The sequence below is a fragment of the Pan paniscus genome, chromosome 6 (genome assembly GCF_029289425.2).
Source record: "Pan paniscus chromosome 6, NHGRI_mPanPan1-v2.0_pri, whole genome shotgun sequence".
Lineage (NCBI taxonomy): Eukaryota > Metazoa > Chordata > Mammalia > Primates > Hominidae > Pan > Pan paniscus.
In genome coordinates this window covers 119,350,750-119,637,510 of record NC_073255.2, presented here as the reverse complement: position 1 = coordinate 119,637,510, position 286,761 = coordinate 119,350,750, and the positions used below count along the sequence as shown (strand labels likewise).

Below are 286,761 nucleotides of genomic sequence, written 5' to 3'. Positions count from 1 at the left end.
TTCTGTGGCCTTGACTCTGTGTGTGATTCTGACCTTCACCTCCTGCCTGAATTCACCCTGCCTCTCACTGACCTTCCTGACCTTAATCTGATGTTGTCCCTGGTCTGACCTGCTCTTCCCTCTTGATGCCATGCCTGGACCTGCCCCACTCGGGACTCCTCTCCACATGGGTCCTGATTTGAGCCTCTGCTTTCCTGGACTTTGTGGGGACTGCTGGGGAATGAGGAAGAGGAGGGTGGAGAGAGACGAGGTGGGCAGGGCCTGGGGGCTTCACAGGGGCAGTGGCTCTGAGGGCAGGGGCCCCCTGGGAGGGCCGGGGGTCAGTATTCCGAGCAGCGTGGCACCTCTGGAGCTCCGAGGTCCCCCTGTTCACCTTTGCCTGTGCACCTCATGTGACGCAGGGCTTGCTCTGGGTTCCTGCCCCTGGGGACTCCCTGCGGGGTATCAATCTGGCTGTCCCTCTGTGCCTGTGTCTCACCTGCCTCATTAGTTAGTCCCTCTCGGCACAGAGCTCTGACTTGGCTGTCAGCCTCGGCTTGTCACCTCCCGACTGCCCGAGGGCCTAGGGGCTTCTCTGTCTCGTCTTCTCAGCGCTTGTCCCTCCTCCGAGTCAGCCTCTATGGACTGCCTGTCTCCAGCGGGACTGTGATCTTCTTGGGGACCAAGACGGGGCCTGATTCAGCCCTGGGTCCCCAGGATGGACCTGCCTGGAGGTCCGTAGGTGTCTAATACATGTCCTGATGCTTTGAGGTCGACCTGCTCTAGGTTTTATAAATGGGGAAACAGGCTCAGAGAAGACAAGGAATTTCGTAACATCACAGAGGCTGGAAGCAGCCAAGCCAGGCTTTGAACCCAGATCCGGGTGACCCCCCTTCTTCCCTGAGATGTTCCTTTCAGGGGAATTTTATTTTTCAGGGGCCCATTCTCAAAAGGAATTTTCAAGACAGCTGGGCTGCAAAGACCCTAGGGTTTAGGACTCTTGTGCTATAAAGAAAATGATCTCTCCCTCCCTCGTGAAGCTCTGGGACAGTGTAGGGTGGGGGTGTAACCAGGGGGATCATGAGAGGCTGGGGGCGTGGGGGGCAGGGACTGAGGACGCCGAGGCCACAGCCAGGTCTGCCAGAGAAAGGGCAGAACCTCCCACAGACGGAAGTGATCATTTTTTATTAATCGGAGGAAATGTATATGTAATTATGTGAGATGAACTCTGCGGGGAAGTTCTTTTCTTTATGATGTCTGAAAGGATTTATAAATATTACAGAGGTTTTACAGCATCATAACGTCCCGGCCGCCCTGGCAGCCCCCTTTCAAAGGATTAGGAGAGACAAAGCACCCAGTAAAAGCTAATTATAAGTCAGCTGGCGCTTCTGCCCCCGCCCTCGACGACGCGGGCTCCTGGGCGGGGGTGGGGACAGCAGTGAGCTGGGGGCAGGGGAGACCACACAGGCGTTGGGGGAGGGGAGCAGGGGATGAGGGGACTCCTCTGCTCTGGTGGGGGCGGGTAGACAAGGGCTTGGCAGGAGAGGGTGGTACAGGTTGTGACGGAGACAGGAGCTGGTGGTGGGAACCCATTTCTGTGCCATCCCGTCCACCTCCCCCTCTGGAATCCAGCAATTCTTTTCCCCCATCAAGAGCCCATTCTGGGGCTCACAGTGCCCCTGGGGGCTGTAAGGATGGCTGCCCAGGAACAGGACTCTTGAGGGTCTTGGGGACCTAGGGCTTTCAGCAAATGCCCAATGGTGGACTTCCAGACACCCTGACATCACAGAGGCAGGAAGGCTGGCCAGAGACCATCTAACTACTCAACGTGGGTGGCCTCCTGCTTTGCCTGCTGCGTGGGTTGGCCCTGAGTTCTGGGCAGCTATTTCCAAGCACTGGCTGATCCCCACTTTGAGCCAGGTTCAGGGTGGGGACAGGAGAGATCAGAGATAGGGCAAAGTGGGTTTTACCCCTGAGGTGTCCACTTAGTCGAGGACACAGATGCACAGATATGTCAGGACAGTGTGATACATGCTGTGGGGGTGACAGTCCACAGTGGAGCCATGTGGGGAGGGGAGAATGGCCTGGGGTCAGGGAAGGCTTCTCGGAGGAGGTGACAGGGAGCTGAGCCTGCAGGATGGGTAGGAGTCTCTAGATAGATTCTCCAGGGAAGGCATTCCAAGCAGGGAATTCCAACAGAGCAACTCATTCCAGGCAGGGGCAAACGCCGGGAGGGAAGGCAGCTCTGGGACAGAGTAGAGGGCCTGGGTGAGAGGGAGTAGCAGCTCTGGGACAGGGCAACAGGCAGATCCTGTGGTGGGGCTAAGAGCTCAGTTGTTCTCCTGAGAACACGAAGAAGGTTTTTAGCAGCTGGCGATAAGGTCAGATTCCAGCTGTAGTGGAGGATGCCGGGGTAGAGATGGGGAGGCTGAAGGAAGAGATGCCCGCCTCTGTTCTGCAGCACGGGCGCCGGCCGCCCACCTTCCGGAGCCCAGGGGACAGGGCCAGGAAGCAGCTGTCCAGCTCTGTGGGGGTGCACGCCGTGCAGGCTTCTTGCCATGGGCTGGGAAAACGTCCTGATTACCTGCAAGGCTTCAGGGGTAGCCTTGTCTGTCTGCTGTAGGCACCGGGAAGGGCAGAGCGGTGTCATTCTGGACCGTGATGCCCTGGGAGGTGAGACAGGGGGTGGGGGCTGACCCTCGAGGCAGGGGCCGCTGCAAGGCCTTGTCTGGTACCTCGCAGGCACCGAGAAGAGCTCGGAAAAGAGCAGAAGGCACCGCCAGCTCCAACGTCTTCTCCATGTTTGATCAGTCCCAGATCCAGGAGTTTAAAGAGGTTGGTCTGCTGCCCCATGGGGCTGTTATGAGGATTCTTGGAATGCATGCCAGTTGCTCAAGGAGCTGGGCAGAGGCTCAGTCCTCAGTCTCGAGGGGCTGAAGATGTCATTATTACTATTATTATTATTATTATTTTGTTTGTTTGACAGAGTCTGGCTCTGTCGCCCAGGCTGGAGCGCAATGGCATGATCTCGGCTCACTGCAACCTCTGCCTCACGGGTTCGAGCAATTCTCCTGCCTCAGCCTCCCAAGTAGCTGGGATTGCAGGCACGCACCACCATGCCCAGCTAATTTTTTGAATTTTTAGTAGAGATGGGGTTTTGCCATGTTGGCCAGGCTGGTCTGGAACTCCTGACCTCAGGTGATCCACCCTCCTCGGCCTCCCAAAGTGCTGGGATTACAGACGTGAGCCACAGTGCCCAGCGCCCATTACTACATTTTTAAATGATTAGGTTTTTTTTTTTTTTTTTTTTTTTTTTTTGAGACAGGGTCTTGCTCTGTTACCCAGGCTGGAGTACAGTGTTGCAGTCAATGCTCCCTGCAGCCTCAAATTCCTGGGCTCAAGCCATCCTCCCACCTCAGCCTCCTGAGTAGCTGAAACTACAGGCATTCATCACCATGCCTGGCTAATTTTTTAATGTTTTGTAGAGACAGGGTCTCATTATTTCGCCCAGGCTTGTCTCAAACTCCTGACCTCAAGCAATCCTCCTGCCTCTGCCTCCCAAATTGCTGGGACTGCAGGCATGAGCCACCATGCCTGGCCAATGACATTATTTTTTGAGGCCACCATGGCCATGGCCCAGAGCCTGGGTGTGTGACCTGTTGCCCTCAGGCAGCCTCTTTGTCTCTCTGTACCTGACCCTGTGCTTGCTGTGTGACCTCGGGCCAGGCTTTTCTCTCTCTGAGCCTCAGTTTCCCTGTCTGCAAACTGGAGTTGCTGTGAGCCTGAAATGAGGGGTTGGGGATGGAGCCCATCCCAGCTGGGCTGCCAGAGGGACCTGCCCCAAGGCTCCTTGGGCAGCAGTCGGCAGGAGGGCGGTCCCTGGGGGAGGTGGCCGGGCTTGGAAGGGCGGGTGACTACTTAGCACCTGTGTCTCTGCCAGGCTTTCACCATCATGGACCAGAACCGCGATGGCTTCATTGACAAAGAGGACTTGAGGGACACCTTTGCCGCGCTGGGTGGGTAAGCCAGCAGCCGGGGGAGATTAGGGCCAGGCCAGCCGGAGAGAGTGGGCGGCTGGGGCCAGCAGGGCAGGGCTCGCGGTGAGCGTGAGAGGCTCCTGTGCTGGGGAGCACAGGGTAAAGGCAGCCACTGTCTGGAAAGTCAGGGGGGGACCTTCCTGGGGGGTTGGAGAAGGATTCGGCCAGGGAAGGGGAAAACACTTCAGGGACAGGAGTAGCAGCAGCATGGGCCTGGGACTGGGCCTGGTGTAGGGGACCCTGGGTGTGGGGAGGGGCCAGGAAAGCAGGGGAGAAGCTGAGTCGGAGGGAAAGACCCAACTCCCAGGTTGAGGTTTCTGATCCCTCTAAGGCCCCAGGGAAGAGCCTGAAGTCGCCTATGCAGGGTTTAGGTGGCAGAATGGACGTAACCAGGCCCTGATCCCCTGGGAATCTGAGTGTCCCCTGGAACCACAGGGAATCCTAGCATCCAGGCATCCACTGATCCCCTCCTGGGGCACAGGAACCCTAAGCCTGCAGCCCCCGTGCACCTCAGCTGCAGCTTCTTGGGCCTCAGTTTCTTCACCTGTAAAATGGGGATGAGAGTGACTTGCTCCCTTCTCATGAGGCTGGGGGCAGCCGGAAGCTGACTGTGGCCCAAATGCCCCCTAAAGAGTCCCCCAAAAAGGTGGCAGGGCCTTAGGGCTGAGTGGGGGGCACGTGGAGCAGCTGAGTGGGGAGGCTTTGTGGGATCCTCCGAGGCCCAAGCTCTGATCTCTCTTATCCTCCCTGCCCCCACCTCTCACCTCCCACAGGCCGCATCAATGTCAAGAACGAGGAACTGGAGGCCATGGTGAAGGAGGCCCCCGGACCCATCAACTTCACTGTGTTCCTGACCATGTTTGGGGAGAAGCTGAAGGGTGAGCCAGGCTCCTGGAGTCCTGGGGGGACAGCAGGGAATGGCAGGGGGACGGATGTAGGAAGGCAGGGGCCTGACACACATACACACCACAGGTGGGAGCATGATGTGGCCCCAGACACCAGCCCCCAGGTGCACGCACCTTCAGGGGCCCTGCCTCGGTTTCCCTCTCTTCACCGCAGACTGGGGTAACTATAAAGACCCCTGCCTTGGCCAGGCATGGTGGCTCACGCCTGTAATCCCAGCACTTAGGGAGACTGAGGCGGGCGGTTTGCTTGAGTCCAGGAGTTTGAGACCAGCCTGGGTGATATAATGAAACTTCATCTCTACTAATACAAAAATTAGCCAGACATGGTGACACATGCCTGTAGTCCCAGCTACTTTGGAGGCTGAGGTGGGAGGATCACTTGAGCCTGGGAGGTGAAGGTTGCAGTGAGCCGAGATCGCACCACTGCACTCCAGCCTGGGTGACAGAGCAAGGCCCTGTCTCAACAACAACAACAACCATAAAAACTAAACACTGCCTTTAACCCCTTTGCCCACCCATCCCACTGCCCCCAGCCATGCTGCCTCCCTACCTTCCTACCTGTGAGCTCCTTTTACCCGCTGTGCACATGGGGCTGGGGGGATAGGCAGAGGGTGCCGGAGGGAGGGTGTTTCCAAAAGATGCCGTGGTCGACCCCTGTGCAGGGCAAGTTACTCCCCTTGTCTTTTTCTGTGGTCACTGGAGCCCCCAGAGGAAGGATCGGGGAGCCTCATTCACAAATGAAGAGACTCAGATCCAGAGGAGTCACGACCCCTGCCCCAGATGCTCCAGCAAAAAGTGGCCGGGATGCAACCTCAACCCCAAACCCTGGCTCTAACCACTGTACCCGCCCGAGACACAGCATTAGGCGTGGGGTGGAGGGTTGGAGCCATCTGTGTCTCCTTTCCGTCCTGGCCTCGGGGGAGCTCTCCCATAGTGACATCCTGGAGCTTGAGGGTTCCGTGGTCAGAAGGAAGGGCCAAGGCCGGGCACGGTGGCTCATGCCTGTAATCCCGGCACTCTGGGAGGCCGAGGTGGGTGGATCACCTGAGGTCAGGAGGTCGAGACCACCCTGACTAACATGGCGAAACACTGTCTCTAGTAAAAATACAAAAATTAGCTGGGCATGGTGGTGGGTGCCCGTAATCCCAGCTGCTCGGGAGGTTGAGGCAGGAGAATCGCTTGAACCTGGGAGGCAGAGGTTGCAGTGAGCCGAGATGGTGCCATTGCACTCCAGCCTGGGTGACAGAGACAGACTCCACTACAAAAAAAAAAAAAAAAAAAAAAAGGAAGGGTCAGCCCAGGCAGTGGTCCCTGGGAGGTGAGCACTGTCAGCTCCGCACACTCAGGCTGCCCCTGCCAGGCCCCCTCCCTTGAACCCCCTGCCTTGGCTAGGCCTAGGGTCAGACCCTGGCTTCCATTGACTCCTAGGTTGACCTTGCACAGATTTATCTGCTTTCTGGCCTCAGTTTTTTGGTCTGTAAAATGGGCTTATAATAGTTTTCTGAGCCCGCTGTAACAAATTCTGTGAAACCAGGTGGCTCAAAACAACAGACATGTATTCTCTCACAGTCCTGAAGCCCAGAAGTGCGAAATCTGGCAGAGGATTTGGGGAGAATCCGTTCTTTGTCTCTCCCAGCCTCTGGTGGCTCTACCTCTTCCATCTCAGCCTCGCCGTCAATGGCCCCGCCCTCTTCTATTTAACCTCCCTCCACCTGCCTCTTTGTTTATTTTGTTTTGTTTTTGAGATGGAGTCTCACTCTGTTGCCCAGGCTGGAGTACAATGGCGTCATCTCAGCTTAGGACAACCTCCGCCTCCAAGGTTCAAGCGATTCTCACGCTTCAGCCTCCCAAGAAGCTGGGATTACAGGCACCCGCCACCATGCCCGGCTAATTTTTTTTGTATTTTTAGTAGAGATATCGTTTCACTACATTGGCCAGGCTGGTCTCGAACTCCTGACCTCAAGTGATCCGCCCATATCCGCCTCCCAAACTGCTGGGATTATAGGCATGAGCCCTCACGCCTGGACTCTACCTGCCGTCGGATTCAGGTCCTACTGGGATAATCTAAGATGACCTCTGCATCTCAAGATGCTTAACTTACATCTGCAAAGTCCTTTTTTCCAAATAAGGTGACATTTGCAGGCTCTGGTGGACATATCTTTTTTTTTTTTTTTGAGACGGAGTCTTGCTCTGTCACCCAGGCTGGAGTGCAGTGGTGTGATCTTGGCTTACTGCAAGCTATGCCTCCCGGGTTCACGCCATTCTCCTGCCTTAGGTTCCCAAGTAACTGGGGCTACAGGTGCCTGCCACCACGCTCGGCTAATTTTTTTGTATTTTTAGTGGAGATGGGGTTTCACTGTGTTAGCCAGGATGGTCTCGATCTCCTGACCTCGTGATCCACCCGCCTCGGCCTCCCAAAGTGCTGGGATTACAGGCGTGAGCCACCGTGCCCGGCCTCTGGTGGACGTCTCTTTTTAGGGGCCAGCATTCAGTCCACCACAGGGTGATCCGACCTGACATCACAGGTTTGATGGGGTGAAAAATCAGTACTGTCATGGGTCGTGACCTGCTGTGGGGTAGAGCAGCCTCCACGCACCGTGTCCTGGCAGATCCAGAGCCAGAAGGAAGGCAGCCATCAGCCTGGGTGCGAGAGATGAGGAAACCCAGGGCTGGGGAGGGCAGGCTCATCTGGAGCAGGCTTTGAACTTGGGGCTGTGTAGCCGAATCAGGAGCATCACTGGGCCCACCTCCAGGCAGCTTGTCGGGGCCTATTCCCAGGACCATGTGCGCCTCCTGGAAGAGCTCAGAAGCCCAGGAGGCCGGGAGAGAAGAATGCTCTATGGGAAAGACATGTGTGACTCCAGCCAGCAACTTCAAAGGAAGCAGACAGGCCTGATTCTTTTATCCAGAGGCACATAACTGAAGGAGGCGTGTTAAAGGCCAGCGGGAGGGCCTGGGGAAGTGGCCTGTGGTTCTGCCAGGGTGGACGGCCCAGGGCCGGGCCCAGGAGGTGAGGCCGTGAGCACCTCCCGCCCCTGGTGTTGGGCATGGGCGAGGGGCCCTGCTGCCAGAGCAGGAGTTTAGAGAGACCTCCAAGAGTGCTCAGGGGAAGGGGAGGGGACTCTGTCAGCTCACAGTGGGCCCCAAACCTGTTTCACAGATGGGAAGATTGAGACTAAAAGCTCGTGTCGGTCCATGGTTGAGCTGAAGCTGTGACCCAGGGCCTGGTGTGGGCTGCAGGGCTGCAGCTTTTTCTCATTTTTGCAGGGGCGCCGGGACTGGGGCTCCGGCTGAGCCTGTCGTGCAGACGTGGCCAGACTGCGTGAGAGGCCGGTGGGAGGGGACAGGAGCCGGGAGGGCAGGGTGCTGGGGCCGGCGCCGCCTCACCCCGCTAATTGGGAAGAGGAGACTGTGTCATGAGATTCCCAACGATGATGTGAGGAAGTGGCCACTCTATAGCAGATTTTATGAGGTTTGCAGTCTCAAGAACAGAGGCTCTTTCTGGGGAGGAGAGAAGGGAGGACTGCCAGCCACGGTAACAGGGAGTGGCAGGGCTGCGCTGGGTGCCTAAGTCCATGTGCATTGTCCGCAGGGGGACAGGCTGGAGCCGGCCACAAACCTGCCCCAGCAGTGAGGCCTCTTCAAAGATGCTGGGAATTTTCAACTAATCAGTGAAACCTGGGAGGCTGTGGCCTCGGAGGCAAATCCCACATGGGTGCCCCACGTGATGCTCTGGTCACTCAACCCTCACCCGCCTAGAGGCACCTGCTACCCCCTGCCTGCTTGGCCAGGCTGTGAGGGCCTGGAGCCCTGCCCTCGCTGCACCCTGGGCTGAGCCTCTCTGCTGGGCACACCAGCTCCCTGCCACCCTGCCCAGAGGCAGTCCATGGCTCTGCCCTCTAGGAGTTCCCAGGCCAGCGAGGCCAGTGTGTGCCAGGTTTTTTCACTCTGTGCCAGTTTCAGAGATGCCCAGAGACTCAGACACTGCCCAGTCCTGGCTAGCTCCTAGTCTGATGGGGGAGGCACAGATGGCCCTGACCCAGTCTGATGGGAGAGGCACAGATGACCTTGATCTGGTGTGATGGGGGAGGAACAGATGGCCCTGACCCAGTCTAATGGGGGAGGAACAGATGAGGCCCTGATCTAAGCTGAGGGGGGAAACACACTTGGCTCTGACCCAGTCTGATGGGAGAGGCACAGAAGGCCCTGATCCAGTCTGATGGAAGAGGCACAGATGGCCCTGACCCAGTCTGATCGGGGAGACACAGATGGCCCTGATCCAGTTTGATGGGAGAGGCACAGATGACCCTGACCCAGTCTGATGGGGGAGGCACAGATGAGGCCCTGATCTAATCTGATGGAGGAAGCACAGATGGCCCTGACCCAGTCTGATGCAGGAGGAACAGATGGCGATGACCCAGTCTAATGGGGGAGGCACAGATGGTCCTGACTTAGTATGATGGTGGAGGAACAAATGGCCCTGACCTAGTCTGATGAGGGAGGCACATGGCCCTGGCTAACCTAATCTGACTGGCAAGAGCACAGGGTGACAAAAGGAGCAGGGGACTCTGGAGTCCACAGAGATGGGTTTAAATCCTCCCTTCTCTTATCAGTGGGGACTTGGGCAAGTAATGAAATGTCTCTGAGCCTGTTTTTTCTATGATAAACCAAGATATCCACATCTACTCCATGGGTGCTCTCAGAGCTCCAGGGGATAAAATCTTAAAGCTGCAGGCATAGAGCGCTCAGATGTATTTGCAGCCCTGATCAACCCATGTTCGTTAAAACCTTACCATGAATGGTATGTTATCTTAGCTGCTCCTATGAGGTGGGTAGCAAGCACCATCTCTGTCCCCTTTCACCAATGACACATTTGAGCACTGAAGAAAGGAAGGGGGCACCCCCGCATCCACAGTGAACAAGGGGGACATGGTGACAGAAGGGGAAAGGGCACCGGGCGAGGGTGGCCAGGTCACCTGCTGTCATTCACGCAGCCCGTGAAGCCTTGGGCAAGACCCTTCCTCTCTCTGGGCTTCAGTTTCCCATTGGTGCAATGTGGGGGCTGCACATTCAATCCCATTGTGGGTATCAGATTCATTTCTTCTAATGACATCTCTCCCCAAGGCTGTGCTGTGACCGGGATAAAAGCAGAACTTCTCTGGCTTCACTTCTGCCCCCTTGAATCCCTTCCCTTGGCCTGTTGGCCCACCTGCCCCACTTCTGGCCGGGACAATCTCTCTCAGACCCCTCCAATGCCACACTGCCCAAGCCCCAGCCTTTTGGCATCCACGTACAGAACTCTTTTTCCTCCACCCACGGCCTCTTGTGCACAGCTTGGGTAACATGTGAGCCCCAGAGTCATGCCCCCTCACCCAGACCACTGGTCATGCAGCTGTGAGACCCTGGGCAAGTCACTTAACTTCTCTGGGTCTCAGCTTTTCCATCTGTAAAATAGGGAAGGGTTAAGCACAAATTAAATGCTCAATCAGGGTCTCGGTGTACAGTTGCGCAGGTTGTTCACAAAATATATATATGTGGTACCCTTGTCTATGATTACAATTACCTGTTTCCCTCCTTGCTCTTGCTTCAAGTGAGCTCGGCCCTCGCTGTGCGGTGAAAGTTGGGGAAGAAGTTCCCCAGAGCTGTGCCTCTGTGCAGGGGCCGTGGGACTTGCCCCCAGCCCCAGCCCCTGCCCAGCCTTATGCCTGTCCCTGTGGGGCCCTCTTCACCTGCCTCTCTCCCTGCCCTGTATGTGCTGCTTATAGGCACGGACCCAGAGGAGACCATTCTCCACGCCTTCAAAGTGTTCGACACTGAAGGGAAAGGTTTCGTCAAGGCCGATGTGTAAGTTTCCCCTGACTCCCCCAAAATGCTCAGGGGAATAAGCCAGCTTTGGGCTGGGGTCAGGGTGGATGGTCGCCCAGTCTCCTCTCCCAGAAGCCAGGAGCTGGGGGGCCGCTGCCCAGCCCAGTGATATCGCTTGATGTCCCTTCCCCTCTCTGGACCTTGGTGTCCCCTTCTCTATGTGTGCGTGGAAGTAGAAATGGATAAGAAATGGTGGGTCAGGCTGGGCACGGTGGCTCACGCCTGTAATCTCAGCACTTTGGGAAGCCGAGGTGGGCAGATCACTTGAGACCAGGAGTTTGAGACCACCCTGGCCAACACAGCAAAACCCCATCTCTACTGAAAATAATAAAAAAAAATTAGCCAGGCATGGTGGTGCATGCCTGTAGTCCCAGCTACTCTGGTGGCTGAGGCAGGAGAATCGCTCGAACCCAGGAAGTGGAGGTTGCAGTGAGCCGAGATCACGCCATTGCACTCCAGACTGGGCGACAGAGTGAGACTGTCTCAAAAAAAAAAAAAAAGAAGAAGTGGTGGGTCACTCCAGGAGAGCTTCCTAGTGGGGTGGGTGTGGGGGCAAAGGCAGATCTTGAAGGATGACTGCAGGTTGCCCAGGCTAGCGGGGGAACAGCATTCTAGATGAGGGAACAGAGAGCTTGGAGGGCCAGGGCTTGGCGTGTGCATGTTTGTTCAGAGTTGGCTGCAGCTGGAGGGTGCGGGTGGAGGTGGTGTAGGGGAGACTGAGCACAGAGCGGCAGGCGGGGCCTCTGGGGGGGTGCTCACACCCTAGCCCCTGGACCCTGCGTCTGCCCTGGGAGCATGGGAGAACCTGAGGAGGAGTTAGGCAAGGACACCATGGAGGCCAGCCTGGAGAAGGAGAGGAGAGGGTTGCAGCTCCCAGGAGGGTCATGGCCGTTGAGACGGAGTCGGGCGGACAGATAAGCAAAGAGCCAGGGGCCAGTGCCCGTAGGATCCAGGGTCTGGGGAGAGGACTGAGCCAGATCGTAGCCAGCACCGCCTCGGGCAAGAGGGCAGTAAGGATTGGGGAAATTGACCAGCTCACTTGGAATGCATGAAGGGGAAGTGGCTGCAGGCAGCTGTCTGGCAGGCACCGGGGCTGCCATCATGAGGGTAGGGGTGCCCCACCCAGTGACAGCAAGGGAACAGAGAGCCAAGAATTGCAGGCAGGAGTGGGCAGGGGAGTGGCAGCCTTCCCAGGACCCAAGATTCAGGGCTGACCTCTGAGCTGTGCCGACGCAGTCCCTTCAGAACCTTGCTGGACCTGAGGGTGGCCTGGGGCAGGTGAGATTCCTCCCCAGGCCCAGGCTTCCTGATCAATTACTGTAATGCTGCCAGCCTTCATTTTGAGGCTAGTTTTGCTGGTTTTGAGATTCTCGCATCTCAAAGGGAGAGGGCAGACGCAGCAGGGGTGGAGGTGGAGAGGGTCTGTCCCGTCTCACACATTCTCAACTCCAAGACCATGAGTCACATACTCCCCTGGGATGGGGAGGGGATGCTGAGGGTTGCTGCAGTCCACAGTCCTCCCCTTCACCCCTCCCTTGGGGTCTGTGGCTCCTACCTCCATCCTGGGGACCTGGGGAGGCATCAGAGGCGCCCCCGGAGTAACCCCGAGCCCTTCCTCTACTGTCAACCACTTTCTCTCTCACCAGTGCAAGGACAAGGCTGGGAAGACCCTTTGGGGACCTAATTTGGGAACTGAAGGCACTGCCTTGGGATATGGGACCTGGATCTGTGGCTGCAGGCCAGGCAGGCCAGACAGGCCACGGTGGAGGCTCTGGTTGAAACAGAGTCTGTGAAAAGTCCCCGGCTTGGAGAGCTGGAAACTGTGACTGTCCCACAGAAACATAAATAATGGAAAATGTGCATTGGTCCTTAGCGAGGCCTGCCGCAGCCGGTGCCAGAGGACGCTCTGGGTGGACGAGGCCCCACTCAGCCGTCTGATCCCATCTCTGCCCACTGAGCTCCCTTAAGAACCCTGCAGGACCCTCCAAGTTTGAGGGGGCAGGCCCTTGCAGGCCCAGGAGGACACGGACCTGGGCAGGCCTTCCTGTACCCTTGGCGGAGCACAGGCATCTTGTCTCTAAAACACTGTGCAGGTGTCAGTGAACGTCACAAGCTGGAGGAAAGAGTGTGTACAGAATCAGGCAAAAGAGGCTCTGCGGTGGGGGACCTGAGGTGTCTCCCCTCAATGATCCAGAGCTTGATTATAGTGCATGATGGGAAATCAGAGTAGCCCCCATGGTGGGGTCCCCTGGTCATTGCTTTTGGTCCCTACCTGATGCTGGGAGGAAAGCCCACTTCATGGAGGAGAAAACCGAGGTTCAGAAGCTACTTGGCCATCGGGGGTGCTGGCAGGGTCAGCCCCAGGTTGATGTCCTCCTGGTCCAGGATGTCCCCCTGCCCCCGCTTGCCCCTCATCACCCCTGGGATCTGCATGTTCAAGCTGGGTATCCCGTTCCCTGAACATGACTGTGTCTCTCCCTTGAACAGCATCAAAGAAAAACTTATGACCCAGGCAGACCGCTTCAGTGAGGAGGAGGTAAACTGGGATTCTGGTGGGTCACGGCGGATTCTCTGCTCTGGCCCCCACTTGGCCTGGTGCAGGCTGACTCTCTGCTCCTTCTCAGGTCAAGCAGATGTTTGCAGCGTTTCCCCCAGATGTGTGCGGCAACCTGGACTACAGAAACCTGTGCTACGTCATCACTCACGGTGAAGAGAAGGATTAGGGGATCACAAGTCTCCCCGACATTCAGGGGCAGCAAACACTGTTGTGGGGTGTGACAGGGAGCTCTTGCAGCCAGAGGTTGCAGGAAAAAGGCTTCCCTTGTCCTACGGTTGGGGACAAAGCAAGAATAAATAATGCTAACGAGGTCTGAGTTTGTGCGGTAAATGCTCCAGCGAGGGAGAAAACGAAACATTCCTATCTTGTTGGTTTTTCCAAACCTTTTTTGTTCCTCTGGCTCTGCGTAAATGTTCCCGAGGAGCTGGTGTTTAGAGCTAATTGACAGTTTTAACAATTCCCTGCTAAGCCACGGGATATTGCCTTCATTTATGGAGCTTTTATTAAGCACCTAGTGCATGCCAGAGGCTGTGCTGGTCCCAGGGACTCTCAGAGGAGCCAGGACTGTCCCTGGGCAGGAGATGGTGCTGACTGCGGTGAGGAAGGCAGAGGAGGGGGCAAAAAGTGGGGTGGGGACATCGGTGGGAGGAGAATGGAGAAGCACGGGAGAAAACTGGCTGCAAAGAGCTGGCTAGAGGTGAAGACGTCAGAAGGGAAGGGGTGGCTTCAAGGGATGTTTAGGGGGTAGGTAAGGATTTCTTAAATGGGACACACATAACTCTGATCATAAAAGTGGATAAGTTGGACTTCATCAAAATTAAAAACTTCTGCTCACCAAAGGATACAATTAAGAATGCAAAAAGGCACCGGACGAGAAAAGATACTGGCAACATAGATCATGACAAGATCTCATATCCAGAAGATGTATTTTTTTAAAGTCCTACATATCTATAATAGAAAGATTATAACCCCAAAAAAGGTAGACGACAAGAATAATATCCAAATGGCCATAAAGATCTGAAAAGAAGCCGGGCACAGTGGCTCAGGCCTGTAGTCCCAGAGCTTTGGGAGGCCGAGGCAGGAGGATTGCTTGACGCCAGGAGTTTGAGACCAGTCCCGGCAACATAGCAAGACCCCATCTCTACAAATAAAAAAAAATTTAAAAATTAGCCTGGCATGGTGGCGCATGCCTATAGTCCCAGCTATTCAGGAGGCTGAGGTGGGAGGATCACTTGAGCCCAGGAGTTGGCGGCTGCAGTGAGCTGTGATCACACCACTGCACTCCAGCCTGGACGACAGCAAGACCCTGTCTGAAAAAATAAATAAATAAATAAATAAATAAATAAATAAATAAATAAATAAATAAAAATAAATGATAGGGCACTCATACATGGGAATACCACATGGCAATAAGAACAAACTACTGATGTACACAACAGCTTGGTTGATTGCTCATATATACTATGTTGTATGGAAAAAGAGGCAAAAGAGTGCATACTTAAAAAAAAACTTTTTTATTGAGATACAATTCACATACCATAAAACCCTCCCCTTCTTTTTTTTTTTTTTTTTTTTAGACAGTCTCACTCTGTCACCCAGGCTGGAGTGTAGTGGCGTGATCTCGGTTCACTGCAACCTCCGCCTTCCGGGTTCAAGCGATTCTCCTGCCTCAGCCTCCCAAGTAGCTGGGATTACAGACACGTGCCACCATGCCCGGCCAACATTTGTATTTTTAATAGAGACGGGGTTCCACCATGTTGGCCAGGCTGGTTTCGAACTCCTGACCTCAGGTGATCCAACCGCCTCGGCCTCCCAAAGTGCTGGGATTACAGGTGTGAGCCACCGCGCCCTGCCTTTTACCACTATTTACAAACAGAATATTAATCACCACAAAATGAAATTCATTAGTGGTCACTCCTTATTCTTCCTGCACTCAGCCCCTGGCAACCATGAAGCTACTACTGCCCGTCTCTATGGATTTGCCTGTTCCGGACATTCATATAAATAGGATCCTGCAATACATGGCCTTTTGTGTCTGGCATCTTTCACTTAGCATAACATTTTCATGGTTCATCCTTGTTGTAGACTTTATTTGTTTATTTATTTATTTATTTTTGAGACAGAGTTTCACTCTTGTTGCCCAGGCTGGAGTGCAGTGGCATGATCTTGGCTCACTGCAACCTCTGCCTCCTGGGTTCAAGTGATTCTCCAACCTCAGCCTCCCGAGTAGCTGAGATTACAGGCATACACCACCACACCTGGTTAATTCTGTATTTTTAGTAGAGAGAGGGTTTCACCACGTTGGTCAAGTTGGTCTCGAACTCCTGACCTCAGGTGATCCATCTGCCTCAGTCTCCCAAATTGTTGGGATTACAGGCATGAGCCACCACACCTGGCTTCATTCCTTTCTGTAGCCAGATAAGATTCCATTTTATGGATAGATCACATTTTGTTTATTCATCAGTTGATGCACATTTGAGATATTTCTGTTAGCTATTATGGATAACGCTACTATGAACATTTGTGTACAAGTTTTTGTGTAAATATATGTTTTCAATTCTCTTAGGCATATACCTAGGAGTGAAATTACTGGTTCATATGGTAACTCTATATTTAACTTTCTGAGGAATTGCCAAATTGCTTTACAAAAAGGTTACACCATTTTGTATTCCCACCAGTGATGTACAAGGGTTTCAATTTTTCCACATCCTTGCCAACACTTGTTATTTTCTGTTTTTTTTTCTTCCAAAATTATAACCATCTTAATGGGTATGAAGTGGTATTTCATTTGGGTTTTGATTTGCATTTCTCTAATGGATAATGACATTGAGCATCTTACCATGTTTTTATTGGCCATTTGTATCTCTTGGGAGAAATCTGTTCAGGTTCATTGCCCATTTTAAAATTGTGTTACACTTTTTTGTTGCTGAGTTTAGAAGTTCTTTATATATTCTAGATACTAGATCTTTTTATTTTAATTTATTTGTCTATTTATTTATTTTTGAGACAGGGTCTCACCCTGTCACCCAGGCTGGAGTGCAGTGGCACCATCACAGCTCACTGCAGCCTCATTCTCCCAGGCTTAAGCAATCCTCCCACCTCAGCCTCCCAAGTAGCTGGGACTATAAACATGAGCCACCCCACCTGGTTACTTTCTATATTATTTTATTTTATTATTTATTTATTTATTTGGAGAGCTGCCCAGGCTGGTCTTGAGCTCCTGGGCTCAACCAATCTTCCCACCTTGGCTTCCCAAAGTTCTGGGATTACAGGCAAGAGCCCACCACGCCCAGCCTGGACCCTTTTAGATATGTGATTTGCAAATATTTTCTCCCATTCTGTAGGATGTCTTTGTACTCTCTTGATAGTGCCCTTTGATGTACAACAATTTTACATTTTGATGAAGTCTATTTTAGCTATTTCTGCTTGTGCTTTGGGTGTTATATCTAAGGAACTGTTGGGCAGATGCAGTGGCTCATGCCTGTAACCCCGGCCCCTGGGAGGCCGAGGCAGACAGATCACATGAGGTCAGAAATCTGAGACCAGCCCGGCCAACATGGCCAAACATCATCTCTACTAAAAATACGAAAAAACTAGCCAGGCATGGTGGCACACACCTGTAGTCCCAGCTACTTGGGAGGCTGAGGCAGGAGAATCACTTGAGCCCAGGAGTTCAAGGCTGCAGTGAGCTGTGATTGTACCACTGCACTCCAGCCTGGGTGATAGAGAGAGATCCTGAGGCCCTGTATCAACAAAAAGAAAAGAAAAAAAAATAAAGAAAAGAAAGGAAAGGAAAGGAGGAAAGAAGAAAAGGGAGAAGGGAGGAATGGAGGGAGGGAGGAATGGAGGAAGGGAGGCAGGGACGGAGGAAGGGAGGGAGGGAGGAAGGGAGGAAGAGAGAAAGAAAGAGAGAGAAAGAGAAGAAAAGAAAAGAAAAGAAAAGAAAGGAGGGAAGGAAGGGAGGGAGGAAGGGAGCGAGGAAGGAAGACAGAGAAAGAAAGAAAAAGAAAAAAGGAAAGCAAGAGAGAGAGAGAAAGAGAGAGAAAGAAAGAAAGAGAGAGAGAGGGAGGGAGGGAAGGGAGGGAGGGAAAGGAAAGAAAAGTAAGAAACAAGAACCGAGTGTTTAAGGAAGAGAAGAGCAGGTCTAAGGTGTGACCCTGGAATCGGGTGGCTGAGGTTGGGGGAGCAGGTCCCTGGAGCCAAGGATTGGAGGCTGTGGGTTGAGGGGTAGAATTCAGACCCTGAGAGGCCAGGAGGAAGGAGGCCAAGGAGAGTGGCATGTTGGACCCTGCAGAGGGCCAGCCCTGGCTTTGACGGTAGCTGCTTAACCACAGGGGCCACACTCCCCTACCCCTTGGCCACAGTGAAAGGTCTCCCCTCCTCTTTCCCCACTGCTGAGCTCCTGTTCCCTCTGTGGGAGGCGGGAGAGAGAAGCACCACCATCAGTCTGGAGCTCTGGGCTCAGGACACAGGGGACAGGTACATGGCAGAGGAGCTCCTCCCTCCACCCCAAGCCTGGCTCCGCTTGCTCTCCAAGACTTTGACTTTCCTAGAAATCACGGACCGAGCCCTGTCTCTGCTGCTGAGGAACTTGTCAGACCTGTTTGTGCCCCGCAGAACCAAGCCAGCGCCAAGGTACTGCAGGCCACAGGCATCTGCTTGCCAGCTGCTCCCTGCAGCTAGGCCTGCCCACCTGCAGGAGCCCAGCTCCTCCAAGACACAGGGCCAGCCGGCAGGGAAGGCCAGAGGGACTCCACGTCAGCTCAGAGAGGAGGCTGGGGCATTCATCTCATTTATTCCTCTGTCCTCATTGCCTCCACTTGTCTATACCTCCTCTGTACCAGTGCTCAGAGAGGGTGATCAATAACACCAGTAACACCTCACCTCTGCCCTCAATGGTCTCTGGCTGGGAGATACCAGGATGGGGGTAGGCTACAGGCATGGGAGTGATGCGGCACAAGTGGGGCCCCAGGGAAAAGAAAAGCAGGGGGCCTCTCAGAAGGCACAAGATGGCTGTGAGGCTGCTGGCGGCTCCAACTCCCTGGTCTCTGCCACTCTTGGGAGTTACACAGCATGGCCTCCTGGAGGCCCCTCTCTCCCAAGCTGTGGTTCATTGGTGGTCTCCACTGCCCCTGACCTGGGCACATGACTAGCTGCCTTCAATATCCATGCCTTTCTGTCCAGTCCTTGAGGAATACCTGGATGACCCCAGGCTCTACAGTTCTTCCTCCCGTCCCTGTAGCTGGGGTAATCCACAGAGCTGCCCTTCTGGGGGTAGAGGGCTGAGGCTCCCAAAAGCCAGAGAGAAATCAGCAAGAATGAGCATGTGGGTGGACACACCGTCTTTCCAGAGTTCTTTCTGAAAGCACCTTTCTAAAGGTACAAGAACGTGGCAGGGTGCAGTGGCTCACACCTGTAATCCCAGCACTTTGGGAGGCCAAGGTGGGAGGATTGCTTGAGCCCAGGAATTCTAGACCAGCCTCAGAAACAAAGCAAGACCCTATCTCTAAAAGAAATGATAAAACAAAACAAAACAAAACAAACAAAAGAACCCCTTGCCGGCCTCTTGAACTTCCCTGCACCACCGTGCCCTGAGCTCTGGGTTCCAGCTGCACAGTTTCATTGGGTACCCTACGTTTCCTCCTGTTGCAGAGTCTTGCTCATGCTGCTCCCTCTGCCTGGAACACTCCCTGCCCCCTTTGCCCAATCCCCCCTGCATTAGTCAGGGTTCTTAGAGGTAAAGAACTAATAGGATAGATATATAATAGGATAGGATATATATATAAAAAATAGGATATATATATATATAATAGGATATATATATATATATAAAGGGGAGTTTATTAAGTATTAACTCACAGGATCACAAGGGAAAGAATTAATGGGATATATATAGAGAGAGAATTATTATATATAAAGAATTATTGTATTATATATAATATATATAATAGGATAGGATATATGTAAAATAGGATATATATATAAAGGGGAGTTTATTAAGTAGTAACTCACAGGATCACAAGGGAAAGAACTAATAAGAGAGAGAGATATATATAGAATTATATATAAAGAATTATATAATATATATTATATAACATTATATAAAATAGGATATATATATAGAGAGAGATATAGATATACATAAAGGGGAGTTTATTAAGTATTAACTCACAGGATCACAAGGTCTCACAATAGGCCGTCTGCAAGCTGAGGAGCAAGGAAACCAGTCCAAGTTCCAAAGCTGAAGAACTTGGAGTCCAATGTTCGAGGGCAGGAAGCATCCAGCACAGGAGAAGGGTGTAGGCTGGGAGGCTAGGCCACGCTAGTCTTTCCACATTCTTCTGCCTGCTTTATATTCTGGCCTCACTGGCAGCTGATTAGATGGTGCCCACCCAGATTGAGGGTGGGTCTGCCTTTCCCAGTCCACTGACTCAAATGTTAATCTCCTTTGGCAACACCCTCACAGACACACCAAGGATCAATACTTTGCATCCTTCAACCCAATCAAGTTGACACCCAGTATTAACCATCACGCTCCCTACTCAGCTTTCTGGTCTCAGGTCAGCAGCGTATCCTAAGGCCCTGACAGCGGCATAGGCCAAATCACTTTCCATGTAGTTTCATGGCACCAAGAACTTGCACTTTTTGGTAAGTGGTGTCTGTCTTCCCCCAGAGTGCCATAAGTCCCTGAGGGAAGGGAGTAGGCTGGATTTGCCCACGGCTATGCCCCCAGCACCCTACATGGGGCCTGGCATGCAGGAGGCTCTTGGGAAATATTTGACTGGCTCCAGGACACCCAGAGAGCCAGCCCCGAATCATGGGAGTTATCTGGAAGCAGCTCTGTGGCTTTGGGCCTCCAAGACACTGCAGGGCAGAAGCTGAGGCTGGAATTGCAATTATTCCTGAGCCTCCTGGAGGCTTCAGGGTACTTTCCCTGTCTGCCTGGGCCTTAGTCTTCCCATAAGCAGAATGGAACCCCAGGGCCCCTGGTGTCTCAAGGATATGTACCCCCCAGGGCAGCAGCAAACCCAAGGCCATGGCCAGTCCTGGGCTTGCTTGGCAGCATCCAAGGTGATGCATCTTGTTATCTGGCCAAAGTGGCTCTCCTAGAATCCTTGGTAGCCCCATACTTGGCCTGGTAGGTGACAGACAGGGAACACAGGCAGGGTTGGGACAGGCGTTTGTAGCCCCAGGGAGCTGGGTACAGGGATCCGGGTCTGCCCCCGCACCGGCTCCCACAGCCAGCTGGGTCTCATTGAGAGTAATTAGCCCAGCAAGACGCCTGGGTCTTGGCATTTCATTTTTCCGCTCAGGATCCATCAGCCGGGGGCCTTCGGACAGTGGCCCCCGCATAAATCATGAGGGGGTCGCTGTTAAGAGAAACGGCAAATTCCTTCCACCCGTGTGGCTGCTTAAATTGACTCTGGGAGCAGATTCCGTCCTGGCGCTCACTCAAGAATGGCCAAGTCCTTTGAAGGTCTTTCCAGGACGGACCCCAGGGGCTTGGAGCTGGCGGGGCGGCGACTCTCCCAGGGATCCTCTGCTGACCGCAGAAGGGTGGGGCCCCTCCCAGGACAGCGTGGCTGGTGGAGGGACCCTGCCTGGCACTGGCTTCCACCATCACTCTGTTTTTCTGGCAACCCTGGGAGCGGCTGCACCTTTTTCACAGCCAGGACATGGCTGGGGTGGAAGTGGGGACTAGGGGCTGATGGTGTCTTTAGCCTGGGACACCACACTTCAGGGCAATGAAATGTCCTCATGGAATTTCAGGCCTCAGGGGCTGGTGAAGGCATGCAGTGAGGTTCCGAGGGGGCGCCCCCATAGCTAGAGTCTGGATGGAAAATTGTACTCTATGCCTGCTGTGAGCTGAGGCCCGGGCTGGGCTAAGGATTTCAGTCTGACTGGGGGTTGGCTTGGGCCTCCGGGGATCCCAGGGGTCTGTCCGTGTCTGTTTTTCTCTTCCTGTCTCTCTCAAACACAAGGTCTCGCTTGATCAAGGTGAAGTAGAGCCCTGAGAGGGAGGGAGTTTAGGGGAGGGTGGATCCCTGCTGGCCCCGGAGGCCTGGGTTTGCATCCAGGTCTGCCACGGCTAGATGGGTGACCCTGGGAAAGTCACCAACCTCACTGGGACTCAGCTTCTCCATTTGGAAAATGGAGACAGTGACGATGCCAAGTTTCCAGGCTGCTCTCCTCCTTCAAGCAGGCTAGGCCTGGGGATCCGAGGGTGGACAGAAACACCTCACCAGACCACACTGAGCTTATATCCAGGAGAAGGCCGACGCCATGACCAGTGAGGACATCATGATGCAAGAAGGACTCAAGGTGACAGAGAGGTAGACAGCCAGAGGACAGGCTGTGGCGGATGGAAGGGAGTGGCCCACAACTGTGTGGGCCATGGTAAAGGTATGGCCCTTGCTGGGTGTGGTGGCTCACGTGTGTAATCCCAGCACTTTGGGAGGCTGAGGCAGGAGGACTGCTTGAGGCCAGGAGTTTGAGACCAGCCTGGGCAACATAGTGAGACCCCATCTCTGAAAAAAAAAAAAAAAAGCTGGGTGTAGTACTGTGTGCCTGGAGTCCCAGCTACTTGGGAGACTGAGGCAAGAGGATTGACTGAGCCCAGGAATTGGAGGCTGCAGTGAGCTATGATTGTCCCACTGCACTCTAACCTGGGTGACAGGGCAAGACCCTGTCTCTAAGGAATAAAAAAGGGACACTTTCACTCCATTGGGAGTGACATAACCAGAAATGTGATTTATTAAACCAGGATGACAAATGCCAAGTCAGGAAATGCCTGTGGAGCTGAAGAAGCACAGTGGGGATGCCCTTTTCAGCCTGGAGGGCTTCCTGGAGGAGGTGATAACTTGAAGAATGGGTGGCAGAAATGCAGACAAAGAGGAGATGATGACCAGTCTCCAAATGAAAGATGCTGAAAGGGAGTCTCCTTCCACAATGTTCTCTCCTGGTTGCATCAAGGAGAGATGCTGGATTTGGTGCAGACAGGTCTCTGACCAGCCTACTGCCCTCTTTAGCAAGGGAGCAGACACCAGGCTGAGAGCCTTCCCTAGGCCCCGGCAGCCAGCCAGAATTGAACGGCATTGTTCCGTTTTCATGGTATGCATTTTTTTTTTTTTTTTTTTTTTGAGACGGAGTCTTGCATTGTCACCCAGGCTGGAGTGCAGTGGCACGATCTCGGCTCACTGCAACCTCTACCTCCTGGGTTCAAGCAATTCTTCTGCCTCAGCCTCCTGAGTAGCTAGGATTACAGGCACCTGCCACCACGCCTGGCTGATTTTTGTATTTTTAGTAGAGACAGGGTTTCACTATGTTGGCCAGGCTGGTCTCGAACTCCTGACCTCGTGATCCACCCACCTCAGCTTCCGAAAGTGCTGGGATTATAGGCATGACCCACTGCTCCCAGCCATGGCATGCATTTTTATGCATGTTGTCTGTATGTGGCACAGGGGACTAGCTTTTCATTTTTGATAGCAAGGTTTCTTTTTTATAAAAGCTTTCTTTAAAATAAACATATGTATAGGAGTCGATTTAAGGAAAAAGATAAATGTAAACAATATTTAGCTACAAAAAAAAAGTCATGAAGGTGAAATGAGAATCACTGAAGTCTGGGAAAAGGCCAGGCGCGGTGGCTCACGCCTGGAATCTCAGCACTCTGGGAGGCCGAGGTGAGTGAATTACCTGAGGTCAGGAGTTCGAGACCAGCCTGGCCAACATGGTGAAACCCCGTCTCTACTAAAAATATAAAAATTAGCCGGGCATGGTGGCACATGCCTGTAATCCCAGCTACTGGGAAGACTGAGGTGGGAGAATCATTTGAACCCAGCAGGGGGCAGAGGTTGCAGTGAGCAGAGATTGCACCAGTGTACTCCAGCCTAGGCGGCAGAGCGAGACTCCGTCTCAAAAAGATAATAATAAAATAAGGCTGGGCGTGGTGGCTCATGCCTGTAATCACAGCTACCTGGGAGGCTGAGGCAGGAGAATCACTTGAACCCTGGTGGTGGAGGTTGCAGTGAGCCAAGATTGTACCACTGCACTCCAGCCTAGGCGACAGAGCGAGACTCTGTAAAATAAAATAAAATTTAAAAAAAAAAGTGAAGTCTGGGAAGAGCTGAATTCTGAAGAAGAGGCTGTGAGAGATTAATTTGAAGGTGGATGTTCCAGAACCTTCTGGAACACGGGTTCCAGAACTGGTGTAGCTTCACTATACCAGTGTCATCTTCCAGTCTTGAGTCCAAATCTCCTTGAATAAAGAGGCTTGATCCTGGAACCCAAACAGGCAGGGTGAGGCCAGGGAAGTGTGGCTGCTCACAGACAGACGGACACACAGCCTCCCAGCCCTGTGGGAGCTTCTGTGCTGGCACCCGCGTGACGTGGGGTTTCAGGCTAGTAGCAGGTCGTGGGGGCCCCCGAGGCTTCTTAACAGACAGCATCTATGAGAGGGACTGTGTTGTGCGGGGCAGGTCCTGCCCCCTCTAGGCCCCAGACCCCTTTGTGCCGCCAGGACTCTGGCCTGACGTGGTTGGTGAGCGTGGACCTGGCAATGGGGCTGGGAAGGAGAGGCCAGCCTGGAGCCGCCCTAATCCGGGTTTAGCTCTCACTTCAAAGCTGGTGGCTTCAGCTTCATTGGAATGTCCAGCCATGGGGGGAGGAGGGGCGCGCCTGGCTCCCATCAAGCGCCAGGGAGTCACTGTGGCCTCTTGAGGGCCAGGGTGAGGGGTGGGATGGGGGTGCGGCTGGAGAGCTCAGTGAGGCATCTGGGGTGGGGAGCCCCAGCCCTGCCCCTTATAGCTGTGTGACCTCAAGGCTAGTGGTTCAACCTCTCTGAGCCTTCATATCCCTCATCAGGGAAACAGGCTTAGCGGCACCCCCTCTCCTGGGGCCATATCTGGTGCAGGGCCTGGCCCAGGGCGGGGAGACCCCAGTCTGTGCACAGCCTGGTGCGTCAACGGGCTTTTGCAGCGAGGGCGGCACTTGTGGCCCCACAGCGCCATCTACTGACAGCTGAGCAGCCTCTCCTGGCTCCGCCTTCCCCAAAGCCTCTGGGGCTTGGGAATCTCTAGATCACAGTCGGCACAAGAGTCCACAGCGCAACTTTGGTGCAGAGAAGACTAAATTCAAGCCCCGGCTGCTTAACCTATTCGATGTTAAGTTTCCTTAAGTAAAAAAAATAGCAGCAAACACTTAGAGAACAGTCACCGAGCCCCAGGAAGTGTGCACTCACGTGTGTAACCCTCCCAGCAACCCTGAGGAGTACATCCTATTATTATACCATTTGACAGATGAGAAGACTGAGGCCAGAGAGGGTAAGACACCGAGTCAAGACGCCTACCTGCCTGGCCTGTCCCAGCTGTGCCGCTTACTGACTGTGCGACCCACAGAGCAGCCAAGTGAGTACAGCTGGGGCACCCGCCTTGCACGGCTGCGGGGAGGAATTACACCTGGGAACAATGGCTGCAGGGAGGAATTACACCTGGGAACAGTGGAAACCCTTGGCTCCAGACGCTGTGATCCAGTGACTCCAGCCACCTAACGCTCGGTGCCTCTGTGTCCCCATCTTCAGTGTTTTCACACATCTGTGACGTCTTCGCTCTGAGTTGGTGGCCCCTGCCTGTCCACATGTCCCCAGCAAAGGTCCACGAAGCAATCCTCTATCCAGCCTCAGTCCTGTGTCCTCGGGGGCACTGGAAGGCAGGCAGTTGGCAGGAGGCTGGGGAGGGCGGGATATTCAGGGGGAAGAGACCTTGGTCCTGGTCCCATGTCCACGGGAGGGGACCAAGGAGGGTTGTGTGTCCCGGGCCCTAAATGGAGCGGGACACAGTCATCGGGGACCTCAGCTGTTAGACTCTGATCCACGCCTTTCTCCACATTTGTTGAAAGTGGGTTTCCTCTCCTCGCGGGCTTCCAAGTGTTCTTTAGGTGACCTGACCCAACCACTCACTCAGGAACCTGGGCAGCACCCCCAGGACAATGGGTGGCGGGGGGGGTGTCCCTTTCTGTCCCCACCTGTCACTGCCTGGCTGTGTGGTCCCCTCTGCCATCCTTTGTTTCCTGGTCTGCAAATGGAATGACATTATACCTCCAGCCATTTCCACTGCCAGCACTCCCATAACCTTTCCCTCCCTCTCTGCAGCCCAGCCCATCAGGGCATTGGGTTATTCAAGGCTGCAGGTTTGAGGCCTCCAAGCACCTCCAGTGGGAGGCTTGGAGACAGACAAAGCTGTGAAGTTTGACTCCCAAAGTGGGGCAACAAGATTCCTGGCTTCCATGGATAGGGGCGGTAGAAGAGCCAAGGATGGGGCCTCGATGAGGCTCTGGATCCCTGGGACAGCCTGGAGGGACAGCCTCAGGCTCCTGCACCGTCTGGGTCCCACCTGCCCCTTTTCCACACTGCCTCCATTCAGCGAAAGGCCCCTCCTGGAATGCCCTAATCCATTCTGGTAAATACTGGTTCTTCTCCCTCCTGCCCTGCCCAGAACTTCCATCAAGCGGGCAGACGTGAGTCTCCCATAAAAGCTGGAGGCCTGGCCAGATGCAGCGGCTCACGCCTGTAATCCCAGCACTTTGGGAGGCGGAGGCACGCAGATCACTTGAGGTCTGTAGTCCAGGACCAGCCTGGCCAACATGGTGAAACCCCGTCTCTACTAAAAAAATTAGCTGGGTATGATTGCGTGCCTGTAATCCCAGCTACTCGAGAGGCTGAAGCATGGTCACTGCCTTTGGGATGGGATCTCTGGCCAGGCTGGGCCCAGAGCAGCCCTGGCTGGGGACTGAGGACTCTCACTGGGTCACCATCCAGGCAGGCCCTCCTGGACAAGAGCCGTCCCTATGCCCACCTGCCAGTGAGGTTGCCCAGTCCCTGGGTGGCCTGGGCCACCTGACACATGGCCCTCGACAGTCTACACAGCACCTGGACCTCCACTGTGAGGTGGGCCAGGCAGGCTGGAGTACCCGTTTTACAGTTGAGAAAGCTGGGATTCAGAGAGAAAAGGCAGCTCTCGTTTGCACACATAGGCAGGAAGTGGCAGGATGAGCCCAAAAGTCAGGGCGGAGGACCCTGGCCCAGCACTTTCCCTACACGCTGCTGTGAAGGCTCACACCCCAGCTCAGATCAGTTTCCGGGGGACTGGGCACAGAAGGCCAGTGACAGAGAAGCCCAGAGCTGGAGCAGGGACTGATTTTTTTGAGGGCCTGTGCTGGATCTGGTAGATGGGGCTTCACGCGGTTGGTCTCTCTAAAATCTCTCTCCAGCCTTAGGGCCGGGCATGGTGGCTCACGCTGTAATCCCAGCACTTTGGGAAGCTGAGGTGGGCGGATCACTTGAGGTCAGGAGTTCAAGACCAGCCTGGCCAACACAGTGAAACCCCATCTCTACTAAAAATACAAAAATTAGCCAGGCACGGTGGCAGACACCTGTAGTCCTAGCTACTCGTGAGGCTGAGGCAGGAGAATCACTTGAACCTGGGAGGCAGAGGTTGCAGTGAGCTGAGATTGCACCACTGCACTCCAGCCTGGGCAACAGAGCGAGGCTTCGTCTCAAAACAAAAACAAAAACAACAAACACCTCTCTTTAGCCTTGTGTTGCTGTGCTATTTTGTAGGGGAATAGGTGCTAATATTCCCATTCTGCAGATGAGGAAACTGAGGCTCAGATAAGCTAAGATACTTGTCCAAGGGCCACAACTGCCCATGGCTGTCTGCTCTCGAAGCCTGTCATCTTTCCGCTCCAAGGATGTGGTCACACTGCCCTTTCAATTACCAGAGACTTCACTTTGCAAACCACCAGTGGGTGCCTCCTTGGACCAGGCTTATGCTAAGCACTAGGAATCGGTGTGGGCTCACACCCAGCCTCTGTTCTTGAGAAGCTGGGCAGTGGACACATCCATAAACATCCCAGGGCATGGGCTAGGCAGAGTCCTGGGGGCCTGGAGGAGGGAGAAGTCCCGGTTGCTGGGAGATGGGGAGCCATCCAGGGCACCAATGAGCCAGGCCTGCCAGGGCAGGAGGAGCTCCGAGAGGCAGTAGACAGCCTGTTGTCATCACAGTTGTTGGGAGGCCAAGCTCAGCGAGTGATCAGGAGGCAGGACCGGAGCTGAGAGAGGCTCTCGGGTCAGGTGGCAGGACCCGGGGCCTCCGGCCAGAGCAGAGTAGTCATTTCGAAGGCATGGGGAACCTCCCGCGAGGCTTCGGCCCCTGCATGGGTGCTGTGGCTTTGCCTTCCTTTTGGGGAATGGATGGAAGGCCCGTGTTGCCGTCCACAGAGGTGACGACAGAGGCCACTGCTGGTCACAGTGAGAGGCCAGTGTGTGCTCTGTCTTGGATTCCTGCCCCGCGGGTCCTTGGAAAAGCCAGAGACTGCCATCTGGTCTCTATGGGTGGAACTAAGGTCGCATGCCAAGAGGGCAGAGGGCAGTGGTTTCTTGACCATCTGAGTTCCATTCCCTCTGGGTCAGTTTTGGCTTCTGGGATCTGCCCTGTGAGCTCACAGAAAAGTATGGACTCCAGCAAGCTGCAGGCCCAGTTACCCTGGGAGATTCCAGCTGAGATGGGGCCTACTGCTCCCCCTGGCTGGTCCCTTCCACCAGGGTGCCAGTGGCCACTGGGCAACAAAGCCCAGAAACAAGATGAGCTGGGAGCAAAGTTCCTTTAGCTCCATCCCCCAGCTGGGCCCAGTGTGTGGGGGGCCCAGGATCTGGATGAGAGGGGGTGCCTGCCTGACGTCACCAGTCAGCTTTGCCAAAGCCGACTGACCAGAACACACAAGCTGCTGCTTCCCAGGAAGTGGGGCAGGAGGGGGCTGGGCTGTCCCTGCCACTCCAGGTGCTCGTGCAGGCTCTGGGGCCTGGTTGGGCCTGGGTCTCTTCTCCAGGGTGGACGCTCTGCCCTGTGCAGTTTCACCCCTACCCAGGCTCCATCTGGGACCCTCTCTGGCCTCAGTCATTGGTCCTTGGAGCAGGGTGTTGGCCAGGCCTAGGATTTGCGTCCTCAGCACAGGGTCATCAAAGCCTTGACGAGGCCCTCCGGCGGCTTGCCAGTTTCCGAGAGGTGAGATCATACACCTGAAAGTGGGCCCGCCCGGCCCTGCGCCTTGAATGGACTTCTTGTTCTCCCAGATCCTGGCTGTCAGCGCCAGGCTTGTCAGCAGGAGGTGACTCTGTTGGCCGTTCCTGCCTGGCCAGAGGCCCTGCCAGAGGCTAGGCGAGGGTGGGAGGCAGCTCAGAGCTGGCTCTGAACAGTCCCTCCAGCTGGGAGGCCCCGTTGTCTCTGCACCCCTTGTCCCTGATAGTGGGGCATGGGAAGGAGATGCCGTATCGTAGGGTCTTCCATCGTGAAATCCTAGAAGTGTCTGGTACTCAAATGCTCAGTACAAGCTGCAGGGCCCCTGTATTCAGCAGCTTGGCTCTCATGCCTTCCCGGGGGGCCCAGAGATAAATAAGGCCAATGACTACCCACGAGGTGCACCCAGCCCAGGGAGCAGAATGAGTGGTTGGGTCTCAACGTTACCACCTGGCCAATGGGATCTTAGAGGCAAGTCCTGTATACAGAACTTCAGAGCATAGAGAAGGGAGGGAATGCAGGCTTAGAGGTGGTAGGCTGCATGAGGAAGGGTTGTCAAGCTGAGCCCTAGTGGAGGAAGATGGGCAGGGGACAAAGATGGAGACAGCTAGTGTAGGCCCTACAGTGGGAACAGTGTGGCCTGGAGCTCTGGCCAGGGCAGGACAGTGGGGGTGGGGAGGATAGAAGGGGCTGGGGGCATGGATGCTGTCCTGGCCTTAGGGAATGTCCTTTTCCCACTAGGACCCCTTCCATTTCTGGTTTCTTTCTTCAGAGTCCCCTGTTCATCCCCATAATCAGAGTTTCCTTTTGATCTCTCTTTGAATGCTTTCTAGGCATTCCTCCTACATTTGCACACTGTTGGGCTATTCTTTTTTTTTTGAGACGGAGTTCTGCTCTTGTTGCCCAGGCTGGAATGCAATGGCGTGATCTTGGTTCACTGCAACCTCTGCCTTCCAGGTTCAAGCGATTCTCCTGCCTCAGCCTCCTGAGTAGCTGGGATTACACATAAGTGCCACCACACCCAGCTAATTTTGTATTTTTAGTAGAGACGGGGTTTCTCCATGTTGGTAAGGCTGGTCTCGAACTCCCAACCTCAAGTGATTCACCCAGCTCTGCCTCCCAAAGTGCTAGGATTACAGGTGTGAGCCACCGCACCCAGCTTGGGCCATTCTTATACTTCTGAAAGCTTTCAAACTTACAAACAAATAAATAGACCTGGCACCGTGGCTCACACCTGTAATCCCAGAACCCTGGGGGGCCAAGGTGGGAGGATTGCTTGAGCCCAGGAGTTTGAGACCAGCCTGGACAACATAGCAAGACCCTGTGTCTACAAAATAAAACATAAAAAATGTAGCTGGGCATGGTGGCATGCACCTGTAGTCCCAGCTACTTAGGAGGCTGAGGTGGTAGAATCACTTGAGCTTGGGACATGGAGGCTGCAGTGAGTTATGATTGCACAATTGCACTCCAGCCGGGTGATAGACTGAGATCGTGTCTCTATAAACATTAAAAATAAATAAGCAAAAATGCCCACTGTTGCTTTTTTGCTTTTTCCTTACAGGACTCAGTCAATAAGTGTTCAGACACATACAAGTTCTTATATGCAGGATTTTAAGTTCAAAATGATGATACATATTTAATGCTCTAGAGAAGGGAGTTGGTGAACTTTTCCTGGAAAGGACCAGACAGTAAATATTTTAGGTGCTGTGGTCCATATGGCCTCTGATACCACCATGGAACTCTACTGCTCTCATGACAAAGCAGCTGTGGACAAGCTATAAATGAATGAGCATGCCTGTATTCCAATCAAACTTTATTTGTGGATACTAAAATTCAAATTTTGTATAAATTTCTCACATAGCTCACAAAATAATATTCTTCTTTTGATTTTTTCCAGCCATGTTATAGTGTAAAAGCCTTGCTTACCTTGCAGGCTATACAAATACAGGCAGCAAATTATTGTTATAGTTTTCTGCAGTACAGAATGACTAATCTTTTTCAAAAAGTAGTAAATAAATACTTTAAAGTTTCATAAATGGGTATACTATATGTTTTGGTTTTCTGCATAACAAATTGCCCCAACACTTTGGTTTTCTGCATAACAAATTGTCCCAACACTTTGGTTTTCTGCATAACAAATTGTCCCAACACTTAGTGGTTTAAAGCAATAACCATCTTAAATCTCATCATCCTATGAGTTGACTGTGCTCGGCTGGGAGGTTCTTCTGCTTTATGTGATGTTGGTTGGGGATGCAGCCATCTGGGGGCTATAGCGAGCTGGAATATCCAAGATGGCCCATCCATATGACTGGCAGCTCATGTTGGATGTTGCCTGGGACTTTAGTGGGGCTGTCAATCAGAGTGCCTAAATGTGGCTTCTGTATGTCTTTTGGAGCATGATGGCTGGTTTCTGAGAAGCAGTGTCCCAAGAGCAAGTGTTCCAAGAGGGAGAAGCAGAAACTGCCAGTCTTCACAAAGACTAGGACACTGACTGGCCACTGTTCCTTCCATTGCATTCTATTGGGTAAGCAGCCATGAGGATAGTCTAGACTAAACAGGAGGGGAAATAGATTTCTTGAAAGGCATGACAAATAATTTATAGCCATCTGTAATCCATCATACCATCTGTCCATGTCAACACTGAATGGATGAACTTGTGTGCATTTTAGGTGATCGTTGGATACTTGAATGTTTGTGGGCTTCATACATGAGTACCACAGCCAGCTAGACAGTGGGGACATGTTCCCAGAGAGTTAATGGCTAACATTAATTGAGTGCACCTGTAATCCCAGCTACTTGGGAGGCTGAGGCAGGAGAATCACTTGAACCCAGAATCCGGGAGGTGGAGGTTGCAGTGAGCTGAGATCACACCACTGCAGTGTGAGGAATCCATTGAGAGTATGATATTATTGTATCCTCACAATATTCTGTAAAGTAGAAACTACTGTTATCCAGTTTTTACACATGAGGAAACAGAGGCTTAGAGAGTTCCATCTGTGTTGCAATAAGTGGCAATGCTCATGGAACATCTTATGATGAAGCTCAAGTGACAGGGGATGGCAGGGTCTGGGGCTCAGAGCAATCAGGGCTGAGGGGCACAGAATGGCTTAGATCATGAGAAGTGACTTGCCCAAGGTCACCCTTGACATCCCCAGTGGAGCTGAGCCAAGAACTCAGGGCTCCCAACTCAAGGTTCCACCCCAGGAGTGGGGCTCATTTTGCACCACCACCTGGATTAGGAGACAGAGTCCTGCATTTTCATTAAGCTTGCAAGTTGGACCGGTCAACATCCCTGAGCTTCAGGTTTTCCCCCTTGGCAAATAGAGCAACGAACAGCTTCCTCTCAGAGCCATAGTGAAGACCGAACAAGAAAAGAAAAAATCACCACCACTGTCATTTTGGAGTGGTAAGCCTGGGTCTTCGGAGTGGAACAGATAGAAATCACCCACTTGGCACTCCAGGCTCTGCAGTTTTCTCATCTATAAAATGGTCCCGGATGTTGTGAGGGTTAAATGAGATAGCATGAATCATGCACATGACATAGAGTGAGTCCCCTCAAGGCACTGGTAGAGAAGGCAGCTCTGTCCAATCTATAAGTCCCCAGTCACAAGTCCCCAGCCTGGGGCCTGCCAGATAGTGGTGTTGAACATATGTTGAATGAATGGGTGCATGCTTGAAGCCCTCTGGCTCCTAAAAGAATACAGAGTAAGACAGCATGTGTGCACAGAGGAGAGTCACTTGAGAGGAAAGTCCTGTGAGAATAGAGCCCTGGTCTGCGTCTTGGGAGGATCAGAGTCTCTAGGATCAGGCAGTCCTCCTCACTTGACTGCTCTATGGGGAGAAGAAAGATGAAAGGCATATTCAGTTGTGTGCTGGAAAATGTAGTGGGGAAAGCCCTGACTGGTAGCGTTTGCCAATTCTCATGGTGTAAAGATCCTCACTGTGGTTGATTTTTTTTTTTTTTTTTTTTTTTTTTTTGAGACAGAGTCTCATTCTGTCACCCAGGTTGGAGTGCAGTGGTGTGATCTCAGCTCACTGCAACCTCCGCCTCCCGGATTCCAGGTTCAAGTGATTCTCCTGCCTCAGCCTCCCGAGTAGCTGGGATTACAGGTGCGCACCATGACACCCAGCTAATTTTTCGTATTTTTAGTAGAGATGGGGTTTTGCCATGTTGGCCAGGCTGGTCTTGAACTCCTGGCCTCATGTGATCCACCCACCTCAGCCTCCCAAAGTGCTGGGATTACAGGCATGAGCCATCATGCCTGGCCACGATGGTTGATTTCAAGATATTGTCATTACATCAACTGGCCTGAAACTTACTAAAAGAATTAACAATTGTTTCTTGAAGCAGGCAAGAGAGAAAGGACCCAGATGTGATCATTCCCCAAAACTTAGGGGGGGTTAACTGGTACCTTTATTTATTACTTATCTCTACTCCCCAAAAGGAATCAAGGCATTTTATAGCAATGAAGACAATACATTAAGATGGAATGATTAAATCAAGATTTGGGGGCTGACGAAAGTTAATGTCTAGAAAGCACAGGATAAGGCCAAGAGTGAGGCTAAGACCCTAAATTAGTGTCGTAAGTTTTTTTCCTGATCTCCTAAGCTGCCTCCCCTCCCTTGTGGTCTCAACAATGCACTTGATCTTCTGTGCCAGACGGATAGCTGGGAGGTGAAAGGACTTGGGGGGAGCAGGGAAGAGTACCCATGTTGGGGAAGAGAAGGCTCAGAGACACACCACTGTCTTCAAGTTTCTGCTTGGACATTCCAGGCCAGCGGGAATACAGGGTCCAGTGGGCAGAGCCAGGGCCAATGTGGATCCTCTATCCAAGAAAGAGCTTTTCACAGTCCGAGCTGTACACAGATGAGCCTCACTAGCCTGGAAAGGTAGTGAGTGTCTCGTCAGGGGAAGTATGTAACAGATGCTGGCCAGCCACTTATTGGAGGCTTTCCGAGCACTGGACTTGAGGGCCCATTTGATCCAGGATGTGGACCTGGTTAAGAATGTGGCTCAGGACTCACATCCCAATTCAACAGTAGTTGGGGGCATATTTCTTCACCTCTCTGTGTCTGGTTTTCCCTTCCTCTTTACCTCCACCTCCAGGTTCTCCAGGTGTCCTCCCAACTGGACCCCTGGCAGAAGTGTTCCTGGCCTCCTAGGGTTTCTGAAGCCGGCTGAGCATGACAAGAGCAGGTGCATTTGAGGTGGTGGGAAGCAGAGATTTGGGTAGTACTCTTTTTTGGTTTTGTTTTGTTTTTGAGACAGGGTCTCACTCTATTACCCAGACTGGAGTGCAGTGGTGTGATCTGGGCTCACTTCAGCTTCTGCTTCCCGGGGTCAAGTGATCCTCCTGCCTCAGCCTCCCGAGTAGCTGGGACTACAGACATGCGCCATCACGCTTGCCTAATTTTTTCTTTTCCTTTCTTTCTTTTCTTTTCTTTTTGTTTTTGTTGTTGTTGTTGTTGTTTTGTTTTGTTTTTTTTGAGATGGAGTCTTGTGCTGTCACCCAGGCTGGAGTGCAGTGGTATAATCTTGGCTCATTGCAATCTCCACCTCCCAGGTTCAAGCAATTCTCCTGCCTCAGCCTCCCAAGTAGCTGGGATTACAAGTGCACGACACCACACCCATCTAATTCTCGTATTTTTAGTAGAGACGGGGTTTCACCATTTTGGCCAAGCTGGTCTCAAACTCCTGACCTCAGGTGATCTGCCCACCTCGGCCTCCCAAAGTGCTGGGATTACAGGCATGAGCCACTGTGCCCGGCCTTGGCTAATATTTTCTAAAGACAGTTTCACCACGTTGCCTAGGCTGGTCTCGAACTCCTGGGCTCAAGCGATTTGCCTGCCTTAGCCTCCCACAGTGGTGGGATTACAGGTGTGAGCCACCACACCCAGCCTGGGCTGCACTCTTGAGATGGCATGCTCAGCCTCCTTCCTTTAGCTCCTGTCTGGGCTTCTCTGCTGCCACTGATGACCTCTCCCTGGGCAGGTACTTCTTCTGACCCCACACTGTCCCCCATTCCTCAACACAGGCCTGGCATGCAGGAGGTCTCAGTGAGTGGTTGTTAAAGGAATGGACAAGAGGATGGATGGATGGATGGATGAATGGATGGATGGATGGATGATGGATGGATAGATAATTGGATGGATAAATAAATGGGTGGATGAATGGATGGATGTGTGGATAATTGGATGGATAAATAGATGAGTGAATGGATGGATGGGTGGATAATTGGATGGATAAATAAATGAGTGAATGGATGGATGAATGGATGGATGGGTGGATAATTGGATGGATACATAGATGGGTGAGGGGGTGAATGACTGTGTGAGTGTGTGGATGGATGAATGAGTGGATGGATGGTGGATGGGTGAATAGATGAATAGACGGGTGGATGGATGAGTGGATGGATGGATGAATTGATAATTGGATGAATGAGTAGATGGATGGATGGATGGAGGGAGGGATGAGTGGTACATGGACCTTTAATATAATTGCATGCTCAACCCCTTTATTTATTTCTTTATTTATTTAGAGATTAAGTCTCCTTCTGTCACCCAGGCTGGAATACAGTAGTGCCATCTCAGCTCACTGCAACCTCCACCTCCTGGGCTCAACAATTCTCCTGCCTCAGCCTCCTGAGTAGCTGGGATTACAGGCGCCTGCCACCATGCCCAGCTAATTTTTGTATTTTTAGTAGAGACAGGGTTTCATCATGTTGGCCAGGCTGGTCTCGAACTCCTGACCTCAAATGATCCACCCACCTCGTCATCCCAAAGTGCTGGGATTACAGATGTGAGCCACCACGCCTGGCAACCCCTTTATTTTGTTTTAGCCACACAACTGTTTTGAAGGCAGGGCTAAAACTATTAATCCCATTCTACAGAACTGAAAACTGAAGCCCAGAGAGGTAAAGCAACTTGCTCCATGTCACACAGGGAGGAAGTGACTGAATCATGATTCAAGATTAGTCTCTTGACACCTTGTTCCTGGTGCCTCTTCTAATCAGTCCCGTTCATTCTTTCATTCTTTTATTTATTCAAACCATCATTATCATTGGGTGTCACTCATTCAAGCAGGAGCTTATTAAAGCCCATTCTGGGCCACCTGGTGCTGGGAACCTGGAGATGAAGCCGCCCTTCTCCCTGGCTTCGAGGAGTTTCTAGGGAAGAGAGCCCATGAGTAGCTCCTGATTAGCTCAGGACAGTGGCCTGGGCTAGGTGATGGAGATGCCAACTCTTCTCATGGGTGGGGTCCAAGCCAGCATCCCTGAGAAGGTGAGACAGGGCTGGGCCACCTGAGGAGGTGCAGGAGTCTGCCAGATAGAAAAAGAGAAGAAGGTCATTTACGTCAGGTCAGGGTGTGTGCCACCGTGGGTCATGGCGGCTGAGCTCCTGTCTGGAATAAGCCCAGCACCCTGGGCAAGTGGAGCGGGGGACATTTAGAGGAGGGGATGGGGAGAAAGGCCAGGGAAGCTGACGAGGATAGATCGGCAGGGCTTTGAGCGCCAGATTGGGAAGTTGAGGCTGCATCTGAGGCAGTGGGGAAAGACTGACGGGTGGAGAGCATGAGGGGTCCCCGCTGAGACAGGAAGGGTATCAGTTCCCACTGAGTCCACCCCTTGGGCCTCTCCTCCACCCAAGAGTGCCCTCAGCACCCCTTCACCCCAGGTGCATGACGTCCGCCTGTAGCCCGGTGCCACCTCCCTTGGGCATCAGGGGGAGCCAGCCCCAGCAGAGGCCCACCCACCTTGGGAGAGCTGCCCTCAGCTGCCAAGGGCCCGCCAGCCTCTTTGGAAGACCTCAGGGCTGGGTTCAGGAGGCACAGGCCTCAGAAGCCGACTACCCCAGGCGAGGCTGTGATGCCAGGTGTGCCAGGCCCTCATTAGGCCTCGGTGCACAGCCCAGGCTCTCAGAGCGTCTTTCTGAGAATCCCCAGAGAAGAAAGAAATCAAAGGCTGGGGATTCAAAAACAAGGATGAGGAGATAGAAAACAAGATTTCTATCTGAATAATTTCCTCTAATTGCTGGTAAGAGACATTAATTTTCCTTTTGAAGCTCCCCGTGGCCTCGGGCGTCTTGGGACGTGCCAAGATGGCAGCCCGTCTAGCCAGATTATCTCACTGCCCGCCTGCAGGGCTGGCACCAGGCCACCGCGGGGGTGGCTGGCGGCAGGCTGGGTGCTGCTCTGGTCCCGTGGTGGGGCTCAGGGTGCAGGAGGAGCCCTGGATCTGGTTCCCTGAGGATGCCACACAAAAGGCCTTCAGAGTACCATGTCCTCCTGGCCTCTTTCTCCACCCTGGGTTGGACATAGGGGCGTCCCGGCCACCAGAAGCCCAGGCCCCACTGGGCTTTGGACACACAGGGCATCAGCTGGGTCTAGGCCTGTGCAACTGCATTTCCTCACCTCTCCTGCCCATGAGTGACTGCAGCCCCCACAGCAGATAGACCCAGGGGAGGCCGGCAAGGGGAAGGCCAGTGTGAGAGAGGCCCCGGAGAGCGTGAACCTGTCCATAGCTCCCCTGGGGGAAGTAGGGCTCATTATGATCTCCATTTTACAGATGAGGGCATTGAGGTTCAAAGGATGGGATTGGGGCTGGGCATGGTGGCTCACGCCTGCAATCCCAGCACTTTGGGAGGCTGAGGCGGGCTGATCCCTTGAGGGCAGAAGTTTGACACCAGGCTGGCCAACATGGTGAAACCCCATTTCTACTAAAAATGCAAAAATTAGCAGGGCGTGGTGGCGCATACCTGTAATCTCAGCTACTCAGGAAGCTGAAGCAGGAGAATAGCTGGAACCCAGGAGGCAGAGGCTGCAGTGAGCCGAGATCGTGCCACTGCACTCCAACCTGGGTGACAGAGTGAGAGTCCATCTCAAAAAGAAAAAAAAAAATGAAAAACCCTACAAAGTATGGGATTGGCCTCACTGTAAGAGAAAAGCTGGATTGATTTTCTGTGCCCAGGGCTTTTGCCATTGTGCCCCCATCCTCAGACAGTTAGGGAGAAAAGTACAAGAGAAAAATCGAGATTCATTAGCTGCACATTCTAGACAGTCTCAGGCTGAGGCAGGAGAATTGCTTGAACCCAGGAGTCAGAGGTTGCAGTGAGCTGAGATCGTGCTACCGCACTCCAGCCTGGGTGACAGAAAGAGGCCCTGTCTCAAAAAAAAAAAAAAAAAAAGACAGTCTCAATACATCCCCAGCCCACCCATTTGGTCTCCTCTCCAATTGTTCCTCCTCCTGTGTCTGAGACACTTAGAGGCCTTCTCTGGGTTCCCTCAGCCCTGGACTGTCCCTCCAGAGATTGTCATTGCCCCCTGCTGGGCCTGGTCCCCTGCTCCTGCCTGGGAGCATCTCAGGTCTGGGTCGTATCTAAGCCCACCCCATATCTCGTGCCCAGCCCATGCTCTCTCTCCAGGGAGGCACACCAGGACGCCGGGTGCAGGGAAGGCCCCCCAACTCCAAGACAGTGTGTGGAGTGTTCCAGCTGGTGATGGAACTCCCATTGTCTTTCACCCTAAGAGCATTTTCCTTTCCTTTTGATCCCTTGCAATTTATGAAAAATAGAACGCATGTGTTCCTGATTAATTTTTACAAAGATCACGGAACTGTTGACTTTTTACTTAAAAAAAAAAAAAAAAAGAGTCATTTTATGTGGTGCCTCCTTTCAGATTCTTGCAAGACTGCCTTTGCTCAGGAAGTGAAATGTGGGGAGAAAACAAGCCACCCTGCCACCAATACAAGAGTCAGTGCTGTCACAAAAGTTGGCCATGGTGGACAGGTGTCCTGGGACGTCCCCGCCTCATTTGCACTGCTCCCTGGCTCCCCACTGTCCTGGAGATAAAGTCTGGTCTTCCACAACCCAGTCCTCCTGGCCTCTCCATCCCCAGGAACCCTAACATCCAGACTTCCTGAACTTCCAGTTGCTCCCAGAACACGCCAGTCCATTCCCATTCCTATCTCTCTGCACACTTTGCTCCCTCTGCCAGGAACACACTCAATTTTGTCACTTGACAAACTCCTATGCATCCTTCAAGGCCCAGACCCAATGTCTCCCTGTCTGTTCCCTCAACTTTGCCACTCGACAAACTCCTACACATCCTTCCAGGCCCAGACCCAGCATCTCCCTGTCTGTTCACTGCGTGCTGCCTCCCCCAGACAGTCCCCTGTGCTTTCCTCAGCATTCAGAGGGGTAAGTCCTCATTTGACCCAAGAGGCCTGCATACACCGCCTTTGGCCTGCCTCCCAGGGTCACAGACCCAGGCGTGCAAAGATGAAAGGCTGGTATGTCGTGGTAAGAAGTATTAAAGGAAAAAGATAAATCCTCCCCAAATGGAAGCCATGCACAGTGTTTATTTTTGGTATTTTATGGGGTGCTTTTGAGAATGGGAGCTGGAAAAAGAGAATTCCACCAGGACAAGCAACAGATTTCATCCTTAGGGTGGGAGGAGGAAGAAAGGAGGAACAGTCCCTCTGATCCAGGGCCTGGATTCCAAAGGAACAAAAATTGCTGCCCAGCCCAGAGCAGGTCACAGGCAAAATTTTATTTTATTTTATTTTTGAGACAAAGTCTCACTCTGTCACCCAGGCTGGAGTGCAATGAAGCGATCTCAGCTCACTGCAACCTCCACCTACCAGGTTCAAGTGAATCTCCTGCCTCAGCCTCCCAAGTAGCTGGGACTACAGGCAGGTGCCACCATGCCCAGCTAATTTTTTGTATTTTAGTAGAGACGGAGTTTCACTATGTTGCCCAGGCGGCCTCAAGTGATCCGCCCCCCTCGGCCTCCCAATGTGCTCTGATTACAGGCATGAGCCACCACGCCCGGCCAATCTTATTTTAGGCTCATCTCTGACATCCCGAAGCTCTGCTAGAGCCCTTCGGTGCCCTGCCCCGAGAACTGCATGTGATTGAACACTCACAACCATTCTTGCAGGAATGCAAATGTTCACCAATTAGCCATGTGCTTCTCTACCTCCCAGCATCCTTTGCAATTCACCTGGAGTCATGTGGCCAGTTCCAACCAATAGGATGTGAGCAGAAAGTGACTGCATCTCTTCTGGGCTGGAGCAGTTAGGAGCCAGGGTCCTCTTTCTGTCTCTCTTCTCTCCTGCTGCGGTGATCTTAGAGGAATATCCACTCCAGAAAACAAAGCTGTAAGACAGAAGGAAGCTGCCATACTGGATTTTGCATGGGGCAAAAATCAAACCTGTACATTGGGTTAAGCAACTGAGTTTTGGGGGTTTCTCTAATGTCGATTACCTGAGTATTATTACACTGAGATACAATCTGAGGAAGTAGGGTTTATTATCTCCATCCTGCAGATGAGCACGCTGAGGCCCAGAGAAAGAACTCGGCTGAAATCTCTTAATTACAGAACCATTGCAGCCCACCGCGTCTGATTCCAAACCCCGTGAGGTTTTGCCTGCTCTTTGCATGGTTGGCTTGTTGAAAACAAAACAGCTCACAGGGGCACAGACCAAGGAGAAGGTAGAAACCCAGGAGCAGCTCTCTGCAGTTTGCTTTTAAAACTTGCATGTCGTTATAAACCCAATCAGGCTTGTGTAATCCGTGATTTTGGGGGTAGGGGACAACTGCTATTCAGAAAAGCACAAGAGACAAGTAAAACTTCAGGGAACCTTGGCCCCCCAGGAGGGTGGCAGGATGCAGGGTTGGCCATGTGATGGATGTGCGTAGGGCATGAGGGCGGCATGTGGGGCTGGCTGTCAGATGCCCCACCTGCAGTGTAATGGATGGCAGGTAGGGGCCACCAGGACCCAGAAGGCGGAGATAGGGCCTGATTTACAGGCACCAGGGAAGAAAATGCAAACAAGATTTATGGCAGCTCAAATGACTCGTTGGAGCCGAGTTTATTATCCATCACGTGCATCTGAATGTGTATTTATGGGTTTCCAAATGATCCTGTCTCGCGGAAAATTATGTCCAAAGAACATCAACAGCAATTAATCTGCGTTCGGAAGAGCTGATCCCAAGTGGAGTTCAAGGCCTCTTCTAGTCTCTCAGAGATGCCGAGGGCTGGTCCCATTTGTGCGTGCACAGGTTGGAGAAGCAGACACAGGCCAACAGATGCTCTGAGTCAAGCCTTGCATGGCAATCAATGTGCAGAGATGACCACATCTCACAGAGCCCTGCCTGCACCCGGCTGTATCTGATGCTGAGCTGCAAATGTTCACCAGTTAGCCATGTGCTTCTCTACCTCCCAGCATCCTTCCCAATTCACCTGGGGTCATGTGACCAGTTCCAGCCAATAGGTTGTGAGCGGAAATGACTGCATCTCTTCCAGGCGGGAGCTCACAGGTGCTACTAAGAAAACAGCCCAAGGAGAGGGCAAGAATACCAGCTCTATCACCTAACTGCTGAGTGACCCCAGACAAGTTACTTAACCTCTCTGAGCCAGTGTCCTCATCAAGAAATTGGAAGTAACAGCAATAGCTACCATGGAGAGTAATTCTGAGGCATACAAGATCCTGCATATGAAGTGCTTAGTACAGGAAGGGCCCATAAATGGTTTCTTTTTCTGTTATCAACGTGATTATGACTCAAGCATCATATGTAATGCTTGGCACAATCTGACCACCCAACAAAACCAAACAAGACAAATTTCTGGCTGAAGCCCCATTTAGGAAAAGAGAGACCACTTACCAAGTGGCATACTCTGTATACCAGTGGCATAGGCCCCAGCCATTCAGATAATCACCTAAATGGAGGTTTTGTCTTGGAATGTTATGAATACATGAAAGAACTAGTTATGAATGGCTTGACCTGCACAGTTCTCAGACCTGTAAATACTGTTTTTTATTTTTATTTATTTGAGACAAGGTCTCACTCTTGTCCAGGCTGGAGTGCAGTGCCACAATCATGGCTCACTGCAGCCTCGACCTCCTTGGCTCAAGCGATCCTCCCACCTCAGCCTCCCAAGTAGCTGGGACTACAGGTACATGCCACCATGCCTGGCTAATTTTTATAATTTTTGTAGAGATAGAGGGTCTCACTATGTTGCCTCAGGCTGGTCTCCAACTTCTGTGCCCAAGCTATCCTCCTGCTGAAGCTTCCCAAAGTGCTGGAATTACAAATGTGAGCCACCAGGCCCAGTTTAAGTACTTTTTTTTTTTTTTTGCGGGGGGTGTGGGGAGGGCCAGAGTCTTGCTGTGTCACCCAGGATGGAATGCAATGGCACGATCTCAGCCCGCTGCAACCTCTGTCTCCCGGGTTCAAGCGATTCTCCTGCCTCAGCTCCCTAGTAGCTGGGACTACAGGCATGTGCCACCACACCCAGCTAATTTTTTGTATTTTTAGTAGAGATAGAGTTTCACAGTATTAACCATGCTGATCTCGATCTCCTGACCTCATGATCCACCTGCCTCAGCCTCCCAAAGTGCTGGGATTACAGATGTGAGCCACCACGCCCTGTTTAAATACTTTTACTAAACCCTGAACTTTGGCACTGTTGAAGATAAGAGTCGACATTCCACCAGTACACACCAGTATGACTGTCTCTTTTATGTGTGTCAGTAAGTAGCAGTCACAAAACACTAGAAACTGTTGGCCAGACACCTGCTGCCCTGGGCCACCCCAGCCCTTCCACCAGGACTGCTTGATTACAGGGTGTCTTTGGCTAGGCACGGTGGCTCATGCCTGCAATCCTAGCACTTTGGAAAGCTGAGGTAGGAGGATCACTTGAGCCCAGGAGTTTTACTTTTTATTTTTATTTTTTTGAGATGGTGTCTTGCTCTGTCACCTAGGCTGGAGTGCAGTGGTGTGATCTCAGTTCACTGCAACCTCTGCCTCCCGGGTTCAAGTGATTCTCCTGTCTCAGCCTCCCGAGTAGCTGGGACTACGGGCGTGCACCACCATGCCCAGCTAATTTTTTTTTGCATTTTTAGTAGAGACGGGGTTTCACCATGTTGGCCAGGCTGGTCTCGAACTCCTGACCTCAAGTGACCACCCGCCTCAGCCTCCCAAAGTGCTAGGATTACAGGCATGAGCCACCACACCTGACCATGAGCCCAGGAGTTTTAGACCAGCCTGGGCAACATAGTGAGATCCCATCTCAACAAAAAATTAGCTAGGCATGATGATGCATGCGTGTAGTCCCAGCTACTCAGGAGGCTGAGGTGGGAGGATCACTTGAACTTGGGAAGTCAAGGATGCAGTGAGCTATGATTGCACTAGTGCACTCCAGTTTGGGCAACAGAGCAAGACCCTGCCTCAAAAAACAAACAAACAGGCCAGGCGTGGTGGCTCATGCCTGTAATTCCAGCACTTTGGGAGGCTGAGGCAGGCGGATGACCTGAGGTCAGGAGTTTGAGAACAGCCTGACCAACATGGAGAAACCCCGTCTCTACTAAAAAATACAAAATTAGCTGGACTTGGTGGCGCATGCCTGTAATTCCAGCTACTTGGGAGGCTGAGGCAGGAGAATCGCTTGAACCCGGGAGGCGGAGGTTGCAGTGAGCCAAGATCGTGCCATCGCACTCCAGCCTGGGCGACAAGAGCGAAAATCTGTCACAAACAAACAGACAAAAACACGGGTGTGTCTTTGTTTGGGGGCCTTCATAGCAGAACCTAAGACAAGGTCTTGGCAGTTGGACGTTTATTTGGGAGGCACCTCAAGGAACAGACAGAAGGAAAAAATAGTGTTAAAGGGAAAGAGGAAAAGCTGGTGTCAGGGTGAGTTATCAAGGTCGCTGCTTCAGCAAAGGGGGCTTGATTCTGTAGGAACCCTTGCAAAGAGTACAGAACGTCTCCTAGAATTGTCCTTCTGCAAGAAGGAGCCTGGAGCATGTATCCACCTGTTCCTCCACCCCCCGAGAGGTAGAGGGTGTCCCTTGAGGACACTGACTTCCTCACAATCCTGAACAGAGCTTGCTCATAGCCTCAACAGACCCTTGTTGTTGAAAGGACCCTGAACCAGAGAGGGAAAAGATGCTGTCACATGCTTGATGTGGGACACTCACTGCATACCTGTGCTTGCCCGTAACTGACCACCGCTGCTGCTGCAGAAATCAGAAGGAAATTAATGGAAAGTGACACAGAGCACCAGAAAGTGTCTGCCACAGTCCACCCCTTGCACCACTCAGATCCACGTGTGCCCACCCCAAGTCCATGGTGGCACTGAGTCTTCGGGAGAGTGGACAGGTATGACCTACAGAGAGAGTGAATACAAAGATGTGTTGGAATGAGCTACATTCTGGGCAGCTGCAGCTGGTCCCAAGACCATAATTAATACTTGTCATCAGTCCCCTCTAGAGAGAACCCATGCAAGATTTCCTTCACCCTGAGCCAGCACTTCAGATGGTCTAAGGCTCTTGCCTGCTGGGGTGACCCAGGCCCTCATCCCTGAGGGACCTCAGCCTTTGGTTGCCTGTTCTCTGCCAGGCATGACTGCCCCCTGTTTACCGTTATCGCCAGGCACGAATGCACCAAGATCCTCATGGTCTGCTGGGCTCCTGGGGTCCTGGTAAAACCCCATGTTCCAGACAGACTCCTCCCTACCTCCACTGTGCAGCAGCCATCCAGACCCCTCATAATACTCAGTAATGACCCCCATTAGTATGGCAGCTCCTTCCTTTGAATTCTATTTCATCGGCACAAGAAACCCAAAGTGACAGATAATATTTACACATTTGCAGATGCAGGTTCAGAGGAACTTTTCATGGTTTTATTATTTATTTATTTATTTTGGAGACAAGGTCTCACTCTGTCGCCCAGGCTGGAGTGCAGTGGTGCCAGCATGGCTCACTGCAACCTCTGCCTCCCAGGCTCGGTAATCCTCCCACCTTAGCCTCCCAAGTAGCGTGGACCACAGATGCACACCACTACAACCCAGCTAACTTTTTGTGGTTTTTTTTTTTGTTTTTTTTTTCTTGGTAGAGATGAGGTTTCACCATGCTGCCCATGCTGGTCTCAAACTCCTGGGTTCAAGCGATCCACTGGCCTCGGCCTCCCAGAGTGCCGGGATTACAGCTGTGAACCACCGCACTTGCCCCATTTCAGTGAATTTTCTAACGGAAGTGTTTCTCTGGCAACTGGAAAATCGGACTGTCTGGTGCCACTGGGGTCACTGGGAGTGATTTGGGAGGGGTCAGTCCTTGCTTTGGGAACATTTCAATTCCAGCTGTTGGGATACGGTGCATCAACTGTTGGTTCAATGAGTATGGCACATTGTAGAAGATAGCTTGTATCAGTAATATTTGTTTAAATTTTCTGTATTTTATGATGCTTTGACTTCTGGGGGCCTTGCTAATCCTGGAGAGACTGCTCCTTCCAGCGCTAGTGAATTCCTAGAGATGGTAAACAACTTTCCTGCGAGCGCTAGCACTCCTTTGGTATGCAAACCGGCCAATCCAGAGCCTAAACTCAACCACCTTCTCCATCTGGATTTTGCACTCTTGGAGACAATATTCCTCTACCCCCAGCATCCCAGGGCCAGACATCAGACAGCTAGGAGTGGCCCCTATACCCTGGAGGCTGCTGAAATTACTCAAATGAGCCAATCCCAAACCCAATCAACCCATTCCCCCAGCCTTACCCGTTCCTTCTTGCACGAACCACAGTGAAGGCTCTTGCCCCGTTCCCCCTCCGCCTCTCCCTCCTGACCTACCCGAGTGCTTTCCTGAATGGCTCCACGTGGCCTCCTGTTTCTAGGGATGGGTGAGTAAAAACTTTTTGCTTCACGGCATTCATCTCCTGACCTGTTGGCCTCACCATACCTGATTAAAACAAATCCCAGGTACTTTCTTGGAGGCAGAGAGTTGGGGACAGAGTCTTGCTCTGTTGCCCAGGCTGGAATGCAGTGGCACAATCATGGCTCACTGTAGCTTTGAAATCCTGGGCTCAAGCGATCCTCCCACCTCAGCCTCCTGAATAGCTGGGACTACAGGCATCCACCAACATGCCTGGCTATTTTATACATATTTTTTAGAGATGGGGTCTCACCGTGTTGCCCAGACTGGTCTTGAACCCCTGGCCTCAAAACGATCCTCCTTCCTCGGGGTCCCAAAGTGCTGGGATTACAGGCATGAGCCACCAGATACATTTTAATTTAATACAAGCTCCAAACCCCACAGAGAAAGCTCAAATTGACCCCTTAGCCCAGCCTTTAATAAGCCATTTCAATGGTCATCAGGCTGACTGTGTCCAGCTCATGTAGTTGTTGATAGGACCAATGGATCCCATTGCCATGTATCCATTGTGGACCTTTTGCTGTAAAATTGATCTCTTGGGTTGGGCGCAGTGGCTCATGCCTGTAATCTCAGCACTTTGGGAGGTCGAGGTGGGTGGATCACTTGAGGTCAGGAGTTCAAGACCAGCCTGGCCAACATGGCAAAACCCTGTCTCTACCAAAAATACAAAAATTAGCCAGGCGTGATGATGGGCACCTGTAATCCCAACTACTCGGGAGACTGAGGCAGGAGAATCACTTGAACCTGGGAGGCAGAGGTTGCAGTGAGCTGAGATTGCACCACTGCACTCCAGCCAGGGCAACAGAGCAAGACTCTGTCTCAAAAAAAAAAAAAAAAAAAAGTATTTCTTGGTCCAAGGTGACATTGTGCAGGATTCTAGATTGAGAAATCAGTCACTTTTGAAATCCCATGTGTAGAGCTGGCAGGGTTGTGCCAAGGAAGACACATATCAATGTGGAGTAGGTGTTATTTACGAGGATAAATCATGCTCCCTCCACAATGGAATGGATCCTCTGTAAATGCCTTGCTACTAAGCTTTGGGCTGGACTCCTCTGAGGCTCAGGGTGGGTCTCTGTGCTGACACATCAGACCTGCATCAGCAGCAGCATCTAGACCCGCCTCCATAAGGCAGCCCGTACTGTGGGCCCTTGCACAGCTTTCACCCCTTCCCTCTCATCTAGGCCCATAGGTTCTGCCGCGGCATTTGCAAAGTCCTCACGTCATGCACCCTGATGGAGGGTTGTGCTGAAATCTGAAATATTGGCTGAGAGTATTTTCTAAATTGGGTTCATGCTGGAAGTAGGCTTCCTTATTGCATAAAAATATGGAAACTGCAATGATTTCTTAGACAATATTTATGCCCCAGGCTACCGTAGTGCAAGGTGACAAGGCTGCTTTCTTCCAGCCCATGGTCACCATGCTGCAGAAGCAATGTGTCTGCCTAGGGCACCAGGGGAGGCCTCTCAGAGGTGGTGACACTTGGGCTGGTTCTTGTAGGAATGCAGAGGTGTACTGACAGGGGATGGAAGGGTGGATATTTCAGGTAGGGGGAACAACATGTGCAAAGACATAGAGACATTCATCATTCATTCAGGAAACATTTTTGGAAGCCCTCTACATGTCAGACACCGTTTTAGATTCTGGAAGCACAATGATGGACCAAAGTCAGATAGGGCTTATGGACCGAACAGGAAACTGGCAGCAATCTAAGAATTGTGCAAGTAAATGCAAGGTGACAACTCTAACCAGTGCTGGAAATGAAAAAGACACAATGCTTCTGATACAGTTTGGCTGTGTCCCCACCCAAATCTCATATTGAATTGTAGTTCCCATAATCCCCATGTGGTGTGGGAGAAAGCCGGTGGGAGGTAATTGAATCATGGGAGTGGTTACCCCCATGCTGCTGTTCTCATGATAATTAGTGAGTTCTCACGAGATCTGATTGGTTTTGTTTTTTTTGTTTTTTGTTTTTTGTTTTTTGAGAGGGAGTTTCACTCTTGTTGCCCAGGCTGGAGTGCAATGGTGCAATCTAGATCTCATCTCACTGCAACCTCCGCCTCCTGGGTTCAAGCAGTTCTCCTGCCTCAGCCTCCCAAGTAGCTGGGATTACAGGCATGCGCCACCATGCCCAGGTAATTTTTTGTATTTTTAGTAGAGAGACAGGGTTTCACCATGTTGGTCAGGCTTGTCTTGAACTCCTGACCTCAAGTGATCTGCCCACTTCGGCCTCCAAGAGTGCTGGGATTACAGGCATGAGTCACCATGCCAGGCCTGATCTGATGGTCTTATAAGAGCTTTCCCTGCTTTTGTTAAGGCACTTCTCCTTGCTGCCGCCATGTGAAGAAGGACATGTTTGCATCCCTTCCTGCCATGATTGTAAGTTTTCTGAGGCCTCTCCAGCTATGCAGAACTGTGAGTCAATTGAACCTCTTTCCTTTATAAATTACCCAGTCTCTGGTATGTCTTTATTAGCAGCATTTGAATGGACTAAATACAGCATCCAGTAGAGAGACTTGGCTAGTCAGAGAAGATGGCAAAAGCCATCTGAATGTTGGGTGGTGGAGTTAAGTAGACATCTCTTTGCAGGGGCAGGAAGAGTGTTCTTTGATGTTCCCTGAAGAGGAAATGGCATGTGCAACGGAAAATCCCAGGAGAAATGGGAGAGTGATTGGATATTAGGAGAGAAAAGACAAAAACACTAGAGGGTCAACCTGTGAGGAGACATCCATTGAAAGTGAGTTTCAGAAGAGAACAGAGCAAATGGAGATGCAGTCAAAAGGGAAATAAAAAATAAAAATTTGGAGTTGCCCCCACCCCCTGACTCTTTGTCCCCCATTCCTGGTTCTCTGGCCGGAAAGACAAGGCATTTCCTCCAACCACTTCACAGCTCCAGGATTTGGGCTGCGCTAGAATCTATCTTATGGAATGTGGAGAAAAACCAACCAACCAACCAGTCCAGGAACTCACAGCGATGCCCATCATTCTTTCAGTTTTCATTTCCTTCCTTAATCCACCACCTATGATCTACTTTTCAGAGTTCTCAGACAGTTACTGTAGGCATTCTGTTCAGAATTTTTAGTCGTGATCACTGAGAGAGGCAGGGAGGGGTGTGTTCATAAGTCCTGCAGCTGAGTTTTGCATGCTGATGTAGTCAATGATCTTGCTAAATTCTCTTACTATTTTTTTTTTTTTTTTGGAAACACAGTCTCACTCTGTCACTCAGGCTGGAGTACAGTGGTACAATCATAGCTCACTGCAGCCTCCAACTCCCAGGCTCAAGCTATCCTCCTGCCTCAGCCTTCTAGTATCTGGGACTACAGGCAGGTGCCACCACACCCAGCTGATTTTTATTTTATTGTTTTTGTAGAGACAGGGTCTTGTTGTGTTTCCCAGGCTAGTCTTGAACTCCTGGCCTCAAGCAATCCTCCTGCCTCAGTCTCCCAAAGTGCTGGGATTATAGGCATTGAGTCACCATGTCCAGCCACTTACTAATTCTAACAAGTTGTTCACAGATTTTAAAATTTTCTGGGCTGGGTGCAATGGCTCATGCCTATAATCCTAGTACTCTGCGAGACCAAGATGGGAGGATCACTTGAGCCCAAGAGTTCAAGACCAGCCTGGGTGACATAGTGAGACCCTATCTCTAAATAAATGAATAAATGATCAAAAAATAAAAAAATTCTAAATGCCAAAAAATTTCACCTGTGGATGATGGCACTTTACTTTTTCCTTGCAATCTGTATATCATTTTCTTGCCTTATGGTGGGGCTTGGCAAACCTTTTCCTAAAGGCCAGATAGTACATATTTTAGGCTTTGCAGGCCATATGGTTTCTGTCGCAACTATCCAACTTTTCAGTTGTGTGTGAAAGCCGCTATAGGCACTATGTAAATGAATGGGCAAACCTGCATTCCAATAAAACTTTAGGCACAAAAACAGGTGGAGGAGCATGACCAGAATGAGAGGATAATTAGAATAAGGACTTCTGAAATCTGTTCCTTCATAAAAGCAATGAGCATGCTGGCAAAAACAGTCAAAATCAATTTTTTCATACTTCTGCAAATTAACCAAAGGCTTGCAGCTACCTGAGGAGTGTTTATTATTACAATTATTATTTTTTAATAAGGCTGACTTTGGGAGGCTGAGGCAGGAGGATCGCTTGAGGCCAGGTGTTCGAGGCCAGCCCAGGCAACATAGTGACACCCCATCCTTACAAATACTATATATTTTTTAAAAAATATCAGGGTGCAGTGGTGCATGCCTGTAGTCTTAGCTACTGGGGAGGGTGAGGCAGGAGGATCACTTGGGCTGGGAGTTCAAGGTTGCAGTGAGTTATGATCATGCTACTGCATTCCAGCCTGGGAGACAGAGTGAGACCCAGTCTCTAAAAAAAAAAAATAAGGCCGTATTGCAGTAAGAACAGCAAGCTTTGTGAAGTTTTAACTTGTCTTATTCCCACAGCCCTCTTTACAGTTCTGTTGCAGGCATGAAAACCAACAGCCTTGCAACTATGATGTCTGCAAAACCAGCCCACAAAAAGCTCTATCCCCAGAAAATGGCCACTATTTGACCTGTCTGGAAGCTGCCTGAAAAGCTCTGTTCCCAGGGATTGTCTTTATCTGACCTGACTCACAGCTTACTCTGTGTGACCAGCCCTGGCCTCAGGGCACTTGTCAAAAACAATCAGCGGTAACTGTTCAACATCGTAGCTGCCTATGTGGCAATACCATTTGGGGTCAATAGGCTATGTAAAATCGTGAAAGGAAAAACTGGGAAATGAGTTAACCTTTGGGTTTTTTTTTTTCCTTTGGGGGTTTTAAAAGTTTCGATACATTCCTGGGATGATAGAGGCTTCATGCATGTGCAGAGCAGTGCACATGCACAGAAAGACCTGATAAGACCCTGATGTCTCACCTCTGGCTGACCTTGAGGCTCTGCACAAGAAGGAAATGAAGGCTACGGCAGAGCTGCAAACTGCTTGGTAAAGCATTGAAGTCAGGCTCCACACACACACACAGTGCTCCTCAGCAAAGGCTGGGACACTTATGGGTTTAAGGGATTTAAAGAAATATCTGGGCTGGGCGCAGTGGTTCACACCTGTAATCCCAGCCCTTTGGGAGGCCAAGGTGGGTGGATCACTTGAGGCCAGGAGTTTGAGACCAGCCTGGCCAACATGCAAAACCCCATCTCTACCAAAAATACAAAAATTAGCCAGGCATGGTGGTGTGTGCCTGTAGTCTCAGCCACTTGGGAGGCTGAGGCATGAGAATTGCTTAAACCCAGGAAGTTGAGGCTGCAGGGAGCCAAGATCACGCCACTGCACTCCAGCCTGGATGACAGAGCAAGACTCTGTCAAAAAAAAAAAAAAAAAAAAAAGCCTGTGCAACCATTAGTTGACTACTAAGCTAACAGGAATTTTAGCAGCAAAACATGAAAAAGAACACAGACTTTATAGAATTAATCCAGAAAAATCACTAAGGAAACAAACAGCAATAGCAACAACAAACTCTTTGTGGTGGGGGGTCAGGGAATCTGATTTCCAAATTTGCTACATTATATTATTTTAAATGTCTAATATTCAACAACAAAAAATTATGAGACATGCAGAGAAACAGAAGAGTATGGTCCATTCACAGGAAACTGTCTCTGAGGAAGTCCAGACACTGGAATTACTAGGCAAAGTCTTCAAGTACACTGTTATAAATATGTGCAAAAACTAGAGGAAACCACGTCTTAAGAATTAAAGGAACGCTATTATTCAGTGGAACCTAACAGACACCTACAGAACACTCCAGTCAACAACATCAGAATACATGTTCTTCTCAAGTGCACATGGAACATTCTGCACTATAAACCATATGTTAGGCCATAAAAAAGTACTCAGTAAGTTTAAAAGGGTTGGAATCATACAAAGTATGTTTTCTAATCTCATGAGAATGCATAACAGAAGGAAATTGGGAAATTCAGGAACATGTGGAAATTAAACATCACACTCTTAAGTAACCAGTGGACCAAAGAAGATATCACAAGGAAATTAGAGCATGCTTTAAATAAAAATGAAACAACCCACCAAAACTTGTAGAATGCAGCCATAAAGCAGTGCTTAGAGGAAAATTTATAGCTGTAATCACCTATATGAAAAAGAATAAGGATCTAAATCAGTCACTTAAACTTCCACTTCCTGTAACTTGAAAAAGAAGTCTAAACTAAACCTAAAACAAGTTGAAGAAAGGAAATAATAAAGATTGTGAAGGGGCATCGTTTGTCTGGGGTAAATACCCGAGGTTCATTGCCTCACACCAAGGAAACTGAATACGCAAACACACACAAGGAATGAGTTTAAGAGCAGAGGTTTAATAAGTGAAAGGCAGAGAAAAGCTCTCTCTTCTGCAGAGGGAGAGGGGCTCCCGAGTAGGGTCTTTGGGCTTCATGGTGAAATGCATGGGGTTTTATAGACGAGCTTGAGGAGGCAGTGTCTGATTTACATAGGACATGAGAGACTGGTCAGACCAGGTGTCCCATTTGCATAGTGTGCGAAGAAGCTGGCCATCCCACCCTAATCTTTTATTATGCAGATGGGGTCTCTACTTGGCCAATGCCATGTTGCCTGCTTTTTTACTACACATGTGGCAACAAAGAAAAGGGAAGAAGGAACCTCCATGTTGAATATACCTAGCTTCCAGGTATCCCTTTTCTATTGGCACAGCTGTTGGCATTTACCTATGCACGCTTTCAGCTTGCTTATCTATGCTTGAAGCTTGATTTTTCAGGCTGCTTTTTGTTAGAAAAGAAATGATTTGGGGGCTGCTTTTTATTAAAAGGAAACCTTACCTAGTAAGGGAAGAGACCACCCCTCATAATTGTCTGATGCCCAATTTCTGCCTCCAAAGAAAGAAGTAAAAACTGAAAGGCAGAAGTGAAATCCACAGGAAGACAGCCTGGCACCATGCTCTGGGCCTGATAGTTAAAGATCGACCCCGACCTAACCAGTTATGTTATCTATAGATTCCAGACATTGTATGGAAAATCACTGTAAAAATCCCTGTCCTGTTCTGTTCCGTTCTGATTACTGGTACATGCAGCCCCTAGTCACGTACCCCCTGCTTGCTCAATCGATCACAACCCTCTCATGTGGACCCCCTTAGAGTTGTGAGCCCTTAAAAGGGACAGGAATTGCTCACTCAGGGAGCTCAGCTCTTGAGACAGGAGTCTTGCCAATGCCCCCGGCTGAATAAACCCCTTCCTTCTTTAACTCGGTGTCTGAGGGGTTTTGTCTGTGGCTCGTCCTGCTACACTAGGATTCTCTTACCCTCACTATCTTCCTAAATAATTTCTTTCTAGCTCCCGTATCTGTTGGAGTGAAGTAGATGAAATAGAGAATAGAAACACAGGCTCATGTGGATTCACTGGTGAATTCTACCAAAAATGTAGAGAATGTTATGGTTTGGATTTGTGTCCCCACCCAAATCTCACGTTGAATTGGAGGAGGGGCCTGATAGGAGGTAACTGGATCATGAGGGCAGATTTCCCCATTGCCGTTCTCATGATATTGAGTGAGTTCTCAACCAGGTGCAGTGGCTCACACCTGTAATCCCAGCACTTTGGGAGGCCGAGACGGGCAGATCACAAGGTCAGGAGTTTGAGACCAGCCTGATCAACATGGTGAAACCGTGTCGCTACTAAAAATATAAAAATTAGCTGGGCATGGTGGCATGTGCCTGGAATCCCAGCTACTCAGTAGGCTGAGGCAGGAGAATCGCTTGAACCCAGGAGGCGGAGGTTGCAGAGTGAGACTCCGTCTCGAAAAAAAAAAAAAAATTGTGTGGCACTTCCTGCTTCCCTCACTCTCTCTCCTGCCACCATATGAAGAAGGTGCTTGTTTCTCCTTTGCCTTCCATCATGACTATAAGTTTCCTGAGGCCTCCTCCTAGTCATGCTTCCTGGTAAGCCTGTGGAACTGAGAGTCAATTAAACCTCTTCATAAATTACCCAGTCTCAGGTAGTTCTTTACAGCACTGTGAAAATGGACTAACACAAATAATAAACTCAAATTCTTCACAAAACCTCCAGAAAATATGAGCTAATAGAACATTTTCCAACTCATTCTATGATGCCAGTATTACCCTGATAATAAAACTAGACAAAGACATCACCAGAAAAGAAATTTATGAACCAGTATCCATTATGAACATAGATGGAAATCCTCAATAAAATACTGGAAAACCAAATTCAAGAACATATAAGACGATTATATATCACCACCAGGTGGGATTCATCCCAAGAATGCAAGATTGGTTTAACATCTGGAATCAATCAAAGTAATACACCATATTAACAGAAGAAAGGACAAAATACACAGGACCATCTCAAAATTTGCAGAAAAAGCATTTGATAAAATCTAACACACTGTCATGATAAAAACAAAACAAAACAAAACAATAAACTAAGAATATAAGGGAACCTCTTTAACCTGAAAAAAGGCATCTACAAAAAACCCATAGCTAACATCATATTTAATGGAGAAAGTATGAATGTTTCTACCCTAAAATCAAGAACACAACTAGGATGTCCTCTCTCACTATCTCTATTCAGCATTGTACTAGAGATTCTAGCCAGAGTAATTAGGCAAGAAAAATAAATAAAGCCATCCAGATCGGAAAAAGAGAAATAAAACTATTTCTATTCTCAGATGACAAGAACTTGTATACACAAAATCTTAAAGAATATGCACACACACTATTAGAACTAATAAACAAGTTCAGCAGTTTCAGGATATAATGTTGGCATACAAAATTCAAGTTTACTTCTATAGACTAGCAATAAACAATCTGAAAATATTTCATTTTATTTTGTTTATTTTTTTTTGGAGACAGGGTCTCACTCTGTTGCCCAGGCTGGAGTGCAGTGGTTCAATCATAGCCCACTGCAGCCTCAAACTCATGAGCTGAAGCAAACCTCGAACCTCATCCTCCCAAGTAGCTAGGACTACCGGCATTTGCCACCTCACCTAGCTAATTTTTAAATTTTTTATGGAGATGGATCTCACTATATTGCCGAGGCTGGTCTGAAACTCCTGGCCTCAAGTGTTCCTCCCATCCTGGCCTCCCAAACTGCTGGGATCACAGGTGTGAGCCACTGTGACCACCTGAAAAAGTTTTAGCAAATCCATTTACAGTGGCATCAAAAAGAAGGAAATACTTAGGATTAAGTTTAACAAAAGTAGTGTAAGACTTTTATGTGGGAACCTATAAAACATTGCTGAAAGTAATTAAATAAAATACATAAATGGAAAGACATCTCATGTTCATGGATTGAAAGAGTTAATATTGTTAAGATAGCAATACTCCCCAAATTGATCAATCCCTATCAAAATTCCAGCTGGCTATTTTGGTAGAAATTGACAAACTAATGCTAAGATTCTTATGGAAATACAAGGAACTGGGACTAGCCACAACAATCTTGACAAAGAAAAACAAAAGTTGGAAGACGTATACTTCCTAATTTCAAAACTGCTAAGGTACCATACTCAAGACAGTGTCATGCTGGTATAAGAACAAAACATGTAGATCAATAGAATCTAATTGGAGTCCAGCTATAAACACTTACACTTACGGTCAGCTGATATTCAACAAGGGTGTCAAGACTATTCAATGGGGAAAGAATAGTCTCTTCAAACAAAAGACTGAGACAATTTTATATCCACTTGCAAAAGAATGAAGTTGGATCCCCTATTAGTTTCCTCACTGCCATAACAAATTACTCTAAACCGTGTGGCTTAAGAGCAAAGAAATCTATTGTCACACAGTTCTGGATGCTAGAAGTCCAAAATTAGGGTGTCTTAACAGGGCCATGCTCTCTCTGAAGGTTCTTGGGGAGGATCCTTCCTTGCTTCTTCCTAGCTTCTGGCTTGTATATACTTTGCAATCCTTGGTTTGCAGACACTTTACTCTTATATCTGCCTCCATTGTCACATGGCATTCTTCTTGTGTATCTCTATATCCCTGTACATGGTGTTCTTATAAGGACACCAGTCATTGGATATAGGTCCAATCCTATCTTGTTTACATCTGCAAAGACGCTATTTCCAAACAAGGTAATATTTACAGGTATTGGGAGCTGGAACTCTAATATATCTTTTGATGGAGGCGCAATTCCACCCACAGCAGGCTCCTACTTCCCACCATGTAAAAACTATCTCAAAATAGATTATAGACCTACATGTAAGAGCTTCAACTACAAAACCTTTAGAAGAAACCATAGGTGTAAATTTTTATGACCTTGGATTAAGCAATGGTTTATTTGATGTGACACCCAAAATGTAAGAAAGAAAAGAAAAATTAGACAAATAGGAGTTTCTCAAAAATAAAACCTTTGTGCTCTAAAGGTACTATCAAAGAGTAAAAAGACAACCCTCAGAATGAGAGAATGGAAGAAAATGTTTACAAATCATATACCTGATAAGGGACTTTTTATCAAGAATATACAAAGAACTGTTACAACTCAACAGTAAAAATGCAAACATACCAATTAGAACTTCAATCCACAAGCTGCCTAATCCAGGGTCACCAAGATTTACATCAATGTTTTCATCCAAGGGTTTTATGGTTTTAGCTCCCACATTTAGGTGTATAATCTATTTTGAGTTCACTTTTTTATATGGTGGGAGGTAGAGGTCTGTTGTGGGCAAAGGATTTTAAGAGACATTTCTTCAAAGGTAAACAATGGCCAATAAGTCATGAAAAGATGCTCAGTATTCTTAGTCATTAGGAAAATGCAAACCAAAACAGTGACCTACCACTTCCTGTTCACTAATTTGCCTAAAATTTAAAAAGGCAATAACAAGTGTTGATGAGAATATAGAGAAGTTGTGGTCCTCATACATTGATGGTGGAATTGTAAAATGGTGCAGCAACTTTGGAAAATAGTCTGGCAGTGTTTCAAAAAGCTAAACAGAGAGTTACCAAATGGCCCTGCCATTCCACTCTAAGATACCTATCCACGAAAAGCAAAAACAAACATGTGTCAACACAAAAACGTGTACAAAAATGTACATAGTAGCATTATTCATAATAGTCAAAAAGTAGAAAGAGCCCAAACGTCAATCAACTGAGGAATGGATAAACAAAATCTGGTTTATCTATATGGTAGAATATTATGCAGCCATAAAAATGAATAAAATTTTATTTATTTGTTTTTAACATGGGTGAATCTTTAAAATATGCTAAATGAAAGAAGCCAGACACAAAAGACCACATATTGTATGATTCCATTGATATAACATGTCTAGAATAAGCAAATGCTTCCCAGCCGCTGGCAACCACTAATCTACTATCTGTCTGTCTGTCTCTATGAGTTTCCTTGAATGTTTGGTAGAATTCATCACTTAAGCAATCTGAGGCTGGAGTTTTCTTTGTGGGAATGTTTCTAATTATGAATTCAATTTCTTTAGCAGATATAAAAGTATATCAATTTTTTATTTTTTCTTATAATAATTTTAATACATTGTATTTTTCAATGAATTTATCCATTTCATCTAATTTTTTTTTTTTTTTTTTGAGACAGAGTATCACTCTGTCGCCCAGGCTGGAGTGCAGTGGCATGATCTCGGCTCACTGCAAGCTCTGCCTCCTGGGTTCATGCCATTCTCCTGCCTCAGCCTCCCGAGTAGCTGGGACTGCAGGGGCCCGCCACCATGCCTGGCTAATTTTTTGTATTTTTAGTAGAGACGGGGTTTCACCATGTTAGCCAGGATGGTCTCGATCTCCTGACCTTGTGATCCGCCCACCTTGGCTTTCCAAAGTGCTGGGATTACAGGCGTGAGCTGCTGCACCTGGCCATTTTATCTAAATTTTTAAATTATTGGCATAAAGCTGTTGACAATATCCTTTTGCTGTATCATGAAAGTCTTGGGGATCTGTAGTGATGTCTCCTGGCATGGCTAATTTATGTTTTCTCATTTCTTTTTCTTGATCCAGCCTGCTAAGTATTTATCAGTTTTATTAATCTTAATCAACATGTGGCTTTTAAATTTTCTCTATACATTTGCTTTTGATTTTATTCATTTCTGCCATTATCTTTATTATTTCCTTTAGTTTTCCTTCTCCTTTTTCTAAATATGCTGTTTTTTCTTTAGCATCTTGAGATTAAAGCATAGATCATTCATTTTCTACCTTTTTTCTTTTCTAACATATTCATTTAAAGTTGTAAATTTTCTTAGAAGAGATGTGCTAACTGCATCCCACAAATTTTATATGTTACATTTTTATTTCCATGAATTTATAATTTATGTTGTGATTTCTTCTTTGACATATTGAATTATCTAAAAGAATGTGGATTATTTCCAAGGGTTTGGGATATTTTCTATTTTTTTTGTTATTAGTTTCCAGTTTAATTTCAATGTAGTCAGAAAACATATTTTATTATTTTAAGCATTTGAAATTTGTTGAGATTTATTTATGGCTAGGCATATGGTCTATTTTGGAAAATGTTCCATGTACACTTTAAAAGAGCACATATTATGCAATTGGTAGGCGTGTGTTCTATATATTGTCCATTGGGTGAAGCTGGATAACTGTATGCTTCAAATCTTCTATAGTGATAGCTGGATAACTGTATGCTTCAAATCTTCTATAGTGATCTTTTATTCAAAATGTGCTGCTTATAAACAGCATATAGTTGAGATTTTGAAAATCCAATCTGACCCTCGTCCCTTTGGGCTGTTAATAGCCCTAGCTCATCACATTCTCCCTTCTGGTTCTTCTGCAGCCCACCCACACCTTTGAAAATAGTCTCCTTGAAATTAAATCTTCCTCAAATTATCCTAAATTAAGTGTACCATGTGTTTCAAATTGCAGCCTCAACTGGCTCACTGCCTTCTTTATCCCAGCCTCCATTGCAGTGAGGTTGGGGGCCATATGACTAGTGCTGACCAATGGACTGTGAACAGAAATGACAGCATCACTCGCATGGAGACTCCTCCATCTCTGTCTTCCCTGTTGTGACAATCTCAGAGCCTACGTTCTTTCAATGGCTGGGCTACAAGATGGTGACAGGCTGCCCAACCTGGTGAGTACTTACTTTGTGTGAGTAAGAAGGAAACATTGCAAGGGTTGAAGCACTGAGATTCCAGGATGAATTTGGTATTTCTGAATAGCCAATTTTGCCTTGACTTGGGATCATACCATATGTCTACTTTGGTACTGTAAGTATAGCTGTTGATGGATGTTTGCCCTGTTTTGCCTTTTTGCTCCTTTCCTTCCTTCCTTGGTTCTTTCCTTCATTCTTCTTTCTCTCTTTCTTTTCTCTATATTTCCTTGCTTTCTCTCTCTTCCTCTATTTCTTTCTCTATTTTTCTTTCTTTCTCAGTTTAGTTCTCCTGTGTTCCTGTTGATTCCAAGCCCTACAATTTTCTTCCAATGAATTCCTTTTCTGCTTTATCCAGACAGCCAGAGTGGGTTTCTATTGCTGTCAGCTAAGAAACCCAAATGGTATACTATTTTCCGCTTAACATTATGTCATAGACGTATTTCCATGCCATTAAGTATTATTCAAAATATTATTTTAATGGCTGCACAATATTTCATCATATTTATGTATCATAATTTATTTAACCATGCCCATGTGTTTTAGTAAATTATAAACTTCTATTAAATACTTATAATGAATATTATCATATCTACATTTTTGGCTTCAATCCTGGACAGCACCTTAGGATATCTTCGGAGTGAAATTACCAGCTGAATAGTGTGAACATTTTAAAATCTCTTGTGGCATAAACTTAATTTTTTTCCTAGAAATTTTATACCAACTTGTATTTTCACATGTGAGATGAATAGGAATACTCAATTTTACTCCACTCAATGAGATTGAATGCTATAATTATATTTAAACGTTCTTTGATAAGCTATAGGAGAAAATCTCATTGATGTTTTAATGGGCATTTCTTTGATGACCAATGAAGCTGAATATTTTAAAATATTTTATTACATATTTTTATTTCATCTTTTGGGCATTTCTCATTCACTATTTTTCTATTGGACTGTTCATTTTTATTGATTTGTAATTACTTTTTACATATTAGAGGTATTAATCTTTTGTCATATTTCTTGCAACCATTTTATTCTTGTTTGTAGTTTCCCAATAAAATAAACTAAATAATTTTTAAAACAAGGAGATTTAAATTTTTTGTATTAAATTCTACCTTAATCTTTGTTATTTTTTCTACTGCTTTTAGGTTTAAAATGTTTTCATGTACCCCCAAGATCAAACATTTGTTTGCTTTTTAATGATTTCCCTTTCTTACATTTAATTCTTTAGGTCCTCTGGAATTTATATTAATGTATGGTGTGAAGGAAAGAGCTAGTTTTATTTCCTTCCAAATAGCTAACCAAATGTCCCGGCATCATTTATTGAATAATCCATTTCTTCCCTACAGGTTTGCAACGCCACCTCAGTAAGCTGAGACGTGGTAATTGCCATGGCAACGGGGCTGCATTAAAAGCATTGTGCGCGCAAAGTGAAAGGCTGCTGCCTGGCAGAGTTCAGTCTGGTCTCACTGCACCTGTTCCCTAATTAAGATGCACCTTTTGGTTTTGTCTTTTGAAAAAAACAAAATGCTCCCTTTATAGCCACGAGGCAAAAGAAAAATTAAGGCCAAGATCCTTTCATGCCCAATATGGGCCTGCCCGGTGGTTGGGGCATGGGGGATCATGGGCAGCAAGTGAGAAAGTGCACAGTGATTTGCCGCTGTTACATCCTGAGAAACTGGAGGGCTGTCATCAAAGTCCTCGAATAGCTGGAGAGTGGGTGTGGGATGGTTACATTTGAAAATGCAGCTCCGATATAAAAGAAAGCAAAGACTGCACTGTTTTCCCAGCAAGAGCCTAGCTGGAGACCCTAAGCCTAAGATAGAAGCTTCTGCCATCAACAGGCCACAAAACCCATACTTCCTGCTCTATGAGGCTTCTGACCTTGGTTCCCTAGAATCCTCCCTCCTTATCAAGTATCTGTGTCTAGGCCTAGGGGAGACCAGACCAACGTCTGTCCTTGTCTGCCTACAAGGACAAGGCATTCTACTGCTGTAGACCACTTGTTTATGTGCCCCTAAAATTTGTATGTTAAAGCCTGAATCCCCATTGTGATGATATTTGGAGGCGGGGCCATCGAAAGGTGATTAAGTTTATATGAGTTCGTGAGGGTGGGGCCCTCATAATGGTATTAATGTCCTTATAAGAAGAGACACAACAGAGCTTACTTCCTCTCTCTCTCCCCACCATGTGAAGACACAGCAAGAAGGTGGCCATCTGCAAACCAGAAAGAGAGCCCTCACTAGGAACCAGATCTGCTGGCACCTTGATCTTGGACTTCCTATCCTTTAGAGCTGTGAGAAATGTCGCCCCCAGGTCAATGGGATATTTGTTACAGCACCAGGTACTGCCTGAGAACTCTACCTTTAGGGAGCCTGCGTGCTGGGTCACTGGGGAGACAATGAAGGTGCTTGACACCCAGTTTGAATATTGTGTCACTGCAAAGCTGACTGCTGTTGAAGGACAGCCAGTGAGAGGTCATGGCAAGACATCAGAAGAAGCAGAAGTCATGAGCATGCTGAAGCTATGAGGCCAAGACAAAATGTCACATTGCCACAAGAAGAGGGACAAACAGGCAACAGGCAGAGCCCATGGGAATCAGTAATCTCCTGCTGACACTGAGGCCTTGGGACTAACTCAGATCCAGTACTACTCTCTTGGGACCTGTTCTGACTCCAGCTCCTGTCCTTGGAGTCCCCTGAGATCCCTGTAGCCTTGTAATAAGCCCACATTATCATATTTCCCCTGCCGGCTCCACCCTAGAGCATTTCCAACAATTTCCAGTGCTTTTCCCCTTCTCACACCACTGGGCCTTTGCACGTGCTAGTGCCTCCCCAACTTGCCCTGCCTTCTCCTTCACCCAGACAACTCCTACTAAATCTCTCAGACTCCTCAGCTGTGTCCCTTCCTAGGGGAGGACTCTCTTCCCTCCAGTGAGCCCGGTGGTCCTCCCTGGGATCCCCTGCTCCTTGTCTTCCCTGCCGTCCTTACTGCCATCCTTGTTCTCTACTCAGAAGGAGGCAGAGGCTGGCCTGCCCCCAATCCCCTGTAGACTGACCAGATGAATTGACCTGGGCTGGGCAGGGCAGGCGTGTTTGACCAACTGTCTGGGCACCCCATGGCTCAGTCAAGTTGACACATAAAGTTCACCGCCCCAGGGCCCCTTCGTTGTATTTGTGTATGAATAAAACACAGCATCCACTCCAGGTATCTGAGGGTCCTGGAGGCAGGTTCTGTGATCCCTTTTTACAGATGAGGATGCGGAGGTCCAGTTGTCACTCACCCAGATCACACTCTCATCTGCTGATGGGAGGAGTATTTGATGGGATGTGTGAGCCCGGCCGTCTCCCTTGGGACACATCAGCTCATTAAATTTGCCAGCCCCTGCCTGAAAAAGTATTTAATTTGCCTTTTAGAATGCACCCATTGCAAGTTAATTAACTGGCAATTGAAAGTTATAGGTGGCATTAGAATTTATTAATAACATTGGAAATAAATCTCCCTGGAATTCAATTAACTGAAAACCTCATGAAATTCTTTTTTTATATAATCCATAAAGCCGGTCTGGGAGAGAGGTGTTCCAGAAACCTCGGGGGTGGTGGAAACTGCAGGCGTGGAGGGTTGGAGTGGGGAGGGGGCTGCTGTTCTGATGTAGGCCAGTCTTGGCTCCCACCTGCCCCTGCCCATAACCTCCAACATGGCCTCTTAGGGTCAGGGAAGAAGCCACGCCCCCATCGTGAATGTCCCACCGTGTACCAGTGTCAGGGAAGAAGCCACGCCCCCGTCGTGAATGTCCCGCCTTGTGCCAGTGTCAGGGAAGAAGCCACACCCCCATCGTGAATGTCCTCCATGTGCCAGTGTCAGGGAGGAAGCCACGCCCCCATCGTGAATGTCCTGCCATGTGCCAGTGTCAGGGAAGAAGCCACGCCCCCACCGTGAATGTCCTGCCTTGTGCCAGTGATTCCTTTCCAGTGATTCATCTGCTCTGCACCTGGCCTGAGCTGGGCTCGCAGACGTGACCTGGCACACAGGACGCTCACAGCCGACTGGAAGAGACAGAGCTGGGAGGGTGCGCTTTGGATTTAGGGAGGTGACGAGTGAAGCTGGGGGACCCCAATGGCACCTTGACCACCCTTGGCTGAGCCCAAAGCCAGAGTCGGGCTGTTTCTGCCACTCCGGTAGGAGAGTTGCCCCTCGTGGGTCTTCAGGACATGCCAGGAACAGGCTAAGAAGAGCGTGCCTTCGTGGGAACCTCTGAGGTTCAGCCCAGCCCGAGCCACCTCCACACTGTGGCCGTCATGTTGGGCCCTTGCCAGAAGTTACGGTCTGATTCGGGGGGTCCTGACTTTCTTCTCTGGCTGGCGGCAACTGTGGCGGGGCAGGCAGCGGTCCCTGGCTGCGGACTGAGAAGTTGCTTTCAGACCTAGACTCTAGGTCCCAAAGCAGGCCTGCCTGCCCGGGAGACCCTTGGGCCTCCTACCACTAGAAGAGGGGAGGCTCCGAGGCAGGGTCTTGCCTGAGCCTGCAGCCTTGCTCCACCCTGGGGCTCAGCTGGGCTGAAGGGTTGAGGACAAGAGGGTCCCACAGAGCCAGAGAACTCAGTCACAGGCCAGGGCCTCAGGTGCACCAAGGACTATGGCTCAAATGAGTTCCAGTCCCTAGGGGAGAGACCTTGGAAGTAAAGCTGTTACTGGTTGGGTGTGGTGACTCATGCCTGTAATGCCAGCTCTTTGGGAGGCCAAGGCAGGAGGATCACCTGAGGTCAGGAGTTCAAGACCAGCCTGGCCAACATGGTGAAACCCCATCTCTACTAAAAATACAAAAATTAGCTGGGCGCGGTGGCGCACGCCTTTAGTACCAGCTACTCGGAAGGCTGAGGTAGGAGAATCGCTTGAACCTGGGAGGTGGAGGTTGCAGTAAGCCAAGATCGTGCCACTGCACCCCAGCCTGGGCGACAGAGTGAGACTCGGTCTCAAAAACAAAACATAACAAAAAAGAATAAAAGAAAAGGTGTTACTGAAGTGGTGTCAGCCCCTTCCCCACCACACACACCCTGTAGGCACACATGTGCCCAGGTTTGTACACACTGTAGCAGATACGAATACCCACACACATACATTCAAGCACACACACGTGCACATATGTGTATACGGATTGGACACACACACACATTCTCATGCATGTACACTTTTACACGTGCACACACGTGCACATATGTGTACACTCAGAACATGCACACACATGAACACACTCATTATGCGTGCACACACTTGCATATGCACACGCACATGTATAGCAGGGCCTAGAGCCAGTCGGCATTTCAGAAGAAATGTCAGGTTTGATCTGGACCCCGGGCCACAGAAGTGGGTATGTGCAGGAAGCAGCGGCCGGAGGCAGAGGCAGGAAGCGCACAAGAGCAGAGGAGACTCAGGCAGGAAATTCGAGACAGCCATGTCTGGGCCAGGCAAAGTGGAGACAGGGTGGAGCAGGGCGGGGCGAGGTGAGCAGGGGCCTGTGCTAATTCTCCCTCCTTAGTGCCCAGGCAGGTGGCCTCAGACTGGGAGTTCTGGGCACCCAGGCAGTGAGGGCTCCAGCCAGCCCTTCCCCAGATCTGGCCCTCAAAGCTCAGCTGTGAGCCAGGAGGGGACCTGGAGGCTCCTGCCAGGACTGAGCTGACCCTGATGAGTCCCCTTTCCCCAGGGGCTGTGGAGAGGGAGGAGGGAAGGCAATCTTGGGCAGGGGAGGATGACCACGGTCCAGCCCTGCAGCGTCCTAGCTGGGAGCCCGGAGTGCTTTGCTTCCTACTCCGAGTCTTGGGCCCTGTGGACAGCTTGGAAGTGCAAGCGGCGGTGTCCGCACATGCATGCAAGGACCTTCCTGAAGCTGGGCAGAGGATCAGATGGACCCGCCCTGTCTCCTTGGCTGCAGGGGTGAGAGGAGGTGAAGATTTGAGGGGGTCACACAAGGCCAAGAGCTGGGCTCCCCCTGGGGCTTTGAGGCCCTTCCCCCAACAGCGCTGTCCCATTTCCTGCGGACACTTAGCACTGCTTTGCGCGGGGGGAGCCAGCCTCCACAGCTGGACAGAGATGAGGCCGGACAATGGGCAGACCTCCTGGCTGACTCCTGGGGCTGCAGCCGCTATGTGTGCAGAAGGTGGTTAGGACAGGGACCCAGGTGACAGCACCAGGGGGCAGAGCTCAGGCTTGAGGCCAGGAACAGGGGAGCCACAGCAGATTCATGAGTGAGGGAGGAGCAACGCCAGGCTTGCACTTCAGAAAGGTCATTCTACGGCCAGACGGCAAGGAGAGGCCAGACTGAGACCCTCAGGGGTCAGTTTCCTCTTCCTCCAGCATCACGGTCCTCGGAGATCCCCACCCTGGCAGGTGCTTCAGTGTCCTGGGAGATTCGTTCCACCCCCACCCAAATCTCCTCTGCCCTTTATCCGCCCCCAGCCTTTGCTCACACTTGGCCTCTTTGGCAGCGCCACCCCTGGGTTTATGTGAACTCTCTTTTTTCCTTCCAGAACCGCTTTCCTGGGGGCAGAGCAGAGCATGGCTTCCCAAATCCCACAGACCTGGTCTGGAACTCAGCTTCACTGCCAACCGCCTGTGTGACCTTGAGGAAGCTACGTAACCTCTCTGGGGCTCAGCTGACTCACCCCAAAATGAGAGAGGTGGCTGTGACATTAAAGGAGGTGACATGTTTCACTGTTTAGCACTGGATCTGTCCTCACCATATTAAGGACCAACTCACACCCAGCCCCTTGGGGGAGACCTTCTCCCTCAGCTCTGTCTCAGACCTTCTCTGGGACCCACAGTATCTGCTACCCTGGCTCCATCGAACACACTCCGGGCTGGCCCGTCCACCCTGCTGGCGGGAGCTTGGAAGTTGTTTTTCCCCAAACATTCCTCATACAGCCCTTTCCCTACCCCCCTAGACTCTGCTGGTCCCATCCAGGCTCTCCCATAGTGGGATCCAGGGACCAGAGGAAAAATGAAGGCATCCCATGAGTCTATTTAAAAGTTACACATCGAGGCCGGGTGCAGTGGCTCACACCTGTAATCCCAGCCCTTTGGGAGGCTGAGATGAGTGGATCACCTGAGGTCAGGAGTTCGAGACCAGCCTAGACAACATGGTGAAACCCCGTCCCTACTAAAAATACAGGAAAAAAAAAAAAAAGCTGGGTGTGGTGGCAGGCACCTGTAATCCCAGCTACTCAGGCGGCTGAAGCAAGAGAATTGTTTGAACTGGGAGACGGAGGTTGCAGTGAGCCGAGATCGTGCCACTGCACTCCAGCCTGGGCGACAGAGAGAGAGAGAGAGAAAAAAAAAGTTATACATGGAGCTAACCAGCTGTTACGTAACACAGGCTCTATCTTCCTACTTTGACAGATATCTTTTTCCAAGGACCTGGAAAGCCAGGTTTGACGTTGGAATTGTGACTGTCAGAGTCTTGTGCTGGAAGGTGACAGCTGGGGAGAGCCAGCCCCTGTCATCCTCCAGCCCTTCTGCTTCCCTCACTAGCTTCCACCTTGCACCACGGGGGGCTTTGTGTGCCCACCTGAGGGTGCCCACCTGGAGCGTCTAAGCTCAGTTCACACCATCCAAACTCAGCAACCCCTTGATTGAAAGACAAAGGTGTCGTTGGGCGTGGAGTCTGCCTTTAAGACAAATGGAAGGGGAAGACCTTGGGGGAAGCGGGGGCGGCCCTGGGGCAGGATGTTTTGGTGTCCTAGGTAATGCAGGCAAATCTCTCTCTTAGGATCCCATCTCTGCCACTGGGTCTGGGGGAATGAATGTCTGCTGGTCTGCTTCCCCAAGGAGGAGAGGAGGTGTTTTTTCACACACACACACAAAATTAAAATAAGTTTTAAAAATTAAAAAATAAGACTGTCAGCTCCCAGTCCTTAGCGCTTCCATATTGCTGATCATCTGGACGTGGCTAGGCTTCTAGCCTATCATCTTATTGACTTTAAAAATATGTACACTTACCACCTATTTTGGTTTTGTTTTGTTTTGTTTTTGAGACGGGGTCTTGCTCTGTTGCCCAGGCTGGAGTGCAGTGGTGTGATCTCAGCTCACTGCAGCCTTGACCTCCCAAGCTCAAGTGATCCTCCTGCCTCAGCCTCCAAGTGGCTGGGACAACAGGTGCATGCCACCACATCTGGCTAATTTTTTTTTTTTTAGAGATGGGGTCTCACTATGTTGTCCAGGCTGTTTATTGCCTATTTTGACTTCTTCCCCTTGAAGCGTTGGTTCATTGAGGGCAGAGATTCCTGTCTTTTGTTCATGGAAAGTTCTCAGGGCCTGGCTCAATTAAGGTGATCAATAAAAGATTCGTTACATGAAGGAAAGGAGGAAGGAAGGAATGATGCGTGGTTTTGTAACTCCTGCCCTGGGAAAAGGAATAAAAGGGGTGAGGACATTTCTCCAGCCTAAACCTACTCACACTCCCTGCCTGGGACAGTTGCCCAGTGGTTCCTGCCAAGGTTTGACTTCAGGCACCTGCCCCACCCCGGGTCTCCCTGTTTGCTGAATGAGCTGTGCCTGCTGGGCCCAGGACCTGTGGCTGGAGGAAGTATCCCAGAGCCAATGGGGCTTGGAAGAAGAGGCTCCGGCTTAAGGAACGTGTTGCCTATTCACCAGCAAATAAAGACAGATGAAGCTCTGGCAGGCCATCTCTCTGTCTCTGTCTCGTTTCTCTCTCCCTCTCGCCTCTTGCTCTGTCTCTCTTTTCCCTTCCCTCCCTCTTTCTCTCTTTCTGTTTCCCTGCTCTCCCTGCCCTTTTGGTCTCTGGGTCCTGGACTCTCAGAGCAGCCTGGAATCTCCTTCCTCCACACGATTGCTGTGGTGGTTTTTTATGTTTAATTTTTAGAGACCGGATCTCGCTCTGTTGCCCAGGCTAGAGTGCAATGGCGGAATCATGGCTCACTGCAGCCTCCAACTCCTGGGTTCAAACGATCGTCCCACTTCAGGCTCCCAAGTATCTGGGACTACAGGGACAAGCCACCACCATGCCAGGCTAACTTTAAAAAAAAAAAAAAAACACTTGTAGCAACAGGTTGTAGCTATGTTGTCCAGGCTGGTCTTGAATTCCTGACCTCAAGCAATCTTCCCACTTTGTCCTCTCTAAGTGCTGGGATTACAGGTGTGATCCACCATGCCTGGCCTGGTGTGGTGTTCAATGCCCACCCTCTCTATAGGATTTCAAGCTCCAGGCAGAGGCGGGCAGGGTTCTGTTTGTAGCTGAGCACTGGGCACTGGACACAGGGTGATATGGTTTGGCTGTGTCCTCACCAGGATCTCATGTTGAATTGTAGCTCCCATAATTCCCATGTGTTGTGGGAGGGACCTGTTGGGAGATAATTTAAACAGGGGGCGGTTCCTCCATACTGTTCTCATGGTAGTGAATAAGTAAGTCTCACGAGATCTGATGGTTTTATAAGGGGAAACCCCTTTTGCTTGGTTCTCATTCTCTCTCTTGCCTGCTGCCATGTAAGATGTGCCTTTCCCCTTCCACCATGATTGTGAAGCCTCCCCAGCCACGTGGAACTGTAAGTCCATTAAACATCTTTTTCTTTATAAATTACCATAAATTACCCAGTCTCGGGTATATCTTTATTGGCAGAGTGAGAACAGACTAATACACAGGGCAAGAGCTTAATACCTACAAGGGTCACAGGGTGATTCAGCAGTGGTTTGGGTCTCTGTGTTGTACCTGGGACTTGTCATCAGGGTATATGGGTCTCCATGGGGTCTCTGATATGTCGCTGACCCCAGACCTGGACAGGAGCATGGAGCAGGATCAGGGTTGCTCCTCCAAGAGCCCTGAGGCCGCCCCAACTTAACTCACCTTCCTGCAGAGCTGGGGGCCAGGCCCAGTTTATAGACAGTGTGGTTGGGTGGAGGGGTGAGGTGGCCTCTGAAGGGGCTTCCCTCACCCTCTGGAGGTAAGAAACAGATCTTGACTCTGGAGGTAGGGCTCAGACACAGGACCAAATTGAGGGCTAGCTAAAACAGGGACAGAGCGGAAGCATCTTTCCATTGGACACGCCCACCAGTGTGCCATGTCAGTTTGCCATCACCATGGCAACACTCAAGAGCTACTGCCCTTTTCCATGGCAAAGACCCAATGACCCAGAAATAACCACCCTTTCCCTAGAAATTTCTGCATAAACCAGCCCTTAATCTGCATGCAATTAAAAGTAGGTATAAATATGGTGCAGAACTGCCCTGAGCTGCTATTCTCTGCCTGGGGAGAAGCCCTGCTCTGCACGAGCAGTCATGGAGCTGTAGTCCTGCCCCTCCAATAAAGCTGTTTCTCCTGCCTCCAGCTTGCCCTTGAATTCTTTGCTGGGTGAAGCCAAGAGCCCTTGCAGGTTAAGCCCCAATCTGGGGCTTGCCTATCGTGTGTCACTCCCAGCCCCCTCCCTGGAGGTCCTGAGGGCAGAGCTGGACCTCCCTGCCACAGAGGCCCTGTGGTCACCCTGGGCCTGGCTGGAGCTGCTCACAGCTTCCCTGGCACCTGGCCAGTAAGATGCAGACCAGCCTCCTGCAGAGCTGTCACCACACAAACAGACCCACAGTGGGGAGAGCACCTTTATTGTCAGATATAATAATAACGCTACAGGCTGGTGGTCCCGCCCGCCTCTGACCACCCCTCCATGAAGACAGAGACTGCCTCTCCAGACCTGCCTCAAGGGCCAGAAGAAGATCCCAGGGCCCAGAGGGACCAGGCTACAGCCAAACAGGAGTACCAAGAGCACTGGAGACAGTCACTCCTGCTGTGAAGACAGAGTGCCCCAGGGTGGCGCCAGCACCTTCAATTCTCTGAGTTTGCTGCCGTGGCTGTGTCCCAGGTCCCAGCCCAGCAAGAGAGGAACACCAGGGCTGAGCTGATCACGGAGACCCTGGCCCCAGAGGCCTTGAGGGCTCCAATCACAGCTGTTCTGGGCTGCTAGGGACCTGGTGCCTGCCGTGGAGCCTGCCAGGCCCCCAACTCTGGAAGGTGGGAGGCAGGAGCATCTCTTCCCAGCAGGCCTGGGACTCTGTTTCCCTCTCTGCAGCTTGCAAAGGGGACACTGGGCTTGCTGTGTCATGCAAAAGTAGCAAACCTATAGAGTCCACTGAGAGACAAACTCATGGGGCAGAGGCTGCAAGTCCCACCTCTGATAGACATGCCCATGAAATGCTGCCTCCCCTGGCTCAGGGATGGGACGGACCCAGAGAGAGCGGGTGGGCTCAGCAAGACTGGGAGGCAGTGGCCAGGGATGCCTATCTGGTTTGGTGGACCCTTGCACCCCCAATGCTTCTCTCTCAAGGTCCTCAAGTCCGTATGGCTGGCAGTGATTTATTCAGGGTCTCCCTGGCCTCTGAGAGCTGCAGTCCAGGCTGCTCCCCAAGCCAGTGGGGAAGGGGGTTGAGGAAGGGAAGCCCCAGGCCCTGCAGGACCCTGCCTACCCCCTCAGGCTGGCTGGCTTGCCCAGCCTCCCCGCAGCCCTGCCTGCCTTAAGGAACCGTTCTGGCCCTGCGCCCTCCCTGTCTGAGTTTTCTCTCGAAGAGGGGAAGCTGGCAGGGTCGAGAGAACATGGCTTCAGGAACTGAGGGGCCTGGGTTCAAATCCTGCCCCTGCCACCCGTGATCTGGTGGCCAAGAGAGGGTTATTTCTACCGTCTGAGCCTCGGTCCCCTTGTGAAGTGGGGATAATAAGCTTACCTCCTAAGGGTTAAATAATGAGACAACGTAACGAAAGTTCCCTGGACAGGGCCAGTTACAGCAGGGACTCAATAAATGATGGGTATTAGGATTATTCTCATTCCCAGCACCCAGCCCACCCAGACCCCGTCTCCAGCTGGGAGTGGGGGTAGGGGAGGGGACAGGCCAGAGAAGGGCTCTGATGAGGGTGTTGGCCCCTCCAGACCCTGCCCCTGGAGACATTATCTGTCCCCAAAGCCCCCCATGTCCTCACAATCATCCATGCCTGGAGCCCAGTTCCCCTGGGGGCATCTTTAGGAAACAGCGGCGGCTCAGGCCTCTGGGGCTGGGTCTCTAGCCAGGACAGGGTGTCCTGGAGCAGTGGGCTCTCACTTCCTGCTGCTGGCCTGGTCCACGCTCTTCTGTCCAGGGTCGGGCCCAAGCAGGGCAGCAAGGACCCCATCGGGTTGGGCGCCACCCCTCTTCATCTTGAGGTTGGCTCTCAGGGCAGCATCCTGGCCAGAACCTCCCTCTGGGGAGGCCAGGGGATCTGGAAGGAGAGTAGGAGGGTGGACTCGAGGTAGAGCCTTAGGAACACTTGGGGGCACATTTGATCACGATATGTGGCCACGGAGAGATGCTCTTGCCCAGGGTGGAGAAGCAAGGCAGCAGCAGGCTTTCAGCCCCTTATGCATTCATTCATTCATGGATCCATGCATCCATCCATTCATTCACTCATTCACCCATCCACCTGTCCATTGACCCATTCATCCATCTGTGCATCCACCCATTCATCCATTCACCCATTCATCCATTCACCCATTCATCCATCCACTCAGTCACTCATTTATCTATGCATCTATCCATTCATTCACTCATTTACTTGCCCATCCATCCATCCATCCATCCATCCACCCATCCATCCACTCACTTATCCACCCACCCACCTATCCACTCATTGATTCATCTATGCATCTATCCATCCATCCGTCCATCCATCCATCCACTCAGTCATTCATTTATCTATGCATCTATCCATTCATTCACTCATTTACCCATCCATCTATCATCCATCCATCCATCCATTCACTCACTTATTCACCCACCTACCTGTCCACTCACCCGTCCATCCACCCATTCATTCATTCATCCATGCATCTATTCATTCACTCATTTACCCACCCACCTGCCCACTCATCCATCCACTCATTTATCCACCCACCTGTTCACTCATCCATCATCCATCCATCCATCCATTCACTCATTCACCCACCCACCTGTCCACTCATCCATCCATCCATTTATCCATCTATCCATCCACCCATTCATTTATTCATCCATGCATCTACCCATCCACTCACTCATCCACCTATCCACCTGTCCATTCAACAATTCATTCATTCATTCATTCACCTATCTATGCATCCACCCATGCATACATTAATCCAGGCAACCAGCCATTCGTTCACTCACTCACTCACCCACCCACCTGTCCATTCACCTATTCATTCATCCAATCATTTTCCAGCAAATGCTGATGGGCCTCTACTCCAGGCCCTGCAGAGGTATCATTCACTGTTCTGCACAAGGGACTCCCAGAGGGTCACAGAAACCCCAGCATGGAATGGAAGGCTCCCTTATGTCACCATAGGGACAAAGAGGAGGGTTCAGAGAAGGCTTCACAGAGGCCGAGATCTTTGAGCAGGTCCCGAAGTGGCAGTCAGTGTTCACCAGGCAGAGGCATGGCCCGAGCAAAGGCATGGAGGTGGGAGGGGCCTCAACATGGCTGGGCAGGGCTCTGCCCACCATGGCTATACTAGGGAGGGGCTGGGAAACTGGGCTGATGCACTTGGAAGTCTGTCAAGGGCAGCAGGGAGCCACTGAGGGTCCTTGAGCAGGGGAGGGGTAGGGTCAGACTAGGGGTAAGGGAGGGAGACCAGAGACCCTAGGCAGCAGCCATGAGGGCAGCATTGGGAGAGGAAGGAGGGGAGAGAGATTCCCAGCCCGCTGATCCTGGTCACTGCTCACCGTGGATCCCAATCATGTGCTCCAGGATGAGGACTCGCTCTGCCAGGATCTTCAGGGCCTCTCTCAGCTGCTGCACCCCTTCGCCCTGGCGGGGAGGAAACAGGCAGGGTCAGGGCCGGCCATGAGGAAGGGGTCAGGGCCATCCTGATACAGTGACAGTGTATGTGTCCTCAAAGCCCCCCACCACTGCCTCTTCCCACCCGACACCCTCACCACTGCAAATAAGCATAGACTGAACATCATCAACTATGTGCCAGACAGGGCTTCAAACCCTGTTCACAGACAAAGAGCTCGAAACACAGAGAGGGCAGGCAACCTCCCTACGGCCACACAGCCTGGCAAAGCGGCCGATCCAGACTGCAGATCCACACCTGTCAGCCTCCAGCCTGAGCTTTTCCTTCCACCATAGCTGCCTGTCAGCTTCCCCAACATGCCCTGAAAATACCCTAACCAGGACACAGCACCTATCCCAGGGCCCAAAGGTAGGAGGTTCTTTGCCTGTTTCCTTCCTTGAATGCCCAAGAGCTCGCCACCAAACAGCAGGCAAGGGGCAGGGTAGGTGTGGCCACGCCAGGCAAGAAAGACAGCAGAGAAAGCCACCATTTCAAAGTGCAGGCAGGCAGGCTGGCGTGATGGCGGAGTCTGTATTTCAAGGGCCCGGTCTGCACACAAGCAGAGGACCTTGTGCACAGAGACACCTGAGTCAGCCAAGACAGGGTGCTGACTTATTGAGAAGGCAGGTGTCGAGGCCACTCTGAAAAGTGACGATGAGGAGACAAAGCCACTGTCCCCATCCTGCCCAGCCCTGGGAGTTGGCAGCAGAACGGGTGCCTTTTGCTGGTGTAACATGACAGATCTGTCTTATGTTCAGATTAATTTAGCTTAAAATGAAACAAAAGGAAACCAAAAAGCCTCCTACTGGGTTATAGGAGAAAGGTCTGCCCACCAGGGGACCAAAGGCAATGGGAAGTTGAGCCAATTACAGGGTCTGGGACAGGGATGTCAGTGTCGTGTCCCCAACTCAGAGAAGGAGCAGGGGAGACCAAGGGACCTGGCTGAGCCTCATGTTCCTAAGCCACAGGTGGTTGGTTTTTTTGTTTTTGTTTTTTGGGGTTTTTTTAGGTTTTAGAGACAAGGTCTTGCTTTGTCACCCAGACTGGAGTACAGTGGCACGATTATAGTTCACTGCAGCCTCAACCTCCTGGGCTCAAGCAATCCTCCTGCCTCAGCCTCCCAAGTAGCTGGGACTACAAGCACACACTACCACGCCTGTCTCATTACTTTTTTTTTTTTTTTTTTTTTAAGAAATGGGGTCTCGCTAGGTTTCCCAGGCTGGTCTTGATCTCATGGGCTCAAGCGATTCTCCTACCTCAGCCTCCCAAAGTGCTGGGATTATAGGCCAGGCAGGTTGCTGTTATGAAATGGAGGGGATCACAGTCACCTCTCAGAGTACTGCTGTGAGTGACCAGTGTATCAGGCTCATGCCTCAGCCCCTCTCACTGCCTCCTGCACCCCTCACAGCTGCCTTGATTCCAGCCTCTTCCCTTTCTCTGGTCTTGCAAGGACTTCCTGAAGGTCCCCTGGACCCGCCCTGGCCCTTCCAGCTGTTTTGCCCACCCAGCTTTGACACACTCAGGGGAAACCCCGCTCAGGCACTTTCACTTTTAGCTTTCAAGGCCCCCACTGCCGGCCCCATCTCAGTGGCACCCCCACGCAACAACCTTCTCATTCTCTGGCAATCACTGCTGTCCTCAGCTGTGTCCCTCACTGGGCTGTGAACTTCTCAGGGCAGGGACCCTGTACACCTGGTGGCCCAGCACCTAGCTCAGGGCCAGCTGAGGGGAGGAGTTTGACTTTGGACCTCAGATGAGCCCTTCATCCCCTTCATCCACTACCCCAGCTTCAGCCTCCCCTCCTTCTCCCAGAAGCCGCAGGTCCCCACAGCCAAGCCCGTGCCCTGGCTGCCCCCTCCCACTGGCCCCAGCCTCCGCTTGCTCCAATCTTCTCTCCTCAGATTCCCAGTTTGCAAGTCCCTCTTCCTCCATCCATCCTCTACCACATCCAGCAGCCCTGTCCCCTTCAGTCCCCCAGCACCCTTGACCTTGTGAGCACACCCATGCCGAGACGCCATTCACGGGAGAACCCGGTCCGTTGAGAGGGACTCTGCAGCCTGACGCCTCCTCCAGGGAGACTGTCTTTCCTACAAGTTTGCGACTCCTCTCCCTGTCCCGGGAAGCCCCCCCAAGGGCCAATCACCCCCTCTGTGGCATCCCCACCCAGCCACCTTCTCACTCGCTTGCAATCACTGCTGTACTCAGCTGAGTTCCCCACGGGGCTGTGAACTTCTCAGGGCAGGGGCCCTGTACACCCGGTAGCCCAGCACCCAGCTCGGGGCCGGCTGACGGTCAGCGCAGATCTGTGGGGCACCTGCCCTCCCGTGACAGTGCTCACAGCCAAGGAGGTGGGAGGGAACATGAAGGGCAGGCATGGTTACCTCTGCAGTGGCGGCTTTCTCTCCTTCTTCCCCCTTCACGCCAGGTTCACCCTAAGAAGCAAGTCACACAGTCAACACTGGAACGGGAGGTGGGGGCACCTCTCCACCCTCTCCAGTTCCCTGGGGGCCTGCGGGGAGTTAGGGGCAGGCTGGGCAGGCAGGGCCTGGGGAACGGGTGCTGGGCCCAGGGGACTCCTGCCCTGGGGTGAGCACAGCAGGGGAGGCCACGGCTCCGGGGCACAGCCTGCTCAGCCTGGCATGGCAGGGAAGTGTCCAGGGTTGGCTGTAAGTGCTTCATTCTGCTTCTGGGGCAGAAGAGACTCAGGCTAGGAAGCCGGCAAGTTCATGCCCGGGCCCTTCCAGGATTGAGTAGCCTGCCTGGAAGGGCTGCTGTCTGTCTCCAACACAAGGCCAGTAATACCAGATTCAAAGTCACATATTTTATTGTATTTTATTTATTTGAGATGGAGTTCCACTCTTGTCACCCAGGCTGGGGTGCAGTGGTGTGATCTCGGCTCACTGCAATCTCTGCCTCCTGAGTTCAAGCGATTCTCCTGCCTCAGCCTCCTGAGTAGCTGAGATTACAGGCATGCGCCACCATGCCTGGCTAATTTTTGTATTTGTAGTAGAGACGGGGTTTCACCATGTTGGCCAGGCTCATCTCGAACTCCTGACTTCAGGTGATCTGCCTGCCTTGGCCTCCCAAAGTGCTGGGATTACAGGCGTGAGCCACCGCACCCAGCCAATTTTTTGAGACAGGGTCTTGCTCTGTTGCCCAGGCTGGAGTATAGTGACGCGATCGTGGCTCACTGCAGCCTCTACCTCCTGGGTTCAAGTGATCCTCCAACCTCAGCCTCCTGAGTAACTAGGACTATGGGCACGCACCACCACAACCCAGCTAATTTTTTAATATTTTTATAGAGATGGAGGGGTCTCACTATGTTGTCCAGGCTGGCCTTGAACTCCTGGCCTCAAAATGATCCTCCTGCCTTGGCCTCCCAAAGCACTGGGGTTACAGGTATGAGCCACCACCATGCCCAGCTCACAGTAACATGTAAATGTCGAGCTACTACTGTGTGGCCTTGAGTGGGTCACTCTACTTCTTGGTGCCTCAGTTTTCCCAACTGTAAAATGGGATCAGTAATCTATCTATCAGTATCTATCTCATCTGTTGTTAGGAGGATTAAGTTAATCAATAGGGACAATGAGCTTAGATTAGAGCCTGGCACCTAGAAGTGCCATCATTGTGTCTCCTGTGTTGTGTTTGGTCACTAGACAAGCACGGGAGGAGGCATGGCTTGGGAGCTTGACACTCCCTGGTTCAAATCCAGGCTCCACCACTGCCTCGCTGTGTGGCTTTGGGCAAGTTACTTAACCTCTCTGAGCCTTAGTGGGCAGTTTTGGCAAACGGGGATAATAAAGCATGGTCTCTTGGGGTCGCTGTGAAGCTTACATGCGCTGTGGGGGAAGAGAGCACCTCCACTGTGGCCAGCACATATTAGGTGCTCAGCAAAGCTCCACTCCTCCTTCCCCGCCCCACACCCCTACAGTGAGGCTTGGGCATCAAGGAAGCGCCTGACTCCTTGGCCCTAGAGGCAGGAGTCTATACTCATAATTTTTTTTTTTTTTTTTTTGAGATGGAGTCTCACTCTGTCACCCAGGCTGCAGTGCAGTGTCGTGATCCTGGCTCGCTGCAACCTCTGCCTCCGGGTTCAAGCAATTCTTCTGTCTCAGCCTTCAGAGTGGCTGGGACTGCAGGTGCATACCACCACACTCAGCTAATTTTTGTATTTTTAGTAGAGACAGGGTTTCACCATGTTGGTCAGGCTGGGAGACTCATAAGTTCTTGTTTCCAAGAAAGTCGATTAAAGGAAGGCTGTCTAAGCCTATTTCTGGGAGGTTCAGAGAAAAGAAGGGACTTCCCAGGTCACACGGCATGTTAACCCGTGGCCCCAGGCCACACAGCACATGAATGAAAGGCCAGGGTCACACAGTGCATTAATCCAGGGCCGCAGGCACTCAGGACTGTCAGCCCACTCTCTGGAGGTCGCTTCCGTCCTCACCCCGCAGCAGGAGGCGATTTGAGTCCTTTCTCAGTCCCTCCCTGTTGCCTGAGCTCCAGCAGGGCCACCCAGGGCTGAACCCCCCACCAACCCCCGCCACCCAGTGCCCTGGGCTTGCATCAGAGCCTCTGCCTGGGAGTGGCCCAGGCCCATCTGCACAGCCCACACTTACAGACGGCCCCACTGTGCCTCGCTCTCCAGCCAGGCCCTGCAGAAAACCAAAGGAAGCGTGTGAGGCCTGCCCGTCCTGGCCAAGTCTCCAGTGCCCTCTGGCCACCCCCCTCCCCGCCCACTGTGCTCTGAGTCTGCAGAAGAGGAAGGGAGAGGAGGATGGCCCGGCCGGCACGGGAAGGGCAGACTCAAAGCCCTCCAGTCCTGGAGCCACCTGGAGCTGGTATTGACTAGGGACCCCAGCTGAGCCCTCAGTCTTCTCACCTGCAAAATGGGCCAATGCCACGTACGGCTGTCAGGCAGAGAAGGGGAGCAGGTGGTCCGGTGTGTGGAGAGAACTAGTGATACTAACAGCGATGGCCAGGGTCCCACGCGTGCTGATGTCAGCCCAGATGGCTCCCGGGAGCCCCAGGCCCGTGTCCAGCTGTCCCCTGACATCGCCACCCAGCTGACCATGAGGTGCCCACTCCCCCTCTCTCCAAAGAGAACTCCTGGTCCCCCCGACCCCGAAGCCTCCCCTTCTCAGGAAATGCCTCCCTGGTCCTCCCAGCTGCTCCTGACAGACACCAGGGAGTGAACCTACAGCCTTCCCTGCCCTTCTCACCAGACTTATTCCATTGGCCAGACATGCCGAGTCTACTTTCTATTTTTACATATTTAATTAATTAATTAATTTTTTTTAATGAGACAGGGTCTTGCTCTGTCACCCAGGCTGGAGGGCAGTGGTGCCATGAGAGCTCACTGCAGCCTCCAACTCCTGGGCTCAAGCCATCCTCCCATCTCAGCCTCCCAAGTAGCTGGGACTACAGGCGCACGCCACCACACCAGGCTAATTTTTAAATTTTTTATAGAGATGGGGTCTTGCTATGTTGCCCAGGCTGGTCTCAAACTCCTGGGCTCAAGCGATCCTCCCACCTTGGCCTCCCAAAGTGCTGGGATTACAGGCGTCAGCCATCTCACCTGGCCCCTCAGAGGAGCTTTTTAAAGATGTAAATAAGATCATGGAATCACCCTCCCTGAAACTCAGTAATTCCATCCACTGTAACAAAAGCCCACACCTGGGACACGTAGATAAGGCCCTGCCCACTGTGCCTCATCCGACACCACACACTCCATTGCTCACTACCTGCCAGCCTTTTCCCTGCCTCAGGGCCTTTGTACCTGCTCTTCCTGACTTCTGACACAGCTGCAGAGGCAGGGCAAACCTGGGGTTCGGGGCTGAGTCAGGCTTGGGGTGCCGCCTCCCCATAGGCAATTCTCGGGGCAAGGTGAGGGGCTGAGGCAGAGATTCTGTGACCTGGCCCAACTCTGCCTACACCCTCTGTACAACCTCAGGCAGCATCTGGTCTCTCTGGGACTCAGTTAGCTCATCTGTGAAATGGGAGTGATGCTAAACCTCCCTGGCATAACAGGAGGAGGATATACTCAGCAAAGAGTCACTGCTGCTAATAAAATTAAAATCTCGGCCGGGTGCAGTGGCTCACACCTGTAATCCCAGCACTTTGGGAGGCTGAGGCGGATGGATTACTTGAGGTCGGATGTTTGAGACCAGCCTGGGCAACATGGTGAAATCCCATCTCTACTAAAAATACAAAAATTAGCTGGGCGTGGTGGCGTGCGCCTGTGGTCCCAGCTAATCCGGAGGCTGAGGCAGGAGAATCACTTGAATCCAGGAGGTGGAGGTTGCATGAGCTGAGATGGCGCCACTGCACTCCAGCCTGGGTGACAGAGAGAGACTCGGTCTCAAAAATAAATTTAAAAATAAATAAAACAAAATAAAATAAAATCTCACCGGCCAGGCCGACTGGCTCCTTCCTGAGTGACTCTTGCTGGTAAAAAGGTGCTTCTTCTCCCCTAGGGAGACAAGGCCACCCGCCACCCGCCGCCTCCCACACCCTACCTAAAATGGCAAAGTCCTTACCTGGGATCCAGGTGTTCCTGGGGGTCCTGGGGGACCTCGAGGCCCAGGAGGACCTGTGGGCAGAGTCACAGATGGTCACCTGGGGCCAGAGAGGGGGCGCCCCCAGCATCCCACCCCAGCACCTGTTCTTGATCTGTCTCCATGGGAAGCAAAGGAGGGTTTGGGAATGAATGGTATGGGGAGGAGGGAGGCACACCCCCTCTCAACGAGGTCTCCATCCTCGGAGCCCAGGGTCCTCTCCACCGGCTGCCCACAGCTCCCACACCTCCTCCTCCCAGGGCCTTGTCCACGACGCAGCCCCAATCCCGAGACCCGGCAGGCGAGGGAGGAAGTCCGTCCAGACCGGTCCCACGCCCCAGCCAGTTGGTCCCCTGGTACGTCTCTCCGGTCTGTCCCCCCTCGGGACCTGGGACCCATCCCTCTTGCTGGGGTTACTATAACAGCCTCCTGATCATCGACCCTTCCTATGGCCCCCAAGAGTACACTCTCAAAAATCCAAGCCCAGTTACATCCCTTTCAGGGCTCCTGAAGTCCTCAGCCCGGCCCCTTCCCACCCTCCCTGCCCCAGCCAGACACCCTCCTGGCGTCTCTGCTAAAGCTGTCCTTCCTCCTGGAGCCTCCCTATTCCTCTACTCTCCCAGCAAACCCTTTCCTACTGGTTTTCCTACCAGTCTGACACAGAGCATCACCTCTTCCAGGAAGCCTTCCCAGCTTTCCACTGCTTCTCCAGGCAAATCCCTTATGTAAACCAGCCACCGCCCATGGCCACTGAGGTTTACACGTCTGTCTCCCCCATGGGATGTGGAGTACCCAGAGGGCCGGGCTGGGTCTCATGTGTGTGCCCAGCTCAGGGAGGGAGATTCATGACTAATCTCCAGCCTGCTAGGAAGAGTAAGGTCTTGGTCTCTCATGACCCCGCACGGGCCCAGGGAGGGTCTCTCATGATCCCTCCCCGTGGTGCAGGGAGCCGCATGTTGGGCTGTCCAGCATGGCCTGGCTCCCAGGTTTGGAGAGGGCATGTGAGGACAGGCACTCCAGGGGACAAATGTCAGGAGTCTGTCCAGTTCTCCAGAGACCTGGCATGTCACCTGAAGGCCCCCAGGTACCCTCTGAGCTTACTCCCTCTCCTCCCTAGAGCATCTGCTGAAATGTCACGTTTTGATGGCGCCTCCCCGCCATGCCCCAGCTTCTCCCTTGTAGCTCCCTCAGATCCTGTCGAAGTCACAATTTATGATGATATTCCTGTCCTCCACCAGAATGAGAGTTTCACGATGATGTTTGTTTTGATTATTCAGGAGTTCCGGGAACCTAGATCACTGTCTGGCACATGTAGTGGCAGATGTTCAATGAATGTTTGTGAGACGCACAGAGAAATGAATGAATGAATGAATAAACAAATGAATGAATGAATGAATGAATGGACAAATGAATGAATGAATGAACGAATGAATGAATAAATGAATGAATAAACGAATGAATGAATCAATGAATAAACAAATGAATGAATGAATGAATGACTCCCTTCCCGGGCAGAAAGGGGCAAGGCAGTCAGCCCTGCATTCCTCCCCCAGTGAGGAATGTGGATGATGGAAGGTCAGGCCAGGACTGCCAGCCAGGTCCCAGCCCCTTTGAACCCCTTGGTTTCTGCCTCAAAGGTAGGGACTTCCTGCCACCTCTGTCCTGACCCCATCCCCCACTGGTGTGTGTCCCACTCTGGCCCATGCAAGGGCAGCCTCATGCAGGCATCTTATTCCAGCAGAATCACATGGGTTTCATGCATCCAGTCCCCCAGGGGCACTGCCACTAGGAAACGAGGGGCTTCATTTCCTGCCACACAGTGGGTGGGACAGACCCAGTCCCCAGCATTGCCCAGAAGCCATGGACCGCCAGCCGACCTCCAGCTCCCCTCAAGGCCCCATGGCTCAGACCAGCCCTGGGGGGATGGAGTCCTCAATGCAGGCCAGCCCACCATTCACTTACCTGGTGGACCAGGGGGACCCCGGGGTCCTGGGACACCTGCCAGCACTGTGTCCACGATGGCAGAGGCCAGCCTTGAGTCTCCATCTGTGGGAAGAGTGGAGCAGCCAGGGGTCTGGTGGGGCAGACCTGGCAGTGCTGGGAGGCTGGTCCTGGGCACTGAGCCCTGAGCCAGGCCACACGAAGCCCAGGGGGGCTCCGCCCATCACCCTGGGGCCCGCTGCAGATACTGTTGCCCCCACTGCTCAGAGGAGCACCGAGAGGCCCAGACAAAGAGCAGGGAAAGCCAGGTCGGTCAGCTTCATATAAAACGCAAATACCTTCTAGAACATTCCAGGCTCTTCAGACTCTGGGTCTGCCATGCTCACTTCTCCAATGCCCCAGGCTGGCATCTTCTTCCAGGCTCCACTCCACAGGCCCATCCTGCTGCACCCAACTGGCTCACTCCTCCAGGAAGCCCTCCATGCCCACCCCTCTGAGCTGTGCCTGGGGAGTCTGATTACATCATGGCGACCACACTGCCTGGAGCAGGGGTGGAGTCTGTTTAACAACCCATCTCCCATAGCCCTCCAGGATGAGCCCCTCACCTGATTCACCCTGGCCCATCCCGAACCAGACCCAGGGCCCCAGGGCAATGCCATCACCTTCCTCATAAAACCCTTCCCCAGGCTGGGCACAGTGGCTCACACCTGTAATCCCAGCAGTTTGGGAGGCTGAGGAGGGAGGATCACTTGAGGCCAGGAGTTCAAGACCAGCCTGGCCAAAATAGTGAGACCGCATCTCCAGACCAGCCTGGGCAACATTGTGAGACCCCATCTCCACTCAAAAAAAAAAAAATTAGTTAGATGTGGCGATGCATGCCTGGGGTCCTAGCTCAGGAGGCTGAGGTGGGAGGATCCCTTCAGCCCAGGAGTGAGAGGCTGCAGGGAGCTATGATGGCGCCACTGCATTCCAGCCTGGGCAACAGACCCTATGTCAAAAAAAATTAAAATAAAAATCTTCCCCAGTTGCCAGGACACTTAACCAGAAATGATGCTCCTCTCAGGGCTCACGGACTCCTCTGCCTGGCCTCCCACTACCTCATGGTCCCTTAGGCCCAGAGTCCTGGTCCCGTCCACTCTCTGCACCTCCTTGTCCCCACCTCCCAAGGTAGAAGTGGACATTTCTGTGTGTTCAGAGGCTCTCTTGGACTGGCCGGTGCCCCCGAGGGCCGGAGTTTGTTTTGCACATTGCTGTGTCCCCAGCGGCTAAAATCCTGTGCCTTGCACATAGTAGGTGCTCACTAAACACCTGCTGAATGACCTGCAGTGAGGGCGGGTGAGGAACAAATACAATAAGGGATAACCTTGGTGGGGTGGGGTAGCCAGGTAGGGAATCTGGGCCAAGTCAGCCAGCAGAGTGACCTTTGGGGCTCAGGACCCCAAAGGCAGGGAGCTGAGCACTGAGGCAGAGACAGGCCACTTTGGGGCCAAAAGCAGGGCTTGGGGCTAGCCCTGGGTCCACTTGAGGATGCTTAGCCCCAGGACCAAGACTTGCTCCCAAGCTGTTCCCTGTCATCGTCACTGGCAGGCCCTGGACACTGCATGGAGGGCTTCCTGGAGGAGGCCTGCAGGAGTGAGCCAGTTGGGTGCAGCAGGATAGGCATGTGGTGGGGTCCACTTCCCGGGATCCTTTAAGGAAGGCTGATCCCTCCCAGAACACAGCGTAGCTCAGCCCTCCCTTGGCCCCCCAGGGGCATTACTCACTGTCTTTGTCTGTAGGCGGCTGCAGGGAGTAGAGGGCGCCCTGGGGGCTGTTTGGTGAGGGGCCTGGGTTGCCTGCTGGGCCGGGTGGTCCTGGGGGGCCGGGGCGCCCCATCTCTCCAGGAAGCCCACGGGGCCCTGGAGGCCCCAGGAGCCCTGCAATGAGGAAAAGAACAGTCACTGTGGCAGCCAGAGCCTGGCAGGTGGCTGCAACTTACAAATGGCGAAACTGAGGCCTTGAAAGAAACAGGGTTGGTCAGGGGCCCACAGGCAGTCAGTGGTGACCTCCGATCCACAGTCTTCCTTGGGGGTGTCCTGGGGTGTAAATGAAATGGGCTTCCCTTCCCAGCCCAGTCCAGAGGGGACACTTAGTGGCAGCTGGGGAGGGTGAGGGGGGCAGGGACGGTGAAATCAGCAAAGTCTCTGGCCAGAGGCCCATTGGTCCCTCCCAGGGACTTCAGCCCTGTGGCAGGAACACCAAGTATAAGCCACCATCCTGGGCTGGCCCTGTACCTGCTGAACCAGGGGTCCTTCCCCCGCAGGACCCAGGAGGAGTTGAGAGGGTGGTCTCTGGAGGTGTTTAAATGGCTGAGAACTGCTCCTGGCCCCTGACAGCCTCGATGCTCATGCCTGTACCCGAAGCCCCTGAAGACCCCGTTTTGGCCAGGTGTTGTGGCTCACCCCTGTAATCCCAGCACTTTGGGAGGCCGAGGCAGGCAGGTCACCTGAGGTCAGGAGTTCAAGACCAGCCTGGCCAACATGGTGAAACCCTGTCTCTATTAAAAATACAAAAATTAGCCGGGCATGGTGGCGGGCACCTGTAATCCTAGTTACTCAGTAGGCTGAGGCAGGACAGTTGCTTGAACCTGGGAGGTGGAGGTGTCAGTGAGCTGAGATTGCGCCACCGTGCTCCAGTCTGGGCGACACAGCACAAGACTCCGTCTCAAAAAAAAAAAAACCAGCCAGGTGAGGTGGTGGCTCACGCCTGTAATCCCAGCACTTTGGGAGGCCAAGGTGGGTGGATCATCTGAGGTCAGGAGTTCGAGACCAGCCTGACCAACATGGTGAAATCCTGTCTCTACTGAAAATACAAAATTAGCCGGGTGTGGTGGCGCATGCCTGTAATCCCAGCTACTCAGGAGGCTGAGGCCGGAGAATTGCTTGAACCCGGGAGGCGGAGGTGGCAATGAGCCGAGATGGCATCACTGCACTCCAGCCTGGACAACAGAGCGAGACTCCCTCTCAAAAAATTTTAAAAAAAAAGACCCCGTTTTTCTGGTACCCAGCAAGATCAGGGCTGTGGGTGCATGGGACACCTCGCCTGTTCCAGTAGAGAAGAAAGCCCAGCCCCTTCCGCAGGTTGACAACATCACATATGTGGGGGGTTTTCTTACCAGGCGGCCCCGCTGGACCCTTCTCTCCTGTCTGGCCTCGGTCACCTTTAGACCCGGGGGGGCCTGCAGGTCCTGGTGGTCCTGTCTGCCCCGGGGGCCCTGGGGAGAGAAGGAGACAGGACATCAGAACATGGTGGACCCCCAGCCTCCAGTGGCTCCAGGCCTGGCCCCCTGGGCTGTCAGCCTACGTTCCCCCAGGAGCCCTGCCTACCTGGGACTCCCTAAACAGGCAAAGGCACTCACATCACCTTGGAGCTGGTTATTACAACTTACAAACCAGCTTTGCACTTACGAACATCTATGATTCTAAGAACTGCTTTCGTTCCCATTTTCAATGTGGGGAAACTGAGGCTCAGGAAGGTTGGTCCCTTGCCCAAGCTCACACAGCCAGGCTGCAGATGAAGTTGCTTAGCTCCAGGTCCCTCTCTCACACCCTGCTGTCTCTCTGCTTAGGGTCAAGAACCGGGCTTGTGGCAAAGTGCTCCCCAATAGGTGGCCTCCGAGGAGGCCCCAGGAGGTCCTGAAGGATGGATCTTCCCAGCTACAGATCTCTAAGCCCCAAGGGTGGACAAGGAGATGGAGAGGTAAGGCTTGCTGTGTGGCCAGGGGACAGCCTTTTCTCCCTCTGGCCCAGAGAGGATGCTGAAAAATGTTTGCTCAGCACCTTGGGAGGCTGAGGCAGGAAGATCACTTGAGCCCAGGAGTTTGAGACCAGCCTGGGCCACAAAGTGAGACCCCATCTCTACAAAAGATACAAAAGTTAACCGGGCATAGTGGTGCACGCCTGTGGCCCCAGCTACTGGGGAGGTTGAGGTGGGAGGATGGCTTGAGCCCAGAAGGTCTGGGCTGCAGTGAGCTATAATCACACCACTGCATTCCAGCTTGGCTTACAGAGCGAGACCGTCTCAGAAAAAAAAAAAAAAAAAGTTTGCTGATCTGATGAAGGGACCTGCGCTGAGTCTTAGGGCCCTTTGCACTCTGCCTGCATGGGACTGTGGTATGGTGGGGAGGGCCTGGCTGGGGGCTGCTGGCCTCGGAAGAGCCCCGCCTGCGCTCTGGAATCCAGGTTGGCTGCAGGTGTCACCATGTGTAGAGTGTGTGCCCCACCTGGTGGCCATTCTTGAAACTGCATTTTCCCCTGGTTGGAAAGGTCTTGCCAGGCATGCGCTTTCGTGGGCCTGGGTCCCCGGTGGGATGGGAAGCCCCTCCTCCTCCATCCCCCAAGAAAGATTTGAAGAATGTGGGCATGAAGTAACGCTCTGGGGGTGAGACCTTAGGGACAGCGGCTCGAGGGGTAGGCCAGGGGGCCAGAGTGAGAGAGGTCCCCCTTCCCATAGCAGACCTGAGCTCCGCCCTCCTCCCGCAGCCTTCAGTCCCTTTCCAAGAATGCAGGATACCCTACCCTCCTTCCCCGGCCCTGGGACTGGCCACTGGAGGCCACCTGTGTCATGCATCTCTCCTCCCTGCTCTGCCCCTGCTCCCCAACCCAGCATCAGAATAGACACTCAGAACAGAGGGCAGAGGGAGAGCGCCCCCTCCAAAGGGCTCTAAGGGCAGAGAATCATGGAGGCAAAATGCCCCCAGCTTGCTGGCTTGCTGGGTGACCCCAGGGGTGTCACTTAACTTCTCTGAGCCTCAGGTGTCTCCCCTGTAATCTCAAGGCTTCCAAGCTTTGTGTGAAGATTAAGAGTGATATCTGTAGGCTGGGTGCGCTAGCTCACACCTGTAATTCTACACTTTGGAGGCCGAGGCGGGTGGATCACTTGAGGTCAGGAGTTCGAGGCCAGCCTGGCCGACATGGTGAAACCCCGTCTCTACTAAAAATACAAAAATTAGGCTGCGTGTGCTGGCTCACACCTGTAATCCCAGCACTTTGGGAGGCCAAGGAGGGCAGATCATTTGAGGTCAGGAGTTCAAGACCAGCCTGGCCAACATGACAAAACCCCTTCTGTATTAAAAATGCAAAAAGTAGCGGGGCTTGGTGGTGCGTGCCTGTAATCCCAGTTATTAGGGAGGCTGAGGCAGGGGAATCCCTTGAGCCCGGGAGGCAGAGGTTGCAGTGAGCCGAGATCACGACACTGCACTCCAGCCTGAGTGATAGAGTGAGACTACATGTCAAAAAAAAAATTATATCTGTATTTGAAATATTTTCATATCTGATATGAAAATATTTAATAACTGGCACAGTGCAGATCCTGACCACTCATGGTAGACCCCAGCCTTCAACCCCTGGATTCAGCCTTATAGACAGGTGTTGTTTGCTAAATGTCCTCCAGGATAAAGCCCCACCTCAGTGTCTGGCAACCAGCAGGGCTTCATCGATTGCAACTATGATTATTACAATTGTGATTAAAGCAGAGGTAATTACAGCCCCAGGCGGCAGAGCCCAGACCAGTAGGTAGAATCTGCAGAGGGAAAATTCTTCCCCTTAACTTTAAAATGTGGCCAGGGCCAAGCATGGTGGCTCACACCTGTAAATCCCAGCACTTTGGGAAGCCGAGGCACGAGGATTGCTTAAGGCCAGGAGTTTGAGACCAGCCTGGCAACACAGTGAGACCTCGTCTCTACTAAAAATTTAAAAAAAAAAAAAAAAAAGCCAAGTGTGGTGGTGTGCACTCGTAGTCCCAACTACTTGGGAGGCTGAGGCAGGAGGATCACCTGAGCCTTGGAGATGAAGGCTGCAGTGAACTATGATCATACTACTGTGCTCCAGCCTCAGTGACAGAGCAATACATTGTCTCAAAATAAAATAATAAAATAAAATAAAATTGTAAAAGTGTGGCAGGAAGGCAGGGGGGCAGATGTCCTCCAATTCCAGCCAGAGAGTTCAGAGAGCAAACCCCAGAAAGAGGTGGGAAGCAGTAAGTTCCTGCTCCCTGGCCAGGCAGAATGCTGCAAAATTGAACCCAGCAAGGCTGGGCTCGGGGCCATAAGTGCAGAAGCCAAGGAGCAGGGCAGATACTGAAGACAGTAGCTGAGCTGTAAGACAATAGGGAATGGTGGGGACTGCGGCAAACTATGCAGCCTGGACTGGACCTACAGTGGCAACCCAGTAGCTGGTTGTTTCCATGAGGGACTGCCAGCCCTGATGGCCAATTCTCTCATTTTTATTTTTATAATTTTTTGTAGAGAGAGGGTCTCACTATGTTGCCCAGGCTGGTCTTGAGCTCCTGGATTCATGCAATCCTCCCACCTCAGCCTTCCAAAGTGCTGGGATTATAGGTGTGAGCCACTGCACCTGCCCAAGATCATCTATTTTTTTGAGACAGGGTTTCACCCCTGTCTTCCAGGCTGGATTGCAGTGGCATGATCTTGGCTCACTACAGCCTCCACCTCCCCAGCTCAAGCAATTCTCATGCCTCAGCCTTAGGAGTAGCTGGGATTAATCATGCTGGGCTAATTTTTGTATTTTCAGTAGAAGTGGGGGTTTTACCATGTTGCCCAGGTTGGTCTCGAACTCCTGACCTCAAATGATCCACCTGCCTTGACCTTCCAAAGTGCTAGGATTACAAGCATGAGTGAGCCACTATGCTCGGCCAGATGGTCTACTTTTTTTTTTTTTTTTAGATGGAATTTTGCTCTTGTCCCCCAGGCTGGAGTGCAGTGGCGTGATCTCGGCTCACTGCAACCTCCGCCTTCCGGGTTCAAGCGATTCTCCTGCCTCAGCCTCCTGAGTAGCTGGGATTACAGGTACCTGCCTCCACGCCTGGCTAATTTTTGTATTTTTAGTAGAGACAGGGTTTCACCATGTTGGCCAGGCTGGTCTCGAACTCCTGACCTCAAATGATCCACCCTTCTCGGCCTCCCAAAGTGTTGGGATTACAGGCATGAGCCACTGCACCTGACCAGATCGTCTACTTCTTAAGAGAAACTAGAAATCCTGGCTTTTAGGTGAAATACCCATTTTCAACTGTTAGCTTAATTTTTCAAAATGCCACATGGCATGTCGGAACTAGAGTGTCTAGTGTGTGGCCTCTCTAGGGAGGCCCTGGGAGGCCGTGCCCAAGGTCCCTTCGGCTGCCCCAGCCTGTCCTCTCCGCAGCCCTCACTCACCGGCTGGGCCCTTGGGCCTTCTCTGTCGTGGCACAGGGTGAGCAAGAGGGATGGCGTCGGGAAGGAAGTCCTCATTCCAGGTCGGCGGAGTGCTCTCGGGGGCCGGCAGGTCGTTGTCCGGGCTGGAGGGCCGTTCTGCTGCTTCTAGCAGGAGGACCTGGGCCAAAGGAGATAGAGAGTCAGGTTCCAGTTAGGCCTGACACATAGGGACATGCGTGACATGCAGGGACATGCATGTGCACCCCATGAGACCTGCAGCTGTCCACGCTGCGTGTGCCCCGTCACGCTCCTTAGTGGGAGAACCTCACTCGTGGCCCAGGTTCCCTCCATCCCCGCCCTCTCCTCCTTCTGACATCAGGAAAGTCTTTCTGGACCCTCAGGTTCAAGGAGTGCCCTTCAGACACCGTCAAAGTCCCTGTGCTGGCTGGGAGTGGTGGCTCATGCCTGTAATCCCAGCACTTTAAGAGGCTGAGGCTGGAGGATCACTTGAGGCCAGGAGTTTGAGACCAGCCTGGGCAACACAGTGAGACCCCCATCTCTACAAAAAATAAAGAAAATTAGCCGGGCGTGGTGGCACACACCTGCAGTCCCAGTTACTCAGGAGGCTGAGCCCAGGAGTTCAAGGCTACAGTGAGTTATGATTGTGCCACTGCGCTCCAGCCTGGGTGACAGATCGAGACCACATCTACAAAAAGAGAGAGAGAGAAAAAAAAAAGCACACACACATACGTGCGCACACACACACACACACACACATACACACACACACAGAGACAGAAAAGGAAGGGAAGAAAGGGAGGGAGGAGAGTGAAAGGGTGGGTATAAATAGGCCCCTTGTGGCACATGACCTTTAGAAGACTTTCCAGAAAAACAAAAGTGGCCACGATTGCTTGGGACCAGCCTGCAATGCGGCCCCATCTGTCCCTCCTTGAGGGAGGCAGGAGTCAAAGGTGGCTGAGACCCAGATCCCGGGACCGGGAGACTTTCTCCTTCCTTTAAACGACTTGAGAGCCAGGACTCAGAGGCCCCGTGAGTCTCTGCTGCCCCTGAAGAGGCCAACAGGGGGCGCTGTGTGCCAGAAATAGGCTCGGGGTGGGCGGAGATCCCTGCTGGGAACCTGGGTGGGTCCTGGGGCCGAGGGGCGTGAAGGACCTGCTGGGCTGAGCTGAGAGTCCATGGTGCACAGGCAGATGGTCTCCCTGAGTAGCTCCCTCACCAGTTCTGCAGTGCCCCTGGGCCTGGGGGACAGTCCTGGGATCCCTGGGGACAAAGTGGCCTGCTCTGGGCTCCTCCCCAGCAGGGGCGTCTCCAGGGTGCACTTAGCGGCTGCTCAGGGCTCTGACCCTGCACCCAGGGTTCTGGCTGGGCCCCCTGGGCTCAGGCCCTGCTGTGGGCTGCAGAACGGGCTCCCCCTCCACCCCTCTATGGGACACAGTCCTCCGATGGCCTGGATGCCTGGCCCAGGGCCCCTTAACCCCCCAGAGCCAATTCTTTCAGCCCCTCCCCTTTCTGGTCCTTAGAAGGGTCCATGAAACTGGGAGGGTCACTGCGGCGACATCACAAATGAGGTGGAGACAGAGGCTCAGAGACTGCAAGTGACTTGCCTGAGATCACCCAGCAAATGGGCGGTGAGGCCGGGGCCCCAAGTGGTGCCTCATCCACCAAACCACAGTTTATCCTCCCAACAGTTCTGTCTCAACCCCAGCTGAGCTTCGTGGAGGCACAGAGAGCGGGGACAGCTGGCTCAGATCACACGGCAGTGAAGGGTGGACCCCGTTCTCCTGAATCTCCAGGAGGAGAGAAGGGTTCCGACTCCTGCCCCAGCCACTGGCACCCCTGGAGAAGCTGACGGGCCACAGCCAAGTTTAGGGGCTCTGGAGAGGAGCAAGAAGACGGTGGCTGTCAGATCACGTGATGGAAGGGGCCTGGGATGGCCAGCGCAGGGGATTTGGAGGAGCGTCAGGCCCTGGTGCTCCTGGGGCTGGGGGCAGGAGGTGGGGTGAAGGTTGGAGTGTGTCTCCCCTTTCAGGCCTGGCTGCTGGGAATAGTAGAAATGCCCCCAGTCGAACAAGGGCACGAGAGAGGGGCAGGCTTGGGAGTGAAGGTGATAAGTTGAGGGGGGGTGGGTTGCAGTATCCCGAGGGGACCTCAGATGGCCATATTTAACAGGGGGTGGTCCCAAGGGCTGGGAAGTGGAGGTAGAGGACCATGAGAGGAGGCAGGGATGGTGCGGGGAGGCTAGGGCGGAGGAGGAGGGAGCAGGGTGGAGCCTGGAGAGATCTGGGGAGGGGTCCCGCCTTGGCCTCCTACAGGCAACCTCTAGCGTTCCCCATTCTGGGCAAAGCTCTGGCTTCCCCCGAAGTGACCTGCCAGCCAGTACAAAAGGCCTAGCTCTCTCCTTCATGGGGCACCTCCCACCGGGACACCCCTGCCCACAGAGCCTGCAGACCTGGGCAGAGGGGCCCTGGTTGGAATCTGCCCCTGCCAGCATCTCAGCCCTCCTGGTCTGGCTGTGTCTGACCTGGAGAAACTGATCCCATTTCTGTCCAGGCATGAGCTCACCCGGGTGGGCAGCCATGGGTGTGGGGCCAAGAAAACCAGGCCACGGCCTTCGGGGGCAGTGGCCCTGATGATGTCATTGTGGCCTGGCAGACTAGCCGGGACACTGCCCTCTGCACCAGAGACTGCTGGGACTCTGAGGCTTCTGTGACTCTTGTGTACTGTTTGTGGTCCATGAGGTCAGAGAGTAAAGCCCAGGGCAGGAGAGGGGAGGGCAAGCAGGAATCTTCCCCGGTACCCTGCTGGCCTTCTGCCTGCCAGCCTGTCCCAGGAACAGAGGGTGGCAGAAATCCTGGACCAGCTTCCAGGTCTGCACCAGTGGGAGAGCAGATGGAGCGGACTCTGTGGGTTGCCTGGCCCCCAATGCCCCTTCTTCTCTTGCCCCAGAACTCCCTCTTGTGACTCTGTACATGTGACCCAGGAAAGGAATCAGGACCAGCCTGAGCCAGGCAGAGCCATCCCTTTCTGTTTGGCCAGGTACTCAGTTTCCCAGCTCCCTTGCAACCAGGAGGTGGTCACATTGCCCCAGCACAGGCTCATGAAACGTAAGGAGTCTGTTTGGGTGCTTCACCTCACCCTCCACTTCCTGCCTTTACATACAAGGTGAGGATGTGATGCCTGGAGCTGCAGCAGCCACTTTATAATCATGAGGCATCAACCAGCTCACTAAGAAGTCAGCGAAGAGCCTGGCTTCCTTGGACACCAAACCAATCCCGAGACCACCTCTGCTCCTGGACTTCTTGTGGAATAAACAATAAATGTCCTTATGGAATAAGCTACCATTGGCCAGGTTTCTCTCATTTGCCTCCTTCCCGACACACCAAAGCAGACTTCTTGTCTAAGGGAGCAGAAGCCCCAGTGTCCAGGCTCTGGGTTGCTGATGTTTTATGCAAGCCATCTGATTTCTGCTTCCCTGTCTGGGATCTGCCTGCCTGGCTCCTGTCCTGGCTCTGCCTTCACCCTGCTAGGATCCCAGCCTCTGCCCTGGCTGACCCCTAGCCTCTGATCCGAGCTGAAAACCCAGCTCCGTGTCCTGGCTCCTGCAGACTCGCCTGACCTCGGCATGGCCTCTGGTGCCGCTGGGCTGTCTTGGCAACTAGCCCAGCTGGTGTTCCCTTCCCCTCTCCAGGCCGCTGCCTTTCAGGGCCCTCTGATCTGGGCCATCAAAGCTGCCAGTGGGGCCAGGCACAGTGGCTCATGCCTATAGTCCCAACACTGGGAGGCCAAGGTGAGCAGATCACTTGAGGTCAGGAGTTTGAGACCAGCCTGGCCAACATAGGGAAACCCCGTCTCTACTAAAAATACAAAAATTAGCCGGACGTGGTGGATCACACCTGTAATCCCAACTACTCAGGAGGCTGAGGCGGGAGAATCACTTGAACCTGTCCCAGGAGGCAGTGGTTGCAGTGAGCTGAGATCACGCCACCACACTGAGATAGCACGAGACCTTGTCTAAAAAAACCTCCTAGAGGCCCTCTCAACATACGTGGGCATGGAGTGGGCAGGTGGGCGGCCAGAAGGTGCTCCAGACAAGATGGGGGAGCTAAGATAGGAGTCTCCCAGCCCCTACTTAGAAATGCAGACAACTGTCAAAAGGAGGGGGGCTGCAGAGCTACCCCATCTCTGCACACTCCAGGCCCAAGCTACCAACCCCAGCTCCCCACTCGAGAGCTGCCTGAGCTTCCCCACTCTGGACTAGCCTCAAAACGAAGTGACTCCAATTTCCATTTTCCAGGCCATCCAACTGAGATCCAGAGGGAAGGGCTGGCCAAGATGGAGTGGAGGAAGGGTGGGAATCTTGGCCTGGGCTCCTCCCACGCACTGCTGTCCCTCCCTCCAGCCCTCGAGGCACACAGAGAGGACACAGTCCTCTCACTCAGGGTCACAGGACAAAGCTCTGCCCCGGGCCTGCTGCTGGAGGCCATGGAGCTGGGGCCCTTGGTGAAGAGGGTGTCAGGGCCGGGAAGACCACAGGGAGGAATTGCTCATGATGGGAGGATGTGGGCCAGGTGGGTGGCGGACAGCTGGCAATGTGGCCATCCTACCCTAGAGCTGCGACTTTTAACACCCACAATACTGGGCTGAGGCCAGGGCTGCTGCTCTGTGCCAAACCACACAGAGGCTTCCGGTACTAGGAAAATGTCCATCAGGATGGGCATGGCTCGGGGACCCCGCCTTTTCTAAAATCTCAGGTGCCAGAAGCTCACCGGCTCAACCTCTTCCCCTATACTCATTCTAGGGGGTCCTGGCCCCGGCTCAGCCCATGTGGAAACATTTGCTCCCTGGAGCCCTCCACTCCTGCCCCACAAGAGCTAAGACTCCAAGGAGAGCAGCTGGGTCTCTCCCATCCCAGGCCTGTGCCCAGGGGCCTGGGCTGCTGGGAGACCCTGCCCGCCCATGGAAGGGCTGGAGGACAAGGGAAGCCGCTAATGCCTGCCGTGGGGCTCCCCGTCATTGCTCTGCACAGATATCTCTCGCACACCTGTGTTCGTATCTGTAAGGCGGGAACAGTGACGTGGCTGGCGTGGGTGACAGCACTAATCCTTGACTCCTGGTCAGCATTAGACCATTTCCAAAGCCGGTTCCCACTGCCATCTCCCTGGAGGCTCTCACCAGCCCTGCAGGGCTGATGCTCTGATCCATTCTACAGATGAGGAAGGGGGGCTCTGAGAGAGTCACCCAGCTGGCAGGTGGTGGTCCCACAAATGTCTGACTCCAAGCCACACTCACCTGCAACCCCCAGGGCGGAAGTCAGGGCCAAGGGTAATGTGGAGTTGTCAAGGGCTGTGTGTGTTAATGTGTGCACAGTTGTGTCATGTGTGTGCGTGTGTGTGTATATGTATGTGTGCCCATGGACATGCATGCTTGTGTGTGTGTGTATGTATGCCTGAGTATCCGTGCATGTGACCATGGGTATTACATATGTGTGTCCCTGTTTTTGTGTGTGTGCATGTGTCTGTGTGCACATGTGCAAATGTGTGTGTCTGTATGTGTATGTATGTGTGTCTCCACATGCACACAGATGTGTGTGCACAGGTGCCTATGTGTGCATGTGTGTGCACATGTATTATGTGGGTATGCATGCGTGTGTATGTGTGCTCTTCTGGGTGGAGGCATGGCTGACCCTGGCCCTGCTCTCTTCTAGGGGTTCTTGCTGCCTGGGGCTCCAGCCCCACCATCTCAGGTCCCTGGTCCTCACCCAGCCTCCCTGCCACGTGGCCCTGCTCACACACTCTCTCTGGACAATGCCACGTGCTCTGGTCACCACAGTTCTGCCCCAGAGAGAGCTCTGCCTCAGGCTCAGGTGATTCCAGCCTCCTGGTGCTGGCTCTCCCCTGGGGGGCCAGGCAGTGCAGCCAACCCTGCTGTTCCAAGAGGCTTTGTAGATATTTGGAGGCTGCCTCATCCCTCCAGACCTGTCCTCCCTCAGGTCAAGCCCCTTTGGCTAAACACCAGAGCCTGCTTACCAAGCCCTCTGGGTGAGAACGGGGCTTGTCCCCATCGGGGCAGACACTGTTGGCGCCCCACACGCACCCTTCAGCCCCACCTGGCTTTGGCTTTTGCCTGTGGCCACCTGCAACTCTGCCAAGGGCTTTCTCCAGCCACAGGAGCTGGCATGAGCCTGCTGAGACAGAGGTACCCTCGGGTAAGTGTTACCCAGTGAGGGGCAGGAGAGATGCCTGGCTTCATCACCCTAAGGTGGGCTGCCCCTGAAATGTGCTCAAAACCACCGTCTCCCAGAGGGAGCGTGGGATGGAGCCCCAGCTGCTCCCACAGGTCACCTGCCCATGAACACACCTGTACTGGGCATACCCTTCTCGGCCTCTCTCCCTGCCCAGTGCTGCCTGGGGTCACTGCCAGGTAAATTACTTGTCCTTTATGGATTCCTTCTGCCTCTGGGCTGACTCCACTTAGGGAGTCCTGTTCCTATAGACTGGGCCGAAAGCTGGTCACTTCCCAGCAGTTCCTCCTCCACGGAGTCTTTTCCCATCGGTTCCTCTGTGCCCAGCCCCGTTCTGGAGGTGGGAACAGTGGCCCTGGAGGGACAGAGACTCCCTCCTCTTTCCACTGTCTTCTGGGTGTCCAGCCTCCCAGCCCCCGGGTCCTGGGAGCTCAGCACCATTCTGACCTGCCCACAACCAGCCTGCTGCCCGGGACCTCCCAGCCCAAGAAGGCCACCCAGAGCCACCAAGGCCTGAACAGTACCCAGTACCTGGGACCGGCTGTCCAAGCCTGCTTGGAAACCTGGGGCTGGGAATTCCACGGCCACACCCAGTGGTTGCCTGATGCCTCCCTCCACCACCCAAGGTCCCCAGGCAGCTCCCCAGGCCCAGACTCCCCAGCCCGACTGACCTTGGCCTCCAGTGTGGTCAGTCGCTCACTCATGTCACTGAGCCGGGTGCAGTTCATGCATTCTGAAAGAGAAGAGGAACTTATATGAGAGCAGAGTGTAGACCCTAGGAAGACAGCAGCCCAGTTACCAGGATAGCCTCTGGGCAGGCAGGCAAGCAGAGAAATCTCCAGTCATTTTGCCTGGAAAACTCCTATTCATCCTTCAAAGCCTTACCCTCAGAGCCCCCTCCTCCATGCAGCCTGCTGGACCACTAAGCCTCCCTTCTGAGCACGCGCAGTACACTGTACTGTCTGTTTATTCAGACAAGGTGATGCCATGAGCTGGTGAGCACAATGAAGGCAGGGGTCTTTTTCTATTGTGTTCACCCATGAATCTCAGTGACTGGCACAAAGCAGAGACTCAAAAAATATCTGACAATTGATGAGCAGATAGTGAGGTGGGCCCCTGACCTTGAGAACCAGAGTCTGGGGAAGGAGTTGGGCTAATAGACACAGGGTGGGAAGGGGATGCCAAAGCCAGTCCAATCAGGGGGACAATCAAGGAGGACGTCCTGGAGGCAGTGGCATCAAAGATGAGACCTGAGAAATGCACAATAGCTGGCCAGGTTCAGCAGAGAGAAGAGCAAATGCATTCTAAAAGAAAAAGGAATGCATTCTGAAAGAGTACATTTTCTGAGGCTGGGAGGGGAGTGAGAACAGGGCAGGTTGGCCAACTCAGAACACACTTGAGGACTGCCAAGGCTGGAAAGGTCAAGGAGCTCTAACACCAGGGGCCTGGGAAGGGCTGTGGCAGTGTCTGTAGGTCACTGGAGGGTCTTAGGCGGGTGAAATTCAAGGTCAAGTTTGCATTTGTAGATGCTCACTCTGGCAGCAGAGTGTGCAGTGGATGGAAGTGGGAGGGACTGGAGCCCGGAAGGCCAATTAGGAGCCTCGTGATGCTGACCCCACCCAAGAGCACATCTCTCTGGGCTGTAATTACCTTTTTATGTCTGTCTCCCCCGAGGCCCGAGACCTGGAGCTCTTTAATGATGAAATAGATGGTTCAAAGCTGTTCTAAAGAGCTTTTATTGCTCTAGAAGTCAGGGGATGCCTAAAGTCTCTTTCTTCAGCTCATTTCAAAGCCTGACCCTGCACATCCCCATCACTGTTAAACAGATGCCTAAGAGGTATTTGGGTAACTGAATAGCTCCCACTCTGCATGCTGGGGCTGACCACGATCCTGCTTGGGAGAGGTGAGAGCTGCAGCCCACGCGCACAGTCCATGGCCCCCCAACACTGTCAGCCTCCCCCTTGTTCTTGGAGCTATCCCCGTCTTTGTCATCGAATGCAAATCACCTTGAAATGTCCCGTGTCCTTAAAAAAAAAAACAAAAAACAAAGGGCGATTCCTCTGCAATAGATGTTTGGGGAGAAACCACGGGGAGTTGGGGGGAGTCTCAGGACCCTGGGAATAGGTGGTCGAGGCTGTACCCTCAGGGTGCTCAGTCTCGGGTCAAGAGGGGGCAACACCCTACTCGCTGCTCCTCACTGACATGTGGCCTAGCAGAGGGCCCCTCTCCCTCCTTCCCTCCCTTCTACCCCTGGCTGGCCCAAATCAGTGATTTATAAGCATTTGTTAAGGAATAGAACTCTTTCTCCTCCATAAAACCTTGTCAGTACCTCTGATGCATAAAACAGATTGAAGACTGAGGTATAAACACTGAACATTCAAACAACTAGAGGAATATATACAGTTTTCTGACTCTGGGACCAGGCAGGACTTCACCAAAGACACATGATACAGGGATGTGGTTTTCTAGTTAAACATGGTGGATTGAACACAGGTTCCCTTCTGTTTCCTCTCAGGAAAGGGCTGATAAAGAAATAAAAAGGTAGGCCAGGTGTGGTGGCTCACGCCTATAATCCCAGCACTTTGGGAGGCCAAAGCGGGAGGATCATGAGGTCAGGAGATCGAGACCATCCTGGCTAACATGGTGAAACCCCGTCTCTACTAAAAAACACAAAAAATTAGCCAGGCATGGTGGCGGGCGCCTGTAGTCTCAGCTACTCGGGAGGCTGAGGCAGGAGACTGGCATGAAGCCAGGAGGCAGAGCTTGCAGTGAGCCGAGATCGTACCACTGCACTCCAGCCTGGGTGACAGAGTGAGACTTCTTCTCAAAACAAAAAAACAAAAAAACAAAAAACAGAAAAAAAGCAAGAAATAAAAAAGGTATAAAATCCACAAAGCAAAGGGAAAGGCGGAGGGACCTCTTGGCAGATGAACAATGCAAATACTATTTGGCAAGGTGCATGCAGCCAGGTGCGCCAGCCAGCCTTGCATACCCAAGGCGGGGATGGAGACTGGGAGCCACTGGCTCTCCTGGGGCTCAAGATGCCCCAGATGGGGCAGAGGAGGGAGTCCTCCCTGGAAACAGGGGCCCGCCAAAGAGGAAAGACCCACCGCCGCTGACATTTGGGGACATCCCTGATGAAACGGTGGAGTCCCTGAAAGGCCAGCCTCCAGGAAGTCCCCAGCCAACAAGGCCCTGGCGTCCAGGGGGCTTTCGGTGCCTGCTTTTTTTTTTTTTTAAAGACAGAGTCTCACTCTTGTCACCCAGGCTGGAGTACAGTGATGCAATCTTGCTCACTGCAACCTCCGCCTCAAGTTCAAGTGATTCTCCTGCCTCAGCCTCCCGGGTAGCTAGGATTACAGGCACGCATCACCACGCCCGGCTAGTTGTGTATTTTTAGTAGAGACGGGGTTTTACCATGTTGCCCAGGCTGGTCTTGAACTTCTGACCTCAAGGGATCCGCCCACCTCGGCCTCCCAAAGTGCTGGGATTACAAGTGAGAGCCACCACACCCAGCCTAGTGCCTTCCTCTTAAACTTACACAACCAATGACTCCTGTGCGGCTGAAAGAAGTCCTTAATGGGAAAGGCAGAGATCAAAATGAACAGGGTTCCATTTGTTCACCTATTCACTCACCCACCCAGCTACCCATCCTACACCTCAATCCACCCCAGCCCTAAACACCCCCATCTACCCACCTATACATTCACCCTGCTCCCCATCTGTCCACCTCCTCTCCTCTACCTCTAATCATCCCTCATCCACCCGAAGGCTCTGTGGATGTTCCTGCGACTGGATGACACTGTGCCAACACTCTAATACTGGTGGGGAGAGGGTCAGGGCTGCACAGACCCGAATGCCTGCCTTCAGGGGTTGTCTACTTGAAAGCAGAGATGCATGACCCCTCTCTAGTAGCTGTGTTCTGTGGGTTGACCAGGATCACTTGGAAAAAGCAAGATGGAACCTAAGCATCCACCAATGGTGGATTGGATAAAGAAAATGAGGTGCATATACACCGTAGAATATTACACAGCCATGAAAAAGAATAAAATCATGTCCTTTGCAGCAACATGGACGCAGCTGGAGGTTGTCATTCTGAGTGAACAAACTCAGAAGCCGAAGATCAAATATTGCATGTTCTCACCTATAAGTAGGAGCTGAACAAGGGGTATATATGGACATAAAGATGGGGTATGAGGATTGAAAAATAATCTCTCTGGTACAGTGTTCAACATTTGGGTGATGAGGCCGGGCATGGTGGCTCACGCCTGTAATCTCAGCACTTTGGGAGGCCGAGGTGAGAGGATCAGGAGTTCGAGACCAGCCTGGCCAACATGGTGAAACCCTGTCTCTACTAAAAATACAAATATTAGCCAGGTGTGGTGGCAGATGCCTAAAATCCCAGCTACTAGGGAGGCTGAGGCACGAGGATCGCTTGAACCCGGGAGGCAGAGGCTGCAGTGAGCCAAGATCAAGCCATCGCACTCCAGCCTGGCCAAGAGAGCAAAACTCCGTTTCAAAAACAAAAAACAAAAAATATTTGGGTGATGGGTGCACTACAAGCCCAATCCCTACTATTATGCATGTAACAAACAAGCACATATAACCCCCTGAATCTAACATAAAATAATTTTCTTCTGAGACAGAGTCTTGCTCTGTTGCCTGGGCTGAAGTGCAGTGGTACAATCTTGGCTCACTGTAACCTTTGCCACCGGGGTTCAAGTGATTCTCCTGCCTCAGCCTCCCAAGTAGCTGGGACTACAGTCACGTGCCACCGTGCCTGGCTAATTTTTGTATTTTTAGTAGAGATAGGGTTTCGCTGTGTTGGCCAGGCTGGTCTCGAACTCCTGACCTCAAGTGATCCACCCGGCTTGGCCTCCCAAAGAGCTGAGATGACAGGCGTGAGCCACAGCACCTAGCCTTAAAATAAAATAACATATTTAAAAAAGAAAAGGATGGGTGTGGTGGCTCATGGCTGGAATCCCTGTACTTTGGGAGGTTGAGGTGGGTGGATCGCTTGAACCCGGGAGTTTGAGATCAGCCTGGTGAACATAGTGAGACCCTGTCTGTACAAAAAGATACAAAAGTTAGCCAGGCATGGTGGTGCGTGCCAGTAGTCTCAGCTACTTTGGAGGCTGAGGCAGGAGGATCACCTGAGTCCAGAAGGTTGAGGCTGCAGTGAGCCATGTTGGCACCACTGCACTACAGTTTGGGCAACAGAGCCAGACCCTGTCAGAGAGGGGAGGGGAAGGGAGAGGACGGGAGGGGAGAGGAGGGGAGGAGAGGGAAGGGGAGGGAAGGGAAAAGCAACTCTCCAGCTCGAGCCACACAGGAAGACACCACCCCACCCTTGGGGCCTGAGGGAAGAGGAGGAGGAGGTGGACATGGGGAAGTTACAAATGACAGCCCCGGCCTGTCCAGGAACTCTGGGCAAACTGCACAATCTGGAGGCTTTTAGGGGCCTTGAGCAGAATGTTTCAAGGGCCTGAGGCAACAAATAGGATCCCCTGCATGGGGGAAGTTCAGCGGATGGAGGGGGAGGCCCAGCTCTCTCAAAGACCTATTTCTGGAAATTATGCTGGGCCTGGGCCCAGTTTGCTCTGGCACTGGGCACCCTGCTTGGCAGGTGAGGAGCAGCTTGGCCAACAGTGGACATGGAGGTTGTGGGGTGGGTCCAGCTCCCCAGCTGTGGTGAGGCCCTAGAGGCCCAGCCAGCTCGGACTCCCCACACCACCCCCATCCCCGGGCAGGCGCTCCAGAACCGGACAGGATTTTCATTCCCTTGGCATCTGTCATCGACAGGCAATTAAGCATGTTTGTTTAACTTTCTCTGATTATTCACTGGAGTGCTGGAAACATGGAAATGGTGATGGGGGTGCTGATCCTGCCCGCTCCTGGCTCTGTGATCGGAGGAGGCCCTGCCCGAACTACTCTACGATGTGGTCGCTAACTTTCCAGGATTATGAAGTGTCCCATATGCCTGGCCCCTCCGAGAACACACTGGCCCTGGAGCACCTGGGGCCACAGTGCCTTTCCCAGCGTCTAGGACCCACGCAGAAACCAGCGGGGGAAACCTTTGCCAATAGGTGTATGTTGGAAGTGTCAACGTACCAGGCAAACTAGTCTGTGTTTGTGGGTGCACAAGCAAGTGTGTGTGTGAAAGACACAGGCTGGTGTGGTGGCTCACGCCCGTAATCCAAGCACTTTGGGAGGCTGAGGTGGGCGGATCACGAGGTTAAGAGATCAAGACCATCCTGGCCAACATGGTGAAACCCCGTCGCTACTAAAAATACAAAAAAAAAAAAAAAAAAAATCAGCTGGACGTGGTGGTGCATGCCTGTAATCCAAGCTACTCGGGAGGCTGAGGCAGGAGAATTGCTTGAACCTGGGAGGCGGAGGTTTCAGTGAGCCGAGATCATGCCACTGCACTCCAGTCTGGCAACAGAGCTAGACTCCATCTCAAAAAGAGAAAAAAAAAAAAAAGAAAAAAGAAAAAGAAAAGAGAAAGAGACAGACAGAGACATAGAGAGAGAGAGCAGGCCAGGTGGGGTGGCTCATGCGTGTCATCCCAGCCCTTTGGGAGGTCAAGGTGGGAGGATCGCTTGGGCCCAGGAGTTGGAGACCAGTCGGGGCAACATGGCAGGACCCCATCTCTAGAAAAAATTTTAAAATTAGCTAGATGTGGTGGCGTGTGCCTGTAATCCTAGCTACTCAGGAGGCTGAGGTGGGAGGATTGCTTGAGCCTGGGAGGTGGAGGCTGCAGTGAGTTGTCATTGTGCCACTGCACTCCAGCCTGGGCTGGAGATGTAGTGTCCGAGAGAGAGTTGATTGTGCGGTGTGTTCATTGTAAAGAGAACTATAGAGACCTGGGTCTAAGTCGGCCAGGAACTCACCGTGTGGCTTGAGACGCCCTCTCTCTCTCCACACCTCAGTTTTCCCATCTATAAAGGGGGTTTACACTGGATCAGCTCCAGTGGCCTCAGGCTCCGGGACTCTTCACTCTTGCCGCCGGTGACCTCCTCCTCGGCCTCTCACTTCCGGGCTCTGCCCACCCACAGCAGGACAACAGTTGTCAAGTCCACCTGCCATCTGCCTTTGGTCAGCACTGCTCCTGGTGATGGCTCTGCTCCCAGAATTCAGGACCCACCTCCCAAATGAGGCTGGATTCCCAAGGCCTGGGCCCTGAGAGGGGATTTGCAGATAGGGTAGGAGTTGGTTATTGCAGGGAAATGGAAAGAGGCAGCTGGAGTCTACTTGAGCCACAAGATCCCAGTGGGAGGCAAGGCACATGGATGGTCCTGTCCCCAGAGGCCCAGCTCCCTCTGTGAGAGGTCTCAGAGGGGTCTGCAGGCAGAGGGCATGTGCAGGGCAAGTGTCACCAGCAGGCCACCCCAACCAGGGCCCAGTTGGAGGCGATCCTTAAAAATCCATCCAGAAGGCTGGGAGCAGTGGCTCATGCTTATAATCCCAGCACTTTGGGCAGTTGAGGTGGGTGGATCATCTGAGGTTGAGAGGTCAAGACCAGCCTGGCCAACATGGAGAGACCCCATCTCTACTAAAAATACAAAAATTAGCTGGATGTGGTGGCGGGCACCTGTAATCCCAACTACTCGGGAGGCTGAAGCAGGAGAATCGCTTGAACCCAGGAGGCGGAGGTTGCAGTGAGCCGAGATCACGCCATTGCACTCCAGCCTGGGCAACAAGAGCGAAACTCTGTCTCAAAAAAAAAAAAAAGAAAAAGGAAAAGAAAAGAAAAAGAAAACGCAGTTCTGCTCCAGCTAAAAAGATACCATGGCCAATAGGAGGGCAGCATGGCCCACTGTGGCTGTCCCCAAGGAGACTGGCTGGATCCCCATTATCAAAATCCCATTGAGAGGTGAGCCAGCAGGGTAGTATTGGGGTGTCAGTGTAAAGGCTGGACTGCCATGTAGGAGGGGGGTCAAAGGAAGAAAGTCTCTGCGTTTGGTCACTTTCTAACTTAAGTAAGAATGAAGTGCCAGGCGCGGTGGCTCACACCTGTAATCCCAGCACTTTGGGAGGCCAAGGTGGGCGGATCACGAGGTCAGGAGATCGAGACCATCCTGGGTAACACAGTGAAACCCCGTCTCTACTAAAAATACAAAAAATTAGCCGGGCGTGATGGTGGGCACCTGTAGTCCCAGCTACTCAGGAGGCTGAGGCAGGAGAATTGCTTGAACCCGGGAGGCGGAGCTTGCAGTGAGCCAAGATCATGCCACTGCACTCCAGCCTGGGTGACAGAGAGAGACTCCATCTCAAAAAAAAAGACCAAAAAAACAACGAAGTCAGAGGCCAGGCTCAGTGGCTCACACCTGTAATCTCAGCACTTTGGGAGGCTGAGGAGGGCAGATCACGACTTCAGGAGATCAAGACCATCCTGGCTAACACAGTGAAACCCCATTTCTATTAAAAATACAAAAAAATTAGCTGGGCATGGTGGCACACGCCTGTAGTCCCAGCTACTCAAGAGGCTGAGGCAGGAGAATGGCTTGAACCCAGGAGACAGAGGTTGTAGAGAGCTGAGATCAGGCCACTGCATTCCAGCCTGGGTGACAGAGCAAGACTCTGTCTCAAAAAAAAAAAAAAAAAGAATGAAGTCAAACTGTGGATACTGAGTGGGAACTATCTCAGCACTCTTGCTCCACCTGGCTCTTAGAAAGCTGGCATCAAAGGCCATGCCACACACTCACAAATCATAAGATTCATAAGATTCTTCTCTGGGGCACCCATTCTCAATGATATGAAAGCAAGTGCCTGGACCATGACTGGGCATGGACAAAGTCTGTCTATAACCCTGGGGGTTCTGTTGACTTGGCTGGCAGAGTCTGTTTTTCTCCCTCTCTGCCTCCACATCCAACCCTTATTCAAGGTTGATGGGTCTTGCACCATGGCTGGACCACAGGCCAAAGCATCTTCCCCCCAGCAAGATCTAATGAAAAACTACTGTTATAGAATTATTAAGCTAGTTTAGCAAGGTGGCTGGAATATAAAGACAGTTTACAAAAATCAATCATATTCCTACATACAACAAGCAAATAGAAAAAGAAATTAAGTGATACCATGCACAAAAGCATCATAAAGTATGAAATTACATACGACTAAATCTCCTGAAAACTATAAAACACCACTGAGAGAAATTAAATAACTAAATAAATGGAAAGATATACTATGTTCATGGATTGGAAGACTCAATATTATAAAGATGTTAATTCTCCCCATCCCAGTAAAAATTGCAGCTGGTGTGTTACACTAGTACATTGAACATGTCAGTGTCTATACCACTGGGTTGGTGTGTTACGCTGGGACATCAAACATGTCAGGTCTATACCTCTGGAAACAACAGAGCATTTTCTGGCTGTAGGTGCCTGATAAATTGTCTTGATTTTCCTTTGTAATTCAACTGTATAGAAGGTTTTTCCCTTAGCAGTAGGGGGAGTACAGGTGATTAATCATTGATGTCACTGCAATAGTCGTTTTTTTTTTTTCTTTGAGACAGAGTCTCACTCTGTCACCCAGGCTGGAGTGCAGTGATGCCATCTTAGCTCACTGCAACCTCTGCCTCCCGGGTTCAAGCAACTCTAGTGCCTCAGCCTCACGAGTAGCTGAGATTACAGCCACCCACCACGATGCCCGGCTCATTTTTTGTATTTTTAGTAGAGACAGGGTTTCACCATGTTGGTCATGCTGGTCTCGAACTCCTGACCTAAAGTGATCCGCCCACTTGAGCCTCCCAAAGTGCTGGGATTACAGGTATGAGCCACTGTGCCTGGCCACAATTGTTGTTTTTGAAAATAAATAAATAAATAAATATAAATTCTTCCAGTTGATCTATAGAGTCAATGCAATCCCAGTCAAAATCCCAGTAGACCTTTTTTTTTGGCGGAAATTGTCAGATTGATTCCAAAATGTATATGAAAATACAAATGTCCAAGACTAGTCAAGGCAGTCTTGAAGAAGAACAAAAGTAAAAGATTTATACTACTAGAATTGAGACCTTGTTACAAAACTATAGTAATTAAGACATGAGACAGATGGATGGTACAAAGTTAGACAAATAGATCCACACTTACACATCACTTGGCTTATGAAAAAGGCGCAAATGCAGTATAGAAGACAAAGGATAGACACATCAATAAATGGTGCTGGTCAATTGGATATACAAATGAAAAAGAAAAATAAAAGAATCTGACTCCTAATCCATACCACGTGCAAAAGTCAATTCCAGTTGGATTGTAGATCTAAACATAAAGGGTAAAAAAATACAGCATTTGGAAGAAAACATAGGTGACTACCTATATGACCTCAAAATAGAGTCCTTAAGCAGGATGCAAGAAGCATTACCATTTAAAAAAATTGATAAAGTAGACCACATTAAAATTAAGAATTTCTCGGGCCAGGTGTGGTGGCTCACGCCTGTAATTCCAGCACTTTGGGAGGCTGAGGCAGGTGGATTATTTGAGGTCAGGAGTTTGAGACCAGCCTGGCCAACATAGTGAAACCTCATCTCTACTAAAAATACAAAATTAGCCAGGCATGGTGGCGCATGCCTGTAATCCCAGCTACTCGGGAGACTGAGGCAGGAGAATGGCTTGAACCCAGGAGGCGGAGGTTGTGGTGAGCCGAGATCGTGCCATTGCACTCCAGACTGGGCAACAAGAGCAAAACTCCACCTCAAAAAAAAAAAAAAAAGAATTTCTTTTCATCAAAAGACACCATTAAGAGAATGAATGAAGAAGTATATCACCAACTGGAAGAGGATTCTTGGAATATGTGTATGCACAAAATAAGAGCTCCAAATGGCCAATGATCATATGAAGAGGGGGTCAAGTTCATTTGCCATATCAGGGAAATGTAAATTAAACCACAATGTGATACTCCCACATAGCCACTAGAATGGCTGATATTAAAAAGACTAACAGTTACTCTTTTTTTTTTTTTTTAACCAAGTATTAGAGAGGATGCGGAGCAACTGGAACTGTCTGTCATACACTGCGGGTGGGAGTATCAATGGTACAACCACTTTTAAAACCCCTTTGGCAGTCTCTAATAAGGCTGAATATAAGCCCACTCTATGACACAACAAGTCCATTCCCAGATATCTCCTCCCTTCCCATGAAAATACAAGCCAGGATATAATAAACTTCTGCATCAAACATCTTCCTGATCTCTGTCTTAAGTCCCTGTTACTCCAGTGGAAGCCCCTCTCTGCTTTTTCTAGACTTAGTGGAAATAGGAAATAGTTGCTGGGGGCTGCAGGAGAAGCTGTTCCCAAACATGGTGAGGAAGCCTCACCAGATGCCTGATTTTGATCTTAGACTTCTCAGCCCCCAGAGCTGTGAGGAAATAAACTTCTGTTCCTTATAAATTACCCAGTGTCCAATATTTTGTTCTAGTAGCACAAAACAGACTGAGATAGATGGATATACAAAAAGTTATCCCATCCAGAGGGCTAAGTGCTGTAAGCCAGTTGGGCACAGGTGCAAGGCAATTGGCGAGAAGGTGGGTGCCTAAGTTCCCTTGGAGTGGTCAAGGAAGGCTTCCTGGAGGAGGTGGTGCTTAATTAGGAGCCAGCTGACCAATGCGGGTGTGAGGGAGGGTTGGGAGCCACTTCTAGATGAGAGAACAAGACAGGCACGAAATTCATTCACAAAATGAATAAATATGTTCACCGAAAGGCATGCACAAGAATGTTCATGGCAGCATTGCTCAGAATAACCCAAAATTAGAAACAGCCCAAATTCCTATTAATGGCCAACTGGATAAATAAGTTGCATATCACAAAATGAAATACAACACGGTCAGAACAGTAGGCAAACCACATGCAACAGTGTGGACGAGTCTCACAGAACACGTCAGGTGAAGGAGGACAGACTCAAACAAGTACCTACTGTCTGATTCCATTTATCTGAAGTATAGAAACAAGCAGAAGAGTCTAAGGTGTTGGAATTCAAGTGAGTGGTTACCCGTGGGGAGAGTCACAATTGAAAGAGGCAAGAAGAGGGCTTTCAAGATCATGAGAACGTTCTTTGTTAATGTGGGTGCTGGTTACACAGGCATGATCAGTTTGTAATAAACATGCCAAAGTGTTCTCTTAATTGTCCTAAAATGCCAATCCAACCTTGTCACCCTGTGTGCTGCTGCTGTGGCCTACTTGCCATGCTCTGTGCACCTCTTGCTCTCCTAAGCCTTTACCAGTCTTGTACTCTCATCTAGAAATGGCTCCCAACCCTCCCTCACACCTGCATTGGTCAGCTAGCACCACCTCTTTCAGGAAGCCTTCCTTGACCACCCCAAGGGCACTTAGGCACCCACCTTCCCACCAATTGCCATGCACCCTGTACACAACTGGCTTACAGAATTTAGCACCCTGGATGGGATCACTTTTTGTATATCCACCTGTCTCAGTCTATGTTGCATTATGAGAACCAAATACCTGAGATAGGGTAATATGGTTTGGCTCTGTGTCCCCACCCAAATCTCATCTCGAATTGTAATCCCCATGTATCAAGGGAGGGACATGGTGGGAGGTGACTGGATCATGGGGGTGGTCTCCCTGTGCTGTTTCTGTGATAGTGAAGGAGTTCTTATGAGATCTGATGGTTTAAAAAGTGGCAGTTTCCCCTGCACACATTCTCTCTCCTGCTGCCTTGTGAAGACAGGCCTTGCTTCCCCTTTGCCTTCCACTATGATTATAAGTTTCCTGAGGCCTCCCCAGCCACGTAGAGTTGTGAGTCAGTTGGGCCTCTTTTCTTCGTCAATTACCCAGTCTGAGGTAGTATCTTTATAGCAGTGTGAAGACAGGCTAATACACTGGGTAATTTATAAAGAACAGAAGTTTATTTCCTCACAGCTCTGGGGGCTGGGAAGTCCAAGATCAAGATCAGCCATCTGGTGAGGCTTCCTTACTGTGCATGGGAACTGCTTCTCCCTGCAGCCCCCAGCAGCTGTTTCCCATTTCCACTAAGTCCAGAAAAAACATAAAGGGGCTTATAGAGAGAGTCAGGGCCCTGCTGCTGGGGAAGGAGCATGAGAGGGGAGCAAAAGGAAGACCACTCCACATGTCCCCTGCTGGAGCAAAAACATGCAAGAACACGGGTGTGTGTGTGTGTGTGTGTGTGTGTGTATGTGTCTGTGCTTGTCTGTCAACCTGGTTCTCTTCCTCCCACCTTTGCCTCCTTAGTAGCTGGGAGTACAGGTATGCACCACCATGCCCAGCTAATTAAAAAAAATTTTTTTGTACAGACGAAGTCTCAGTATGTTGCCCAGGGTGGTCGCGTCTCCTGGCCGCAAGCAATTCTCCCACCTCGGCCTCCCAAAGTGTAGGGATTACAGGTATGAGCCATTGCACCTGGCCAGTTCTTAAATGAGTCTCTCTCCAAAATGATTTGGCTATAAAAGACTCTGCTATCAGGAGGCTGGGAGGGTCCCCAAGGACCCTGTGTTCTGCACCGTCTCTAGCTGAGCTGCCCTGCCTGCCCCAGGCAGGTGTTGGGTGGGCTTGACTCAAGAGCATACCCTGAGACCTTCAGACCCCATCTTCAGCTTATGATGCTCTGGGGGGACTTCTGGATGTAGCAGTGGTGGTCTCTACTCAGCATGCACACAGAGAGCTTGTCCCTTCCTGCACATCCTCCCTGGATAAACAGCTGGGACTAAAGATAAGGACACTCCCTGCAGGCTGAGGGTAAAGATCTGGACCAGGCAATAGACCAGGGGATTATTGCCCCATTTTATTGTGGAGGAAAACTGAGGGCCACTGAGAGGGAGCAGATGAGCTGAAATGGAACCAGGGCATCTGGCTGCTCATCCTGTAGCCCTGCCTGGACTGGAGGGCCTGGGATGCTTCACAGGGGATCACGTTTCACCATGGAAGCTTGAGAATGAGCCGCGGTGATGTGATCCATCTGCTCTCAGCAAGCAAAACTCAGCTCCTTTTCCCGAGGAGAGAGGAGGGAACACTGGACGCCCAGATGACGTGACTTCTAGCTCCGTTAGTTACTGACTCAGAATGACGAGGTTGAACAGGCTTTAAAAGAGTGTCCAGGTGGTCCCTGCCTCTGATCTATGGGTGGCTGAGGCACAGAGAGGGCTGTGCTCTGCCTGAGGATGCACAGGGCAGTTCCCAGTGCCTGACCCCGCTCCCTGTTCAGTGTCCCCCAGCTGGCAGTGGCTGAGTGGGATCTCAGAAGGTGCACATGCATAGAGCAGGAAGCCTGTCCCCTGGCCTCAGCAGCCTGTGCAGAGTGGCAGGGAGCCACCAGCAGGGCCCGGCAGCCTCTCCCTCTGCAGCCTCCTAATGCTCACTTTGGTTCCTTTTGTTGGAGAGGCTGAGGTGGGATGATCGCTTGAGCCCAGAAGTTGGAGGCAGCAGTGAGCTATGATGACACTACTGCACTCCAGCCTGGGCCACAGAGCGAGACCCTGTCTCTAGGGGAAAAACTAAAAAAAGAATTTGTGGCTCCTGATTGCTTTGGGCCACTTTGGAAACCTCAGGAGTCAGTGAGTTAGAACTGTAACATCCGGGAGAGCTCCCAAAAAGGTGCATGAGCATTAGTGCCTGGATCCTGACACCTCCTGGGGCCATATCTGTACCTGTGTCACCTGCCAGACAGATTACCTGGAGATGAGTTTAGCTCACCTCTTCTGGACAGGCAAGTGTAACAGGTCATGGCAGGTCTGTTTGATTAAATTAATATATTAATTTATCAGCAACACTGTTCCATAGACCAGCTTTCCTTCAGACCAGCCATGAATGGGAGATGTCCCCAGAATGAAGGTGTGAGTATAGAGGGATGAGACTCTTTCAGGATCAAGTACTTCTTGGCCCTCCGTTGGGGACAGATTGGGGTCCCCACAGCTGGGGATGCTTGGATGAAGGAAGCTGGGTTACAATGTGCTCGGTGGAGGGATTTCAAGTCTTCCAGGAATGTCCCTCAGGACTTGACGGGGATTTCATTGCAACAAAAATAAGTGATCAGTCCCAGCAGTTGTTTGGGGCAGCAAGGATACCAGGAGAGGGGAACATCACTGTACATGTTTATCTTGCCGGTTTCAGCGATTCAATTGCTTCTCTTGGGTGGATTTCTGAGGATCGCATTGTTCATCTGAAGTTATTGCTTCAAGTGCTCTAACCCTTTCTTCCTCATCCAGAAAGAAATCATAAATAACTCCAGGGCCCCGCAAAGCTGGCAGCTGGCCCCGCCTGGGCCTGAAAGATGACACCAAGTGCAGGGGGAGATGGACTCTGTGGTTCCTGACCCACTTGGACACGGGGAGTTGGCGCTGCCATTGCTCTTCATCACTGGGAAAGAATTTGTCTTAATGGTGCTCCAAGCCCAAGGTCAAGGTTCAAAGGGTCATGAAACAAAGCTGGCAGCCTTGGAGCCTCCAGGCTGTGGTGGGGTGGGGAGCGGCCTGACACTGCCAGGCACTCTGAACCCCAGAGGGCTGAGGGGCACCCATAGCCTTGGGACTAGGTGAGGCCTCATCTTCCTGCAGCACCCACTGGTCAAGGCTCAGGAGGAGGCAATCACCTCTCAAGGAACAGACAAATTCCCAAAAATACAGCAAGATGCAGGCAAGGTTCTCTGGCCATTGGGGTTTTCAGAGAGAAATGGCAGCAGAGTTTTAAAAACAAAAGACAGGCTGGGTGCAGCGGCTCACACCTGTAATCCCAGTACTTTGGGAGGTAGAGGTGGGAGAATCTCTTGAGCCAAGAAGTTCAAGACTAGCCTAAGCAACTTAGCAAGACATCGTCTCTCAAAGTTTTTTAGAACAAGCTAGGCCTGGGTGGTGCATGCCTGTAGTCCCAGCTACTCGGGAGGCCGAGGTGGGAGGATCACTTGAGTCCAGGAGTTCGAAGCTGTAGTGAGCTATGATTGCACCACTGCAATCCAGCCTGGGACACAGAGCAAGACCTCATCTCAAAAAAAAAAAAAAAAAAAAAAAAGCGGGGAGAAGGGAAGCTTCTCTGACTGCAGTGGGGGAAGCCCTGGAGCACCCCAACCCTGTCTTCCAGCCCAGCTATCTTCTATCCCCTGGGATCAAGATGGGCAAGAGACGGTGAAATGGTTTGGCTGTGTCCTCACCCAAATCTCATCTTGAATTCCCACATGTTGTGGGAGGGACCCAGTGGGAGCCAATTGAATCATGGGGCAGGTCTTTCTCGTGCCGTTCTCGTGATAGTGAGTAAGTCTTGCGAGATCTGATGATTATATAAGTGGGAGTTTCCCTGCACCCTGCACAAGCTCTCTCGTGGCTGGGGAAGTCTCACAATCATGGCGGAAGGCAAGGAGAAGCAAGTCACCTCGCAGTGATTGTGAGGCTCCCCCAGCCACGTGGAGCTGTAAGTCCATTAAACCTCTTTTTTTCTGTAAATTGCCCAATCTTGGGTATGTCTTTATCAGCAACGTGAAAACGGACCAATACAGATGGGCAGGCAGGTCTCAGAGCCCCATTGCCCAGGTTCCTAGACACCCAACGGAGGAAGAGGTGAAGGAGATCCATCCACATCTCTGGGGAATGCTGCGCTCACACAGAAGCTACCTGCTTGGTGGCATTTGGCAGCCTGAGCTCAGCTTCCCTAGGGCAGTGATGTCAGCTCAGGCGGGAGATGGGATGGATGAAGGAGACAGGAAGGGAAGAATCACGGGGCAAGTGAAGGAGACTCCTTGAGTCTCAGGGTCAGACTCAGGATCACACCTTTCCTGGCAGGAGGCAGTTGCCACGGTAATCCGAGGAGCACTCGACAAGGCCCCTCCCCTTACCAGGCACCGACCTTCACCAAGGATGAATTTTTTCTTCCACTTGCCTGGATTTTCCAGCCTGGGAAATCACCCAAACACGATCTGGCTCTTTCTTAGGGAGACTTTCTGTGTATTGCTGCCCCGAATAGTTCTTTAAAATGCCTTCGAACAACATGACGGCCTCTGTGCAGGATTTTACAGTGGTTGCCTAATAGCTTAAGGCCTAGTCATCTCTCTGGGCCCTGCCCCCGACACGCTGTGTGACCCTGAGAAAGTTTTTCGGCTCTCTGAACCTCAGTTGTTTGGCCCTTAAGACACGAATGATCAAAGCCGTCTCCTGGGCCCCTGAACTGGTTAGAGAATGTGGGATTAGACTGCATGGCTGAGAAAAGACAGCTGTAATTTGTACTCTTATATTAAAAAGCAAATCTCACCAGGTGCACTAGCTTATGCCTATAATCACAGCACTTTGGGAGCTGAGGCCGGAGGATCACTTGAGCCCAGGAGTTTGAGACTAGGTGGGGCAACCTAGTGAGATCCCATCTCTAAAAAAAAAATTAAAACTAGCCATGCATGGTGGTGCGCACCTGTAGTCCCGGCTATTCGAGAGGCTGAGGTGGGAGGATTGCTTGAGCTAAGGAGGTCAAGGCTGCAGTGAGCTATGACTATTGCCACTGCACTCCAGTCTGGGCAACAGAGCAAAACTCTCTTTCTCTCTCTAAAAAAACAAAACAAAACAAAACAAAAACAACAAAAAAGCAAATCTCCCATACAGTTGTAAAGACAAGAAGGATCTTAGAATGATCTCACTCAGCCCTTTCTTCGTACAGATTAGAAAAGATATCTGGATGTTAAGTGGCTCACGGCCACAATCACACATTTGAATGGTGGCCAACCCAGGGCTAAAACCAGGTTCACCCTCCCAGGGCAGCAACTCCTTACTTCCCCCTCAGTTATTTACACCAAAGTAAGAATTAATCCTCAGTTCCACAGGGGGCACAATGTGTTACAAAGCATCCCCCTCGCCTTCCAGATGCCTGAGAGGTAGTTCTGTCCCCACAGTGAAGGACGGGAGAGAGATGGCCAAGCCCAGAAAAGGTAAGAGAGGGTCTGGCCGGGTGCAGCGGCTCATGCCTGTAATCCCAGCACTTTGGGAGGCTGAAGTGGGCAGATCACTGGAGGCCAGAAGTTCAAGACCAGCCTGGGCAACCTAGCAAAACCTTGTCTCTACCAATAATACAAAAATTACCTGGTTGTGGTGGCACACACCTGTAATCCCAGCTACTTGGGAGGCTGAGGCATGAGAATCACTTGAGCCAGGGAGGCAAAGCTTGCAGCAAGCCGAGGGATCAACCCACTGCACTCTAGCCTGGGCGACAGAAAGAGACTCTGTCTCAAAAAAAGAAAAAAAAAAAAGAGGCAGACATGGTGGCTCATGCCTGTAATCCCAGCACTTTGGGAGACAAAGGCGGGCAGATCACTTGAAGCCAGCAGTTCCAGACCAGCCTGGCCAACATGGCAAAACCCCGTCTCTACTAAAAATACAAAAATTAGCTGAGTGTGGTGGCACACACCTGTAGTCCTAGCTATTCAGGAGGCTGAGGCAGGAGAATCACTTGAACCAGAAGGTGTAGGTTGCAGCGAGCCGATCGCGCCACTGCACTCTAGCCTGGGCAACAGAGTCCCTGTTGAGACCCTGTCTCAAAAAAAAAAAAAAAAATTTATAGTAAGAGAGGGTCTCGAATCCAGAAACACCAATTTCTCCTTGATCAGAGAGGCACCGTTTGTGTGCAGGTTCCAAGAAGGAGACAGAAGACTCTGTTCAGGCACAGAGTGAGGCCACTAAATTGGGGCTCTTGTCTGCCTTGTTTATCGGCATCCAGACACTGGTCTGGAGCAACCAGGAAAGCTCCTGCCCCGTGGGCAGGGCTGGCGTCCACACTGGTCTTATCCCAGGCTTCTGGGAGCCCAGCTGCACTCACGAAGGCGCAGATGGGAGGATGTTCAGGCCAGAAGCAAAGCCATTGAAAGAACTTGGGACAACCAGAGGCTGGCCTCAGTGTCTGATGCCTGCTCTCTGCTCACAGCTGGGCTGGAGCGTGGGAGGAGCCGGGAAGGGAGCCTAGATCTCCCCACTTCAGCCTCTCTGAGCTTTAGGGATATGGTGGTGGCGGATAGGTAGCTGGAGATGCAGATTCTCTGCGAGGAGGAGACTGTCCAAGTACAAGGGAGGGGCAGCCTCACCCGGTTACCCCACATCCCCTTTCTCCTTCTCTCCTGCCCGCCAGTTCTGCAGGCTGGGCCCAGGCGCTGCAGCCAAAGACACATCTAGCTGTCTTGGAGGGGGGTCCTGACATCAGTGGATCACCCCCACCCATCCCCAGAGCCTGGGGTAAGACCCAAAGAGCACTGCCTCGCTAGCCATAGCTCACTGTCCCCTGCTCTCCAGCCAGCCCCAGCTGGAAGGAATAAACCTCCCTAATAGGGTTGTTGGGGACAACCCCGGGTCCCCTGACTCATCCAACACTCCTCCTCCTCCAGACCCCAGGGCCCAGAGAGGCAGCTGTCCAAAACCTCAGCAGCTCTGCCAATCTGGTGGGTGTGAAACAGAATCTCGTTGTGGTTTATTTTTTGTATTGTTTTTATTTTTATTTTTATTTTTTTGAGACAGGGTCTCACTCTGTCACCCAGGCTGGAGTGCAGTGGCGTGATCTTGGCCCACTGCAGCCTCTGCCTCCTGGGTTCAAGCAATTCTCCTGCCTCAACTTCCCGAGTAGCTGGGACTACAGGCACCCGCCACCACGCCCGGCTAATTTTTTTGTGTTTTTAGTAGGGACAGGGTTTCACCATATTGGCCAGGCTGGTCTTGAACTCCTGACCTCAAATGATCCACCCACCCCGGCCTCCCAAAGTGCTGGGATTACAGGAGTGAGCCACCGTGCCGAGCCTTGTTGTGGTTTAAATTTGCATTTTCCACATTGTTAATGAGACTGGACATCTTTTCACAGGTTTTTGAGCCATTTCTGTTTCCCCACTCTGGGAAATACCCATTCATGCCCTTGACCCGTTTTCCTATTAGGTTGTTCTGTCTTTTTCATTTTGATGCATAGGAGTTCTTTCTGCCGTATTTCCAATACCAGCCCGTCGTCAATTTCATGCTTTGCAAATATCTCCTCCCAATCTGTAGCATGTGTTTGTGCTGTGGTAACACTGCCTTTTGTCATAAAAATTTTTCCAATTTGCCTTTTATTCCTTTAACTCCACATATTGCACAGGTTAGGATCTGAAAGGCAATGCTGGGTAGAAGTTGTGACAACTACCTCCAAATCCCATTCATGACCTTAAAGGGAGGCTTCTGGCCAGGCACGGTGGCTCACACCTATAATCCCAGCACTTTGTGAGGCTGAGACAGGTGGATCACTTGAGGCCAAGAGCTTGAGATCAGCCTGGCCAACACGGCAAAACCCCATCTCTACTAAAAAAATACAAAAATACAAAAATACAAAAATTAGCTGGGCACGGTGACACATGCCTGTAGTCTCAGCTACTCAGGAGGCTGAGGCATGAGAATCACTTGAACACAGGAGGCAGAGGTTGCAGTGAGCCAAGATCACGCCGCTGCACTCAGTGGCGTGGGCGACTCTGTCTCAGAATAAATAAATAAATAGAAATAAAAATAAATAAAATAAATAGAGGCTGGGCGTGGTGGCTCATGCCTGTAATCCCAGCACTTTGGGGGGCCAAGGAGGGTGGATCACTTGAGGTCAGGAGTTCGAGACCAGCCTGGCCACCATGGTGAAACCCTGTCTCTACAAAAATACAAAAAAATTAGCTGGGTGTGGTGGCGCATGCCTGTAATCCCAGCTACTCTAGAGGCTGAGACAGGAGAATTGCTTGAACCCAGGAGGCGGAGGTTGCAGTGAGCCAAAATCATGCCATTGCACTCTAGTCTGGGCAACAGAGCGAGACTTCATCTCAAAATAATAATAATAATAATAATAATAATAATAATAAAATTGTAAAAAGGGAGGCTTTTAATGTCTCACACTAGTGCAATGCTTTCTGGGGAGTGCAGCAGCCAGGATCTATGTGCCAAGAAGCTTCTTTCTTTTCCTAGTTTAGCAAGAGTTTTCATCATGCATAGGTGTTGAAGTTCATCAAACTCTATTATCTTCTAATCTGTGAATGAGGTGGATTACATAAACAGATTTTCTGAAGAACTACATGGTAAGGACCTATTACTTTTTTGGTGCACTGCTGGATTTGAATAGCTATCTTATTTGGGGGTTTGTGCCTAAATCATTTATAGCTCCAACCGAATATTTGGTGGTCACAGAGGTAGGGCCAATTTGTGGGAAGTAGAGGCCAAGGTTTTGTTTCTGTTTTTTTGAGACAGGGTCTTGCTCTATTGCCCAGGCTGGAGTGCAGTGGCACGATCATAGCTCACTGCAGCCTCAACCTCCTGGACTCAGGCGACCCTCCTGCCTCAGCCTCCCTAGTAGCTTGGACTACAGGCAGGCACATGCCGCACACTGGCTAATTTTTTATTTTTTTGTAGAGACAGGGCTCTCAGTATGTTGCCCAAGCTCATCTCGAACCCCTGGTCTCAAGTGATCCTCCCACCTTGGCCTCCCAAAGTGCTGGGATTACAGGCGTGAGCCACCACACCTGGCTAGGTTTTGATTTTTTCCAGCCAAATTTTCCCCATCCAGAGTACACAGAAGATGGACAAGTTTTCTTGTTGCCTCCATGAGCCAGTGGGCTTTCCTGAGTTGCCTCTTCCACTAAGTCATAGCCCTAACTCAGCAACAGAGGAGCCCAACCTCCTCCCCTGTGCTGACTCAGGGGTAAACCAAGACCAATATTCTCACTCCACCCCGACCTCCACGGTGACCACAGCACCAGCAGCGAAACCCTCTGCTTCCTTAGCTTCTGGTAACTGGGGCACCTAGAGCACATTCCTGCCTTATGAATTCGGTTGTGTCTTTCATTTTATTTATTATTATTACTTTTAGAGACAGGGTCTCACTCTGTTGCCCAGGCTGGAGTGCAGTGGTGTGATCATAGCTCACTGCAGCTTCAAACTCCTAAGTAGGCTCAAGCAATTCTCCTGCCTCAGCCTCCTGAGTAGCTGGGACTACAGGTGTGCACCACCATGCCCAGCTAATTTTGGGGGGTTTTGTAGAGATGGAGTCTTACTATGTTGCCCAGGCTGGTCTCAAACTCCCGTGCTTATGCAATCCTCCCACCTACAGTCCTGGCAGAATTGGACTTCAGCAGAACCGGGGTCCTCCCTTTTGTTGGCCTGTGGGGAAACATTTCTGATGGGCCCCTTTTTGTAAGGTTGCAAGTAGTCACATGAATACTATCAGCCACACTGGCCAGATCAGGGGACAATCCTATGTCCTGGGACTTGAAACGTTCTTGTCCACGTGTGGCGCTTGGTGACTACCATGGCCAGGGACCAGCAGGTCCTGTCTGCCTTCAGCCTAGAGCAGGGCTCTGAGCCGCCTTTTCTTAGGATAGCTTAACGGAACTCACAAGGGCTCAGCCCCTGGACCAGCCAGGCCACTTTTGCCCTTGAGAATCAGGATTTGTTCTGGGAGTTCAGTTACTAGCATTCACATTGAGCATCCAGGAGACCCAGCCCTGAAACCGAGTCCAGTGGGTTATGCTTTCCCAAGTCAAAGCCTTCTAAAGGGTTTGGTGTGGCCAGGCCAAGGGAGGCAGGGAGAGGGCCTCTGCCCGTGCGCCACCACCTGATGTCGACTTGAACTCAGATGGGAATACTTTTGAAAAAAGTGAGATGGGCCGGGTGCGGTGGCTCACGCCTGTAATCCCAGCACTTTGGGAGGCCGAGGCGGGTGGATCATGAGGTTAGGAGATGGAGACCATCCTGGCTAACATGGTGAAACCCCTGTCTCTACTAAAAATACAAAAACTTAGCCAGGCATGGTGGTGGGTGCCTGTAGTCCCAGCTACTCGGGAGGCTGAGGCAGGAGAATCGCGTGAACCTGGGAGGTGGAACTTGCAGTGAGCCGAGATCGTGCCACTGCACTCCAGCCTGGGCAACAGAGCGAGACTCCGTCTCAAAAAAAAAAAAAAAAAAGAAAGAAAGAAAAAGAAAAAAGTGAGATGCACAAGTGCTCTGAATCACCTTGTGTGGCTCGCTCAGAGAAGCCCCCATTAGCCAGACACAGTGGCTCACGCCTGTAATCCCAATGTTCTGGGAGGCCAAAGCAGGAGGCTCTCTTGAAGCCAAGAGTTTGAGGCCAGCCTGGACAACATAGTGAGACCCCCTCCCAGCCTCATTCTCTACAAAAAATTTAAAAATTAGCTGGGCATGGTGGTGCTCACCTGTAGTCCCAGCTACATGGGAAGCTGAGGTGGGAGGATCACTGGAGCCCAGGAATTTGAGGCTGCAGTGAGCCTGACTCAGCCCCAAGCCTCAGGCTCGCCCTGTCTCTGCAGCTGTGTCAGAAGTCAGGAATAGCAGGTGCAAAGGCCCTGAGGCAGGGAAAAGGTTGGCAGGTAGTGAGCAAAGGTGTGTGTGACGTGGGATGAGGTGCAGCCTTACCTGCGGAGCCCAGGAGGGGACTTTTATCACAGTGAAGGGAATTACTGAGTTTCAGGGAGGGCGATTTCATGATCTCATTTACATCTTTAAAAGGCTCCTCTGAGAGGCCGGGTGCAGTGGCTTACGCCTGTAATCCCAGCATTTTGAAAAGCCAAGATGGGAGGATTGCTTGCGCCCAGGAGTTTGAGACCAGCCTGGCAACATAGTGAGATCCCCACATCTCTACAAAAAAAATTTCAAAAATTATCTGGGCTTGGTGATGATTGCCTGTAGTCCCAGCTACTCAGGAGGCTGAAGTGGGAGGATCACTTGAGTCCAGGAATTGGAGGCTGCAGTAAGCCATGATTGCACCACTGCACTCCAGCCTGGGTGACAGAGTGAGACCCTCTTAAAAAAAAAAAAAAAAAGACTGGGCACGATGGCTTATGCCTATAATCCCAGTACTTTGGGAGGCTGAGATTGGCAGATCACCTGAGGTCAGGAGTTCGAGACCAGCCTAGCCAACATGGTGAAACCCCGTTTCTACTAAAAATACAAAAATTAGCCGTGCGTGGTGGTGCACACCTGTAGTCCCAGCTACTCAGGAGACTGAGGCAGAAGAAGCACTTGAACCTGGGAGGCAGGGGTTGCAGTGATCCAAGCTCGCACCACTGCACTCCAGCCTAGGTGACAGAGTGAGGCCCCATCAAAAAAAAATAAAAGAGCCCCCAGTGCTGAAAGAGGCCAGGAAGCCAAACCCTGAGCTGCTGGGGGCCTCAACTCACCCATGTTGGCCGGGCCTAGACCATTCTGGGGGTGGGAATGAACCCTGCCCTGTACCTCTGCAGCCCCACTCTTCATCTGGCAGCAAGAACCAGTGATCCCTGGCCAGACTGGCATCCCATTAGTGAGTTTACCAGCCTTAGTGAGATGCCATTGCTCTAGGTGCAAGGAGGAGGGAGGGAATCAGAGGCTGTTTTCTGTACTTTTTTTCTTTTCTTTTTTCTTTTTTTTGAGACAGGGTCTCAGTCTGTAGCCTGAGCTGGAGTACAGTGGCACGATCTCAGCTTACTGCAACCCCCGCCTCCCAGGTTCAAGCTATTCTCCTGCCTCAGCCTCCTGAGCAGCTGGGATTACAGGCGCCTGCTACCACGTCTGGTTAACTTTTGTATTTTTAGTAGAGACGTGGGTTTCATCATGTTGGCCAGGCTGGTCTCAAACTCCTGACCTCAAATCATCCGCCCACCTCGGCCTCCCAAAGTGCTGGGATTACAGACACGAACCACCATGCCCAGCCTCCTGGTTGTCTTAAAGAGCTGGCACCTCTTCCTCCCCCATCTCTGGCTCCCTCTTTTGCTATGCGACGCGTCAGCTCCCCCTTCACCTTCTGCCACTAGTAAACGCTTCCTGAGGCCTCACCAGAAGCTGAGCAAATGCTGGTGCCAGGCTTGCAGAACTGTGAGCCAAGTAAACCTCACTCAGACTAGAGTGCAGTGGTACGATCATAGCTCACTGCAGCTTCGACCTCCTGGGCTCAAAGGATCCTCCCGCCTCAGCCTCCTGGCTGAGTAGCTGGAACAAACCTCTTTTCTGTATACATTACCCAGCCTCAGGTATTCCTTTATAGCAACACAAAATGAACTAATACAGGTGGGAAGGTAAAGACCTGAATTTGAAAAGTGACCACTTCCACATGTGAAATGACACCCAGCAAAGATTAGGGGTCTCTCCTCCTTCATCTGAGCTGAAACACCTTACGGCCAGGTTTCGTGAGTGATGGGAGAATCCTCTGAGGGTTCCTGTAAATAAGATTCTCTGTGCCCGGGCATGCTTTAGGAGAGAGGGGCCAATGTTTCATCTGATTATCAAGGAGGGGTGGGAAGGGAGGGTTGTTGGTTCATGCCACCCTAAATGTTAAGACCATCATCTTTTTTTTTTTTTTTTTTTTTTGACAGAGTTTTATCTCTGTTGCTCAGGCTGGAGTACAGAGGTGTGATCACGACTCACTGCAGCCTCAAACTCCTGGGCTCAAGCGATCCTCCCACCTCAGCCTCCTGAGGAGCTGGGACTACAGGTGTGCACCATGCCTGGATGATTTTTCTATTTTTTGTAGAGATGGGGTCTTGCTGTGTTGCCCAAGCTGGTCTTGAACTCCTGGCCTCAAGCAATCCTCCCTCCTAGGCTTCCCAAACTGTTGGGATTATAGGCATGGGCCACCGCGCCTGGCCAGGTTAAGGAATTTTGTAACAGTTACATGACGGAGCTGGGATTCTGTCTCCAAAGTCCACATTCTCCACCTCCATGCTCCAGTGTGTTTGGAGAGCCTCAAACAGCTTGTGATCAGTGGAAGAGAAGATGTGAGCAGGCACAAGGAGTGGAAGCCATGAGGCTGGAGGGCCATCAGGCTCTTGAAAGCCAGGAGGCTGTGGGATTCAGGATGCTGTGTTTGCACAACCCTAGAGGGCGCCATCATATCATGGTCCTCATAATTTTATATATATTACAGCAGTTTTCCAGCAGATGGCAGTCACGTGCCTTGAGGAAGGGGCACTTTTTCCTTAATCTGCACAAAGAAACCACAGGGACCAGCGGCGGTGCTATTTGGCTGATATCCAGGTGGGGTGGAAAGTCCAGAAGGGTCTCAAACAGGGAAGGGGAATGTTTAGATTTCTGCTTGCTCTTGGTGGGGAGAGACCGGAGGTTGCTGAGACAGTTCTGATAGGTGGGTGAGATCTAAGGTAAGAAAATGGGCCACTTTGTGGTGGCTCACGCCAGTAATCCCAACCTTTGGGAAGTGGAGGAGGGAGGATCACTTAATCCCGGGAGTTGGAGACCAGCCTGAGCAACACGGAGAAACCCCATCTCTATTACAAACACTAAAAATTAGGCATGGTGGCGTGTGCCTGTGGTCCCAGCTACTCAGGATGGGGAAGTGGGAGGATCACCTGAGGCGGCGAGGTGGAGGTTGCAGTGAACTGTGATCACACCACTGCACTCCAGCCAGGGCAACAGGGTAAGATTCTGTCTCCTGCTCCCCCCACCCAACAAAAAACAAAGCCAGGAGGGGCAGAAAAGAGGAGATGGATTAGAGAGGGCTGTAGAGACAGAAGAATCCAGGGGATGTTGGGGATCCCTTGCAACAGGGTCACAAGGAGAGAGTTGAGGCTTTGAGGTTTCTGATTTCAACAGCAGATTGGCTAGATGGAGTAGTGTTTTTCACTGAGCAAGGAGAATTAGAAGTAGTTCTAGGCAAAGCCGGGCGCCGTGGCTCACATCTGTAATCCCAGCACTTTGGGAGGCCGAGGCAGGCGGATCACTTGAGGCCAGGCGTTTGAGACCAGCCTGGCCAATGTGGTGAAACTCTGTCTCTGCTAAAAATACAAAAATTAGCCAGGCGTGGTGGTACACACCTGTAGTCCCAGCTACTCGGGAGGCTGAGGCCAGAGAATCGCTTGAACCCGGGAGGCGGAGGTTGCGGTGAGCCGAGATCACATCACCACACTCCAGCCTGGGCAATAGAGTGAGGGGAAAAAAAAAAAGGAGTGGTTCTAGGGAGTGGGGAGGAGTTGCTTTTGGATGTGTGCAGGGAGGAGAAGGCTGCAGACAGCACACCTAAGAGGGAAGTTGGAGAGGGATTGGACAGAAAGGTATGAATCTCAGCTTGTGACCAATCCATGCAAAGTAACAGCACTCTGGCTGGAAATCCCCGGATGGTCCAAACCATCTTGCAGAGCTGTTATGAGAAATGCACTCTCCTTAGGGACCGTGGTGCCCACTGACTAATCAGAAGGAGCAAATACAGTCAGGGAACCTCTTCTGCAGTTAGGAACACGGAGGCTAGGTAAAAGGAGAAAAGGGATCCAGTGTCCCAGAGCTCAGGGCTGGTACCCGGGATCTCCAGTTTCTAGACCAGCCCTGCAGCTCACCCCTGGTCTCGGGGCCCCTCTCAGCTCCCTGGAGCCAGAGCCACTGTCCCAGGGGGTGGGCTGGGTAGGTCTAATCTGGACCCGTTTGGTTTCTGCTAAGAGGCCCCCACCAGCTCTTTGATTGGCAGCCAAAACATGCTCCTTTCCAAGGCAAAAACAAAATAAAATAAAGCATGTTACAAAGTGACTCTCTCTTCTCCGATTCATTTTAATGTGCTTTTCAGCGTTGGTTTATTGTGAGCAGCTCTGTGTGCAGAAAACATGTGCTTGCAATATGCCAGTGACAGTGGGGATTCCAGGGGGCCTCCTGGCCGCCCCAAACAACCGGGACAGTCAGGAAGTTAAAGGCATGTCTTTGATGATCAGGTAATTGGTGACTCTCAAATATTTGTCCCAAAGGCTCTGAATGGGTGTGATTTCACCCAGAGTCCATTCCCTCCACTGACCCCATTCGGGCAGAGGGAAAGGACAGAAGGAGAATTCAAGGGCTGTGGTGTGAGGACGGGTTCTAGCTTAGAGTGTGGCTTCTCCTGTCCTAGGGTCCTCGAAGGTGTAACGAGCTGGGAGGGACCAGGAGACTCAGGGTCTAGTCTGTAATACCACTGTGTCATCTTAGGCAAATGTCTGTCCATCTCTGGGCTGCTGGGCCTCCGTTTCCCCATCTTATAAGAGAAGGCAGCTGTGATGGTTAATACTGAGTGTCAACTTGATTGGATTGAAGGATGCAAAGTATTGATCCTGGGTGTGTCTGTGAGGGTGTTGCCAAAGGAGATTAACATTTGAGTCAGTGGACTGGGAAAGGCAGACCCCACCCCCCTCAATCTGGGTGGGCACCATCTAATCAGCTGCCGGTGTGGCCAAAATACAAAGCGAGCAGAAGAATGTGAAAAGACTAGACTGGCCTAGGCTTCCAGCCTATATCCTTCTCCCATGCTGGATGCTTCCTGCCCTCGAACATCGGACTCCCAGTTCTTCAGCTTTGGAACTCGGACTGGCTTCCTTGCTCCTCAGCTTGTAGACGGCCTATTGTGGGACCTTGTGATCCTGTGAGTTAATACTCCTTAACAAACTCCTCTTTCCGTCAAAAAAAAAAAGTATACACACATACTCATGTACACACAAACACAAAGTGAATTCACAGTCATGCACACACATGGAGTGGTCATACTCATGCACACACCTAGGCACACACATGCACCCATGCACACACAGAGTGCCCACACACCCATCACACTCATGCATACACACAACACACTCGTACACATTCATGCACACTCACAGTCATGCACACACACAACACACATACACACTTCTGCACAATCACAGAGAGTGCTCACATACACGGGCACACCCACCCAACATGGATCTACACACGTGCACACCCAGACCCACGTGCATTCATCCACTCACATAACTTTTTTTTTCACCCAGGCTGAGTGCAATAGCGCCATCTCCGCTCACTGGTTCAAGCCATCCTCCTCCCTCAGCCTCTGGAATAGCTGGGATTACAGGCGTTCGCCACCACACCCGGCTAATTTTTTGTATTTTTAGTAGAGATGGGGTCTCACCATATTGGTCAGGCTGGTCTGGAACTCCTGACCTCAAGGGATCTGCCCGCCTCAGCCTCCCAAAGTTGGGATTACAGGCGTGAGCCACCGTGCCCAGCCCACACACATAAATGGACACAGACACACACAGGCATACACACACACATACACACACACACACACAGTCTGGGCAACAACCAAGAGTCCAGGCTGTGGCCTTTCATGGCCGGTGACAGTGGAAAATTCACTGAATCACTCTGAACTCAGCAGCATCGTGTGGACGACAAGGAAGTAAAAAATTCACATAAATCCTCATAACAATGCCAGCCTCTGGGTGCCCTGGAGAAGGACCAATGAGATGGCGGAGGCAGAGGTGAGATGTTTTCTAAATCACAGGCCCCGGGACACATGTCAGTTGTCAACAGCAACTTTGGGGTCACAGCTCAGACAGAAGCCCTGGTGCCTCTGGAGTGGAGAGGAGCGAGGCGGAAGTCCCCGAATCAGGCGAGCATAGACAGGGGAGGAGGTTGGCCCTGGTCCCTAATCCCAACATGAGAGGGTCAGCATGGGGCAAAGAGGTGGTGCCAGTGGGCCGGGCACCGTGGCTCATGCCTGTAATCCCAGCAGTTTGGGAGGCCAAGGCGAGCAGATCATTTAAGGTCAGGAATTTGAGAGCAGCCTGGCCAAAATGGTGAAACCCTGTCTCTACTAAAAATACAAAAATTAGTGGGGTGTGGTGGCACGTGCCTGTAATTCCAGCTGCTCAGGAGGCTGAGACAGGAGAGTCGCTTGAACCCAGGAGACAGAGGTTGCAGTGAGCTGAGATTGCACCACTGCACTCCAGCCTGGGTGATGGAGTAAGACTGTGTCCCCAAAGAAAAAAAAAGAGGTGTTGGGGCTCAGCTGGGGTAGTGAGCTCAGGGACACTGGGGAGCTGGGGGACACCTGCAGATGGAGGGCCCTGCTGGGCTCAGGGTCGCCTGCCCACATCCTGAGCTCGCTGCAGAGAGAAAGGGTCAGCTCAGGCGTGACACATGGTCTCCTTCCTGGAAGTTACCATAAATACTGAACTACTGTGAAACAGAAAGTGGCAGGCCTAGGTTCTAACAAGGGACTCTCCAAGGAGGAGAATGGCCATTGCTCCCTACTCATGTCCCTTGGAGGTGTCACCTCCCTGCTCACAAACCTGACCAGTGCCTGTGACTTCAGGACTGAAACAAAAGTTCCAGCACCTTCCCTTGAGGCAATCTTGTGTGGTTCAGACCCCCTGTCTGCAGGTGCTGGGACTTTGTGAGCCATGCAGACCCTTAGCTGGGCACAGTGGCTCACGCCTGTAATCCCAGCACTTTGGGAGGCCGAGGTGGGATGATCACTAGAGGCCGGGAGGTCAAGACTAGCCTGGACAACATAGCAAGACCCTGCTTCTAAAAAAATACGAACATTAGCCAGGTGTGGTGATGTACACCTGTAGTCTCAGCTACCTGGGAGGCTGAGGCTGGAGGATCCCTTGAGCCCAGGAGTTTGAGGCTGTAATTGAGTGATGATCGCACCACTGAACTCCAGCCTGGGTGACAAGGCAGGGCAGGGTAGGGCGACACTCAGGCCCTGTCCCAGACCTATCAATCCTAATCTGCATTTAAATAGGACCCCCCAGGGTGACTCCTGCATGTGGGACAGTTTGAGAAGTGCTGTTTATATTTCATTTTCCAACCATCATTTCTGAGACATACAAACCAGGAGGTGGTGACCGTCCTGTTGTCACCAGCACCGTGCATTGTTAGAGAACAGAGGCGAGAGGGGACCCCACAGACCTTGCCCCAACACCCAGTTCTGGGGCCTGGGAGGAAGGTGCATCACTGATGAGAGAAGAAATCACAACAAAGGCATGTAACAGGAGTAACTGCGTATATGAGGCCCAGGCTCTATTCTTCACAATGGTAGATGAGCTGGAGAAGGTTCTGGGGGCAGCAGGCAGGCTGGGCCCTGGGGAGCCACAGAGGGACTGGGCAGCTCACCCTGAGAAGGAGGAGGCAGCAGATGGGCCCCACCTCAGGACCCAAAGTCACTGGGCGGACACCATGTAGAGCAGCTCCCGCCCCTTAGAGAATGAGCTTTCAGCACAGAGCCAGGCGGCCCCCAGGAAGGAGGGAGTGCCCGTTCCTGTAAGTGCCCAAGAAGAGATTGGACAGCCGCTTGGGGAGCATGGCAACAAGAGGGGGGCATGCTTCCCCAGACCCTGTGAGCTGAGACTCCCATGGGCTGAGCCACCCACCCACATTGGGTCAGAGGAGGGGGCTCCCAATCCAGCCACCCTCCCAGGCTGCAGTGGAACAGCCCCTTTCATGGGTCCCCCCTGACAGTGGGGCTCCAGCCCAGCTCCAGCCCAACTCCGGCCCCGGTCCTGTGTTCTCCACAGCACCTGCCAGTCCCTGAGGGGCCTTAGCCTCCAGCTTGGCAGGAGTTTCTGAGTCTGGGACCTGTTAGTATAGAAAGCCCAATCCCTTCTTGGAACCTCAGTTTCCCCATTAGAACAAGAGGGGATTGGGCCAAATGACCTCAAAGGCTTTGGAAGGGGTAATATATCCCATGTGTATTTTTCTTGAGCATAGCTGGGTTTTGTGTTGTTGTTGTTGTTGTTTTTTGAGACTGAGTCTTGCTCTGTCGCCCAGGCTGGAGTGCCGTGGTGCGATCTCGGCTCACTGCAACTTTCGCCTCCCGGATTCAAGTGATTCCCCCGCCTCAGCCTCATGAGTAGCTGGGATTACAGGCATGTGGCACCATGCTCAGATAATTTTTGTAATTTTAGTAGAGACAAGGTTTCGTCCTGTTGGCCAGGCTGGTCTTCAACTCAGGTGATCTGCCCGCCCCAGCCTCCCAAAGTGCTGGGATTATAGGCGTCAGCCACCGCACCCGGTCTTCAAGCATAGTTTTGAACTAGATTTTTCTAGGGAGCCTGGCTTCCATCTCTGGAAAGACCAGGGAACACTTCCTGGAGGAGGTGTCTGGTGAATCTGGAAGAAAGGGCGGAAGATTTTGGAGCTGCACACGCAGCCCATGTACATGTACTCACTATGCACACACACAGCCCATGTACACACAGGGCCCATGCATGCACACACATGCACACAAACTCAGCTGTTTGTATACACAACCTGTGTTTGCACACATAGTCCACGCTTGTACACAGCTCATGTACACACACAGCCCATGGCGCACACTCACACACACATACTTTCTATGAGCATGCACCTCCAAGAGTCTGAGCACCCCTTTGGACAAAGCCCTGTGCTGGGCACCATGGGGATGAACCCAGTGACCATCTTGCTCAAATGGAGTGTGACACAGTGCAAAGGATACAGGCCTGGGGCAGAAACAACAGGCAGAGAGTGACAAGGGCTGAAAAGAGGGGCAGCTCCTGGAGGGAACCTGGCTTCCATCTGGACAGACCAGGGAAGGCTTCCTGGAGGCGGTGTCTGGTGAATATGGAAGAAGCAGGGGAAGATATTGGAGCTGAAGAAACTGGCTATCTTCAAGGGGTGTCACCTCTGAGCTCCTCCTGGCCTTGCCCCACCACTGCTGCGGAGGCATTTAGGTACCCCAGGCCCAACACAGTGGCCATGGGAGCTGGAACAGGCCTGGGGCCGATATGGGGATGTATGCGTGTCTCCTAGCCAATGACTCTCGTGGCCCCCAACCCACTTACTCCCTGATTCCACAGGATTATTCCAACTGGCAGGTTCCTAAGCATTTTTTTTTTTTTTTTTTTGAGACGGAGTCTTGCCCTGTCGCCCAGGCTGAAGTGCAATGGCTCGATCTTGGCTCACTGCAACCTCCGCCTTCCCGGTACAAGCGATTCTCCTGCCCCAGCCTCCCTAGTAGCTGGGATTACAGGCGCCTACCACCATGCCCGGCTAAATTTTTTTTGTATTTTTAGTAGAGACAGGGTTTCACCGTGTTGGCCAGGCTGGTCTTGAACTCCTGACCTCGTGATCCGCCCGCCTTGGCCTCCCAAAGTGCTGGGATTACAGGCGTGAGCCACCGCCCGGTGGTTCCTAAGCATTTCTAACAACCTCATTTAGACAATCAGGGCACTTTTCTTTTTTTATCTATTTATTTATTTTTTTATTTATTGAGACAGAGTCTCGCTCTGTTGCCGAGGCTGGGGTGCAATGGCGCGATCTCGGCTCACTGCAGCTTCAGCCTCCGGAGTTCAAGTGATTCTCCTGCCTCAGCCTCCCAAGTAGCTGGGACTACAGGTGCCCACCACCACGCCCAGCTAATTTTTGTGGGGTTTTTTTTAGGTATGGGGTTTCACCATGCTAGCCAGGCTGGTCTCGAACTCCTGACCTCAGGTGATCTGCCCGCCTCGGCCTGCCAGTGTGCTGGGTTTACAGACATGAGGTACCGCGCCTGGTCTGGTATTTTAGATCAGATGCGGGCCATGCAGACAGCAAGCTGGCCAGGGCATCACCTCCTGTCCAGTGTAATGAACAGACATCAGCAGAGGAGAAGTTGGGAGGTGGTCTCCAAACTCCTGGATGTTGAAAAAACCATAAGCAACGGCCAGAAGGAAGTGCACTTGCCAAGTGTTTGGGATCGAGATGGGGGTACGGGTGTCCCTCCAAAGAGAAAGACAGCTATGAGCCTTGTAGCCCAGAGAGGAGGAGAGACCACAGCAAGTACAGATGTCCTGCTCAACTTGCCCCCTCTCCCGGCAATCCCCGCTTCAACCCTGGAAAGGCTAGGAGGGGTGGCGAGAGAGGCGGGGACGTTGCAATGGCAGAGAAGGCACGCATGCCCCAGCCTACTCCAAACAGCCACAATAGCAGGCCCCAAATGCAGAAGGGGCAGGTTCAATGCTGAACCAAGTTTGGAGTTTTGCTTATTCCATAGAACAAGACAGCTAATTGATGCATCATAGCTTATGACTTCAACTGACTGTCAAATGGCTATGGGAATGTCCAGTTTCCACTCAAGGGTAAGAGTAGAACACTGCCCCTACCCACTGTGCCTGAATACATTTTAAAGGGAGCACAGGAAACCATAACAAAGGTGCTTTTTTTTTTTTTTTTTTTAAGGAAGGGACTCCCTCTATCACCCAGGTTGGAGTGCAGTGATGTGAACAACATGGCTCACTGCAGCCTCCACCTTCTGAGCTCAAGTGATCCTCCTGCCTCAGCCTCCAGATTAGCTAGGACCACAGGTATATGCAACCATGCCTGGCTAATTTTTTTCTTATTTTTAATATTATTTTTATTATTATTTTTGAGACAGAGTTTCCCTCTGTCACTCAGGCTGGAGTGTAGTGGTGCAATCTCAGCTCACTGTAACCTCCACCTCCCAGGTTCAAGTGATTCTCCTGCCTCAGCCTCCAGAATAGCTGGTATTACAGGCATGCGCCACCATGCCCAGCCAATTTTTGTATTTTTAGTAGAGACAGGGTTTCACCAGGTTGGCCAGGCTGGTCTCGAACTCCTGACCTTCAGGTGATCCACCCACCTCGGCCTCCCAAAGTGCTGGGATTACAGGTGTGAGCCACCGCACCCGGCCATGGCTAATTTTTATATATTTTGTAGAGACAGGATCTCACCATGTTGCCCAGGCTGGTCTCAAACTCCCAAGCTCAAGTAATCCTCCCACCTTGGCCTCCCAAAGTGCTGGGAGTATAGATGTGGGCCAATGTGCCCAGCCCTGTGCTCAGCTTTAAATCAAGAGTCCTAACGCCCACCTCGTGATGGCTGGGAGGATGCAGAAGGTCGAGGCTGTGGACACACAGTCCCCAGGTCAGCCAGTGCCAGGGATCCCCGCGAGCTCCAGCCAAGGCACCTCTTGCGGCCTCCCCCTCCCCAGCCGACCTTCCCGGGATGGGCTATGCCTCGCGCCCCCAATCTGGAAAGCATTGAGGCCGAATGGCTCCATTTCAAGTACAATTATTACAAACCCTTCAGGGAACGTGAGCTCCAAAATGAAATCTCTTTGTCAAAACTTTCATTAATGCACAGTTTGTGCGGGGATCGGCTTACACGCCGTGCCTGAGAGCGCTCGATGAAGACCAGATTCTCAGGGGTGCCGTGCGCGGTGGGGAGCCAGCACCAAGCCTCCCTCGCCTTTGCAAACCCTGGGGAAATCCTCTCCAGCCTGCGTCTCCCAACAACAATAGCCTTTGACTTGGGAAAACATCCTGTTGAATTTCACCAAAGCCTGCAACATACATGTCTAGAAGAACATCTCACTGCTTGCTTGTTTCAAAGACCTTCTCTAAATGAAAAGCAACATCACGAAATAAATCCAGAGTGTGCAGAGTGGAGACTCCACTACATGCATCCACAGCCTTGGTGTCGCCGGCAGGGTCACTGTTTCTCATGCAAAGAAAGGCAAACAAACGCTTAGAGGCATCGGACACTTGCTCAAGGCTCACCAAGGTGCTCAGAGCCAGTGTGAGAACCCGGGGCTCCCAATTCTTGCGCAGTGCTCATGCCACACTCTGCGGGCTGTGCACACCTGGGTCTCCTCTCTCTATCATTCTGGTGTAACTCTGAGGTCCCCAAAGGCAGGATGTTGTGTGTCCAGGGGGAGCCCCGAGGAACTCAGCACTGGGGGCAGCCTTGGCTTTACTTTTTCTGTGTTACATGAAACTGATAAGAAAGAGGTCATTGGTTTGGACTGAACTCCTGCCCTAGGCTCCAACAGACCAAACCAAAATGGAGTCACTCATGCTAAGATTCACATCACCAAAAAGAAACTAAGATCTTTATCCGACCTGCTGAGAAATCCGGCGAGAGAGACAATAGCCGAACTGGCCAGTTTTAGCCTGCATGATGACGAAGCCATCCTCTGCTTCAACCTTTACAAGAAAAGTAACTTTGAAATGACCAATTGGCTTTTTGTTCTCTGTGTTAGCTTTTCTCAGTCCTTTTCTGCCTTCAAAAGCCAACCTCCACTACTTGGCTCATTGCAACACTCATGAATATAGGGTCTCGCTCTGTTGCCCAGGCTAGAGCGCGGTGGTGCAATCAAAGCTCCCTGAAGCTTCAAACATCTGGGCTCAAGTGGTCCTCCTGCCTCAGCCTCCCAAGTAGCTGGGATTACAGGTGCATGACACCACACCTAGCAAATTTTTAAAAAATGTTTTTGTAAGATGGGGCCTCGCTATGTTGCCCAAGCTGGTCTTGAACTTCTTGGCTCAAGTGATCCTTCCACCTTGGGCTGCCAAAGTGCTGGGATTACAGATGTGAGCCACTGCGCCTGGCCTTTTATTTATTTATTTTTTTTCTGAGGCAGGGTCTTGCTCTGTTGCCCAGGCTGGGGTGCAATCGTGCAATGACAGCTCATTGCAGCCTCAGCCTCCTGAGCTCAAGTAATCTTCCCACCTCAGCCTCCTGAGTAGCTGGGACTACAGGCATGCACCACCACACCTGGCCAATTTTTTGTATTTTTTGTAGAGACAGGATTTTGCTATGTTGCCGAGGCTGGTCTCGAACTCCTGGGCTCAAGGAATCTACCCTCCTTGACCTTCCAAAGTGCTGGGATTGCAGGCATGAGCCACTGCGTGTGGCCAGGATTAAATACCTTTAAGAGGCTCAGCCCAGTGCCTGGGTTTCAAGGTGCTCAGTACATGTTAGTCAAAATAGGGTGAACTTGACACAGGAGGAGCCTCCCGCTCCCTGGGTCACATGTCATGTTTCCAGAACTATTTCTGTTTGTTTTTTTTGAGATGGAGTTTTGCTCTTGTCCACCAGGATGGAGTGTAATGGCCTGATCTTGGCTCACTGCAACCTCTGCCTCCCGGGTTCAGGTGATTCTCCTGCCTCAGCCTCCCAAGTAGCTGGGACTACAGGCACACACCACTGCACCCAGCTAATTTTTGTATTTTTAGTAGAGACGGAGTTTCACCATGTTGGCCAGGCTGGTCTCGAACTCCTGACCTCAAGTGATCTGCCCGCCTCGGCCTCCCAAAATGCTGGGATTACAGGCGTGAGCCATTGGGCCTGGACTTTATTCTTCTACTTTCTTAATAAACTTACTTTCGCTTTACAGACTCACCCTGAATTCTTTTTTTTTTTTTTTTTTTTGAGACAGGGTCTCACTGTGTTGCCCAGGTTGAATGGCACTATCTCGGCTCACTGCAACCTCCACCTCCCAGGTTCAAGTGATCCTCCTGCCTCAGCCTCCTGAGTAGCTGGGATTACAGGCATGCGCCATCACGCCTGGGTAATTTTTGTATTTTTGGTAGAGATGGGTTTTCGCCATGTTGGCCAGCCTGGTGTCAAACTCCAGGGCTCAAGTGATCCATCCGCCTTGGCCTCCCAATTACAGGGGTGAGCCACCGTCCCTGTCCAAGAACTCTCTCTTGGGGTCTAGATCTGCACCCCTTTCCTGTGGAGTTTGAAGACCCCACAGAGGAAGAGGATGAGCGTAGAACGCAGCTTCTTCCCCTCTCAGTCCCAGGACCTCGCCCTGCACTCTTCCAGCCATCAACCATCTCCACACTTCGGCCCACTCCAAAACCCCCAAACCCCAGCCCCAAACTCCTCAGGGAGATAGATTTGAGGTTTCCTCCCATCTCCTCATTTAGTGACGCTATGATTAAACCTTTTTCTCTGCTGCAATCTGGTGTCTTGGTAAATTGACCTGCTGTGTGCATTGGGCAATGAACCTATTCAGTTACCCGGGCATTAACCCCATGGCCCTGGCCACAGCCGACTGGTCCAGGAATCAGCTGCCTTTAGACTCTGACCAGTAGGAGTTCTCCACTCTGGATGGAAGCAGATGGTCTTGGGAAATGCAACATCTGGTTTGCCAGGAGACGTGGGCCGCTGGGAACTGGGCCATGCCTAGTCATGCTAAGCCGCCTTTTTTATTTTTTTCCCTGAGACAGGGTCTCGCTTTGCTGCCTAGGCTGGAGTGCAGTGTTGTAATCATGGTTCACTGCAGCCTCAATCTCCTGGGCTCAAGTGATCCTCTTGCCTCAGCCTCCCAAGTGGCTGGTACCACAGGCCTGGCTAATTTTTTTTATTTTTTGTAGAGACAGGGTCTTACTATGTTGCCCAAGCTGGTCTCAAATTCCTGGGTTCATGTGATCATCCCGCCTCGGCCTCCCAAAGTGCTGGGCTTACAGGTGTGAGCCACTGCGCCCAGCCTTGAACCACGTTTCTGGTTATGTGTGAGGACTTTGAAGGCCCTAGGCACAGAGTGACCAGATGCCAGATGTGGTGGCAAAAATACCCTACGCTGGCCGGGCGCGGTGGCTCACGCCTGTAATCACAGCACTTTGGGAGGCCGAGGTGGGCGGATCACAAGGTCAGGAGATTGAGACCATTCTGGCTAACATGGTGAAACCCCGTCTCAACCAAAAATAAAAAAATAAAAAATAAAAATAGCCTGGCATGGTGGTGGGTGCCTGTAGTCCTAGCTACTCGGGAGGCCGAGGCAGGAGAATGGCGTGAACCTGGGAGGCGGAGCTTGCAGTGAGCCGAGATCATGCCACTGCACTCCAGCCTGGGCGACAGAGCAAGACTCCATCTTAAAAAAAAAAAAAAAAATTCCCCAGGCTGCCCATACATAGCCCCTGCCTGTGCCCATGCACCAAATCCCCCCTCCAGAGGTGCCCTGGAAGCTTGAATTGCTCGACAGCTTCTCTTGGAAAGAGAGGGAAATCAAGTCAACATGTTTTGGAAAGCTCTGACTACCAGGGTCTCCAGCACCTGTTCTGCCGGACAACCTGGCTGCCTCAGGCAGATAAAGCTCTAACCCTGTGTGTTGGGTTCCAGCTGGGACTGATGGCTCCTCTACCTGAGGTGGGAGGGGGGCGCCGATCCCCCTGATCTCCTGACATTCTCAGCAGATAACGTAATGCCTCTTTAAGACAACACTCAGGATCTTTTTCTCCAGGCCAGAATAATATCAGGTCAATTACTTTCTTAAACCGCAGCAGCTCCTTCAGGCTGCCTTTCGTCAGGGGGAGGGTTTGGAAGCCACGGGGAAGGAAGCCCAGGGCTGAGATGAAGGCAGCCCCTCTCCCCATAGAGGAGATGAATCACGACCAACTCTAGGCAGCACACATTCAGGCACTGATTCAGAGAGAGGGTCTCGCTTCCAACCTACAGTGTACGCTCTGGGCAGCCTGTGCTCCCAGCCATGGCGCCGGGACCAAGCCAAGTCACGTTCATACCATTAAACAAGTGCAGCTGGAAGAGCTGGGACTGGAGGAGGAGCGGGCTGGGCCCCCTGCTGTGGCTTCCTTGACTTAATTCACTCTCTCACCCATTCACCAAACCTGCATGATTGGCTGTAGTCAGCTTGTCTGCAATGTGCAAACCTGGCTGGAAATGCAGACGAAACTCAATCCTGCCCCTCAAGGGGCTCTGAGTCTGTAACCTAGGCTCTTAGCCAGGGTCCAAGGATAGAAATCAGGGATGGGTGAACTTTGATGGGAAATAGAACTACGCCTTTACTTTCACCAAACTGCGATTTAGCATCTCTTCCTATTACGAATGTAGTAACAACAACATCAACAATGCAATAGACAGCCAGGCGCAGTGGCTCACATCTGTAATCCCTGCATTCTGGGAGACTGTGGCCAGCAGATCACTTGAGGTCAGGAGTTCGAGACCAGCCTGGTCAACATGGTGAAACCCTATCCCTACTAAAAATACAAAAATTAGCCGGGCATGGTGGCAAGTGCCTGGAATCCCAGCTACTCGGGAGGCTGAGGCAGGAGAATTGCTTGAAGCCAGACAGCGGAGTTTGCAGTGAGCTAACACCACTGCACTCCAGCCTGGGCAACAGAGAGACTCTGTCTCAAACAAAACAAAACAAAACAAAACAACAATGCAATAGAAGTAGAAGTATCTGTGTCTTCATTCCCAATCGAATTCACACAATTATTGCCACTGTCTTGAAATACCCTTCCCGCTCATTCCTACTCCAACATTCTGAAAGTTGTCAGCCTTACTGTGGGATCTTGCTGTTTGTGTTAGGAAAGAAACACACACATCATTCTGTATTTTTTTTTTTTTTGAGACAGAGTCTCGCTCTGTTGCCCAGGCTGGAGTGCAGAGGCACGATCTCAGCTCACTGAAAGCTCCACCTCCCGGGTTCCCGCCATTCTCCTGCCTCAGCCTCCCGAGTAGCTGGGACTACAGATGCCCGCCACCACGCCCGGCTAATTTTTTTTTTTTTTTTTTTTTTTTTTTTTTTTTTAGTAGAGATGGGGTTTCACTGTGTTAGCCAGGATGGTCTCAATCTCCTGACCTCGTGATCCTCCACCTTGGCCTCCCAAAGTGCCAGGATGACAGGCGTGAGCTACCGCGCCCGGCCATAATTTGATTTTTTAAAACAAAATTCCGATGCACTGTATTTCATGGTCATTGATAATCCTCATAGCTCATTTTATGCACTTAAAAATACCGTTCTGAGAAAGAGTCTACAGGATTCAGCAGACGGCCAAAGAGGTCCACAAGCGAAGAGCCCTGGCCAAGGTGACAACTGTTCTCACCTAGTGTGGTGAGGACTTGAACTAATTGCAAAAGCCAGCTCTGCAGGAACCCAGTAGTCAGGAGGGCTTCATGGAGGCGGGGACTTCTGAGCTGAGCCTTTGCAGATGGACTAGAGCCTGCCAGGCAAACACTGAAGGGGTAAGGGTGGAGTATTGGGGCCTAAGCATGGAGGAAGGAGGGAAGAGTGGCCAGTCTGATAGAGTGGGCGGGGTGGGGAGGGAGGCAAGGGCAGGGGGAAGGGGGTGGGCAGCCTGGTCCATCCTAGCTTCTTGCAGTGAGATGGGGAAAGACACACTTTGGCTTGAGACAGATCCTGGCTCTGACATTTCCCGGCTGAATGTCCCTGAATAAAGTAACCTCTCTTCCCCATTCTTATTCTCCTCTGTGAAAGGGGAATGATGATTTCCATCTTGTTTGAGGACTAAATCTGACAATGGGCCAGGTGCAGTGGCTCACACTTCTAATCCCAGCACTCCAGGAGGCCAAAGTGGAGGATCACTTGAGCCCAGGAGTTTGAGACCAGCCTGGGCAACACAGCAAGACCCCTATCAAAAATTAGCTGGGCGTGGTGGTGCACGCCTGTAGCTCTAGCTACTTTGGAGGCTGAGATGGGAGGGCCACTTGAGCCCAGGAGCTGGAAGCTGCAGTGAGCTGTAATCACACCACTGCACTCCAGCCTGGGCAACAGAACAAGACCCCATCTCTATTTTTATTATTTATTTATTTATTTATTTTTTGAGACACAGTCTTGCTCTGTTGCCCGGGCTGGAGTGCAGTGGCATGATCTCAGCTCACTGCAACCTCCACCTCCGGGATTCAAGCAATTCTTCTGCCTCAGCCTCCTGAGTAGCTGAGATTACAGGCGCCCACCACCACACCCAGCTAATTTTTGTATTTTTAGTAGAGATGGGGTTTCTCCGTGTTGGCCAGGCTGATCTTGAACTCCTGACCTCAGGTGATCCTCCTGCCTCAGTCTCCCAAAGTGCTGAGATTACAGGCATGAGCCACCGCGCCCGGCCTGCAACTGTATTTTAAAAAATAATAAATAATCGTTTTAAAGTAAAATAATAATTTTGACAGTAGTTGATGGCCATGGTTTGCCCACCACACCTCATACCTAGAGGATCCCCAAGAAACAGTGGCAAATCCTCATCATGTTCCGTGTGATTTTTGCTATTATTTTTATCTATTGCTTTTCCTTAAGGGAAAATAACAGTAGTTTTCCGTCAAGATTCTACTGTCTGGACAAGAGGAAAGAGCAGGAAATGTCACTTCCAAGAGGATTCAGTTCTCACCCTCTTAAATTCAACATCCAGGCTTCCTCTGGCCCCCACTGTCTCGGCCTCCAGGTGAGCACCCTGCCCTCATCATTCCATCCCAGCAGGATTTTCCCCAGAGGACCCCAGCCTGTCCACCCATCCTGTTGTACCAAAGTTCCCACACCTCAGAGGGGACATGCATCCCAAATGCCAGGTCCTCCAACTATCAGAAGAATGTGAACCAGAGCAAGTCCATCTTAAATAGGAGCTAGGCAAAACGAGGCTGAGATCTACTGCGTGCATTCCCAGATGGTTAAAGCATTCTAAGTCACAGGATAAGATAGGAGGTCAGCACAAGATACAGGTCATAAAAACCTTGCTGATAAAACAGTTTGCAGTAAAGAAACCGGCCAAAACCCACCAAAACCAAGATGGCGATGAGTGACCTCTGGTCGTCCTCACCGCTACACTCCCACCAGCACCATGACAGTTTACAAATGCCATGGCAACACCAGGAAGTTACCCTATATGGTCTAAAAAGGGGAGGCATGAATAATCCACCCCTTGTTTAGCATATCATCAAGAAATAACCATAAAAATGGGCAACCAGCACCCCTCAGGGCTGCTCTGTCTGTGGAGTAGCCCTTCTTTTATTCCTGTACTTTCTTCATAAACTTGCTTTTGCTTTGCACTGTGGACTTGCCCTCAATTCTTTCTTGTGTGAGATCCAAGAACCCTCTCTTGGGGTCTCTATTGGGACCCCTTTCTTGTAACACAACCACACATTTGGGACGGCCACCAGTGGTGTGCTGGTAAGTGTTTAACAACCAGCTCTCTGTAGTGTCTGTCAATTTCCATGGTGTAAATACTCCCAGCATGGCCAATTTCAAGCCACCAATACGACACCCCTGCACGGGAGTTGGGAGGCAATACACAAAACCAGCTCTCGTGATCTAGTTGAAGGTGGCTTCAAACACAGCTGACCATGCCGTGCAGGGGGGAGCATGCACAATCATCCCCATTTTTCAGGTGAGAAAATTGAGGCTCACAGGGCTTAAGGTAATAGTGCTTTTTTTTTTGCCTCACACATTCAAGCAATGTTTGTGCCTCAGCCTCCTGAGTAGCTGGGAATACAGGCATGTGCCACTATGCCCAGCTAATTTTTTTTTTTTTTTTTTTTTTTTTTTTTGAGACAGAGCCATTCTCTGTCCCTAGGCTGGAGTGCAGTGGCGTGATCTCAGCTCACTGCAACCTCATGTAATTCTCCTGTCTCAGCCTCCTGAGTAGCTGGGATTACAGGTGGCCACCACCATGCCTGGCTAATTTTTGTATTTTTAGTAGAGACAGGGTTTCACCATGTTGGCCAGGCTGGTCTCGAACTCCTGACCTCAGGTGGTCCGCCCACCTTGGCCTCCCAAAGTGCTGGGATTACAGGCATGAGCCATGGTCCATGGTGCCCGACCTTTTTTTTTGAGATGGAGTCTCACTGTGTTGCCCAGGCTGGAGTGCAATGGTGCAATCTCCGCTCACTGTTATCTCCACCTCCTGGGTTCGAGTGATTCTTGTGCCTCAGCCTCTCGAGTAGGTGGGATTACAGGCTTGTGCCACCATACCCAGCTAATTTTTGTAGTTTTAGTAGAGATGAGTTTCACCATGTTGGTCAGGCTGGTCTCGAACTCCCGACTTCAGGTGATCCTCCCACCTCGGCCTCCCAAAGTGCTGGGATTACAGGTGTGAGCCACTGTGCCTGGCCTGCCTCTCTGCTTTATCATGGGCCGCCCATAAAAAATGGACTGTTGGCCGGGCACAATGCTCATTCCTGTAATCCCAGCACTTTGGGAGGCCCTGGTGGTAGGATCGCTTGAGCTCAGGAGTTTGAGGCCAACTTGGGCAACATAGCCAGACTGAGACTTTGTCTCTACTTAAAAATTTTAAAAAGGCCAGGCACGGTGGCTCACACCTGTAATTCCAGCACTTTGGGAGTCCGAGGCGGGCAGATCACGAGGTCAGGAGTTCGAGACCAGCCTGGCCAATATGGTGAAACCCCATCTCTACTAAAAAATACAAAAATTACCCATGCATGGTGGCAGGTGCCTGTAGTCCCAGCTACTTGAGAGGCTGAGACAGTAGAATCGCTGGAACCTGGGAGGCGGAGGTTGCAGTGAGCCGAGATCGGGCCATTGCACTCCAGCCTGGGCAATAGTGCAAGACTCCATCAAGAAAGAAAGAAAGAAAGAAAGAAAAGAAAAGAAAAGAAAGAAAGAAAGAAAGAAAGAGACAGAAAGCGAGAGACAGAGAGAGAGAGACAAGAAAGAAGAAAGAAAGAGACAGAAAGAGAGAGAGAGACAAGAAAGAAGAAAGAAAGAAAGAAAGAAAGAAAGAAAGAAAGAAAGAAAGAAAGAAAGAAAGAAAGAAAGAAAGAAAATAGCCGAGTGTGGTGGTGCATACCTCCAGCTACTTAGGAGGCTGAGGAAGGAGGATCTCTTGAGCCCAGGAGTTCGAAGCTGAGGTGAGCTATGAATTGTTTCTTGTGTGAAATCCAAGAACCCTCTCTTGGGGTCTGGATCAGGACCCTGTTCCTGTAACAACATGAGCCAGTTGGAGAGAGGCTCTCAGGTCTCTTGCAGCTCTGGTCAGGCTGAGCACAGAATCACTGTCATTTGCTCTTAGGGTGACAGAGGATGGAATATATCTGGCACCTCTTTCCCTAGCTGGACTCCACATATTCTAACTTCATGTGGGACAGTGCCTTTGGCTGAGGAATCTCAGGGGTTAAACCACAGCTCCTCCAATCCCACAGACTAAAGTCCTGTTGTTAAAGGACTGATTCCCACAAGAGGAAAAAAAAAATCACGGCTCTCATAGAAGTAGAAAATGAACATGTGTCAAAGATTTTATTTAACACATTAATCAAAGAGGGAACAAAGCAGACAGATGCCATGGGCGGTTCAAAGGCAAATTCGTAGAAGCACGGGATCTTGAAGGCAAACACGGAATGCTGCTGTGAATTTACAAATAGACGCGAAACAGGTTTGTCCCCAGGGCAATATCCAATTGCATTCCACCGGACACAAATAACTTACAGGAACGTGGACAAAAATCCATTCTCATGATTACTGCACAACTTTACAGAGCTATAAACTGGCTCAAAGACAATAAAAGGTACAGCTAACCTGGAAGAGTGCACTAGACAGGACACACACAATAAACTTTTTTTTCCTCCTTTAAAAGTCTGCAATTTAATTGGGACAATGAAAAAGTTCTTAAGATGGACAGTGGAGATGGCTGCACGACAGTGTGACGGTACCTAACACGGCTGAATTGAACGCTTAAAACTGGTTAAAGTTCGGGCGCGGTGGCTTACGCCTGTAATCCTAGCGCTTTGGGAGGCCGAGGAGGGAGTATCACCTGAGGTCAGGGGTTCGAGACCAGCCTGGCTAACATGGTGAAACCCTGTCTCTACTGAAAATACAAAAAATAGCCGGGCGTGGTGGCAGGCGCCTATAATCCCAGCTACTCAGGAGGCTGAGGCAGGAGAATCACTTGAACCCAGGAAGCAGAGACTGCAGTGAGCCGAGATTGCGCCACTGCACTCCAGCCTGGGTGACAGAGTTAGACTCTGGAAAAAAAAAATGTGTGCATATATATATATATATATATATATATATAAATTAAAAACGGATTAAAATGTTAAAATGTATTTTATGTATATTTAATTACTTTTTTTTTTTGAGACAGAGTCTCACTCTGTCACCAAGGCTGGAGTATAGTGGCGCGATCTTAGCTCACTGCAACCTCCGCCTCCAGGGTTCAAGCGATTCTTGTGCCTCAGCCTCCCAGTAGCTAGGATTACAGGCACCCGCCACCACATCTGCCTAATTTTTGTTTTTTGTTTTGGTTTTTTTTTCAGTAGAGATGGGGGTTTCACCATGTTGGCCAGGGTGGTCTTGAACTACTGACCTCACGTGATCTGCCTGCCTTGACCTTCCAAAGTCCTGGGATTATAGGCGTGAGCCACCGCGCCCAGCCTAATCACAATTTTTTTAAAGCCTTCAATGTAAAAGACACTGCAGTAGTTTGAGACCAGCCTGGGCGATATAGTGAGACCCCATCTCTATAACAAAATAAAAAACGATACTGTGATAGCCGGTGGGTGCAGGGTGGGTTCACTTTGTGGTCTGGAAAATCAGTGTTGTGGTGGGGGCCAAACCTGCCCCTGAAGGTGATCTTTTCTGCTCAGAGCCCCTCCAGCCCCAGTGACAGGGCGTGGGCTTATCTTACGGGCAGGGTGGCCAACCACAGGGCTGGCTGGAGGACTGGAGGCCCTGGGGACACAGTGGTGGCCAGAGTGGCCAAGGGTCTCAGGTTTGCACAGAAGCGCGGCATCTCGGAGGTGGGAGGAGAGTCCTGGACCCTGCCCTCCACAGCCCCAGCTTCATGGATGATTTGAGTCCTTCTCTTGAGAGAGATGGGGCCCCTCGAGTGTGCCCTAGAAGGAGCCAAGATGGCGGGGAGGGCACCGAGAGCCATGTCGTGAGAGAGGGGGTTGAAAGAACCCAAGGAAACTGGTTGAAGGCCTGGTAGCAGGCAGAGGAGGCATGCTGGCTGGGGAGCCCTTGGTGCTGACACGGGGTGATGGGGTGCAGGCTACAGAATCCAAGCCTCAGCAAGAGACAGTGACTCTCCAGCGCCATGCCATGAGCAAAGGGTAAAGCTGGGTATCTTAGTCCCGGCCTGGTTAGCCCCAAGGGCAGTCTCTGGCTCACAACACCCTGCCCTCCTCCCCAGGCCTGCTGGGATACTCAGGGTCAAGGTCCTTTTCTCCAGGACCTCGCAAACTGGTGTCCAGTGTCTGTGACCAGCCCTGGAAACACTGGTGCTGCCGGTTCCTGGGTTTCTAGAATATCTGTGCCCCCTCCTCCCCGCCCTGCATCTTCCCAGCTTCCCTGTCTGTCTCCACCAGCACCCCTGGCCTCTCCTCCCACGCCTGCCTGGAATTCCCTTAATTGGGAGCTGTCGGCCCAGGCTCCCTTCCTCCCCCTCCAGCCCTGGGACTGTGCCCGGGTTCCCGGTGCCTGTCTGATGACCATGGGGGCAAACACAGGGCCACGGCCTCCCTGGAGATTTGCCCGAAGGCTTTAGAATTCATCGTACAGGGTCTGATTCCAAAGGAACATAAATTCCATCCTGGAATCCATTACGTTTCTGATCCGCTGGGCAGGAGGAAACGTGGTCCATAGCAAAATAAAAGACATCCTGGAACCCATTACGGACTCTGATAGAAGACAAAGGCAGGGAGAAAGGACATTATGGGATCGACGTGCCTAATAAAAGGCGTGTTGGCATCTCCCTTCCACCGGGATGTGGATTAACAACAGATGTACTACACTAATGTCGATTTGTATGCTAATTTAAAACAACTGCATGGCCTTTGCAGGCAGGAATTCTATAAATGCGCCCGGTCCTCTTCCCTGCAGCTGCTGACGGCAGGGCCAGGGCGGGCGGGTGAGGGCTGTCTCCAGCCCTTCCCGCCACCGCAAAGCTGCCTGTGCAGGGACCTGCCTGTGCAAGTCTGACCTGGAGCCCCCACTGTCCTCAATGTCTCTGCTGAGGCTGGCCTGTGAACCCCAAGACCGGGCTTCAGAGCTCCCTATGGGGTACGACACGGACAGCCTCAGGCTGTGGGGTTGTGGGGGACGTGGAATGGACAGTTGAGCTTAGTCCCCTTGTGAAACTGAAGATCGCTGACTGTTCCCTTCCCAAGGGTCAACTATGCCCAGAGGGTGAAGACGGATCCGAAAATCCCAGAAAATCCCAGAGAATCTGAGACCACTTTTTTTTTTTTTAGAGACAGTCTCACTCTGTCACCCAGGCTGGAGTGCAGTGCTGCAATCTTGGCTCACTGCAACCTCTGCCTCTCAGGTTCAAGTGATTCTCGTGCCTCAGCCTCCTGAGTAGCTGGGACTACAGGTGCCCGCCACCGTGCCCAGCTAATTTTTCTATTTTCAATAGAGACGGGGTTTCACCATGTTGCCCAGGCTGGTCTCAAACTTCTGACCTCAAGTGATCCACCTGCCTCGGCCTCCCAAAGTGCTGAGAATACAGATGTGAGCCATCGTGCCCGGCCTCCGCTGAGATCACTATACACCCCACACCACTATCAGAGGTTGAGAGACAGGATGGGACAATCCCAAGGTCACATGGCTGCCGCGGCTGGGCCTCGGCTCATCCCAGCTGGGCCTCGGCTCATCTCAGCCCTCTGCCTCCCACTGCTCCCACCCCCAACACCTGTAGCCCCAGCACCTACAGGTTTCTGCCAGAATTGTCCATCTGTCCCACCAAAGAGCCTTTCCTGAGGCCTCTTCAGGGCCAGACCCTGTCCAGGGCACTGGGGATGCAGAGATCAGATGACGGCAGGTAAACAAAGGCAGCCATAGGCAGGGGAGTTGGAGTTGGGTGGCAAGACCTGTAACAGAGGCCAGAACAAGCTACTGGGGGCACAGAGAAGGAAGCGACTATGAGGATCACACCCTTTCTGGTCCATTAGCTCACAAGCGTGTGTCCCAGGGGAGTCTTGGTTGCCCCTGCAACATCATAGCCTATGACGCAAAAGACCCAAACTCATACTTGTCACTCAGCATTCATGCCTGATGTCAAAATGTGTCTCCAAAGATGCATGTGTCTGGCCTGATGTGAAAGTCCTCTGGGAGCACCTCACGCAGGTGAGCTGGAACCTGGCTGCTCCCAGGGCTCAGGCAGGTGAGGCAGCATCACCTCTCAGCACCGGCGTGTGCAGAGCTGACCTCTGGCCTTCTCTCTCCTTCCTCCATGTATGCTTCTCTCTTTTTTTCTGACTCTTTCTCTCCCCCGGTAGAAATATATGATGTGAGGCCGGGCATGGTGGCTTACGCCTGTAATCCCAACACTTTGGGAAGCTGAGGCAGGTGGATCACTTGAGGCCAGGAGTTTGAGACCAGCCTGGCCAATATAGTGAAACCCCGTCTCTACTAATAATACAAAAATTTGCCAGGCGTGGTGGCGCATGCCTGTAATCCCAGCTACTTCGGAGACTGAGGCAGAATCATTTGAACCCAGGAGGCAGAGGTTGCAGTGAGCCGAGATTGTGCCACTGCACTCCAGCCTGGGTAACAAGAGCAAAACTCTGTCTCAAAAAAAATTAATTAATTAATTAAATAAAAATACAAAAATTAGCCAGGCATGGTGGCACATACCTGTAATCCTAGCTACTCGGGAGGCTGAGGCAGGAGAATCACTTGAGCCCAGATGACGGTTGTAGTGAGCCGAGATTGTGCCACTGCACTCTAGCCTGGGTGACAGAGCAAGACTCCATCTAAAAATAATAATAAAGGGCCCGGCGTGGTGGCTCACGCCTGTAATTCCAGCACTTTGGGAGGCTGAGGTGGGCAGATCACGAGGTCAGGAGTTCGAGACCAGCCTGACCAACATGGTGAAACCCCGTCTCCACTAAAAATACAAAAATTAGCCGGGTGTGGTGGTGGGCACCTGTAATCCCAGCAACTCAGGAGGCTGAGGCAGGAGAATCGCTGGAACCTGGGAGGCAGAGGTTGCAGTGAGCCAAGATCACGCCACTGCATTCCAGCCTGGGCGACACAGGGAGACTCTGCCTCAAAAATAATAATAATAATAAAATAAGAAGTATAGGATGTGGGGTGAAATTTTGGCACAGCTACTAATTCATTTCTTCAGCATGGCATCTTGCATAAGTTCCTTAATGTCTCTGAGACACAGTTTGTTTCTCCATCAGCAAAGCTACCTCGCAGCATTGCTGAGAGTCTAAAGAGAATGTAAGACCTGAACCAGGCACAGTGTGAATGCTTAGAAGGTGTAAATAAAAGCTAATTTCTAGTGCCAGGCGCAGTAGCTCACATTTGTAACCTTAGCACCTCGGGAGGTTGAGGTGGGAGGCTCACTCAAGGCCAGGAGTTCAAGGCCAGCCTGGGCAACACAGCGAGACCTTGTCTACACACACACACACACACACACACACACACACACACACACACACACACACTTTAAAAAGTTAGCTGGGGCCAGGTGCAGTGGCTCATGCCTGTAATCCCAGCACTTTGGGAGGCTGAAGTGGGCAGATCCCAAGGTCAGGAGTTTGAGCCCAGCCTGTCCAACATAGTGAAACCTCTTCTCTACTAAACATACAAAAATTTAGCCAGGGGTGGTGGTGTGTGCCTGTAATCCCAGCTACTCGGGAGGCTGAGGCAGGAGAACCACTTGAACCCGGGAGGTGGAGGTTGCAGTGAGCTGAGATCGCGCCATTGCACTCCAGCAGCCTGGGCGACAATGCGAGACACTGTCTCAAAAAAAAAAAAGTTAGCTGGACATGGTGGCATGCATCTGTAGTCCCACCTACTTAGGAGGCTGAGGCAGGAGGATGGCTTGAACCCAGGAGTTCAAGGCTGCAATGAGCTATGATCACGCCACTCCACTATAGGCTTGGCCACAGAGCAAGACCCTGTCTCTTTAAAAAAATAATAAAATTAAAAAGGCTGGGCACAGTGGCTCATGCCTGTAATCCCAGCACTTTGGGAGGCTGAGGTGGGTGGATCACGAGGTCAGGAGTTTGAGACCAGTCTGGCCAAGATGGTGAAACCCCGTCTCTACTAAAAATACAAAAATTAGCTGAGTGCGGTGGCAGGTGCCTATAATCCCAGCTACTCGGGCGACTGAGGCAGGAGAATCGCTTGAACCCAGGAGGCGGAGGTTGCAGTGAGCCAAGATCATGCCACTGCACTCTAGCCTGGGTGACAGAGCGAGACTCTGTCTCCAGAAAAAAAAAAAAAAGCTAATTTCTTTCTTTCTATTTTGAGGGTGACAGAGACAAATGTAGTGACTAAATGCCCCATTTTCTTCCCTACATTTCCCTGCTCCCTTAGAGCAGACCATGGTCATATGATTTGTTTGCACCAGTTAAGTTATAAGAGGTTGAGGCCGTAAAAGGTCCACACGCAACTTCCCAGGCATCCCACAGCTGCCAGATGGTGAAACTTCTGTCCCTAAGGAACTCTGTTTTGTTTTTTGTTTTTTTGAGACAGAGTCTCACTTGCCATCCAGGCTGGAGTACAGTGGCACCATCTTGTCTCACTGCAACCTCCACCTCCCAGGTTCCAGCGATTCTCCTGCCTTGGCCTCCTGAGTAGCTGGGATTACAAGCGTGTGCCAACACGCCTGGCTAATTTTTGTATTTTTAGTAGAGATAGGTTTTCACCATGTTGGCCACGCTGGTCTTGAACTCCTGGTCTCAAGTGATCCACCCGCCTCGGCCTCCCAAAGTGCTGGGATTACAGGCATGAGTCACCCTAAGGAGCCCTGAGATGCTCAGCCACTGACCAGCATTGCACATGAAGCAGGAGTAAGACAGGAACTTGTGTTGGCCTAACCTGCTAAAACCTTGGTACTGTTTGTTTCCAAAGTGCAACCTAGTCCATCCTGACTATTACAATATCCTGCATCATGGGGTTATGATAGGGGTGATATGAGATAATGTATGTTAATGTAACTCACACAATATAAGAGCACTCACTTCTCATTTTATTGCCTTTCTGCCACTTCCTTCTCGGGAGGAATTTGGTGCAATTAAAGATTGCAACTTACAGTGAGAGAAAATGGGCTATTTTATTTTCAAAGGCCTCATGCTGAGCTACATAAAAACATCAACAAAAAGGAAAAAGAAGGCCAGGCGCAGTGGTGGCTAACGCCTGTAATCCCAGCACTTTGGGAGGACAAGGCAGGTGGATCCCTTGAGGTCAGTAGTTAGAGACCAGCCTGGCCAGCATGGCAAAACCCCGTCTCTACTAAAAAATACAAAAATTAGCTAGGTATAGTGGCAGGCACCTGTAATCTTAGCTACTCGGGAGGAGAATTGCTTAAACCCGGGAGGCAGAGGTTGCAGTGAGCCGAGATCATGCCACTGCACTCCAGCCTGGGTGACAGAGTGAGACTTGGTCTAGGAAAAAAAAAAAAAAAAGGAAAAAGAGTACATATGATATTAGTGTAATAATAATCATTATTGTTAGCATTTATGGTGCACTTACCACATGGTTAGATTGTTTACTTAAATCCTTACCTAGTCCCGATAATTCTTTGTAGAAAGGACAATATTCCCACTGTCTAAATAAAGAAATTGAAACTTAAGAAGGTTAAGAAGATACCTCTTTAACAGGATGGTGTGTAAGATAACCAGAAAAACCTCTGCTACAAACACTTTGGAATGCTGGACAAAATATACCAAAAATTGGCTGGGTGGGGTGGCTCATGCATGTAATCCCAGCACTTTGGGAGACTGAGGCAGGAGGATTGCTTGAGGCCAGGAGGTCAAGTCAAGCCTGAGCAACATAGCGTGACCCCGTTTCTACAAAATATTTAAAAATCAGCTGGGTGTGGTGGTATGCTCCTGTAGTCCCAGCTACTTAGGAGGCTGAGCAGGGAGGATCGCTTGAGCACAGGAGTTTGAGACGGCAGTGAGCTATGACCGTGCCATGCACTCCAGCCGGGGTGACAGTGAGTCCCTGTTTCAATTATATATATATATATATTTTTTGGGAGATTCTATATAATTATATATATATAATTGTGATAAATGCATAGCTGAGTTCCCAAGAAAGAAAGGAGGTACTTACAAGAATAAGAAAAACTGAAGACACAGAAGCTGCTATATGAAATTATAAAGATGCTATAACTGACCTTGGGTGGGGTGGCTATCATAGTAACTTAGCTGCTTCAGTGTGGGGTTTTATACCCATGCATTTTGATAACCCATGAAATAAGGAAGGACAACCTTCCATGAAAGATTTGCTAGAAAACTGTCTGCTGATCAGCAGAGTGAGGGAACAACGTGGCATCTCCTCTTTGCCTGAATTTAAAAAGAAAATCTCCCCTGATAACATCCAAACCTCAGGCCTGTGCCTTGTTTGGATCTGAGGTTTGAATTAATATCAGAAATTCACTAGCATTTATCCAGAAACCCACAAATCAAGAAACTAACATGAAAATCAACTCCTGCCCAGGATATTCTGGAGTGCCTTGCAAAGCTTTGTGGAAGAATGGTTCCACAATCTGGACTGCTTGTTTTCTCATTGAAAAACAAGCTGTGACAAAGATGAGTTAACCATAAAAAATTACAAAACAAACAAGGAAATAAGCAACCATGAGAGAGGAAATAAAAGCACCAGGGAAGGCCAGGTACAGTGGCTCACACCTGTAATCCCAGCACTTTGGGAGGCCAAGGCGGGAGGATCAGTTGAGCCCAAGAGTAAGAGACCAGCCTGGGCTACATGGTAAAACTCTGTCTTTACAAAAAATACCCCCCAAAAAGCTGGGCATGGTGACGCACGCCTATAGTCCCAGCTACTTGGGAGGCTGAGGTGGGAGGATCACTCGAGTACAGAAGGTCAAGGCTATGGTAAGCCAGGATTGCACTATGACACTCCAGGCTAGGCAATAGAGTGACACCCTGTCTCAAAACAAACAAACAAACAAAAATAAATTAAAACAATCAGAAAGATTAAAGCCCCAGCAACATGAGAAAATAAAAATTCTAATATGAAATAAAAATAAGAATGTTTAAAAATATCAAAGAGCTAAAAGAAGGAGCTAAAAATAGGGTAGAAGTGAAAAGGAACTAAGTATAACTTGGAAAAATTAGAATAATAATAATTAAATTGGTAGATAAAAAGTCTTATTGGACACACTGAAGAGAAGACAAATAAAATGAAAGCTAGATCTGAGAATATTGCCCAAAATGCAAAAGAAATAGAAATTATGAGCAGTTTAGAGACTCAGAGGATAGAATGAGAGAATGAGGATATTATCTGAAAGAACTTCCACTGGGTAAAAACATACAGCTAGATAGAAGGAATAAGTTCTAAATCCCAGCTACTTAGAAGGCTGAGGTGGAAGGACTGCTTGAGCCCAGGAGTTCAAGAACAGTCTGGAAAAACTAGTGAGACCCTGACTCTTAAAAAAAATTGTTTTAGTATTCAATAGTACAGTAGAGAAATTATAGTTAACAATAATTTATTATAGATTTCAAAATAGCTAAAAGAGAAGAATTATAATGTTTCCAACACAGGAAAAATATAAATATTTGAGGTGATGGATATTTGATCATTATGTATTATATACACATATCAAAATATCACATGTACTCCCAAAATATGTACAATGATGATATGCCAATAAAAATGCAAACAAACAAATAATAAAAGGAGTTCCAGAAACAAAGAATAGAGGAAATTTTATAAAGAGGCAAAATCTGAAGAGATAATAGCTTGAGGTTTTCTGGAATTGATTTAAAAATATGTGGATCCTCATGTATCAAGGATTTAAGATTTACAAAGAGTCTTAAATGGGTAAGTAAACTGATACATATCTAGACACCAAATCATAGTGGCTCTGCAGAATTCCAAATATAATGACAAAATACTATAATCAACCAAAGAAAAGGAATGAATTACCTCCAAAGACACCTTCAGTAAATCTTTCAACAGCAACAATAGAGGCTACAAGATAATGGTGTAATATCTCCAAAATGCAGAGGAAATATAACTGTCAACCCAGAATTTTATACCCAGCTAAACCATCATTCAAGAGCGATGTCTAAAGACTAATTTTTGAACAAACAAAACTGAAAGAGGCTTAAATTTGGATGTATTAGGGAGATGCAAATTTTAAAATGATATATAGTTTCTCATCCATTTGTGTCCAAAATGTAATAATTCTGGTAACATCAAAAATTGGCTAGACTGTGGAATAATGGAAAACTTTTATACACTGCTGGTGAAGTGGAAATTGGAACACTGAGTTTGGAGAGCAATTGACAATATGTAGAAGAATTAACTGTAAGTATTTTCTGTCTGGGCAAGCCTTTGCTCACATGCACAAGGATTCAAAGGTAGTCCCTGCAGCACTGTTTGTAATTGTGAAAAAGCAGAAGCAATATATCTGTTAGTAGGGGAATGATAAATAAATGGCAGTATATCCCCACAGTGAAATACTATAAAGCAGTTAAAATCAATGAGAGGCAAAAGAGTCAATATGTATAGATCTTACTAATATTTTGTCAAGTGAAAAAGCAAGCTACAAAATGATGAATTCAGCAGAACATCATTATGCAAATTTTAAAACACACAATAGTATGTTTTGTTTATAGCTATAAATATATATGTAGTAAAAGTAGAGAAATTTGTCTAGGAATGACACCCACCAACTTGATCAGTGTCACATTTTGAAAAAGAGAAAACGCATACAGGATACCTGACTTTAGCCATACCCATAACATTTTATTCCTTTAAAATACACTGTTCTGGATTATTTCAAAATAAAAAGTTAAAAAGGAAACACTGAAGCAAATATGACATAATGCTAACAACTGTTAAATCTCAGTGGTAAGTATATATGTATTTTATGGGGCGTTTTGTGTACTTTCGGTTAATTTGAAATATTTCTTATGTAAATTTTGGAGATTCAGAGTTTTAACCTTACCATTAGAATGGTGAGAGGGACACTAAGGGTGACTGAGTCTGGCTGTCCTGTGTCATGACCTAATTTTACAAAAGGACACTTTATTTTCCTCTGCTCATCTGTTTTGGGCACAGATAGCAGACACACATTTACCACCACACTCTCTCGAAACCCCACCTCAAGTCACAGAAAGGTTTGTGTTTTCTTAAAAGATATCAATGGGCTGGGCGTGGCGGCTCATGCCTGTAAATCCCAGCACGTTGGGAGGCTGAGGTGGGTGGATCACTTGAGGTCAGGAGTTCAAGACCAGCCTAGCTAACATGATGAAACCCCATCGCTACAAAAACACAAAAATTAGGTGGGCATAGTGGTGAGCACCTGTAATCCCAGGTACTCAGGAGGCTGAGGTGGGAGAATCGCTTCAACCTGGGAGGCAGAAGTTGCAGTGAGGCGAGATCTTGCCATTGCCCTCCAGCCTGGGCAACAGAGCGAGACTCCGTCTCAAAAAATAAATAAATAAATAAATAAATAAGAAATATCAATGGACAAGAACAAAGAAATTGACAAGGGTAAAAGAGTCAACAGCAACAGAAACGTGGAAACCGCAAAACAAATGGACAAATGGTAGCTGATTTTACTGACCCACGAAAGCTCAGGGAAAGCTGAGAAAATCTCATCTACACTGCAGAACACCCCTCCCACAATGGCAACATGCCAAGTACTTGGACAAATGAAGGTATACAGAGGTGCTGAAAACAAGACAGGTTCAAAGTCTCAAAGAAAGAGGATGTCTCTGTGTCCTCCCCTTCACTCAGGCAGAAATCTGGAGGCTTATTCTTAGGAGAGAAAAAATGGGGGAATCTCATGACTGAAGGATACCAGGTATGATTGAGGGTCTGAGAACTATACTGAAAATTGGGAATTAAGTGCAAGTTTAGACACTGAATATCAAGATACTCCCTATACACCCTTCCTCCCCCTCAGCTCCTAGCTGGCAGATGGCCAGATGTACACCCTCCAGATACAAGAGTAGACAAATTTTCTCAGGCAGATCCAACCAGCCCAAGAGAGGGTCACTGAGGGCTTATAATACACACACTATGCACTCACCGCACATCTGTGCAAACTGCACACACACAAACCTCACACTCCGCATGCTAATGCACACACACAAACACGCACAAACATGACCATGTATCATTCACACTAACTACACACACAGCACACATATCCCACGCAGACACAATACCTTACAATTCACACACTAACAGACCAGTTTTCCCTGAAAAGAGGAGATTCCAGTCTACTTGAGTCAGTATAATACAGACATCCCCCTTGCCTTAACCCTTACAAAAAAGTAACCAGAGGCCGGGTGCGGTGGCCCATGGCTGTAATCCCAGAACTTTGGGAGGCCGAGGCGGGCAGATCACCTGAGGTCAGGAGTTCAAGACCAGCCTGGCCAACATGGTGAAACCTGGTCTCTACTAAAAATACAAACCTTAGCCGGGCGTGGTGGTGCATGCCTGTAATCCCAGCTACTCAGGAGGCTGAGGCAGGAGAATCACTTGAACCCAGGCAGAGGAGGTTGTAGTGAGCCGAGATCGTGCCAGTGCACTTTGGCCTGGGCAACAGAGCAAGATTCCATCTCAAAAAAAAAAAAAAATGGCTGGGCATGGTGGCTCACACCTGTAATCCCAGCACTTTGGGAGGCCGAGGTGGGTGGATCACGAGGTCAGGAGATCGAGACCATCCTGGCTAACACGGTAAAACCCCGTCTCTACTAAAAATACAAAAAATTAGCCGGGTGTGGTGGCGGGTGCCTGTAGTCCCAGGTACTCGGGAGGCTGAGGCAGGAGAATGACATGAACTCTGGAGGCAGAGCTTGCAGTGAGCCGAGATCGTGCCACTGCACTCCAGCCTGGGCAACAGAGCGAGACTCCGTCTCAAAAAAAAAAAAAAGTAACCAAGTAACCAGAAGTAACCCGATGTTAACCAACCCGGTTTTTTCCTATCATTCTATTTCCTTGTTTCCATCTTACAAAACCCAGTGTTTTGCTATTGCAGTGGAAGCTCTTATTCTATTTTATAGAATGAAGACTGCCCGAATTGATAAACCTTGAATAAAAACCAATTAGATCTATAACTACATTTCTTATGATTTTGTCTTTTGACAACACTAACACATGGGCATATATGTAATCACCACAGAATTGGCCAGGCACTGTGGCTCACACCTATAATCCCAGCACTTTAGGAGGTCGAGGTGGGCAGATCACCTGAGGTCAGGAGTTCAAGACCAGCCTGGCCAAGATAGTGAAACCCATCTCTACTGAAACACACACACACACACACACACACACACACACACACACACACAATTAGCTGGGAGTGGTGGCATGCACCTGTAATCCCAGCTACTCAAGAGGCTGAGGCACAAGAATCACTTGAACCTGGGAGGCAGAGGTTGCAGTGAGCTGAGACTGCGCCACTGCACTCCAGCCTGGGTGACAACATGAGATACTGAAAAGAAGAAAGAAAGAAAGAGAGACAAAGAGAGAGGGAGAAAAAAAGAAAGAAGAAAGAAAGAAAGAGAGAGAAAGAAAGAGAGAGAGAAAGAAAGAGAAAGAAAGAGAAAGAGAGAGAAAGAAAGAGAAAGAGAGAGAGAAAGAAAGAGAGAGAAAGAGAGAGAGAGAAAGAGAAAAAAGAAAGAAGGAAGGAAGGAAGGAAGGAAGGAAAGAAAGAAAGAAAGAAAAAGGAAGGAAGGAAGGAATCACCACAGAATCATGCATCATTGCCACGCACATCCAATACACAGTAGACACACATGCACATCACAACAACACGGAAACACACCATGCCCACAATATATGCACACACACATCGAACACACACACTCGCGTCCAGCCCGTAACTTAGTGGCCCTGAAATCCACCCTCACCCTTTGTGTGTGAATAAGGCCTCTGAAAACCTTCTGTAGTGGAAATAACAGCCCCTGCTTCTCTCCATCAGTGGGGCTCAGGACACTGTACCCCTAAATATGGTATGTTGGTGTTTGAGAAAACAGCAGAAGCAGGAAGTTCTTTCTGACTTTCTCCCACACTTTTTCCCTGACACAGGTCATAAAAGAACTCTCTGACTTTCCTCTAAAGTAGATCATAAGACTTTTACCCCAGAGGTGCCCTCCCTACCGAAAGGAAAGGAACATCCTTGTCTCTGAGGACACAGGGACACAGAGAAGAATCTGAACATGCCTTGCTAAGTTTCACCCAGTTTGTTATGATGAGGTCATACCTTTTTTGTTTGAGACAGAGTCTTGCTCTGTTGCCCAGGCTGGAGTGCAGTGGCGCGATCTCGGCTCACCTCCGCCTCTGCCTCCCAGGTTCAAGCCATTCTCCTGCCTCAGCCTCCCGAGTAGCTGGGAATACAGGCACCCACCACACCACACCCAGCTAATTTTTGCATTTTTAGTAGAGATGGATTTTTGCAATGTTGACTAGGCTGGTCTCGAACTCCTAACCTCAAGTGATCCACCCGCCTTGGCCTCCCAGAGTGCTGGGATTACAGGCGTGAGCCACTGCGCCTGGCCTGAGATCATACCCTTTTTGTGCAATCACACTTCTCCACAGCTGTCCGCTTTTTTATCAAATTTAGCATAAAAATACACAGGTCTCCCTGTTTCTTTGGGTCTTCATGTCTGAAGTTTCCTGTGTCACATAAAACTTAAACAAATGTGCATGTTTTTCTCTTGTTAATCTATCTTGTGTCACAGGGGTATTAACTATGGACTTAGCAATGGATGAGAATAGAAATCTTTTCTTCCCTCTACCATCATGCAGAGGCCTTTCACCATAGCCCCAGCCACAGTGCAACCCTGTATTTTATTTTATTTTATTTTATTCATTTATTTTTTGAGACAGGGTCTGGCTCTGTCACCCAGGCTGGAGTGCAGTGGCGGGATCATAGCTCAATGCAGCTTCAAACTTCTGGGCTCAAGCGATCCTTCCACCTCAGCCCCCTGAGTAGCTGAGTCTACAGGTGTGTGACACCATACCTGGCTAATTTTTTTTTTTAGAGATGGGGTCTTGCTATATTGCCCAGGCTGGTCTCGACTTCCTGGGCTCAAGTGATCCTCCTACCTCGACCTCCCAAAGTGCTGGGATTACAGGCATAAGCTATCACACCCAGCCCAACCCTGTATTGTAATTGTTGATTCATTCATTTCCTCCTCAGAGAGGATGGTGCCAGGAAAAGCGAGCCCAGTTTCTGGTGTAGGATCAATCATTCACTTACTATCTATGTGGCCTTCATCCAATCACTTAACCACCTGACCCCATCTTTCTCATCTGTAAAATGGGAACACAGTGTTGCCTGCCTGCTGCCCAGGGTTACTGGGAAAGTAAAAGGAAGTGATGTTGAGGGCTCAGGGCTTTGCCAACCGTACATGCTTTTCACAGGCTGGCATTGGACCTGTTTCATGGGTGCCCACCATGCACCAGACACATTCAAGCAGCCTCTCCACTTTCCAACACTCTGGAGGATATTTCCAACACTCTGGAGGATATGCATCATTTTTTTCCCATTTCATTGATGGGCAAAGTGAGGCTCTGAAAAAGTAGATAGCTTGCTCGAAATATCTTTTTTTTTTTTCTTTGAGACAGGGTTTCACTCTGTCACACAGCTGGGGTTTGGTGGAATAATCATAGTTCACTGCAGCCTCAACCTCCCAGCCTCAAAGCAATCCTCCCACCACAATCTCCCAAGTAGCTGGGACTACAGGCATGAGCTACCACACCTGGCTAATTTGTTTTGTTTTGTTTTGTTTTTGTTTCTGTTTTTTGTTGTGTGTGTTTGTGTGTGTGTGTGTGTGTGTGTGTGGAGACAAGGTGTTGCTCTGTTGCCTGGGCTGGTCTTGAACTCCTGGCCTCAAGCAATTCTCCTGCCTCAGCCTCCCAAAGTGCTGAGATTGCATGTATGAGCCCTTGTCCAAAACTTCACAACTAGGAGGTGGTGGGACCAGGTTTGACTGCAGGTGGTGCCAAGCCCCAGTGTTTGTTCTCCTCTGGGTGGGGTCCTAGCAGACCAAAAAGCGGCAGCAAAACATGCAACCCAGGCCGGGCGCAGTGGCTCACGCCTGTAATCCCAGCATTTTGGGAGGCCGAGGTGGGCGGATCACAAGGTCAGGAGATCAAGACCGTGCAGTGAATGGTGAAACCCCGTCTCTACTAAAAATACAAAAAATTAGCCAGGCATGGTGGCGGGTGCCTGTAGTCCCAGCTACTCGGGAGGCTGAGGCGGAAGAATGGCGTGAACCCAGGAGGCGGAGCTTGCAGTGAGCAGAGATTGTGCCACTGCACTCCAGCCTGGGCGACAGAGTGAGACTCTGTCTCAAAAAAAAAGAAAAAAAAAAAAGATGCAACCCATAGTCAGCTCATAAACCGGTTGGGAAGATAAACATATAGGCAATTGAGAAAAAAAGAAGAAAACTCCAAGCCTGTAAGAGAAGCACTGAATGAGAGGCCCAGGCAATAAATAACTACAAAGGTACAGCGAGGCTCAGGGATTCTGGAACATTCCAACGCCATGTCGGGGAAACGCAGGCAATGCTTTAGGTGGTTCTTGTGGGAACAGGAGACCCAGAGACAAGTGCACCCCCTCTGCAGATCCGGAGGGTCCCCTGGGGCCCCACAACACTTCGACTGGAAGGAGTGAGGGTTAGAGCCACAGATTGCAGTGTTTATGGGCTCCTAAGAGCATGTGGGCACTTCGTAAATGCGATTTGATGGTGGAACAGTTGGCTGAGGGAAGGGCTGTCCTCATCCCAGCTGCTCCATGCTCTCCTGGGAGGCATTTTCCCGAGGCGCAATGTGCAGTACCTGAGCTACATGGTCCTCACCTACCAGGATGGCCTCAGTCCATACATGCTTAGCACAACCCCTCCATGGTGGAATGGATCCACCTGTTGGAGGAGTCTCAACCAGAGTGACTCCATCTTGAATAATGGCCAAATAAAGCCAAACCTGGTAGGTTACATTCCCAGGAAGTTAGGCACTCTTGGTTACAGGGTGTTTATGGTGGAAGGGATGAGTTAACTAACTAAATAAGACCTCGAACTTAAAGAGATGTCCTGATGCCCTGATATCTTAAGAAGAAAAAACATCCTTAGTTTAAAAATGAGTTTCAAGGCTGAGCGCGGCGGCTCACACCTGTAATCCCAGCACTTTGGGAGGCCAAGGTCAGCAGATTGCTTGAGCTCAGGAGTTCCAGACCAGCCTGGCAATGTGGTGAAACCCTCATCTCTATAATCAAATTTGGAAACTGGCCAGGCGTGATGGCACATGCCTATAGTCTTAGCTACTTGGCGGTCTGAGGCAGGAGGATCGCTTGACCCTGGGCGGTTGAGGCTGCAGTGAGCCATGTTTATACCACTGCACTCCAGCCTGGGTGACAAAGTAAGATCCTGTCTCAAAAAAAAAGTTTTGCTTTAAAGATAATAGCATACCTATTAATTCTTGCTGAAATCAACAGTTACACAAGAGAATAGCAATACTAATTGCCTGTCACAACCTGATCACAAACCTTTGGAATAAAGCATGTAAGACCTTATTCTGGCCGGGCCCAGCGGCTCATGCCTGTAATCTCAGCACTTTGGGAGGCCAAGGTGGGCGGATCACTTGAGGTCAGGAGTTGGAGACCAGCCCAGCCAACATGGTGAAACCCCATCTCTACTAAAAATACAAAAATGAGCCAGGCACGATGGTGCGTGCCTATCGTCCCAGCTACTCTGAAGGCTGAGGCAGGAGAATCGCTTGAACTCGGTAGGTGGAGGTTGCAGTGAGCTGAGATCATGCCACTGAACTCCAGCCTGGGCAACAGAGTGAGACTCTGTCTCAAAAAAAAAAAAAAAAACAAAAACAACAACAAACAACAACAACAACAACAAAACATTATTCTTAGCTCTGTTATTCTATTTAAGCAAGCATTGTATGTGATGTGAGTGTATTCCTTCTGCTTTCTGAGGATAGCCTATTCTGTAATTGAGTAGTCTCTAATACATTATCTTAGTTTCACTATACTCTGCAACTCACCCTGAATTCTTTCCTGTGTAAGATCCAAGAACCTACTATTGGGAGTCTAGATGACACTCCTTTCCGGTAACACACTCACACAGGGTGTGTCGTGATGTGGCTCCACATCAGCCACCCTATTCAAATCTCTGCCATTGCTCAGCCATGTGCACAAGGCAAGTATAAAGCCCTTATGCTTAATTGCATGGGAACAGATATTATGGCACGTGGGGGCTGGCACTGTGAAATGTCATTGCTGGAAACCAGGGCCTCCTCTACGTTGACCTTAAGGCCCGAGTGAGTGTCTTCAGTACACAGAGTAGCATCCAGCCTCAGCTCCAAAGGCCTCTGTGTCTGTGGTATAATAAAATATATGTATTTGGTCTTTGTTGAAATTGCTAGCGTGGAGCCCCTAAGACCCTTGGAATTTCCTGAGTGATAGGAGTGTTTTGTTATTCATAACAAGCCTCTTTCCCCCAAATCTGAGTTTATGCTAAGTGAGGTGATCCCTGCTGGGCCCCTAGACAGCTTCAGGGTGAGAGGGTGGGGGCCAGAGAAGCCAGCCACGTGACTAGAGGGTGGGAACTTTCAGCTCCAACCTTGACCCCCAGGAAGAGAAGAAAGACGAGATTGAGTTAATCAACAATGGCCAATGATGTAATCAATCGAGCCTATGTAACAAGACCCCATATAAAAACCCTAACAGTGGAGATTATGGAGCTTCCAGGTTGGTAAGCACCTGAATGTTCTGGGACAGCGGATACTCAGAAAAGATAGAGAAGCTCTACATCCCGTCCCCACCCTCCATACTGGCCTATGTGATACAGGAGATAGAAAGAGATTATTTAGGCAGATAGCAACGGCGATACAGTCCTTGGCAAGGTTTCCCTTTTAACAAAAAGCAGCCCCCAAATAATTTCTTTTCTAACAAAGAGCAGCCTGAAAAATCAAGCAGCAGACATAGAGAAGAAAGCCGGAAGCTTGCACGGGTGAATGCCGGCAGCTATGCCAATAGAAAAGGGCTACCCGGGGCTGGGCCTGGTGGCTCATGCCTGTAATCCCAGCACTTTGGGAGGCCGAGGTGGATGGATCACCTGAGGTCAGGAGTTCAAGACCAGCCTGGCCAACATGGTGAAACCCCCTCTCTACACAAAAAATTAGCTGGACATGGCGGTGCGTGCCTGTAATCCCAACTATTCAGGAGGCTGAGGCAGTAGAATCGCTTGAACCTGGGAGGCAGAGGTTGCAGTGAGATCGAACCACTGCACTCCATCCTGGATGACAGAGCCAGACTCTGTCTCGAAAAAAAAAAAAAAAAAAAAAAAAACGGCAATCCATTTCTCCGGGACCCTTCTCTCTGCAGCAGAGAGAGCTCTTCTCTTGCTTTCGCTGATTCAACTTCTGCACTGACCCTCATTCTTTGTGTGTCTGCGTCCTAGTTGCCCATGGTCGTGAGACAACGAATCTTGAGTATTTACCCCAGACGGCGACGCCACTTCAGGTGCCTCTCTCCCGGTTGGCTGCTACTCAAATGTTTCCTTTACAATAAGATGGTAACCATCAGCAAAGTGCTTTCCTGAGTTCTGTGAGTGGTTCTAGGGAATTACCAAACTTGAGGCAGAAATCGTGGACACCAGCTGGGCGTGGTGGTTCACGCCTGTAATCCCATCACTTTGGGAGGCTGAGGTGGGCGGGTCACTTGAGGCCAGGAGTTCGAGACCAACCTGGCCAATATGGTGAAACCCCATCTCTACTAAAAATACAAAAATTAGCTGAGTATGGTGGCACACGCCTGTAATCCCAGCTACTCAGGAGGCTGACGCAGGAGAATTGCTTGAATCCAGGAAGCGGAGATTGCAGTGAGCTAAGATCGTGCCACTGCACACCAGGGTGAAAAGAGCAAAACTCTGTCTCAAAAAAAAAAAAAAAAAAGAGAAATCGTGTAAACCCTTGAATTTGCATAAGTGCAGGTAAACTGGGCACCCCGTTTATGGCCGGCATCTGATGTGGGAGCAGTCTTATGGTCTTGAGCCCTTAAACTCTGGGATCTGCTCTAACTCCCAGTAGTGTCTGAATGGAATGGTGGTGGTGTCAGAGAATTGGAGCAATGTATTTGGAGTCAGAAAAAAAACCACAGCAGTCTCCATTTCCTTTTCCACAAAGATATCTCCTAAATAGCTACCAGCATAGCTTTCAGCCCTTTTCAGAGAGAGACCCCCAGAATTTCCAGGAGGGCTGTGCGTCTGCACAGCACTTTACAGTCCATAAAGCTATTCCTCTGCCCTACAGTGTCCCCAAGGCCCCACGAGGCAGGTCTGAAACTCAGAGAGGCATTCCTTCTGCTCAACATGCGTGTCTGCTGATGCGCTCTGCCAGATCATAGAAGATCAGGAGATGGAAACATTTGTGCTGGGAGAGTCTCTCTCCCACCACCATTTCACAGATGAGAAAACCGAGGCCCTGCGAGGCTGTGACTTGGCCAAGGTCCACCCGGTGCAGCAGGGCAGAGCTCCATCTAGCTGCTTTATGGGAGCCAGGCCTGGGAACTGCCAGGTCTGGTGGAGGCCACTCACTGACACCAAATCTCAGCTGAGCGCCAAGGGCTTGGCCTCCAGGGGAGTGCCTGCACCCCTACAGATGGCCAGAGAAGAAGTGGAAAGGAAGTGAATGCGTCTCCCCCTCCCTCCTCCCACAGTTTCCCCAGCACACGTTCAAGACACAGAAATCTCTCGTTAAAGTTTTACGGTTTAACCACCGAACATGCTACATCGTCTCCATAATTTATACCTGACCTTGTGTCTAGACATGGCATCATGGGAAGGTAAGCCCCCTTCTGCAGGAAGTTTACGATAGCCAGGGCTCAGTGCGTCGTTACGGAGGCCTTGCTTGGTGGCACGGAGCCCTGCCTCGGGGAGCAGAGACCTCCAAGGTGCCCCTTCCCCAGCAGGGCTACTCCTATGACCCTATTTCCAGAAGAGAAACGGATGGGCAGGTCACTTACAAAGTGATACAAGAGCTAGAAAGAAATTCTTTAGGCAGATAGTGGGGGTAAGAGAGTCCTTGGTAAGGGTTTCCTTTTAATAAAAAGCAGCTGCAAAATAATTTCTTTTATTTTTTTTGAGACTGAGTCTTGCTCTGTTGCCCAGGCTGGAGTGCAGTGGTGCGATCTTGGCTGGCTGCACCTCCACCTCCCGGGTTCAAGCGATTCTCTTGCCTCAACCTCCTGAGTAGCTGGGATTACAGGCGTGCACCACCATGCCCGGCTAATTTTTGTATTTTTAGTAGAGACGGGGTTTCACCATGTTGGTCAGGCTGGTCTTGAACTCCTGACCTGAAGCCATCTACCAGCCTTGGCCTCCCAAAGTGCTGGGATCACAAGTGTGAATCATTTCTTTTCTAACAAAAAGCAGCCTGAAAATCTACAAGCACAGGTAAGCAAGCTAAAAGCTTGCATATGTAAATGCCGGCAGCTGTGCCAATAGAAAAGGGTTACCAGGAGGCCAGGTAGGTTCAACATGGCGGCTCCTTCTTCCCTTTTCTTTTTCTTTTCTTTTGAGACGGAGTCTCGCTCTGTCACCCAGGCTGGAGTGCAGTGGCGCGATCTCGGCTCACTGCAAGCCCCGCTTCCCGGGTTCATGCCATTCTGCTGCCTCAGCCTCCCAAGTAGCTGGGACTACAGGCGCCCGCCACCATACCTGGCTAATTTTTTGTATTTTTAGTAGAGACGGGGTTTCACCGTGTTAGCCAGGATGGTCTCGATCTCCTGACCTCGTGATCCGCCCGCCTCAGCCTCCCAAAGTGCTGGGATTACAGGCGTGAGCCACCGCGCCCGGCCCCATCTTCCCTTTTCTTTGTCAACCATGTGTACAGGAAGGAACAGACAAGATGGCAGCAGCCAGGTAGAGAACCCGTCTGCACAATAAAAGATTGGGGTGGGATGGCCAGCTTCTTCGCACACTATGCAAACGTCACACCTGGTCTGACCAATCTCTCGGGCGCTGTGTAAATCAGACTCTGCCTCTTCAGGCTCATCTATAAACCACCCCCCATCCTCACCCCGCCCTGTGCATTTCGCCATGAAAGCAGAAGACCCACTCGGCAGTCCCTCTCTATCTGCAGGAGGGAGGGCTGTTCTCTTTTCTCTCTTTATCACCTATTAAACCTCTGCTCTTAAACTCACTTCTTGTGGGTCCATGTCTTTGACTTCCCTGGCATGAGATGATGAACCTCAGGTATTTACCCCTGACAATAATGCTGCTTCAAAAGGTCCTGACTTCCGGCCTCTGTCTACACAACCCACCACCTCCCAGGGACGTTCACAGCATCCCTGTTGCTGATGGGCTGCCCTCCAAGGGGAATTTGGTTGGACTCCAAACCCCAACCAATCTCCACTCCCTAAAGGAAAACAGCAGCTTTGCAGGGGGTCACTAACTCTGGACCTCAGCCCAGGGCTCCCAGCGCTGGCAGCAAGACCGGGGATTCCTGGCACCCTCTACCTGACAGGGTGCTTTCTGGTACTCAGGGGATCCATACTGAGACCCTTCACGTTGCATGAAAAGGCAGAGACTGAATCTCTCTCTCTCTCTCTGTCACACACACACACACACACACACACCAGAACATGCCGGGGTCTTAGCATTCTCATCTCAGTCCTAAGCATCTATATCCTGAAGGGGAAAATACAAAAATCAGTCAGTCTGTATTTATTTATATATTTTTTGGAGACAGGGTCTCGCTGTGTCACCCAGGCTGGAGTGCAGTGGCACAATCACGGCTCACTGCAGCCTCAACCTCCGAGGCTCAAGCGATTCTCCCACCTTTGCCTCCTGAGTAGCAGGTGCACACCACCATGTCTAGCTAATTTTTAAAGTTTTCTGTAGAGACGGGGTCTATGTTGGCCAGGCTAGTCTCTAACTCCTGGCCTCAAGCGATCCTCCTGCCTTGGCCTCCTAAAGTGCTGGGATGACAGGTATGAGTCACTGTGCCTGGCTAATCAATGTGTGTTTCTAACACTATTGTGCCTAGTGCTGGGCAGGTCGGGGAATGACAGTAACAAAGACCATTTATTCAGGCCTACTCTGTACCACCAATTGTGCCACATCAGGTATTTGTCACCTCATTTCATATACAATATATTGACAATTCTGCAAGACAGGTATCGCTGTGCTCACTTTATAGATGAGCAAATGGAGGTTCAGACAGGAAGTGACCAGCCCACAGAACTAGTGTGTGGAGCCAGGATTTAAATGCTGGGTCTGAGGCTATTGACGCCTGTGGCCTTTCCACTCTCCAAGCAGGTGAGGGATATAGAATTGCTTGGCAGGGACAGGCTGGGAGTGATCAATGATACAGCAGCCAAGCCTGCATTTGCTGCTGGGGAGTTCTAGCTGGGAAACTGAGTCACCTCAGTCAGGGCTGTTAGCAAGTTGTTAGCAAGTCCTGGATAGGTGGAAAGCTGCTGGCCCCTGCAGTGCCAGGGCACCCTTGCCCAAGCCAGCTGCACACACTCATTCCCACAATCTTGGGGAACACGTGTGGACCCCCAGAAGATGAGATTCTCTGTTCTCCATTCTGCTCCTCCTGTTTGTAAAACCACCAGGCTCTGTTCATGGGTTTCCGGTTACATGGGAAGGGGCCTGATGTCTTATATCACTGCCACGCCAGGCCGAGAGCACTTCCTTTGTTTCTTTTTCTTTTCTTTTTTTTTTGAGACAGTTTCACTTTGTCGTCCAGGCTGGAGTGCAATGGCACGATCTCGGCTCACTTCAACCTCTGCCCCCTGGGTTCAAGCGATTCTCCTGCCTCGGTCTCCTGAGTAGCTGGGACTACAGGCGTGCACCACCATGCCCAACTGATTTTTTTGTATTTTTAGTAGAGACAGGGTTTCACCATGTTGGCCAGGCTGGTCTTGAACTCCTGACCAGGCGCAGTGGCTCATGCCTGTAATCCGAAAGCACTTGCTGATGTTGTCCTGCACTGGAGTGTGAGAGGGAAACAGGGCTGGCCCCGCCACAGCCCAGGGCCCAGAGGCTATGACTCTTTGTTAAAATGATGCAGAGAGGCTGGGTGTGGTGGCTCACATCTGCAACGCCAGCACTTTGAGAAGCTGAGGCAGGAGGATCGTTTGAGCCCAGGAGTTGGAGAGCAGCCTGGGCAACATAGCGAGACCCTACCTCTGTGAAAAATTTAAAACTTAGCAGAGCTACAGGTGGTGTGCACCTGTAGTATCAGCTACTTGGGAGGCTAAGGTGGGAAGATTGCTTGAGCCCAGGAGTTCAAGGCTGCAGTGAGCTATCGTCACACTACCACATTCCAGCCTGGGCAACAGAATGAGACTCTGTCGCAACAAAAAAAAAAAAAAAAAAAAAAAAGAAAGAAAGAATTAGAGGCTTAAAGCCAAGGGTGGTGACTCACACCTATAATCCCAGTGCTTTGGGAGGCTGAGGTGGGAGGATCACTTGGAGCCAGAAGTTTGAGACCAGCCTGGGCAACATAGCGAGACCCCGCCACTACAAAAAAATTTTAAATTAGCCAGGCATGGTGGTGTGTACCTGTAGTCCCGCCTACTCAGGAGGCTGAGGTGGGAGGATTACTTGAGCTCAGGAGTTAGAGGCTGCAGTGAGCTGTGATCACCTGGGCAACCGAGCAAGACTCTGTCTCCAAAATAAATAAATGAATAAAATAAAAATAAGAATTAGAGGCTGGGCACGGTGGCTCAAGCCTGTAATTCCAGCACTTTGGGAGGCCAAGGTGGGTGGATCACCTGAGGTCAGGAATTCAAGACCAGCCTGACCAACATGGAGAAACCTCATCTCTACTGAAAATACAAAATTAGCCAGGCGAGGTGGCAGGAGCCTGTAATCCCAGCTACTCAGGAGGCTGAGGCAGGAGAATCGTTTGAACCCGGGAGGCAGAGGTTGTGGTGAGCCGAGATCGCACCATTGCACCTCAGCCTGGGCAACAAGAGCAAAACTCCGTCTCAAAAAAAAAATAATAAAATAAAATAAGAATTAGATGCTGGGCTTGGTGGCTCACACCTGTAATCTCAGCACTTTGGGAGGCCGAGGTGGGTGGATCATCTGAGGTCAGTAGTTCGAGACCAGCCTGACCAACATGGTGAAACACTATCTCTACTAAATATAAAAAATTAGCTGGGAGTGGTGGCATGAGCCTGTAATCCCAGCAGTTTGGAAAGCTGATATGGGAGAATCACTTGAGGCCAGGAGTTCCATACCAGCCTGGGCAACATGGCAAGATCCCATTTTTATAAAAAATTTGAAAATTTGCCAAGCATGGTGGTACATGCCTGTAGACCCAGCTACTTGGGAGACTACAGTAGGAGGATTGCTTGAGCCCAGGACGTCGAGGCTGCAGTGAGCTATCATTGTGCCACTGCAATTTAGCCTGGGTGACAGAGCAAGACCCTGTCACAAAAAAAGGAAACGAAAAACAATGAAAGAGAGAGAGAAAGATTAAGAAAGAATAAAAGAAGAAAGAAAGAAAGACAGAAAGAGAGAAAAAGAAAGAAAGAAAGAAAAAAAGAAAAAAGAGAAAAAAGAGGGAGGGAGGGAAGGAAGGAGGGAGGAAGGGAGGGAAGGAAGGAGGAAGGAAGGGAGGGAGGGAAGAAAGAGAGAGAGAAAGAAAGGAAGAAAGAGAAAGAAAGAAGGAAGGAAAAGGGGAAGGGAGGAAGGAAGGGAGGGGGGAGAGAGGGAGGGGAAGAAAGAAAGAGAGAGAGAGAGAAAGAAAGAAAGGGGAAGGGAGGGAGGGAGGGAGGAAGGGAGGAAGGAAGGAAGGATGGAAGGATGGAAGGAAGGAAAGAAGGAAGGAAGGAAGAGGGGGAGGGAGGGAAGAAGAAAGGGAGGGAGGGAAGGGAAGGGAAGGACAAGTGAAAGAAAGGAAAGGAAAGGGGAGGGAAGGGGGAAGAGGGGGAAGAGCGGGGAAGGGAAGGGACGGGAAAGGAGGGGAGGGAAGGGATATTTGCAACCTATGGTTATGGCAGCATTATTCACAATAGCCAATAAGTAAAAGCAACCCAAATCAATGTCCCATGGCAGGTGAATGGATGGACACAATATAGTAATATCCCTACAGTGGAATATCATTCAGCCTTTAAAGGAAGGAAATTCTGACCCTTGCTACACGGATGAACCTTGAAGACATAATGCTAAGCAAAATAAGGCAGTCACAAAAAAACTAACACTGTGATTTCACTTATATGAGGCATCCAAAATTCATAGAATTTGCAAGATGAAAAAGGGGTGGAGATTTATTACAATGTGTGTGCAATTAATTTGCAGACCTTTTTAATCTTGCAAAACCAAAGCCCTGTTCTCTTTCTAGATTGACACATTTAGAGAAGGTAAGCTTAAGTCAGGACAGCACAGCTATTGGCAGAGAAAGCCCAGTTCTCATGAGCCCACTTCTGGCTTGTGAATCATGGCCTGTCCTTGCCCTCTAGGAAACTTGGACCTCTCTTCTGGGACCCCTCTTCTTGGGCCCCTTTCCTTTTTATTGTTAATTATGTGCTTTGATGCACGAAGTGTCCCGGCCCCATCACTCTGCAAGGTCACTGCATCTGAACAGATCCAGGTGGAAAACCTTGCCTGCAAGTCCCTCCTTGCAGCTCAGGCATGGGGCTCCTGGTCTGCGTGGGGCCCCATTCTCTGCTTCTCGGTGTTCCCCAGTTCTGGGACTCTCATGATGGGTCCTGCCCTGCCAGCTACTGAGCTCCCACGTGTCACCAGGGGCCAGAAGCATGGAGGTCCCAGTAAACAGTACAGGGAACTGTTGATGACGCCGCAGCCCTGGAGGCCCCAGGAAGAGAAAAAGAAATAAATACATGAAGTTAAGGCCGGGCACGGTGGCTCACGCCTGTAATCCCAGCACTTTGGGAGGCTGAGGCAGGCAGATCACCTGAAGTCAGGAGTTCGAGACCAGCCTGACTAACATGGTGAGACCCCCTTTCTACTAAAAATACAAAAATTAGCCAGGTGTGGTAGTACACACCTATAATCCCAGCTACTCAGGAGGCTGAGGCAGGAGAATCGCTTGAACCCAGGAGGCAGAGGTTGCAGTGAGCCGAGATGGCACCACTGCACTCCAGCCTGGATGACAGAGTGAGGCCCTGTCTCAAAAAAGAAAAGGAGATAAGTTTAAAATGCTCCCTGAGGCTGGGCGCGGTGGCTCAAGCCTGTAATCCCAGCACTTTGGGAGGCCAAGGCGGGTGGATCACAAGGTCAGGGGTGTGAGACCAGCCTGGCCAACATGGTGAAACCCCATCTCTACTGAAAATACAAAAATTAGCCGGGCGTGGAGGCGGGCACCTGTAGTCTCAGCTACTTGGGAGTCCAAGGCAGGAGAATCACTTGAAACTGGGAAGCAGAGGTTGCAGTGAGCCAAGATCGCACCACTGCACTCCAGTCTGGGTAACAGAGCAAGACTTCGTCTCAAAAAAAAAAAAAAAAAATGTGCTGCATGGATAGACAGCCCATCCATCTCCACTCACCATCACCATAACAGGCTAAGCAGAGGCAAAACCCAATCAACCCACCCCATGGCCCCAAGGGTGAGGGCTGGGGTGGACCGGCAACCCCTGCCAGCCACTGGCTCTGCCCAGTCTGGGCCAGCACACTGTGGACGAGACCTTGAACTTATATCCCTCAGGCCCAACTGGAGCTGATGATTGATAACATTGACCAAAGCCCTTCCCTTCTCCCAGCCACAGTGTGGATGTGATGGGACCCCAGCCCCAACCAGGAGGTTCTAGAAATGCTTCCTCTGCTGTAGTGAGAAAGGTAAGGTGTGTGACCTTGAGTGGCAATGTGTGAAATTAGCCCCAGGGAAGATCATAATTAGAAGAAGAAGGAGGTGGCTGGGCGCCATGGCTCACACCTGCAATCCCAGCACTCTGGGAGGTCGAGGCAGGTGGATCACCTGAGGTGAGGAGTTTGAGACTAGCCTGACCAACATGGCGAATCCCCATCTCTACTAAAAATACAAAATTACCCGGGTGTAGTGGCAGGCACCTGTAATCCCAGCTACCTGTGAAGCTGAGGCAGGAGAATCGCTTGAACCCGGGAGGCAGAGGTTGCAGGGAGCTGAGATCGTGTCATTGCACACCAGCCTGCACAACAACAGCGAAACTCTGTCTCAAAAAAAAAAGGAGGAGGAGGAGGAGGGCAGGTGCAGTGGCTCACACCTGTAATCCCAGCACTTTGGAAGGCCAAAGCAAGAGAATTGCTTGAGACCAGGAATTCGAGACCAGCCTTGGCAACATAGAGAGACCCTATCTCTACAAAATGTAAAAAAAAAAAAAAAATTGCTGGGCGTGGTGTTGTGCACCTGTGGTCCCAGCTACTTGGGAGGCTGAGGAAGGAGGATCACTTGAGCCCAGGAGATTGAAGTGAGCTATGATCGCTCCACTGCACTCCAGCCTGGGTGACAGAGCAAGACCCTGTTTCAAAAAATAAAATAAAGTAACATCCCGCAGGTGCAAATGAGACAGTAAGCAGGGCAGAGACCTGGCCGCAGAGGTTGGAGAAGACCCTATAAACAAGGAAACTGAGTCAGGCAGAGCAACCAGTGCTTCCAAGAAGGCTGGCTGAGAAAAGCCAACAGCAAAAGAATGATGTAGACGCAATGAGGCTGTTTTCTTTTCTTTCTTTCTTTTTTTTTTTTCTTCCTGAGATGGAGTCTCTATCACCCAGGCTGGAGTGCAGTGACATGATCTTGGCTTATTGGAACCTCCGCCTCCCGGGTTCAAGCGATTCTCCTGCCTCAGCCTCCTGTGTAGCTGGGATTACAGATGCGTGCCACCATTCCCAGCTAATTTTTGTATTTTTAGTAGAGACAATTTTTCACCATGTTGGCCAGGATGGTCTCGAACTCTTGACCTCGTGATCCACCCACCTCCACCTCCCTAAGTGCTGGGATTACAGGTGTGAGCCACCGCGCCTGGCCTGAGGCTGTTTTCTTAAAGGAGAGAGATGTTGGAGTATCCTTAGGTGCTGATGGGAAAGAGCCGGTGGGGAAGAAAGATGCAATCTACAGAAGAGAGAGGATGCATGGTGAAGTGGGATTCTGAGAAACTTAGACCCAGGGAGCCAGGCCTTGAACCAGAGGAGGATCACCCAGATCTCTACCTCCTGTGAATCTCACAACACCTCAATCGTACCTTTAGCAAAGTCCTTATCTCACAGTATTGGATGATTTGTTCATTCCTCTGGCCCCTGCACACTCTCCACCACACACACACAGCACACCTGGGAGCCCCTGAAGTCCCTTGTTCATCAATGTGATCCAAGCATCCGGCGCCCGGAACGTGCTATGCACTCGGCTCATTTTGATAAATGGTCCTAGTTTGAATGACAGCTATGGAAGGCAAGTCTCAGAAACATCATCAGATTCATGGGGAGTCACTTTCCTAAAGCGATGAGCTCTGCAGATAGACCAGGAGGCTGCAGCCTCTTCTCAGGAGAACCAACTCCTTCTGGCTTTGAACCCTCAGCCATTCAAAACACAGACATGCCCGTACACAGAGCTAGAGTCGGGGCAGAATGGTTAGCATCGCCTTGGACTCAAATCAATCAGCTCCACGCTTGGATGGACTAGCTAAGCCCCTCTGTCCCAGGCCTGCCCTTGCCCATATAGGAGTCCAGGGGATTCATTTCCTGTCCCGGTTGGATTCATTTCCAGCTGGAATACAGAAAAAAAGAGTAAAAATCCCCTACTCAGAATAAACTTATTATCTCCTGATGGTTGAGATGATCAACTTTGTGGTAAATCTCTTCTACAACACCAAGCCAATGTGAGATGGGGCCTTAAAACTCCAGGGTCGTAGGCCAGGTGTGGTGGCTTATGCCTGTAATCCCAGCACTTTGGGAGGCCAAGGTGGGAGGATCATGAGGTCAGGAGATAGAGACCATCCTGGCTAACACGATGAAATCCCGTCTCTACTAAAAATACAAAAAAAAAAAAAAAAAAAATTAGCTGGGTGTGGTGGTGGGCACCTGTAATTCCAGCTACTCAGGAGGCTGAGGCAGGAGAATCGCTTCAGCCCAGGAGGCAGAGGTTGTAGTGAGCATGAGATCGTGCCACTGCACTCCGGCCTGGTGACAGAGCGAGACTCCGTCTCAAAAAACAAACAACAAACAAACAAACAAACAAAAGAACTCTAGGGACAAGGCCACCTTAGGAATTGCAGGAAGGAGCCAGCCCAGAGACTAGCGGCCCTGTCCCTTGTACTGGGACAACTTCGGGTGGGATTTCCCAAGACTGCAAAGGTCCCAGGTAGCTTAGAGTAAAGGGCACCTAATTAGGAACAAAAAGATCCCTGTTCAGCCAGGCACAGTGATTCATGCCTGTAATCCCAGCACTTCGGAAGGCCAAGGTGGGAGGATCGCTTGAGGCCAAGAGTTCAAGACCAATCTAGGCAACATAGTGAAACCTCACTTTACAAAACAAAAATGAAATAAATTAAAAAATTAGCCAGGCATGGTGGCACGCATCTGTAGTCCCAGCTACTCAAGAGGCTGAGGTGGGAGGATTGCTCGAGCCCAGGAGTTCAAGGCTGCAGTGAGCTATGATCGTGCCACTGCACTCCAGGCTGAGCAACAAAGTCAGACCATGTCTCAAAACAAAACAAAACAAAACCCAGGTTTCAGTTCTACACTGGCCACTCCTTAGCTAGATGACTTGGCCAAATCTCTTATTTCCTCTGCGCCTGTTTCTGCATCTACAAAATGGAAACACAACAAACTGAAAACACTTTCTAAACTATAGAGTACCGTTTCTTTTTTTTTTGGAGACAGAGTTTTCACTCACATTGCCCAGGCTGGAGTGCAGTGGTGTGATCTTGGCTCACTTGGCTCACTTAGATCACTCTAACCTCCACCTTCCAGTGATTCTCCTGCCTCAGCCTCCCAAGTAGCTGGGATTACAGGCATGCACCACCACGCCCGGCTAGTTTTTTTGGATTTTTAGTAGAGACGAGGTTTCACCATGTTGGCCAGGCTGGTCTCAAACTCCTGACCTCAGGTGATCCTCCTGCTTCAACCTCTCAAAGTGCTGGAATTACAGGCGTGAGCCACTGTGACGGCCTAAAGTACCATTTCATAGGTGAGGAATACAGACACATTGACATGATATTGGTAAAGGTGATGAAGTCCACTATGCTGCTAGCCAGATTGAAGTAACTGGTAGGACATCTACTGGTGAAATGTGACTTAAGGAATTATCCTTAAAGTATAAATCTAATGAGGCCAAGTGCCGTGGCTAACCCTGTAATCCCAGCACTTCAGAAGGCCGAGCCAGGCAGATTGCTTGAGCTCAGCAGTTTAAGACCAGCCTGGCCAACATGGTTAAACCCCATCTCTACTAAAAATACAAAATTTGCCAGGTGTGCTGGTGGGTGCCTGTAGTCCCAGCTACTTGGGAGGCTGAGGCAGGAGAATCGCTTGAACCCAGGAGGCGGAGGTTGCAATGAGCCGAGATCGTGCCATTGCTCTCCAGCTTGGGCAACAGGGTGAGACTCCATCTCAAAAGAAAAAAAAAAAAAGTTAAGCTATACCACAACCTAGCAAAATGATGGTTATTCATGCAATGGAATAATATCCAGCAACAAATACAAGTAAACTACACATGTATATGTAAAACATGGAAGAATCTCAAAAATGCAAGTGAAACAAACCATACACAAAAGATTATATGCTGTATGGTTCCATTTATATAAAGTTCAAGAATAGTCAAAATTGATCTATGATGACAGAAGTCAGAACAGTGCTTTCTAGTGCAACTGCCTTTGCAAAGATTATGACAGTGAGTGAAATCTGAAATAGCTGACTCCATCTTGCTTCTAACTTCACACGCTGGGGGTCTTTGCTCACTCCTGGGTAGAGGCCAAGCTGAACATGGAAGGAATTTAGCTTATAGTTTAACTTTGAAGCAAGGATGATAATAGTCTCTCCCTAAAATGGATTCCTTCCTTGTTTAGGGGAGGAAACTGCCTTTGAAAGACAATGAAAGGACATGAGATTAGAATTATAGGTGCCTGAATTCTGCTAAAATGTAGACATGGTTTCTATAATCCTTTATGGCACAGGAGACATGAGGCCAGAGGTCATAACATTGATGACTTCCCCAGTTGCTCCTATAGATAACTATGGTAGAACCTAAGATTGGTCTTTTGAGATATTTTTCAGACTTTTGCATGCTGGCAACTGACTGACCCCACCCGGACTCATGACTCATCACTCAACCAGTCCTGTAGCCTTGCACCCAGTGTTGGACTCAGTGCTCAAGGACCGTTTTCCACACCCCTATGATGGCATCCCCAAACAGTAAGCAGCGCCCATTCCCTAGTCCCCTGCCCATTAAACTATCCTTGAAAAACCCTAACCTTCAAGCCTTCAAGGAAACTGATTTGAGTGATAACTCCAGTTCTCCCACGTGGCTGGCATCATGTTAATTAAAATACTTCTTTACTGTAATACCACGGTCTCAGTGAACTGGTTTTGTCTGGGCGGCAGGCAGGAAGAACCCACTGAGCAATTACACTGGGGTAGAGACTTTCTGGGAGCTGATGGAAATGAGTATGCATTTATCAAAACTCATCAAATTGTACATTTAACATCTGTGGGCCTGGCACAGTGGCTTACACCTAAAATCCCAGCACTTTGGGAGGCCGAGGCAGGAGGATAGATTGAAACCAGGAGTTTGAGACCAGCCTGGTCAACATAATAAGACTTGTTTTGTAAACAAGTCTTTACAAAATACATATATATTTTTTTGAGATGGAGTTTTGCTCTTGTTGCCCAGGCTGGAGTGCAATGGCGCGATCTCGGCTCACCGTAACCTCTGCCTCCCAAGTTCAAGAGATTCTCCTGCCTCAGCCTCCCGAGTAGCTGGGATTACAGGCATGTGCCACCACGACCGGCTAATTTTGTATTTTTCATAGAGACGAGGTTTCTCCATGTTGGTAAGGCTGGTCTCGAACTCCCGACCTCAGGTGATCCGCCTCCCAAAGTGCTGGGATTACAGGCGTGAGCCACCGCACCCAGACAGAATTTTTTTTTTTTAATAGCTCAGCATGGTGCACACCTGTAGTCCCAGCTCCTTGGGAGGCTGAGGTAGGAGGATTGCTTGAGCCTGGGAGGTCAAGGTTGCAGTGAGCCATGATCACACCACTGCACCCCAGCCTGGGCAACAGAATGAAACCCTATCTCAAAAAAAGAGAAAATCTGTGCATTTAAGTATGTGTAAATTTTATCTCCATTAAATATATATATATATACTTACAGTAATGTTATTTAAAAATTAGAAACAATTTAAATATCTTACATTATTTAATAAAGTGTGTGTATACTCAAGTTCTACAAACACTCACAATGATATTATAGAAGGCTATCTATTGCCAAAGACAGATGTTCATGATAATTTATATGAGAAGGAAACTTACCAGGCCAGGTGCAGTGGCTCGCACCTGTAATCCCAGAACTTTGGGAGGCCAAGGCAGGCGGATCACCTGAGGTCAGGAGTTCGAGACCAGCCTGGCCAACATGGTAAAACCTCGTCTCTACTAAAAATACAAAACATATTAGCCAGGCCTGGTGGCGTACACCTGCAGTCCCAGCTACTTGGGAGGCTGAGGCAGGAGAATGGTTTGAACCCAGGAGGCGGAGGTTGCAGTGAGCTGAGATCACGCCACTGCACTACAGCTTGGGTGACAGGCTAGGCTCCATCTCAAAAAAAATTAAAAATAATAAAAATAATAAATTAGCTGGGTGTGGTGGCGCACATCTGTAATCCCAGCTACCTGGGAGGCTGAGGCAAGAGAATCGCTTGAGCCTGGGAGGCGGAGGTTGCAGTGAGCTGAGATTGCACCATTGCACTCCAGCCTGGGCTACAAGGTGAAACTCAGTCTCAAAAAAAAAAAAAAAAGAAAAGAAACTTACCAAACAGCATGTACAGTGCAATTAACATGCAAGCACAGAGAAAGATCTGGAGGCTTCTCACCCAAGTGAGAGGTGTAATACTACATGCTTCTATGTTTTCTGCACTAAACATGTAGTTACTTTTGTAATAAGAGAAAACTAGGCTGCCCATGGTGGCTCATGCCTATAATCCCAGCACTTTGGGAGGTCTAGGCAGGTGGATTGCTTGAGCCCAGGAGTTGGAGACCAGCCTGGGCAACATGGTGAAACCCCGTCTCTACAAAGATATACAAAAATTAGCCAGGTGTGGTGGTTCATGCCTGTAGTCCCAGCTACTCGGGAGGCTGAGGTGGGAGGATCACTTGGGCCTGGGAGGCGGAGGTTGCAGTGAGTGGAGATGGTACCACTGCACTCCAGCCTGGGTGACAGAGCAGAACTCTATCTCAAAAAAAAAAAAAAAAAAGATAAAGAAAAAATTTTGTTTTAGATATTTAGTTAGACATAGATCCATAGATACAATTGATGCTGGCCCACAGAAGTTATGCTCTATGAAATCACCATTTACACTACCTTAGTGAATACTGAACCATTGCTTATACGGGAAATACAGGGTTAGGTCCTTTGAGCCTCTGATTTCATGATCATCAACCCATTAATACATAACCTTGTCTTACCTGTGTTTCTGTTTAAAGGCATCTTTTAACATATTTACTGTAGATTCATTAACATTGAACTCACAGCCAACAGCACTATAACTCATGCCTGAACGAGGCTTATCTAACACACTTATTTTCTCCGCAAGGAACATCACAGCTTCTTTGCGCTTAGGGATACCAGAGGGCACTTCAGCGCTATGCCTGGGGGACATTCTAAACAACAAACCACCCCCAAAAAGGCAGAAAGATGCAAAAACTATGGTACTAAACAGACCTTGAAAAGGACACTTGGCCGGGTGTGGTGACTTACCCCTGTAATCCCAGCACTTTGGGAGGCCGAGGTGGGTGGATCATCTGAGGTCAGGAGTTCGAGACCAACCTGACCAACATAGTGAAACCCTGTCTCTACTAAAAATACAAAAATTAGCTGGGTGTGGTGGCGGGCACCTGTAATCCCAGCTACTTGGGAGGCTGAGGCAGGAGAATCACTTGAACCTGGGAGGTTGCAGTGAGCCGAGATCATGCCATTGCACTCCAGTCTGAGCAGCAGAGTGAGACTCCATAACAAAAAAAAAAAAAAAAAAAAGAAAAGAAAAGGAAAAAAAGAAAAGAACAGGACACTTCTTTGCAGTTTGAGAGGGAAACAAGGAGCCAGGGTGTCACCTGGTTTGACCTCAGTAGGAAACATACACGTCTGGTGACTCAAAGTTTTTGCTACTGTGCCCCATATCCATGAATGACCGCTGCAAGTTATTGATTTGGGGGTTACCCATCAATTTTATCAAGGAGGTGAATTCACAAACACGAAATGTGCAATTCATTAAGATGGACCATGTATAGACATATGTAGAAAGGAAAGTATTTCCAAACCTTAGACCTGCACTCCTGGGGTGTCTAGGGAGGGAAACCCCACTGAACCACAGCAAAACCCACTGAACTGCATCTCATGGACCTGCTTGTTTCCAGAGAGGCAGGAATGAGAAGCAAAAGGGAATTAATGGTGCGGGACTCACCACAACCATCTTCGGAATGTGCCCAAGACATGGGCATGGCCTTGATTTAGCCTGCTGTCTTTATTGGTTTATATTCGGGAATGTAAAATCTTTACAAGGGTTTTCAGGAGCCGATCCCAAACTCAGCCCAGGCTCAGACTCCCAGGAATTCTTCAGCTGCCAACTCCCCACTCCTGAGATGTCCAGGACCCTCAGGCACACAGCTAGAAGTCACTTAACCCTAAAACTTTCAGAAGGGGACACGCATCCTGAGCAAGGTGCTTGAAGCCCAGAAGGCTTCTCCACCAGGGAGGGGCTGGCAGAGGTCTGAGGCTGAGAGCATCTTGAGAGGTGCTGGAACTCATCATAATCAGTCCAAGAACTCCAGATGTTTCTGGTGAGTACAGTCACATGCCACATAATGACATTTCAGTCAACAACAGACTGCATATACGAGTGGTCTCATAAAATTTCTTTTCCTTTTTGAGACAGGGTCTCGCTCTGTCAACCAGGCTGGAGTGCAGTGACACTATCTCAGCTCACTGCAACCTCTTCCTCCCGGGTTCAAGTCATTCTCCTGCCTCAGCCTCCTGAGTAGCTGGGGCTACGGGCACGTGCCACCACGCCCGGCTAGTTTTTCTATTTTTAGTAGAGACGGGGTTTTGCCATGTTGGCCAAGCTGGTCTCGAACTCCTGACCTCAAGTGATCCACTGCCTTGGGCTCCCAAAGTGCTGGGATTACAAACGTGAGCCACCACGTCTGCTCCCCCACCCCCATTAAAATTATAATTCTGTATTTTAGACCGGGCACAGTGGCTCACGCCTGTAATCCCAACACTTTGGGAGGCGGAGGCGGGCAGATCACTTGAGGTCAGCTTGGCCAACATGGTGAGACTCCATCTCTACTAAAAATACAATAATTAGCCAGGCATGGTGGCAGATGCCTGTAACCCCAGGTACTTGGGAGGCTAAGACAGGAGAATCCCTTGAACCCAGGAGGCGGAGGTTGCAGTGAGCAGAGATCACACCACTGCACTTCAGTCTGGCTGACAGACAGACTCCATCTCAAAAAAAAAAATTAATAAATAATAATAATATATTTTTACTATACCTTTTCTATGTGTAGATATGTTGATATACACAAATACTTACCATTATATTCCTAATGCCTCCAGAATTCAGCATAGTCACATGCTATACAGGTTTGCAGCCCAGAGCAATAGGCTAGACCATCTAGCCTAGGTGTGTAATAGGCTGGATCATCTAGGTTTCTGTAAGTACATCCTTTGGTGTTCCCATAATGACAAATCTTCCAATGATGCATTTCTCAGAACATAGCCCCATCATTAAGCCACGCATGACTGTATATTGATCAATATCAATGTGGTTTATCGGATAAGAAATTTCTTCTTGAAGGGAAGTGCCAAGCCCTTGAGGGTGGACACCTTTGGAACACTTCACCAGCTCACAGTCACCCCGCTTCACTTCTGCCTCCTCTATTAAGAAAGGTGGGTCCACAGCCCCACATGAACCTACTTGGTGGTGAGGACCTCCCAGTCAGCAGGGACTGTCCTCCCACGGTCCTGCCACCTGCTGCCATGGGCTACTGTGTTTCATCCACTCAGTCTGCAAGAAGAGCTCTGCAAAATGTGGAAATAGGGCAAAAAGCTGAGGCACTAACCTTCCAGAGTCAGGCTACAGCACTATCTCATGAGCCTGCCCACGTGCCGTATGACACCCCAGGAGAATGTCACTTTGAGTTACCGCTCACTATGCATTGCAGCTCAGATTCTGCCAAGTTGGATGTTAACTCATACAAAACTGGTAAAAAGCAAATGATTTTGGCTGTGCGCGGTGGCTCACGCCTGTAATTCCAGCACTTTGGGACGCCGATGGGTGCAGATCACCTGAGGCCGGGAGTTCGAGACCAGCCTGGCCAAAATGGTGAAACCCCATCTCTACTAAAAATACAAAAAACATAGCTGGGTGTGGTGGTGGATGCCCGTAATCCCTGCTACTCAGAAGGCTGAGGTGGGACAATCGCTTGAACCCAGGAGGCTGACGTTGCAGTGAGTGGAAACTGTGCCACTGCACTCCAGCCTGGGCAACAGAGCGAGACTCCGTCAAAAAAAAAAAAAAAAAAAAGAAGCAAATGATTTCTTTTCAGTAGAGACAATAACCACAAAGCTTTTGTCTTTACTACCCCATAGGCTCAACCTTAGTGGTCTTAATTTCAGGTTCGTATTTATATACATATATAAATTATATACTTTACGTATAATATATAATTATGTTACCAGTTCAGCATCCCAAATCAGAAAATCAGAAATCCAAAATGTTCTACTTGGCATTTCCTTTGAGCATCATGTCAGGGCTCAGAAAGTTTCAGATTTTAGAACATTTTGGATTTTGGACTAGGGATACTTAAATTGTATATAATTTATATGTAATATAAATTATAATTTAAATATAACATTATATATAATTTATATAATACATACATTGTTTAAATAGAAATATAATATAAATTATAATACATAATTCACATTATAATACATATCATATATAAATATATCTTTCATATTGTATATATTATATACAATGTATAAATTGTCTACAGTAACATATTTTATATATATTATTGAGATTATATTATTGAGATATATATTACATACATATCTCAATGACTATATTATATATTTCAATTATATGTTATATATTTCAACAATATATAATACATATCATATATTTCAATAATATATATTATATGTTACTGGAATATATATTATTATTAATAATTATTCAATAATATATATCAACAATTATTCAATATTATTCAATATTATATATTATTCAATATATGAATATTTATTCGATAATATTTATTATCAATAATTAATATCTATAATTATTTGAAAATATATATTACTGGAATATATAAATTATTAATAATGCATTCAATATCCATATAGAATTGTATATCATTCTACATTCCATATTCATATAGAATATGGAATTCACATTCATATAGAATATGGAATTCACATTCATATAGAATATGGAATTCACATTCATATAGAATATGGAATATAAATAATTCAATAATTCTATATTATTGAATATAGAATATATATTATTAATATATCACAATGACTATATATTATATATTTCAATAATAATATGTAATACACATATTATATATATACACACACAAAGAATTAATCTTACCCTAAAGGAGGTCTGGCCTTTGCACTTGGCTCGTGGGAGGTATTTGGAAGCCCTTGGAATGTCCAGCTTGGTCACAGTATCTGCCTACCTGGGGACCTTCGACCATGCCACACAGTCTATGCTAACGCGGGCCACATTGGATAGTTTGTGCTAACAATGTCGTTGATGAGGACATCCTTGCACCACCTGGTACCAGCTCAACTTCCAGAGGGGCTAGAATCTGAGTCAGCCATGCAGGCTGGCCATGGTCCATGTAACTAAGCCACAGTAAAATCTCTGGCTCAGATGAGCTTCCCCGGGTGGCAATATTTTGTATATACTGACACATGTCATTGCTGGGAAAGTACGGCTGTCCACAACTCCACTGGGAGGCGACAACTAGAGGTTCCATACATGAAACTCTCCTGTGCCCGGCCTGCCCCATGCGTCTCTTCCCTAGCTCATTTTAATCTGTATCTTTTTTTTTTTTTTTTTTTTGAGACTGAGTCTCGCTCTGTCATCCAGGCTGGAGTACAGAGGCACAATCTAGGCTTATTGCAATCTGTGCCTCCTGGGTTCAAGCGATTCTTCTGCCTCAGCCTCCCAAGTAGCTGGGATTACAGGCACCCACCACTATGCCCGGCTAATTTTTGGGTTTTTAGTAGAGTTGGGGTTTGATCATGTTGGTCAGGCTGGTCTCAAACTCCTGACCTCAAGTGATCCTCCCTCCTCAGCCTCCCAAAGTGCTGGGATTACAGGCATGAGCCACCGCGCCCATCCTAATCTGTATCTTTTTGCTGTAATAAACCATGACCATGAGCATAATAGTTTTTAATACATTCTCTGAGTTCTTCTAGCAAGGTGTCAAACCTAAGGGTGGTCTTGGGGACCCCCAATCTACAAATACATGTGTGTGTGTATACACACATACATCAGTGATCCTCCTACCTCAGCCTCCTGAGTACCTGGGACTACAGGCACATGCCACCTCACCTGGCTAATTTTTGTATATTTTAGTAGAGACAGGGTTTCACCATGTTGCCCAGGTTGGTCTCAAACTCCTGGGCTCAAGCGATCCTCCGGCTTCAGCCTCCTGAAATGCTGGGATTACAGTCATAAGCCACCATTCCCGGCTAACATTGCTGATTTTATTGATCACTGAAACAGGCTCAGGTACTTACTTAAGGGTAAACTAATCACTTCCCTAGCAACTCTCGCCTCCTCGGCCCCTGGCAGGATCTAGATGGCAGGCCTGCTCCATCCTGTTGGGGGGACCAGATGGCTGTGTCCACAGCCGTGGCACTGACCAGAATGGCAGGTCCAAGTCCTGGCATTGAAGGGCTCAGGCCTCCATGAGGGACCTGTGAGCTGTGGTCGTTCAACACCATAGCATTATGCCAGGGCCAGCCCACTGCTCAGAAACCTGGCATCCCCTCACCCCTTCACCTTGGAGGTCCTTCCTGCTCCTCTCCAAAGAAGGGTCCAAGTCAGCCCTGGAACCTCCAACAAGGATAGCCCAGCCTCCCCTGCCAGCATCAGGCACCTCATCAACCAGGACCAGAGGCACCTGTCGGACTCCCTGGCATCCCAGCCTTTTTCCTTCAGCTCTGCTGTGGGCCAGAGGCCCCCTGAAGCAATTGTCAGAGTCTTTCTATTTCTGTCAATTGTGTTATTCTTTGTAACCCAAAGAGCTCTTTAGACAGTTTACACTCAAAGCATATAGATCCTGCTATCAAATCAGTAAGTAACAAGATGACAGAGAAGAGAAGAATTTTGTCAGAAAGCGAAGGTGGGAGACAGCTACTGTTTCCAAATACAAAACTGACCCCTCCAGCCGGGAGAGGTGGTTCACACCTGTAATCCCAGCACTTTGGGAGGCTAAGGTGGGAGGATCGCTTGATCCAAGGAGTTTGAGACAGCCTGAGCAACAATGCAAGACCCGTCTCTAAAAATCACACAAAAAAATAGCTAGGTATGGTGGTGCACACCTACAGTCCCAACTGCACAGGAGGGTGAAGTGGGAGGATCAAGTGAGCCCAGGAGTTCAAGGCTGCAGTGAGCCATGATCATGTCACTCCACTCTAGCCTGGGCAACAGAGTGAGACCTTGTCTCAAAAAAAAAAAAAAGAAAAAGAAGAAAAATCTGACCGCTGAGCCTCAGCCTCCAGACCCATCCAGCCACGCTGGGGAACAAGGTGGGCTGCAAACTTGTTCATTAGGCAGGACTCAATTTCCCTGGCCAGCAGTGAAGGGGGATTTGCTCTGTCTGCCACTGCTGGCCCACCTAAGTGCTGTTATGTGACCCTCTCAGGCTCCAGAGCTAGGCTGAGCCCAGGCCCCCGGGCTAAACACCAACAGGGCAGAAAGGCAGAAAGCAGCTGGGTGAACGTCTATCTGCAGCTACCGGTCAGCTTCTCTGTCTCAGTCTACAAAATACGTGGCCTCAAGGCTGGTGGGACCTCATCCGCATTTGCTCAGAGCCCAGATATCCAACTCTGCCTGCCCCAGGGGTTCTGGGTGCATCGGAGCCAAAAGTGGAAGAAACCGGCTAGAAATCAAATCCCTTCCCCTGGCACCAGTGCTGTTTTTGGCTTCTGTATTCCACTACCCAACCAGTGCAAACTGGGACCTGCCTCGGTGCCCACGGTCAGGGCGGGCAGCTTCATCCTGGTTTGGCCAGGCCGATACAGAACATTTGCTTCAGAGGTGATTGGGAAAAGGAAAGGATTTCAAGCTACGGAGGAAAGGAAAGCTGCTTGCAGGAGGAGGCCAGAGAAGGGAGAAACGCCAGCCTGGCCCATGCCTGGCCCCCTGCAGCCCAAGTGCCTGCCAACTTACCCTCATCACAGTTGCTCCCGGTGAAGCCAGGGCAGCATCTCCACTCCAGCGCCGTCACCGTGCGGTAGGACACTCTGTAGGTGGGTCTGATCAGAGTCCTGTAACTAACACACAGACAGCGTCAGGGGGGCATGAGCTCCCACCCACCCACCTCCAGACCCCACTGCTGCAAAGATGGGCCAGGCTGTTTTGCCCAGCCAGGGCTCCAGGAGGCCCCCATGGCGTGGAAACCACTGCCGGGGTCCGTGTTCACTGGCTGTGCAAATGCCTTTGCAAAAATCATAACGGAGGAAGTTATGACAACGAAAGAGATCAGACCTAACTGACTCCATCTTGCTTCTAACTTTAGGCTGTCCTCCTTCATTCCTGGGAGTAGGCCGAACTAATCTTGGGAAGAAATTTAGTTTATGGTTTGACTCTGAAACAAAATTGATAATATCTCTTTCCCAAAAAGACCCCCTTCTTACCTGGGTACCAGTCTGCCTTTGTAGGACTAATAAATTAGCTACAGGATTAGAAATTATGGTTTACGGGGTCATGCAGCCTATGGCTGCAAGAGTCTGAACCTCCCCAAATTGCTCCTGGAGATAACATCGCCATTATAAAACCTAAGATCAGTGCTTGAGATATTTTGTAGACCCTGTCCTCGATGGATCAGCTGATACCACCCAGACCTGTAATCTGGCTTGAGCAGTGCTATGATCCCATCCAGAAACAGAAGACAGCAAGAAAACCTCACTTTGACCCCCTATGATTCCATCTCCAACCTGACCAGTCACCACTCCCCAACTTCCGAGCCTCTACCCACCAAATTGTCTTTAAAAACTCCATCCTGAATGCTCAGGAGACTGATTTGAGTGATAAAAACCTCCAGTCTCCCATACAGCCGGCTCTGTGTAAATTACTCTTTCTCTCTCTGTCTCTTTTTTTTTTTTTTTTAGTAGAGACAGAGTCTCACTCTGTTGCCCAGGCTGTAGTGCAGTGGCGCGATCTGGGCTCACTGCAACCTCTGCCTCCCAGGTTCAAGCGATTCTCCTGCCTCAGCCTCCAGAGTAGCTGAGATTATAGGTGTGTGCCACCAGGCCCAGCTAATTTTTGTATTTTTGGTAGAGACAGGGTTTCACCATGTTTGTGAGGCTGCTCTTGAACTCCTGGCCTCAAGTGATCCACCCACCTCAGCCTTCCAAAGTGCTGCGATTACAGGAGCAAGCCATGGCACCCGGCCATCTTTCTCTATTGCAATTCCCCTGTCTTGATAAATCAGCTGGGTCTAAGCAGCAGGCAAGGTGAACCCCTTGGGCAGTGACAGCTGTGTGACCCTGCACAAGTCGCCATCCCTCTCTGTATCAGCTGTGATCTAAACGTGGATGGAACTGGAGGCTGTTATCTTACATGAACCACCCAGGCACAGAAAGACAAATACCATATGTTCTCTAAGAGGGAGGTAAACAATGTGTACACAATGGAGACACGGAAGGGGAGTGGGTAGGTAATGAATGCAATGTATGTGATAGGGTTTGGATATTTGTCCAAACTCCAGATCTCAGGTTGAAATGTAATTCCCAGCATTAGGTGAAGCCTGGTGGGAGGTGATTAGATCAGGGGACAGACCTCTCATGAATGGTCTAGCACCATCCCCTTGGTGATAAGTGGGTTCTGGCTCTCAGTTCACGTGACATCTGGTTATTTAAAATGGCGTGGCGCCTCCCCCATCACTGTCTTTTTTTTTTTTTTGAGACGGAGTCTTGCTCTGTCATCAGGCTGGAATTCAGTGGCGCGATCTCGGCTCACTGCAACCTCCGCCTCCCAGATTCAAGCGATTCTCCTGCCTCAGCCTCCCAAGTAGCTGGGATTACAGGCACATGCCACCACTCTCAGCTAATTTTTGTACTTTTAGTAGAGACAGGGTTTCACCTTGTTGGCCAGGATGCTCTTGATCTCCTGACCTCATGATCCGCCCACCTCGGCCTCCCAAAGCGCTGGGATTACAGACATGGGCCACCGCGCCTGGTGCCCCCTCACTCTCTTAATCCCAATTTGCCTTCAGCCGTGAATGAAAGTTTCCAGAGACCTCCCCAGAAGCCAAGGAGATGCCGGCACCATGCTTGTAAACCTGCAGAACTGTGAGCCAAATTAAACTTTTCTTTATAAATTACCCAGTCTCCGGTATTTCTTTATAGCAACGCAAGAACAGTCTAATACAGTACATTATGTGGGTGATGGATTTCCTAAGAGCCCTGACTTCACCACTGTGCAATATATCGGTTGCACTTGTAACCCATAAATTTAAACAAACAAAAAATAATAGTAAACATAAAGTCCCTGGCCAGGCATGGTGGCTCACGCCTGTAATCCCAGCACTTTGGGAGGCCGAGGTGGGTGAATCATCTGAGGTCAGGAGTTCGAGACCAGCCTGGCCAACATGGTGAAACCCTGTCTCTACTAAAAATACAAAAATTAGCCAGGCATGATGGCGGGCACCTGTAGTCCCAGCTACTCAGGAGGCTGAGGCAGAATAGCTTGAACCTGGGAGGTGGAGGTTGCAGTGAGCCGAGATCATGCCACTGCACTCCAGCTTGTGTGAAAGAGTGAGACTCCATCTCAAAAAAAATAAACAAACAAAATAAAATAAAAAAAAAAATAAAGTCCCCTCTAGCTCTGCCATTGTACAACTCTCCAAGTGTGGCCACCTGTGAGGGGAAAGTGTCCTGAACACCGAACACTGACCAAGATGATAAAGAAAGAAAAGGGGCCAGGCACGGTGGCTCACACGTGTAATTCCAGCACTTTGGGAGGCCAAGGTGGGCGGATCACCTGAGGTCGGGAGTTCAAGACCAGCCTGCCCAACATGGAGAAACCTCATCTCTACTAAAAATACAAAAATTAGCTGGGTGTGGTGGCGCATGCCTGCAATCCCAGCTACTTGGGAGGTTGACGCAGGAGAATCATTTGAACCCAGGAGGCGGAGTTGCGGTGAGTGGAGATCACGCCACTGCACTCCAGACTGGGCAACAAGAGTGAAACTCTGTCTCAAAAAAAAAAAAAGAAGAAAGGAAGGAAAGGAAGGAAGAAAGAAATTAGCAGGACCTGCAAAATTTTCAACTATCATCTACTCTGACCTTTTTCCCAATTATAATTTCTTTTGGTTGATTCACCAACAATAAACCCAAAGTGGGTTTATTGAACACCCACTTTGTGCTATATTGCAGTCATAGATTTATAAAACTGTGTCATCATCCTGAGAAGAGCGAGACACTTCAATGAAGAAAACTTGGCATACACGGCCAGGAGTAGGGGTTACACCTGTAGTCCTAGCACTTTGGGAGGCCGAGGCAGGAGGATTGCTTGAAGTCAGAAGTTCGAGACCAGCCTGGGCAATATACCAAGATGCTGTTTCTACAAAAAATAAAAATAAAAAAATTAGCCCGGCATAGTTGTGCACACCTGTAGTCCCAGCTACTTGGGAGGCTGAGGTGGGAGGGTCACTGGAGCCCAGGAGTTTTGAGGCTACAGTGAGCCATGATCGAACCACTGCACTTAGCCTGGGCAACAGAGCAAGACCCTGTCTCTAAAAAAAAAAAAAAAGAAAGAAAAGAAAAAGGAAAAGAAAAAACTTGGAATACAGTAGTGGGACTCTTGCAGGAATTAAAAAAAAAATTCTTGCAAAATGCTGTGAATCCCATCGTAAAGTTTCACACTCCCACAGTTTCGAAATTTTTCTTACACATAAGTTGGATGCTTTTTTGTCACACTCCAAGAATTGCAAATATAAAATGCATGACCAAATTTCATAAGGGAGACACATTCAGCTTTTATTATTCACTTTACGTGCATTGTCATAACTGCTGCTTGATCAAGTTTGCACAATGTCCCCCTGAAGACAAAACTACATAACTTCACAAAATTTAAATCTGCTGACATCGAGCAACTTAATCAGTGAATGAAACAATCATGAATTAATTGGTAGCAGCAGGCGCGACGTTTGGAGACGCACTGTTGACAGGAAAACACACGAGTGGAGAACTGGATTTCAGAAGTACAGCTCTGAATCTGAAAAATCCTGTTATGCTCATTTCTTTTTTAAAAAAGCAAAAACCTGCACTCGTGTTTCATAAACATTCCAGCAAACCAGCTTCCCCCTGGAGATCTGGGGGTGGCGTGGTTGTGTGCAGCTGGGACAGGAGGTAGGAGATGACCAGGAGAGGTGCCCACAGCTGTGAGCCGGAGAGCAAAGCCCCCAGCTTTTGGGAGCAACTGGGCAACCCAGTGCAGGGTGGGGGGTTGGAAAGAGGTGGCAGAGCCTTAGTTCCAAGGTCACCCCTCCTTACAGCAAGTGACTCTGGATGCGATGATGAGTACAAATACACTATTTTCACAATAAACACACACTCACATACATGCACACACATTCACATACCCATGTGAGCACACACGTGCCCTCACACACTCTCACACCTTCACACGCTTGCACAAACTTACTTGCAAGCTCTCACAAACTAACACATACGCACACCCTCAGTCACACACTCATTTGCTCTCACACTCGTGTGCACACTCGTGCTTGCACATTCGCACAAACACACTCGTGCACACTTCCACACACGCACTCTCACACAAACACGCGCTCAGCACCCTCAGACTCACTCATGCACACTCACAGTCACACACTTGTACACAATTATGTACACACACATGCACCTTCTCACACGCTTGGATAAACACACACTCAGCCTCACACTAACACACTAAACACGCTCACATACCTGAGGACTAAACTCTGACCGTTTTCTTCTCTTGCCCAGATTCCTATCTAAGGAGCCTGGGGAGTCACGCCTTTCAAACCACAAAGCCTCATCACACGGGTTCTATTTTAACCCTATATGATGTGGCTGGCTTTCCAACCAGGCTCTAGCATAACATCGCATGGCAGATAAGGAAGGAAATCAACATATTTCAACCCCAAATATGTTTCTATGCCATATCTTTTGTTCTGTTTTTAGACAGAGTCTGCTGCAGCAGGGGAATTCCTTGAACCCGGGAGGCGGAGGTTGCAGTGAGCCGAGATCGTGCCACTGCACTCCAGTCTGGGTGACAGAGCAAGACTCTGTCTCAAAAAAAAAAAAAAAAAGAAAGACCTAGAAAAACAGAAAGGGCTCACAACCCTCTTGCTGCCGCAGATCTGCCAGCCGAAAGCAGGCCCAGCTTGGACGGAGGAGAAGCTTTTGTTTAGATTAAAAATGGCAGTTTTAAAATTAATTCCTGAAATGGTCTTCCGACTACGAGAGACCAGAAAAACTACAGAGTCCACCCAGGGCCCGGGGCAGGCGCAAGGGCCAAGCTGCTATTGTTTGCACCCTGCTGAGCACAGCTGATGCCAAAAAATCAGGTCCCTCCCTTAACCTCTGCACGATGGGATCAATGGAGCCCTGGGCTCAGGAGTGCAAGCCTGGCATTTGGGCTCTGTCCCTAATTCACTATACAATATTGCACAGGTACCTAAACCTCTCTGAGCCTGTTTCCTGGTCTGTATGATGAGGATACCAGGGAGACCAGGATGCCTGGTGTAAGGCTGTGAGTGCAGGAGGGGTGCATGGATGCTGGGTTTGCAAAATACAGACCTGACCTCATTCCTCCCAACCCACACCCTTCGGCCGCCCTCACTGTCATCAGGAGAGAGTCCGGGCTGCTGAGCCAAATGTGCTGGCCCTCCTCCACCTCACACAGACACCTCTGGCCCTCACCCACCAGGCGGGAGCCCTCCAGATGCACCAGACACTCTCACTTCAATCCACACTTGGAATGATGAAGATGGTCATGAGAACAATAAAAGTAGGTATGATAGGCCGGGCACGGTGGCTCATGCCTGTAATCCCAACACTTTGGGAGGCTGAGGCAGGTGGATCATTTGAGGCCAGGAGTTCGAGACCAGCCTGGCCAACATGGTGAAACCCCATCTCTACTAAAAACACACACACAAAAAATAGCCGGGCATGGTGGTGGGCGCCTGTAATCCCAGCTACTCAGGAAGCTGAGGCACAAGAATCACTTGAACCTGGGAGGCACAGATAGAAGTGAGCTGAGATTGCACCACTGCACTCCAGTCTGGGTGACAGAGGGAGACTCTGTCTTAAAAAATATATAAATATAATAGTAGCTTCAATTGCAGACTCACAGTGTACTGAGTGGTTTACATAAGCTGACTGAGAACAACAGAGGTCATTATTCCCAGTTTACAGACAAGGAAACTGAGGCACAAAGAGGTTAAGCAACTTTGTCAAGGTGGTGGAACTGGGATCTGAACCCAGGCAGAATTGGTTCCAGAGCCCAGTAATACTAATTTGTGTTCATTCAGTACAGGCGAAGGTTTTCCCTCTCATCTACACACAGGGACTGATCTCGGGCCCCTGATTCAGAAACTGAGCTCATCCCTCTGGAGATGCTCTTTTCTTTTTTCTTTTTCTTTCTTTTTTTTTTTTTTTTTTTTTTTTTTGAGACGCAGTCTCTCTCTGTCGCCAGGCTGGAGTGCAGTGGCGCAATCGTGGCTCACTGCAACCTCTGTGTCCCGGGTTCAAGCAATTCTCCTGCCTCAGCCTCCCAAGTAGCTGCAATTACAGGAGTAATTTTGTATTTTTAACCTAATTTTAGCTAATTTGGGTATTTTTTGTAGAGACAGGGTTTCACCATGTTGGCCAGGCTGGCCTCGAACTCCTGACCTCAGGTGATCTGCCCGTCTTGGCCTCCCAAAGTGCTGGGATTACAGGCATGAGCCACCGCTCCTGGCCACAGTCTTTCTTGGCCCCTCATTCTGAATTCCATGGGCTTGGCCTGGCCCATGCCACTCTGGAACCTGATGGCTGCCAAGTCCAGGCGTGGGGCACACCAGTAGGTGGCACTGCGTCACCATCCCAACCGGCCAAGACTCAGCTTGGTAGCCCCCCTGAGTCTCACCTGAATGCCCAAGACAGGTTCCACATTTGTGGCCCATTTCCCCAGTCTTGGAAAAACACCCGAGGGAGGCTGGCCTCCTGTCCCCATGAAGAATTGCCAGCCCCTGCCACTAGGGTCCAGTTGGGCAAACTTTCTTTTTTTGTTGTTTTTGTTTTTGTTTTGAGACAGAGTCTCGCTCTGTTGCCCCGGCTGGAGTGTAGTGACACGATCTCAGCTCCCTGCAGCCTTCACCTCCCGGGTTCAAGCGATTCTCCTGCCTCAGCCTCCTGAGTAGCTGGGATTACAGGCGCACACCACCACACCTGGCTAATTTTTGTATTTTCAGTAGAAATGGGGTTTCACCATGTTGGCCAGGCTGGTCTTGAACTCCTGACCTCAGGTGATCTGCCCGCTTTGACCTCCCAAAGTGCTGGGATTACAGGCGTGAGCCACTGCCCCTGGCCTAGGCAAACTTTCTAAAATGCAGATCCAGTTTAGGGACTGCCCTCCCTCAAAAACAGGGTGTACATATTTTATTTAATCTCTGTCAGCCTTGAGGCTGCACACAGTTGAGGACACCAGGCTCCAAGAGGGAACTCATCTTCCTCAAGGCTCCCTGCAGAGTCCCCAGCCACATGGTAGTGTCAACTTTGCTGCTTGGTGGGAACATTAAGGGCCAATAACAAGGTCCCGGCCAGGTGCCACACAGCCCTGGAGCGGGGTGTTGTCCCTCCTACCCCTAAGACTTTAACAACTCTTAGATTTTGGAGGCAAAAACAAGATTGGCCTCCGATGCCTGGATTCTCCCCAAGGTGGAGCGGCCCATCTATCCATGACTTCCAGTGGTCACCAAGTCCACTCTATGGCCCACGGGCTCTGCCTGCTTTGATCTGGTGTCCCCCCTGGCCTCGCGGGTGACTTTGTTTTCCAGCCACACTGGTCTTCTCACAAATCTCCAGCATACCAGTTTCCTTACCTCTTTTTTTTTTTTTTCAGACGGAGTCTCACCCTGTCGCCCAGGCTGGAGTGCAGTGGCACGATCTCGGCTCACTGCAACCTCCGCCTCCTGGGTTCAAGTGATTCTCCTGCCTGAGCCTCTCGAGTAGCTGGGATTACAGGTGCGCACCACCACTCCTGGCTAATTTTTGTATTTTTAGTAGCGACGGGGTTTCACCCTATTGCCCTCTTAGGGGCTGGTCTTTCTTGCTCTCTCTCTCTTTCTGTCTCTCTCTAGGTCACCTCCTCCAGGAAGCCTTTCTAAGGCCTCCCACCACATCTGCCCAGCACCCAGGAGGTACATATCACTATCAATCGACTGACTAGGGATCTGGCTCTCCTGGGTCTGTTGGCACCCCTTCAGGATGCAGAGCTGAGGCTTTTCCTGGGTATTACATTCAGCCTGGTGTGGGTCCAAACAAACCCCAAGGTGGGGTGGTCCTCCTAGAGTCTGTCTGCCAAAACCACCAGACTCCAGGAATGAGCTGAAGGTGGGCGAGCCCCTCACTGGTCCCTGGAAAATGTTCTATATGCCCATTTTAAGGATGGCAAAATCAGCTCAGGAAAGAAAGGGGGCTGGGCGCTGTGGCTCACGCCTGTAATCCCAGCAATTTGGGAGGCCCAGACGGGTGGATCGTCTTGGAGTTCGAGACCAGCCTGACCAACATGGTGAAACCCCATCTCTACTAAAAATCTCTACTAAAAATACAAAAATTAGCCAGGCGTGGTTGTGCACGCCTGTGATCCCAGCTACTCGGGAGGCTGAGGCAGGAGAATTGCTTGAACCCGAGAGGCGGAAGTTACAGTGAGCTGAGATCACACCACTGCACTCCAGCCTGGACCGCAAGATTGAGACTGTCTTAAAAAAATACAAAAAGAAAAGAAAGGGGAACTTAAGGGGGCTGTAGCCACTGAATGCCTGCGTACTCGGCCCACTCACACCTGAGAGTATTACTGTCCCATTTTATGGATGAAAACACTGAGTCCACCAGAGACTGTGCGGCAGGTAGGTGCAGAGCTGGACTTGGTCCACACCATCAGAAAGTGGAGGAGCCAGCCCTGAACCTTCACCCCACCCTTGACTGCATATACCCCATCTTTCCACATATACCCATCTGCCTCCCTCCCTCTCTGGTTCTCCCAAGTGATGCTTTTTTGTTGTTTGTTTTTACTGTTGTTTATTTTTTTTTGAGACGGAGTCTCGCTCTGTTGCCCAGGCTGGAGTGCAATGGCACAATCTCGGCTCACTGCAGCCTCCACCTTCCAGGTTTAAGTGATTCTCCTGCCTCAGTCTCCCGAGTAGCTAGGATTACAGGCATGCACCACCACGCCTGGCTAATTTTGTATTTTTAGTAGATATGGGGTTTCTCCATGTTGGTTAGCCTGGTCTCCAACTCCCGACCTCAGGTGATCCGCCCGCCTCGGCTTCCCAGACTGTTAGGATTACAGGCATGAGCCACCTCGCCCAGCTCCAAGTGACGTTTTTAAAGCAGAAATGTCCTTGAACCTCTCCTAGCTTTTCTTCAATCTCAGGACAAGGCCAGGCACAGTGGCTCATGCCTGTAATCCCAACACTTCGGGAGGCCAAGGCAGGAGGATCACCTGAAGCCAGGAGTTCAAGACCAACCTGAGCAACATAGCAAGACCCCCATTTCTACCAAAAATTTAAAAATTAGCCAGGTATAGTGGTGCATGCCCGTAGTCCCCATGTACTTGGGAGGCTGAGGTGGGAAGATTGCTTGAGTCCAGGAGTTTTAGACCAACCTGAGAAACATAGCCAGACCCCGTCTCTTAAAAAAAAAAAAAATTAGTGGGGTGTAGTGGCACGTGCCTGTAGTTTCAGCTATTTGGGAGGCTAAGGCAGGGGGATCACTTGAGTCCAGGAGTTTGAGGTTGCAGCGAGCTGTGAATGTACCACTGCACTCCAGCCTGGGCAACAGAGTGAAGCCCTGTCTCTTAAAAGAAAAAAAATCTTAGGACAATACCCAAATCCTAAGCCTAACCTTGTGGACTTCTGCCATCTGGCGACTGTATACCTTGGCCATCCCTCCTCCTCTCCTTGGCCACCAGCTCCTCCCCGCCCCCATTCAGAACTCCGCCCGATTCAGAATTCCGCCAGCATTCAGAACTCCGCCCCCATTCGGAACTCCGCCCCCCATTCGGAACTCCGCCCCCATTCAGGACTCCACTGGCCCTGTGTGCATGTGCTCTGTCGCTGCCCAAGTCATGTAGCCTCCCAGAGCTCAGTGAAAGTGCTGCCTCCTCTTAGAAGCCCACCCTGACTAGCCCACACTCGGTCCCTTCCACCCTACAGCAAGCTGGGCCTCTTCAATCTACACCCTCAAAGTACCCAGACTTCTCTTCTAAGCACTTATGATTGTACACCCATGTATGTAATTATTTGTCTGACATCCCTCTCTTCCACGGAGCCACTGGCTACACCGCCTGCCTAGCTTAGGGCGAGGCACATCGTCTGCACCCAGTGAAGACTGGTGGAAAGAACGAAGCATTCAACGAACAGGGTGCCTGGATGCAGTCTCAGTCTGGGAGTGGCTCAAGCCTGTAATCCCAGCACTTTGGGAGGTCAAGGCGGGCAGATCACCTGAGGTCAGGAATTCGAGACCAGCCTGGCCAACATGGTGAAACCATCACAACTGAAAATACAAAAATTAGCCAGGCATGGTTGTGCACACCTGGAATCCCAGCTACGCAGGGGGCTGAGGCAGGAGAATCGCTTGAAATCAGGAGGTGGAGGTTGCAGTGAGCAGAGATTGTGCCACTGCGCTCCAGCCTGGGGGACAGAGTGAGACTCTGTCTCAAAAAAATAAAATAAAATGCTGGTGGGGAGGGCTCCCCGGAGAAATGAGGTCCCCATCACTGGAGGTGAGTAAGCAGAGGTCTTGGCTCTCTGGTCTCCAAAGTGGATGTGGCCCAAAGCGTCACGAAGTCCTGCCTCGGGTGCGGGGGGACATTGCACCATCCAGGGATTGCCTGCTCAGAACGACTCTGCCAGCCCAGAACCTTGCCTGGGGGAGCCAGGTGCCCCTCCCTCACTGGGCACGTACCCCTTCTCAGCCTCCATGCCTGTCCGCCCCCGACTCCTCCCCTTGCCTCCACTTCCTCACTAGGAACCCCCACAAGGGGAGAAACAGACTGGGAGGTTCCGAGTCAGGCTGGAGACTCAACAGGAAACGAGAGTGGAGGTTTCAGAGCGGGAGGCAGGAGATTATTAATCTCTTGATTAATAGCTGCGGGCCAGCGGGGAGGGGAAAGGGGCTTCCCACTGCATTTCTGAGGCCTCCAGCCTCCCCAGAATCCAAGCTAGACGTTCCCAAGTGCCAGACGAATGGACAGTGGGCCCAGTGGGCAGGGTCTTCTGCCAAACCTCACCTCACCCTCTGGCCCAGGGTCACAGTCCACCTGGGGGCGGTGCGGGGTGATGCAGTGGATGCAGCCCAGACAGGCCCCCACTGCTTGGGGTGGGCAGCCATGGTGAGCTTCTCAACCCAAACAGTCCCGCTAAGGAGGAGAGGCAGGGAAGAAAGAGCATGTTTTAAGAAAGCACTTCAATCCAGGACTTTGTGTTGCCTTGCGGGCATCCGTCCTGAACAGCAGGCGACCCAACCAGAGGGGGGAGGCTGGGGGGCAGGGGGCCGTCTGGCAGAGGGGAATGAAGGAGGCAGACGAAGCCCCGGAGAGTTCCGGCAAATCCCTCTGCTCAGCACATCTGGAAAAGGTTGGCTCTAATGCCATCAAAGGACTCCGAGGGGCCTGGGAGACAGCCAAGGGCAGGGGAAGCCCGGCCGAAGAAAACTTAACCCCCTGAGTCCCTGGGACTTGTCCTTCTAAGTCTATCAGGCCCCAGAGCCCCAGCCCGTCCCAGCCAGCAGCCAACCAAGGGGTTTAGGAGGGGACTAGGGTGGTGTCAGTGACACCCAATGTCCGTGACGCCCAATGTCCCCACTGCAATGAACAGAGCCCAGCCGGGGCTGTGATCCACTCCAGAGGAAGGTGGGGGGGTTCTATTTCCCAGGATGGGAAACTGAGGCACGGAGGAGGGAAGCATGGTTTGTCTGTCTGCCTTTGAGTCCCCGACCCTGGCAATAAAGTCACCCAGTCCAGTCCAGTCTCCCAGCCAGCAGGGAGGGGATTGGCCCAGGGTGTCTGCCTCCAGCCAGGGGCTTCCTCCAGGGGCGACTACATGGCCTGAACAGCTGTCTTCTTTTTTTTTTTTTTGAGATAGAGTCTCGCTGTGGCCCAGGCTGGAGTGCAGTGGCACAATCTCAGCTCACTGCAACCTCTGCCTCCCGGGTTTGAGCACGTCTTCTGTCTCAGCCTCCTGAGTAGCTAGGAGCAACCGCCATCACACCTGGCTAATTTTTGTATTTCTAGTAGAGACGGGGTTTCACTATGTTGGCCAGGCTGGTCTCGAACTCCTGATCTCAGGTGATCTGCCTGCCTCAGCCTCCCAAAGTGCTAGGATTACAGGCGTGAGCCACCATGCCTGACCCCGAACAGAGCTCTTTCCTCCTCACCAGCATCTCTTCCCCTAGTGAAATCTCCTAGTCCCCCAGGTCTCTGCTAAATGTCACTCCCAAGGGAAACCCATGGACCAGGTCTCCCTCCAGTGCTGTGAATCTTTGATGAACATGTCCTTCCCGCATCAACCCTGTACACACGAGGAGAGGATCGTGTTCTCTCTACACACTAGTTCCTGGCCCTTCACTGCTCAGACAACATTGAATGAACAATTGAATAGATGAACACATGATCTGCAAAACCCCAGGTAAGGTCACTGTCCCCAGTACACCCAACTGGAGCAGGCAGGTGCCTGCATTCTTGTCCACATCATGCTGTTGACTGGGCACCCTGCCTCGCACCCTGTCCCCATGCTCACCAGTGAGCGTTAGTTTTGAGTGCCGCCTTCTCTCCTCACCAACACACTCACTCACACACACTACAACATTCTAATATTATTTTTTAAAAAAATCAGGCCAGGCACAGTGGCTCACACCTATAATCTCAGCACTTTGGGAGATAGAGGCGGGAGGATCACTTGCGTTCAGGAGTTCAAGACCAGCCTGGGCAACATAGTGAGACCCTGTCTCTACAAAAAATAAGAACAAAAAGAAATTAACCAAGCGTGGTGGCGTGTGCCTGTAGTCCCAGCTACTCGAGAGGCTGAGATGGGAGGACCACTGGAGACCAGGAGTTGGAGGCTGCAGTGAGCCATGATTGTGCCATTGCACTCCAGCCTGGGCGACAGAGCAAGACCCTGTCTCTGCAAAGACAAAGAGAGAGAGAGAGACAGGAGGGAGGGAGGAAGGGAAAAAGAGAGAGAGGTGGGGCGGGAGAGAGAGAGAGAGAGAAGGAAGGAAGGAAGGAAGGGAGGAAGGGAGGAAGGGAGGGAGGGAGGAAGGGTGGAAGGAAGGAAGGAAGGAAGGAAGGGGAGAGAAAGAACGAGAGAGAAAGAGAGACAGAGAAAGAAGAAAGAAAGAAAAAGAAAGAAAGCAGAAAGAAAGAGAGAGAGAGGGAGGGAGGGAGGGAGGGAGGGAGGGAGGGAGGGAGGGAGGGAGGGAGGGAGGGAGGGAGGGAGGGAGGGGAAGGGAAGGGAGTAATCACCAGATGGGAAAATCCACAAAGAAAATGGTTGTATTACAGATACCTATTTTCCTTTCATCTCACAAGAAGATGAACGCATTCATTTAATGAACATTGTTGAGCACCTCAATGTGCTGGTCCATGTAGTAAAGTCCTGGGAATAATGAGATGAGGACAGAGCATTCTGCCTTCAAGGCACTCCTGGGTTGGTGGGAAGAGTCAGCCTGGAAATCACTTTCAGTGTTCTGTGGATCCCCCTGCATGGGCACCCCTGCTGTGGCCTTCCCTCCTGTTGCTGCTCTGACAGGGCCCCCCTCTTTCTCTGAGCCACCCTGCTCGGCTTCTCCAGCACTGGTCCCTGCAGCTGTCCTTTCCCCGCCTGCCCCAGCCTTTCTCCCCTTTCTGAGGATCATTCTCAGTGGTTTATAAGCATCACTCCCCAAAAACTGCATTTGCCAGGGTCTCCAGTGACCCCAAACCCAATGATTACTCCTCTGCCCTCATCCTATGGGGTGTCTCAGAAGCATCTGGGACAGTGCATTCTCTGTTCCGCCCTCCCTCTGGAAACACCTCCCAGGACACCAGGAGGACACCTGCCTCCCCTCCTAAGCCCCACCTGTAAGGCTGGGATGCACAGGACTCTTCTGAGGCCAGTATCCCTTCTCCATTGATTCATCTCCATGGTCACCTCCAGTCCCACGACTTTATTTATTTATTTTTTGATGCAGGGTCTGGCTCTGGTTGCTCGGGCTGGAGTGCAGTGGTATGATCTTGGTTCACTACAACTTCCACCTCATGTGCTCAAGCAATCCTCCCATCTCAGCCTCCCAAGTAACTTGGATTACAGGTGGCCACCACCATGCCCCACTAATTTTTTCTGTTTTTAGTGGAAACGGGGTTTCACTATGTTGCCCAGGCTGGTCTCAAACTTCTGGCCTCAAGGGATCCACCCATCTCAGCCTCCCGAAGTGTTGGGATTACAGGAGTGAGCCACCACGTCCGGTCCAGTGGCATTCTTAACCATAATAAAAGAATGCACTTCTTCACCAGATACAGTGGCTTACGCCTGTAATCCCAGCACTTTGGGAGGCCGAGGCGGGTGGGTCACCTGAGGTCAGGAGTTCGAGACCAGCCTGACCAATATGGCGAAACCCCGTCTCTACTAAAAATACAAAATTAGCCAGGTGTGGTGGCACATGCCTCTAATCCCAGCTACTAGGGAGGCTGAGGTAGGAGAATCGGTTGAACCCAGAAGGCAGAGGTTGCAGTAAGCTGAGATCATGCCATTGCACTCCAGCCTGGGCAACAAGAGTGAAACTCCATCTCAAAAAAACCAACAAAAAAAAAGAATGCACTTTTTACTACCAATGGCATCTTAGGATCTCTGAGATACAATCTGCCTCTCGCTCTGGCTTCTTCCTGGGACTCAGCCTCCTACTTGATACTGTTTCCCTATGGCTGGCTTGCAGGCAACTCAACTCAGCCAAAGCACAGCTGCCGGCTCCCACCTCTCATGCCTGACATCCTCCCAGTGTCCCCATCTCAATAAATGGCATGCCCTGCCAGCCACCTGCTCAAGCCAGGAATTTAGGGTAGTCCCTGATTGCTCCCTGCCATTAAGGGGCCAGACATTCCTGTCATCTCAGCTTCCAGAATACCTCCTGGATCCACCCACTCCTCTTCATGTCCTCAGATATCCCCCTAGCATGAGCCACCATCATCTCATGCCGGGTCAATGTCCATTCTTCCCACAGCAGCCAGGGATCTCTTCAAAACCTAAATCAGGATGGACATGGTGGCTCATGCCTGTAATCCCAGCACTTTGGGAGGCTGAAGCGGGTGGATCACCTGAGGTCAGGAGTTTGAGACCAGCCTAACCAACATGGAGAAACCCTGTCTCTACTAAAAATACAAAAAATTAGCTGGGCATGGTGGCGGGCATCTGTAATCCCCACTACTCGGGAAGCTGAGGCAGGAGAATCTCTTGAACCCAGGAGGCAACTGTTACAGTGAGCCAAGATTGCACTCACAGCCTGGGCGACAAGAGCAAAACTTCGTCTCCAAAAAAAAAAAAAAAAAAAATTATAAAATTAGCCAAGCATGGTGGTGTACGCCTGTAGTCTCAGCTACTCGGGAGGCTGAGGCAGGAGGATTGCTTGAGCTCAGGAGGTCGAGGCTGCAGTGAGAGATGATCACACCATTGCACTCCAGCCTGGGCAACAAAACGAGACCCCCATCTCTAAAACAAACACAAAATTATCACCAGGTAGAGTTTATTCCGGGATTGCAACATTGCTTCAACATTTGAGAGTTACTCAATGTAGTCATCATATTAACAGCCTAACGAAGAAAAATCACATGATCATATCAATCAATGCAAAGAAGGCATTTGACAAAATTCAACACCCATAATTTTAAAAAAAACTCTCAGAAAAATAGTAAGAGGAAAACTTCCTTAATTTGATAAAAAAAATCTTTGAAAACCTTACAGACGGGCATGGTGGCTCACCTCTGTTAATCCCAACACTTTGGGAGGCCAAAGCAGGAAGCTCCCTAAGCTCAGGAGTTCAAGACCAGCCTACGCAACATGGTGAAACCCCATCCCTACTAAAAATACAAAACTTAGCTGGGCATGGTGGCACACGCCCAAAGTCCCAGCTATTGGGGAGGCTGAGATGGAAGGATTGCTTAAGCCCAGGAGGTCGAGGCTGCAGGCTGCAGTGAGCTATGACTGCACCAGTGCACTCCAGCCTGGGCAAAAGAAAGAGACCTTGTTTCAGAAAAAAAGAAAGAAAAGCAAAAAGAAAACCTTACATTTAATATCATCTTTAGTAGCAGAATGTTTTATTGTGAACAAACGATTCTCTCCACACTCACCACTCCTATTCAACATAGTGCTACAAGTCTAGCCAGTACACAGGCAAGAAAATAAAATAAAAGGCATACAGGCTGGGCGCAGTGACTCATGCCTATGATCCCAGCACTTTGGGAGGCTGAGGCAGGTGGATCACTTGAGGCCAGGAGTTCAAGACCATCCTGGCAAACATGGCGAAACCCCATCTCTATTAAAAATAAAAAATAAAAAAAATTAGCGGGCATGGTGGTGGGCCACCTGTAATCCCAGCTACTCGGGAGGCTGAGGCAGAAGAATCGCTTGAACCGGGGAGGTGAGGTTGCAGTGAGCTGAGATCGCACCACTGCACTCCAGCCTGGGTGACAGAGCGAGACTCCGTCTCAAATAAAATAAAATAAAAGGCATACAGATCAAAAGGAAAGGAATAAGACTGTCTCTGTTGACAAACAACATGACTGCCTCCATAGCAAATCTCAGGGAATCTACAAAAAACCTTTCAGAACTAGTGAATTCAGCTGCATTACAGGCTACGAGATCAATATATAAATATCAATTGTGTTTTTATAAACTAGCAAAGAACACATGGACATAGAAATTAAAAATACTGGCTGGACGTGGTGACTCACACCTATAATCCCAGCACTTTGGGAGGCTGAGGCAGGCAGATCATGAGGTCAAGAGTTCAAGACCAGCCTGACCAACATGGTGAAACCCGTCTCTAAAAAAAAAATACAAAAATTAGCTGGGCGCAGTGCTGCGTGCCTGTAATCCCAGCTACTCAGGGGGCTGAGGCAGGAGAATTGCTTGAACCCTGGAAGCAGAGGTTGCAGTGAGCTGAGATCGCGCCACTACACTGCACTCCAGCCTGGGCAACAGAGTGAGACTCCGTCGAAAGAAAGAGAGAAAGAGAGAAAGAAATTAAAAATACAGCTTTACAAATTTTACCAAAAAATACCACTGACAATCACACAGAAAATGCAATAATTAGGTATGAATCTAACAAAATAAGTATAAGATTTGTATGCCCAAAACTACAAGATATCAAAGAAATCAATGAAGAAAGCTGGAAGAAATAAAAAGAGATCTAAGTAAATGGAGAGATATACCATGTTCTTGGATTGGAAGACTCAACATGCTAAAAATACCAATTCTCCCCAAATAGATATACAGGTTAAATGCAATTCCTATTTTAAAAAATCCCATCAAGACTTTTGGTAGATATAGACAAGATTATTCTGAAATTTATATGAAAAGACAAAGGAACTGTAATAGCTAAAACAATTCTGGAGGCCGAGCATGGTGACTTACTCCTGTAATCCCAGCACTTTGAGAGACCAAGGCAGGAGGACTGCTTGAGGCCAGGAGTTTGAGACGAACCTGGGCAATGTAGCAAGATCCTATCTCTACAAAAAAAAATTCTTTTTAATTATCTGGGCATGGTGGCATGTGCCTGTAGTCTCAGCTACTCGGGAGGCTGAGGCAGGAGGATCACTTGAGCCCAAGAAGTCAAGGCTGCAGTGAGCTATGATTGAACCACTACACTCCAGCCTGGGCGACAGAGCAAAATCCTGTCTCAAAAAAAAAAAAAGTAAAAAAGAAAGGAAAAAAAAGAATAAAGTGAGAAGAATCAATCTATCTGATTTCAAAACTTATTATATAGCCATAGTAATCAAGACTGTGTGGTATTGGCAAAACACTAGTTACACAGATCAATGGAGCAGAATAGAGAACTTAGAAAGAAAAAAAAATGTCCAAATGATTTTTGAGAAAGCTATAAAAGCAATTCAATAAAGGAGACGTCTTCAACAAATGGTGCTAGAACAATTAGGCATCCATAGGCCAAAAAAATAAACCTCAACCTAAACCTCATACCTTATGCAAAAAATAACTCAAAATGTATGATGAATTTAAATGTGAAACAGAAAACGATAAAACCTTTAGAAAAAAAAGCAGAGGCCAGGCATGGTGGCTCACACCTGTAATCCCAGCACTTTGGGAGGCTGAGGTGGATGGATCACTTAAGATCAGGAGTTTGAGACCAGCCTGGCTAACATGGTGAAACCCTGTCTCTACTAAAAATACAAAAATTAGCCAGGCGTGGTGGCAGGTGCCTGTAATCCCAGCTACTCAGGAAGCTGAGGCAGTAGAACTGCTTGAACCTGGAGGCAGAGATTGCAGTGAGCCAAGATCACGTCACTGCACTCCAGCCTGGCAACAGAGTGAGACTCCGTCTCAAGAAAAAAAAAAAAAAAAAGAAAGAAAGAAAAAGAAAATTGATAAATTAGATTGCATCAAACATAAAAACTTTTGCTCTTCAAAAGACTGTTTAGAGGATGAAAATACAAGCCAGGGAATGGGATAAAATTATTTGCGGGCCAGGTGCGGTGGCTCATGCCTGTAATCTTCACACTTTGAGAGGCCGAGCGAGGCAGGAGGATTGCTTGAGTTGGAGACCAGCCTGAGCAACATAACAAGACTGTGTCTCAACACACACACACACACACACACACGCACACACACGCACACACATACACACACACACGACCACAAAAGACTGCAAAAACCACAACCTTGCACAAAGTCCACCACAACCTTACACATGCACAAAAATATATTTACATCTACCCAGCGACTGCCTGTCCAACCTTGAACTGACACCACCCTTGTTTTTGATACTTGTAGCCAAGGATAATTGATTCAGAACAATTATCTACTTCTCACTTTTTCTTTAAAAACCCTTATCTTCCTTTTCCTCCCTGAATACCCGCATCATTTACGATGCATGCATACTCCCGTTGCAATGCCCATTCTCAAATAAATATCATTCTCTTTGCCTTTTTTTTTTTTTTGAGACAGGGTCTCACTGTGTTGCCCAGGCTGGAGTGCAGTGGCGCAATCATAGCTCACTGCAGCCTCAAACCTCCCAGGTTCAAGCCATTCTCCCACCTCAGCCTCCTGAGTAGCTGGAACTACAGACATGCACCACCACACCCAGCTAATTTTAAAATTTTTGTAGAGACAGGGTCTCACTATGTTGCCCAGGCTGTCATTTCTTTCAGAGGGCTTCTCTCTGTTGCTTAAGTTGACACCTCCAACTCCCAAAAAAGCCTGGGGAACAACCTGGAAGACACTTTCCCCTTTCTCTTTCTTGTGTTATCATGACAATAAATCTAAAATATACTCACGCCGTAGAAATCACAAATGTGTAAAATAGCAAAAGAAATGTGTCACAGGAAGAGGGGAACCAGGAGAGGCTGTTTACATTAGTCACACCATGAGGAGCAGACTCCATTCTCTTTTCCACACAAAAGTTTTGAGCCAACACAAATGAAAGCATCCAAAATGCTTCAAAGAATGAAGGGAACCAGAATTGGGTCCCCTACAGCTCCTGAAAGTGGTGAAGACAGCCAGGTGCAATGGCTCGCACCTGTAATCCCAGCACTTTGGGAAGCCCAGGTGGATCACTTGAGGCCAGGAATTCAAGACCAGCCTCGGCAACAAAGCAAGATCCCATATCTAAAACAAAAAATATTTTTTTTTTTTTTTTTTTAAGAAACAGTTTCACTCTGTCACCCAGGCTAGAGTGCAGTGGCACGATCTTGGTTACTGCAATCTCCGCCTCCTGGGTTCAAGTGATTCTCATGCCTCAGCCTCCCGAGTAGCTGGAATTACAGGTGCCTGCCACCATGCCTGACTAATTTTTGTATTATTAGTAGAGACGGGGTTTTACCACGTTGGCCAGGCTGGTCTCGAACTCCTGACCTCAAATGATCTGCCCACTTGGGCCTCCCAAAGTGCTGGGATTACAGGCGTGAGCCACCATGCCCCGCCAAAAAAAATTTTTAATTAACCAGGTGTGGTGGCACACACCTGTAGTCCCAGCTACTCAGGAGGCTGAAGTGGAATGGCCACTTGAGGCCAGGAGTTCAAGACCAGCCTGGACAACAAAGCAAGATCTCGTATCTACAAAAAACAAAATTTTTTAATTAGCCAGGCATATGGCATCCATCCATCATGGCACCCAGTTGGGAGGCTAAGGCATGAGGATCGCTTGAGTCCAGGCATTTGAGGCCAAAGTGAGCTAAGATTGTGCCACTGCACTCCAGTCTGAGCGACAGAGTGAGGCTCCCTCTCTTAAAGATAAATAAATAAGTAAATGATGAGGGGGAACAGACAAGAAATACACACATTTGCAAATTTCTATGTAAATGCTGGGGGTGAAATGTAGCAAGACACACTGAGCAGGCAGGATGGTAAGCAACAGAGTACCACACAAGGCAGCTACACGGGGCCCAGCTGGGGTTTGCCACCCTAACCTCAGAGAGCGGAATGCAAGATCAAGGCATGCCTAGGCCAGAACTGCCCGCTGGGAGCTGCCTCGGCTGACGTGCTGGGACCTGCTTCTGATTCTCTTCATAGCTCACCCATACTTTGGCCTCAGTCTGCATTCCCAGGGTTCTTATTACAGCAAGGCTCAGTGCAGGACCTTCCCCTGCAAACCTCACATCCCCTTCCAAGAACCTCTTGAGGCAGCCTTCTATCACCACCATCTTAGCACTGGAGAAACTGAGGCTCAGAGGAAAAATGTTGACCAATGAGACATCCAGGGAAGTCTGCTAGGGATTCTGGAAAAGGCTGTACTCTCTGATAGGAGAAAACTGTGTCCCATCCCCTTCCTCTCTTTTTTGGGACACTGTGGTGTGAGACGTGATGCCTGGAGCTGCTGCTGCCCTTCTGCGACCTTGAGGAAGGTCATGGTGGACACACAGGTGTGGGTGGAGAGTTCAGTCAAAGGATCCCAGGATCTTCATGGCTGAGACCTGGCCGCCTCTCCCAGATAGATTGTGAGGTGAATATTCCCCCGTTATTGAAGCTTCTTTTGGTAACGTCATTTATAGTGATGACACAAGCCATTATGAGCCATGGGGAAACCAGTGCAGAAGACAGACCCTGCCTCAAAGTGCTCCCAGGAACCTTCCGAGTTCCTCCCACCCAGGCTCTGCTTGCTCAGGGAATTCTACCCAGCACGCAGACTCTTGCAGCAGACTCTTAAGAAAACTGAAAAACTATGCTAAAAAATTATGCTGGCCTGACACAGCAGCTCATGCCTGTAATCTCAACACTTTGAGAGGCTGATGGGTGGATCACTTGAGGTCAGGAGTTCGAGACCAGCCTGGCCAACATGGTGAAACCCCGTCCCTACTAAAAATACAAAAATTAGCCAGGTGTGGTGGCACACACCTATGGTCCCAGCTACTCAGAAGTCTGGGGTAGGACAATCGCTTGAACCCGGGAAGCAGAAGTTGCAGTGAGCTGAGATCATGCCACTGCACTCCAGCCTGGGTGATAGAATGACATTCCGTCTCAAAAAAAAAAAAAAAAAAAAAAAAAATTATGCTAAGAAGCACTGGGGGCCGGGCATGGTGGCTCACACCTGTAATCCCAGCACTTTGGGAGGCCGAGGGAGGCCGATCATTTGAGGTAGTTCAGGAGTTCGAGACCGACATGGCCAACATGGTGAAACCCCATTTCCACTAAATATACAGAAAAAAAAATTAGCCAGGTGTCCTGATGCACACCTGTAGTCCCAGCTACTTGGGAGGCTGAGGTGGGAGGATCACTTGAACCTGGGAGACAGAGGTTGCAGTGAGCCGAGATCACGCCACTGCACTCCAGCCTGGGTGACAGAATGAGACTCCATCTAAAACAAAACCCAGAGTTCTCTGACATCTCTGATCTGATTTCATCCTCCTAACCTAACCTCAATTCAGTAATGCTGCTTCATCTCCTGCAAGCCAGGTATGGGGAACACAGCAGCCAATGAGACAGTCCCGGACCTCCTAAGGCTCCCAGACTAGCAGAGCGGGCAGACGATGAGCAATTCGGCCAGGGAATGAACACTGCCTCCCAGGTTAAAGCGATTCTCCTGCCTCAGTCTCCTGAGTAGCTGGGATTAGAGGCACCCGCCACCACGCCTGGCTAATTTTTGTATTTTTAGTAGAGACAGGGTTTCACCATGTTGGGCAGGCTGGTCTCGAACTGCTGACCTCGTGATCCACCCATCTGAGCCTCCCAAAGTTCTAGGATTACAGGCATGAGCCACCGCGCCTGGCCAAAATTTTTTTTTAAATTAACTGGGCATGGTGGTGTGTGCCTGTAGTCCCAGCTACTCAGGAGGCTGAGGCAGAAGGATTGCTTGAGCCCAGGAGTTCAAGGCTGCAGTGAGCTATGATCACACCACTACACTCCAGCCTGGGGGACAAAGGGAGATCCTGACCCTTATAAAATAAAATAAAATATCCCTCCAGCTTCTGTGGAGAGAAGGAGCTAGAGCGGGGCAGGGTGGGGAGTAGGGAGACCAGTGAGATGGCTGCCACAAACCAGATGCTTCATATAGGCAAGGCCAGCAAAACCAGGACCTGAGACAGGAATGCATATGGAACCCCAGGGGACCAAAGGATAATGCTGCAACCTGTTGTCATCTTGCCTCTCCCTGCCCAGACAGCAGCCCCAAGGCCACAGACAGAGGATGTGCACCCAATTCTAGCTCATTTATGAGTTACTAGTGAGAAAGAAAACTGTGTTAACCTCTCCTTCCGTAATAAATTATTAAATTTTTTTTGAGACGGAGTCTCGCTCTGTCACCCAGGCTGGAGTACAGCAACGTGATCTTGGCTCAGTGCAGCCTCCGCTTCCCAGGTTCAAGTGATTCTCCTGCCTCAGCCTCCTGAGTAGCTGGGATTACAGGTGTGCATCACCACACCTGGCTAATTTTTGTATTTTTAGCAGACACAGGGTTTCACCATGTTGGCCAGGCTGGTCTCAAACTCCTGACCTCAGGTGATCCACCCTCCTTGGCCCCCCAAAGTGCTGGGATTACAGGTGTGAGCCACCGCACCCGGCCCATTCCCTAGTAAAATATAATAACAGCAGAAATTATGACAATTAAGAGCAATTTGGGATTTCTGTAAGAGAATGAAAATTAAGTTTTATTATTTTATTTATTTATTTATTTTCAGACACGGTCTCGCTCTGTCACCCAGGCTGGAGTACAGTGGCACAATCACAGCTCACTGCAGCCTCGAACTCCTGGGCTCAAGCGATCCTTCCACCTAAGCCTCCCAAGTACAGGTGCGCACCACAACTCATGGCTAATGTTTTTTAAAAAATTTGTAAAAATGGGGTGGGTCTCACTGTGTTGCCCAGGCTGGTCTCGAGCTCCTGGCCTCAAGCAATCCTCCTGCCTCAGCCTCCTACGTAGCTGGGACTACAGGTGTGAGCCACTGCCACTGGCCAAATTGTTTTAATTAGCAAGGTTCCCACTAGTTATATGTTATAGGCAAAGGGGAGACTTATGACAAATTCATGTCAGCCCTGACTGAATGTTCTGTTTTTGCCTCTGAACTCCAAGGAGTGAGTGAGAAGAACTCCCTGGAAAGTCAGTGAACACCCACATCGAAGACCCCGGTCCTTCTTTTTTTTTGCGACGGAGTCTCACTCTGTCGCCCAGGCTGTAGTGCAGTGGTGCCATCTTGGCTCACTGCAACCTCCGCCTCCCAGGTTCAAGCAATTCTCCTCCCTCAGCCTCCCAAGTCGCTGGGATTACAGGCATGTGGCACCACACTCAGCTAATTTTTTTGTATTTTTAGTAGAGACGGGATTTCACCATATTGGCCAGGCTGGTCTCAAACTCCTGACCGTGTGATCCACCCACCTTATCCTCCAAAAATGCTGGGATTATAGGCGTGAGCCACCACGCCGGGCCGGACCCCAGCACTTCTGAAACATTGTTCAGATAATTACTTAAGTGGTAAAGGAGAGAACAACTATGCAACATTAATGATCACTTGAAAATTTTTCAGTCCAGGTCAGTGATTCAGGCGCTAGCTTGTCCAGCTTTTCTTATAGGTGCATTATTGTATTTTTCTTTCTTTTTTTTTTTTTTTTTTTTTGTTTTGAGAGGAAGTCTCGCTCTGTCGCCCAGGCTAGAGTGCAGTGGCACGATCTTGGCTCACTACAACCTCTGCCTCCCAGGTTCAAGCAATTCTCCCTGCCTCAGCCTCCTGAGTAACTGGGATTACGGGTGCTCACCACCACACCTGGCTAATTTTCATATTTTTAGTGGAGACAGGGTTTCTCCATGTTGGCCAAACTGGTCTCAAACTCCTGACCTCAGGTGATTCACCCGCCTCAGACTCCCAAAGTGCTGCAATTGCAGGCGTGAGCCACCGCACCCGGCTGCGTTATTGTGTTTTGATAGTGTAACAGCTTTAACTTGTTGAGACCAGGCATGGTGGCTCACACCTGTAATCCCAGCACTTTGAGAGGCTGAGGCAGGAGGATCCCTTGAAGCCAGGAGTTCAAGACCAGCCTGGGCAACATGGCGAGACCCCTGTCTCTACCAAAGAAAAAGTAATTAGTGAGGCACGGTGATGCATGCCTGTAGTCCTAGCTTTTCAGGCTGGCGCAGGAGGATCACTTCAGCCCAGCAATTGGAAGCTGCAGTGAGCCATGATTGCACCACTGCACTCCAGCCTGGGCAACAGAGCAAGATCCTGTCTCCAAAAAAAAGAAAAGAAAGAAAGAGTAGGACAGCCACTTCTCCAACAGAGCTCTGAGCCAAAGCCCAGCCTGTCAGGGTCACAGACAGATCAGACTTCAAAGACTTTTCTTCTCAGAAGCTGTTCCCAAATCAAGAGGCCATGACCTGGTAATCTGAAACTCCCTGCTGACGAGAAAGGCAGGAGGGTCTTGGAATTTAGCTCCTGGGGAAGTGGGGAAGGCAGGGGATAGGGAGTGTCTGTACCCTCTGCTGAAAAGGAAAAAGCTTTTTTTTTTTTTTTTTTCATTTTGGACCCACTGCCATCTCTCTAGTATAGCATTTAAAACCAGCTTTTTTTTTTTTTTTTTTTTTTGAGATGGAGTTTTGTTCTTGTTGCCCAGGCTGGAGTGCAATGGCACAATCTCAGCTCACTGCAACCTCCGCCTCCCGGTTCAAGTGATTCTCCTGCCTTAGCCTCCAAAGTAGCTGGAATCACAGGTGCCCACCACCACGTCTGGCTAATTTTCGTATTTTTAGTAAAGACTGGGTTTCACCATGTTGGTCATGCTAGTCTCGAACTCCCGACCTCAGGTGATCCACCTGCCTTAGCCTCCCAAAGTGCTGGGATTACAGGCGTGAGCCACCGCACCTGGCAAAAGCAGCTGTTTCTAATAAAAATGAAAATGAATGACATTCCGTTTACCTAGCCATTCCCCTTGCAGAATGACCTGTATCAAAACACTTGTATGCAATAGGGGTCTCAAGTGAAGCATCTCTACTATTAAAGAAGAATGAAAATAGGAAATCACCATTTGGCAAACACCATAGCATTAACTGTTGCAAGCAATATGATAGTATGATGAGAAACAGGATGTTCGTATAGGTTTAAAATGTCTCCCCACAACATACGTATAAAGGACAAAGGGAAAGATAATTACGCAACAGTGGAGAAACCTGGTAGATACCATCATAAGCAAGCGATCAAAGTTAACATCACCAGTCATGAGACGTAGCAATTTCTTTTTTTTTTTTCCAGGCTGGAGTGCAGTGGCGCAATCTTGGTTTACTGCAATCTCCACCTCCTGGGTTCAAGTGATTCTCCTGCCTCAGCCTCCTCAGTAGCTGGGATTGCAGGCGCCCACCACCACGCCTGGCTAATTTTTGTATTTTTAGTAGAAACTGGGTTTCGCCATGTTGTCCAGGCTGCTCTCAAAGTCCTGACCTCAAGTGATCCACCCACCTCATCCTCCCAAAGTGCTGGGATTACAAGCATGAGCCACCGCACCCAGCCAAGATTAATTTAAATCAGTAGACTTGGAGTAAAGCAGGTTGCCCTCTATAATGTGGGTGGGCCTTGTCCAATCAGTCGAAGGCTTTAAGAAAAAGACTGACTTCCCTGGAGAAAGGAGGCATTTGACCAGCAGCCAGCCCATCTCAAGCTGCAACATCAGCTCTCCTCCCTGGGTCTCAGCCAGCTAGCCCACCCTGCAGGTTTGGAATAATCGCCAGTCTCCATAATCATACAAGCCAATTCCTTACCATTTCAATCTCTCTCCCACTCTCCCTCTCCCCCATCCCTTCCTATTGGTTCTGTTTCTCTGGAGAACCCTGACCCAGGCAAAATGTCCCGTTAGGGAGGGCACAAAGGAGGGGAAGGGATTTGGAGTTTGAGGACAGCGGCTCCACGGTGCTTGGGGTAGAGGCCCCAGGCTGGGCAGGCTGTGGGGAGAGTGGTTTGGGGAAGCCAGTCCCTGGAGCTAAGCACGGCCTGGAGAGGAGGAAGAAGGGAAAAGAAGGAGAGTTGGAACTTTGGAGACCCTGAATGCTGGTGTCTGACAGCAAGATCTCTCTGCGGATGCTGAAGAGTCCCTGAAGCCTGTGGTCTGGTCAGGGCTAGTGAGAGGGAAGGGCTGACTATGGGCGGGGCTGGTGAGAGGGAGGGGCTGACTATGGGCGGGGCTGGTGAGAGGGAGGGGCTGGTGAGAGGGAAGGGCTGACTATGGGCGGGGCTGGTGAGAGGGAGGGCCTGGTGAGGGGCGTGGCTGGTAGGGGCAGGGCTGGTGAGGGGCAAGGCTGGTGGGGGCAGGGCTGGTGAAGGGTGGGGCTCATGAGGGTCAGGGCTGGTGAAAGGCAGGCCTCGTGAGGGGCAGGTCCAGTAACAAGTAGGGCCAGTGAGAGGGACATGCCTGGTGAGTGGGGCAGTGCTGCCAGGGGCCAGGCCTGTGATGGATGGGGCCAAAGACAGGCTGGATTTCCAAGGTCATTATAGCCCCTCGTTCCAGCCTGGAGCCATAAGGCTGGTTGGTTCCCTCTTCAACCCCACCTGGCCTTCCCCGACCTCGGATCCCATACCCCACTCATCTGTGGTGGTCTTCTGTCTGTCAAACACCCACTGGGTTGTGTGGTTCTGTTGCGGTAGGAGCATGTCTCTGACATCTTTGCACACACACATATATACCCTATATACACACACCCATGCCTTATATACAGAAGGTGCTCCATAAATGCATGCTCAGCCTTTGTCTGTGAGCACAGCCCAGCTTCTCCCAGAGCCATCCTGGGACTGGGTTTGTCCGAGGGAATGGGAGGGAAGGGCAGAGCAGGCTAGCCCAGCGGCCTTTACCTTACGAGGTTGGCGCAGGGCCCCGGCCACCGGCAGCTCTGATACACGCGCTGGACCACTGTCTCCGAGCCATTCTGCACCTGGCAGGACACCGTCCGTGTCACCATGTGATGGCACCAGTGCCTGTGGAGAGAGCAACAGTCACATGAGCCCTGCCTGTTCCCAGAGCTGCCAACTTCGGGTCAGGGGGTCGTGCTGGACAGGGAGGGGCCCCCGCAAACCTGGGGTGGAGGCTCGCTCTCTTGGATGGGGGGCCCACTGAGACCCTCTGTCTCGGTCTGAGGGGAAGAGAGAACACTTGCAACCCTTGGCCACCAAGCCTTGGCATCATTCCCGTCACTGACCACTCAGTGTGGAATTGGTGAGAAAGACTCAGCCCTGCCCGTGGAAATCTCACCCTGGTGGGGAGAGGAGATGACACAGTCCACAGGAACAGCAGGTAACACGTTCCACCACATGGTGAACACACAAGCTACAGGAACGGAGCAGGGCATCTCGCCCAGCAGGCCCTGAGGCCACCAGCTGAGTAGTGCAAGATAAGTTAGCCAACCGACCAACCGACCAACTGACCAATGTGTGGGGGCCGTGAGAGGGGACGAAGCCAGCAGGGGAAGCAGCGGTGTAACAGGCACAGAGCGGAGAGAGACCACGGCAAGTCTAGAGACTTGCCTGCAATGGGAAGTGGCCAGGCCAGGCACAGTGGCTCACACTTGTAATCCTAGCACTTTAGGAGGCTGAGGCAGGAGGATCTCTTGAGCCCAGGAGTTCAAGATCAGCCTGAGCCACATAGTGAGACCCTGCCTCTACAAAATAAAAATTAAAAAATTAGCCCAGGCGTGGTGGCGCACACATGTAGTCCCAGCTACTCAGGAGGCTGGGGCGGGGATGGCTTGAGCGCAGGATCATAGTGGCTATGATCATGCTACTTCACTACAGCCTGGGCAACAGAGTGAAACCCTGAAGAGAGGAGGAGAGGAAGGGAGAAGAGGGGGGGGAGGAGAGGGGAGGGGAGGAGGAATGAGAGAGAAAGAGAGAGAGAAGGAGAGAGGGAGGGAGGGAGGAAGGGAAAGAGCCAGAGAGAGAGAGAGAGAAGGAGAGAGGGAGGGAGGGAGGAAGGGAAAGAGCCAGAGAGAGAGAGAGAGAGAAAGAAAGAAAGAGCCAGAAGGCTGAAGGAAGGGGAGGAGCCAGGAGAAAGGAAGAGACATGTGACCTGCCGGGCTAGGGAATAAATGCCTTCAGAGTACAAGAAGCAAGGGGCAGCAAGCTTGGGCAGTGGAGAGGAGGAAAGAGGAAGGGACGTACACAAACAATACGGGATCAGGTTAAGGTGCTCCCACCTCCTCCTCCCATCCCCATAGCCTAGAAATTGAAAATTAAAAAATAAGTCCCCGGCCGGGTGGTGGCTCAGCACTTTTGGGGTCCGAGGAGGATGGATCACTTGAGCCCAGGAGTTTGAGACCAGCCTGGGCAACATAGCGAGACCCCATCTCTACAAAAATATTTAAAAATTACCTGTGGTGGCACACGCCTATAGTCCTAGCCACTCAAGAGGCTGAGGCAGGAGTATCACTTGAGCCCAGGAGGTTGAGGCTACAGTAAGCTGTGATCATGCCACTGCACTCTAGCCTGGGTGACAGAGCGAGACCCTGTCTAAAAAAATAATAAAATAAAATAAGAAAAAAAGTCCTCAAGGGCATTGGAAAGAGAGAAGCAATGGGCCAGACATTTGGAGGGGTCCCTAAGAGACAGAAAGTAGATGGGCCCACATTGAAGGCAAAAATCACAGCCAGAAACACACAAAAGAGGACCGGGGCTGAAGCTAGGAGCCACATGGGGGCGCAGATGCAGATGAGGAGGTAGAGAGGGACCCAAAGGTGACCATCAGAGAGATTGGTTAGGGGACCACCATAGAAAGAGCTGGACAGGTAGGACCCGGGTCCTTGTCCCTGCTGGTTTCAGGAATCAGGCATTGGAGGCTGAGTGCGGTGGCTCACACTCATAATCCCAGCATTTTGGGAGGCCAAGGTGGGAGAATCGCTTGAGCTTAGGAATTCTAGACTAGCCTGGGCAACATAGCAAGATCCTGTCTCTACAAAAATTATATATATATGACTGGGCATGGTGACTCATGCCTGTAATCCCAGCACTTTGGGAGGTCAAAGTGGGCAGATCACCTGAGGTCAGGAGTTCGAGACCAGCCTGGCCAACATGGAGAAACCCTGTCTCTACTAAAAATGCAAAAACAAATAGCCAGGCTTGGTGGCACACACCTGTAGACCCAGCTACTTGGGAGGCTGAGACGGGAGAATCACTTGAACCCAGGAGGCAGAAGTTGCAGTGAGCCGAGATCGCACCACTGCACTCTAGCCTGGATGACAGAGTAAGACTCCATCTCAAGATATAAATATATTATAGATATAGATATCTACAGATATATCTCTATATCTATGTCTAGATATAGAGATATACCTGTATCTATAGATATGTAGAGATACATAGATATGATAGTGCCACTGCACTTTGGCCTGGGTGACAGAGCGAGACCCTGTCTCTATTTAAAAAAAAAAAAAAAAAAGATATCAGGCATTGGATTCACCTGTCCTAAGGTAGGTATGGTCACAGGAGTGGGTGCTGGCTGACCTCAAAAACTGGTGACCTTTCAGTCTTGGGGGATGGAAAAAAGAAAAAAAAAAAAGCTTGTGACCTCCAGGAGAAATAGGGTCACTCTCAAAGTCAGACAGATAAATGAATTCTTACACACTCGTTTCCCATTCTTCATCCATACCTCCAGCCCACCAACAGACAAATTCTCAGGAAACAGAAACAAGCTAATGGAAAACCCCAGATACCAAGACTTTCAAATTATTTGAGGAAAAAAGGCCAGTATCATGGAAGAAAGGCACCAACTCAACAGGCAATAAATCACATCCCCTTAAAAAATAGTAAAGCAAATAGATGGAGACAATTTTTTAAAGCATAATTAATGTCCTCAAAGAAATAAGACAATGTATCACTCACTAAAAAATTCTGGCCAGGCATGGTGGCTCACACCCGTAATCCCAGCACTTTGGGAGGCTGAGGCGGGTGGATAGCTTGACCCCAGGAGTTTAGACCAGCCTGGGCAACATGGTGAAACACTGTATCTACAAAAATATACAAAAATTAGCCGGGCATGGTCCCTGACATGCCTGTGGTCCCAGCTACTCAGGAGGCTGAGGCAGGAGGATCGCTGGAGCACAGGAGTTTGAGACTGCAGTGAGCCATGATCGCACCGCTGCACTCCAACCTGGGTGACAGAGCAAGACCCTGTGACATACACACAAAAAAAATATGAAATAAAAAAAATGCAATATCTTAGAAGTGAAATGTATGACTATGAAAAACAGAATGGAAACAGCTAAAGGGCAAACCAATGAGCTGCAAATCTAAGCTGTGACCTTTCCCAGTAGCCACTGCAAAAAGAAAAGGAGATGGAAAACAGGCAGAAACAGGCAACAAGGGACCTAGAGGAAGACCAAGGACCAACATCTATATAGTAGTAGCTCTGGAAGGCATGATCAAAAAAGAACAAAGAGAAGCATGTACTTGAAGAAATAACAAGAAAATTTACAAGAGCTGAAGAAAGACATGAGTTCAGGCTGGGTGTGGTAGCTCATGCCTGTAATCCCAGTACTTTGGGAGGCCGAGGTGGGTGGATCACTTGAGGTCAGGAGTGTAGTGGCATGATCATGGCTCACCACAGCCTCAACCTCCTGGGCTCATGCAATCCTCCCATCTCAGCCTCCCAGATAGCTGGGACCACAGGTGTGCACCAACACGCTGGCTAACTTTTGCATTTTTGTAGAAACAGGGTCTAGCTATGTTGCCCAGGCTGGTCTCAAACTCCTGGGCTCAGGTGATCGTCCCACCTCGGCTTCCCAAAGGGCTGGGATTCCAGGCGTGAGCCACCATGCCCTGCTAAACTCAGGTTTAATAGACATGAAGAACAAGAAAAAAAAATTCCATATAGAGATTTAAATGTATAAGCAAATATTAGGTATAATCTTACATCAAAAAATTTCAAAAATCCTGACTACTGGACAATTTTCTAGGAAAATACATATTACCAGTACTAGCACACTCAAAAATACGTGAAAGGGGTTGGGTGCAGTGGCTCACGCCTATAATCCCAGCACTTTGGAAGGCTGAGGTGGGAGGATCACTTGAGCCCAGAAGTTCCAGACTAACCTGGGCAACACGGCAAGACCCCATCTCTATACAATAAAAAGTAAAAATTAGCCAGGCATGGTGGCACATGCCTGTGGTCCCAGCTACTCGGGAGGCTGAGGCAGGAGGATCGCTTGAGATCAGGGATCAAGGCTAGAGAGAGCTATGATCGCACCACTGCACTCCAGTCTGGATGACAGAGCCAGACCCTGTCTCAAAACAAAACAAAACAAAACAAAAACATGGAAGAAAAGGGAAAGTAGTGAAAAGTTGAGCCCTCTTCTCACAGGCACCAGGAAACCTAGTTTAAAACCAGGTTCTGCCACAAACCTGCTGTATGACTTAGGCAGAGTGATGTCCCTTCTCTGAGCCTCAGTTATATTTAAAATCTAACTTTTAAGGTTATGATGAGGCTTGGCACAGTGGCTCACGCCTGTAAACACAGCACTTTGAGAAACCAAGGCGGGTAGATCATCTGAAGTCAGGAGTTCGAGACCAGTCTGGCCAACATGGTGAAACCCAGTCTCTACTAAAAATACAAAAAATTAGCCGGGCATGGTGGAGGGCGCCTGTAATCCCAGCTACTGGGGAGGCTGTGGCAGAAGAGTCGCTTGAACCTGAGAGGCGGAGGTTGCAGTGAGCCGAGATCGCACCACGGCACTCCAGCCTGGGCGACAGAGAGAGAGACTCCGTCTCAAAAAAAAAAAAAAAGGGGGGGGGTTATGATCAGGACTAAATGAACACATCCCAGTCAGTAGTGTGTAAATCATGCAGCATTACCAAAATCAAAGCATCATTCTTAATCAACTGGTTACTTAAACCCTACAAAGGAATCTAACAGCTTAAAGACAGTCCTAGTTTGCAGATGGAAAAGAACGTCTAAGAGGTTAAACTTCATTGCCCATAGCTACAGCTCAAACCACAGGCTGAGCTGCAAAGGGAGTCTAGTCTTCCTGACCCGAGGACTGGCGGGATCCCACCTACCCAGTACAAACTGTGAATTCCACCTCTGCCAATTAAAAAGGTCCTGAAACTGTGGGAGACTTCAGCAGCCTAGGCCCTTCCTTTGATTCTACTGGAAAGCCTCAGCTCCAGCTCAAGCACTCAGTGTGTGTTTCCAAAAAGAAAGGTGAGCCGGGCGCAGTGGCTCATGCCTGTAATCCCAGCACTTTGGGAGGCCGAGATGGGCGGATCACATGAGGTCAGGAGTTTGAGATCAGCCTGGCCAACATGGCGAAACCTCGTCTCTAATAAAAATAAAAAATTAGCCAGGTGTGGTGGCAGGTGCCTGTGATCCCAGCTGCTCGGGAGGCTGAGGCGGGAGAATTGCTTGAGCCCGGGAGGTAGAGGTTGCAGTGAGCCGAGTTCGTGCCACTACACTCCAGCCAGCGTGACAGAGCAAGACTCCGACACTCCGACACTCCGACACACACACACACACACACACACACACAAACACAGAGTGAGAGCGAGAGAGCGAGAGCGAGAGAGAGAGAGAGAGAGAGAGAGAGAGACTGACTTTCCTCAGGATGGTTTAATGTGGGATCCTGAGATCCGCCCCAAGGGTTCTAGAACAGACAGGCCGTCCAGCATCTCTGAACCACACTGAGTCAGGGCTTTCCATAGAGAAATGAGCTGTGAATTGGAAAACATTTCCAAATACCTCGAATCACCATCTCCAGAACATTTGGTCTTTAAATGGACTGGAAATGGCTTCCAAAAATCAAAACCTGGCCAAAAACAATGAATAAGGGAGGCAGAGACAAGGAAAGGGCTCCAGGCCTTTCCAGATGGAGCTCTAAAGCCTGTGCATCCCCAGGTAGCCACGGTTGTGGGGACCCCCATTGCCTTGCCCCTAGGATCCCTGCATCCTGAGTGTTTTGTCTGCCTCTGTCTGCTGTCTGGTGGTGTCGTCCTGCCACCGCCCACCTGCGCACCTCAGCTCCTGACTATGGCGGATGCACAGCAGTGGGTGAACAGTGCTCTGGGGGCCATAAAATAACTGCACCCAGAAAGGTGCTTACCAGGAGACATATGTCCCTTTCACAACCCTCCTGGAAGGACTGACCCAGGAGGACAGAACTGGGACGTGGCAGGCCTGGTCCTCGAACTGCCAAGAAATGAACACACTCCTGGCAGCCTCCATCAGGATGGCAAGGGACTGGCATTATCTCTGGGCATCATCTCAGCAATGTTCCTTCCTCATTTCCCTTCCCTTCTCCCCAGCTGAGCACTCAGGGAGGGTCCAAGACAGTAAACTCACTCCTAGCAAAGGTCTTGAGGACGGATCTGCTCCCCAACAAGTCTCCTTTTCTTTTTCTTTTCTTTTCTTCTTTTCTGTTTCTTTCCTTTCCTTTCATTTCATTTGTTTTCCTTTCTTTTCTTGAGATGGAGTTTTACTCTTGTGGCCCAGGCTGGAGTGCGATGGCATGATCTCAGCTCATTACAGCCTCCGCCTCCTGGGTTCAAACAATTTTCCTATCTCAGCCTCCCAAGTAGCTGGGATTACAGTCATCCGCCACCATACCCGGCTAATATTTTGTATTTTTAGTAGAGACTGGGTTTCGCCATGTTGGCCAGACTGGTCTGGAACTCCTGACCTCAACTGATCTACCTGCCTTAGCCTCCCAAAGTGCTGGGATTACAGGCACGAGCCACCGCGCCCGGCCACAAGTCTCTTTTTCTTGCAAGAAGAGGCCCACTTCACCTAGGGGGAGGAGCAATCAAACCGTCCCGAGCCACCACCAGCTCAAGGCTTGCTTGCACAGCACTTTCACCCCACCAGGCGTTTGGCTCTGTGACTTGGCTGAGCCATCAAATCCTTAATTGGGGGTTAATAGAGAAAACAAGTGCTAAGTGATTTCAGGAAATCATGTCATGATGCGATAGAGAGATCTTCAGGACACTTCCCAGGTTCATGCCCATCTCGGAATGTGACCAGTCAACCCCTCTCCGAGGCTGCCTGCCGCCCTAAGAGATGCTGCTGAAGCAGCCTCTTCCCCACATTGCCCTGGTGACATGGGACAAGGGAGCCCCAAAATTGAGGCTTAGCCAGGGAGGGTTCTTAGTTTCCCCCAGGAAAGAATTCAAGGACAAGCCAGTGGTGTTGCAACTTTTATTGAAGTGGCAGTGCACAGCAGCAGCAGAGGTCATGCTCCCTGCAGAGCAGGGCTACCCCAGAGGCAGTGTGCCCAGAGTAGCAGCTCAGAGGCAGGGCTGCACTCATATCTATACCCACTTTTTTTTTTTTTTTTTTTTTTTTTGAGACGGAGTCTGGCTCTGTGGCCCAGGCTGAAGGGCAGCGATGCAATCTTGGCTCATTACAACCTCTGCCTCCCAGGTTCATGGGATTCTCCTGTCTCAGCCTCCCTAGTGGCTGGGATTGCAGGTGCACGCCACCACGCCTGGCTAATTTTTATACTTTTAGTAGAGATGGGGTTTCACCATACTGATCAGGCTGGTGTCAAACTCCTGACCTCAAATGATCTGCCCGCCTGGGCCTCCCAAAGTGCTGGGATTACAGGCATGAGCCACTGTGCCGGCCCCACTTTTAATTGTATGCAAATTGGGGGTGGTTTATGCGTAAACTTCCAGGATGAGGGTGGTAGCTTTAGGGTTGTTGGGTCGTTGTCATGGAAAGGGGTGGTAACTCCTGGTGTTGTCATGGCAATGGGAAACTGACATGGCGCACTGGTGGGCGTGTCTTATGGGGAGGCGCTTCCGCCCCGACCTGTTTTGTTTAGCTAGTCATCAATTTGGTTTGGTGTCCAAGCTCTGCCCCTGGAGTCAAGTTCCACCTCCTACCTCACCACCTCTACCCCGGCCTCAGGCTTGGCCTCCCAAGCCCCAGTGCTCCTAACTGAGCTTTGCTTTGAGGGTTGATCTCATGCGTCCCCTCCCCTCCCCAGGACACTTGAGTCCCGAGCCTGAGTCAGAGACCAGGGCTTTTGTTTTTTCTTTTGTTTTGGAATGGAGTCTTGTTCTGTTGCCCAGGCTGGAGTGCAGTGGCACAATCATAGCTCACTGCAGCCTTGACCTCCTGGGCTCAAGCAATTCTGCAAGGCCCCAAGGCCTTGCCAGTGCCCCCCTCCTTTCCACCAGAACCACACAGTCTGTCCCCATTTCCTCATCCTGAGCTCTGTCCTGGCCCCCTGTTGAGTCACCACTGTGCCTGCCTGCTTGCCTAGACAGTGGTCACACACCGTCATGTCCCACAGGACACTGCAGTACACACAATGCCAACCTGTCCAATCCAACTGAATCCATCACTATTCAACCCCGACTTGCTCCTCCAGCTTGGAGGCCAGCACCTCTAAGTTCCCCGTTTCCTTACCAGGAGCAAATCACCCAGACTCCAACTTCTCCTTTCCTCCCTCCCTTCCCTGCCTCCTTACAGCCAATTAGGCACCGTGCCTGCAAGTCCGCGTCCTGACGCCCCTCCCATGGTGGTCCTGAACCTCGGCCCCTCCTGCCCTCCCAGCCTGCAGTCTCCTCTATCTACCACCAGAGGGCGCCCTCTCAAGCACAGACGTGGCCGTGTCCCTCCCGCGAGCCTTCCCTGACCCTCCAGCCAGGAAAGGTTCTCCTGTCCCACAGGGCCCCTTGTATGCCTCTGTCTTAGCCTTCGTCCTATGGGAAGACTCCCAGCTCCTGAAGACGGCGGACACAGGGCAGGCCTGGTAAAGTTCTGTTGCTCCGACCCCAACTCCTGCATCCCAGAAGGAGCCCTCCCATCCACAGTCACTCAGCTCAACCACAGCAGCTGCTCTGGGCTGTGGTCTGTGCCAGGACCTGAGCCCCAGCAGGATCTGAGCCATCTCAAGGTTGGGGGTGTCCAGCTTCAGGCCCAGCTCCCCAGCACCACACCTGCCCTCACTGTTCTAATTACCTGGCCACACCTGCCCAATCCCTCAGAAAGGCCAGTGCCAGTGAGGTTGCCTGCCAACTGTGTTCAAGAAGCTCTGTTAGAACTAAGGTTTGCCCAGCCTGGGCAACGTAGCAAGACTCCAGCTCTACAAAAAAAATTAGAAAAAAAATTAGCTGGGTGTGGTGCCTCATGCCTGAAATCCTAGCACTCTGGAAGGGTGAGGTAGAAGAATCACTTGAACCTAGGAGGCAGAGGTTGTAATGAACTGAGATCATGACATTCCACTCCAGCCTGGGCTACAGAGCAAGACTCCGTCTCAAAACACACACACACACACACACACACACACACACACACACACACACACACCAAAATTAGCCGGGCATGGTGGTGCACACCTGTAGTCCCAGCTACTCAGGAGGCTGAGGCAGGAGAATCTCTTGAACCCGGGAGAACTCAATCATAAGATGTTTGTTATATATTTTTTCCTCTCTCTCTGACCTTTTCATCCTTTATGCATGATTACATGTACAGTCATTTCAACAGACAGTAGTCACTAATAATTCACTACCTTCCTCTCCTAGTCCCAGGCAGGCTGTCCAACAAGATTAATAAACTTCTTTTCTTAAGAACAATGATCCTTAGTCATGTAACTTCTTTTGTGACAACCAAAAGTTGCTAAGATGCAGGTACGGTAAAACAAGAACCCACTATTTTTCCCTAGTTTGCTCTTCTGTAATAACTTAGCATTCAGGAGTCATGTTATTGTGAAACCTAAGACTGGTCTTTGCAATACTTTTTAGAGTTTGCATTCAGATGAACTGATGAACCAACGAACACCAGCTGGCCCAGCGATCCATGACCCTCCACCACCCAGAAATGGACTTGGTGCACAAAGATAGTTTTAACATCCTTAAGAGTTCATGCCCAACCAATCAGTAGCACCCATTCCCTAGCCCCCTGCCCACCAAACCAACCTTAAAAACCCTAGCCTCTGGCCAGGTGCGGTGGCTCACACCCATAATCCCAGCACTTTGGGAGGCTGAGGCGGGTGGATCATGAGGTCAGGAGATCAAGACCATCCTGGCTAACATGGTGAAACCCTGTCTCTACTAAAAACACAAAAAATTAGCCGGGCGTGGTGGTGGGCACCTGTAGTCCCAGCTACTTGGGAGGCTGAAACAGGAGAATGGCATGAACCCGGGAGGTGGAGGTTGCTGTGAGCAGAGATCACACCACTGCACTCCCGCCTGGGCAACAGAGCGAGACTCCGTCTCAAAAAAAAAAAAAGACCCTAGCCTCTGAAATCTCAGGAAGGTGGATTTGAGAACTATCTCCTGTCCTCCTCGCTCAGTTGCCTTGAAATAATTAAATGCTTTCTCTGCTGCAACACCTGCTGTTTCAGTATTTTGGCTGCATCTGCATGGTGGGTGAGAACCCTGATCAGGTGGTAACACACCTTGATCTACTTCCAGCTTCTACTTCCAGCTTCCAGAACTATGAGAAGATAAATTTCTTTTGTTTAAGCCACCCAGTCGGTGGCATGGCAGCCCTGGCAAATGAATACATGTACATTCTTCTGTTCGATCTTCTCAACGTGACATGCAGGAATTTTACAGATAAGAAACTCCAGAGAAGACCACAAGTCACAGAATGAGTATGTAGTAAATTTATGCCTTGAAACTCAGTCTTCTCATTCCCAACCCCATGCTCCATCCACTTTGCTAATGAGAACAGGTGGATAATCAGAGAGCAAATAAAATATCCCCTCATAGGTCCTTCTTACCCATATCCCTCAAGGACCAGGAAAAATAGCGAGGAGGAGGAACTATCCCTACTCCTGTTTGAAACCAGTGAGATGAGAGTTGAGTGTGGTTCAGACCCCAGCCAAGCGCATGGAGTGGTTTCTCTTCCCCTCCTCATTCTGCTACCTAAGCAAGGTGTCCTGATCATCTTCACCCAACTCTGGGTGGTAAGTACTGTTATTATTCTACTTTTACAGAGAAGGAAACTGAGGCACAGGAAGGAGTAAATAACATGTCCAAGGCAACAAGTCAACGGGCAACTCTTAAGACACTTTGCTAAACAGCCAGACGATCTGGGTCTTGGCACGTGGCTGTCTGTCTTCTTGAGGCCATGCCTCTAGGAGAGGAAGACCTCGACTGGGGAGGCAGTAAACTGCTGCTGGGAACTGTGGAAGACCAGGAGCCAGCAGAGACAGGGGCCTGGGTCTTAGGAGAGAGTTGGGATCCAAGCTAGATCTGCACAGCCGCAGCAAGGAGCCAAGTCTAACAACATGAAATACAACCAGGCGAATATGAAGTCCTGCACTGCAGCCCCAGAGCCCAGAGGACAAGCCTCAGATGGGATGTAGAGGTTCTTGCCAACAATAAGTTCAGCATGAGTCAACGGAGTTGTGGCCTCTACAAATCAAAGGCCATCCCAGGCTGTCTTACTAGCAAAATAGCATCAGGAACACACCTTGTTCCCCTCCATGCCCACCAGCCCTTGTGGTAGATGTTGGGCTCTGCCACCCAGATCCCCTGCATTGAGAAAGGCTTTTAGCCCCAGCTACAGGAAGTGCTGTCAACAGACATCCATCATTCAGCTGCTCAGAGTCACCTCATCCAAGGTCCCAGCTCTTCCTGGGGCACCCTCCATCCTGTGACTGGTGGAGGCGCACTTGAAAAGCCTGGACATATCCCTGCCTGGGGACAACGCTGAAAGAGCATCCCAGCTGCAGAGCCTCATGGGGTCTGGGGCAGCTGTCCTGGCCTATATGGAGGCTCGTCTCCTTCTGCTCATTCCTGCCTCAGTCCCCTCCCTTCCCCAGGGATTTATCCTAAAAGTCATCCCTAATAAACACCCTCCATGTTAGACTCTGGCTCAGAATCTTCTTCCACTGATGCAGTATAGGTGAGCCTCAGTGTTGGGGCTTAACCAGGAAGGGTTCTTGGCTTAGCCTAGGAAAGAATTCAAGGGCAAGCCAGTGGTATTAGCAAATTTATCAAAGCAGCAGTGCACAGCAGCAGCAGACGTTCTGCTCTTTGCAGAGTAGGGCTACCCCACAGGCAGTGTGCCCAGAGTAGCAGCTCGGAGGCAGAGCTTCACTCCTATTTATACCCATCTTAATGGTATGCAAATTAAGAGGCAGGTTATTCATAATTTCTGTATAACCCGCCCCTTAATTTGCATATGATTAAGTGGTAACTTCCGGGTGATAACTTTGAAGGGGTGCTAACTGCTGGGTTATCAGGTCATTGCCATGGAAAGGGGCTGTAACTTCTGGGTGTTGCCATGGCAATGGTAAATTGTTATGGCGCTAGGGGGTATGTTTTATGGAGAGGTGCTTTCACCTCTTCCCTGTTTTAGCTAGTCCTCAATTTGGTCCAGTGTCTGCACCCCACCTCCAGAGTCAAATCCCATCTCCTACCTCACTGAGGACTCTCCCTGTGTCTGCCATGAGGTTCAATAGAAATGCAGAGAAACTGCCACCCAGAGCCCCGGGAGGAGATATCTGTGGCCACTGTCCTACAAGCAGAAGGTGATTGAGCTGGGAGGGAGGGGAGGCTAATGTCAGAGTTAGAGCCGTGAGCTTCCATGGGAAGAAAAGTCATCACCCGGGATTTGGCCAGGTGAAAAGGAGGTCCCATGGCTCCTCAGGCTCAGACCTGCCCTCTCTAGCAGAACAGGTGAGGGCTGTTGAGGACAGGTGCCTCAGGAATATCGAGCAGAAACAAGCGGAGGGCCATGGTGAAGGCAGCCAGCTTTCTGCCCCAACATCCTGTAGGGGAGTCGGACCAGACTTGCTCTCGTGGCCCCAGAGGGCACGGAGTCAGGTCAGAGCATTAAGCTGCTGGGAGACAGGCATCGCTCAGGATAAGGAGGTACCCGCTGCCAGGAAGAGCTGCCCACAAGTGCAATGGGCTGCCCACAGTGGGTGGAGTAGATACCCCATCCTTGAAGGGGCGAGCAGGATACCCACTCGATGGGGGTGGAAGGTGGAGACATGTTGGCTCTGGAGGAGCTTGGAGACTCACCCTATTGGAAAAGAGGAGGTGAAAACGTGGAAAGTAGGATGAGGTTTGCTTGTTTGTTTTTTACAGGGACAGCATCTTGTTCTGTTGCCCGGGCTGGAGTGCAGTGATGCAATTCTAGCTCACTGCAGCCTCAACCTCCTGGGCTCAAGCAATCCTCCTGCCTCAGGCTCTCAAGTAGCTGGGACTACAAGTGCATGCCACCATGCCCAGCTATTTTTTTAAGAAATGTTTTGCAGAGATGGGGTCCTGCTATGTCGCCCAGGCTGGTCTCAGAACTCCTGGGCTCAAGAGATTCTTCCACCTCTCAAGTAGCTAGGACTACAGGCCTGCACCACTGCACCCGGCCAACACATGGAAAGTTTTTAAAGAAGGGAACTCAGAGTGGGGTTCCAGGAGTACCTGCTGGGGCAGGATGGAGAGACAGAAGCTGGAAGCTGAGCCCAGTGGGGGTAAATGGACAGTCCATGAAGGTGCTCATGGCCATAGCCCCCCAACAGCCCCCTGAGAGCACTTCTCCATCATCTGTCTGCCATCGAGCAAATTGGCACAAATCAGGTCATCCCTTCCAGCAAAATGAGTGTCTCTGAGGCTGCTGTTCCTGTCCATCACTCATCCGCCTCAACACCGCAGGGAGTGGTGGTTTTGTTCACATAGGAATAGCCGAGTGTATGTAACACCATGGCCTGATCAGTTTTTCGGGCACAAAAAACAGTAGGAGTGTTTGGATAGCAGATAGACCTGCCTGCGTTTCCTCATAATAGTTTTTACTGGAACTGTCTGTTTCGAAGCACCGCAGGGAAGGAATTGAAAAGTTAAGGTCATTGATTTTTGGAGGGAAAAGATGATCTGAAATCTCCATGGCGACTGACCAAATCTTTTTGCAAAAACACAAAGGCGATGACATGGTTTCCAGGGCGCAGCACGGAGGTCTGAAGGGCAAAGGAGTTGTGTGGATTTCCAGCCGGGGAGGAGGGAGAGGGGCTCCGGGAGTGCACGACCTACTCCACGGAGCACGGCCGTGCCACCAGCCTCTCGGCTTCCTCCCTCCTCGTTATCTGCATTTATTCTCCAGCAGCTTCCATGGTGGGGAATTTTGGGGTCCACCCCACCTGAGAGCCAGCCCCACAGGCAGCATCGGCTCCTTGCCTGCGCACTGGCGGGAAGGGCTGGCGGGGCCACTGATGGATTGAGTTTTCCACGTGGAGGGGGCAGCTGAGAAGTATGTGATTTGGCCAAGCAGGCTGTGTGGTTTTGAGCACTTCAGCAGTGATCCCCAACTACCGCCATTAATAGGAGGGCCAGAGGGGACAGGCTAGGGGGAGAGATGGTGCCAAGCGCTTTCTATAGGGTCGGCACTTAGGGAGGATCATGTGAGGGAGGACCACGTGAGAAAAGATCAGCATTCAGGGAGGAGCACATTTAAGGAGGATCATTTTAGGAAGCATCAGCATTCAGGGAGAATCAGGATTTAGGGAGGACCAGCATTCAGGGAGGATCAGCATTTGGGGGAAAAAAAAACTAGCTGGGCATGGTGGCTTGTGTCTGTAGTCCAATTTGGGGAGCTGAGGTGGGAGGATCACTTGAGCCCAAGGAGTCCAAGGCTGTAGTGAGCTGTAATTGTACCACTGCGATCTGGCCTGGGTGATACAGTGACTTTGTCTCTAAAAAAAAAAAAAATGTAGATACCATGTGGGTAAAAAGTCTTGTCTCCTTTCCTTACCAGAAGAGATAGAGCTAGTTCAGGATTATGATTATATTTTCATTATAAAGTACAATTTTTTTTTTTTTTTTTTAGAGACGGAGTCTCGCTCTGTCACCCAGGCTGGAGTGCAGTGGCGCGATCTCAGCTCACTGCAAGCTCTGCCTCCCGGGTTCACGCCATTCTCCTGCCTCAGTCTCCCGAGTAGCTGGGACTACAGGCACCTGCCACCACGCCCGGCTAATTTTTGTATTTTTAGTAGAGACGGGGTTTCACCGTGTTAGCCAGGATGGTCTCGATCTCCTGACCTTGTGATCTGCCCGCCTCCGCCTCCCAAAGTGCTGGGATTATAGGAGTGAGCCACCATGCCCAGCCCATAAAGTACAATTGTTTATTTATTTATTTTGGAGACAAAATCTCACTCTGTGACCCAGGCTGGGGTGCAGTGGCATGATCACGGCTCACTGCAACCTCCGCTTCCTGAGCTCAAGCAATCCTCCCTCTTCAGCCTCCTGCGTAGCTGGAACCACAGGCGCGTATCATTACACTTAGCTAATTTTCGCACTTTGTTTTTGTAGAGACAGGGAGATTCACTATATTGCCTAGGCTGGTCTTGAGCTCCCGGGCTCAAGCAATCCTCCTACTTCAGCCTCCTAAAGAGATGGGATTCCAGGTATGAGCCACTGTGCCTGGCCTATTAATAGTTTAATGGTAACATCTGCTATGCTTAGAAGTTTGCAGTCCACAAATTTACATTCATATCGGTGCTATTGTCTTTGGGACTTCTGGCTCCCCTGGGAAGGTGAACTGCTACTTTGTAGATGGAAAACTGAGGTTGTGGCATTGAGATTTGCCCAAAGCCATTTGGGGGGGGGGTGGTAAATGGTGCAACCAGGACACCAAGTGTCTCCTGGTCTCACATCTTGATAGTATGTTTTGACAGCAGGTTGTTTTGGCGAGGATGCTTTCAGATGCGTTGTAAAAACCCTACTGATAAATTGGGCTTGAACAACCAGGTCACTTAAGATTTCACATATTGAGAAGTGAGTGGCTGCAGAGTTGGCTAATTAGGCAGCATCACACAGTCAAAGACCCTGCCTCCTGCTCTGCCTTCCCCAGGCTGTCTTGCCTCATGGCTGTAAGATGGCTGCCACCGCTCCAGGCATCACAACCTCACACAACTGTGTCCAGAAATAAGGACACAGCTTCTCTTCTTGCATAGCTCTGTTGCCCAGGCTGGAGTGCTGTGGCATGATCTTGGCTCACTGCAACATCCACCTCCCTGGTTCAAGCAATTCTCCTGCCTCAGCCTCCCAAGTAGCTGGGACTACAGGTGCCTACCAGCACACCGGCAAATTTTATATTTTTAGTAGAGACAGGGTTTCACCATGTTGGCCAGGCTGGTCTCGAACTCCTGACCTCAAGTGACCTGCCCGCCTAGGCTTCCCAAAGTGCTGGGATTACAGGCGTGAGCCACCGTGCCCGGCCTGGATCAGGCTTTAATCTGAAATTTAACAAGGATAATCCTGGAGTCTTTTTTTCTGAATAAATGGCACTCTCATAAAAGCTGTTTTAAAATGTGGGCCAACAGATGAGAAGAGGACTGCCATTGAAAAGATGGTTTAGGCTGGGCACGGTGGTTCATGCTGCAATTCCAGCACTTTGAGAGGTCGAGGCAGGAGGATCACTTGAGGCCAGGAGTTCAAGACCAACCTGGGCAATATAGCAAGACCTGGTCTCTACAAAAAGTTTGTTTTGTTTTGTTTTGTTGTTGTTGTTGAAGCAGAGTCTCACTCTGTCTCCCAGGCTGGAGTGCAGTAGCATAATCTCAGCTCACTGCAACTTCTGCCTCCCAGGCTCAAGTGATTCTCCTGCCTCAGCCTCCCAATTAACTGAGATTACAGGTACATACCACCACACCCCACTAATTTTTGTATTTTTAGTAGAGACTTAGTAGAGCTGCACCATTTCAGGGGGAGGAATGCTCCCCCGTGAAGGAGGGGACACACAAGAAGGCCCCCACTCCTAATCTCCCACTGCAGCAACTGTCCCACAAGCATCTCCCACTCTGTGAAGGAAAGACAAATTTTTGTTTAGGTCTATTGTCCCCTGAAACCATCTCTCTATGGACTTGAATGGAGAATTATTAAGACTTTGCTGGCCACACGCAGTGGCTCATGACTGTAATCCCAGCACTTTGGGAGGCTGAGGAGGGAGGACTGCTTAAAGCCACGAATTTGAGACCAGCCTGGGCAATAGAGCGAGACCCCATCTCTACTAAAAATTTAAAAATTAGCTGGGCATAGTGGCACGTGACTAATCCCAGCTACTCGAGAAGCTGAGGTGGGAGCATCTCTTGAGCCCAGGAGGTCAAGGCTGCAGTGAGCTGAGATTGCACCACCACACTCTAGCTTGGGCAAAAGAGCAAGACCCTGTCAAAGAAAGGAAGAGGAAAGAAAGAAAAGGAAAGGGGAGGGGAGGAGAGGGGAGAGGAGGGAAAGGACAGGAAAGGAAAGGAAAGGGGGCAAGGGAGGGAGGGAGGAAGGAAGGGAAAGAAGGAGAGAAAGAGAGAAAGAAATGAAAGGAAGCAGTGAAAGGAGGGAGGGAAGGAGGGAGGGAGGAAAGGAAGGGAGGGAGGGGAGGGGAGAAAGAAAGAGAAAGAGAAGAAAGGAAAGGAAGGAAGGAAGAAAAAAGAAGAGGGAAAGAAAGAAAGAAAAAGAGAAAGAAAGAAGAAAAGAAAGAGAAAATAGAATTTTCACAGCCAGAGGCCTTGGAAAGATCATCCCGCCCCAACCCCCTTTTTACAGGTGAGAAAACCGAGGCCCAGAGAAGGGGAAAGGGGAAGGGAAGGGCTCAAGCTGGCACGGCAAGCTGGTGACGAACCAGGACAACCGCCAGGATTCCTGCTTTTAATTTCCTCCCATCCTCCTGCAATCAGCGGGGAGGCTGGTTCCCAGTGTTCACTTGGGGGGAAAAATCCCTGATAAGAATCTAAGGAATGTGACTGCTGAAAGGGACTGACTGTGGAATTTGGCATCCGACACGATCACATCACACCCCAGCGAGTCTCCACCAGCAGAACACCTTTTCCAAAGGACCAGGGCTCTGGGACTAATCGTCCGGCAGCCGGTGGCACCCCCGCCACACACTGCTGTCTTGGCGTCTCTGAGAAATTCCTCAGTTCCCCTGCAAAGATCAGGCCCGGGAGAATTTGAAGCCACTCCGAATCCAGGGGAGAATGAAATAAACCCGGCTGGTAATGAAGTCTGCCTTTTATGTTGGATCATTTCTTTCCAAGTCTGACATTTCTTCCTACCTTTCAAGGTAGGAATTTTTGGCAGTTCATGTAACCCCCAGCAGGCAGAGAGGAAACGTGGCTTCGACACCACCAGATCCTGCAGCTTTCCGCTGGAGACAAGAGGTGGGGTCCTGGGTTGGGGCCCAGTTGGGAAATTTCTGCAGGGTCCATCCCTCTCCAGGGTCTTCCTCCTCCTCCTCCTCTTCTTCTCCCTCCTCCTCTTCCTCCTCTTCCTCTACCCCCTCCTGCTCTTCCCTCCTCTTCCTCAGCCTCCATCTTCTTCCTCCTCTTCCTCCTCCACCTCCTTCCTCCTCCTCTCCCTCTTCTGCCTCCTCCTTTTCCTCCTCCTTTCTCTTCTTCCTCCTACTCTTCCTCTTCCTCCTCCTTCTCCTCTTTGTCCTCCTCCTTCTTCTAGTCTTCCTTTTCCTCCTCCTCCTTCTCCTCTTCCTTCTCTCCTCTTTCTCTTCCTTCTCCTTCTCCTCCACCTCCTCCTCCTCTTCTTCTTCCTCCTCCTCCTGGCAGGATTAGAGCTGGGAGAGGCTTTAGAGACCATCCCGCTGACATAGCTTTCATCATCACCCTCATCATCACTGGTAGGAAGCTCAGAGCAGTGCTGCCTCTTGTCCAGAAGCCCAGTGACTGGGAGGCTAGGCAGGCAGAGTCAAAGGCCTCGTCATGTTCTACAATCCTCTGGGGCTGGTCTCCACTGTCCAGAGGGCTTGAAGGATCAGGGAAAGCCTTACCCCTATGCCTTCTCCAGGCAGGTAGTTCTGCAAAGAGCTGCTACGACAGCGCCATCCCTGGGTCTGCAAAATCATCCCCAAGCCAGGGACTCGGTGACAACTTCCAGCCAAATGCAGCCTCACACAGGACACACCTGTGCAGACGTGCTGCTGTCCACCTGACCCGTGTAACTGCAGCCTGCAGAGAGACCACAGGCCCTTGAACTCCCGTCTCTCCATCTCCCCACCCCTCGTTCAGGTTTAGCGCAGGGCCCACATCAGTGGTATTTACTGAATGAACAAGTGAAGGAAGGAAGGAAGGCAGTGTGGGTCGGGCACAGTGGCTCATGTCTGTAATCCCAGCACTTTGGGAGGCCAAGGTGGGTGGATCACCTGAGGTCAAGAGTTCAAGACCAGCCTGGCCAACATGGTGAAACCCGGTCTCTACTAAAAATACAAAACTTAGCTGGGCATGGTGATGTGCACCTGTAATCCCAGCTACTCGGGAGGCTAAAGCAGAAGAATCGTTTGAACCTGGGAGGCAGAGGTTGCAGTGAGCTGAGACCGCACCATTGCACTCCAGCCTGGGCAACAAGAGTGAAACTCCATCTCAAAACAAATAAATAAACAAACAAAAAATAAAATAAAATAAAAATACAAAAATTAGCCAGGAGTGGTGGCGGGCACCTGCAATCCCAGCTACTCAGGAGGCTGAGGCAGGACAATCGCTTGAATCCAGGAGGTGGAGGTTGCAGTGAGCCGAGATCGTGCCACTGCACTCCAGCCTGGGTGACAGAGTGAGACTCCATCTCAAAAAAAAAAAAAAAAAAAAAAGATAGGAAAAAAAAGAAAGGCATTGTGGACTGAGGTCTGGAAGGGACAAAGCCCACTCCATGACCGAGCCCACCAGGCCTTCTGCAAGGATCTCCCTGCGCTCCTGAACCCCTGAGCCCTAGGCTGAGCCATGCCTCTCTCCACATCTGGGCCTTTAGCCCACCAAAGTCTAGAATGCCTACTCCCCTCCCCACCCCTGCCTCCCTGAGGGCCACCTACTCGTCTTCCACATCCTGCTCAAGTGGCCCCTTCACTCTCAAATATTTGCTGTCCCCTCTGCACAGATTTGGTCCCCGCCCTTTGGTTCCTCCAATTCTGCCCACAGCACTCGCAGCCACTGTACCACCCCCGGACATGACTGTCTCTCTCTCCCTGAGAGCAGAGACTTACTCAACTTGGATCTCTGCAGCAGCATCTAGCATTGAGTGGGTGATAAGTAAATATCTGGGAAGGCCAGGGGCAGCGGGGGCCGTGGAAGAACTAATTATACATAAACTGTGTATTGGAAGAAACAACTTTATGATTCTTATGTTGTTTCTAACATATTTTGTGATCAGATTATTTCCCATGGGAATGCATGTTCAAAATTAGAATGAAGGCGGGGCACAATGGCTCACGCCTGTAATCCTAGCACTCTGAGAGTTTGAGGCAGGAGGATCAGCTGAGGTCAGGAGTTCGAGACCAGCCTGGACAACATGGTGAAACTCTGTCTCTACTAAAAACACAAAATTTAGCCAGGTGTGGTAGCTTATACCTGTAATCCCAGCACTCTGGGAGGCCGAGGCAGGCGGATCGCCTGAGGTCAGGAGTTCAAGACCAGCCTGGGCAAAATGGTGAAATCCCATATCTACTAAAAATACAAAAATCAGCCAGGTGTGGTGGTGCACACCTGTAATCCTAGCTACTCGGGAGGCTGAGGCAGGAGAATTGCTTGAACACAGGAGATGGAGGTTCCAGTGAGCTGAGATCGTGCTTCAGAAAGAAAGAAAGAAGAGAGAGACAAAGGGAAAGAAAGCTCATTAGAAAGAATATTCCTTTTTTTAAAATTTTTGGACAGAGTCTCACTCTGTTGCCCAGGTTGGAGTACAGTGGCACAATTATAGCTCATTGTTGCCTTGACCTCCTGGGCTCAAGCAATCCCCTCGCCTCAGCCTCCTGAGCAGCTGAGACTATGGGCCTGCACCACCACACCTGGCTAATTTTGAAATTTTTTGTAGAGATGGGGGTCTCACTATATTGCCCAGGTTGGTCTGGAGCTCCTGGGCTCAAGCAATCCTCCTCCCTCGTCCTCCCTAAGTGCTGGGATTACAGGTATGAGCCACCACGCCTAGTGTCTCTCATCTTGATGGACAATTCTGACCCACACTGAGTATTTTAAAGCTCTGTCCATCCCCCTGTGCAGCCCACCCAGGAGCTCACTCCACACCTGGGTAAGCATCCCGCACCACTCCCACCTTCCCAGCACAGAATCAGCCCCTCCTCCCATATCTACCCTAGCCAGGCATTTGTGATTCTAATCAGACTGCCGCCTGATAATGCCCTTATGATGAAGGGCTTCGACTCAGCAAAGTCGACCCCCTCCTCTGTGGCGGCCCTCTGAGAACTCTACGCGCTGCTTTGGGGAGTGATGATAACTGGGGAGGGGACTGAATTGCTTCCCAAGGTACAGACAAGGAAGCAGGGCTGAGAGGGTGAATAACACATTTGCCCTTGGTGCAAAGTCTGGCTCACGGAAGCACACGATGAAAAGCAGCCGCTGACACATTGATTCTTGCCATTATTGCAGGTCAGGAGGGAGACCTATGACATCTTAGAGGCTGCTTGGGTTCTCTGTGACCTGCTGACTCGGGGCGAGGGAAAGTCAGGATTCCGTCCATAAGCTGACATGTCCATAAGCCCAATAAGAGGACTTGGTTGCCGAGAAAGCTCAGGAGTTCGTATTTCTGCCCTTTATGGGCGGAGGGAGAGGGAATCACAGAGCTGTGTGTCAAGAAACTGGGGTCTTATCCCAGCTCAGCCTGTGACTTCCCAGGTGACATTGGCTAAGTGACCCCTAATCTCCAGGTCTCCTCACTGGAAAATGACAAGTTCAAGCTGACAAGCTCCAGCTCATATTCTCCAATAGATTGTAAAATAGATACAGTGAAAAACAATCCAGAATGTCCACGAAAGGAGAATGGAAGCAGCATGGGATTCCTGCAGTGGAATAGTACACGGCACTGAAAAAGCACAAGCCACTTCAACAATCTAAATGAATCACACAGAGATGATGCAGAGCAAAAGAAGCCACACCCAATAGAGTTCATGCTGAATGATTCTGTTTATATGACGTTCAAGGACAGGCAAAGCTATTCTATGGTGATGAAATCAGAACCATGGTTACCTCTAGGGGGCCTACCTGGGCACACCAGAGCCCTCTGGGTGCTGGAAATGTTCTCCCTCTGGGCCTGAATGGTGGTTTACATGAGCATACACATAAGTAGAAACTCATCAAGCTGTATAGTTGAGATTATACACTTTAGACCAGGCATGGTGGCTCACACCTGTAATCCCAGCACCTTGGGGGGCTGAGGTGGGAAGACTGCTTGAAGCCAGGAGTTCGAGACCAGCCTGGGCAACCTAGCAAGATGCCTTGTCTCTGCAAACAACAAAAAATTATCCAGGCATGGTGGTGTGTGCCTGTAGTCCCAGCTACTCGGGAGGCTAAGGCAGGAAGATCACTTGAGCCCAGGAGGTTGAGGCTGCACTGAGCTATGACCCCACCATTGCACATCACCCTGGGTGACAGAGGGAGACCCTGTCTCAAAAAAGAAAAGGAGGGGGAGGAGGAGAGAAGGAAGGGAAGGGAAGGGGAAGGAAAGGAGAAGGAAGGAAGGAGAGCAAAGAAAGGAGGAAGGAGAAAAGAAGTAAAGAAAGAGAAAAGAAAGAAGAGAAAAAAGAAAGATAAAAAAAAGAAAGAAAGAAGATGATGAAGAAGGAAGGAAGGAAGGAAGGAAAAGAAAGCAATTCTAAGTCCTCTGTTCAATGAACATTTGTGAAGCCCTTTCTAAGCACCAGATCCTGAGACACTTACTGGCCTGAGAGAGCTGAAAAGGAGACCTGCAATCTAATGAGAAGAAACAGACAACACAAAGAATCACAGAAACATGACACAGGTGACAAGAACAGGCAAGGACCTGCAGTGCACAGGAGCCCTTAGAAGGTGGTGTCTGGCTCTGCCGGGGAGGGACAGGGAAGTCAACTTCACCCATTGCACAGGGACTCTAGCCCCTCCCTTTGTTCCCAAAGCCTCACCTTTGGCCATGTCTCTCCATCCCATGCTTTGGAGCCTGTCTTTGCTCCTCATTCCCCCACCTCTGCATCTTACAGCCCCATCTACCCAGCGTCACCCCAGACCTGGGCTGCTGAAGGAGCACCCCACAGCCACAAGATGTGGAGCCCCAGTTCTTCCACACATTCACCGTCTGATCTCCACTGGGTCTTGCTCTAGGGAGCTGCATTCTCCAGTCTCTGACATCAAACCCTGGTCCCCAAGCCTGGGATTCTGTCCTCCTCTAGGGTGCCACAGTCCTCTAAAGAGCATGGCCAGGAGTGGTAGCTCACACCTGTAACCCCAGCACCTTTGGGAGGCCGAGGTGGGTGGATCACTTGAGGTCAGGAGTTCAAGACCAGCCTGGCCAACGTGGTGAAATCTCATCTGTACTAAAATACAAAAATTAGCCAGGCATGATGGCGGTCACCTGTAGTCCCAGCTACTAGGGAGGCTGAGGCAGGAGAATTGCTTGAACCCGGGAGGCGGAGGTTGCAGTGAGCTGAGATTGTGCCACTGCACTCCAGCCTGGGCAACATAGCAAGACTCCATCTCAAAAAAAAAATGCTTAACAGCTCTGGAATTGTCAGAGGAGCAGCTCTATGGGGCTTGGAGTAGTCAGTCAGGGGCTGGGAAGTGAGGCTGAGGCTGGGCAGTAGACTAGGAAGAGACAAAGGCCTTAAGTGCCATGCTATGGGATTTGAACCTTGGCCTGAGGCATGGGGAACCACTAGGAGTTTTGTGTTGTGTTGTGTTGTGTTTTAAAGACAGGGTCTTGCTCTGTCATCCAGACTGGAGTGCAGTGGTGCGATCTCGGCTCACTGCAGCCTCAACCTCCCGGGTTCAAGCAATTATCCCCCCCTCACCCTCCCCAGTAGCTGGGACTATAGGCACTCACCACCACACCACACCTGGCTAATTTTTTTTGGTTTTTTGGTAGAAACAGGATCTCACTATGTTGCCCAGGCTGGTCTCAAACTCCTGGGCTCAAGCAATCCTCCCACTGCAACCTCCCAAAATGCTGGGATTACAGGCGTGAGCCACCATGCTGGGCCACCAGGAGTTTTCAAGCAAGGGCCGGATGTGAACAGAACAAAGTTCCAGAAGGTTTTCTCCCAGAGCACCTAAGTGCACAAAGACCCCAAGGCTGAGACCCCCGACAACCCCAAGGCTGCAGCCTCCAGAGATACCTGAGCTGCCCTCAGCGGGTCGCAGGCAATTCCTTGGCCTGCTTTGTTTTCAGCGGTGATTAAAGGCAGATGTCCCTCAGGTGGAAGGAGCCACCTTCCCCCTATTTTTCCCCTCTCATCTGGCTGCTGTGCTCAAGTCCAACAGGCACCAGGGGGTTGACCACAAGAAAGTCACAAAATCACCGCAAAAGAATTGCAACTCTCCCCTGGCAACCAGAGGGAAAGATGCCGTTTCAAGTTCTCAATTCATTCCTGCAGAGCCATTTTCCCTCCAGCCCCGCTGATTAAAGAGCTTTTTTCCCAGGAACCCCTGCAGACGGCCAGTTCCCACCTAGCCTCATCCCAAGAGTGGGGCTACCAGGGCGGAGGGCCTGCCTAAGGCACTTCTACTCATTTGTGGTTTCACCATGGGATCAAAACAGAAAATTAAACCCATCACAAGCTGCAGAATGCTCTGAAGTGGGCCACCCAAGGGTCACACATGAAAAAGCTGGAGACTCAGGACTTGCAGTTTTCCTACGAGAAAGATTTCTTTTAATCAGTCTGTGGTGGGTTCTCCAGGCTTTCGGTTAGAATTCCTCAGGATAAGGTTTTCTCCCTTTCAGAAGAGATCTCACAACAGGACATTCGGAGCCATATGACAGTGAGATCTAGAAACTGCTTTATGGGGCTGGGCGCGGTGGCTCATGCCCGCAATCCCAGCACTTTGGGAGGCCAGGGCAGACGGATCGTCTGAGGTCAGTAGTTCAAGACCAGCCTGGCCAACATGGAGAAACCCCGTCTCTACTAAAAATACAAAAATTAGCCAGGCGTGGTGGCAGGCACCTGTAATCACAGCTATTCAAGGGGCTGGGGCACGAGAATCACTTAACCTGGGAGGCAGAGGTTTCAGTGAGCCGAGATCACACCACTGCACCTTAGCCTAGGTGACAGCATGAGACTCTGTCTCAAAAAAAAAAAAGAAAAGGAAACCGCTTTATGGAAACAAATCTACAGCAACAGCCAAGGAGAACTGGAGGTCTCCTGCTTTCTCATCCTCAGAGACACAGAGTCAGGACAAGGATACTGAGACCATTCTACAGATGAGAGAAAAGAGTGTGGTTGGCCGGGCGCAGCGGCTCATTCCTGTAATCCCAGCACTTTGGGAGGTGGAGGCAGGAGGATCGCTTCAGCCCAGGAGTTCAAGACCAGCCTGAGCAACATAGCGAGACCCCATCTCTACAAAAAAAAAAAAGAAAAGAAAAGAAAAAAATAGCTAGGCGTGGTGGTACACACCTGTGGTCCCAGCAACTCAGGAGGCTGAGGCAGGAGGATTGCTTAAGGCCAAGAATTCGAGGCTGCAGTGAGCTATTATTGTACCATTGCACTTTAGCCTGGGCAACACAGCAAGACCCTGTCTCTAAAAAACAAACAAAACCCCTTGTGCTATAACAAATTACCACCGAGTGACTTAAAACAACACACGTTTATAATCTTATCATTCTAGAAATGAGACGTCCAAGGTGACAGCAGGTGAGTTTCCTCCAGAGTCTCCGTGGGAGAATCTATTTCTTGCCTTTCCTGGCTTCTAGAGATCCCCCTGTCCCTTGGCTGGAGGCTTCTTTTTGACATCACTCCAACCTCTGGTTTCCATGGTAACATCTCCTACTACTCACTCTGGCCCTCTTGCTACCCTCTTACAAGGTCCACTGGTCCTAGCTCTAAGCCTAGTACACAGTAGGTGCTCAATAAGCATTGGTTCCCAGCCAGGCGCAGTGGCTCATGCCTATAATCCCAGCACTTTGGGAGGCTTAGGCAGGAGGGCTACTTGAGGCCAGAAGTTTGAGACCAGCCTGGGCAACATAGCAAGATCCTATCTCTAAAAAAAAAAAATTTTTTTTAATCTAAAAAATAAAATATTTTTAAAAATTAGCCAGGTGTAGTGGCACACACCTGTAGTCGCAGCTACTCAGGAAGCTGAAGTGGGAGGATCCCTGGAGCCCAGAAGTTTGAGGCTGTAGTGAGCTAGGATCACACCACTGCACTCCAGCCTGGGTGACAGAGTGAGACCCTGTCTCTAAAATAAATTAAAAATTGGCCAGGCACAGTGGCTCACACCTGTAATCCCAGCACTTTGGGAGGCTGAGGTAGGTGGATCATCTGAGGTCAGGAGTTCAAGACCAGCCCAGCCAACATGATGAAACCCTGTGTGATGGTTAATACTGAGTGTCAACTTGATTGGATTGAAGGATGCAAAGTATTGATCCTGGGTGTGTCTGTGAAGATGTTGTCAGTTTGAGTCAGTGGGTTGGGAAAGGCAGACCCACCCTCAATCTGGGTGGGCACCATCTCATCAGCTGCCAGTGCAGCTAGAATATAAAGCAGGTAGAAAAACGTGAAAAGGCTAGACTGGCCTAGCCTCCTAGCCCACATCTTTCTCCCGTGCTGGATGCTTCCTGCCCTGAAACATCCAACTCCAATTTCTTCAGCTTTGGGACTCAGACTGGCTTCCTTGCTCCTCAGCTTGCAGATGGCCTATTGTGAGACCTTGTGATCGTGTTAATTCAGGAGTTAATACTCCTTAACAAACTCCCATATACATATATCCTATTAGTTCCGTCCCTCTAGAAAACTCTGACTAATATACCCTGTCTCTACTAAAATTACAAAAGAATTAGCTGGGCATGGTGGCACACGCCTGTAATCTCAGCTACTGGGAGGCTGAGGCAGGAGAACTGCTTGAACCCAGAAGGTGGAGGTTGCAGTGAGCTGAGATTGTGCCACTGCACTCTAGCCTGGGCAATAGAGCGAGACTCCATCTCAAAAAAAGAAAACAAAAAAACATTTTTTTATTGAAAATGTAAAAAAGATCCTTATTTTGTTTACATCTGAACAGTCCCTTTTACCATGTAAAGTAGCATATTCACAGGTTGCAGGGATTAGGACTTACCTATCTTTGAGGGCCACTCTCCTGCGTCCCACCCGTGGCAAGCCCAGACCACACAGCTGATAGGTGACCAAGCTATCAGTGGTGAGGCCATGCGGTGGAGGGAGGCACATTTCAGACAACTAGGAATTGGATCACAAATGACTGTCACCCTTTCTGGGTTCCCAGCCATCACCAAAAAGCCTGGTTTTTGGCCAGGTGCAATGGCTCATCCCTGTACTCCCAGCACTTTGGGAGGCTGAGGCGGGTGGATCACTCGAGGTCAGGAGTTTGACACTAGCCTGGCCAATGTGGTGAAACCCCATCTCTACTAAAAATACAAAAATTAGCCAGGTATGGTGGTGGGCACCAGTAATCCTAGCTACTCAGGAGGCTGAGGCAGGAGAATTGCTTGAACCCGGGAGGTGGAGGTTGCAGTGAGCCAAGATGGCACCACTACAGTCCAGCCTAGATGACAGAGTGAGACTCCGTCTTAAAAAAAAAAAAAAAGCCTGGTTGTTCGATACTTGTTCCCTAGCTGGTACGGAAGTCACCTGCTCATAACAACAGATGGAAAAAGGAACCGGTGCCTATAGCTGGCACACCGCCCCAACGGGCCAGACTCATGGCCCTCATGTACCCTCACTCCTGCTGTTTCCTGCAACCTGGAGTAACCCTCCTGCCTGTGCACCCGCCACCCTCACGGCCCAGCCCCGTCACACCTCTGCAGTGAAATCTCTAGCAACTTCTCCCTCCTCTGCCAGAATGACCTCTTTCCTTAGCCATTTGCATCCTCTGATGTCTCAGGCCCATACACTTCCCTGCCTCGAAGAACACACACTGCCCTGCTGGACTCTGAGAATGCACTTCCAGGCCAGGTGCTGTGGCTCATGCCTGTAATCCCAGCACTTTAGGAAGCTGAGGCGGGAGGATCACTTGAGACCAGGAATTCAAGATCAGCCTGAGCAACATAGCAAGACCACATCTCTACAGAAAAGAAAAGAAAAGAAAGGCTTGGCATGGTGGCTCATGCCTATAACCCCAGCACTTTGGGAGACCGAGGTGGGCAGATCATTTGAGGTCAGGAGTCTGAGACCAGCCTGACTGACATGGTGATACCCCGTCTCTACTAAAAATAGAAAAATTAGCCGGGCGTGGTGGCACACGCCTGTAGTCCCAGCTACTCGGGAGGCAGGAGAATCTCTTTGAACCTGGGAGGTGGAGGTTGCAGTGAGCTGAGATCGTGCCACTGCACTCCAGCCTGGGCAGAAGAGTGAGACTCCGTCTCAAAAATAAGTAAATAATAATAAAAATAGGGTCCAAATGCAGAGATCAATGTCTCCTTCCAGAGAACCATAGAGAAGACCTAGAAGGACTAAATGAGAAACATGAAGACTCTACTTTGCTTCTGAAATTTCCTGGCTCCAGCTGTCATCCAATAGGACCTTCTCTAGGTCCTAGGATACGGGCCCAGGAGTATATCACAGCCCTTGCCCAAGATGAATTCACAGATCAGATACAATCAGGCCCCAGGAACACTTTTTAAAAAAAATAAAAAAAATAGAATCCCGGCCAGGCCCGGATGCTTCCAGCAAAAAGGGGGTGACCCACACCCCCCTATATGTTCCCACGCACAGTCATGCGTGAATAAACTGAGACCAGAGAAACTCCTGCCTTGCCCCCAGAACCGGACACCCCAGAGAGGCAAACAGGCCATGTTTTTCTTCGCCATCTGCTCAGCTTCAAGGGCTGGGGCCCTCCCCATCCCCCTTTCCTTCCGCTGTTCTGTTCCCCTGAGGCTCCTGTTACCACAGCCAGGCAGCGGCTGACCTCAGAACAGAAGGCTTTGGTTAGCAGGTCAGGCCAGAGGCAAAGGGCACAGGCCAAAGAGTAGACCTGGAGAGGGAAAGGATCTCTAAAGCCACAGTGGGAGGAGAGAGGAGCAAAGAATTCTGAGGTCCCCGGGAGGCCCACAGGCAAGGCCCCCTCCCCCACACAGCCTGGACCAGTTGCACAGCCCACTGAGCTTCCCAGCCTCGGAATCCCTGAGACCTCACCAGATATTTCCAAGAAATTTTTAGAAATATCTCCCTTCTCCATCCACTTCCATGCCCTAAAGCTGGTGGCTTCTTTAAAAGTGGCTCCAGGCCAGGCATGGTGGCTCACATCTGTAATCTCAATGCTTTGAGAGCCTGAGGCTGGAGGATTACTTGAGGCCAAGAGTTTGAGACCAGCCTGGACAATATAGCAAGATCCCATTTCTCAAAAAATTTAAAAAGTAGCCAGGCATGGTAGTGCATGCCTGTAGTCCCAGCTACTCAGGAAGCAGAGGTGGGTGGATGGCTTGAGCCCAGGAGTTTGAGGCTGCAGTGAGCTATGATTGCACCACTGCCCTCCGGCCTGAACAACAGAGCAAGACCCTGTCTCACCAAAACAAAACTAAAGCCAGGCTCAGTGCCTCACATCTGTAATCCTAGCATATTGAGAGGCCGAGGCGGGCAGATCACTTGAGGTCAGGAGTTCAAGACCAGCCTGGCCAACATGGTGAAACCCCATTACAGGTGGCACACACCTGTAATTCCAGCTACTCGGGAGGCTGAGGCAGGAGAATCGCTTGAACCCAGAAGGCAGGTTGCAGCGAGCTGAGATTGCGCCACTGCACCCTAGCCTGGATGACAGAATGAGACTTTGTCTCAAAAAAAAAAAAAAAAAAAAAAAACCCTTAACATGAGACCTAAAAGGTCTAAAACTCTTAAAAGAAAAGCTTCATGACACTAGATTGGCAATGATTTCTTGGCTATGACACCCAAAAAAAGCCCAGCCAACAGGAGAAAAAAAGAGATATCAATAAATTAAGTTACATCAAAAGTAAAAATTTCTGTGCATCGAAAGATCCAATCAACAGAGTGAAAAGGCAACTCACAGAATACAAGAAGAGGTGGGGAAATCTCCTGGGCTCTGGAGTTCGAGACCACCTGGGCAACACAGTTAAACCCCATCTCTACTAAAATACAAAAAATTGCCAGACGCGGTGGCTCACGCCTGTAATCCCAGCACTTTGGGAGGCCGAGATGGGCGGATCACCTGAGGTTGGGAGTTCGAGACCAGCCTGCCCAACATGGAGAAACCTCGTCTCTACTAAAGGTACATAATTAGCCGGGCATGGTGGCGCATGCCTGTAATCAGCTACTCGAGAGGCTGAAGCACGAGAATCTCTTGAACCCGGGTAGCAGAGGTTGCCGTGAGCCAAGATCGCGCCATTGCACTCCAGCCTGGGCAACAAGAGAAAAACTCCATCTCAAAAAAATAAAATAAAATACAAAAAAAATAGCTGGACATGGTGGTGCATGCCTGTAGTCCCAGCTGCTCAGGAGGCTGAGGCAGGAGAATCGCTTGAGCCCCAGAGGCAGAGGTTGCAGTGAGCCAAGACTGAGCCGCTGCACTCCAGCTTGGGCTTCAGAGTGAGACTCCATCTCAAAAAAAAAAAAAAAAAAAAAAAGTGCAAATCATACATCTGATAAAGGGTTAATATCCAGATATATAAGGAACTCCTACAACTCAACAACAATATAGAAACAACCCAATTCAAAACAGGGCTAACGGCTTAATAATAGAAATGTCTCCAAGGAAGATATACAAATGGCCAGCAAGCACCTAAAAAGATGTTCAACATCACTAATCATTAGGAAAAGACAAATCAAAACCACAATGAGATACCACTTCATACCCATTCGGTCATTCGGTCAAAACCCGCTCTTTCCCATCTTGCAAGACAGTGGGTGAAAATATTAAGACGGATACTGAGGAAACCTGAAGCCAAGAAGGCTGATTCTGGTGGCAAGGTGAAAAAGGGTCACCTCAAGGCTAAAAAGCCCAAGAAGGGGAAGCTCCATGGCGGCCAAAATCCTGTCCTTGTCAGAGGAATTGGTAGATATTCCTGATCTGCTATGTGTTCCAGAAAGGCAATGTACAAGAGGAGCTACTCAGTCGCTAAGTCCAAGGCTGAAAAGAAAAAGGGCCAGGCGTGGTGGCTCACGCCTGTAATCCCAGTACTTTGGGAGGCCGAGGCGGGAGGATCACTTGAGGTCAGGAGTTTGAGACCAGCCTGGCCAACATGGTGAAACCCTGTTTCTACTAAAAATACAAAAAAAAAAGTTAGCCGGGCACAGTGGCTGTGCCCCTAGTCCCAGCTAGTTGGGGGGCTGAGGCAGGAGAATTGCTTGAACCTGGCAGGTGGAGGTTGCAGTGAACTGAGATCGTGCCATTACACTCGAGCCTGGGCAACAGAGTGAGACTGTTTCAAAAAAAAAGAAAGAAAGAAAATAGGTGGTGATTGCCAGGGGAGGACAGAAATGCAGTTAGCATTTCACAGGTACAGAGTTTCGGGGCTTTTTGTTTTTGAGACAGAGTTTTGCTCTTGTTGCCCAGGCTGAAGTGTAATGGCGCGATCTCGGCTGACTGCAACCTCCGTCTCCCGGGTTCAGGAGATTCTCCTGCCTCAGCCTCCCAGATAGCTGAATTACAGGCTTCCACCAGCACACCCAGCTAATTTTTTGTATTTTTAGTGGAGACAGGGTTTCACCATGTTGGCCAGGCTGGTCTTGAACTCCTGACCTCAGGTGATCCACCCGCCTTAGCCTCCCAAAGTACTGGGATTACAGGCGTGAGCCACGGCGCCCGGCCCAGAGTTTCAGTTTTGCAAGATGAAAAGAGTTCCAGAGATGGATGGTGATGGTGATTGCATGACAATGTAAATGTCTTTAATGCCACTGTGCTATACACTGGGAAATGGTTTAAGATGGTAAATTTTGGCAGGGCGCAGTGGCTCACGCCTGTATTCCCAGCACTTTGGGAGGCTGAGGTGAGCAAATCACTTAAGCCTGGGAGTCCAATACTTGGCCAACATGGTGAAACCCCTCTTTAATAAGAAACAAAAACTAGCCAGGTATGGTGGCGCATGCCTATAGTCCCAGCTACTCGAGAGGCTGAGGTATGAGAATCGCTTGAACCCAGGAGACGGAGGTTGCAGTGAGTCGAGATTGCACCACTGCACTCCAGCCTGGGTGACACAGTGAGACTCTGTCTTAAAAAAATATATATATATATATAATTATATTAAAATATATATTAAAAATATTAAAATATATATATAAAATCTCTCTTTATATATATATATGTATTTATATATAGAGAGAGAGAGAGCGAGCGAGAGAGAGAATGCTTCACACTGCACTCCAGCCTGGGTGACAGAGTAAAACTCTGTCTCAAAAAAAAAATAAAAATAAAAAGAAGAAAATAAAAGACAGTAAATCGTCTGTTAGGTCTATTTTACCACAATATAAATAATAAAAAGTTTAAAATGTTTGCAAAATACAATGATAAATGATTTCTTTTCACTTTTCCAGATTTTCCAGGTTTTCTATAATAAATATAATCAAGGGGGAAAAAATAACCTTTTTTTCTTCAGTGTCGGGTTTCTTTCACCTAAACATCTGTGCTGACCACAGGAGCCTGAACCCTGAAGCACCCAGAGCCTGCTGGGCTATGGGCTTCCATCAGCTTTTTCTACCTGACACGAACATTTGGTTTCCATTCCCAACTCTTCTCATAATTCTTGGAGATCATCTTGTGCAGGTTTTGGGTCCAGCGGAAAGAAAGCAGCTCTTGGGAGTGTCAGCTTGCATCCCGTGGGGGTGGCTTTGGCTCAGCCAGCAGTGAGTCTGCCTTTCCCAGTGGCACCCCTGGCCGCCCCCAGAGCCCATCCATCCTGCAAGCTACTCACCCGCTGTCAGCAAAGCAGGCGCGTTTCCTGGTGTGCGGTAACCCTACCCCGGCTCTGCTCCCCAGGGGCGTGGCCAGGCTCTGGGATTAATCTAGGGCAGAAGCTCTGTCTGACGCTGAGACAGCTGTCCCCACAAGCAGCTGTCCCGGACCTAGGCCTAGCAGGCAGACAACTTGCAATGCTACCACCCCCTTCCAGTACAGAATATTGAGCTTTCCTGCCAAACTCCTTACTCAGGCAACAGCCTGGACCCTCACATTGGGTCTGGGTCCACCGTGCTCCCTGTTCACTCCTGGTTCACTTCGGGTCAGAATCCAACTCCAGCCTTGTGAGCTCCTGCGTGAGTTGGACTTTGCAGCCCAAAAAGTCAACACAGCGCTGTCCCAATGGGTCCAGCTGCCGTTGATTCAATAAGGGATTGTTTTAATTCACATCCTGTGCTCAGTGCTGGATTACCTGTCGTGACAGACATAACCTTCTGGGACAGGGCTCCTGACCCCCAGGGCCTGCGGTTCAGCTGCAGATGAAGTGCGTGAAACGAGAACAAAGCAAGCCAGGGCCAGGTGCGGTGCACCGCTGCACTCCAGCCTGGGCAACAGAGTGAAACCCTATCTCAAAAAAAATAAAGATTAAAATTAGCTAGGTGGTGCACACCTGTAGTCCTAGCTACTCAGGAGGCTTGCTTGAGCCCAGGAGGTTGAGGCTGCAGTGAGCCGTGATCGTGCCACTGCACTTAGCCTGGGCAACGAGCCAGACCCTGTCTCAAAAAAATTAAAAAAAAAAAAACAAGCTAGGACAGGACCAGAGGAGGCCTGCTCAGGGCAGACACTCGGCAGGAGATACACAATTCAGAATGCAGTCTGGCCAACTGCAGCATCATCCCCTCTCTAGAATCTTTCTCTCCCCTCAGAGCCTTCTACTTCAGACATCCTCTGCAAAAAAGATGAAGCCCCACCCTTGATGAAACTCAACAAGGTTTTGAGGTTTTTTATTCCCCTATTTCTCTGAGGTATAACCAACATATAAAAATTGTGGCCAGGCACGGTGGCTCACGCCTGTAATCCCAACACTTTGGGAGGCCGAGGCGGGCAGATCACGAGGTCAGGAGATTGAGACCATCCTAGCTTACTACTACCTAACTAACATCCGGTCTCTACTAAAAATACAAAAAATTAGCCGGTCGTGGTGGTGGGCGCCTGTAGTCCCAGCTACTTGGGAGGCTGAGGCAGGAGAATGGCGTGAACCTGGGAGGCAGAGTTTGCAGTGAGCCGAGATCGCACCACTGCACTCCAACCTGGGCGACAGAGTGAGACTCAAAAAACAAATAAATTAAAAAATTTAAAAAAGTTTTTTCAATTGTATGGGTCCAGGCATGGTGGCTCACGCCTGTAATCCCAGCACTTTGGGAGGCTGAGGCAAGTGGATCACTTGAGGTCAGGAGTTCGAGACCAGCCTGGCCAACATGGAGAAACCCCATCTCTACTAAAAATACAAAAATTAGCTGGGCATGGTGGCAGATGCCTGTGATCCCAGCTACTCAGGAGGCTGAGACAGGAGAATCACTTGAACCCAGACTGCGGAGGTTGCAGTGAGCCAAGATCACGCTACTGCACTGCAGCCTGGGCAACAGAGTGAGACTCCGTCACAAATATATATATATATATATATATATATACACACATATATATATACACATATTTAGTGTCAAGTATATATATACACACACACCGTATATACACACACATACTATATATATACACATATATGTGTGTGTGTGTGTACATATATATATATATAGTGTGTGTGTATATATAGTGTCAAATTGATTGGATTGAAGAATGCAAGGTATTGTTTCTAGTTGTTTCTGGGTGTTTTCAGAGGAGATTAACAGTTGAGTCAGTGGACTGGGTGAGGAGGACCCACCCTCAATGTGGGTGGGCACCATTCAATCGGCTGCCAGCGTGGCTAGAAAAAGCAGGCAGAGAAGGTGAAAGGAGCTGACTTGCTGAGTCTTCCGGCCTTCATTGTTCTCCCGTGCTGGAAGCTTCCTGCCCTCAAATATCAGACGCCAGGCTTTTCAGCTTTTTGAACTCTTAAATGTATGCCAGTGGTTTGCCAGGGGCTTTCAGACCTTCAGCCACAGACTGAAGGCTGCACTGTTGGCTTCCTTACTTTGGAGGTTTTGGAACTAGGACGAACCACTGCTGGCTTCCTAGCTCCTCAGCTTGTAGATGGCTTATTATGGGACTTCACCCTGTGATTGCGTGAGTCAATTCTCCTTAATCAACTCCCTTTCATATATACATATATCCTATTAGTTCTGTCCCTCTAGAGAGTCCTAACACACACAATGACCAACACACATACACACACATTGGAAGACTATAAGAGTCTCCACTGGCCAGGTGCAATAGCTCATGCCTGTAGTCCCAACACACTGGGAGGCCGAGGCTGGAGGATTGCTTGAGCCCAGGAGGTCAAGACCAGCCTGAGGCTGGGCACAGTACCTCATGTCTGTAATCCCAGCACTTTGGGAGGCCAAGGCAGGTGGATCACCTGAGGTCAGGAGTTCAAGATCAGCCTGTCCAACATGGTGAAACCCCATCTCTACTAAAAATACAAAATTTAGCTGGCTGAAGCCTGTAATCCCAGCTACTCGGGAGGCTGAGGCAGGAGAATGGTTTGAACCCCGGAGGCGGAGGTTGCAGTAAGCCGAGATGACGCTATTGAACTCTAGCCTAGGCAACACAGTGAGACTCCGTCTTAAAAAAAAAAAAAAAAAAAAACCAGCCTGAACAATATAGGAAGACCCCCATCTCTACAAATAATTTAAAAATTAGTCAAGCATGGTGGTGCACGCCTGTGGTCTCAGCTACTCAGGAGGCTGGGATGGGAGGATCACCTGAGCCCAGAAGTTGGAAGCTGCAGTGAAGAGTGATTGCATCACGGCACTCCAGGCTTGTCAATGGAGTGAGACCCTGTCTCAAATATATAAATAAATAAACAAACAAACTTGCAAAAAATATTGCCTTCCTTAAAAAAAAAATTATCGGCTGGGCACAGAGGCTCACGCCAGTAATCCCAGCACTTTGGGAGGCCGAGGTGGGCAGATCAGCTGAGGTCAAGAGTTTGAGACCAGCCTGACCAACATAGAGAAACCCCATCTCTACTAAAAATACAAAATTAGGCAGGGCGCTGTGGCTCATGCCTGTAATCCCAGTACTTTGGGAGGCCGAGGCAGGTGGATCACGTGAGGTCAGGAGTTCAAGACTAGCCTGGCCAACATGGCGAAACCCTGTCTCTACTAAAAATACAAAAAGTAGCTGGGCACCGTGGCACATGCCTATAATCCCAGCTACTAGGGGGGCTGAGGCAGGAGGATCGCTTGAACCTGGGAGGCAGAGATTGCAGTGAGCCAAGATCATGCCACTGCACCCCAGCCTGGGCAACAGAGCGAGACTCTGTCTCATAAAAAAGAAAAAAAAAATTAGCCAGGCGTGGTGGCACATGCCTGTAATCCCAGCTATTCCGGAGGCTGAGGCAGGATAATCATTTGAACCCAGGAGGTGGAGGTTGCGGTGAGCTGAGATCGTGCCATTGTACTCCAGCCTGGGCAAAAAAAGTGAAACTCCATCTCAAAAAATTAAAATAAAAAATAAAAAATAAAAATAAAAATAAAAAATAAAATTCTCCACCTCCAAAAACCCTAGAGAACTACCTAAAAAGAAATTAAAATAATTTTTTGAAAATTCACAAAGGTAGCTGATACAAAATCGACATGCCTCAAATGAACAGCTTTCCTACTTGCCAAACATAAATGTTTATAAATGGCAAGGAACAAAAGAGTCCTTTCATGACAGCAATAAAAATGATAAAATGCCTAAGAATAAGTCTAAGAAACTCTGAGTCAATGGAGCAGCAGGACATGTTCCTAAAAAACACACAATGTTATAAGCATGTAATTCTTTCTAGTTTTTGTTTTTTTTGAGACAGGATCTTGCTCTGTCACCCAGGCTGGAGTGCAGTGATGCGATCTCAGCTCACTGCAACCTCTGCCTCCGGGGCTCAAGTGATTCTCCTGCCTCCACCTCCAGAGTAGCTGGGATTACAGGCATACATCACCACGCCCAGCTAACTTTTGTATTTTTAGTAGCGATATTCTCCACGTTGGCCAGCCTGGTCTCAAACTCCTGGCCTCAAGCAGTCTGCCTGCCTCAGCCTCCCAAAGTGCTTGGATTACAGGTGTGAGCCACCACGCTTGGTCATAAACCTGTAATACTATGACTCCATTAATTTAACACACCCTGATCAAAATCCCAACAGCATTTTTATAAACCTAGAAAAGATGATTTTAAAATTCACCCAAAATAAAAAGATGTATAAGAACAACTAAGAGTATTTTGATAAAGAAGAACAGTGAAGGAGAAATTGTTCTATCAGCTAACAAAATATATGATAAAGATATAATAATTAAAACACAGAACTGTGGTTTTGGCACCAGACCAGATAGAGTTCAGTAGAAAATAAGAGTTCAGAAAAAGGATCATGCATATAGGGAAATTTATTATATGATAAAAGTGGCATTTCAAATTAGCAAGGAAGAATGGGTTATTCAATAAAAGTGTGAAGGCAGTTTGGGTAAAAAACTAAGTTAAATCCCTACCTCACAGCCTATGGAGAAACAGAGCCAGGTACAATGGCTCATACCTGTAATCCCAGTGCTTTGGGAGGCCAACCCAGAATTGCTTGAGGCCAGGAATTTGAGACCAGCCTGGACAAGATAGCAAGACCTCTTCTTTACAAAATATTTAAGAATTGACCAGATACGGTAGCATGCACCTGCAGTCCCAGCCACTCAAGAGGCTGAGGCAGGAGGATTGCTTGAGCCCAGGAGTATGAAACTGCAGTAAGCCATAATCATGCAACTGCACTCTAACCCAGGAAACAGGCCAAGACCCTATCTCAAAATAGCAACAAAATATAAATAAAAATTTTAAAAAACAAATGGAAAAGCCATGCTCTAATGACCCTTAGCTCAAGGCTGAATCTTAACAGCCTTTTGATGCCAAAGCCACTTTCAGTCTTAATTCTTTTTGGAGCCCAAGATCAGTGCAACCCTCCAAGGCTCCCCAGTATCTGGCACATCTTTCCCTTTTCATCTCCGTTTGTGTGTTTGGCCAAATAATATCTCCCCCAGGGACGTCCTCTTTCTAATCCCTGAAACCTGAGAAAATGTTATCTTATGCAGTGCTATGGTTTGAATGTGTCCCCCACAAAGCACAGATTAGAAACTTAATCCCCAGTGCAACAGTGTTGGGAGGTGGGGCCTAATGGAAGATGTTTAGGTCATAAAAGCTCCACCCTCACGAATAGATTATACGGATTGTAAAAGGGCTTGAGGCTTAGAGTTTAATCTCTCGCTCTTTCTCTCCCTCTCTTTGCCCTTCCACCATAAAATGACACAGCCTTTGCCAGATACCAGCCCCTGGCTTTTGGACTTCCCAGCCTCCAGAGCCATGAGCCAATAAATTTTCATACATTATAAATTATCCAGTCTGTGCTTTTCTATTCCAGCAGCACAAAAGGAACTAAGACACATGGTTAAAGAGACTTGATGATTAAATTAAGCATACTGAAGTTGAGGGGGTATCCAGATGGGCCCAACCTAATCTAAAAGGTCCATACAAGAGAGAGGCAGGAAGATCAAAGTCAGAGAGAAAGGAGGTATCAGAAAGAAAGGTTGGAGTAATGCCCTTTGGAGATAGAGGAAGGAGGTACAAGTCAAGGAATGCTGATAAATTCTAGAAGCTGGAAAAGGCATGGAAATAGGTTCTTTCCCAGAGCCTCCAAAAAGACCAGCCCTGTAAATACCTTGATTTTAGCCCAGTGAGAGCTATTTTGGACTTCTGATCTCAAGAACTATAAGATAATGAACTGGTATTATTTTAAGTCACTAAATTTGTGGTAATTTGTTACAGCAGCAAAACGAATCTAACACAGCTTGCAAAGAGGTTGGTCATTTCCCAATCACCCTCTGTAATCCAGGCAAGGATGACAGAGAACAACCTAGAACCTAGAGCTACAGAAGAAAACCAGACAGGACCACTGCCCTGGGAGAATTTGCCGTCTCTGGGAAGATAACCACTCATGAATTATCAATTCATTAGTTATGGAATTTACTCACTGTTGTCATAAGCCTCTAAGTTAGAGAGCTAGCTCTAAGAGCTTTTAACAAAGGAACCTGATATTATCCTGAAGGGCAAGTAAAGGGTCCCTGAAGATGTGATGTTTAAGCTGATCTCTAAAGTCTGGGCAGGAGTTACCTAGGCCGAAAGTCACAAAGACTGATCAGGGTGTGGCCGGAAAGGGGTCCTGATCCAGACCCCAAGAGACAGTTCTGAGATCTTGTGTGAGAAAGAATTTGGGGCAAGTCCATAGAGTAAAGTAAAAACAAATTTATTAAGAAGGTAAAGGAGGGAGGCTAAGGTGGGTGGATTGGCTAAGCTCAGGAATTCAAGACCAACCTGGGCAACATGGTGAAACCCTCGTCTCTATTAAAATATAAAAAATTAGCCAGGCGTGGTAGTGCGTGCCTGTAGTCCCAGCTCCTCGGGAGGCTGAGGGATGAGAATTGCTTGAACCTGGAAGGCAGAGGTTGCAGTAGCCAAGATAGCGCCACTGCACTCCAGTCTGGGCAACAGAGAGAGACTCAGTCTCAAAAAAAAAAAAAAAAAAAAAATGTAGCTGGGTGCAGTGGCTTATGCCTGTAATCCCAGCACTTTGGGAGGCTGAGGCAGGTGGATCATAAGGTCAGGAGTTCGAGACCAGCCTGGCCAATATAGTGAAACCCCATCTCTACTAAAAATACAAAAATTAGCCAGCTATGGTGGCAGGCACCTGTAGTGCCAGCTACTCGGGATGCTGAGGCAGAAGGATCACTTAAACCCGGGAGGCAGAGGTTGCAGTGAGCCGAGATCGCACCACTGCACTCCTGCCTGGGCAACAGAGTGAGACTCCGTCTCAAAAAGAAAAAAAAGAAAGTAAGTAAGTAAAGGAATAGAGAATGGCTACTCCATAGACAGAGCAGCCCTAAGGGCCGCTGGTTGCCCATTTTTATGATTATTTCTTGATGATATGCTAAACAAGGGGTGGATTATTCATGCCTTCCCTTTTTAGACCATAAAAGGTAACTTCCTGACATTGCCATGGCATTTGCAAACTGTCATGGCGCTGGTGGGAGTGTAACAGTGAGGATGACCAGAGGTCACTCTCATCACCATCTTGGTTTTGGTGGGTTTTGGCCGGCTTTTTTACTGCAACCTGTTTTATCAGCAAGGTCTTTATGATCTTGTGCTGACCTCCTATCTCGCCCTGTGACTTAGAATGCCATAACCATCTGGGTAAGTAGCCCAGTAGGCCTCAGCCTCATTTTACCCAACCTGTATTCATGATGTAGCTGCTGTGGTTCACGCGCCTCTGACAAAGGCAGGGGCAACGATCTGTGCAAAGGCCCTGAGGCGGAAGGATCTGGAGGGTGAAAGGCAGGCAATGGTGAGCAGAGCACCAAGAGAGACCAGGAGCATGGCCAGGTCTTCTCCCATCAGGCAGAGCCAGGACGGGGCTCCCTCCGAGCCCCTGATGCAGAGGCTCACCTGCCTCGTCCACTCCTGCCCTGGTAGACACACATGTTGAAGCGTTTCAGGGTCTAATTGTCATCAGTCGCAGAGCAAAAGACGGGAAGAGGTTGGCAAATCCTGCAGCCAGCCAGGATCACATCACGGCAGAAATGGGTACCCGGGGCAGGCCAAGACTTCTTGGAGCCCAAGCATCAGCCGTGTGGCCAAGTCAATCAAAGGAGGCCAGGAAGGGAGATAAACCCTCCCAGAAGAGCAGGAATGACAAAAATGTCAGAAGCCAGAGGCAACTGGCTGGGGCGCAGACAGCCGGAGCCAAATCAGAAGGAAACTGCTACCCTCTCTCAAAGGCTTCGTAACTACAGGGGCTGGGGAAGCCCAAGTGAGACTCCAGTGAGTGTTTGGCAGGCCTGGTCGCCTCCAGGGGCCGCATAGCCGCAGACATCCTGCAACAAACCCTGATCCAGGGACAACTCCCCGGGGAAAAGAAAAGTCTGAGCCGATCATAAAGACTCCAAGCAGGGGACATCCTCCAAGGGGCCGGGAACTGTCGGAGATTCTCGGACAAATGCCGCAGAGTCCTTGCATTTCCAGAACAAGAAAGGGGGTGAGAGATCAAATTCTTGCAAACAAAGACAGATAATATTTAGGCTGCAAACCACCACTCAGTCATGAGTGCAAACAGCTTACACACATGCAGAGCAAATGTCTGTCCCCCCACCGGTCTTGGTGTCCCCAGCCCCCAAGTCTGGAGGATCGCTTGAAGCCAGGAGTTCGAGACCAGCCTGGGTGACATAGGGAAACACTGTCTGTACAAAAAAAAATTTTTTTTGTTTTAGATGGAGTCTTGCTCTGTCGCCCAAACTGGAGTGCAACGGCATAATCTCAGCTCACTGCAACCTCTGCCCCCCTGGTTCAAGCGATTCTCCTGCTTCATGCATATAGGGAAATTTAGTATATGATAAAAGTGGCATTTCAAATTAGCAAGGAAGAATGGGTTATTCAATAAAAGTGTGAGGGCGGTTTGAGTAAAAAACTAAGTTAAATCCCTACCTCACAGCCTATGGAGAAACAGAGCCAATACCAAGTAGCTGGGATTACAGCCATGCACCACCACACCCAGCTAATTTTTGTATTTTTAGTAGAGACAGGGTTTCAACATGTTGACCGGGCTGGTCTCGAACTCCTTACCTAAGGTGATCCACCTGCCCCAGTCTCCCAAAGTGCTGGGATTACAGGTTTGAGCCACCAGGCCCAGCCCCCCAAAAAATTTTTAAATAATAAATTAGCCAGACATGCTGGTGCACACCTGTAGTCCAAGCTACTCAGGAGGCTGAAGCACGAGGATCACCTGAGTCCGAGAGATGGAGGCTGCAGTGACCTGTGATTGTGCCACCGTTCTCTAGCCTTGGCAACAGTGCAAGACCCTGTCTCTAAAATGTAAAAAAATTAAAATTTAAAAAAGGATAGATGGAGCCCTCATTCAAATGAACAGCAATGATTAGTCAGCCTATCTACTAAACACATTTCCTCATTTGATTCCAACCTATTTTGTTTTGTTCACTGATGAGGGACTAAAGCAATGAAGGGAAGTTGCTGGCTTAACTGTGGGTCCTTCAGAAGTAAGTCACTGCTGGTCATAGTAGCTCCTACCTGTAATTCCAGCACTTTGGGAGGCTGAGGGAGGAGAATCGCTTGAGCCCAGGAGTTCAAGACCAGCTTGGGCAACGTTGCAAGACCCAGTCTTTACAAAAAATACCAAAATGATACAGGCATGGTGGTGCATGCCTATAGTTCCACCTACTCCAGAGGCTAAGGTGGAAGGATCACTTGAGTCCAGACAGTCAAGGCTGCAGTGAGCTATGTGATCACATCACCGCATTCCAGCCTGAACAACAGAGACCCTGGCTCCAAAAAAAAAGTGAGTCACTGCAGGCTGGCTGCATGAGACAAGGCAGAAAAAGCCCTTTCCCCCCCACCTTAGGGCCTCCCCAGGTCCCTTCTGCTCTCACACTGTCTGGGACATGAAGCTCATCAGAAATCCTCAGCCGGGCACAGTGACTCATGCCTGTAATCCCAGCACTTTGGGATGCCAAGGTGGGAGGATCACTTGAGGCCAGGAGGTTGAGACTGACCTGGACAACATAGTGACACCCCCATCTCTATTTAAAAAGAAAAAAGAAAAAAGAAAAGAAGGCCAGGCACAGTGGCTCAGGCCTGTAATCCCAGCACTTTGGGAGGCCGAGGCGGGCGGATCACCTGAGGTCAGGAGTTTGAGACCAGCCTGGCAAACATGGTAAAACTCCATCTCTACTAAACATACAACAATTAGCCAGGTGTGGTGGCAGGTACCTATAGTCACAGCTACTCGGGAGACTGAGGCAGGAGAATCACTTGAAGCCAGGAGGCAGAGATTGCAGTGAGCTAAGATCACGCCACTGCACTCTAGTCTGGGTGACAGAGCCAGAATCTGCCTCAAAAAATAAATAAAGAAAATAAAATAAAGAAAATAAATCCTCAGCCTCAGTCCTCACCACAAGCATCTGAGCACCCTCCGATCCCTCCCATCTGCTCCTCAATCACATCTGGGGATGATCCTCTGCACTGACACCCGAAGTGGCTGAGGTTCAGCTGGGAGTGCAGATAGGCCCACACCCCTCACTCTGGTCTTGAAAACCTGAGCAGGGTCCTAAGAGACAAGGAAAAACCATCAGGATTACAGCTTCTGTTTTCTCCAGCTCCCCTGCAGCAGCAAGGGTGGGCTCAGCTACAGGAGAAGGTCCGAAACGATCCCAGTGAGCAGGCTTAGGACCAGCTCTTGGAGAGCACCGGAAACCTATCAGGACATTTTGCTCATCCTACAAGACCTGCTTTGAATGGAGACTCCTCTAGGAAGTCCTCAGCATTTAGCCCCCATCCACAACAGCATCTCACAGGGTGTGCAGTCTGAAAGACACCACCCTGGCAAAAGGCACCCTAGAAAAGGATTCTGTGGCCTCATATGTTTGTTTTGTTTTGTTTTGGGGAGGATATTTTTGATACTTTTTTTGAGACAGGGTCTCACTCTGTCACCCACACTGGAGTGCAGTGACTTAATCATAGCCTCCACCTCCTGGGTTCAAGTGATCCTGCCGCCTCAGCCTCCCCTCCCAGGTAGCTGGGACTATAAGCATTCAACACCACACCTAGCTAGTTTCTTTTTTTTTTTTTTTTTTTTTTTTTTTTTGTAGATACAGGGTCTTGCTATGTTGCCAAGGCTGGGCTCACGCTTCTGGGCTCAAGTGATCCTCCCACCTCAGCCTCCTCTCCCAAGTAGCTGGGACTACAATCACACATCACCGTGCCTGGCTAATTTTGTTTCTTTTTTTTTTTTTTTTTCTTTGAGATGGAGTCTCGCTCTTTCGCCCAGGCTGGAGTGCAGTGGCGCAATCTTGGCTCACTGCAAGCACCGCCTCCCGGGTTCATGCCATTCTCCTGCCTCAGCCTCCCAAGTAGGTGGGACTACAGGCACCCGCCACCACACCCAGCCAATTTTTTTATTTTTAGTAGAGACAGGGTTTCACCATGTTAGCCAGGATGGTCTGGATCTCCTGACCTCGTGATCTGCCCGCCTCAGCCTCCCAAAGTGCTGGGATTACAAGCGTGAGCCACCGTGCCTGGCCAATTCTCTTTTTCTTTCTTTTGTAGATATGGGGTCTTGCTATGTTGCCCAGGCTGGTCTCACACTCCTGGGCTCAAGCAATCCTCCTGCCTCAGCCTCCCCTCCCAAGTAGCTGAGATTGCAAGTGTGCCCTACCACACCTGGCTAATTTTTATTTTATTTTTTTGTAGACAGGGGATTTCGCTATGTTGCCCGGGCTGGTCTCGAACTCCTGGTCTCAAGTGATCCTCATGCCTTGGCCTCCCAAAGTGCTGGGATTATAGGTGTGAGCCACTGTGCCCAGCGATGCTTCCTATGTTTGTGAAATCCATCATCTTCCCAAGCTTTGCCAAGTCCCCATCAGCACACTACACCATCTGACAGAAGCCTTTATCCTTTCATATGGCCTCCTAGAGCACATACTAGACATTGTTCTAAGCGCTTGATTAATATTAACTTGCATAAGCCCCAGAATGACCTTATGAAGGAAACACTAATCATACCCATTTTATAGATGAGGTGACTGAGGCATAGAGAGGGCAGGCAACTTAGTCAGGGCCACACAGAACCTGGACTCAGACTCAGGCAGCCTGGTTCCAGATCCTACTCTTCACAGCCTTCCTCTTTTTATTTATTTAAAAAAAATTTTTTTTTTAAGATGGAGTCTTACTCTGTCACCCAGGCTGGAGTGCAGTGGTGTGATCTCGGCTCACTGCAACCTCCGCTTCACAGGTCAAGCGATTCTCCTGCCTCAGCCTCCCAAGTAGCTGGAATTACAGGTGCCCGCCAACACACCTGGCTAATTTTTTGTATTTTTATTGGAGACAGGGTTTCACCATCTTGGCCAGGCCGGTCTCAAACTCCATCATGACCTCAGATGATCTGCCTGCCTTGGCCTCCCAAAGTGTTGGGATTACAGGCGTGAGCCACCGTGTCTGGCCTGTGCACTTTATTTCTATTATTATGACATTGTAATATATAATGAAATAATCCTACTACTCACCATCATGTAGAATCAGTGGGAGCCCTGAACTTGTTTTCCTGCAACTAGACGGTCCCATCTGGGGGTGATGGGAGACAATGACAGATCATCAGACATCAGATTCTCATAAAAGTGCATAACCTAGATCCCTCGCCTGTGCAGTTTACAACAGGGCTGGAGCTCCTATGAAAATCTACTGCCGCTGCTGGTCTGACAGGAGGCAGAGCTAAGGCAGTAATGCGAGCGAGGGCAGCAGCTGTAGAGATGAAGCTTCAGGCTTTTTCGCCTATCACTCACCTCCTGCTGTGCGGCCCGGTTCCTTGAACTGGTCTTGAACCGGTACTTGTCTGTGACCTCAGGGTTGGGGACTCCTGCTTTACACAGATCACTCTAGAGGTAGTTAGGGGTGGGGCAAACAAGGAGATGCAGGGGGCCAGAACGCACACCGCTCTCCTCCAGTATTTCAGAATTAACCTGGACTCAGCCCAGCTTGTTTCAGGGTAGTCTGTTACAGGACTCCGAAGAGAAGCTCTAGACCCTGGTTTCTGGGAGGCAGGTAGAGACAAGGCCAGGCTGGGAAGGCCAGGGACCCCTGACAACTCGGAGGGCAGAACAGCACGGCATGTGTATGTTTCCGTAGGATCGTCTGCAGAATTCCCGGAGCACTTTGTGCTAACATTCCCGAAAATCCTCTAACAGTTAGTTATTGTTGCTCTTTTCCCCTGCCCCAGGCTGAATTGGTCCGGGTCCAGCTCACACACTCTGGAAGTGGCAATGAAGTGTCACACGAGTTCGAGCCAAGAGAAGCCTGGAGGAGTGCTCTTATTGCCATAGGAATTGTTTCTCTGGGAATGGATTTTAAAATAACAGATGAGCTGGGGGAAGAGGGGAGCGAGATGAAGAGAGGGAAGATTCAGAAAATCCTGGAGCTTGAGGACAAGGTCTCACTGATATTAACATCAAAGCCATTCTGTGTGATTCTCAGGAAAAGTCTCCCTCCTCTATGTGCTCACACTTCAAAGGGAGAAGTGGGACCTCTAAAGCTGGAGTCTCCATGGTTCCCCTAAAAGCAGCTTCAGGAGCTGGCCTGCACAGAGAAAGGGACCTCGCTCCAGGATCCCTCAGAACTGCAAACGTGCACTGAGGCAGAGGCACTGGCTCAGTGTCCCAAAGGAGAAAGGTCAAGGTATTTGTTCATTCATTCATTCATGTGTTCATTCATTCACTCAACAAACTTTCCTTGAGCACCTGATCTGTGCAAGTCCAGGAGATGCTGAAATTTGGGGTTGAAAATTCCATGCAGGAAAAATAAAAGTATTTCACAAAAATGCAAGATGTTTGAACTCTGCTTTGCTGCCATTGCAAACCAAGAAAGTGCTGCAAAAAATTTGCAATGTTCTGAGAAGCAAAGCAGCAGGCTCCTTGGTGTCCCCCAGGCACTGGAGACAGCCAGGAGCTCAGGCCTGAAGCCTGTCTCTGCCTATCCGTGATCTACCAAGGGGCCAGGTCCTGCTAGCTCCGAGCACTCCCTTCTCCCCTGCTCCATCCATCAACTACCTCCTAACTGGCCTCCCTCCTTCCACTATCCTTCCTCTGCCAGCCTCTCCCCGACCAGCAAAGTTGGCACAAGCCTGACTGTGACAAAGCCCAGACTATGAAGGCAAGCTCCTCAAGGTGGCAGGAAGGAGACTTCACATCCAGACTCCAAAAGCTCAGCACCTGTCCTCTGCCTGCCCAAGCCCATGGTCTGCTCTTGCTCTGTCACCCTGATTGGAGTGCAGTGGCATGATCATAGTTCACTGCGGCCTCAAACTCCTGGGCTCAAGCAATCCTCCCACCTCAGTCTCCTGAGTAGCTGAGACTACAGGTGTGTTCCACCACACCTGGCTAATTTTTTATTTTTGGTAGAGACGGGGTCTTGCTGTGTTGCCCAGGCTGGTCTTGAACTCCTGAGCTCAAGCAATCCTCCCACCTTGGCCTCCCAAAGTGCTGGGATTATAGGCATGATCCACCACATCCCATTAGTCCAGCCACTCTGAACTCAATCCCACTAACTATATGTCAGGCAATAGCTAATGACACTTCCAAGCCTTTACACAGTTGTCTGTCTGCCCAGAATGCCCCAGTCACTGCCTCAAGCTCTCCTGTTCATCCTACAAAACCCACCTCCTATGTTGACTCCTCTGAGAAGTCCTCAACATTTAGTCTCTATCCACTAGAACATTTCCCTAAGTATGTGGTCAGGAACACAATCCTAACAAAATGCTCCCCAGAAGGCCAGGTGCAGTGGCTCACACCTGTAATCCCAGCACTTTGGGAGGCCAAGGCAGATGGATCACTTGACGTCAGGAGTTCAAGACCTGACCAACGTGGAGAAACCCCAGCTCTACTAAAAATACAAAAATTAGCCTGGCATGTTGGTGGGCGCCTGTAATCCCAGCTACTTGGGAGGCTGGGGCAGGACAATCGCTTGAACCCTGGAGGCGGAGGTTGCAGTGAGCCAAGATCGCACCACTGCACTCCAGCCTGGGCAACACAGCCAGACTCCGTCTCAAAAAACAAAATGCTCCCCAGAAAAAGATTCCAAGGCTTCATATATTTGTGGAACTCCCCCGTCCTTGCAACCTTTGCAAGGCATATGAATGCAGTCCATGGTCACATTCATGAACAGAGGGTTTACTATCCTTTTTCCTAAAAACATTATTAATATTAACCCATGTAAGCCCCAGAACAACTTAATGAAGTAAGTACTGAAGTCATTCCCATTTTACAGATGAGAAAACTGAGGCACAAAGACTCCCAGGCTCCCACAAACCCTAACTCCCCTAGCTCACTTTGCACACATTTGTATCACACCAAATTCCACTCTTGCTCATGGATCTGTTTTCCCCAACCAGTCTCTGAGCTCATCAAGGACGGAGGCTGGGTCTGAAACATCTCACTGCCCCAGAGACAGGGTCTCACTCTGTCACCCAGGCTGGAGCGCAGTGGTGTAATCATAGCTCACTGCAGCTTCAACTTCCTGGGTTCAAGCGTTCTTCCCACCTTAGCCTCCCAAATACCTGGGACTACAAGTGTGCACCACCATGCCCAGCTAATTTTTTAAAGTTTTTTTTTGCAAAGACAGGGTCTGACTATATTTCCCAGGCTGGTCTCAAACTCCTGGGCTCAAGTGATCCTCCTACCTCAGCTTCCACCAGGACTACAAGTGTGCACCACCACACCCAGCTAATTTTTTAAATTTTTTTTTTTTTTTTTTTACAGAGACAGGGTCTGGCTATGTTGTCCCAGCTGGTCTCAAACTCCTGGGCTCAAGTGATCCTCCCACCTCGGTCTCCCAAAGTGCTGGGATTAAAGGCATGAGGCACCATAGCTAATCACAGTTGCCAATTCTTGAATGTAGGGAACCAGAGAGCAAAGGCAGGGGTCCAACACTGCAGAGGCATGCAATCCAGTCGGAGGGACAAGTCCCCATGGATGTGATCATCCACTTCCCCAGAGTCTGCTGAGCTCTTCCTCCATGCAGGCCACCAGGCACAGCCCCCTGCCTTCACGTTTGAGTCCCCAGCCTCTACCCTACCTACACGTGGGCTCAGTGAATGCAAGGTGATTAAATGCCTGACCTGGAGCGGCTCACATTTCCAAGAGGCAGTGGTGGGTGGTGGGCAGGGCTAAGCTCCAGCTCATGCACGCTTGCCCAAGGACGGCTGCTCAGAGCTACTCCTGTAGGGAGTAAATGAGGAAGGAGAAATGACTCCATCTGCAAGGAGGGAAACTGGGGAAGTGAGTTCTAGAACCAAAACCACAATCACAGATGCAGGGGCTACCCACAAATCACAGGTGCAGGGGGCTACCCACAAATGAGATGAACAGAAAGCTGGGAGGTAAATCCAGAGAGACTTCCTGGAGGAAGGGTGCTTGTGGTTCTACCAAAAGAGGGGGGAGTCAGGGTAAGAGGGAGGCATTTTGAGTGAGGAGGGGACACACCAAGCACTTTGGCTTAGACGAAACCACAAGAAAGTGAATTCAGAGACAGAGGGAGTTTGAAGCAGCAGGTATAGATGAAGGAAAGGTGGGCAGGGTGCAGTGGCTCATGCCTGTAATCCCAGCACTTTGGGAGGCGGAGGTGGGCAGATAACCTGAGGTCAGGAGTTCGAGACCAGCCTGGCCAACATGACAAAACCCCATCTCTTCTAAAAATACAAAAAATTAGCCAGGCATGGTGGTGCATGCCTGTAATACCAGCTAGTCGGAAGGCTGAGGCAGGAGAATCACTTCAACCTGGGAAGCGGAGGTTGCAGTGAGCTAAGATCGTGCCACTGCACTCCAGCCTGGGCAACAGAGCCAGACTCCGTCTCAAAAAACAAAAACAAAACAAACAACAACAACAAAACAAACAGTGTGTCAGCTTGATTTTATACTTTTAAATATCTAGCCAAATGGTGAATGGTCTTCATCTTTAGTCTTGCCCCAAGCCCCAAAAAGGTTAGGGGTGGCCAGGACTTGCAGGTGCTATAAGATCAGGGAAGTCTATTTTTACCCCTGAAAGGCCATATCAACCAGCATCATTTAAAATGTCCTCTTCAGGCCAGGCGCGGTGGTTCATGCCTGTAATCCCAGCACTTTGGGAGGCTGAGGCGGGTGGATCACCTGAAGTAGGGAGTTTGAGACCAGCCTGACCAACATGGAGAAACCCATCTCCACAAAAAATACAAAATTAGCCAGGCATGGTGGCACATGCCTGTAATCCCAGCTACTACGGAGGCTGAAGCAGGAGAATCGCTTGAACCTGGGAGGCGGAAGTTGCAGTGAGCCGAGATCATGCCATTGCACTCCAGCCTGGGCAACAAGAGCAAAACTCCATCTCAAAAAATAAATAAATAAATAAAATAAAAACAGACTCTTCAAAATGTACCCCAAGAAGAAACTGCTGATGGGAATGCAAAACACTGTAACCCCAGTGGAGGAAAACTTGACGCTATCTAGCAGAATTAAACATGTGTTTGCCATTTACCAACACAAGTGTCTATCAGTAGAGGACTAGCTGAATAAATACAGTCACTCACACTGTACAGAACAACAGACCCATAAAAATGGATGTAGAACTCTACTAAAAAAAAATACAAAAATATTAGCCGGGTGTGGTGGCGGGTGATTATAGTCCCAGCTACTCAGAAGGCTGAGGCAGGAGAATGGCGTGAACCCGGGAGGCAGAGCTTGCAGTGAGCCGAGATTGCGCCACTGCACTCCAGCCCAGACGACAGAGCGAGACTCTGTCTCAAAAAAAAAAAAAAAAAAAAAAAAAGGATGCAGATTACCTTTGCTTTATTTATTTATTTATTTAAGACTGAGTCTTGCTCTGTCACCCAGGCTGGAGTGCAGTGACGTGATCTCAGCTCACTGCAACCTCCACCTCCCGGGTTCAAGCAATTCTCCTGCCTCAGCCTCCTGAGTAGCTGGGATTACAGGCATGCGCCACCGTGCCCAGCTAATTTTTGTATTCTTAGTAGAGAAGGGGTTTCACCATGTTGGCCAGGCTGGTCTCGAACTCCTGACCTCAAGCGATCCACCCACCTTGGCCTCCCAAAGTGCTGGGATGACAGGCGTGAGTCATCATGCCCCCCCATCTTTGCTTTTTGGTAGAGCCATCTCCACAACACATTACGATGGAAAAAGGCCAAGTTGAAGACAGAGTAACTAGCATATTACCTCTGTGTAAGAAAAGGAGGAGGATAGACACAAACACACACATACTCATACACACTGTTATGCTCACACACACACATACACACACAAATTGCTTATATTTGCAAAAAGAATTGTTTTTTTTTTGGAAAGAGAAAAAAACTCACTCAAAATCTGGCTACCTACAAATAGTAAATAAGGGGGAAATTATAAGTATTCTAGCAATTACGAATTTTAAAAAGAGTCAAAATTATAGTACTACTTTGAAGTAGGAGGCGGGACTTGACTCTGGAGGTTGGGCTTGACACCGGACCAAATTGAGGACTAGCTAAAACAGGTTAGGACGAAGCACATCCCCATAAGACTCACTCACCAGGGCACCATGTCAGTTACCATTTGCCAGGGCAACACCCAGAAGTTACCACGCCTTTCCATGGCAACAACCCAACAACCTAGAAGTTACCACCTTCATCCTAGAAATTCCTGCATAAACTGCCCCTTAATTTGCATATAGTTAAAAGTGAGTATAAATAGTGCCAAACTGCCTCTGAGCTGCTAGTCTGGGCACACTGCCTATGGGGTATCCCTGCTCTGCAAGGAGCAGGACCTCTGCTGCAGCTGTACACTGCCACATCAATTAAAGTTGCTGTCTGAAACCACCCACTCACCCTTGAATTCTTTCCTGGGTGAAGCCAAGAACCCTCCTGGCTAAGCCCCAATTTGGGGGCCTGCCTGTCTTGCATCCACTTTGCGATCCTTAATGAAATAATGACATAGGCAATGATCACCAACACCTCAAGCATCACGAGAGAAAAAGAGAGACGACCAGACGTTGTGATTTCCAATGGAAAAACACTACAGCACCCAAGATGTAATTCTGCCAAAATAGAAAACGAAGCAGGAGGAAGAACTAGATCCAACCAAGCTCTTGATCCAATTTCCCATTATCTGGAAATAAAGAGGACAGATGAACATGTTCACAGGCACCATGAGCATATAACCAACAAAATCCTGAAAAAGGAACAATCTAGAAGGCCAAGTTTCTTCAACAAATAAATTGCAGCAAAAAGAAGGGAGACAGTGGAGGAGACTTGTAGACAGTGGTGTTCTGCTGAATATTTAACACCCAGCTTTCCAGAATAAAGCCACGTCCTTCTGTTAGTCAGCTCAAGGTTGCCGTAACAGAATACCATAGACTGAATGGCTTAAGTAGCAGACATTTATTTCTCATAGCCCTGGAGGCTGGGAAGTCCAAGATCAAGGTGCTGGCAGATTCAGTTCCTGGTGAGGGTTCTCTTTCTGGTTTGCAGACAGCCACCTTCTTGCTGTGCTGTGTCCTCACATGGCAAAGAGAGAGAGCTCTGATTTCTCTTCTTCTTTTTTTTTTTTTTTTTCTTTTTTGAGACAGTCTCACTCTGTTGCCCAGGCTGGAGTGCAGTGGCATGATCTCAGCTCATTGTACCCTCCACCTCCCGGGCTTAAGCGATTTTAGTGCCTCAGCCTCCCAAGTAGCTGGGACTACAGGTGTGCACCACCACGCCTGGCTAATTTTTGTATTTTTAGTAGAGACGGGTTTTCACCATGTTGGCCAGACTGGTCTCAAACTCCTGACCTCAGGTGATCCACCCACCTGGGCCTCCCAAAGTGCTGAGATTACAGGCATGAGCCACCGCACCTGGCCTCTCTTCCTGTTCTTATAACATCGCTAATCAAATAATGGGGCACAGCCCTCACAACTTCATCTAAATCTAGTTACCTCCAAAGGTCCCCCCTCCAAATACCACCACATTGGAGGATAGGGCTTCAACATATGAATTTGGTGGGGACACACACATCAGTCCAGAGCATCTCCTGATATAATATGGTAGACTAGACCACCTATGAAGAATTTCTGTCTCTCCCAGCAAGCCCAAATAGAGACCATAAATCTAACCAAACCTTCCAACCTAACTTCCAAAATAGAAGAGATACAGGGGGCAGAGGATCCAATTAATTACACCACTGGGAAGCAATTAGTCAAAACTAGTACGTGGACATTGCAGATCAAATTAACTATACCACTGGGAAGGAAGTAGCTAAATCTAGTACGTGGACATCGCAGAGAGCAACTGGTCTTCAACAAGTCAACAGCGTGGAGGAAAAAGTACTCTCAAAGGGGGAAGACTTTCCTACACTAAAAGGGACAGAAAAGACAGAATAACCAATAAGCAGACTTATTTAGATCCTGATTTGAACAAACTAACAATTAAAAACTGCTTTTTGGCCAGGCACAGTGGCTCACACCTGTAATTCCAACACTTCGGGAGGCCAAAGCTGAAGGATTACTTGAAGCCAGGAGTTCAAGACCACCCTGGGCAACATAGCAGGACCCCACCTCTATGAAAAATTTAAAAGTTAGCCAGCCATGGTGGCCCATGCCTATGGTCCCAACTACTTAGGAGGCTGAGGTGGGAGGATTGCTTGAACCCAGGAGGTCGAGGCTGCAGTGAGCTATGATTGCACCATTACGCTCCTGCCTGGGTGACAGAGCAAGACCCTGTCTTTAAAAAAAAAAAGAAAAAAAAGAAAAAAATCAGACGTTAACAAGGAGCAGTAACAATGAAAGTAAAGCACTCTTTGTCAAGAAACAGCCCTGTAATCATTGCCTGTCAACTGAGGCCAAGCCCCGGTAAACACACTACTGAAGGCCAAGGCTGCAAGGACCACTGCTGTCCCCAAGCCTTCAGCTTCTGGACATCTTGGATCTCAAGGACAAGGGACACTTGTGATAGATAGCTCATGAGACACAGAAACATGTGACGCCCAAGCCAGCTCCAGCCTGTAACTCACCCAGGCAACAACCAGGTGCCTGCAATGCCCACGCTGGGCTTTCTGGGCAAAGAGACTCAGTCACACCCTGGAATATCAACGTGCCCCAAGCCTCCTCAACACCTTCTGGTATCCTTTTCAGGAATCCATTTCCCACAGATTCATCCACATCCTCCCTAAACCTAATTATATCCTCTCCCTGTTCTTATCCTGGTGGAAAGAGTTCTGGAAGATTCCACACTTGTTTGAGCCTCTTTTTGTTTGTGCTAAAATGATCCCTTCCAACTTTCTGCAGAGGTCCCCAAGTTCCAACCCACCAAATGCCAGAATGAGGTCCCCATTCGCTCCCGCTCTTCATGGTCCTCACCTCTTGCTTTTTTGCAGGCGTATATTTCAGGCTGCAAACACCTTTTTTTTTTTTCCTTCCCACACCTTTTAATTACAAAAGTATTACATGAATATACGCTCCTTGCAAAACATCCATTCAATCCCCGTACCGGCCAGTAGGTTCTCTTAGGGACCAAGCACGGTGGCTCATGCCTGTAATCCCAGCACTTTGGGAGGCTGAGGCAGGCAGATCATTTGAGGCCAGGAGTTTGAGACCAGCCTGGCCAACATTACAACATTTTTTATTGGCCAACAATACAAAAATTAGCCAGGCGCAGTGGTGGGCACCTGTAATCCCAGCTACTTGGGAGGCTGAGGCAGGAGAATCACTTGAACTCGGGAGGCAGAGGTTGCAGTAAGCCAAGATTGCACCATTGCACTCCAGCCTGGGAGACAGAGCGAGACTCTGTCTCAAAAAAAACACAGAAACCAGAAAAACATTCAGACAAGCCACAAGCAGACAGAGGGAAAATGGGACAGTCCCCTGGCCCAGCCCTAGACTTCTTCATAACATTAACTGCTGAAATGGTTTCCTAGAAACTTTTTTCAGGCATTTATCTACCTAGATGTAGATCTGATTTTCCTTTTCATAAATGAAATCGTGCTGTATATATTATTCTGTAACTTGAAAAGCTTGTTTTTTAGACAATCCTCATATGGAACTGTGCAGAGGCCACACTAGCGTGGGTGTTTGGAGAATGCTCCTCATAGAAGCCCCGGGTAAGTATTTCCAAACAAAATGAGAGAAATAGGATTGCATACAAACTTTTCCAGAGGCACTTTTATGCTTTTCTGGGTCCCGCCCTATTCAGCCATGAGTGTATATTTCTTCCCAGCATGAAACATCCCTGTCTCCTTGTTATTAAGGAATTAGCTAGAAATCATCTTGGAGTCCTCTGATTTGGTAAATATCAAGGAGAAAAAAAGAACTGGGAGCTGTCTTTTAGCTTTGATAGGCAGAGCAGTATGCTAGAAAACACCAGATCTGGGCCGGGCGTGGTGGCTCACGCCTGTAATCCCAGCATTTTGGGAGGCCGAGGCAGGAGGATCTCTTGAGGCCAGAAGTTTGAGACCAGCATGTGTAACACAGTGAGATCCCACCTCTACAAAAAATCAAAAAATTAGCCAGTCATGATGGTGCACACCTGTGATCTCAGCTACACAGGAGGCCAAGGTCGGGGGATCACTTGAGCCTGGGAGATCAGGTTTGCAGTGAGCTATGATCGCACCACTGCATTCCAGCCTGGGGAACAAGCAAGACCCTATATTAAAAAAAAAAAGAAAGAAAGAAAGCACAAGAGGTCAGTCCTGAGTGGCTCCTGGGCCTAGCAAATCCTGAGCCTCTGTTTCTTCAGCTAAAGGAAAGATACTACTCTAAATGTTTTAACCCTAGGGTTGTTAAGGATCAAAAGAAATGGAGATTGGGAGGCCAAGGCGGGAGGATCGCTTGAGCCCAGGAGTTTGCGACAAGCCTGGGCAACAGAGTTGAGATTCTGCCTCTGCAAAAAAATAAATTAAAATATAAAAAAGAGATGGAGGGAACAGACACAGGTAGTGCATTCCAGAGCGCTGTCATAGCTGTGTAGGTTGTAGTTATCACTAAATGAGAAAAGCTAAATTCAAGCGAGTTATGCAAACGAGGCGTTTGGCAACTTTTACTTGCATGCTTATGGTTTTCTGGGGAAATTCAAATGCGGGCTCCGGAGCCGCAGCCCTGAGCGTCCCGGGGGTGGCCATGGCGCCACCTGCCGGCCGAGAGGAAGGAGACGCCTGGCGGGTCCCGGCGCCCGGGCCCGGTGACCCTGCGCCCACTCCAACCCCGCCACGGAGCCACCCGATCCCAGCCGGTTCCACGTCCCGGGGTGGCTGGGGAGTCGCAGCCGAGGATCCTCCGCGGCCTCAGCCCCAAAGACTGGGCGGGAATGACCCCTCTGGTGTCCTGGGGCCGCTGATAGGAGAGGGGTGCCCGGGACGCGAGGCCTTGGCCACCCGGGAACCTGCTCCGCGACACAAAGCCGCAGCCGCGCAGGTGAGCGGCGGAGCCACGTGAGCGGCCGAACGCCCCGGGCAGAGCCCCAGCCCCAGCCACGGCGGTCGGAGCCACCTCCACTCGGAGCCCGGAACGAGGGGGCGAAGGTTGGGGAAGCGAAGAAAGGAAGGGACAGGGTGGGCGCGGCCAGAGACCACCGCAGCCCCGGAGCCGGACCCGAACCTTCAGCCCCGCAGCCCCAACCCCCAGCCTCCTCCGTCGCTCGTTCCAGCTGCCCCGTCTGCAGCACCCAGCCCCCGCCGCCCCGCGCCCCAGCCCCCAATCGCCCTGCACCCAAGACCCTTCAGTCTTTCCCCCCGTGACCCCAACCCCCAGCCACCGCCGTTTCGTCCCAGTTGCCCCGTGTCCCCTGCCCCCTGCCCCTGGCATCCGCCACCCCGCGCCCCCAGGCCCGAATCGCCCCGCACCCCAACCCCCTCCAGCTCTCGTTCCAGCTGCCCGGTGTCTGCAGCCCCCAGTCCCCGCTGCCCTGCGCCCCCAAGTCCCGGATCGCCCCACTCTTCAGCCCCCAAGCCTCGCTCCAGCCACCCAGTGGCCAGGGCCCCCGCTGTCCGCTCCCTCCCCCCACCCCCCGGCCCCTCCGCCCCGAGCTACTCACCGGCGGCTCACGTAGCCGCTGCCAGGGGAGCCGGCGCCGGGCTCGGGGTAGCCGTGCTGCTGCAAAGCTGCGGCCGAGAAGGGATAGAGGAAGCCGGTGGCCAGCGCCGACCCGCAGAGGCAGCAACACGCCCAGGGCAGGAGCAGGGCCAGCTTCATCGTGCGCAGCAGCCCGCGGGGACCCGGAGTCCCGGGCACGAGGACCGGCAGGAGCGCACCGACGCCCGGACCGAACCCGCGGCCCCGGCCGGGAGCAGAGCGAGAGGAGCGGGGCGAGCGATCGGAGCCCGGGTGCGAGCTGGAAATGTGGGGGGGGCGCCCACGCCTCTCCGGGGCCGCCTTTTCAAATTCGGCGAGGTGGGCTCTAAGCCGTCAAAGGGGGCGTGGGGCTTTTTTGTTAACCCTCGGCGGTCCGGGGCCGAGGCGGCGGCAGTGGCGGCAGAGCTAGGGTGCGAGCTCCGCAGGAGGTCCCTGGAGCCTAACACCCCGAAAGCCAGACCTCGCGCCCAGGCCCCCGCTACACACCTTAGAACCTTTGAAACCAAACCTTCTTCAAGTCCGCGAATGCTTTCGGAGCGCCCGTTCTGTGTCTGCCAATTTCACCTGGACGATGTTGGTGAATCCTCGCCACACTGCCCTCGATGGTCCCATTCAGAAGTGGAAACTGAGGCTGGAGAAAGTTAAGCCAGACAAATGCAAGTCTTCCGATCCTTGTGCAGGGCTCTTTGGATCAAAGCACTGCGTTCCCGTGAGAAACTGACCAGAGCTTCCCAGGATTCTCCTCCTTCCCCTTTAACCTCCAGCCCCCACCTGCCCCGCTGTCTCTTCCAGGTAAGAAGCTTTGGGAGGGGCGGAAGGGTCAGTTGGGGTGAGAAGTTGTAGCTAGATTGGGAGGCCGAGGTGGGCGGATCACCTGAGGTCAGGAGTTCAAGACCAGCCTGGCCAACATGGTGAAACCTCGTCTCTACTAAAAATACAAAAATTAGCCTAGTGTGGTGGCAGGTGCCTGTAATCTCAACTACAGGCTGGGCTGAGGCAAGCCAATCACTTGAACTCAGGAGGCGGAGGGTGCAGTGAGCCAATATCAGGCCACTGGCCTCCAGCCTGGATGACAAAGTGAGGCTCCATCTCAAAAAAAGAAAAAAGTTGTAGCTAGAATCACAGATTCATGAGACATCCTATCCAGAAAAGGGCTTCAGGAAGATGTAGGACAATCCCACCTTTTATAAATAGAAAAGCAGAGTCCCAGATCCCATGCTGGGCCCAAGGCCAGCCTGGACCCAAGTTTTGGTCTTTTCTATGTTGCAGGATTCCCATAGGGCTTGGACCCTGCTCCAGGCCCAGGTGGGACCAGAAATCCAGCCCGTACTCTACTTGCCCGGGTTGGGAGCATTTTGTTCTTTTTTTTTTTTTTTTTTTTTTTTTTTTTGAGTTGGAGTCTCGCTCTGTCACCCAGGCTGGAGTGCAGTGGTGCGATCTCGGCTCACTGCAACCTCTGCCTCCCGGGTTCAAGTGATTCTTCTGCCTCAGCCTCCCGAGTAGCTGGGATTACAGGCAAGCAATACCATTTCGGGTTAATTTTTGTATTTTTAGTAGAGACGGGGTTTCGCCATGTTGGCCAGGCTGGTTTCGAACTCCTGACCTCAGGTGATTCGCCCACCTCCGCCTCCCAAAGTGCTGGGATTACAGGTGTGAGCCACCTAGCCCGGCCTGGGAGCTTTTTTCCTGATTCTTCCAAAAGCAACCTAAGGGTGCAGATGCCCTGAGGCTTGCTCTGCCCCTGTGACCAGTTGAAAACTCCTGTCTGTAAAATGCCTACAGGATGGAGAAAAACCATCAAATATGGAAGTGTTTGCTGGACTGCAGCACATTTTGCAAAAGGATTGTAGAGGCCGGTGGCAATGGCTCACTTCAGTAATCCTAATGCTTTGGAAGCCGGGCACAGTAGCTCACGCCTGTAATCCCAGCACTTTGGGAAGTCGAGGTGGGCAGATTACTTGAGGTCAGGAGTTCAAGACCAGCCTGGCTAACATGGTGAAACCCTGTCTCTACTAAAAAATAGAAAAAATTACCTGGGCGTAGTGGCATGCACTTGTAATCCCAGCTACTCAGGAGGCTGAGGCAGGGGAATCGCTTGAACCCGGGGTTGCAGTGAGCTGAGATCATGCCACTGCACTCCAGCCTGGGGGAAAGAGTGAGACTCCGTCTCAAAAAACAAAACAAAACAGCAAAGACCTAATGCTTTGGGAGGCTGAGGCGGGAGGATTGCTTAAGGCCAGGAGTTCGAGGCCAGCTTGAACAACATAGTGAGACCCCCCATCTCTACAAAAAAAAAAAAAAAAGCAAAGCGTGGAGGTGTGTGCCTGTAGTCCCAGCTACTCGGGAGTCCGAGGCAGGAGGATTGCTTGAGCCTAAGGGTTCAAGGCTGCAGTGAGCCATGATGGTGCCATGACACTTCAGCCTGGGTTACATACTAAGCCTGTCCTTCTCCCCTCAAAGAAGGATTGTAGGATTGTTGTTAGAAGATGACAGGAAGATGGCCGAGCGTGGTGGCTCACGCCTGTAATCCCAGCACTTTGGGAGGCCAAGGCAGGTAAATCACAAGGTCAGGAGTTCGAGACCAGCCTGCCCAACATGGTGAAACCCTGTCTCTACTAAAAATACAAAAATTGGCTGGGCGTGGTGGCGGGCGCCTGTAATTCCCAGCTACTCAGGAGGCTGAGGCAGGAGAGTCACTTGGACCTGAAAGGCGGAGGTTGCAGTGAGCCAAGATCTCGCCACTGCACTCCAGAGCAAGACTCTGTCTCAATAAATAAATAAATAAATGGAATGTCCATACTTCCCAAGTCCCAAGTCTCTGTCTTAAACTCAGAGTTGGTCATCTAGGAGTAAACAGCCTCCTAATGGAATCGCTTCGTTCCTCTCGCCCTCCTTCCCTCCCTTGAGGCCTAAAAGATTTGGAGAATTTAGGTTATCAGGGGATGTTCAGTGCCTCCCCCAAAAAGAATCTGAACTGTGCTCCTTGGGCAGTTGGCCAACACCTAATAAATGATGAGGTCATCCCCCCCAGGAATTTGTAAGCGTTCTGCCTTCCACCTTCCCCTGCCTTCCACGCATAATGAGATCTTAAAGAGCAGAGAAATTCCATATTCCATGTTGCTGTCAACCGGGCTTTATGCTGCTGGGCATCACGGTAAGGGAACAGCAATATCGTTTATTATCTTCAACTCATTTTTCCAGTGCCAGGGGCTGCACCCAAGCTAGAGTGACCATGGAGAAACGGGGAGACAAAGGAATAACATTACTCCATATAGTGCTAGAGTATTTTAGGACAAAAGCCTCTTTATTTTTATTTTTATTTTTTCTTGAGACTGGATCTCGCTCTATCACCCAGGCTGGAGTGCAGTGGTATAGTCTCAGCTCACTGCAACCTCTGCCTCCTGGGTTCAAGTGATTCTCCTGCCTCAGCCTCCCAAGTAACTGGGACTACAGGCGTCTGCCACCACACTCAGCTAATTTTTTTTTTTTTTTTTTTTTTTTTTTTTTTTTTTTTAGTAGAGAAAGGGTTTCACCATGTTTGCCAGGCTGGTCTTGGACTCCTGACCTTTGGTGATCCGCCCACCTCAGCCTCCCAAAGTGCTGAGATTACAGACGTGAGCCACTGTGCCCAGCCTAGGATGAAAGTCTTTAGGACAAGCATGAATACATCCCAGAAATTGCAGGAATAAGACAGTCATCTGAGTTTCATCTTTTTTAAACCATGCCTCTGTCTCCCAGGCTGGAGTGCAGTGGTGCCATCTCAGCTCACTGCACCTCGACCTCCTGAGCATCATTCCTCCCACACCTCAGCCTCCCGAGTAGCTGGGACTACAGGCATGCACCACCAAGCCCAGCTGATTTTTATATTTTTAATAGAGATAGGGTTTTGGCATGTTGCCCAGGCTGGCCTTGAACTCCTGGCCTCAAGGAATCCACCTGCTTTGGCTTCCCAAAGTGTTGGGATTACAGGTGTGAGCCACCATGCCTGGTCCTCTTATTCATGTCCAGGACAATAGGTTCATTCTGGCCCATAAGCATGTAACAAGCCACTTCTATATGCCCGTCTCTGTGCTGGGTGCAGCAAAGGGATGTTGAAAATGCAAATAGCCTGGTACCCACCCTCCAAGTGCTTACAATATTATTTCAGAAGGCATTAAAAAGATAGCTGGCGGCCGGGCGTGGTGGCTCACGCCTGTAATCCCAGCACTTTGGGAGGCCAAGGAGGGTGGATCATTTGAGGTCAGGAGATCGAGACCAGCCACACCAACAGAGTGAAATCCAGTCTCTACTAAAAATAAAAAAAAATTAGCTGGGCATGATGGTGCACGCCTGTAGTCCCAGCTACTCGGAAGGCTGAGGCAGGAGAATCGCATGAACCCGGGAGGCAGAGGTTGCAGTGAGCCGAGATCTCGCCACTGCACTCCAGCCTGGGCGACAGAGCAAAACTCCGTCTCAAAAAAAAAAAAAAGATAGCTGGCAGACTGGACAGATGCATACGAGATGAGGTTCCCTTTTTTATTTTTATTTCATTTTATATTTTTACTTTTTTTTTGAGACGGAGTCTGGCTTTGAAGCCCTGGCTGTAGTGTAGTGGTCTAATCTCGGCTCACTGCAACCTCTGCCTCCTGGGTTCAACCGATTCTCCTGCCTCAACCTCCCAAGTAGCTGAGATTCAAGCAATTCTCCTGCCTCAGCCTCTGGAGTAGCTGAGATTATAGTGCCCACCCCGACGCCCAGGTAATTTTTGTATTTTTAGTAGACACGGGGTTTCACCATGTTGGACAGGTTGGTCTCAAACTCCTAATCTCAAATGATCCACCCACCTCAGCGTCCCAAAAGTGCTGGGATTACAGGCATCAGCCACCGTGCCCAGCCAATTTTATTTATTTTTAGACAAAGTCTTGCTCTATTGCCCAGGCTGTAGTGCAGTGGCACAATCATAGCTCACTATAACCCTCGACCTCCCAGGCTCAAGCAATCCTCCCACCTCAGCCTCCCGAATAGCTGGGACTACAGGCATGCACCACCACGCCTGGCTAATTTGCTATTTTTGTTTTTCATAGAGACAGAGTCTGGCCATGTTGCTTAGGCAGGTTTCGAATTCCTTGCCTCAGCCTCTCAAGGAATTTGCATTGTTTTTAATGAAAAAACACACATATGGTGAACAGTAAAAGTGGGAGAATTGAACAGCCCTAAAATCAAGTAGTCAACAGAGTCCTCCAAAGGGCCAAGTTTTCTACATTAGAATGTTAGCTGCAGGCCAGGCGCAGTGGCTCACGCCTGTAATCCCAGGCGTGGGATTACACGTGGGAGGTATGAGAGGCTGAGGTGGGCGGATCCCTGAGCTCTGGAGTTCAAGACCAGCCTGGCCAACATGGTGAAACCCCATCTCTACAAAAAATATAAAAATTAGCCGGGTGTGGTAGCTCATGCCTGTAATCCCAGCTATTCGGGAGGCTGAGGCAGGAGAATTGCTTAAGCCCAGGAGATGGAGGTTGCAGTGAGCCGAGATCATGCCACTGCACTCCAGCCTGGGTGACAGAGTGATTCTGTCACAAAAAAAAAGAAAAAAAAAAAGAATGTTAGCTGCTGTTGTCACGACAGCTGCCACCTCCACCCCTCGGAGTCCCAATATTCCACACAAGTACTTGTCTCTATTTCAAAACTGTGCCCTTGCCATTGTCTAAATCCATGCAAAACTTCTGGAAAGGCAGAAGCCATTATTCCCAAGAACCAGAGACATCTAGCATTAAAGGCCTTGATTTGGGCTGGGCACAGTGGCTCATGCCCATGGGAGGCCAAGGCAGGAGCTCAGGAGTTCAAGGCCAGCCTGGGCAACATAGTGAGAATGTATCTCTACAAAAACAACTAAAAAAAAAAATAGCTGAGTAATTGTTAATTAATCCCGGCTGCTTGGGAGGCTGAGGCGGGAGGATCGCTTGAGGCCAGGAGTTGGCAGCTGCAGTGAGCTGTGATCACCCACTGCACTCCAGCCTGGACAACACAGCAGATTCCATCTCAAAAAAAAAAAAAAAAAATTTTGGAGTTGCGACCCAGGTTTCAGTTCTCCTTCCTCCTCCTTTCCTTGGTGACATTTGGTTACCACATAACCACCCCTCATATCCCCACTAAAATGGAAGCTGGACAAACATGGCTGTCTGTTCACAAAGTGCTTTCTTGGCCCTTGTGTCCTCAACTGCTCATAGAGATGCTGACATGGACAAGGTAGTGATTGTCATTATCCCTAATCCACCTCCTGGGTTCAAGCGATTCTTCTGCCTCAGCCTCCCAAGTAGCTGGAATTACAGGCATGCGCCATCACGCCCAGCTAATTTTGCATTTTTAGTAGAGTTGGGGTTTCTCCGTGTTGGTCAGGCTGGCCTCAAACTCCCGACCTCAGGTGATCTGCCTGCCTCAGCCTCCCAAAGTACTGGGATTACAGGTGTGAGCCACCGTGCTCAGCCCATATCCCCATTTTACAGATGGGAAGACAGAGGAAGCGACTTGTCAAGGATCTTGTGTTCCTCCCATGCTATAAGTGCACAAAAGCCTTAGGAACACGGTTGTTTGTACAAAGAGAGTTCAGATTTCTGTTTTTCTTTTTTGAAAAGGAGTCTTGCTCTGTCACCCAGGCTGGAGTGCAGTGGCACAATCTCTGCTCACTGCAACCTCCACCTCCCAGGTTCGAGTGATTCTCCTGCCTCCGCCTCCCGAGTAGATGGGATTACAGGTGCCTGTCACCACGCCCAGCTAATTTTTGTATTTTTAGTAGAGACGGGGTTTCACCATGTTGGCCAGGCTGGTCTTGAACTCCTGACCTCAAATGATCTGCCCACTTTGGTCTTCCAAAATGCTGGGATTACAAGCATGAACCACCACACTCTGCCCCTCATTTTTCAAATAGGTCATTTTTTTTGTTGTTGTAACTTTTAAAGGAATTCAAAAACTGCCTGTTTTGACAGTTGCTCAAAAAATTAAACCTCATGTTACCCTGTGGCCCAGCAGGTATATATCCCAAAGTAGGAAAACACATACTCACAAAAACTTGTACATGTTTATAGCCACATGATTGAAAAATTGCCAAAAAATAGAAGCAATCCAAATGAATTGATTTTAAAAAAGAAGGTGCTATATGTGTACAATGGAATATTATTCAGCCATGAAAAGGAATACAGTACTTGATACATCATGGATGAACCTTGGAAGCATTATGCTGAGTGAAAGAAACAAGACATGAATGTCACATAAGTCCATTTATGTGAAGTGTCCAGAATACACAAATCTACAGAGATAAAAAGTAGACAGGAGATTAGTTATAGAGCATGAGACTGTCCCCAAGGCTGGAGTAGATTTTTTTTTTTATTTTTGAGACCAAGTCTCACTCTGTCACCCAGGCTGGAGTGCAATGGCATGATCTCTCCTCACTGCAACCTCTGCCTCCTGAGTTCAAGCAGTTCTCCTGCCTCAGCCTCCCAAGTATCTGAGATTACAGGCACATGACACCACACCTAGCTAATTTCTTTTTTTTTTTTTTAAAGTAGAGACGGGGTTTCACCATGTTGGTCAGGCTGGTCTTGAACTTCTGACCTCAGGTGACCCGCCCGCCTTGGCCTTCTAAAGTGCTGAGATGACATGCGTGAGTCACCATGCCTGGCCAGATCAGATTTCTAGATGAAAGAAGACAAGCTTCACCAAGGAAGTGGGCTCCGTGACAGTTTTGTTTCCAGACCTTTCTGATAAGAACGTAATCGGTCAGCATCCTCTTCAGCAGACAAAAAGCAGATCTTGCTTCTGCTGAAGTCAGCAGGGAGAGCCACTGAACAGAGAAGTAAATACTCATGATGCTAAAGCCAATGTAAATATTGACCTCTTGGCATGATAAATCCTCCTGTTAATCTAAAACAGAGATCCGCCCCACCACACCCATTGCCCTATAGAACATGGATTCTGCAATTCTCTCAGAAGTTCAGGAAGGCGCTGGTAGGAACAGAATTGTTTTCATCCTGATTTCTCCAGCAGTCTGTGCTCCCAGCTGTTCTGGATCCCAAAACAACGCAGGAATGGGCTGGAGTTAACTCAAGGGAGCAGGGGAGTCAAAACAAAAGATTTCTTTGCTTTGCTGCAAGTGTTCCCTACTTGGCCAGGGCAAGATGCAAGCAGAACATATAGATATTATAGAAGATCCCCACTTTTGATTTTTTTTTTTTTTTTTTTTTTTTTTTTGGAGACATGGTCTCACTCTGTCGCCCAAGCAGGAGGGCAGTGGAGCGATCGCAGCTCACTGCAGCCTCGACCTCCTGGGCTCAGGTGATCCTCCCACCTCAGCCTCCCAAGTAGCTAGGACCACAGGCACACACCACCATGCCCAGCTAATTTTTTGTAGAGACTGGGGTCTCCCTGTGTTGCCCAGGCTGGTCTCAAGCTCCTGGACTCGAGCAATCCCTCCACTTCACCCTCCCAAAGTGCTGGGATTACAGGCGTGAGCCACCTCGACCAGCCTGAATTTTCTTCTTTACCTGGACACCCCCAAAATTCCACTCAGGCCCTATGAAAGTGAATACTTCTTTGCTCTGCCTACCAACAGGTATAAACTTGCCTGTTTCCTCAAACATCAGTGGCGAACTAGATATTCAGAAGACAGCAAATTAAATGGCTATTCCAATAGTCCATTTTGTTTTTGTTTTTGGTCTTTTTGAAGATGGAGTCTTGCTCTGTCACCCAGGCTGGAGTGCAGTGGCCGATTTCCACTCACTGCAACCTCTGCCTCCTGAGTTCAAGCCATTCCCCTTCCTCAACCTCCTAAGTAGCTGGGACTACAGGCGCAAGTCACCATGCCTGGCTAATTTTTTTTTTTTTTTTTTTTTGACAGAATTTTGCTCCTGTTGCCCAGGCTGGAGTACAATGGTGTAATCTCGGCTTACCACAAACTCTGCCTCCCGGGTTGAAGCGATTTTCCTGCCTCAGCCTACCAAGTAGCTGGGATTACAGGCATGCGCCACCACGCCCAACTAATTTTGTATTTTTAGTAGACACCGAGTTTCTCCATGTGGGTCAGGCTGGTCTTGAACTCCTGGCCTCAGGTGATCCATCTGCCTCAGCCTCCCAAAGTGCTGGGATCACAGGCATGAACCACCGCATGCACCCGACTGCCTGGCTTTTTTTTTTTTTTTTTTTCTGAGACGGAGTCTTGTGCTGTCGCCCAGACTGGAGTACAGTGGCGTGGTCTCGGCTCACTGCAAACTCCACCTCCCGGGTTCAAGCGATTCTCCTGCCTCAGCCTCCCGAGTAGCTGGGACTATAGGCGCCTGCCACCACACACGGCTAATTTTTGTATTTTTAGTACAGGCGGGGTTTCACCATGTTGGCGGACTGGTCTCAAACTCCTGACCTCATGATCTGCCCACCTCCGCCTCCCAAAGTGCTGGGATTACAGGTGTGAGCCACCATGCCTAGCCAATTTTTTTGTATTTTTAGTAGAAACAGGTTTCATCATGTTGGTCAGGTTTGTCTCAAACTCCTGACCTCGGGTGATCCGCCCTCCTCGGCCTCCCAAAGTGCTGGGATTACAGGCATGAGCCACCACACCTAGACTCAAAGGGATCTTCTTGATGCCTGTCCATCTGCACCGTTGGGGGGCCTGGTCACATTCCTGTCCTTCAGTTTCCCACCTGTGTCCTTCCTTCTCACCAATCCAACCGTAATCCATGGCAAGCCACACCAAGCCCGCTGGTGCCCACCAGGTGAGACATCATGTCTCCCTCAGTTTGATTTACAGGATCCTTCAGAAGAATGCAAATAAAAAGACATTGTCCCTGGCCAGACATGGTGGCTCATACCTGTAATCCCAGCACTTTGGGAGGCTGAGGTGGGTGGATCCCCAGAGGTCAGGAGTTTGAGACCAGCCTGGCCAACGTGGTGAAACCCCATCTCTATTAAATATACAAAAAAATTAGTCATGCATGGTAGTGGGCACCTGTAATCCCAGCTACTTAGGGGACTGAGGCAGGAGAATCACTTGAACCCGGAAGGCAGAGGTTGCAGTGAGCCAAGATCGTGCCATTGCACTCCAGCCTGGGCGACAGAGTGAGACTCCATCTCAAAAAAAAAAAAAAAAAGACATTATCCCCGATACCACACAATTCTAAGTTAGCAGGTCAGAGGAGCGAGTGGAGGCAGAGGGTCTGGTGACCAGGAAATCCACGTGGTGTCGAGAGGGGATTGGAAGGTAGAGGAAGGTGGAAGGTAGAGGAAGGATTCAAAGCTAAGAGGTAGGGAGGTGCCTTGAGGCAGAGGGTCGAAGGTAAGACTGTGTGTGGGGCTGAGATGGCTGAAACATGAAGGGGCTAGGTTTGAACCAAAGGTGCACGCCCAACTAAACACACATGTGCTCTTGGCAGGGACTCACACCTGTGCACACCACAGGGGCTCATACCTGTGCTCACAGTGTGTCCGGAATTGGTGGGTCCTTGGTCTCACTGACTTCAAGAATGAAGCCACAGACCCTCGCGGTGAACGTTACAGCTCTTAAGGTGGCGTGTCTGGAGTTTGTTCTTTCTGATGTTCGGATGTGTTTAGAGTTTCTTCCTTCTGGTGGGTTCGTGGTCTCACTGGCTCAGGAGTGAAGCTACAGACCTTCACGGTGAGTGTTACAGCTCTTAAAGCAGCGCGTCTGGAGTGGTTCGTTTCTCCCGGTGGGCTCATAGTCTCACTGGCTTCATGAGTGAAGCTGCAGACTTTCGCGGTAAGTGTTACAGCTCATAAAAGCAGTGTGGACCCAAAGAGCAAAACAACAAAGCTTCCACACTCTGGTAGAGGACCCGAGCAAATTGCTACTGCTGGCTCGGGCAGCCTGCTTTTATTCTCTTATCTGGCCCCACCCACATCCTGCTGATTGGTAGAGCCTAGTGGCCTGTTTTGACAGGGTGCTGATTGGTGCGTTTACAATCCCTGAGCTAGATATAAAGGTTCTCCACGTCCCCATCAGATTAGTTAGATACACAGTATTGACACAAAGGTTCTCCAAGGCCCCACCAGAGCAGCTAGATACAGAGTGTGGATTGGTGCACTCACAAACCTGGAGCTAAACACAGGGTGCTGATTGGTGTATTTACAATCCCTGAGCTAGACATAAAGGTTCTCCAAGGCCCCACCAGAGCAGCTAGATACAGAGTGTGGATTGGTGCACTCACAAACCTTGAGCTAAACACAGGGTGCTGATTGGTGTATTTACAATCCCTGAGCTAGACATAAAGGTCCTCCAAGGCCCCACCAGACTCAGGAGCCCAGCTGGCTTCACCCAGTGAATCCCACACCGGGGCTGCAGGTGGAGCTGCCTGCCAGTCCCGCGCCGTGCGCTCGCACTCCTCAGCCCTTGGGTGGTCGATGGGACTGGGCGCCCTGGAGCAGGGGGTGGTGCTCGTCGGGGAGGCTCGGGCCGCACAGGAGCCCATGGAGTGGGTGGGAGGCTCAGGCATAGCGGGCTGCAGGTCCCGAGCCCTGCACCGCGGGAAGGCAGCTAAGGCTCGCTGAGAAATCGAGCGCAGCGCCGGTGGGCTGGCACTGCTGGGGGACCCAGTACACCCTCCGCAGCTGCTGGCCCGGGTGCTAAGTCCCTCATTGCCCGGGGCCAGCAGGGCTGGCCGACTGCTCCGAGTGCAGGGCCCGCCAAGCCCACGCCCACCCAGAACTCCAGCTGGCCCGCAAGCGCCGCACGCAGCCCCGGTTCCTGCTCGCGCCTCTCCCTCCACACCTCCCTGCAAGCTGAGGGAGTGGGCTCCAGCCTTGGCCAGCCCAGAAAGGGGCTCCCCCAGTGCAGTGGTGGGCTGAAGGGCTCCTCAAGTGCCGCCAAAGTGGGAGCCCAGGCAGAGGAGGTGCCGAGAGCAAGCGAGGGCTCTGAGGACTGCCAGCACAATGTCATCTCTCAACAGCAGGGACTCAAACCTGTGCAGGCACACCGAGCTGGAGAGAGGACATCTCCCAGAGGCGGCTGACCAATGAGCCAGAGTTCTGCCTTGAGATACAATCAATCCCCCAATTCTGAAATCCCTTCCTCACCTCCAGCCCCACCCAGGAAGACCAGAGCTCATGAAAAAAACCGTGAGGAGGAGGCATCTGTGCGGCTTTGGAGACCAGCCTCAGGCTACAGGTTACAAGAGGAAGCCATGGTCTTCTGAAGAGCAAGTCCAGGGCAGTTCTGGTGGCTCACACCTATAATCCCAACAGTTTTGGAGGCCAAGGTGGGAGGATCACTGGAGCCCAGGAGTTTGAGAACAGGACAATAAAGTGAGACCCCATCTCTACAAAAATAAAAAAAAATTAGCCAGGCGTGCTAGCGTGCGCCTGTGGTCCCAGCTAAATGGAAGGCTGAGGCAGGAGGATCACCTGAGCTCAGGAGATCAAGGCTGCAGTGAGCCATGTTTGTGCCACTGCACACCAGCCTAGGTGACACAGCAAGACACTGTCTCAAAAAATAAAGAAAATACATGCATAAATATAAAAAGGAGACCAGGTCCACAGCTGGAGGGCTGGGTGGCAGTGGGAAATGAAAATCCAAGGAGCAAAACCAAAAAAGTGTGCAAAAGCCAGGCACGGCAGAGAGCAAGCCGTGGCCCCGGCGATCGCTGAGAGGGCGGCGCTGCCCCGTCCGCCCCCAGACATCGGCATCCTCCCCTCCCATAGGCCCTCAGACTCAGCAAGTTAAAAACTGAACCCGGGCTGGGCATGGTGGCTCACACCTCTAATCCTAGCACTTTGGGAGGCTGAGGCGGGCCAGATCACATGAGACCAGGAGTTCGAGACCAGCCTGGTCTATATCGTGAAACCCCGTCTTTACTAAAAATACAAAAATTACCAGGGTGTGGTGGCGCACATCTGTAATCCCAGCTACTCAGGAGGCTAAGGCACGAGAATCGCTTGAACCCAGGAGGTGGAGGTTGCAGTGAGCCACTGTGCTCCAGCATGGGTGACAGAGGGAGACTGTCTCAAAAAGGCAAAAACAAAAAAACCAAAACCGAACCCAATCAGGCACTGTGACTCATTCATATAATCCCAACACTTTTGGAGGTTGAGGTGGGAGGATCACTTGAGCCCAGGAGGTCGAGGCTGCAGTGCACTGTGATCGTGCCACTGCACTCCAGACAAGATGCTGTCTCAAAAAAATAAATAAAATAAAATAAAAAAAATAAAATGTATCATGCACATCCTCTGTGCTCCCAAAGATCTTTTCGCCACCTTATGACTACATTCACCTCCCCTCGGCATGACCACTTTTTTTAATGGGTTTTTTTTTTTTTTTTTTTTTTGGAGACAGTCTTGCTCTGCTGCCCAGGCTCAGCTCACTGCAACCTCCGTCTCCCGGGTTCAAGCGATTCTCCTACCTTAGCTTCCGGAGTAAGTGGAGTGGGATTACAGGCACCTGCCACAATGCCTGGCTAAGTTTTTGTGTTTTTAGCAGAGATGGGGTTTCCACCATGTTGGCCAGGCTGGTCTCAAACTCCTGACCTCAAGTGATCCCTCCAGCTCGGCCTCCCAAATACTGGGATTACAGGTGTGAGCCTCGGTGCCTGGCCACTTTTTTTTTTTTAAGAGATAGGGTCTCACTCTGTTGTTTAGGCTGCAGTGGTGCAATCATGGCTCTCTGCAGCCTCAACTTCCTGGGCTCAGGTGATCCTCCCACCTCAGCCTCCCAAGTAGCTGAGACTGCAGGTGTCTGCACCACCCTGCTCAGCTAATTTTTTTTTTTTTTTTTTTGGTAGAGATGGGATCTTGCTTTGTTGCCCAGGCTGGCCTTAAATTCCTGGCCTCAGGCGATCCTCCCACCTTGGCCTCTCAAAGTGCTGGGATTACAGGCATTAGCCACCGCGCCTGGCCTCATGCTCACTTCCTAACACATCTGCCATGTTAACACAGTGCACGACAGAGTGCACACTCGGAGAACAGGATAACTTCTCATTCATGTCTATGTTCCCAGGCCTGACAGCCTCATGCTCATCACAGCTTTTTTTCTGAGATGCAGTCTTGCTCTGTCACCCAGGCTGGAGTGCAATGGCACGATCTCAGCTCACTACAACTTCTGCCTCCCAGGTTCAAGCGATTCTCCTGCCTCAGCCTCCCGAGTAGTTGGGATTACAGGTGCCCGCCACCACGCCCAGCTAATTTTTGTATTTTTAGTAGAGATGAGGGTATCATCATGTTGGCCAGGCTGTTCTCAAACTGGTGACTTCAGGTGATCTGCCCGCCTCGGCCTCCCAAAGTGCTGGGATTACAGGTGTGAGCCACCATGCCCAGCCATACTAATCACACCTTAGTAAGTATTAGCTGGATATCTGAGTGGATCAACGAACCATGACGTTCAGTCTCACAAGCCCCCAGAGAAAGGAGAGCTGCAGGCCACGCTACCATTTGGGAGGCGGCCCCAAAACACAGCTCCTGCACTCGGCACTTAAGCTGGCAGCTCAGTGGGCAGAGGCTGCAGATGAGGTCAGCTCCAACCGGGGCTTCCTTCACATTTAACATCTCATTAAGTTCCTGGAGGCATCTGGAGGGCATTCATTAAAGTTTCTCCAACCCTGAGCAACACAAGTGTTTACTGTGTGTTCTTATTTATTTTCTTTTTTTTTTTTTTTTTTTGAGACAGAGTCTCACTCTGTCGCCCATGCTGGAGTACAGTGGCACGGTCTTGGCTCACTGCAACCTCCACCTACTGGGTTCAAGCAATTCTCTGCCTCAGCCTCCCAAGCAGCCGGGATTACAGGCACCTGCCACCATGCTTGGCTAATTTTTTTTTGTAATTTTAGTAGAGATGGGGTTTCACCATCTTGGCCAGGCTGGTCTCGAACTCCTGACCTCATGATCCACCTGCTTGGGCCTCCCAAAGTGCTGGGATTACAGGCGTGAGCCGCCACACCAGGCCTATCTGTCTTCATTTATTTTTATACAACAAAACCAAGGCCGGGCACAGTGGCTCATACCTGTAATCCCAGCACTTTGGGAGGCCGAGGCGGGTGGATCACTTGAGGTCAGGAGTTCGAGACCAGCCTGGCCAACATGGTGAAACCCCATCTCTACTAAAAATATGAAAATTAGTTAGGCATGGTGGCACACTTCTGTAATTCCAGCTACTCAGGAGGCTGAAGCAGGAGAATTGCTTGAACCCAGGAGGTGGAGGCTGCAGTGAGCCAAGATCGCACCACTGCACTCCAGCATGGGTGACAGAACGAGACTCTGTCTCAGAAAAAAAAAAAAAGTGAAGACAAAAACAAAGAGAACATTGCAAATAAAAATGTCAGGTGGTTCCTGTCATTTAACCAGCCCAAGAGAAAGAATTAATCATTCATTCCAATAAAGACCAGGACCTGTCTTCACACATCTCTATCCAAAATTATTGAGTTGAATACTTAAGAAAGGGTCATCCAGTGCTATCTTCAAATCAAAAGTCTCCAGATGGTCCTGGAAATATCAGCCCTACATCATCTTGTGCTGATTACTTATAGAGGATCTGTGAGGTACGTGATCAAAGTACCTACCCTGTGCTCCTCAGAAGCTAATTTTTGCTCGGTGGCTGAAGCCTGTCATCTCAGCCCTTTGGGAGACTGAGGTGGGAGGATCACTTGAGGCCAGGAGTTTGAGAACAGCCTGGGCAATATAGCGAGGCACCCCCCATCTCCAAATAAATAATTAATTAATTAAAAAATAAATTAGGCTGGGCACAGTGGCTCTCATCTGTAATTCCAGCACTTTGGGAGGCTGAGGTGGGCAGATCACTTGAGGTCAGGAGTTCGAGACCAGACTGGCCAACATGGAGAATCTTGTCTCTACTAAAACTACAAAAATCAGCTGGGCATGGTGTAGCTATAATCCCAGCCACTCGGGAGAATCGCTTGAACCCGGGAAGTGGAGGTTGCCATGAGCCGCGATCATGCTACTGCACTCCAGCCTGGGCAACAGAGCAAGACTCTGTCTCAACAAATATATATAAAAAATAATCAAATAATAAAAAAATAAATTAGCCAGAGGTGGTAGCATGAGCCTATAGTCTCAGCTACTCAGGAGGTAAGAGGATAGCTTGAGCCCAGGAGTTCGAAACCAGCCTGGGAAATATAACAAGACCCTGTCTCTACAAAAAGTTTTTAAAAAATTAGCCGAGTGTGGTGTTGTCCACCTTTAGTCCCAGCTACACGGGAGGCTGAAGCAGGAGGATCACTTGAGCTCAAGAGTTGAAAGCTGCAGTGAGCTATGATCACGCTGCTGCACTCCAGCCTGAGTGATACAGCAAAACCCTGTATCTAAATTTAAAAATTTTTTAAAGGGTATGATGGCTGGCCGCAGTGGTTCACACCTGTAATCCCAGCACTTTGGGAGGCCAAGGCAGGTGGATCACCTGAGGTCAGGAGTTCAAGACCAGCCTGGCCAACATGGTGAAACCCTGTCTCTACTAAAAATACAAAAATTAGCTGGACATGGTGGCGGGCGCCTGTAATCCCAGCTACTCGGGAGGCTGAGGCAGGAGAATCGCTTGAACCCAGGAGGTGGAGGTTGCAGTGAGCTGAGATCGCGCCACTGCACTCCAGCCTGGGCAACAGAACAAGACTCCATTTAAAAAAAAAAAAAAAAAAAAAAAAGGTGGGGTGTATGTTTTGCTAACAACCAGAGAGAAAGAGGGGAAGGTAGGTCATGTTTCCTAAGAGTGGCTTTGCGTTGATACCAAGACCCCGTAGAAAGAGCATGAAAATGTTATTTCACTTGATAAAACCTTATTGCAATTTACTGTTATGAAGTGTCTGTTTGAAGTTGAAACAAGTTCTAGGTAAGCCCTTTGTTAAGCAACCAGAAAATAGACAGGGAGAAAGCAGTTAGACTGGAATGCTGATTAGAGTCATTAATTAGGCCATGAAAGTCCCGCAGAGTTACTTCCATTGGAAACCTAGATGACTGCAGAATTAAAGGCTTTGGTGGGGGGGGGGGGGGGCGGGGAGGAAGGAAATCCTTTCATGCTAAAGACAGCCAGAGATTATTTCAAGGATTTTTAAATTAAGGCATTATTAAAGCTGACGCTTTAGTTGTGACCAGAAGACCCTGACGATTTAATCAAAATCTTATGGGAAGGAGGTGACTTAAGGAGGGAACCCGTTTGGTTTCCAAGCCCCATGCGGCTGTTTGGTCCCACTCTAACATGCCTTCAGGCTGGTCAGCGTGGCCTCTCAGAGCCACCCAGAGTGACACTGCCATAGGGAGGCAGCCCTCCAGCTCAGTGTGTGCTTCTTGGAGCCACCCAGAGGCTGCTACCTGCCTGGTGCAGGTGGGAGTGCCAGCCTTGTCCCACCCTAGTCTCTTTTTAATAGAGACAGGGTCTTGATATGTTGCCCAGGCTGGTCTTGAACTTCTGGACTCAAGCAGTCCTCCTGCCTTGGCCTCCCAAAGTGCTGGGATTACAGGCCGAGGCTACTGCACTCGGCCATCAAATCTCCCTCTGACTTCCCTGCTGTCCCCTCCAGTCCCTCCAGGGTGTCCTGACGGGACTCCAACTCAGACACTGACGACAGGGTGCTCTGGGAAACTTTTTTTTGTTTTTTGAGACGGAGTCTCATTGTGTCGCCCAGGCTGGAGTGCAGTGGCGCGATCTCGGCTCACTGCAACCTCTGCCTCCCAGTTTCAAGCAATTCTTGTGTTTCAGCCTCCCAAATAGCTGGGACTATGGGCATGAGCCACCTCACCTGGCTAATTTTTGTATTTTTAGTAGAGACGGGGTTTCACCATGTTGGCCAGGTTGGTCACGAACTCCTGACCTCAGGGGATCCACCCGCCTCAGCCTCCCAAAAGTGTTGAGATTACAGGTGTGAGCCACTGCACCCGGCCTGGGCAACTTTCTTAACCTTTCTGAACTTCAATTTCCTTCTCTGTAAAGTGGAAAGAATACTTTCGCCTTAGGGCCACTGGGAAAATTCATACCTTGATATATTTCCATATATAATATTTGAAAAGGGGGCTGGGCACAGTGGCTCATGTCTGTAATCCCAGCACTTTGAGAGGCCAGGGCAGGAGGATTGCTTGAGGCCAGGAGCTCAAGACCAGCCTGGGGAACATAATGAGGCCCTGCCTCTACAAAAAAAAATCAGCCATGTGTTGTGGTGCCCCTGTGGTCCCAGCTACTCAGGAGGTTGAGGTAGGAGGATGGCTTGAGCCCAGGAGTTTGAGGCTGCAGTGAGCCATGATTGCACCACAGTACTCCAGCATAGGTGATAGAGTGAGACCCCATCTGAAAGAAAGAAAGAAAGAAAGAAAGAAAGAAAGAAAGAAAGAAAGAAAGAAAGAAAGAAAGAAGAAAGAAGGAAGGAAGGAAAGGAAGGAAGGAAGGAAGGAAGGAAGGAAAGTAAGTTTCAGAACACATGGAAAAGGGCAATAAAGAAAAATAAAGAAGGGGAAACAAAGATAGAGAAGGAAGGAAAGAGAGATAAAGAGAGAGAAAAGAGAAAAGAAAAGTATAAAGAGGCTGGGCATAGTGGCTCACCCCTGTAATTCCAGCTCTTTGGGAGGCCAAAGTCTGCGGATCACTTGAGGCCAGGAGTTCAAGACCACCCTGGCCAATATGGCAAAACCCCTTCTCTACCAAAAAAAAAAAAAAAAAATACATGTGCGGGCTGTACTCCCAGCTACTTGGGAGGCTGAGGCTTGAGAATCTCTTGAATCCAGGTGGCGGAGGTTGCAGTGAGCCGAGATTGCACCACTGTGCTCCAGCCTGGGCAACAGAGCGAGACTCCATCTCAGTTGAGAACAACAACAAAAAATGGCCAGGCGAGGTGGCTCACGCCTATAATCCTAGCACTTTGGGAGGCCAAGACGGGTGGATCACTTGAGGTCAAGAGTTCAAAACCAGTGTGGTCAACATGGTAAAACACCATCTCTACTAAAAATACAAAAATTAGCTGGGCGTGGTGGCATGCACCTGTAATTTCAGCTACTTGGGAGGTTGAGGCAGGAGAATCTGGGAGGCAGAGGTTGCAGTGAGCTGAGATTACATGCCACTGCACTCCAGCCTGGGCAACAGAGTGAAAAAAGAAAAATGCAAAAATTAGCCAAGTGTGGTGCTGCATACCTATAATTCCAGCTGCTCAGGAGGCTGAGGTGGGAGGATCATTTGAGCCTGGGAATTCAAAGCTGTAGTGAGCCATGACCACGCCACTGTACTGCCTGGGCAACAGAATGAGAGTCTGTCTCAAAAAAAAAGAAAAAGAAAAGAAAGAGAGAGAGAAAAAGGGAGAAAGAAAGAGAGAGAGAGAGAAGGAAGGAAGGAAGGAAGGGAGAGAGAAAACAAAAGGCTTGATATTTGCAACTGTGAATGAATGAAAGAATGAGCTGTGAGGATTTGTGATCTCTGCTCACTGCAACCTCAGCCTCCAGAGCTCAAGTGATTCTCATGCCTCGGCCTCCCGAGTAGCTGGAATTACAGGTGCTAGCCACCATGTCCGGCTAATTTTTTTGTATTTTTAGTAGAGACGGGGTTTCACCATGTTGGTCAGGCTGCTCTCGAACTCCTGACCTCAAATTATCTATCTGCCTCGGCCTCCAAAAGTGCTGGGATTACAGGCATGAGCCACTGCGCCCGGCCTGTAAAGATTCTTAGACCTAATTTCCAACTCCCGATCTCCCGATTCCCCGAGGTAATGCTTTTCCTCTGTTTGACGCCATCCCCTGCTCCAGAGCCACTGTCTGCCCTTCTCTGCCCTGCTCTGAGCCCTGGGAGGTTGAGCCCAGTGAATGGCATCGCCTGGCCGCCTTACTCATTGCACTCTGCGGTGGATTTAGCCAGTGGGAGGGATCAAGAGAAAAGATCAGGAGGAGAGCGAGCTTCAAATTAGGGTCTTCTCCCTCCAGCTTCGGATGCCTAAGTCTCTGGCGATAGCCGCACCCCCTCCAATACTACAGCTCTCACTGGGCCCCAACAGCACCATGACATTCCTCCTTTGCTTCCTTAGCTCTGTCCACACGACTGTAAGGGCCCTTTTTTTTTTTTTCGAGATGGAGTCTCACTCTGTCACCCAGGCTGGAGCACAGCGGCGCGATCTCAGCTCACTGCAGCCTCCACCTCCTGGCTTCAAGCAATTCTCCTATCTCAGCCTCCCAAGTAGCTGGGATTACAGGTGCATGCCACCACGCCCAGCTAATTTTTATATTTTTAGTAGACAGGGGGTTTCATCATGTTGCCCAGGCTGGTCTCAAACTCCTGATCTCAGGTGATCTACCTGCCTCAGCATCCCAAAGTCCTGGGATTACAGGCGTGAGCTACCGTGCTCAGCCAGGGCTTCTTCACTGAAGCTTCTTCATTTGAACCATTCAGGTTCCATTCTTTCCTGCCAGGACCCTGCTTGGTTCAGCCAGTTTAAAGAAACGAAACTGGAAGGCGGACAGATCAACTTTGAGCTCAGAAGTTCGAGACCAGCCTGGGCAACATGGTGAGACCCTGTCTCTACAAAAAAAATACAAAAATTAGCCGGGCATTGGTGGCTTGCACCTGTGTTCCCAGCTACTCAAGAGGCTGAGGCTGGAGAATCGCTTGAGCCTGGGAAGCAGAGGCTGCAGTGAGCCGTGATTGCTCCACTGCACTCCAGCCTGGGCAACAGAGTGAGACCCTGTCGCAAAAAAAAGAAAAAAAAAAATGAAAGAAAGAAAACTGGCCTGGGGGCCGGGCACAGTGGCTCACGCCTGTAATCCCAGCGCTTTGGGAGGCCAAGGTGGGTGGATCACCTGAGGTCAAGAGTTCAAGACCAGCCTGGCTAACATGGTGAAACCCCGTCTCTACTAAAAGTACAAAAAATTAGCCAGGTGTGATGGTGGGTGCCTGTAATCCCAGCTACTTAGGAGGCTGAGGCAGGAGAATGGCTTGAACCCAGGAGGCGGAGGTTGCAGTGAGCCAAGATCACGCCACTGCACTCCAGCCTGGGCAACAAGAGCGAAAATCTGTCTCAAAAAAAGAAATGAACAAAAAAAAAAAAAAGAAAGAAAACTGGGCTGGGCACAGTGGCTCACACCTGTAATCCCGGAACTTTGGGAGGCCAAGGCAAGAGGATCACTTGAGGCTAGCAGTTCAAGACCAGCCTGGGCAACATAGGAAGACCCTGTCTATACAAAAAACAAAAATTAGTCAGACATAGTAGAGCACACTTGTGGTCCCAGCTACTCAGGAGGCTGACTTCAGCCCAGGAGGTTGAGACTGCAGTGAGCTATGATCACGTCGCTACACTCCATCCAGCCTGGGCGACAGACTGAGACCTTGTCACCAAAAAAATTAAATAGTAAATGAAACTGTTTTGCCCGAAGCAGGAGTTCGAGATCAGCATGAACAACATAGCAAGACCCCCATCTCTATAAAAATACAAAAATTAACCCTACGTGGTGGCACATCCCTGTAGGCCCAGCTAGTCTAGAGGCTGAGGTGGGAGGATTGCTTGAGCCCAGGAGATTGAGGCTGCAGTGAGCTATGATTGTACCATTGTACTCCAGCCTGGAGCGAAACCCTATCTCCCAAAAACAAACAAACAAACAAAAAACCTGGGACCTACAGAATGTTGTATAAGGTCCCAGAGTGGCTACAAACCCTTGTTCAGGTTGTAGACTGCACAACTGCAAGGATTACCATGCACTTTGCAATCTATGGGAATGATGCACTCTGGATTTATACAGCACACATTCTGTGTAGCTGAGCCTTAATGGTCCCGAATTTGCCTAAGGTCAACCAGCTATTTGGAGCTACTTGGAACTTGCAGCAGGGCCTTGACCCACATCTCGTGGCTATTACACCACCCCAAGATGGCTCTCCACTCTGCCATATCACCCCTGAGATTGAGTTGAGCAGAGCTGCAAAGTATTATGTTGGTGCAAAAGTAATTGTGGTTTTGGCCCTTCTTTTCTCTTCTTTCTTTCTTTCTTTCTTTTTTTTTTTTCAGACAGTCTCGCTCTGTCGCACAGGCTGGAGTGCAGTGGTACGATCTCAGCTCACTGCAACCTCCGCCTCCTGGGTTCAAGCAATTATCCAGCCTAAGCCTCCCAGGTAGCAGGGACTACAGGCACGCACAACCACACTCAGCTAATTTTTGCATTTTTTAATAGAGACGGGGTTTCGCCATGTTGGCCAGGCTGGTCTCGAACTCCTGACCCCAGGTGATCTGCCCACCTCGGCCTCCCAAAGTGCTGGATTATAGGCTTAAGCCATCACACTCGGCCCTTTTATTTATTTATTTATTTATTTTTTATTTTTTTAAGATGGAGTCTCGCTCCGTCACCCAAGCTGGAGTGCAGTGGCGTGATCTCAGCTCATGCAACCTCCACCTCCCGGGTTCAAGCAATTCTTCAGCCTCAGCTGGGATTACGGGCACATGCCACCATGCCCAGCTAATTTTTGCATTTTTTTAGTAGAGACAGAGTTTCACCATGTTGAGCAAGCTGGTCTCAAACTCCTGGTCTCAAGTGATCCTCCCACTTCGGCCTCCAAAGTGCTGGAATTACAGGCGTGAGCCGCCACACACAGCCTATTGGGGTTTATGTTGTTGTTGTTGTTGTTGTTGTTTTTAAGAGATGGGATATCACTCTGTTGCCTTCGCTGGAGTGCAGTGATGCAATTATAGCTCACTGCAGCCTCCTGGGCTCAAGTGATCCTCTCACCTCAGCCTCCAGAGTAGCTGGGGCTACAGGCATGCATCACCATGCCCAGCTATTTTAAATTTTTTGTAGAGATGGGATCTCACTATGTGGCCCAGGCTGATCTCAAACTCCTTGCCTCAAGCAATCCTCCTGCCTTAATGTTCCAAAGTCCTGGAATTACAG

The 286,761-nt window shown here is 50.1% G+C and overlaps 2 protein-coding genes and 1 long non-coding RNA gene across 8 annotated transcripts in view; 2 read left to right on the top strand and 1 right to left on the bottom strand.

Annotated features, from left to right (window-relative positions):
- The window catches only part of MYL10 (myosin light chain 10), a 15,955-nt gene extending 2,301 nt beyond the window's left edge, over positions 1–13,654 (top strand). The window contains exons 2-8 of one of the 3 annotated variants that reach the window (XM_057302917.1): positions 2,722–2,814; positions 2,966–3,067; positions 3,920–3,995; positions 4,790–4,894; positions 10,687–10,765; positions 13,274–13,322; positions 13,411–13,654. In XM_057302917.1, coding sequence (XP_057158900.1) covers positions 2,722–2,814; positions 2,966–3,067; positions 3,920–3,995; positions 4,790–4,894; positions 10,687–10,765; positions 13,274–13,322; positions 13,411–13,509 — 603 coding nt within the window. In that variant the 3' untranslated portion in view covers positions 13,510–13,654. Of the gene's footprint in view, positions 1–2,125; positions 2,815–2,965; positions 3,068–3,919; positions 3,996–4,789; positions 4,895–10,686; positions 10,766–13,273 lie in introns of those variants that run through there. The other 2 variants (XM_034964653.2, XM_063606316.1) reach the window with 2 other exon arrangements.
- Positions 13,655–56,176: 42,522 nt separating this feature from the next.
- LOC103784191 (uncharacterized) lies at positions 56,177–61,725 on the top strand. Its single transcript, XR_609799.4, has 2 exons — positions 56,177–58,181; positions 59,551–61,725. It is a non-coding gene; the product is annotated as an uncharacterized LOC103784191 (long non-coding RNA).
- Positions 61,726–68,781: 7,056 nt separating this feature from the next.
- On the bottom strand, positions 68,782–264,631 carry COL26A1 (collagen type XXVI alpha 1 chain). 4 transcript variants are annotated; one of them, XM_034964649.3, is made up of 13 exons: positions 264,433–264,631; positions 207,272–207,394; positions 179,729–179,832; positions 94,650–94,711; positions 87,738–87,894; positions 83,685–83,783; positions 82,294–82,446; positions 80,552–80,635; positions 78,572–78,624; positions 76,652–76,687; positions 74,417–74,467; positions 71,923–72,007; positions 68,782–70,444 (listed from the first exon to the last, which is right to left on the bottom strand). In XM_034964649.3, exons 2-13 carry the CDS (start codon positions 207,376–207,378, stop codon positions 70,284–70,286), a joined length of 1,152 nt encoding a protein of 383 aa, XP_034820540.1. In that variant the 5' UTR covers positions 207,379–207,394; positions 264,433–264,631; the 3' UTR covers positions 68,782–70,283. The 4 variants fall into 4 exon arrangements, with proteins under 4 accessions (XP_034820540.1, XP_034820537.1, XP_034820538.1 ...); XM_034964646.3 differs by lacking the exon at positions 264,433–264,631 and adding an exon at positions 263,909–264,417; XM_034964647.3 differs by lacking the exon at positions 264,433–264,631 and adding an exon at positions 263,909–264,417 and having other exon boundaries at positions 179,729–179,826.
- Positions 264,632–286,761: the final 22,130 nt, after the last annotated feature.

Bases quoted from the DNA above. Each gene is read 5' to 3' on its own strand.
- COL26A1 (XM_034964646.3), bottom strand. From the start codon at position 264,066: ATGAAGCTGGCCCTGCTCCTGCCCTGGGCGTGTTGCTGCCTCTGCGGG. The intron at 82,447-83,684 runs GTAAGAAAACCC...TCCTCATTGCAG, and splicing joins GGGTCCAGCGGGGCCGCCTG to GGCTCCTGGGGCCTCCAGGG. The intron at 70,445-71,922 runs GTGAGCAGTGAC...CTCTCCTTCCAG, and splicing joins GCACATGATTGGGATCCACG to ATCCCCTGGCCTCCCCAGAG.